This window comes from Neoarius graeffei, chromosome 7, assembly GCF_027579695.1.
Source record: "Neoarius graeffei isolate fNeoGra1 chromosome 7, fNeoGra1.pri, whole genome shotgun sequence".
Lineage (NCBI taxonomy): Eukaryota > Metazoa > Chordata > Actinopteri > Siluriformes > Ariidae > Neoarius > Neoarius graeffei.
In genome coordinates, this window is record NC_083575.1 from 48,730,301 (window position 1) to 48,992,005 (window position 261,705).

The following is a 261,705-nucleotide window of genomic DNA, read 5'->3' on the forward strand; positions in this document are numbered from 1 at the left end:
CAGAATTCAGGGCGGCACGGTGGTGTAGTGGTTAGCGCTGTCGCCTCACAGCAAGAAGGTCTGGGTTCGAGCCCCGTGGCCGGCGAGGGCCTTTCTGTGTGGAGTTTGCATGTTCTCCCCGTGTCCGCGTGGGTTTCCTCCGGGTGCTCCGGTTTCCCCCACAGTCCAAAGACATGCAGGTTAGGTTAACTGGTGACTTTAAATTGACCGTAGGTGTGAGTGTGAATGGTTGTCTGTGTCTATGTGTCAGCCCTGTGATGACCTGGCGACTTGTCCAGGGTGAACCCCGCCTTTCACCCTAGTCAGCTGGGATAGGCTCCAGCTTGCCTGCGACCCTGTAGAAGGATAAAGCGGCTAGAGATAATGAGATGAGAATTCAGAATTCATTGTTCCATTAATGATGGCAAACCGTCCTGGCCCAGATGCAGCAAAACAGGCCCAAACTATGATACTACCACCACCATGTTTCACAGATGGGATAAGGTTCTTATGTTGGAATGCAGTCATTTCCTTTCTCCAAACATAATGCTTCTCATTTAAACCAAACAGTTCCATTTTGGTCTCATCCGTCCACAAAACATTTTTCCAATAGCCTTCTGGCTTGTCCACATGATCTTTAGCAAACTGCAGACGAGCAGCAATGTTCTTTTTGGAGAGCAGTGACTTTCTCCTTGCAACCCTGCCATGCACACCAGTGTTGTTCAGTGTTCTCCTGATGGTGGACTCATGAACATCAACATTAGCCAATGTGAGAGAGGCCTTCAGTTGCTTAGAAGTTACCCTGGGTTCCTTTGTGACCTCGCTGACTATTACATGCCTTGCTCTTGGAGTGATCTTTGTTGGTTGACCACTCCTGGGGAGGGTAACAATGGTCTTGAATTTCCTCCATTTGTACACAATCTGTCTGACTGTGGATTGGTGGAGTCCAAACTCTTTAGAGATGGGTTTGTAACCTTTTCCAGCCTGATGAGCATCAACAGCACTTTTTCTGAGGTCCTCAGAAATCTCTTTTGTTCGTGCCATGATACACTTCCACAAACATGTGTTGTGAAGATCAGACTTTGATAGATCCCTGTTCTTTAAATAAAACAGGGTGCCCACTCACACCTGATTGTCATCCCATTGATTGAAAACACCTGACTCTAATTTCACCTTCAAATTAACTGCTAATCCTAGAGGTTCACATACTTTTGCCACTCACATATGTAATATTGATCATTTTTCTTCAATAAATAAATGACCAAGTATAATAATTTTTTATCTCATTTGTTTAATTGGGTTCTCTTTATCTACTTTTAGGACTTGCGGGAAACTCTGATGATGTTTTAGGTCATATTTATGCAGAAATATAGAAAATTCTAAAGGGTTCACAAACTTTCAAGCACCACTGTATATTATGTAACCAGTGTGTTGATAGATCCATTCTCTCTGAATAGACCATTGTTGTTGTTTTTTTCCACTGCCTGTTTTTTTTTTTGAATTACTGACAGACCCACTGTGCCTGCAACCCATTAAACTGGACCTGTGGTCCCTACTGTGGCATTGTAGACCACATACCTTGAAATTATGGGGTTGCCATCTGTAAGAGGGGTGTGCACATAGGATGAAAGGTCAAATTCTTTTGTAAGTGTTTGTGCAAGTTTTCATAGAGGTGTGTAACAACTCTATCCATGACAGTGGTATCCAGAGTTTGGTGCAAAGCAGTTTCAGCAATTTGCCATATGAGCCAACGGATGATGTAGACATAAACTAGCTTTCATTTAAGAGAGCTTTTTTGCTGGTCATCACTGCAGCCAGATGAATAGGCAAATTGTACATGTCTGCATTGAGGACTGGAATTATGTCCATCTGAGATGCATACTGTGGCAAAACCCAGCATTCCTGCCAAAAATATTGATGTTGCAATACACTACCGTTCAAAAGTTTGGGGTCACTTTGAAATTTCCTTATTTTTGAAAGAAAAGCACTGTTCTTTTCAATGAAAATCACTTTAAACTAATCAGAAATACACTCTATACATTGCTAATGTGGTAAATGACTATTCTAGCTAAATTCTACTAAATGTCTGGTTTTTGGTGCAATATCTCCATAGGTGTATAGAGGCCCATTTCCAGCAACTCTCACTCCAGTGTTCTAATGGTACAATGTGTTTGCTCATTGCCTCAGAAGGCTAATGGATGATTAGAAAACCCTTGTACAATCATGTTAGCACAGCTGAAAACAGTTGAGCTCTTTAGAGAAAACTGACCTTCCTTTGAGCAGATTGAGTTTCTGGAGCATCACATTTGTGGGGTCGATTAAATGCTCAAAATGGCCAGAAAAATGTCTTGACTATATTTTCTATTCATTTTACAATTTATGGTGGTAAATAAAAGTGTGACTTTTCATGGAAAACACAAAATTGTCTGGGTGACCCCAAACTTTTGAACAGTAGTGTATATTGTACATGAACATGAGTGTGAGTTCTCAAGTATTATGTGGAAGTGACTGCAAGTTGTTTGTCTTCTGTTTGAGTTTGCTGTCTGAGACAGATTATTCCATTAGGTTAAGCAGTGATTGTGCAAGCATACTCTAATACAGATCAAGAGAATAATGCAGTTAAAAAAAAAAGGAAAATGAGTCTTACAACACAAAATGATGCCTGAAATTTTGTGAAGCCCAAAGACTGTCATGTAACTAACAACAATGCAAATGACAACTCAACTTTTAAATTTTCATGTATGGTCAAATTAACTCAGGAAGTGCAGTGAAATGCTTGTGAGATACCAACATTTAAAGGAGATACGCAGAACCTTTATTTTTAAATACATTTCTGAGTGGATAGTATCTCCATCCTTGACTCTTGTATGCTGCATAAATGGGAATAAAAAAATATATTTTTGAGAGTTAAAATCGACCACAAAGTTGGCATTCGAGCTGCCCTGCTGAGCTAGCCAGCCCTGAGTGCGTGACGTCACAGCAGTAACTGGTTATAAGGCCAAGGTCTTTTACAGCTATAGACCAAAGCCAGACTCGGCAGGTGAGAGTGATTGCAATGGCCTCTTTGTTCGGATTTATTGGAGATTCTTTGGATTCCTCAGATAGTAATACATCTGACTGTGATAGTTCTGAAATTGGAGCGTGTGTACATGCTACTGCTAGACATGTAGAACTGTATCAGTTCAAACCATTGGAAAGTGAATCTGATAGTAATATATTGGCCATGGAGGACCCCACCTTATGAAATAAAGCCAGAGAACAAAGCCATCTAGAGAATTGGATGGAATTGAACTGACAGTCTCATGTGACTCTCATTAACACAGGACAGGCGTTATAACTTATGCAACATACTGTACATGCATGCATTTTCACTGATAAAACGTAAAAGGCTAATTAAATAATCAGATGAACTGAGACAATCACATTCTGAAGCAAATTAAATAATCTTATACCGGTAACTTAAATACACAATACAAGTTACATGTATTAATCTAAATGCAGGTAAATAATGAGTGTTGTTGTTGTTGTTTTTGTTATGTAACCAAATGAAAGTTGCATCTTACCTGTCTGTGTTCTCGCTTCTTGAAGGCTGATCTTGTGGCCGATTGTTTTGAAACAATCTGACTTTCAGTTCTTCGTTCAGTTCTTCATTCATTCACTTCTTCCACATAAGGGTGAGATATTGCTGCCAAGACAAGCATATCCAGGGGGAGAGGAGGACATATCCAGCGGAGAAATCTGACGACTGGTCCACTCATTCTCCATTTTCTCCATACTGAGTACTCCGCCATTACTGTTTGGTTCACACTCCTGGAGAACTGGTGCAACTGAACTTACTTTCCTTTTCTTGTAGTTTTTTTCCCTTTAATTGTTGATACTGCACCCTCTTTCAATACGGGCTTATAGCCAGTGCTCCTCAATAGATCAGAGGTTTCGTACAAGTCATCAATAAAATGTGCCCGTGAATTTCTCGCAAAACGCATCCAAATCTTTGCAGTTTGAACATTCTTGGGCCATGAATGCAACATAAATCTACCTTCTGTCATGTTGCTGCACCCACCAGCAACACAGCTACGTGGCATGGCGATAAATTAGCCCAAAATGGAGGCTCAAAGTTGCAGTTAGCTCTGTGTTTTAGTATAGCAAAAATGGCGATGAGACCGATAGCCTTCCTGCGGTGACGTCACAGATGTCAAGGTCATTCACTCAGACCGCTACCTGTATGAATCACTTTAATCGTAAAAATTACTATATTAGATTTATTGTTAATGCTTAAAACTATTCCTATGCCATTCTTGAGGTCTCAAGGCATTTATAAACAAAAAGTGAGGCCATGGTTCTGCATGTCTCCTTTAAGGATCGGAATGGATTGGATTGGATTGGATTGGATTGGATTGGATTGGGGCGGCATGGTGGTGTAGTGGTTAGCACTGTCGCCTCACAGCAAGAAAGTCCTGGGTTTGAGCCCAGCGGCCAGCAAGGGCCTCTCTGTGTGGAGTTTGCATGTTCTCCCCATGTCTGTGTGGGTTTCCTCTGGGTGCTCCGGTTTCCTCCACAGTCCAAAGACATGCAGGTTAGGTTAACTGGTGGCTCTAAATTGACCGTAGGTGTGAGTGTGAATGGTTGTTTGTCTCTATGTGTCAGCCCTGCGATGACCTGGCAACTTGTACAGGGTGTAGCCCGCCTCTTGCCCATAGTTGGCTGGGATAGGCTCCAGCTTGCCTGTGACCCTGTAGAACAGGATAAGCGGCTACAGATAATGGATGGATTGGATTGAAAAGTTAAGGCCTCTCCTTATCATTTCAATCCAATCCAATTCCATCTATTTCAATCCCTACCAGAATCAAATCATCAGACAGAAGAACATGAAGAAACTTGTCAGACTTGACCATGCAAATCCAGATGGCTGTTATAGGATCCAATGAGAAAGGAAGCAGGTACCGTAGTTCTGGACCTAAAATTAGGCTTAGTCATAGAGGAAGACTCTGAATACTGTTTAATAATTGAATGTCATACTACATCAAAGTGCACTGTATAGTGAAATCTGCAATACTCATTGTGTGGTAGAGTCTAGCGCAGAGGATGTCTGGCAATGACTTCCCCAGCCGTGCACTGTTCTTCTGGGGAGAATTTTTGGGGGTAAGTGTGCATCTTGCCTTAGAAAGGATCCAGGTGTCAGGAACTGGGGCACACACTCTTAGTCAGCAGTTACAGACTGAATTGTCTAAACACCTGGTTGAAGTAGTCTAAACAAAAAAAGCCTGCTGATGATTGCACTTGGTCCACAGGGATACCAGAGGCACCAGCAGCACCAAATTTTACTCACTGGATTTGACAGAGACCAGTATGTAGCTAGTCACCATGATATAATTTAATATTTCAGTTTCTTATGTGTTCTTCAGTACTTGAAACAGTAAGATAACAATAATCTAGTTTAAAAAAAACTGCTTTAGTTTGTTTTATATCTTAGGTGATCTTTTCAGACTATTTGACAAACAGTATACATTGGAAAATTAGTTTAATAAAGAAATACACAAATATGGAATAAAAATATTTCATAGCATTTACAGTATGCACAAACATTATCACATGATTATGGATCAGACTATTCAGATTCCAAAGTGTGCATACAGTGGTGCTTGAAAGTTTGTGAACCCTTTAGAATTGGGGGTCTAGCAGTGAAGCTGCAGAACCCCATTGTGTTTCTATGTATTCTTATTTATTGTTCAACTTTCTTCCATAATGGAAGTCTATGGCAACCTCTAGAACCGTATGATAAAAAGTTGTGAAATTTTGCACACACATTGGGGATGGCACCCTGGTTAATTTGACCAAGTTTCATGTATGCAAGTCAAGCGGTCTAGCGCCACCAATGGATCAAATTTGGAGTTGCGTCCATGAGTGTAACTTTTGAACCGTATCCCCGATTTTCAAAAATCAGGTACCATTGGAATCCTTGGGTCAAGCCGAGTTCAACGCACGCTATGACATCATTTTCCACCATATTGGATTTTCCGCCATTTTGGATTTTGTTGAAAGTGAAACAAAATTTTCAGCGGTCGCAAATTTAGCCCAATTGTCATGAAAATTGGAACACATGGTCTTCAGGCCATTCCCCACAAAACTTACTTATAGCCGTTTAGAAATTCCAAAGCGTTTGCCTGCCACAGCCAAATGAAAACGGCGGCGAAGCTGCCAAACAGGAAGTGAGGTCATATCTCAGGAACGGTTTGACATTCCAAGTTCAGACTTGGTACATAGACTCTTGACCCCATCCTGAGGGTACTCATTAAATATGGTGACCATTGACCTCTGGTTTTCTATATTTTTGCATAAATATGACCTAAAACATCATCAGATTTTCACACAAATCCTAAAAGTAGGGCGGCACGGTGGTGTAGTGGTTAGCGCTGTCGCCTCACAGCAAGAAGGTCCGGGTTTGAGCCCCGTGGCCGGCAAGGGCCTTTCTGTGCGGAGTTTGCATGTTCTCCCCGTGTCCGCGTGGGTTTCCTCCGGGTGCTCTGGTTTCCCCCACAGTCCAAAGACATGCAGGTTAGGTTAACTGGTGACTCTAAATTGACCGTAGGTGTGAATGTGAGTGTGAATGGTTGTCTGTGTCTATGTGTCAGCCCTGTGATGACCTGGCGACTTGTCCAGGGTGTACCCCGCCTTTCGCCCGTAGTCAGCTGGGATAGGCTCCAGCTTGCCTGCGACCCTGTAGAACAGGATAAAGCAGCTAGAGATAATGAGATGAGGTGAGATTCCTAAAAGTAGATAAAGAGAACCCAGTTAAACAAATGAGACAAAAACATTATACTTGGCCATTTATTTATTGAGGAAAATGATCCAGTATTACATATCTGTGAGTGGCAAAAGTATGTGAACCTTTGCTTTCAGTGTCTGGTGTGACCCCCTTGTGCAGCAATAACTGCAACTAAATGTTTCCAGTAACTGTTGATCAATCCTGCACACTGGCCTGGAGGAATTTTAGCCCATTCCTCCGTACAGAACAGCTTCAACTCTGGGATGTTGGTGGGTTTCTTCACATGAACTGCTCACTTCAGGTCCTTCCACAACATTTCGATTGGATTAAGGTCAGGACTTTGACTTGGTCATTCCAAAACATTAACTTTATTCTTCTTTAACCATTCTTTGGTAGAATGACTTGTGTGCTTAGGGTTGTTGTCTTGCTGCATGACCCACCTTCTCTTGAGATTCAGTTCATGGACAGATGTCCTGACATTTTACTTTCGAATTTGCTGGTATAATTCAGAATTCATTGTTCCATTAATGATGGCAAGCCGTCCTGGCCCAGATGCAGCAAAACAGGCCCAAACCATGATACTACTACCAGCATGTTTCACAGATGGGATAAGGTTCTTATGCTGGAATGCAGTGTTTCATTTCTCCAAACATAACGCTTCTCATTTAAACCAAAAAGTTATATTTTGGTCTCATCCATCCAAACATTTTTCCAATAACCTTCTGGCTTGTCCACGTGATCTTTAGCAAACTGCAGACGAGCAGCAGTGTTCTTTTTGGAGAGCAGTGGCTTTCTCCTTGCAACCCTGCCATGCACACCATTGTTGTTCAGTGTTCTCCTGATGGTGGACTCATGAACATCAACATTAGCCAATGTGAGAGAAGCCTTGAGTTGCTTAGAAGTTACCCTGGGTTCCTTTGTGACCTCACTGACTATTGCACGCCTCGCTCTTGGAGTGATCTTTGTTGGTCGACCACTCCTGGGGAGGGTAACAATGGTCTTGAATTCCCTCCATTTGTACACAATCTGTCTGACTGTGAATTGGTGGAGTCCAAACTCTTTAGAGATGGTTTTGTAACCTTTTTCAGTCTGATGAGCATCAACAGCGCTTTTTCTGAGGTCCTCAGGAATCTCTTTTGTTCGTACCATGATACACTTCCACAAACACGTGTTGTGAAGACCAGACTTTGATAGATCCCTGTTCTTTAAATAAAACAGGGTGCCCACTCACACCTGATTGTCATCCCATTGATTGAAAACACCTGACTCTAATTTCACCTTCAAATTAACTGCTAATCCTAGAGGTTTACATACTTTTGCCACTCACAGATATGTAATATTGGATCATTTTCCTCAATAAATAAATGACCAAGTATAATATTTTTCTCTCATTTGTTTAACTGGGTTCTCTTTATCTACTTTTAGGACTTGCATGAAAATCTGATGATGTTTTAGGTCATATTTATGCAGATATATAGAAAATACTAAAGGGTTTACAAACTTTCAAGCACCACTGTATATGTGATACAGGATATTTTGAAGGAGAATTATTCTCCTGTTCTATGGCTGGGATTTCCCTCCTTGTTAGAGTGAGTGAAAGGAAGCACTGTGTTTCCTCTGTGTATGTGCTTAGACACATCTATCAAACTTAACTGGGCACAGGGCCTGTTCACTCCCATACACCTTCTACTGCTTACTATGTCTGAAAAATGTTCAGTAAGAGAATGATACAGTATTTGGTGATCTTCCAGGATTGTAAAAAAAACAACAAAGACATGCAAGGCGCAGCCTGTATGTAACCTGCAGAAATAGAAGTATTATTTGTTAAATACACTCCAGTATCAACACATTTTGGTAATTAACAGTGCATCAATGTTATAAAATTAAGTAGTTTAAATTTAACCCAGTTAATCCAGTCAGTGTATTGCAGCATGTGTATCTGAATGGTTATACACTTACCGGCCACTTTATTAGGCACTCCTTGTTAGTACCAGGTTGGACCTTATTTTTGCCTTCAGAACTACCTTAATCCTTCATGGCATAGATTCAACAAGCTGCTGTAAACATTCCTCAGAGATTTTGGTCCATATTGACATAATAGCATCACGCATTTGCTGCAGATTTGTTGGCTGCACATCCATGATGCGAAGCTCCCATTCCACCACATGCCAAAGGTGCTCTATTGGATTGAGATCTGGTGACTGTGGAGGTCATTCGAGTACAGTGAACTCATTATCATGTTCAAGAAACCAGTTTGAGATTATTTGAGCTTTGTGACATGGCATGTTATCCTGCTGGAAGTAGCCATCAGAAGATGGGTACATTGCGGTCATAAAAGGATAAACATGATCAGCAACAATACTCAGGTAAGCTGTGGCATTTAAATGATGGTCACTTGGTACTAAGGGTTCCAAAGTGTGCCAAGAAAATATTCCCCACACCATTACACGACCACTACCAGTCTGAACCACTGATACAAGGCAGGATGGATCCAAGCTTTCATGTTGTTTATGCCAAATTCTGACCCTACCATCTGACTGTTGCAGCAGAAATCAAGACTCATCAGTCCAGGCAACGTTTTTCCAATCTTCTATTGTCTAATTTTGGTGAGCCTGTGCGAACTGTAGCCTCAGTTTCCTGTTCTTAGTTGACAGGAGTGGCACCCTGTGTGGTCTTCTGCTGCTGTAGCTCATCTGCTTCAAAGTTTGATGTGTTGTAAGTTCAGAGATGGTCTTCTGCATACCTTGGTTGTAACGAATGGTTATTTGAGTTACTGTTGCCTTTCTGTCATCTCAAACCAGTCTGGCCATTCTCCTCTGACCTCTGGCATCAATAAAGCATTTTCGCCCAGAGAACTGCCGCCCACTGGATATTTTCTCTTTTTCTGACAATTCTCTGTAAACCCCAGAGATGGCTGTGTGTGAAAAATCCCAGTAGATCAGCAGTTTCTGAAATACTCAGACCAGCCTGTCTGGCAACAACAACCATGCCACGTTCAAAGTCACTTAAATCACCTTTCTTCCCCATTCTGATGCTTGGTTTGAACTTCAGCAGGTCATCTTGACCATGTCTACATGCCTAAATGCATTGAGTTGCTGCTATGTGATCGATTAAATATTTGTGTTAACGAGCAGTTGAACATGTATACCTAATAAAGTGGCAGATGAGTGTAGAACTGTAATTAAGAATATCCCTTGTTATTTTCCATGAACCCATTTTACTTATTTATTTATTTATTTATTTTTATTTTTACCATTTTTCTTTTCCTATATGGTGGTTTACCCCTGCAGCCATGGAAGGGATTCAAGTTGTTTCCTAGAAGCACTTGAAAAAGCCCCAAAACCACAAATAGATAGCTTTGTGGAAAGTTTTGTAGCTTGCATAAGTGTATGTTTGCATTAGACCTCCATTATTGTCATTTGTCTGCCAGACAAAAAAAGCAAAAGACCACGCTCTTATTTGTTTGTAATATTCCTATTTATGCAAAAAGAGGTGCAGTAATATAAATACTCATGATAGGTGTATAAGTGATACGAGTGATATGATAACAGAGCTAACTGGTAGATTGAATTTCCATTTCTCCGTTCATTCATTTCTCATTCATCTTCAATAACTTCTTTATTCTGGTCAGGGTTGCACTGGATCCAGAACTTACCATGGGAACACTGGGCAGGAGGTGAGAATACACCCTGAATGGGACCATTGCAGGGCACCATGCACACACACATTTACACACTCATTCATCTCATCTCATTATCTCTAGCCGCTTTATCCTGTTCTACAGGGTCACAGGCAAGCTGAAGCCTATCCCAGCTGACTACGGGCGAAAGGCGGGGTACACCCTGGACAAGTCGCCAGGTCATCACAGGGCTGACACATAGACACAGACAACCATTCACACTCACATTCACACCTACGGTCAATTTAGAGTCACCAGTTAACCTAACCTGCATGTCTTTGGACTGTGGGGGAAACCGGAGCACCCGGAGGAAACCCACGCGGACACGGGGAGAACATGCAAACTCCGCACAGAAAGGCCCTCGCCGGCCACGGGGCTCGAACCCGGACCTTCTTGCTGTGAGGCGACAGCGCTAACCACTACACCACCGTGCCGCCCACACTCATTCATACTGAGGGTAATTTAGCATAGCTAATATACCAATTGGCATGTTTTTGTTAGGTGGTGGGGGGCAGGCAGAAAACCTCAAGGAAACCCATGCAGCCACAGGAAGAACATGCAAAACTCTAAGTTTTGCACTTATAAGTTGTACTTTTTATATACCATTCATCATACTGACAGAGATCTGTGCCCAAGCACTCATATGGAATTTCAAGATAAAGTTTTTTATTAAGGGCGGCACGGTGGTGTAGTGGTTAGCGCTGTCGCCTCACAGCAAGAAGGTCCTGGGTTCGAGCCCCGGGGCCGGCGAGGGCCTTTCTGTGTGGAGTTTGCATGTTCTCCCCGTGTCCGCGTGGGTTTCCTCCGGGTGCTCCGGTTTCCCCCACAGTCCAAAGACATGCAGGTTAGGTTAACTGGTGACTCTAAATTGACCGTAGGTGTGAATGTGAGTGTGAATGGTTGTCTGTGTCTATGTGTCAGCCCTGTGATGACTTGGCGACTTGTCCAGGGTGTACCCCGCCTTTCGCCCGTAGTCAGCTGGGATAGGCTCCAGCTTGCCTGCGACCCTGTAGAAGGATAAAGCGGCTAGAGATAATGAGATGAGATGAGTTTTTTATTAAAAATCAAACAAGACTAAAAGGTCTGAAAATTTTGAAATCTCAAATCATATCATAGACTAGGTATTCAAACTTTAATGACAATGTTCAGCATGGTTGCTCATTTGGTGGTCTTCTTTGACTATGTACTGTTCTAAGACCTGACGATAACTGACTTATAAAATCAGGCCTCATCATACAGTCTCATTATATTCATCTTGGCCAGGTATTTATAGGTTTCAGAAAGCAAATGGCTAAGCTGATGGATCTTTCACTCTCCAGGACTAAGCTCCAAGCAGACCATTCCAAGGACTATAGCTCACCACCTTTGTTCAAAATCTCTTCCATAAGTCCTGGTGGAGCACAAAGAAACTGAAGAGAGTTAAAGAGCAGGAGGGAATTATAGAGAAGTAGTGAGAGAGGCCGAGTGAGAGACAGGGTTAGGTTACAGTTAGACAAGACTGTCGTGTCAAAATAGGTCCTCAAAGTGGCGACAAGCCCCAGGCCAGCGACCTTGCCCCTTTTGCCAAGCCCTGAATTCCTGGTGGGTATTTTTAGAGATGGCATTTAAAGTTGGCAGTGCATCAACTTCTAGGCTTCTGCAGTATTTCCTGTTCCTGTTAAACATGGAGCTCTGGGACATAGACTTCCACAGAGACTGGGACAAAACCTGAACTCTAAAAATAAAGATTGTATGCAATATTCTCTTTCTAATTCGACACAAACTTTTCTCCCCCCAAAAGGGCAAATAATAATAATAATAATAATAATAATAATAATAATAATGGCTTCAATCTTTTCCTGACAATCACTTGCATCCAGAACATATGTAAAATCTCATAGAAAAGTAAATGCACAAATGCATTCACTTATATACATATGAACATTAATGCTGATTTTATTTCTAATTCTAAAAAAATAATTTGCTGTAAGATAAACTTTAAATAAGATCACTTTAACATTCACTCCAATTATGTAAAGTTTAAATAAGGTCTCTCAGCCATGCTGAATATAAGCAGGACAAATCAAATATGACAGGCACATTTCTTATGCAGTTCTACAGTGATTTCAGATGATGGCAGTCTAGCAGGGAGAAAACTGCTGCATGATCCATAAGCCAAAGAATGACTAATCCTCCTTGTCAGCATCCTTCAGTTCTGTCCAACTGGCAAAGTGGGTGGAGTTTTCAAGATAATATATAACCAGCTAACATGTGACATATTATCCATGTTGTTCAGATTTAATGTGAAACAAACAAACAAAACTAATGGACATAAGTTTATATGTACTACGTTGCTTGAAATTTGAAACCTCCTTATTATGCAGTACTATACGTGTAGCATACACTACTAGAGCTTTTACGGTCACCTCTGTGTGCTGTAGACGTGTATACTGCTCTGTGGTGGACTACAGTAACACCATATTCTCCACTGCAAGGCTGGAGCTGATCCATTTCCGTCCCTTATCTATCCCACAGTCAGGTATCATTCTCTTCGAATAGCTATACCCCTGTGTCATTATAATCTATCTATGTTATTGTGGAGTGTAATTTACTTGAAATGTGTCAAATGCATAATTTTTTTTTTGTCCAGTGTTTCGCTAGTGTTATTGAAACTATCTCTACTGTTACTGATGCTTGAAATTCAGAGGACGCATATAGTAACAGAAACGTTTCTAAAAGCAATAAAGGAAACTGATTTAACAATCTTGGGACAAAGTAATAGAACATTTCATCCCACTTCAAGAAAGACTTTACCACTTTATCATAAACACGACATTCATATTCACATTTGTTACAAAGTCTTTTCTATTACCTCATATCAGTTTAAATAATTTCATAATTAACATTAACTCCACCTTTTTATGCTTCATAAATCAGGGTGTCATGCCTGTTTTAAAAAAATCACTGATATTTAGCTTTGAATGTGCTATGAATCATATATAAGGGACTAGTTTATTTACTGAATATAAATAATAATAAAAAAAGCTTGTCTGTAATCAGCAATCACTAGTTTTACACCGAAGTGCTTGCAGGTCTACCACCGTTCATTTACTTCCACCTGTGTTTATGTTTGGAGATGCATATGCCACTGACATGACAATACACGCTAACACTCATAATCCATCTACACTCTTTATCACAGAGTTCTGCCAACTATATGTCAGTGCCCTTAATGGCAGGACATGAAAATGAGTCCTCCACATAGTTTTTGCTCCATGTCTGGAGAAGTGTGTGCCACTCGGCATGCATCAGAGTAGGACAGGGCCATGGAGTGGGTCAGCTTCCCGCAGCAGTGCCGCATACATCTGGAAAAGGAGTCAAGTCCATAAATCATAGGATAAGAAACAGGGGTCTATTGTAAAAAAAAAAAAGTTAGTAAGCGGTAAGATATAGAATACTCTCTACAAATGCAGATGTTTCTCAAAGTGAAGCTTCTTTTTCTTTTTCAGGGATGGGATCTGTTTTAATGCTTACATTTTCTATGTATGCAGCCTTATGATATTGAGTTTTACTACAATGAAACGCACACTGGATATGATTAATAAAAGAGTTTTATTCTATGCAGTTTTAAAGGCATTCTATCAAGTTTCCAAAAAGTCAGGAACCAGTGAGATGACCACAAAGTACCAAGAAGCACCATCTCTACCCTCTCATCTAATGTTAATTCCATTTTTCACCTGCAAGGAAAAGAAATATAGCTGTAAACTAATAAGTAAATAAATAATAAATACAAAATATATTTCATTATATACCTTGCATATATAATTTAACAACGAGGGCAGCACGCTGGTGTAGTGGTTAGCACGGTCGCCTCACAGCAAGAAGGTTCCGGGTTCGAACCCAGCGGCCGGCGAGGGACTTTTTGTGTGGAGTTTGCATTTTCTCCCCGTGTCTGCATGGGTTTCCTCCGGGTGCTCCGGTTTCTCCCACAATCCAAAGACATGCAGTTAGGTTGACATGGGGTGGCCTTGGGCTGAGGTGCCCTTGAGCAAGGTACCTGACCCCTGACTGCTCCCCGGGCACTCTAGTGTGGCTGTCCACTGCTCTGGGTGTGTGTGCGTGTGTTCACTGCTTCAGATGGGTTAAATGCAGAGGATGAATTTCATTGTGCTTGAAGTGTGCATGTGACAAATAAAGGTTTCTTCTTCTTAACTCCTATTACATCCTGACTGTTTGGACACCCTGTGATCTTTACTTTGGGGGGAAGAAAAGAAAAGAAAAATACAGCTGGCCTGTGACTGGAAAAGCTAGATTTAATTTACAACTGTCTGTGAGATGCAGTAATAACTGTTTACGTAACATGTAATGAGCGCATCTACGTTTGTCATCAGCTATTTCGTGTTGCGTATCTTTGTTAGACTGTGCAAGAGGGGGAAAAAAATGTCCTGTTTACTAAGCATCTCTGGATGAGCCTGTATGCCAGTATTTAGGCTTTTTGTTTATTGGCTGAAGACTTTGATAGGCATCACATAGCAGTGTTAGATTTCAAAGTCATGTGGTATACTAGCTTCACATGTGTGCATCCCTTTGAAGCTCATAGCTAGTATCTGATTCAGACAATACACGGTAAATACAGAGGCTTTGCCATCAGGTATTACACAGAGCCACAGAACAGTGTTTTTGTCTCTCCACATTAAAGACCGAAGACAGATGAATGGTCTCGCAGTCAAATACTATGATTACAACTGCGTCAAAAAATTCAAATCTTGTGTCATAGTTGTAAGTTATCTGTTGTGCCGAGACTGTGTATAGACTCTGCACTCTCTCCTTTGGATATATTTTCAGCCGATTATCACCATAAACATTGACATCATTGTTCCTGGCCCAATAAGGGACATTCTTATACAAGTCCATCAGCATCTCTGCCTGCTTACACATACAAAGAAGCGGACATAAGCTCCACTGACACTGACTGTTTCTATCCTCCATTTTTTTTTAAAGCCATAACCATCCCCATGCTGCTTTTAAATCAGTGCTGGAGCATGGGAGACACACCGAGAATAAAGGGCTGACATGCAGACTGTGTAATCTAAGAGAAGTCCTTGACCACAGGAGGAGAGTGTTTATATATGCACTGACCTGTGATCATGGAAGATGGTTGTACCAAAACCCACTGTGGCCATCAGGCATCATCGTAATTCCTTAAAAGGCTGTAATCAAGTGCAAAGCAGTCATGCAGTGACATTTTTATTCAGCCAGAAAAAAAAGCTGGTAATGATGCACCTGCCACTCAAACCCCAAAGGGTTTGTTACATAAAAAAATTCTCAAACGGAGACTGCAATATGTCCTCTGATTTGGCAATTTTGAAGATATTTATAGAAATTGATTAATTTACAAATTAATCTTACACTTTATTTCAGTTTCTTAATCTGTGACACAGTAATAATGTAGACAATCTGAGTTATTTCAATACTCGTTCTTTATTATAATATAAAGTAATAGTATACATTATATCATTGTCTTCTTTAAATACATGGTACTGTATTAAGTCATTATGCATTCACTTTGTGCTGCCATTTTCTATGGTACTAAGTTATGTCTCATACATAAGATAAAGTACTCTCTTGAAAAATTACCTGCTGTGATAATTTATGACACAGGAAGACAGAAAAAAAAAACACCCCAAGTTTGTTTTGCATATCACTGTATAAAACAAATCACATCAGATAATCCTTGTGACTGAACTTCCTGTGCATATGATGGCAAAGCTTCTGGGCACAGTAAAGCCTTGTAGGCATTGATTTATGAATACAGCTGTGGATTAGTGGCAGAGACACCTGTCCTGTCTTCAATCAGCAGTAATTCCCACACCGCAGCACCCCATGTTAACCTGGACAAGAATTTCACCCCACTGGCCTTGCTCAGGGCAAAAGGTGGTGCAAAATAATATGGTGCAGTAATGCAAAATTCAAACTCTGACGTCATAACCAGAGCAGCATTGACGAACGGAAACAGAAGCAAAAGATAAAACAAATCAAGGCCAGGGGAAAACAATGCAAAAACAGCAGCATTTATATCTTCATGAATAAGACTCAACAATGTATCTCATAGTGGGGCTTTCTTTACATTATCACTTTTGACCAGTGCAATGAACTCGACATCATGAAATACATTGGTTTTGAACTCAAAGCAGAAAGAAAATAAACATACATCTCAAAGAGAGCATATAAATAAGTGCTTATATTGGAAATTGATGCTTTGCAAAGTACTTGTAATGTTGCGAACCAAATCAACTTGCAGTCAAGATATAGTAACATTAACTAATCACAGTAACATTAACTGATATGCCCCAGGTTAGCTGTGTGGGAGTTATGTGGTATTTTAATGTATGTTTTGTCAGAAATCTCTGAGGAGATGTGTTACAGTCACAGTATCAACAGGGCTAAATATGTGTCTGTGGTACAAGTAAAAAGAGGGAGGATTCTGCTTTTATTCTGCACATACACACAAATGCTTTCTGTTTGAGAGATGACCTTGGCAACGGCACACAAATTCTCCAGCAAGGCAGATAGATAGGTATGGAAAGTGTGAGGTAACATAAAGATCTCATGTTTGCTACCCCCCATAAATAAATAAATATGATTGATTAAATGATGAATCAATGATTAAAAACAAACAAGCAAACAAACTAACAAATATCTCATCTCACAGCAGGTGCTTATAGTTATATTTAATAGTACAATAGTGAAATAGAGTCATAATTAGAATAGACCAACCTATGATACCTAAATTTGTCAAGAAAAGTAATCATTTAGGAGGAATTCACATCTTTTAAAACTTCACTTTTAACCCTGATAGAGAACCAAGAGATAAAAGAAGATAAGCACATCGACAGAGATCTTATTTCATAATTCAGTGAAATCTAACTGACATCAGAGCAGATTGTGGAAGAGTGGATGTATGGAAGAGATTAGAAATTAGCAATCGGCATAACACACATTCAGCATTTGTTATTATTGTAGTACAGTGTATGTTACTTAACAAATTGTCAGATAAAATAAGTGCAATGTAAAGGATTATTTAGTTTAATATGAAGTCTAGATATTTAAAGCTAGACAGACTTTCAGATTTTTCAAGTGTAGGTCATAAAAAGAATTTTCCCTGACACAGAATTATTTTTGTTTAGTGGACCAAAAGCTACTGAATTCAAATCACAGACTTCCAATTTTATTATTATTTTTAAAATAGAACAATCAATGAATTTAGGGCCACGTGGCCTGAAATTCTCTGCTATTTTTTCCTGCTTCACCATGATGCAATACAAGATACTACATCATGCATCACGTAATGGGCTTTCCCCGTTCATGCAAGGCATTGTGGGATACAATTTTGAAACAGGAGAGAATAACGGCGGATGTGAGTGTGTGAATGAAACTGGAAAGACCGACTACAGTAACGGAAAGCGAGAAGAAAAGACATTATGTTGCGAAGGAAAGGAAATGCAGGACCAAACTAATATCAGCGTCAGCGAGCACCTCGGTGTGATCAATTGTTCGTTTAGCGACAGAATGATGTAACTGTCAGTGCATGGTCAAAGGTAAACCTATAGATGGCAGTAATGCAACACTGGATGCCAGCTGCCATAAAACCCTAAAGATGAAGAAGAAGATGACGGCGACTAAGGTAAATCTGCTCATGCGCACACGGACTTCCTCTGTCTGCTTGACTGTGTGAAGCGGGCGATTTCATTCACATTATTTGCTAGGGAATCCCCTCAAATTAAATAACTTCTCAGCCACAGAATGGCCTGGGGTTTTTTTTGTTTGTTTTTTAGATATTACAAAAATAAAAATGTATCACAATGACCAAATTTCAGAGGGAACTAAATTTCACCGATTTTCTGAAATCAAAAGGCCGTCTACTTTTAATTGACACTCAAGTTCTACATTATGACTTGTGGATGTCCTGCAGAAGTGTTTAGACACCTATAGCTTTTTCACCCACTGAACTGATTCAACAACAATTTTAGTATTATAATTTCATGCCTCTATGACTTGATGAGTGACTTCTGTGGTCTGCAATTTATTAACCTGCCAAATATTCAATAAACTCATAGAACCTTCAGTACATAGTACATAGAACATCCAGTGAAGGAGTGTGAGCTCCAAACAGCCATCTCTACGCAGATAAAATTCTACAAATGCAGAAATCACGAGAGAAATTCTCTCTCGTGTTCAGCTCCTATTTCCATGCTTCTTGGTACCTACGCAGAAAAAGGTTATAAGAAACCTTGCATACACTTGCCAAAAATATAACAGTTATAGGAACACTATGTACAACCCATTTCTCACTTCAGCCACTAATATATGGTCTACCTCACAGACAAGGTAAAAATGTACTTCATCATCTTACAGCTTCTTACCAGGATAACTTACACTGGCTACCACTGTGACAGTCCAAATGTACATAGCTTATTCACTTCTGGTCTGGAAAAGATTATGAGCAATATTTCATATTCATTTCATATTTTACACCCTGGCTGCCAAATGTGGGCATGATAAGCCTGCATCCTTCTGCAGAGGCCTTAGCAAAGTTGTGCAAGCAGAATTAGCCTGCAAAGATGACCAGCACACATTATAACCATTTATTCAGCTCTCAGTTAGATTAGATAACCTGCTACAACCTCTGTCAAAAACCACTTCTGTGTTCTACCACCTGTCTCTGTCGCTCAGGAAGCTGCTACAGATATTGTTCAGGTAGGTTATGTGTTGAGCAAAACAAAAAGAGAAGAAAGGATTATGCCGATAGTACAGTCTAACTCGATACTGTATAGAGGAATAAACTGTCCCAAAAGCCCCGAACATCCAGTACCACAACAGAGCTGCCCTATCATTTTTAATCTACTAAAAAATATTATACTTACACTACCTCTCAGGATAGCTCGGTGGCCTTAGATTTGACACAATGGCCACAAGAAACGTCACTGATTTGGATCTAGCCAAACAAATAAAGAATCTCCCCAGCTACATCTTAATGTGTACTGGGCAGATTTTGGGCTCAAGCTATTACAAGGTTAACTACAAAAAAACAATGAAGTCATTAGTTTATTTGCTGACTCCAATTTCCAACCAAAGTAGTTCGCTCAGTAGTTAACTTTCCACCATCTCACCCGACTAGGTCAGTTATGAGAAAGTTAGCGAGAAGCGCACAAAATACTGAGTGGTTTGGAATGACTAAGAAAGACAGAGGTTTTTAAAGCATCCTATTCAATATGCTATTAGATTTCCTGAGCCCCAACCTGACCTGGGTCATTTTTCTTATATTCTAAAAAAAATTAATTAATTCTACACATAAAATTGAGGCAACAATTTATTGTTTGAGCTCAAAAGCATTACGAAGGCAAGAAATTGCACTAATTAACTTTTGACGAGGCACCTGTTAATTGAAAAGGTGACTACCTCATGAAGCTGGTTATAAGATAATGCCAATAGTGTGCAAAGCGTCATCAAGGTAAACGGCAGCTAGTTTGAGAAAATAGTTAAAATATAGAAAATCATATATATATATATATATATATATATATATATATATATATATATATATATATATATATATATCTCACACACACAGTTAGGTCCATAAATATTTGGACAGAGACAACATTTTTCTAATTTTGGTTCTGTACATTACCACAATGAATTTTGAACAAAACAATTCAGATGCAGTTGAAGTTCAGACTTTCAGCTTTAATTCAGTGGGTTGAACAAAATGATTGCATAAAAATGTGAGGAACTAAAGCATTTTTTAAACACAATCCCTTCATTTCAGGGGTTCAAAAGTAATTAGACAAATTAAATAATTGTAAATAAAATGTTCATTTCTAATACTTGGTTGAAAACCCTTTGTTGGCAATGACTGCCTGAAGTCTTGAACTCATGGACATCACCAGACGCTGTGTTTCCTCCTTTTTAATGCTCTGCCAGGCCTTTACTGCAGCGGTTTTCAGTTGCTGTCTGTTTGTGGGCCTTTCTGTCTGAAGTTTAGTCTTTAACAAGTGAAATGCATGCTCAATTGGGTTGAGATCAGGTGACTGACTTGGCCATTCAAGAATATTCCACTTCTTTGCTTTAATAAACTCCTGGGTTGCTTTGGCTTTATATTTTGGGTCATTGTCCATCTGTATTATGAAATGCCAACCAATCAGTTTGGCTGCATTTGAGCACACAGTATGTCTCTGAATACCTCAGAATTCATCCGGCTGCTTCTGTCCTGTGTCACATCATCAATAAACACTAGTGACCCAGTGCCACTGGCAGCCATGCATGCCCAAGCCATCACACTGCCTCTGCTGTGTTTTACAGATGATGTGGTATGTTTTGGATCATGAGCTGTACCACACCTTTACCATACTTTTTTCTTTCCATCATTCTGGTAGAGGTTGATCTTGGTTTCATCTGTCCAAAGAATGTTCTTCCAGAACTGTGCTGGCTTTTTTAGATGTTTTTTAGCAAAGTCCAATCTAGCCTTTTTATTATTGAGGCTTATGAGTGGCTTGCACCGTGCAGTGAACCCTCTGTATTTACTTTCATACAGTCTTCTCTTTATGGTAGATTTGGATATTGATAGGCCTACCTCCTGGAGAGTGTTGTTCACTTGGTTGGCTGTTGTGAAGGAATTTCTCTTCACCATGGAAATTATTCTGCGATCATCCACCACTGTTGTCTTCTGTGGGCGTCCAGGTCTTTTTGCATTGATGAGTTCACCAGTGCTTTCTTTCTTTCTCAGGATGTACCAAACTGTAGATTTTGCCACTCCTAATATTGTAGCAATTTCTCGGATGGGTTTTTTCTGTTTTTGCAGCTTAAGGATGGCTTGTTTCACCTACATGGAGAGCTCCTTTGACCGCATGTTTTCTTCACAGCAAAATCTTCCAAATGCAAGCACCACACCTCAAATCAACTCCAGGCCTTTTATCTGCTTAATTGAGAATGACATAACGAAGGAATTGCCCACACCTGCCCATGAAATAGCCTTTGAGTCAATTGTCCAATTACTTTTGGTCCCTTTAAAAACAGGGTGGCACATGTTAAGGAGCTGAAACTCCTAAACCCTTCATCCAATTTTAATGTGGATACCCACAAATGAAAGCTGAAATCTGGACTTTATGTCCATATCCATATGTTTCAGTAAACAGGTAAAAAACCAAAATTTGTGTCAGCGTCCAAATATATATGGACCTAACTGTATATATATACAGAGTGTTTCAAAAAATTTGATATTATTTGAGATGTAAATATCCCAGAAACTACATAGTCTATGCAGATGAAACTGAACAGGTTTAATGTTGAGCAATATAAGATTTATTATTCAAAATATGAATGAGAAATTCAAAGGTATGTGGATTCCATTAACGATTTCACAAATTTTCAGTATGTGTGCCGCCTGAGACACAGACACACACACAGACAGCCTTCCTCTTTGAACTTTTTGTGCCATGTGTAAATCTACATTGCAGTTGGTGCATTTTTACAGAATTCTTGTTTGACTGTGTTCGAGCGTACTCTAACACACAAAATGCCTTTTCTTTTCTAGTGAATAGCATTTCTGTACCTAAAAAGATAAAAACAAAATCAGTAAACTTATCATTTTGACCTGTTTCCACACATACTGTTAAAATTTGAGGTCAATTGCACGAGACCTGGCAAAGTTATAAGACTGTCAAATGATATAAAATTTTTTGAAACACGCTGTATATATATGTGTGTGTATGTACGTATATATATATATATATATATATATATATATATATATATATATATATATATATATATATATATAATATTACATGGTGACACCTTTCTGTTTTAGCCAGCATTAACTTTTTCAGCAGTCTGTGCTACAGTAGCTCTTCTGTGGGATTTCAGAAAACTTGTGCACCAAATTCGAGTGTTTTTTTTAAATTAAAGATGTACACTGTACATTCTGCCACAGAAAAAGAACAGTTCAAAGAAATTACTGAAAGCCCAAATATTGCCATGACATTCATATCCAAGATGGCATTCATGTCACTGTATGTAAACTTCTGACCACAACTGTACCTGTCTTCTTAGAAATAAAAGGGCCAAGGTTTTCACTTGGAATCCATATGTGCTCGAATTTAATTCACTATAGGCTCCAGCTTGCCTGCGACCCTGTAGAACAGGATAAAGCGGCTAGAGATAATGAGATGAGATGAGATAGTGGGGGGGGACAAAGTTAGAAATTATGAATAACTGTGTTATGTTTTGGTTACTTCCTCCTTAGTTTCCTTTAAGACATGCTAAATGACTCAGAGTTTATAAAATAACACATATTCTTTTTATGTGTACTTCTGGACAACAACCTGTAAGTCAAGCCAGGGAAGTGCACTGGGAAGGCATTCCTGAAGAATTAGAGGCATTGTTTTAATGGGCTACAATCTTTAGTTGACTTCCTGCCTGCCTTGCAGACTGGTATCCAAAAATGCCAAAGAAGATTCCAGCCTGGTGAAACTGGAAAATTATGGTAGAAACTCACAGAGTACAGGATTCAGAACTGGTGCCAATAGAGTATGCACTTTCACTAAGACCTACATATACCGTTTGGTTTGTAATCATCTTGTGCCTTTCGTGTCATATCCAAGCCATGTCCACAGTAGAGCATGTATATATTTAGCTCAGTGTACAGCAGAAGGCCATGCTTCCAATCCCACCATAATTTTAAAATGATTGTGAAGATATGTCAGAGTCTGACATTTTCCCCATCTGGTTTTGTTTGGGAATTTGAAATATAAAAGTTCCACTATGTCCAGTAATGGCCAATATCATTCAGAAAATGGAAATGAAGACAACACTAGGTTAATAGTTATAGGGCTAGGATGTGACCTACTCACCCTAACTCAGTCTGTCTCTCTGCTTTTCATCACATTTATTTGTTTCACTTTGTGTGTTCCTCATCTTCCAAAATGACTAAGGCAGACATGTGGAATCTGGAAGAGGTATATCCTCTGCAAAATAGTATAGTGGCCACACACAGATGTTAAAACAGTTTTAGGATGTTGTGCATCTCTACTTTAACCTGCTCCTGGATTGAAATTCTCAAAAAAAGAAACTTTAATCACACTGGAGAATATATAACAACAAATACAGGAGAGGTTTATAATTCTATTGTGTTACAAATATTACTAAATAGCAGTTGCTTATCATGGATTTTGGTGCTGTAGTTGGAGCGATATCAAGTACATTTTGAGTTCTGCTGAAATTTACAGTACATAGCCTTTACTTCAACCAGAAATTCTCTGTTTAGCACATGCTCTGTGTGCAGCATCAGAGTCATCTACAATCCTTATGTTCCACCCTGCTTTTCTACATATTTTCAGTCTTCTTCCCGAGAGCTCAATCCCCATGCTGCCAGCTACCACAGTCCTCTACAGCAAAACTCAAGGCCTCCCCACATCCCTGTGCTATAATTACAGTTTGGGTAACATTTCAATAGATGTGCTTACTTGAAAGATTTTCTGTTTCTTTTTGAAATGATACACTGCTTATCCTGTGCCCCTTAGAACTAAGAGGGAGATGAAAGGTCGGTGCCAAGAATGGCTCTCTGTCGGAGATGCACTCTGACCACAGACGACATTTAACATCACTAGAGATTCACCAACATGCAATGTTTTGAAACTATAGCTACATCCATGTGATAGTGTTGAGGACATACATGCAGATTGCCATTTGCTTATATGACACAACTCAAAGAACTATACAGGAGATGGAAACATTTACACAGTTGAAGTAAGCAAGATGGTGCTCAGTAAAATATGTCTTCAGTAATATGTAGCCAGAGTGTTCATTTCTGAGTTCAGTGATGTTTTTGGTCCTAAAGTCTTTAACAGGCTTACAGCTGTACTGATTGTACTGATCATTTGACCGATCCACAAGACAAGCCTATTTAGAAAATCTTTAACAGTATCAACAAACTCTAAACATAGACTCTCAGCCATGAGATTAATGTGTGCAGTGGAGGAAAAGCACAACGCAAACCATGTTATGAAATGTTCTTTCACAAGGAGCTGCAATAATATTTTGTTACCAGAGATGGTAACATATGGGCGGCATGGTGGTGTAGTGGTTAGCGCTGTCGCCTCACAGCAAGAAGGTCCGGGTTCGAGCCCTGTGGCCGGCGAGGGCCTTTCTGTGCGGAGTTTGCATGTTCTCCCCGTGTCCGCGTGGGTTTCCTCCGGGTGCTCCGGTTTCCTCCACAGTCCAAAGACATGCAGGTTAGGTTAACTGGTGACTCTAAATTGACCGTAGGTGTGAATGTGAGTGTGAATGGTTGTCTGTGTCTATGTGTCAGCCCTGTGATGACCTGGCGACTTGTCCAGGGTGTACCCCGCCTTTCGCCCGTAGTCAGCTGGGATAGGCTCCAGCTTGCCTGCGACCCTGTAGAACAGGATAAAGCGGCTAGAGATAATGAGATGAGATGGTAACATTCCAAATTTACATCAGCTTTAAGTAGAAGAAAGAAAACAAAACAGAGGATCTGTGCAGATATTGAACAATCATCTGACAGGAATTGTAATATGTTGACCAACTGCATGTCACAGTTATTTGTATGACCGATGACTTGATAGTAGACATGGACAGAACATCCATCCATCCGTTATCTGTAGCCGTTTATCCTGTGCAGGGTCGCAGGCAAGCTGGAGCCTATCCCAACTGACTATGGGTGAGAGGCGGGGTACACCCTGGACAAGTCAGCAGATCATCACAGGGCGAACACATAGAGACAAACAACCATTCATACTCACATTCACACCTATGACCACTTTAGAGACACCAATTAGCCTAACCTGCATGTCTTTGGACTGTGGGGGAAACCGGAGCACCTGGAGGAAACCCACACGGACATGGGGAGAACATGCAAACTCCACACAGAAAGGCCCCCGTCAGCCACTGGGCTCGAACCCGGACCTTCTTGCTGTGAGGCGACAGTGCTAACCACTCCACTGGATAGAATATGCTCTTGCCTTAAACTTAGAAAAGTCTTCATTTGTGGAAGGTGTGAAGAACGGCAGATGAAGAGATGGGAAATGCAACGCAGACTCAGCTTCAAAACCTCAAATGAACTTTGTCCTTGGTTTACAATTTCCTGTTCATGAAACCATTTTACAATCTTTATGCACAATACATTTGATATAGATCTAGGAGAGTTATTCAGATTGTTAAATATTATTTACTGAAGAAAACAGGTTTTATTTTGAAATTTACTGCAAATGTAAGTTATTAACTTCAGCCTGCATTTGGTTTTAGCAGCCTGCATGTTATATTTCCAAATAGTACACTTGCTTTTGTTATGGGAAAAAGTAAAGCTTATAATGTACATCTTAAATATTGTTTTGAATTTAGAAGGTACTGTTTGTAAGGTCATTTAATTGATTTCTATTTTATTACTAACACTTGGTTGATTAACTAATTATTTTTTACTTTTAAATAGTACCTCTTAACTGAAACCTGCCAAAAAGGCTAACTTGTCAGACATACTGTATATACATTATTCATGATCACCTTCTTAAAGCATATACACAGACCCATGGCCTCCCGTTTGTTTATAAATGCCTTGAGACCTCAAGAATGGCACAGGAATAGTTTTAAGCGTTAGCAATAAATCTAATATAGTAATTTTTACGATTAAAGTGATTTCTATAGGTAGCGGTCTGAGCGAATGTCCTTGACGTCCGTAACGTCACAGCAGGAAGTCTCTCGGTCTCATCGCCATTTCCGCTACACTAAAACACAGAGCTGACTGCAACTCTGATCCTCCATTTTGAGCTAATTTATCGCCATGCCACGTAGATGTGGTTTTGGCCGGTGCAGCAACATGACAGAAGGTGGATTTACGTTGCATTCATGGCCCAAGAATGTTCAAACTGCAAAGATTTGGACGTGTTTTGCGAGAAATACATGGGCACATTTTACTGATGACCCGTATGAAACCTCTGATCTATTGAGGAGCACTGGCTATAAGCCCGTATTGAAAGAGGGTACAATACCAACAATTAAAGAAAAAGAAAACAAGAAAAGGAAAGTATTTATTTATTTATTTATTTATTTATTATTTTTTTAAAGGAAAGTGAGTTCAGTTGCACCAGTTCTCCCGGAGTGAGCCGAGGGTTGTTGGTAAAACCCAGGACAGAATGGGACGGGACATATCGCTCAGGCAGTGACCTCCTCGCGGTTGTTGCTAAAACCGGTGACGTCCCGTTCCGGCCTGGGTTTTAGTAATTGTCTGAGCCGAGCAGTAATGGCGGAATACACAGTATGGAGAGAATGAATGGAGCAGCCATCTTATTTCTGCGCTGGATATTGCTGTCATCTCGCCCTTACGTGGAAGAAGCAAATGAACGGAGAACTGAACAAAGAACTGAAAGTCAGATTGTTTCAAAACAATCGGCTACATGATCAGCCTTCAAGAAGCGAGAACACAGACGGGTAAGCGCCTACTCTTATTTGGATACAAAACAACAAAAACGACACTCTTTGTTTACCTGCATTTAGATTAATACATGTAACTTGTATTGTGTGTTTAAGTTACCGGTATACGATTATTTAATTTGCTTCAGAATGTGATTGTCTCAGTTAATCAGATTATTAAATTTTCCTTTTATGTTTTATCAGTGAAAATGCATGCATGTACACGTATGTTGCATAAGTTATAAGACCTATCCTGTTTTAATGAGAGTCAACCCACAATCAATTAAGTCAAATCAGTCTTAGTTGAGCAAGTCGGTAACGGTATTTCTTACTTTCACCATAAATTTATATTTATATGACTTTGGTCTATAGCTGTAAAAGGCCTCAGCCTTAAAACCGGTTCCTGCTGTGATGTCACGCACTCAGGGCTGGCTGGCTCAGCGGGGCAGCTCGAATGCCAACTTTGCGGTCGATTTTAACTCTCAAAAAATATATATTTTTAATTCCCATTAATGCAGCATACAAGAGTCAAGGATGGAGATACTATCCACTCAGAAATGTATTTAAAAATAAAGGCTCTGCGTATCTGCTTTAAGGAAGAACTGAGAGAACATGAATGCTTCTACATCAGTGACAGCTGGTTGTAATGTTGAATGGGAGGCAAAACATTATTATCCATTACCATTACAGTTCTGCCTTATATCACAGGGTCTCATCATAAAGTTATTCCTCATGTAGGAACTCACCCATTCCTTTCTAAGACAGAGTAACAATAACATTCATGCTTCCTGTTTTTTCTTTAAGTCAAATTCAAGTATATAATCATGTTGTATCTCTTTCAAATAGCAAGCACAGTAAACAGCACTTGCTGTTAGCGCTTAAGTACAAACCAGTGAACCACTCACTCCTCTTTTATGTTATGATTTTATCAGGGACGGACTGGGACCAAAAAACGGCCCTGGACTTTCCCCCCAAATAGGCCCACTATACTATAGTATACTATACTATAGTGCTATAGTAAAGTGCTATAGTGGTATATTGTCTGTCATAACAAAACCCACACAAATATTGGGGCACTAATCCCTCATTCTGGCACTTTCCTGGACTCTCCCTGTCATCTTTTGAGCTGCCACTATCTTCAACCTGAATAAACAAACAATTGAAAAGATGAAGTTGGATGCTAATGCTATTGTTGATTATATCTAAACTATGCAATGGCATCTAGGAAAACCCTTCACACTGTGCACTGACATATGCTTGATTAACATTTGTTTAATAGTATTATTTGGAATGACAGCCTTTAAACCTGTACTTATACCTCAAAATTCTATTTTTAAAAACCAGCCAAAACTTTGGATAAACATAGCATTTGATACCTAGGCTACAGACAAGAAGAATAAAACAGATTTGGAGGTTTTTCCTAAATCCCAATTACATTTTTAGCCTTTTAGGTCTATTCTGTGTAAGAATTAGCCTGCTTGACATATTTTATAGTTTTAATATTATGCTGATTTTTTGGTAGGTAAGCCTGACAAACAGATCTAAAATTAGGCTATTAACAAATTGCACAATGCAATGCTGCTGTGATTAGTTATGATACCATTCAACCAATCATCCTTCAAACAACATTTGTAGCCATTCCACCACGCACCATGAAAGAGAAGACAAAGATAAATAGTGCCAAAATGTAAAACACTTCTCCCCCTCAAACTTTTGGTTAATGATAGGCTAGAGCTTTGGTTCTCTTGAACGTAAAGAGCCTAATCTGCATGAATTATGCAGAGGTGAACATATGAAATCGCGGCCATTTGTGCTTGCCTATCTATTTATAATTGGCTTGCTTGGTAGTTACGTGTTTGTTTTGGCAGCAATAAACCACATATTTCTCATCATCACACCGCAAATCCAGTCAATAGAAGATTGGCCTACTATGACAGGGGTCTATGAGTGGCCTTTACGTAACCTGTTTTATGCGATGGTTTTATGTCGTTGTCACTTACCGGTACCTCCTCCTCCGGTGAAATTCCCTCAGCTGCCTGCCCCTCATCATGACTATCATCATCAGCATGTGGTTGGTCAGGTTGGATGTCCACCTGGTTCTCAGTCTCGCTCGGTGATAACGTGACATGAACGTTACTGCTGCTGCTTGCAGTTGCACTGCTGCCAAAAAGCTCTGTGAGCTTTCTACATTTTGAAGCATCTTCTTCAAGTGACTTCACTTTCTTTTGTTTTAACTTTTCCCATCCACCTTTCTCCTTACGTTTTCTGCTTGCCATCTTTCTGTTGGGCGGCACGGTGGTGTAGTGGTTAGCGCTGTTGCCTCACAGCAAGAAGGTCCAGGTTTGAGCCCCGTGGCCGGCGAGGGCCTTTCTGTGCGGAGTTTGCATGTTCTCCCCATGTCCGCGTGGGTTTCCTCCGGGTGCTCCGGTTTCCCCCACAGTCCAAAGACATGCAGGTTAGGTTAACTGGTGACTCTAAATTGACCGTGAATGTGAGTGTGAATGGTTGTCTGTGTCTATGTGTCAGCCCTGTGATGACCTGGCGACTTGTCCAGGGTGTACCCCGCCTTTTGCCTGTAGTCAGCTGGGATAGGCTCCAGCTTGCCTGCGACCCTGTAGAAGGATAAAGCGGCTAGAGATAATGAGATGAATGAGATCTTTCTGTTGACAGACACTAACGTTACTCTTCTTTGTTGGCTTTTAGGCCTATGGAATAATGCTTGATGGATAAATTATCGTTTTAGCACCACCTGTTGTTAGTTGATAGACTGAAAATTTTGGTTATTGAACAGGGCCGACGGCCGTAGACCAGACAGCTGTTCTGGACTTTTCCAGAACGCACAGATTGCCAGTCCGCCCCTGGATTTTATATATGGTTACTCTATTTACCTATTGTTTTTCCTCTAGAGGCATTTTAAAAATGAATGATCATGAAAATAATTCATCTCATTCATGTGCAATCACTGCTGATAATGTATTTGAATGTAGCCATGGCCTAAAGTTTTGAGGAAGTCATGGCCTAATGGTTAGAGAAGCAGGTTTGGGACCAAAAGGTTGCCGGTCTGGCTCTCTGGACCAGCAAGAATGGCTGAAGTGCCCTTGAGCACGGCACCTAACCTCCAACTGCTCCCCGGGCTGCTCTAGGTGTGTTGTACGTTGCTCTGGATAAGAGCATCTGCTAAATGTCATTAATGTAATTAGTGTAATGTGTCAAAGAAGCCAGCTTAAATAAATAAGCACCAATTGGGATGATATAATGGTTAACTCTATACGTGTAATGAAGTTGATCTGCACTTCATTTGTGTTTCATTTCATAAAAAGATTAAAATATGTGAAAGAAATGACAAAACCAAATGACAAAACCAAAATGAATAATGACAGAAATCAGCTGGATAAGCATGTATTTGTCATTCAGTGATGAAGGTCTCCCTCTGGTAACCTAAATTAAATTTGATAATTCCATGCCAGTCTGCCTGTCGTCTGTATGTTGATGTAACCTGCATACATACTTTTAAAGTTTTGTTAATAGTTATCTATTGAGCTACAGTTGGTATGAATGACAGTTGAACAAGATGCATGATAGTGTAGTAAATGAGTTCTTGAATGTAAATCCAGTTATTGTAACCTTAGAGTAGCCAATGTCAGATAGGCCTAGCAAAAATAAGTATCAGGCCTTGAAATAGGCTGGCAAAGTTGAGGCAACTGTAAAGTATCCCAATATATAATTTGCATCAAATTAATTTGTACCATTTAATCGTGTAACTATGTTTTATTAGCAATCATCCAATGTGGCCCTCCGCTTACTTTGCCAGAGAATGTGGCCCTCAGACTAAAACTGTTGCCCACCCCTGCTATACAGTATTGTGTATAATATACAGTCTCAGCTAGAAAGAAATCAGCCCCAACCTCTATTTTATACCATTCTGTGTATTTTTACTTATGACCCTTGGTAATGCTGTTGTTCTTGGTTCTACAAAAGTAAAAATTATTCCATGCCAAGCCATTTTTATTAAACAGAAAACAAGATGTTTATCCTAACAATCAAGCCTTATTGTTATGTTCTACATTCATAGTGTCACAAGCTCACCTGACAATGGCACTCCACAACACCAGAAATCCCCATCAACACAATAATAGCCCCCTTCTGGTTCACACAGCTAGCCTGTGATCAGTCACTACCTAATTTATGAACACTATAAAGACTAAAGATTCTCATGTACACTTTACCAAGTCTTGCATACGTTCATGCACTGCATTTCTGAGCCAATTGTTTGTTTGTTTGAATTACATGGTATTTGGATTTGCTGACTGTTCTTGTTATTATTGTGATTTTTGCCTGCTACTTTGGACTTATCTGACAGACAGTTTTGGTCTCTGTGTTTGGACTTGGTCTGTGTTACCAACTACTAGTTCAAATATATACAGTAGATCAACAAGCTTGCATTGATTCGACAACCTCCACCACTGAACCAGCTTGCACTTAAAGATTATATTAAAACAGTTCAAGCTAGTCAACCTATTTGTGGTAGCTCAGTGGTTAAGGCTTTGAGTTATACAATAATAGTTCTTGTGTTCAAGTCCCAGCACCACCAAACTGCCATGGTTGGGTCCTTGAGCAAGACCTGTCACCTTTGGTTCATTTGTACCCTGCATCAATTAATTACATTAGAAGTTAATTTCATCAATCACAAAAAAAACAAAACAAACCCACTTTGAGCAAATGTATTGGATTATATGTTACTTTATACTATGTAAGATATTACAGCACTTCACTATAAATATGTTTTAAAGTTGTTCACTATAACTTTAACAATACTTTGCTGGCAAAATTTACAGCCATTTTTGACAGTGTATCCTGTTTAATTAAATAATAATAATAATAATGGCGGCACGGTGGTGTAGTGGTTAGCACTGTCACCTCACAACAAGAAGGTTCTGGGTTCGAGCCCAGTGGCCGACGGGGGCCTTTCTGTGTGGAGTTTGCATGTTCTCCTCGTGTCTGCATGGGTTTCCTCTGGGTGCTCTGGTTTCCTCCACAGTCCAAAGACATGCAGGTTAGGCTAATTGGTGGCTCTAAATTGACCGTAGGTGTGAATGTGAGTGTGAATGGTTGTTTGTCTCTATTACCCCTTTTCCACCAAATCAGTTCCAGGGCTGGTTCGGGGCCAGTGCTGGTGCTGGTTCACAACTTGTTCAACTTGTGAGCCAGCTGAGAACCAGTTTGCTTTTCCATAGCTCGGGATGCTAAGGGGAGCCACGTCATTATGTCACTGTATACGTCAGTTACGTCGCTGCGTTTGCATAAACCTTGGTGCGAACATCAAAGCAACAACAACACGGAGAAGAAGCAGCAGCAACAACAACAATAATGGATGACTTCGCATTTGTACAGCTGCTGGTTCTGGCTTTATGGTGCTTCATTGGGATCAGAAAATGGCAGATCCAATATGTTTGCGTTGATCAACAGGTTTTGAGTGGACAGCGATTACGTTCTAGGAGACAGGTAATAACCTAATAACGTTTTGACTCTTACTTACACTGAATATCTCGTCGCTTCAAAATGGTGACCTTTCGCGGTCTTGCTATTGTTGTTGGTCTTAACAACTCCGCCCCCCCGCTGACGTAAGCGGTTCTTTCCTCTGGCCCAGCAAAGAGCTGGTGCTAGCCTGGAACTGGTTTTTCTGGCCCCAGAGCCAGTTCTTTGTCAGTGGAAACAGAAAACCCAGTTCCAAACTAAGCACTGGCCCCGAACCAGCCCTGGAACTGATTTGGTGGAAAAGGGGCATATCTGTCAGCCCTGTGATGATCTGGTGACTTGTCCAGGGTGTATCCCACCTCTTGCCCATAGTCAGCTGGGATAGGCTCCAGCTTGCCTGCGACCCTGCACAGGATAAGTGGCTACAGATAATGGATGGATGGATGGATGGATGGATGGATAATAATAATAATAATAATAATAATAATAATAAAATATGTTAGGTACATGAGAGTTAGGAAGTGCCATAATAAACAAAAGGCATTAAGAAAGAGATTAGCAAGTTCATTCAGGGGTTTACCAATCCATGATGCTAATTATAAATCACAATAGAGCTATGCATGAAACATTCTGTAACTGTCGCAGTGAGTACTGAGTTCACCAGAAGGATTTTTCCCCCGACACTCTGAATGCATGTAAACGTAAATGATATTAAAAGTAGGCCCATCTTTAGGGCATGGTTCCTCAGTAGTCATAATACTCCCATATGCTTGGGAACTATCAATTACTTGGCTTTAGCTCTCTAAATGGCTAGTTGTTAACTCCCTTTGGAAAAGGATGTTTGTGTTATGTGTCCATTTTCTGGACAAGTGTTTCCTGATTTGTGCTAAGAAAGCTTTGTAAGCAAAATGGCTTTTATTCAATGTTGAATGAGTCATTGCACACATTAAGCTATATAAGCCCAGGAGGTTTCTAAACATTTCAGTATTGTAGGGAAAGCTTCTCAGTTTCACAAATGACCAAATGTTGAAAGAATCATTTAAGAACATGTAGTATGATGACAATTAATGAAGAGTGAAAGTTATTCCTGTGGACCACCTTTGCTCACAAGTCATAATGTCTTTCTTCACCAGTGAACTGGAGGAAATTAATTAGTTATGGTGAGGAAATTTTGCCCATGGCCACTTCTGTGCTGCCCTCAATCACATCCTGTGTCCCACCCAGTCTCCATCCCTGATCTGAACCCTTTTCATTTCTTCCCACAGTAGGCCACCTCACAGCTCAGGGTGGCTGTTAAAACCATCAGCATGTCCTGTTCATCGGAGAATAAATCATATTGTAATAACATATATCAGCAAGTCAGAGAGGGGTGGGTGGGTTTTAAACTACCTACCATAAATCACCTGATCGGCAAGTTTCTGTGTTGGTGTGGAAGGAAACGTGTAATCCATGCGGCCACAGGATCCGCCTGTGTGATTTACAGCTGTGAGAAATTTGAGGGCCTTTGTCTTCCTTGGCCTTCACTTTTAAACAAAGCTATTACTGAACTACATTGTCAAAGAACACAAGTGTTTAATTGCTGAGGACTGAAGCACAAAAACTCTGTTTTGTTTGACACAGTGACACAAAATCATCACTGTCATAACAGAGGAATAATAAGAAATCTGTCACAGAGGAAAAAGGAAAAGTTGTGCATATTTGGCCACTATATATCATATTCCTCTGATTTAGTGAACTAATTCACTCAACTCAATATATGTTAGGAATTCTACGTGACTATACATAATTATATATACAGGTAGTCGTCGACTTACGACCTATGCGACTTACGACCGATCGACTTTACGACCGTCTGGTTATGACTGACAAGTGTTTCCCAGCTGAGCTAGCTGAGCGTACGACACTTTCCGCCCCAGCTCCTGGCAGCGCCTCTCGCAGTGTTGCCAGATACTGCTGATGTTTTCCAGCCCAAAATATGTTCAAAACCCGCCAAAATGCACTTAAAACCTCCAATTGGGCGGGAAACTGCCCAATCTGGCAACACTGGCCTCTCGCCACATACGACAGTTTCCGCCCCAGCTCCAGGCACATGCGCAGTCTCTCTCGCACTCCCTCGCGCACTCCATCATACAGTTTCCGCCCCAGCTCCTGGTTTATGAAACGAGCAAATGCTCCCGCCAGCCCGAGCGCTGCAACAGCTGATGATAACGTAGACGACCCACAGCCAAGCACCAGTGATGCCAACGGTCACTACATTTTGTATTTTGCTATGTTTTACATTTGTATTTTGGTATGTTTCAAACTAAAATGTTTTCTATTTTTCACACCTGTATTTCGTATTTTTTGTTTTGCACATATTAAACAAATTGTACTGTACGCAGTGTAGTATGCAGTGTTTGACTTAAACCAAATAATGAGCCAAGGTAATGAAATAAGAAAATGTTGATAAAATAAGACTTTAAGATGATTACAATATCATTACACATCACAATATACTTACGTTCATTTAACATAGGCCGACTTACGACCAGATCGGTTTACGACCGGTCAGTCGTAACCAAACGCAGTCATAAGTCGACGACTACCTGTATCATATAGACACGAGTGTTTACTGGGAAATATACCACTCATATTTTCCATACGTGCTACATCTGGGACATGGAGATCCAAAACCGTAACATAAATGTCTCTGTGTTACTCGTGAGGAAATCGATGAATCGTTTTGATAAATTTGGCTTTTTGTTTGCGAATGTGTTTATATGATAAAAAGAACATCACATGTTGGCTTGAAGATATGAAGTTTATCTTCATGTGTTGAAAAACTTGCATTTTTATGCGAACTACATTGCGGATCTGAGTGACATATTTAAATAATATTGGCTGGCTTTGAGTGGTATATCAGATATAATCCTGAATGGAATATATCTGATATACCATGAAAAAAAGCCAGCCAACATTATTATTATTAGCCAATATTATTATTATTACACATACACATTCGATGGAACAATTATACTGTAGATTTTACAAAAAGTTAAAAACAGTGGGGTCTTACCAATATTGAATGCTGATTCTGATTGAATGTAATTCAATGTTCTGTCAATCCAATGTACATGTACAAAGTCAAAGTTCTAACAATAAAAATGATACAAGTCCAAAAAGCCTGAAAAACAGCCCAACTTATGTACAAGCTATATTCAGGTTGACAGTTCAAGTTCAGAGTTACTTTTGGTCGTAGTTAATTGTTACATTGCAGTTGTTCAAAACAAAAGGGCTTTGCTGAGTGACGTCCACGAGTGAAGTCCTCTTGTAAAAGTCTCCGTCACTTCTTTTCCTCACCTCCAAGTAGAACTTTGACAATATTTCCGCTATTGCTCGCTTTTCCAGTTTTTCGTTGTCTGTTGGTATGTTTTTCTCTTGTAAATAAGAATATCGGGCGGCACGGTGGTGTAGTGGTTAGCGCTGTCGCCTCACAGCAAGAAGGTCCTGGGTTCGAGCCCCGGGGCCGGCGAGGGCCTTTCTGTGTGGAGTTTGCATGTTCTCCCCGTGTCTGCGTGGGTTTCCTCCGGGTGCTCCGGTTTCCCCCACAGTCCAAAGACATGCAGGTTAGGTTAACTGGTGACTCTAAATTGACCGTAGGTGTGAGTGTGAATGGTTGTCTGTGTCTATGTGTCAGCCCTGTGATGACCTGGCGACTTGTCCAGGGTGTACCCCGCCTTTCGCCCATAGTCAGCTGGGATAGGCTCCAGCTTGCCTGCGACCCTGTAGAAGGATAAAGCGGCTAGAGATAATGAGATGAGATGAAATAAGAATATCCAGTGAAGTTTTGGTCGCCTTTCGGGTGTTCAGCGCTTCTTTCACTTTGAAAATTCTCTTTAAATTTTCCGCTTTTAATGAAGCAAACCTCATGGCCATGTTTGTGTACAAACTGTCAATCACTCGCAAGTGTGGAAGTTTTACATCTCTGACGTGTCTGTTTTCCAGTTTTTCGATGTCCATTGGTATGTGAAGAATATATAATGAAGTTTTGGTAGCCGTTCAGCGCGTCTTTAGTTTCAGTTTTCAGTTTATTTATTTAGTGCTTAAACCAAGCACTGAATTAACCCCATCTTCTCTCTTTCCCGGCCTACAAAGAAATGACTGTGCACATGTGCAGCAGAAAAGTCTTGTCATTGTCAAAAGTCAAAAGTCATTGGATCTTTGCATAAGCTCCAACGTGTGATGTTGTGTTGTCTTGACAATGTGCAATATTATAACAATATTGCATGCTCATTCTCCATTGGGGAGAGTGGTGTAATACATGGAGAATAAGCGATATGATAACAATATTGCATGCTATCAATAAACCCACTAGAAGGGAATAGAATACGTTTTTATTCCATGGAAGAAGTGGCTCATATGTATAATAATTCCCGATATTTCACTCCAATGATGTCACTCCCAGTGTTTTCTCGCTGATTGATGTGTGTTGTCAAAATAGTGAACCGGTTCAAAATTAAAATTATTTTGATTAACTTGTGTATTTTTTGTGGATGTGTCCATATAATATAAAGAATATTATATTCTTTATACATGCTTCACTTACTCTTGAATATATTCTTCACTCAAAGATAACCTTCATATCTTCACGCCACCATGTAATATCCTCTACATATACGTAACTCTTGATAAGTCTACATAACTATGTAACTATACTAAAATTTGGTTGAAATTTCTAAAATGTCACATGTGTGGGAATTTGTACCATTCAAAAGTTTGGACGCACCTATTCATTCATAGGTTTTTCTGTATTTTGACTATTTTCTACATTGTAAAACAATACTGCAGAGATCAAAACTATGAAATAACACATGGAACATAAGTTAATTTCTAATTTTGTCAAGAGTTAATTAGTGGAATTTCTTGCCTTCTTAATGCATTTGGGCTCAAACAGTAAATATTAAATAATAAAAATACAGTAAATAGCCCTATTCAAGAACTGTAGTAATCCATATTATGTCAAGAACTGCTCAACCAAGTAAAGAAACAAATGACATCCATCATTCCTTTAAGACACGAAGTGACTTTTAATTAAAAAAAAATAAAGAAAAAACATTGAATTAGAAGGTGTCCAAACTTTTGACTGATACTGTGTATAAGTAATTCAGAATTTACAAGCATAGTTGTACAAATAAAATGATATACAATAATATATAATAAATGTTACATATTATTACATCATTAAATTCTAATATATTAATGTACTATAATACAATGATTAGCCATCTTATAATAATCTATTTTTTTATCAGGTTATGCTGTACAATTTTTCATTTATAGATTAATTTTCATTTATGTTGATTGAACTGCCAAATATGAGAACAAGTGTTTTTTTTTTTTTTTCAAGGAACAAGTACATTAAGTTTCAAGTCCAGAGTCCAGTACCAAATAAAGACAAATCAGAAGTGAGGTCCCATGTCCTAAATCCTAAGTCAGAATGTGATTTCAAAACTTAACATTAAAATATATATAAAAATAATAGAATATTAGATGTACATAAATAAAAAATGCTTGCTTATTACTAGCCATCAAGAAATTCATAAAAACACAGATTGAAAACATTTCTATTGTGCATGTTAAGTAACAAACAAACAAACAACAACAGCAACAACAACGTACAGTTAAGAATGCTACGCCAACATTTTTTATCCAAAGAACTAATAATGGCTGTTGACTTTGCTGTGGAATATTTGCCCACCTCAAGAATTATCTGACTTTATTGTTTCAAATTCACATGTTTTAAACATTCACGAAGCTGGAACATGAACTCTCTGGAGTGCTGAAGTGACTACTGATCCCAGACTTTCAGGTTGCTTTGAACTCAGAGTCCTACTTGCACTTCTTCCTTTTACAGGTGCCCAGGAGAGCAGAGGACAGGTGGAAACATTGGAAGGGCTTAGTGACTCTGTGCTCTCGCTCATAAAACCGCAGCTTTAATACAAACACCTGATATCTGTGTAAAAGCAATAGTTTGCTCCCATCTGCTGTGCATGTGAGACAGACTGCTGAGTTCTGAGGAAGGCAGATGTGTTTGTGCATAAATGTTGTAACATTAGAGCTTAATGCAGGTGTTAGACTGGAGGTGTACTGGGTCATAGATGTCAAGTATTTTTCATAAGGTGCTTGACTTGTTACTGTGAATAACCCTGACAGCTGATTGCCATATGCAAATATTCAGCAAGTAGATGGGGTGTAGAATAAAAGATGAAGATGTGGACTAATATGTGATGCATATATGATTCAGGTGTTGAATCCATACCATAGGTTATTTGCCACTATTTCAGTATTTATTCTAAAATAAAGGCCACTTGTAACTGGACTGAAATAAAAAAATAAAAAATAAAAATCTGAAGTGGTTTTATGTTTAATAAAGGAAAAGAAAATCACTTATGTTTTTATATACAATTTCAACAGAATGGGAATTTTAGCCAAAATGTTATCATACATATTCATGGATGAAATTAAACTGATAATTGGAATGATGGATGTATATGCACATAGTTAATCCGCAAATAAATTAGTCTGTATTTCCTATTTTGCTAAATTTGGGAAGTCTTTCTTTTATGTAAAAGTGAAATTGCAAACTCTCCCAACTAAGAAGAAACTTTTAAACCCAGCTTAAAAGATAATGCCTCAAGCCGAGCTTTCATCAACAATACCAGCAATGTTAACGTCTATACTTGCCAGCTGTTTTCACTTTTTGCTTAAAGTTCCACTATTTAATGCTTTCGCATGCTTCTTTCAAGCTGTGATCTCTCAAATAAGTGATGGATCCCTTCCAGGTCCTCTTGAATCACAGCAGCATTTAGAAGCTTGGAGGAAGCTGGAGTCTTCCAGCTGAGACCAATCAGAGCAACACACTCATTCAGTATTTACTTCAGTGCATGAGTAAAGTGCTGCTTTGGCCTTTCCAGCCAAAAGCCAGTGCTTGACTTCAAGCTCTGGGCAAAGACATAATTATCCAATGATATTGCCCACATAAGGAATGTGTTTTAGACCAACTGGCTTTTAAAACAGGTGCATGATTTGAACTTTGAGTCTGGTTCTTTGTGTTCTTGTCTGTTAAAATTGTGTCTGTAAGCACCAGTGGTTCTGTTATGGTAAAGTGCCCATAGCACTAGAGTTTACTGGAACACATGGTGGGTTGTACAATAAATGTTCAAACTTTTCTGTTTATGCTTGTGCCATGCAGCTGTGTGTGACAGGAAAACGCCTAGGAGCAACAGCCTTGTGATTATTTCTGTATGGCATCTGAGTTGTGGGTTTTGATTATGGAGAGGATCATACTCGTAAAAGTAGTTAATTAAACTTTAGATATTGATTCTTTTTAATATAATTAAACTGTTTTCTGTCAATGCAGCAATAAAGAATCATCATTTTTATGGATAGTAATTAATTACACAAAATATATTATCTTAAATTAGAAAACATTAAACAGAATTTAACAATTAAATATAATTTTTAAACATGATTCTGATAATGTGTCTGGTTTTATAAACCTTTTTTATTACACTGTCTGCAGATCTACAGGCTGTCTCCAGATAACCATAACAAGTTATGAGTACTAATAAGAGCTTCTGTCATTCCATATATATATATATATATATATATATATATATATATATATATATATATATAGAGAGAGAGAGAGAGAGAGAGAGAGAGAGAGAGAGGACATTGCACAGTGGCGTGAAGGAGTTTGAAGTATGAAGTTTATCTTTGAGTGGTGAATGGATATATCACGAGTGAGCAAAACGTGCCATCGTGTAATGTTCTTTGTATATAGACACATCCACACAAAAAAAATGCAACTTAATCAAAATAATTTTAATTTTGAACCAGTTTGCAATGTTGACACCGTGTGTCAAGTTACTGGGAGTGACATCATTGGAGTGAAATACTGGGAAATACGTCACCCAGATCTGCAATGTATTTCGTATGAAAAATGTGAGTTTTTTTAACATGAGAAGATAAACTTCATATCTTCAAATCAGTGTGTGATTTTCTTTTTATTATATAGACACATTCACAAACAAAAAGTACCCAAATTTATCAAAACAATTCATCAATATCCTTACGAGTGACATATAGAGAAATATGTCATAGTTTTGGTTCTCCATGTCCCAGATGTAGTTTGTATGAAAAATACAAATGGCATATATCCCAGTAAAACACTCGTGTCCATATAATATAAGGGATGATGAGTGGCATGGAATAAAGTGTCATTTTATTATGCGTTATGCATGCAGACTTCATGGGAGACATTACCACTAATGTTACTTACTGTATTATCTACCTCACTTTATGCAGCTTCTTCAATTTCCACAATGTTATATTGTTATTAGTAATGCTTCATTTGTCTCATGTGGGAGAAACTGCTAAATTCTACATGCAATGTGGAATGATACAAGGTTTTTATTTTATTTTTTTATTTTATTTTAACTCAGTAATTTTTAAACATTAAAAAGTTTCTGAAGTACTCTACCTTTTACTGAATTGAAATAAAGAAAATAACTGAGCCTCTTACTGAAATGTCCAACAACAAGGCGATGCAGAGGCCTTTAGGCAGGTGCTCCAGGCCCAGTATTTTGAAACACCAGTATAGCGACCAATTTTACAACAGAACATAAAATTTATCACAATATGCTGTGTTTTATTGTTGTTCACATGCCAGTAGAACATGTGTACTATTAAATCTGTAAGTTATAATATGAACTGTAAAATATAAAACCCTAAGCAAAAATATAAGTTGCGAGAGCAAAGCTATTGAGCATATTTTATTGCTCAACTGCACTCTGATCCTGCTAGCCAACAAGCAACAGTAGGCTTTCTGGAGACTGAGAGCAATTTCTTTGGAACTGTTGATAATTTTTTACATTAAAAAAAAGTTGTTTATTGTTGTTGTTGTTGTTGTTGTTGTTGAAGGAACATTTTAATAGAAGTTCTAAAAGTACATATGTGAAAAGTTTTTCCTGTTAGATTAAAGGTAAGTAATTTCTTCAATTGTTTGAATGGAAAATTAATATAATTGAGTGCACTGGTTTTTTTTTTTATTTATTCATTTCTCATGAAGGGTACCAATCATTTTGGATTGTGCATTTGTTGATGGCTTCTAAAAACAACACTGGACTGACATTAATGCATACATTACTGTATACAGTATCTCTTATGGATATGTTGTTCAAAATTAAGATTAATCAAGATTTATTCATGCTTTCCTTGTGTTCTCTTACTGTTATTCACAACATGTGTTAATGGTTGTTAATTACACATCAGTGTTGCCTCTGTATTTTGGCAGTGACCCAGTGGAGAAGGGAAGGCTAAGAGGTGTCAGAGGGCTCTGACATCACTGGGTCATACCAAATTTTTACAATAGCTGCCTAGTTTAGACCCTGAGTGGCAGAACAACTGGAATGATTGATTTCTCCACTTAGCTGCTGGAGTAAAATACAGACTACACAGGTTTCCATCTGAGGCACAGATCTGTATCATCTGCATCATGTTCAACTGTAGTTCAAAGACAGAACCTATACAAGTTTTTTTTAAATAGGAATACAAAATGGTTTATTTATTGGTTATTAGGTTGACAAATAATTAAATAATTAGTTAAGGATGCAAATTGTGCTGTAAATTTGCAATTGACACATTACATAAATTTAATAATTAGTCATACTGTTCATTAATCCAGCCACTGGGGGTGCATAAGCGTACTCTTGGTGCTGGTCCCAAGCCCAGATAAATTGGAGAGGGTTGCGTCAGGAAGGGCATTCGGCGTAAAACTGTGCCAAATCTAACATGCGGAATGAAAAGAGAAATACCATACTGGATCAGTTGGGGCCCGGGTTAATAACGACCTAGCCTGGGCCCGCCCATCCTAAGCGTGACGCAACACGAGGGCCTGTTGCGAGCTTAGTCTGGCCAGGCAAGCTATCTACAGCTCTTCCAAGCTCCCGAAAAATCGGGAACCAATCAACTTTGAGCATCTCCAATGGCCCTGGGTAGAGGCGTGTTCAAGGCACTGACATAGTAGAACTGCGACCGGAAGCCATAGATTGTTTACAGAATCTATGCCGGAAGCGCTTCATTCATGCTTCCGCATCTATTACGCATAGATGCTGTATTGAAAGCATTCAACGGGAAGTTCTCATTGAAAACGGAGCAAAGAGCAGCCCTGGAGGTATTTATTGAAAGGAAGGACGTTTTCACCTTGCTCCCAACTGGCTTCGGTAAGAGTTTAATCTACTAGTTAGCCCTGTCGCGTCGCATATGTCAGAGGAAAGAGTGATGTGATTGGTTTAAGCTTCGTCACAGCCTTTTCTGGCTTCGACCAGTAGCAAACTGAGGCATTTCAGGGAGGCGGGTCAACCACGGGCTCTGGGAAACGGTTGGGCTTAATATCTTGGCCAGACCAATAGCTCGGAGAGCTTTGAAGTCGCGTTAGCCAGGCTAACAACGACCGCCTCCGGTACTGTTGGTCAACAGGGTGCTGGTGGAAAGTGTGCTACTCTTGCGCCAAAACGGAGAAGGAGAAAGAGAAGGGGGAGGCGTGTTAGGAGAGAGCGTGAAAGATGGAAGGGAAGGAGCTTAGAATTGAGGGTAGGAACACTGAATGTGGGAACATTGACTGGCAGAGCGAGAAAGTTAGCAGGTATGATGGAAAGAAGGAAGTTGGACATTGTGTGTGTGCAGGAGACGAGGTGGAAAGGAAGCAAGGCCAAGAACATTGGAGATGGATGCAAATTGTTTTATTATGGAGCCGATGGAAAGAGAAATGGTGTTGGTATTGTTTTGAGGGGAGAGTTGGTCAACAGTGTGATTGATGTGAAGAGGGTGTCAGATAGAGTGATAGGCATGAAGTTGGAGATTCAAGGAGTGGTAATCAATGTTGTGTGTGTGTGTGTATACGCCCCACAGGTTGGATGTGAGAATGAAGAGAAAGAGTCTTTTTGGGAAAAGATGAATGAAGTGGTAGAAAGTATACCGAGGGACGAGCGCGTGCTGATAGGAGCAGATTTCAATGGACATGTTGGCGAGGGAAACAGAGGAGATGAGGACATGATGGGCAGATATGGTGTAAGAGAGAGAAATGTGGAAGGGCAAATGGTGGTTGATTTTTCAAAGAGGATGAATTTGGCAATAGTCAATACATACTTTGAGAAGAAAGAGCAGCACAGGGTGATGTTTAAGAGTGGAGGAAGATCTACACAGGTGGACTACATACTCTGCAGAAGGGGTAACCTGAAGGAGATTGGAGACTGTAAAGTGATGGCAGGGGAGTGAAGCTAGACAACATCAAGTGGTCGTGTGCAGGATGAGCTTGAAAGTGAAAAAGAGGAAGCGTGAAATAGTGGAGCCGAAGATTAAGTGGTGGAAACTAAAAGAGGTTGAACATCAGAAGGAGTTTAGGGAAGAAATTAGACAAACACTGAGTGGTCATGGAAGTCTGCCAAAAGACTGGAATACTACTGCTGTACTAGTAAGAGAGGCAGCAAGGAAGGTGCTAGGGTGGTCATCAGGAAGGAGGAAGGAAGACAAGGAGACATGGTGGTGGAACAAAGAAGTGCAGAAAATTATAAAAGAGAAGAGGCTAGCAAAGAAGAATTGGGACGATCAGAGAGACAAAGAAAGCTGGCGGTTATACAGAGAGACGAGACAGAAGGCAAAAAGAGCGGTAGCGAAGGTGAAAGCAGTTGCATACCAGGAGTTGTATGAAAGACTGGAGACCAAAGAAGGAGAGAAAGACCTGTACAGACTAGCTAGGCAGAGAAACAGGGAAGCTAGGGATGTACAGCAGGTAAGAGTGATGAAAGATGGAAATGGAAATGTGCTGACAAACAAAGTGTATTAAGAAGGTGGAAAGAGTACTTTGAGGATTTATTAAATGAGGAGAATCCAAGAGAGAAAAGGTCAGATTCATTGGATACAGCAAATCAGGAAGCAGAGTTGGTTAGTAAGGATGAGGTGAGGGCAGCCATGAAAAGAATGAAGACTGGGAAAGCAGTCGGACCAGATGGTATCCCGATTGAGGCTTGGAGATGTTTGGGTGAGACGGCTGTGGAATTCCTAACGAGATTGTTTAATAAGATTCTAGAGAATGAGAAAATGCCAAATGAATGGAGAAAGAGTGTGCTAGTCCCAATATACAAGAATAAGGGAGATGTACAGAGCTGCAGTAATTACAGAGGAATAAAACTGATGAGCCACACCATGAAGCTATGGGAAAGGGTATTGGAGGTGAGATTGAGAAGACAGGTAGCAATCTGTGAACAGCAGTACGGGTTTATGCCAAGGAAGAGCACGTTGGATGCAATTTTTGCTTTAAGAATGTTAATGGAGAAGTACAGAGAAGGCCAGAGAAAGCTACATTGTGTGTTTGTAGACCTGGAGAAGGCATACGATAGAGTGCCGAGAGATGAGTTATGGTATTGTATGAGAAAGAGTGGAGTGAATGAGAAGTATATTAGAGTGGTGCAAGACATGTATGAGAACAGTGAAACAGCAGTGAGGTGTGCAGTTGGAGCAACTAAATGGTTCAAGGTGAAGGTGGGACTCCAACAAGGATCTACTTTGAGTCCTTTCTTGTTTGCCATCGTGATGGATAGCTTGACAGACAAAGTGAGGCAAGAGTCACCATGGAACATGATGTTTGCGGATGATATTGTGATATGTGGTGAAAGTAGAAAGGAGGTTGAGTTGGGTTTGGAGAGATGGAGGTATGCATTGGAATGAAGAGGAATGAAGGGGAGCAGTAGCAAAACAGAATACATGTGCATCAATGAGAATGGGGATGAGAGTGTAGTGAAGATGCAAGGAGTATACGTAAAGAAAGTTGGTGAATTCAAGTACCTGGGGTCAACTGTGCAGGAAAATGGGGGCTGCAATAGTGAGGTGAGAGAGAGAGTGCAGGCAGGGTGGAGCAGTTGAAGAAGGCTTTCGGGAGTCATTTGTGACAGAAAAGTCCCAGCAAAAGTGAAAGGTAAGATGTATAAGACAGTAGTGAGACCAGCTGTGATGTATGGATTGGAGACCGTACCCTTAACGAAGAGACAGGAGGCAAAGTTGGAGGTGGTGGAGTTGAGGATGTTAAGGTTTGTGATGGGAGTGACAAGGTTGGACAGGATAAGGAACGAGCACATCAGAGGGACAGCACATGTGGACAGCTTGGGAATTAAGCTAAGAGAGATGAGACTGAGATGGTATGGGCACATCCTGAGAACAGATGCAGGGCATGTTGGAAGGAGAATGTTGAGGATGGAGCTGCCAGGCAAACGAAAATGAGGAAGGCCAAAGAGGAGATACATGGATGTAGTGAGAGAGGACATGAAAGTGGCAGGTGTGGTAGAGAAGGATGCAGAAGACAGGGAGCAATGGAGACGAACGATCCACTGTGGCGACCCCTAATCGGGAGCGGTCAAAAGAAGAAGAAGAAGAAGAAGAAGAAGAAGAAGAAGTCATACTGTTCATTATCACTGACGATACAAATGCATCTTGTTCACATTGTCATTGTCATTGGCTTTCCTTCAATAGAGATGATGACTGCTTCATTAGGATGCACAGAAACACAGATGGGTCGCGAGGTCCACACCAGAGCGACAGAGTCATCTGCAGCGGTGGCATAAATGGCCTGGTTGAGCTGCTATGGAATGCCTGGCCTCATAAGCTCTCGTATACTATTCTCCTCTACTAATGAAGTGCCTTGCACAGTATGGTAAGACGTCGTGCCCCCATCGTGCTGTCTGTCTGGACTTCCAGACCTGAGGCCAAGTGGTGCACAAAAGTGCCACAGACCTGATGGGTATGGAAGTTGCCCCACAGTGACAACTGACTTGTTGAGTGATGCCATCCTTTGGCCATTTGAGTGGCTCTTCCGCATGCCATCTGGTGATGTGCCATTGACCCTGTCGGGTTCATCTGCCACACTGCACTAAAAAGTGCCATGCTGCAAGCACTTGATTGGTGATATACTATTTAACCCTTAGCTGAAACAAAGGCAGGTGCTACCATTCCAGGTTAGAATGGACCTGGGAGCAATGGTTATTAAGGGCTAACTCCACTTTCCCCAATACTCAAGTTCTCCTGGACCTGAGACTCACCACCAGCTGCAGTTTAAAGTCATACCCAAGACTAGTAGACAATAGACCCAGGACTATTTTTTCACAAAGCATTGAACTCAGGAGAAGGTTTTGGATCCACAGGCTTCATGAACAGCACCAATGCACAATCCATGCAGGTGAAAGCAGGCAGGGATTAAAAGATGATCAGGCATCGAATGACAGAGCCAAAGGTTAATCGAGTGAGAACTGAAATGAACAGGTAAAAGACGCATTCAAAATTAACTTATACAACTAGAGAATTGGCAAGACTTCGCAATGAGCTACAGTAGTACTGTAGAAAGATGCAAGGTTATATCTGTGAAGTTAGGAATTGAACAGGAAATTAGGGTCACAGGTCTCTTGAGTAACCTGTGGAAGGAAGAGTAACCTCCTGGCAGCTCCCAAAGCTGAACCATCTCTACAATGGGAGAGCTGGAAGCAGGATGAATTTGTCTGAGAATATGTAAAGGGCCAGTAAATCTGTGGCTTAACTTTCTTGACAGGAGTTTCATATGTAGGGACTTGGCTTGGGTGTAGCTGTGGGAGAAGGTGCCGTCTTTTTCCACCAGGATCTTCTGTTATTGTTTTTCATTGTAATTGGATAATGGTAGTTTCCTTTTTCCCTCCTCATCCATTTGTTAACCACAGGGACTTCTGACAGCTTTCCCAACCAGGGAGACAGTAGAAGTTGACAGCCCAGGACACATTGGAATGAGATAAGGAGGCCAGTGTAGGAACCCAAAATAGATAACTGGTTTAATCATGTTGGTTACTTCCACAGGGTGGCACAGTGGTGTAGTGGTTAGCACTGTTGCCTCACAGCAAGAACGTCCTGGGTTTGAGCCCAGTGACTGACGAGGGCCTTTCTGTGTGTAGTTTGCATGTTCTTCCCGTGTCTGCGTGGGTTTCCTCTGGGTGCTCCGGTTTCCCTCACAGTCCAAAGACATGCAGGTTAAGCTAATTGGTGGCTCTAAATTGACCGTAGGTGTGAATGTGAGTGTGAATGGTTGTTTGTCTCTATGCGTCGGCCCTGCGATGACCTGGCAACTTGTCCAGGGTGTACCCCGCCTCTCGCCCATAGTCAGCTGGGATAGGTTCACTTTACCCTCATCTCTATCCTGTCTCAACTGTAACTTACTTTGGACAAAAGTGTCAGTCAATTGAGGTAATGAGGTGATAAGGTAATGAACTAGTGAACAGTGCTGAGTTTTCCAAAAGCATTGTAGCACAAAGAGCATTGTTAAATAGTACAACCCCAATTCCAAAAAAGTTGGGACAAAGTACAAATTGTAAATAAAAACGGAATGCAATAATTTACAAATCTCAAAAACTGATGTTGTATTCACAATAGAACATAGACAACATATCAAATGTAGAAAGTGAGACATTTTGAAATTTCATGCCAAATATTGGCTCATTTGAAATTTCATGACAGCAACACATGTCAAAAAAGTTGGGACAGGGGCAATAAGAGGCTGGAAAAGTTAAAGGTACAAAAAAGGAAAAGCTGGAGGACCAAACTGCAACTCATTAGGTCAATTGGCAATAGGTCATTAACATGACTGGGTATAAAAAGAGCATCTTGGAGTGGCAGCGGCTCTCAGAAGTAAAGATGGGCAGAGGATCACCAATCCCCCTAATTCTGCGCTGACAAATAGTGGAGCAATATCAGAAAGGAGTTCAACAGTGTAAAATTGCAAAGAGTTTGAACATATCATCATCTACAGTGCATAATATCATCAAAAAATTCAGAGAATCTGGAAGAATCTCTGTGTGTAAGGGTCAAGGCCGGAAAACCATACTGGGTGCCAGTGATCTTCGGGCCCTTAGACGCCACTGCATCACATACAGGCATGCTTCTGTATTGGAAATCACAAAATGGGCTCAGGAATATTTCCAGAGAACATTATCTGTGAACACAATTCACCGTACCATCCGCCGTTGCCAGCTAAAACTCTATAGTTCAAAGAAGAAGCCGTATCTAAACATGATCCAGAAGCGCAGACGTTTTCTCTGGGCCAAGGCTCATTTAAAATGGACTGTGGCAAAGTGGAAAACTGTTCTGTGGTCAGACGAATCAAAATTTGAAGTTCTTTATGGAAATCAGGGACGCCGTGTCATTTGGACTAAAGAGGAGAAGGACGACCCAAGTTGTTATCAGCGCTCAGTTCAGAAGCCTGCATCTCTGATGGTATGGGGTTGCATTAGTGCGTGTCGCATGGGCAGCTTACACATCTGCAAAGACACCATCAATGCTGAAAGGTATATCCAGGTTCTAGAGCAACATATGCTCCCATCCAGACGACGTCTCTTTCAGGGAAGACCTTGCATTTTCCAACATGACAATGCCAAACCACATACTGCATCAATTACAGCATCATGGCTGCGTAGAAGAAGGGTCCGGGTACTGAACTGGCCAGTCTGCAGTCCAGATCTTTCACCCATAGAAAACATTTGGCGCATCATAAAACGGAAGATACGACAAAAAAGACCTAAGACAGTTGAGCAACTAGAATCCTACATTAGACAAGAATGGGTTAACATTCCTATCCCTAAACTTGAGCAGCTTGTCTCCTCAGTCCCCAGACGTTTACAGACTGTTGTAAAGAGAAAAGGGGATGTCTCACGGTGGTAAACATGGCCTTGTCCCAACTTTTTTGAGATGTGTTGTTGTCATGAAATTTAAAATCACCTAATTTTCCTCTTTAAATGATACATTTTCTCAGTTTAAACATTTGATATGTCATCTATGTTCTCTTCTGAATAAAATATGGAATTTTGAAACTTCCACATCATTGCATTCCGTTTTTATTTACAATTTGTACTTTGTCCCAACTTTTTTGGAATCGGGGTTGTACAACAAGCAGCACAATGAACACTCTCTCTCCTAGTTAAGATGTTCTTAGCATTAAGTGGCTTTTGGGAAACCCACCACAGAGGTCTTTTACATAGCTTTCCATTACTTGGGTCTCAGCTACCAATATACCCCTGTAAAAGGTCTATTACACAGTCCCAAGGTCAATGATAGGATAATGTAGAGCTTTACTGAACACCTCTGTGAGTTCAGCATAGGGAATAGGGATTTGCACTTCTTTATTTGTTTCTGGGCCCTCTATTTGTGCAGCATGACATGGAAGGAAATGGCTTGCATGGTGACATTGAGAGCTCTTTGTCATGAGTTCTGCAAATTTCAATACCAGGGAATGCCCAGAATAATGATGATATGAGGATACTTAATAATAGCAACAATGTCTTAGTAGAGAGTCATGGGATATAATGCTCATTATTGTGTTTGCTTTGCCCAAGGGTTAGCATCTTAAGCTGGTTATATGGACATCTTATTAGCAACAATGCAGATAACAACTTAATTACATTAGTTTTGCTTTGTTGGCTTCAGTGATTTCTGCTTTGCTAAAGAGCTAGTCAAACAGCACACAGAGCAGATGAGACTTGTCTGCAGAATTCACATGGTTTCCTTTAAGGTCAGTGTCTGAAAAAGGCATCAGCAGCAGGGCTTAAAGGCAGTATTGCATGAGAGGGCCATAACCCTCTTAGTATAGTGGACTTTATGCATGATGCCCATTCTCACATATCCCACTGTGAGACAGGCTAGCATTTTTGTGATGTTTTCACAACAAAGTGGAAAACCAGATCACTGGAGAGCTGCTGGGAAAATAGCACCTCGGCCTTTGACGGTGTTTATGTTGGGTTGCATCAGCAAGAGGCAAGTGAGGTTACAGGCTTAACTCTAACTGATGTGCTGGTATCTCAGTTTACTGAAACATATTTTTCATATAAAAGCTCAATGTGTGGTAGTTTGGCAAAAAAAAAAAATCACAATATACAGTCAACATACTACTGATAGAGATCGGAGAAATGCTGGTTGATGACTTTGAGTGAAGTACATGGCAGAGATAGACAGACAGACTGGCCTGGAGACTAGGAAAGTGATCAAAAAACAAAATTTGTGTTTTGTTAACTGTTTTATTACAGAAATTATACCACTCACTTTCTAATTAGCTGGCAGGTTTGGGGTCTCATACACAGGAAGAAAGTAGTTTACCAAGTACTTGTCAGTGGACCCTGGATTTTAGAAAAGGGACATTCTTATTACCAAACCATTTACTAATAAGAGGAAGGGAGTTTGGGACACTGAGTTAGGAATGTTCCCACTCCCCTTTCTGTGATGGGCTTTGCAGATTTAGGGATGAGTAAAGATAGATGTTGATGGGTGACACTGAGTGAAATTTAGGCCAGAGATTAAGTCTTGGGACTGGAAAAGCCATCAGGAAATTTGATAGGGCTTGTAATTAAAGTGTCTTCCTTTTGTAACCCATTGCCCTCTCTGTCTTTATCTCTCTTCTTGCCTAAGACAGTTAAATTTCTGGTATATGTTTTAGCACATATGCTTTGAATACAGCTTTCTTTCTCAATCCTCAGAAAGTGTCTTCCTCTATCAACCGATATCTATTCCCTATATCCTTCTGCTCTTCCTTTTTTCTGGTTCTGTGAAAGGTTTTGGTTTCACAGAGGATGTGGATGTGCGGTCATCAGTGAGTGGGTGTTATTGATAGACACTCCTGTTTACTACAGGAAGGGGATCACTATAGTTAATCCCAAAGCATGTAAAACTGTCACCCACTGGATAAATGTGATGAAGAGCCAATGTTAATGAGGGCATGATGACTGGAACTGAGACACTCTCTCCAATATGGACTGAGTGCATAGGCTATGCATTTAAGGTTATTATGCTTCTTTAAATGGCCATTTCTGTAAGTTGTATGCTTTCTTCCTGAATGTCTCAATGTGAATATATCATTAATGAGATACATTCTGTACATCTACTGCACATAAATATAACTCAAAACAAAAATTTGGCTCAAAAACTTGAAAACAAAATACTCAGAATCCTTTTGTTCACTGTTTAGCATCTCCGTTTTACAATTAAAAATGTTCATGAGTGTGAAATAGTTATACTAAGGGGTTAGGGTTGGTGATTGCAGTTGCAGATATATATACCAATAGTCTCAAATATGTAGAGCATTATTTCAAAGCACAATCAAAAATAAGAACAGGTCCAAACAGGGACCAGAAATTGGGGCTCTAGTCATTTTCCACCAACTTGAGAGATGACTGGAGTGGACTGAAGTAGTCATAGGAGTCAGACACACTCTTAGATGTGAATGAGTGTGTATGGACTGGCATCTTGTGTAGGGCATATTCCTGCTGTGCTCCCAATGTTCCTGAGATTGACCAGGATAAAGTAGTTACTGAAGAGGAATGAATAAATGAATAAATTTGAATGTTTGTTGTCATTAAGAAATAAAATACCACTATGTTTCTTTACAAGCATAACAGCCATAAATTATTTTTTTCCATTTTCCTCTGTTGTATTATTTACTATTTCTCAGAATATATGGTAACAATTTGTAAAATGATGTGTAACTAACTAGAATTGAACAATGTTTTTAACTTTACACCAAATTGGTTCCTTTTGGTACCAGTTTTGAGTTGGAACCAAAAATCATACATCTGGAACCTTTGGTCCTGGTCTACTGGCTAATAGACATTATTCCAGTTTTCTGGTGATTAGAGATCCTTTGTGCATTGGAATAAAGCTTTACCTATAGTGCTTTTTTTCAATGTATTTGTATAATTCTCTGAGCCCTTCTTTGCCACCAGTAGGGCCAAAGGAAACTCAGATGTCTGAGGCCAGACTCCTTTGTCCACCGGGGTAAAGCAGTGGGAAAATAGTGCCCCTGGAGGCCCAAGTCCCTTTAAGTACTGCGAGATCTTCCTGGCCTATGCTATTGTGAGAGCAGGATTTGTCCTTAGACCACAGTTGCTATGGACATGTGTTCTTCTAATTTGCTTGATAACTGCCAGATGATGAGAAGAAGGCCAAACAGCAAGTAGAGAGCCTCCTCACAGTTGTTAAAGGACAGGATAAGCTCAGTCTGGAGATTGTGACAGTGGGGAATCTAGAGATATGTTCCTGGGATTCAAGCCTGCTTCCACTTCCTGTATCATGGAAACTGTTCCACTCACCTGTCTCTCTGTGAACCTGCATCTGGTAGAAGACTGTATGCAGAAAACAAGGGAAAAAAGATGTTGTACGTCTAGTCAACACATGCTTGGCTCTGGTTTTTCATGTGATTTAAAAGCTTGCAATCATTAATGAACTGCATTTAAATGACTTATTTTTACAAGGAAGATGTAGGCTATAGTAAACATCTCTGTCTGTCTGTCTGTCTGTCTGTCTGTCTGTCTGTCTGTCTGTCTGTCAGTCAGAAAGGTTACTTTTATATCAGGTGCATTGGCTTGAGGATTTTGCTCACGGACCCAGCTGTAGTACAACAGGTTCACGCCTGTCAACATCTCTCAGTCTGGGTCAGGATTTTAATGACTGAGCTCCCACGGCATCTGTTCTATGTTGTATTTAGTCTTTTAGTCTGTTCCCAAATGATCATTCCTTCTTGATGGATTTGGATCTTCACTTCCTCACCAGACAGTTTTGGTTGAATGTGACATCATGTCAGACCCTTGTTCTCCAAACTTCCTCAGCACTGATCATTCCAAGAAAATGTTTTGCTGTACTGCACACAACCACATATTCTCCCTCTACTTGCCTCTATAATAATAACAACATGTCAGTCATGCATCTCTTGAAGTCCTGGTTTATAATGCAGGAGTCAGTTCTCATTAGTACCTGGAGTTGATTTCCATCTTTTAATCTAGCAGCATTCTAGAAGTGGCCTGTATCTCACCCTGTTCATCAGTGCTCTCTCTCACACAGATATATGTTTAATTAGACCCTCCAACTCCCACTAATGACACTGTTTAGCAATCAGCATGATGCTTGACACTATTACAGAATTATTATATTATAGGATATTATAGGATTATTACAGTCTATTTCAGTGATAAGTCCAGCAGTTAAAGGGCACCTGTATCATTTTGATTAGCGCTATTAAAGTTTAAAATCCAGAAAAAAATAATATTCTGTTACTATGACTCATAGTAATGTATTGTCCCATTTAGCTTTGATATTTGTTAAACTCTATATTTCTGACAAAGCTTGTTAAATGTGAATAAACATCAGTAGAAAAAATGCATTTTATTTCTAATTATATGCTAGAAAAGCTTTAGACACAGCTACCGGTATGTCTATTCCATAATAGACTTTCTTCTGAGTTTCCAGGGGAATGACCTTGCAGAGACATCTCCTGCACTTGTGATTATCTGAAAGCATGACCAGGAAGCAATTTGTTAAGGTTAGGAAGTCTGGACTTCAGGTCACCTCAGCAGATATTTCCATTTAAGTCTGTCTCATGGGTGTTGAGTGAGTAGTTTCCTCTGGGTGGGAGTGAAAAATAAAAGATATGCCATATTGTTATCTGCCTCTGTAGTGACAATAGTTTTTTATTCTGTTTATTATGTGGCTCTGTTGTTGCTCGAAAAAAAGAGATTGCCAGAATCAGACTCTCGGTTCACATAAAGATTTTTGATTTACAAGGCAGTTTTTCTGCAATTATTTGCATTTCCAGAGAGAGACATTATAGCAATTGTAATTACACAACAAAGTAAAGCCTTGATCATTTACAGGAGTGAACAGATTTGTCAACACAGTGATGAAAAAAATCTTTAATGTTTCCCTTCTGATCAGCCTTAAAGCCTGAGGCATTGTCTGAAACTGAGCAGACTTGGAGCACAGGAATACACAGACATGCCATTAAATGCATCATGAAAAATGCTTTACTACTCTTTTTAAGAAAACCATTTCAATGCTAATAAAAATATTAAATGGTGCAATTGCACCAAAAGGAGAAGATATTAAATGTTTCTGGCTCTATGAACATTATTTATCATCATTTCAAAGACTGACATGAGTTTTCTTTGTGAATGGCCTGTTATTTGTCAGGTGTAATCTCACAACCTAAATTCAGCACCTGTCTGCTTGTTGCATAGCACTTCCACTTTCATGTAAACAGGATTAGTTGACTTTTATGTATTTTGTTTGATTTTTGTAAAGGGGCGGCATGGTGGTGTAGTGGTCAGCACTGTCGCCTCACAGCAAGAAGGTTCTGGGTTTGAGTCCAGCGGCCAATGGGGGCTTTTCTGTGTGGAGTTTGCATGTTCTCCCCATGTCTGTGTGGGTTTCCTCCACAGTCCAAAGACATGCAGGTTAGGTTATTTGGTGGCTCTAAATTGACCGTACGTGTGAGTGTGAATGGTGGTTTGTCTCTATGTGTCAGTTCTACGATGACCCGGCAATTTGTCCAGGGTGTACCCTGCCTCCCACCCATAGTCAGCTGGGATAGGCTCCAGCTTGCCTGCAACCCTACACAGAATAAGCAGCTACAGATAATGGATGGATGGATTTTTGTAAAGCTGGTAAAGAGTCTACATTCACAATCTGCAACAGATTTAATTTCTATATTCTCATCAAACAAAAAGAATAAAACAAAAAATCAAGCAGTTTCATTAAAAGTAACAAAATTGTCTCAGAATATTTAATTTTTTAGTAAACCTTATGGATGTAGCACTACTGAAAAAAATCTCAAAACATGCTCAGTCTTCTTTATTTATAATCAGTAGAGGATTAATGTTGCATACTGCCAGGTTATGTCATAAATATGTGCTTGTTTGTTCTGTCCTCTAACTGTTAGCTATTTACCTTGATTACAGGTCATACCCACTTACCATCTGAAATTTGCTCATAAACACCTACAGTATGGATGTTTATAAACATGCTGTACTGAAACAGAAATGAGAAATGCTGTGAGGGTTATGGATTATTATATTGCCCAGAGCTGCCATGCCGTCTCTGTAGAAAATATCTGTACGTCCTTGCTTTGAAATCTCTCCCTACCACCTCAATACACTGATGATTTCACAGGAAGGCAGGAAAAGTTGGACTTACCATGCAGGAGAAGCACTAAAGCAAGAACACAGACATGGGCTGTCATTAAAGACTGCATTAAAGCTAATGTTTCTGCCATGTGCTCAGGGTTTTAACCACAGGATAAACGGAAAATAATTAAAACTCAGCCCATTTAGCCATATGAAAGGTATCTCTGCATTAAACATTTAATGACAGATTAAAGGTCAGTTTGGTCCAGTGACTCAGACAAGATGCTTCCCATTAGGGTCATGATTAACAACATACATGATTAACAACATACATAAGCTGCTGTTTGATACAACAAAGTCTGTGAGCACTCTTAGGAGAGATTTATCATTAGATGAATGGTTTCTGATTCTTTCTTGGCTGAATTACTATGTCTGAATTCACTCCGAGTGAAAGGACTGCTTAGATTACTCTAACGATTAACAACCGCCCTGATAATAGTCCAGGGTAGCAATAACATGGTTGCATCTTTTGTTGTGGTAATTTTGCACAACTGGTCCCAGAAAGGACGTAAAAAGTTCATTCAACTTTGAGTCAAAATACCAGTTGGGAAATAAAGAAGAAACATCAAAGGCGGTGATTAGTTAACATGCAGATTCTGAATGAAAGGAGACAGTAAACGTGACTGTGAAGAAATGTTTCAGCTCAAACACATGCGACACACACACAAAAAAACTGTTGCTGTATCATGTTTGATATATTTGTCCTTTGGATGGAACTGGAAATGATAATGACTAAAAGAGGACAATATAATATTTGGCTGATGTTATAGGGTCAAGTTAGACCATAAGTTTATTCTTTCCAAGCCACTTGTGGCCACTGGTATCTACAGGATATCCCTAATATTCAACACAAGTGCCATGGAAAAACTATTGTTTGTTTCTCTTATGCAAAAGTGAAGATTATATTGTTTTAACCTGCGTCATGTCCAGTGTTTCAGATGACTTATTAACCCTATGTCCTTCAGTACTGGCGCCCAGCACACTCACCCTCTGTGATCAATATCACGTTTGATTACGTTAGCTCTCTCTATCTGTAGTTCACCTAAAAGTCCATACTATTTTAAAAACAGTACTGATATTGCTTGTTTGAACAATTTATAAACATGATAGTATTACTTCCTTTCAATGGCTCTGTCTTCATATTATAATAGGTTGAATTAAGGATTATTCCATTGTTTTCCATTATATTTGTCTCCTCTGTTAGCACAGGCTCACTCTCTATAATGCACAGATTCTGAAATGCATTTAATGTAAAAAACTAACTAAACATAACTAACTAGCTAACGTTTTGAAAAAATAAAGTCTGAGGATTTTGGGTACTGACGTTAAGAGTTGCTATATAATATTCTTTAGGTGTGTGTGTGTGTGTGTGTGTGTGTGTGTGAGAGAGAGAGAGAGAGAGAGAGAGAGAGATGCTAAAAATAACCATGACCTTCCCCTTACAATACAACCACTTTGTTTCACCCAGGCCTTAGTTCTTTAAAGGGAACAAAAAAAGTACTTTGAACTTCACCCAATGTACTTGATAGCTGCTCATTAGATGTTTCCTTTTATCTTCATATTGAAAGCATGCTATTGAGCGAGATATTTTAAAATGGCCGGTAATTAGACATCACATCACTATCTTTTTTTTTTTTTTAAATACTGTGAGCATTTATCTTCTATGTCAATACTTTTCTGATCACATTGTTAATTGTTCTTGTTATTTATTAGTGTGCTTGCAAAAGCACACTATTGTTCTTCTTAAGTTTTATTTTTATTATTATTCTGTTTCACCCATTTTTTTGATCCACTACTGCTCCTAGGGCTTTTGAGATAGAGACACTGTTCCAACGCTGAAATGTAGGGCCCGATCTGGAATGGCGTGCTTGTTAAAATGGTTGCACTACCCCTTGTCGTTCGCTCGGTATTCCCGTTTTTCGGCAAAATTCCGTGCCATTGAAATGAATTGGTAGAATTTTGGAGTGATGTCATAAGGAGCTCCTCCACTCTAGACGTTAGAGTGAGAGCAGCAGAAAAAAAATTAAAACTGCGATTTTACAGCCAAAATCCATGTTTTAAACCCTGTAAAACCTCTGAATTAAATTGAAAAACATATAAAAGGGTGGAGAGGAGATTTCACTGCAAAATGATGTGAAAGAGACTTTGAGCCAGAGAAGGAGTGAGAGCTGTTGACCAAAGCCCATGACACTGTGTGACAATGTGTATTAGTGGGGATAGTGATTGGGTGAGAGAGAGATGTAGAGAAAGAGAGAGAGACAGAGAGAGAGAGAGAGAGAGAAGCAGAGAATGTGGCTTCATTTGAGCAAGCACACTCCAGCAGTTTCTGCAGAGGAAATGCAATCTAGTTCATAATTCATCTTCATTAACTACCCTGGTCCCAGGAACACTGGGCATGAGGTGAGAATGCACACGGAATGGGCTGCTAGTCCTTCACAGGGTTCCATGTGTACACACATTCACATTTAAGGGATATTTTGACTTGCCAGTGCACCTAATGGTGCATTTTTTGGAAGATGGGAGGAAACTAGAGAACCTAGAGGAACAGAACTCTGAACATCTGAAACTCTGTACAGACACTAACTTGAGCTCAGGATGAGAACAGAGACCCTGGAGGTGTGAGGCAGCAACGTTACCCACTCAGCATTCTTCTTCTTCTATTGTATTTTACAGATGGGCATGTCAGTCCCTCTGGGGTGTCTGGAGTATCTTGATAACATTATGTCCTATGCTCAAGGCTAAAGTGGCAGTCGCAAGATTTTATCAGCTGCAATCAGGTCCATGCTCCCTTGGGTCATATCCAAGTTCTCTGACTTCTCTAAGTAATTCCACATGCTTTCTTCCTGATACTGAAAGAAGAAAGACAGGCCCAACATAAAGAGCCCAAATTAGCTGCATAATGGTTTAATCATAATCATACTAATTCAATATAGATTTCAGTTAATTCTAAAAATGTCAGAAGACCAGAGTACTCTTTACAGTACTTTTTAGTTAGATGTGGCAGCCTGTGGCAGCCTGGTTATATCATTTACTGGGTCATCAGAGGGGCCACAGTTTAGTGTCTCAGTGATCATAATGTGTTAACAATAAAATAAAACATACTGTAGGTGATGTGCCTGAGGCAAGTGTGTGAAAGGAATGGTTTGCTTCACAACCATGCCAATCCACCTCCTACACAATGTATTTAGAGCTCACATGCATCACTTTAGTAGAGACATGTCCAGTCTGTAGGGTGTAACAAAGATTAACAAGAAAAGCATGGCTTTGAACGCAATTACCCCCTACAATATGGTGCATTAGACCTTGATGATAAGTTTAGCACCTGTGTCAACAGCGTCTGTCCCTGCACCTAATGAATATAATAAGCAGTTCAGTCTGTCAATTCAAGTGTAGCATGACTGCAATTATCACTCCTCTCTGAGTGTTTGTGAAAACATTTGCCTTAAGTCCACACAAAATCATGTTGACTATTTTTTGCCCAGTTTTTTTTTAGTGTTTCTTAAAAGATGTCCTTAAATGTGTTCAGTGTTCTTAAATGTCTCAGAGGAGAAGGAAAAATGAAACGGCATAATCCCGAACATATTTTCTTTGAATGGGGATCTAATTAAGACAATGTCTTAACATAACATCATAGGACACCACTTTACTTCCCCAAAGATCTTCCCTTGAGATGCAACAAAAATCATTTATTTCATAAACCCTGTTCACAAGTTATGTACTTATCCTAAGTGGCTTTCCTTATAAATCCTTAACATTATTTCAGCACCTTAATGCATTAGTGAAAGGTCTGTTATTCTTGGACCATCTTTCGAGCTCGAACAGGCTGCTTATCATATTATTCTTATCCTATGATTTTGGGACATGCTATCTAATATTCCTGTGAGGTTGCAAAGCTGTTTTTGAAACTGATTCCATCTTTTTTTTTAAAACCACCAGACCACCATCCTCTTCTCAGTATTATTTTCTTTTATATTTCGCATTATTTTTGTCTGGCTTCATTCCTGTGGGCCTGTACAAATTGTAGAAATGGTAAAATCCATGATGATGATGATAGATGGCAGAGTGATAGATTAGAATAGGGGTGGCACGGTGGTGTAGTGGTTAGCACTGTTGCCTCACAGCAAGAAGGTTCTGGGTTTGAGCCCAGCAGCTGACAGGGGCCTTTCTGTGTGGAGTTTGCATGTTCTCCCCCTGTCTGCATGGGTTTCCTCCGGGTGCTTCGGTTTCCCTCACAGTCCAAAGACATGCAGGTAAGGCTAATTGGTGTCTCTAAATTGACTGTAGGTGTGAGTGTGAATGGTTGTTTGTCTCTGTATGTCAGCCCTGTGATGATCTGGCGACTTGTCCAGGATGTACCCTGCCTCTTGCCCATAGTCAGCTGGGATAGGCTCCAGCTTGCCCGTGACCCTGCACAGGATAAGCAGTTATGAATAATGGATGGATAGATTAGAATGATACCCCACTAAAACTGTTCACAACCAGTAATTGCTTATGTTGGACAGATCACATTTTTACTGAACAAAACATATTCATCCACTGGTGAAGTTGTTACAGTTGGCAGATATTATGTTACCTGGTTATGAAATATCTGAATCTTGGAAGCGACAGAATAATATGCCTCTGTATAGTGTTTTTGTATATCTTCATTTATATGTGACAGCAAGTTTCTTATGTGTCTCTTCAAGATTGAAAAGTAAACAGCAAACCAAGGTGTTTCAGCACACTAAGAGATTTTTAGTTGATTAAACTTAGAAATGAAAGTTCACCTGCTGCCTTAAAAATGTTGGAACCTTGAAGATAACCTTTGCTTCAACCCACAAGTAGTCAAGACAATGGACTACTTTAAGTTTAATTTTTGAAAACTTATTAAGTTGAGTTTAATGTCCAAAACTTTTCATGACAATTGGAGTTAAAGAGAAGAAATAAGTTTACATAACTTAATCGGGCTATTATTATTTACAGTGCAGTCATATTGGTTCCAGTGTTTGATTTGGGGGATATAGCAAGGAGGGTATATACATAGAGTGGCCTGGTAATGATATCCCTTCATGATTACACATCTGAACCATTAAGGAAATGTTAGCTCAGTGGTTAGGGTTCTGTACTTCTGATCAGAAAGTTGTGTGTTTGACTCCAGTTTTTGCTAAACTGCCAGTGTTGTGCTTTTAACTTTCATCTGTGATCACTTGTTACAAGGCAAATCATAGTTCACACTGATAAACTGTAGAGAAAATCAGTGGGTAAGTTAGTGCACCTTGTGAGCAGTATAAAATATCCAACTTGTGTCCAATTCACAGCTTTCTTTGTTCCTTTGCTTTTAAAATGTATCTGTATGGGATTCCGGCATTCACAAAATAATCCAAAAACAACAAACTGTAAGATACATGTTGGTCATAATTTTAGATGATGATTGTAGCAGTTCTTATGAAGGGGTGGAGCACAGAGGACGGCAGGACAGAGATCAGGTTCAACAAATAGCTTTATTGCTACACTTTTCAGTGGAACATACACACACAGCCAGACACACGCGCACACACATCAGGTGTCTGGTTTGGGAGAGCTCCTCTGCTCTCCCTCCCTAAATAGGGCGCAGTCACTGGGAAGACACACACAAACAGGTTAATTGCAGTCAGGTGTAGTGATTCTGCCACTTACCTTCCCTGACTCCGCCCTCCTGTCACAGACCGGCGCTTGACCACACCCCCGCTGCCACATACCCCCACCGCCCGACTCAGGCCGGGCGGCCGTCCGGCCTGCAGCTGACTCCCCCCCCCTTGATGGGAGAGGAAGTCCGCCACAGCCATCTGCGCCCCCAGCCTGTGGACCACCTTAAAATTGAAGGGTTGGAGTGCCAGATACCAACGGGTGATCCACGCGTTGGCATCTTTCATGCGGTGGAGCCACTGGAAGGGCGCGTGGTCTGAACAGAGGGTGAAAGGGCGCCCCAGCAGGTAGTAACGGAGGGCGAGGACCGCCCACTTGATCGCCAGACACTCCTTCTCTATCGTGCTGTAGCGCCCCTCACGCACTGACAGCTTCCTGCTGATGTACAGGACGGGGCGGTCCTCCCCCTCCACCTCCTGGGACAAAACCGCCCCCAGCCCTCTGTCCGACACATCGGTCTGCAACACAAAGGGGAGAGAAAAGTCAGGGGAGTGTAAAAGTGGCCCCCCACACAGTGCAGCCTTTACCTCCGAAAAAGCCCGCTGGCATTGCTCCATCCACTGGACCGGATCTGGTGCCCCCTTTTTAGTGAGATCAGTCAGCGGGCTGGTGACATCCGAATAATTAGGTATAAACCTACGGTAATAGTCAGCCAGCCCCAGGAACTGTCTAACCCCCTTTTTGGTCTTGGGCCTCGGGCAGGCCGCAATCGCTGCCGTCTTATTAATTTGGGGATGCACCTGCCCATTGCCCAAGTGGAAGCCCAGATACCATACTTCCACCCACCCAATCGCACACTTCTTTGGGTTGGCTGTGAGCCCCGCTCGCCTCAGCGACCTAAGGATGGCCCTCAGATTTTCAAGGTGCTGCTGCCAGTCATTACTATAGATGATGATATCATCTAGATAAGCGGCTGCATAGGTGGCATGAGGGCGGAGGACTCTGTCCATCAGCTGCTGAAACGTAGCGGGCGCCCCAAACAGCCCAAAGGGAAGGGTGACGAATTGGTGTAAACCAAATGGTGTGGAAAAGGTCGTTTTTTCTCGGGATAGTGGAGTCAAGGGGATCTGCCAATATCCCTTCGTCAAATCCAGTGTCGAATAAAAGCGAGCAGTGCCGAGTCGATCGAGCAACTCATCAATACGAGGCATTGGGTACGCGTCGAATTTAGACACCGCGTTGACTTTTCTGTAGTCCACACAGAACCGGACCGACCCGTCGGCCTTGGGTACCAAGACCACCGGGCTGCTCCAGTCACTGTGGGACTCCTCAACGATGCCCATTTCGAGCATGGTCTCAAGTTCTTCCCGAACCACCTTTTTTTTGTGTTCGGGTAGTCTGTAAGGGCGGCTACGCACTACCACCCCCGGGGCCGTCTCTATGTGGTGCTCTATGAGGTTAGTGCGACCGGGCAGGGGCGAGAACACATCCAAAAACTCGGTCTGCAACTGGGCGACCTCCGTGAGCTGGGTCGGGGAGAGGTGGTCTCCACAGGGGACCGGAGGGGTACGTGATGTCAATGCCCTTTTTTGAACCTCCGGCCCCAGCTCCGCCTTCTCTGGAACCACCGACACCAATGCCACGGGGACCTCCTCTTTACAGAGTTTAAGGAGATTGAGGTGGTAAATTTGTAGCGCCCCACCCCTGTCCGTTCGCCTCACCTTGTAGTCGACGTCCCCGACTCGCCGTGTGACCTCAGAGGGACCTTGCCACTTGGCGATCAATTTGGAGCTCAAAGTGGGCAACAGTACGAGTACTTTATCTCCCTGGGTGAACTCCCTAAGGCGCATACCCTTGTTGTACAGGCGGGCTTGCCGTTCCTGGGCCTGCTGCAAATTCTTCTGGGTTAGTTGGGTGAGCGTGTGGAGTTTTGCGCGCAGGTCCATAACGTACTGAATTTCGTTCTTGCTTTGTGAAGGTCCCTCCTCCCAATTTTCCTGCAGCACGTCTAGGATGCCACGCGGCTTACGCCCATATAATAGTTCGAATGGGGAGAACCCCGTGGAGGCCTGGGGAACCTCTCGCACTGAGAACAACAAGGGCTCGAGCCACTTATCCCAATTACGTGCGTCCTCACTTATGAATTTTTTAATGATATTTTTGAGGGTGCGATTGAACCGTTCCACTAAACCGTCCGTTTGTGGGTGATACACACTGGTGCGGATCGGCTTAATCCCCAATAACCCATACAGTTCGCGCAGTGTCCGTGACATAAATGTAGTGCCTTGATCAGTCAGAATCTCTTTCGGGATTCCGACTCGGGAGATGACGCGGAAGAGTGCCTCCACAATACTGCATGCTGAGATATTGCGCAGAGGCACTGCTTCCGGGTATCGCGTTGCATAGTCCACCAGAACTAATATAAAGCGGTACCCTCGTGCTGACCGATCTAATGGCCCGACGAGATCCATCCCAATTCTCTCAAACTGGGTCTCGATCAATAGAAGAGGGCGCAAAGGCACTTTTGGAATGGCCGCTGGATTTACTAACTGTCATTCGCGGCATGCCATACATCACCTACGAACATCGCCGCGAATCCCCGGCCAATAGAATCGGGCCATTATTCGGGCTAGTTTCTTGTCCTGCCCTAGGTGTCCAGCCATGGGATTAAAGTGAGCCGCCTGGAATACCAATTCCCGGCGGCTCTTTGGAATTAAAAGCTGCGTGATTTGCTCTTTCGTCTGAGTGTCCTGCGTCACTCGGTATAATCTATCCTTCATAATAGAGAAATAGGGGAAGGATGGGGTGGCGTTCGGCGGGAGCATTTGACCATCGATTACTCTCAAACACATGCCGCAGAGTCTCGTCTCACAATTGTTCTAACAGGAAATCGGCGAGGAATTCCCCGAGAGAGAGAGGAGGAGCCTGGGGCTCCTCACTCTGACGCGGAGATGACATAGCCGGCTCTGTGACAGCTGCTCCCGCCAAAGCGACACCGGGACCTCCCCCTGCTAAATGGCAGGACCCACTCTCTACTAAGCGCGTCATCAAACCCCGAAATCCCGGCCAATCAGTCCCCAAAATCAAAGAGTGGGTAAGGCGAGGATTAACCGCCGCCTTCACTATAAATTTTTCCCCTCGGAAAAAAATGTGGACTGACACCAAAGGGTAGCTGTGAACATCCCTGTGCACACACAACACCTTCACCCCCTGTGCTCCCCCCAATGCCTCGTTTTGCACCAGGCTTTGGTGAATTGAGGTCTGATTACAGCCTGAATCCACCAACGCCTGATATGTATCCCCTTGGATACTCACCGGTATGCGATACGCTCCGGCCCGATCAAGGGCGGCCTCTGGCGCGTCGGGGATCCGAACCACCGCGCCCACCTCCATCGCCGTGCACTGCTGTTGAAAGTGGCCCGGCTCCCCGCAGCGCCAGCAAACCGGCCCGGGCTTTCCCTCTGCACCGGTGATCCGGGGCTCACTCACCTGAGGTGGGGGAGAGACAGACACAGAAGGGAGAAACGGGAGAGCACTGTGGGTGCAGCGGGCCGGCTGGGGTGGTGCCAGCCCCCGCCTCCGCGGTGGGGGAATGGGGTGAGGACGGGACACAGGAGGAGGGGGAAAGAGAGAGAGAGAAGAGGAGAGAAGAGAAGATGCCATCTGCTGTCCTGCCACCGGGACAGCCGCCAAATGGTCCTCCGCCAGCTCGACTGCCCGATCCAGCGATGCCGGGCGGTGGCACTGGACCCACTCCGCAGTTCCTGCTGGCAAGCGAGCGATGAACTGTTCCAGCACCACCTGGTCGATGACTTCCTTGGCGTCACGGTTGTCGGCCCTCAGCCACCGCCAGCAGGTGTCCCAGAGTTGCTGGCCAAATGCGAACGGCCGGCCGACTTCCTCCGCGCAACGCGCGGAAGCGCTGGCGCTGCTGTTCTGGGGTGCGCCCCATGCACTGGAGGACGGCCCGGCGGAGGTCCGCATAGGCCAGCCGGCGGTCAGCGGGGAGCTGTAGCGCGGCCAGCTATGCCTCTCCCGATAGGAGGGGGAGGAGGCGCGCCACGCGCTGTTCCATCGGCCACCCCAAGGCTTCGGCAACTTGCTCGAAGAGCGTGATGAATGCCTCGGGGTCGTCCTGCAGGCCCATCTTGGTGACGGTGAGGGGAGACGGGCCCGCAGTAGGAGTGCTGGTGGACCCCGCCGACGTGAGGAGGTGCCGGAACGCCTCTTGATCTTCTTGTTGGGCCAACACCAGGGCCTCGAACCGCTCTTCTTGCTCCTTTCGGAGGGTGAGTAGCGCCTGGTGCTGGCTTTGCTGGGCCGTGGTGAGGGCGTGGACCAGTTCAGCGAACAGGGAGGACTCCATGGGGCTGTTGGGCTGCTGTGCTCCAGGTCCTGGGTTTCGGCACCACTGTAGCAGTTCTTATGAAGGGGTGGAGCACAGAGGATGGCAGGACAGAGATCAGGTTCAACAAATAGCTTTATTGCTACACTTTTCAGTGGAACATACACACACAGCCAGACACACGTGCACACACATCAGGTATCTGGTTCGGGAGAGCTCCTCTGCTCTCTACTCTCCCTCCCTAAATAGGGCGCGGTCACTGGGAAGACACACACAAACAGGTTAATTGCAGTCAGGTGTAGTGATTCTGCCACTTACCTTCCCTGACTCCGCCCCCCTGTCACAGACCGGCCCTTGACCATGCCCCCACTGCCACAATGATATATCATTTATTGTTAGCGTGTAAGCCCTGCGATGACCTGGCAACTTGTCCAGGGTGTACCCCGCCTTTCGCCCGTAGTCAGCTGGGATAGGCTCCAGCTTGCCTGCGACCCTGTAGAACAGGATAAAGCGGCTAGAGATAATGAGATGAGATGACGTTAGCGTGTAGATTTTATCATGTCATGTGTTATTGAAGGTTTTTACACTGTAAAACTCATGTCTGATCTGCAGTAGTCAATCACCTTTTCATAAGTGTCGAACCTGTCCAAACTACAAACATGGACACTATGGACTACATTTCCCACAACTCACAGTGCTCTCTGTCTCCTGACTATTGAGATCAGCTGTCTCTCATTATTCCAATTAGTCCCCCTGCTTATATAAACCTCTCACTCACTCCACTTCAATGCGAAGTATCATTCTGCCTTCTACAGTTCATGCCAAGCCTTGTTATTTTCTGACTGACTCTCATTCTTTTCACTCTTGCTTCCCTGTTTTCCATTTACACTCTTTGTCTATTCCCTTTAATGCTGTTTGCTGATTGCCCGAGCCTTGCTAGTTCTACGACTCTTATTCTTGTCTCATGTTTTGGCTCTGACACTGTCTACACCTCGTCGCTCTTCTGCGATTACATCCATAAGTACCTGCACCATGACAGGAAATAATAAGGCTTGGTATGAACTGTAGAAGGCAGAACGATACTTCACATTGAAGTGGCATGAACGAGAGGCTTATATAGGTAGAGGGACTAATTGAAATAATGAGAGACAGCTGATCTCAGTAGTCAGGAGACAGAGGGCGCTGTGAGTTGTGAGAAGTGTAGTCCATGGTGTCCATGTTTGTAGTTTGGACAGGTTCAGCAGGTTTACTGACAGAGCCTCACAGACCATATGACTGCGCTATTGACCTCCTGTCAGGCATGTCGCCACCTCAGGGACGTATATACCCTCTGTCTCAGAAAGAACAAGCAGCTATGGAGGAGTACATTCAGGAGGCTCTCAAGCAGGGCTACATCTGCCCTTCTAGGTCTCCAGCCTCAGCAGGCTTCTTTTTTGTGGAAAAACGAGGTGGGGGTCTTTGCCCATGTATTGACTACAGGGGATTGAACCAGGTATTAGTGAAATACCCTTATCCACTTCCTCTGGTTCCTGCAGCCCTGGATCAGCAAGGATCTTCTCAAAACTAGATCTACGCAGCGCATACAATCTTATCAGGATCAAGAAGGGAGATGAATGGAAAACTACATTCAGCACCACTGCTGGCCACTTCAAGTACCGGGTAATGGCATATGGCCTTTCTTCGACGCCCAGCGTGTTCCAGTGCTTCATCAACGACGTGCTATGGGACATGCTGGGTCGGTATGCTATTGCATATATTGACGACATCCTAATATATTCCCCAGATGAGGAGAGCCATCAAGTGCATGTGAGAACCATTCTACAATGCTTGCTCCAGAATCATCTCTATGAGAAAGCAGAAAAATGCGAGTTCCATCAAACACGTATTTCCTTCCTTGGATATGTCATCAGTGCCAAAGGGGTTTGTATGGACTCGTCAAAGGTCTCTGCAGTTACGTCTTGGCCCATTCCCACGTCTGTCAAAGAACTTCAACACTTTCTAGGTTTTGCAAACTTCTATCGCCGGTTTATCAGAGGGTTCAGTTCTATCACCACCCCCTTAATGGCACTCCTCAAGAAGGGACCCAAGCACCTTCACTGGAGCCCCACAGCTGAGGAGGCTTTCTGTCGTCTCAAGAAAGCATTCACCTCAGCCCCCATCCTACACCATCCTGACCCTTCCAAGCCATTCACACTGGAAGTTGATGCCTCTGACATGGGGGTGGGGGCGGTTCTCTCCCAATGCTTTGGGGAGAAACAGAAACTTCATCCAGTGGCCTTCTTTTTGAGGAAACTCTCACCAGCAGAAAGAAATTATGATGTAGGAAATCGGGAGCTACTTGCAATTAAGCTGGCCCTTGAAGAGTGGCACCACTGGTTGGAAGGTGCCAGTTACCTGTTCATAATCCTAACAGACCATAAGAACTTAGAATATCTCTGGAAGGCTAAGTGGTTAAACCCCCATCAAGCCAGTTGGGCCCTCTTCTTCACTAGATTCCATTTCACCATCTCTTTCCTCCCTGGCTCCAAGAATACTAAGGCTGATGCTCTCTCTTGAATCTTTGCTCCCCCTCATCAGGACTCCACTGCCCATCCTATTCTCCCTCCTCAATGCTTCCTCCAGTCCATCACTTGGGACTTAGACAGAGAAATTAGAGACTCTCAACCTCAACTCCCCAATAATCTTCCACCTGGTCTACTATATGTACCCAAGCCACTCAGAAGCAGACTCCTCACGTGGGCACATGCATCACCCACCACGGGACACCCGGGCAGCCATCGCACCCATCAGATGCTACGAAACAAATATTGGTGGGAAAACATGCTCACTGAGATCAACCAGTTCATTGCATCATGTTCGAGCTGTGCACAAGCCAAAGTACCCAGAACTCCACCCACTGGTAAGCTCTGTCCCCTCCTGGTGCCTCAAAGACCATGGTCCCACATAGCCATAGACTTCATCATGGGCCTTCCTCCCTCACAAAATCACACAACAATTATGGTAACCATTGATCGCTTCTCCAAAGCTCTCAAGCTGATACCCTTACCTGGCATTCCCACCACAGCCCAAACAGCAGAACTATTATTTCAACACATCTTTCGATACTATGATCTCCCTGAAGACATTGTAAGTGACAGAGGCTCTCAGTTCATCTCACGCTTCTGGAGGGCCTTCATGGAAAAACTAGGGGTATATATCAGCCTCACTTCCAGTTACCACCCTCTGTCTAACGGACAAGTCGAGAGAGCCAACCAAGAAATTGGCTGATTCTTGAGAATCTTTTGCATGCATAACCAGGGGGATTGGGCACGCTTTCTACCATGGGCTGAGTATGCACAAAACTCCCTCAAGCATTCTGCAACCCAACTAACACCGTTCCAGTGCATACTTGGCTACCAGCCGCCTTTATTCCCCTGGGATGACACACCCATCCAGGTTCCAGCCATTGAAGAGTGGTTCACTCACAGCCAGGCTGTATGGGAGGAGGTCTACCAATGGATTGAGACTATCAATGCCAAGTACAAGAAGTATGCAGATATGCATTGTGCAGAAACCCCAACATACAACCCAGGTGACAGAGTGTGGATAGCAACCAGAAATCTCAGGGAACCCAACTCTTGCAGAAAGCTACAGCCACGCTATATTGGGCATTTTAAGGTACTGGACCACATCAACAAAGTCTTGTACAGGCTAGAACTTCCTCCTCACAGTAGACTGTCACCAACATTTCATGTGTTATACCTCAAACCCACCATCCCGGGGCCCCTCTCCGAGAACTCACCTAACCAAGAACACCCAGCTCTCGTCATGGAAGGTGACCCCATCTACCAGGTAAACAAGATCCTGAACTCTAGATATACTGTAGAAGAGGACAGATTGAATACCTGGTAGACTGGGAGGGTTATGGGCCTGAAGAACAGAGCTGAGTTCCAGCCAAAGACATCCTAGATCCACTCCTCAAGCAAGAATTCCATACACTACACCCAGACAAACCTGCACCCAGAGGTAGGAGGTATCCTAGAAAGACTATAGCTCCCAGTGGGAGCTCCTCGGGGAGGCCTCTGTCAGTAAATCCGCCGAACCTGTCCAAACTACAAACATGGACACCATGGACTACACTTCTCACAGCACCCTCTGTCTCCCGACTATTGAGATCAGCTGTCTCTCATTATTCCAATTAGTCCCCCTGCCTATATAAACCTCTCACTCACTCCACTTCAATGCGAAGTATTGTTCTGCCTTCTACAGTTCATACCAAGCCTTGTTATTTTCTGACTGACTCTCATTCTTCTGACTCTTGCTTCCCTGTTTCCCATTTATGCTCTTTGTCTATTCCCTTTAATGCTGTTTGCTGATCACCTGACCCTAGCTAGTTCTACAACTCTGATTCTTGTCTCATGTTTTGGCTCTGACACTGTCTACACCTCGTCACTCTTCTGCGATTACATCTGTAAGTGCCTGCACTGTGACAATAAGCACATGTGCATACAGGAAGTTTCCTGTTTATAGTGCAGTCATGCTATATTTTTTTCAGTGTTATATTTGAATGCTTTTCAATGTGAAAATTCATATCATGCACATAAGATAAAAATAAAAAGACAAATATAAATGAACTGTACAAATAAAAAAAAGCACATCCTTGGCCTTGAATAATACAATGGACAAACGTAAATGGTTATCCAAAGGGAAATGAAGGAAGGGAGGTCTTACACAAGACTTTGATTAGATATTCACCAAAAACATCTGAAGAAGTTTGATTCATTGAAACCTGCAGTTAGGATGTACTGTTAACATGGTGATTGGTTAACAAGAAGGTATAATAAGTGATTAGAGTACTAGGCTAAACAAAATGTTTCAAATAGGACCCTAATTCTGAGAGGAACGGAGCTTCTCAAAAAGTACCTGGGCCACATGGATTTTTAAAAACAATGCAATATGACAAAGACAGCAGGCTGAGTTTCTCAGGCTATAAAATTTATAGCATTGTTCAATTTCCCCCTTAACACTAAATATAAATATAGACAGCTGAGATGGGACCAAATCTGCTTCAGAGAATTTGTGTGACAAAAAAAAAAAGATTTATACGAGCAGAAAACTTGCAAAGGGTTTAATTGAGCTTGCTGGCGACAAGCAAAACTTATAAAGCAGCTGCTTTTTATACATTAATCTGACAGTTTATTTTTTTAGCGCAGTGAAGAGGTCAGAAAGGCAAACAGTTTAGTCTATAGTTTTGAACTTCTCCATGCACCCCCACATCCATTTGTGCTGATTTTATCCACTATTCTAAAGTCACTTCCCCTCAGACATGTAATGGCAGTGCTTCACAACTAAAACCTTTTCTCAGCAAGCAAAGGTACTGTGCTGCACATTGCCATGTTAATTGTGAGGAGCTCTCTCGGTATTGGTAGCATAAATGTGTTCAGAGTGAGTTGCTTTAGAAAGGCATTTCTGTGATCCCTGCTATTCTATTTTGTTTCTTGGGGCATTTGATTATCCCTTCAAGTGCTGCGATTGCAAGACAAGCACTCATGTTTTCTCAGCTGACATTCAGTGGAATCTAGCTGCAGGCCAGCAATTAACCATCCTCTCTCCTCTAATAGGAAAAACATGGTCCAGCATCCATAAACTGCCCTGTATGCAAAATGTTTTGCAGCAAAAATGCATGTTCTCTTTCCAGTTTGAGACGGTAAGTGTAGTTATAGCTATGTGTCTATCCTTCTCATTTTTCATATTTTTTAGTGAAAGGAAAATTGAATTTTTCTGTTCCCCTGTGTATGGAATAACAAAATAATTAAAATTTGAAATTGGAAAAAGTGTGCGTGTGTGTGTTTGTAATTGCTACATTCTGAGGACCGGAATACGTCTTTTCACCAACATAGTTAGGACATTTTGGGGGAAGTGAGGAAATTGTACTTAGTCCTCACTTCTTCAAAGGGCTGTTTGAGGGATAAGACTTAATTTTAGGGTTCAGGTTGGGGTAGGCATTTAGTTGTGACGGTCAGGGTAAGCCGCTAGGGACCCCCTTAACACACACACACACACACACACACACACACACACACACACACACAAGCCAGTACTGAGGTGAAGACAGGCAGGAAACTCTGTGTGTGTGTGTGTGTTAAGGGGGTCCCATCCCCCCTTAAGAACAAAAGCTTAGAATTATCCATGGTTTCAAAGCCAGTCAGGATCCAGGAACAAATGTCTCTTTGGTCTCTACTGCTACAAAAGAGAGGTGAAAGTGGCCATGACAGTTGTTTATTTTCAAAGCACTAAAAAAATCCTCCTTTTTCCTCAAACACAAGCAAAGCTGCTCTCTACTTATTTAAGAAACAGACAGTTAAGGATTTTTTTCTTTGAGCACATATTGCTTTAAATAGTTCCTGAAGAATGGAATTCACAAATATATAAAGTCTCTCTTTTATGGAAACATTCATTGGTTGACATATCTTTTGATGCTCTCAGACACATCATCAGTCATGTTTCTGGGATCAAGGTGTTTCGGGTCTTTCACCATCAGACATCCTCACCTAGGTAACTCAACTGAGGTTGATCAGACCCCAGCTTGTGTCTCAGGCCCTGACCACACGGCAATGGATTCAGGTGACTCCGATACAATTGCTTATCGTTTAGGCCTGGCGTCCACACAGCACCAGCGTTTTGGGTGCCCAAAACGCAATCTTTTTGAGAACGGGTTCCAGAGTGGAAAGATCTGGCAACGTTGCCGTTGCGAAGTCGTCTGGATGAGTAGAACGGATTTGTTTACGATGACGTCACAACCACATGACTGTCAGTGCTTCACGCCGGGTAGAAGTGTAATGAACTCGATGCGAGTTGTCAACAAATCCTATAACTTGGTTCATGAAACGCGCTTACAAAATATTTTCACTGTGAATATTTATTGTGTAATGGTGCAAAGTGAGAGAGAGAGAGAGAGAGAGAGAGAGAGAGAGAGAAAATAGCCCTTAGGGCAGAGTCAATCCCGCCAGCAAAAATAGGGAAAAAAGGAGCGATCTCACCTCTTCAGATGTTGGTTTAAGTCCTACAATACATTCCTCAAAAAGGGCGTAGAACAACAAATTAATCCATCAACATGTAGCATTCAATTTATTCCGGACCATTAAAGACGCCGCCTTCCGCGTAGAATCATACGTCATCCTCGCCGCCATATTGGATAGGTCAAAGCGGAGAATAAAGATGCCTCATTCATGTGCTGCGTTTAACTGTACCAACAGGTTTACCATCCAAATGAGATCACATGGGATTACCTTTCACAGGTGAGACTGGAAAAATACTTTTCATTGTATTTGGTCATTATAACGTAATTTTACGAACAGATTTTCCTGACTTTGTGGCTAATATGAAGTCTCGCGCATAATAGTTTATGCGCATGCGTCCTTACTTCTTCTATTGTTCTGGTGTCTCCGAAGAGACCATCTTACAGCGCCCCTAGAGGTGTGGCATGTGTATTGCATCGTTTTCAGCAAGCGTTGCGTTGCCATATGGACCTGATATTTTACTGATCGTTGCCCATTTGGACGCGATATTTTTTTAAATAACATCTCGTTGCCGTTGTCGTGTGGATGTAGCCTCAGTAACATGCCACAGGTCATTCCTCTTTATCCAGAGCCATTGTGAGGCCCATTCAGCAGCATCTTGATGGCTCTTCAATGCTGCCGTGCAAAGGCAAACTGCAGTATCTGCATATTGTGTCAGTGGCAAAAGATGGTCCAGTAGCAAATAGGTGACGCTATTGGACTGTCTTTTGCCACCAACACAATATGCAGATACTGCAGTTTGCCTTTGTATGGCAGAATGTTGGACTCCTGTGATACCCAAGGCCCAGCAGAGAGATTGGCCAGCCAATCCCCTGCTGCCTCCCTCGATAGGCAAACAGTTTGCTTTCCATTCTGCTCTGTTGCAATTTTTGACAAGGGCCTACTATGTGGCCCTCTCCCTTTCATGCACCTCCTCAAGCCTATCTTTCCAGGGGATGGTTTGTTCCTGTCTTGCTGACTCAGACAACAGTACTATGTGTGGCCTCATGGAGGTCATGACTATGTGATCCCTAAGTCAACATTCAACTGCCATGTGGTAGCCATGATGAGGAGGTGTGTTGGAACTTGACTTATGGTCTGAGGCCTGTCCCCTGCCTTGACAAAAGTTACAGCTCTTGTCACCTGGTAGTTCTTACACAGAGATATAGCTGTGCAAATGGTCTCAGCCACTGCCTTCAACACCTGGTCATAGTGCCAGCAAAAAAAGTCTTTCTCCTTGGGTTTTCAGGCAGCAGCTAAGAATGTGCTCTAGGGTCCCCTTTGCTTTGCACAGGCTGTACAAAGGTGTCTCTGCCTTCCTCTAGAAGTGTAGGTTTGCTGGACTAGGTAAAATATCATAGACATCAAATGAAGAAAGTATTGCACTGAGGTTCTGCACACCATAGGTCCCCTGTGTGATGTTGCACTTGGATGTCTGGCCCCACATTGTCCACACTCCCTGCTGTCGAATTCCGGCTGACTTGTTGGCACAGACTTCCTCTACTGCCACTGTCACCTCCTGTTAAACCATCTGAAAGTGATACTTTCAGACGGGCGACACGGTGGTGTAGTGGTTAGCACGGTCGCCTCACAGCAAGAAGGTTCTGGGTTTGAGCCCAGTGGCTGATGGGGGCCTTTCTGTGTGGAATTTGCATGTTCTCCCCATGTCTGTGTGGGTTTCCTCCGGGTGCTCTGGTTTCCCCCACAGTCTAAAGACATGCAGTTAGGTTAATATGGGACGGCCTTGGGCTGAGGTGCCCTTGAGTGAGGCACTTAACTCCCAACCGCTCCCCAAGTGCTGTTAGCATGGCTGCCCACTGCTCTGGGTATGTGTGTGTGCATGTGTGTGTTCACTGCTTCAGATGGGTTAAATGCAGAGAGGAAATTTCACAAGTGTGTGATGAATAAAGTTGTGCTTTCTTCCTTTCTTTCTTTTTGACTCTTTCCTCTGAACTTCATCATCGCGGGGCATGGGGACAACCCCAGTCCCACTTTTCCGGTGGTCACTGAGCCTACCAGTACACTGTGGCACAGTCTTGTTTCTGCCTGTTCCACAGCATCTGTAGCCTTCAGTTTCCTGCCTGTCTTCAGCTCAGTACTGGCTTGAGAGGCCTTGTGGTCACTGGACTCTGTGTTGCAGCACTTATCTTGGACAGGTGACCTCCGTGATGGAACTAAGAGGAAATTTCAGCCTGTTCTTCTTCCTGTACAAGGCTATTTTGTACAAGGCTATTTTGAGGAGATAATTAAAAAAATATCTTTGACAGCTGTTCACTTAATTCAAATTAAACACAGAGAAGTGAAAGGCTGACTGAAACATTCACAGTGAATTAACTGCACAATTTTCACAAGCATTTTTGCAGCCTTCACCAAGAACAATATCAGCTTCACATAGTGAGAAAAAAATTATCATAAAAATGTTCATCAGTAGGGCGGCACGGTGGTGTAGTGGTTAGCGCTGTCGCCTCACAGCAAGAAGGTCCTGGGTTCGAGCCCCAGGGCTGGCGAGGGCCTTTCTGTGTGGAGTTTGCATGTTCTCCCCGTGTCCGCGTGGGTTTCCTCCGGGTGCTCCGGTTTCCCCCACAGTCCAAAGACATGCAGGTTAGGTTAACTGGTGACTCTAAATTGACCGTAGGTGTGAATGTGAGTGTGAATGGTTGTCTGTGTCTATGTGTCAGCCCTGTGATGACCTGGCGACTTGTCCAGGGTGTACCCTGCCTTTCGCCCGTAGTCAGCTGGGATAGGCTCCTGTGACCCTGTAGAAGGATAAAGCAGCTAGAGATGATGAGATGTTCATCAGTCAGGATTCTTATAGGAAAATATAGGGGAATGCAAGTACAAGGCAATCTTTTCTATATTTTCTGTGTTTAATACTTTTAGTCTTGATTCAGGAAGGGTTACTCTTCTTCTGCAATTCTTATTCCCTTGCACAGGTACAGCACCCTCCACAATTATTGGCACCCCTCATTAAGATATATTATTAGGCTTCTAATAAATTATTTTTTAAAAAATAATATAGGACAACAATGCAAAAAAAGAGAAAAATCCAACCTGTAATTCAAGTGCATTTATTCAGTGGGGGAAAAAATCCCACATTAAGAACTAATTCTTTTACATGAAATTATTAATGTAATTATTGGCACCCCTGATGTTAATACTTTGTACAACCCCCTTTTGCCAACAAGACAGCACTTAATTTTCTCTAACATTTCACAAGATGGGAGAATACAGAGAGAGGGATCTTCGACCATTCCTCTTTGCACAATCTCTCTAAATCATCCAGAGTCCTGGGTCCTCTCCTATGCACTCTCCTCTTCAGCTCACCCCACAGGTTTTCAGTTGGGTTGAGGTCTGGGGACTGAGATGACCATGGGAGGAGCTTAATTTTGTGTCTGGTGAACCATTTTTGTGTAGATTTGGCCACACGTTTAAGGTCATTATCTTGCTGAAAGACCCAGTGACAACTCATCTTCTGCTTTCGGGCAAAGGCCACCAGATTTTGATTTAAAATGTCCTGGTATTTCAAAGAGTTCATGATGCCATGCACCCTAACAAGGTTCCCGGGGCCTTTGGAAGAGAAACAGGCCCACAGCATCACCAATCCTCCCCCATACTTCACAGTGGGCATGAGGTGCTTTTCCGCATACTCATCTTTTGTATTATGCCAGACCCACTTATAGTGTTTGTTGCCAAAAAGCTCTATCTTGGTCTCATCTGACCAAAGCACACGGTCCCAGTTGAAGTCCCAGTACCGCTTAGCGAACTCCAGACATTTACGTTTATGCTTGTAAGTGAGAAAAGGCTTTTTCCATGCATGCCTCCCAAACAGCTTGTTGACATGTAGATAGCGCCTGATGGTTATTATGGAGACTTTGTGACCCCAAGATGCTACTCTTTGATGCAATTCTCTAACAGTGAGCTTTGGAGAACTTTTTACTTCTCTTACCATCTTCCTCACTGTGCATGGTGGCAAGATAAACTTGCGTCCTCATCCAGGCTTGTTTGCCACTGTTCCAGTTGTTTTAAACTTCTTGATGATTCCTCTGACTGTAGATATGGGCAGGTGTAGGCAAGTGGCTATTTTCTTGTAGCCATTGCCTGACTTATGAAGGTCGACACACATCTGCCTTACTTGAATTGTGTGTTCTCTTGTCTTTCCCATGTTGAAGAGTGGATAAGAGAAATAGACCTCTGTGTCACATCATATTTATACCCCAGGGAAAAAGGATGTGATGAATTACTAATTAAAGGTTCCTAGATACTCTGATCAACTTTATAAACTACAGTAGAAATGACAAATGCTTCAATTGCATTTATTTTCTAGGAATTGTTATGGGTGCCAATAATTGTGGAACAGGTGATTTTATGAAAAATAATTATTTCTTAGTCAGGGATTTTTTTTTAATTCACTTGATTTAAGGGTTACATTTTTCTACAATTTTCAGTGTGAGATTATGCTTCTGCAATAAAAATTGAATTTATTTTAAGACTTTTAACACATCTTAACGAGGGGTGCCAATAATTGTGGAGGGTGCTGTAACAGTCGTGATGGAACTAAGAGAGAGTTTCAGCCTGTTCTTCATCCTGTACAAGGTTATGCTGCTTAGTGATCTTGGGAGTACCAACCACCTCCAAAAGGTACTGGCTGATGTTATTTTCCAGTCCTTCCACAGCCAAAACTGAGAACTCACTGACAAGCAATGACCAGATGATGCATGGGAGGATCCTGCGCTGATAAATCCAAGCCTTAAACTTGCCTGGCAGCCCTGACTGTGGTCAACCATCACTGGAGTTCCTCCATGGAGGTTTTGATTGACTCTGTATCCTTTAGTGAGCTATTAAACACTTTGCCAAGACTCGTCACTGGCTTCTCCATCAGGCTTGGTATGGAGGTTCCTCCCACTATGAACCAGCACCAATCCACCACCTTACCACCTCTGAGCACAAGAGATCTAGATTTCTTGGTGTTGAAGTTCATTCTTGCCCATGCAATGAACTGCTCCAGTCCCCACAGACTCTATCTACATCCTGGAGACAACTTGGCTGTGACTGTCATGTCATCCATGAATGCTTTGATGGGTGGTTGTTGGATCCCAGATTTGGTCATAGGTCCCCTGCACTCTACCTCAGCTGGCATCTCTAATAGTAACTTTATTCACAATGCATTTTTAAAAGAGAAAATCTTAATGATGACTTAATTGAGGAGATAATAAAAAAAGTTTTTAACATAATTCCAGTTAAACACAAAGAAGTGAAAGGCTGACCGAAATATCCACAGTGAATTACCTGCACAATTTTCGCAAGTACTTTAGCAGCCTTCACCAAGAACAAAATCAACTTCCCAAAGTGAGGAAAAAGATGAAAATTTATCATCATTCAGAATTCTTACAGGAAAATCTTGAATGCAGGCACAAGACAATAGTTTCTATATTTTCTGAGTTTAATACTTTGAGTCTTGTCTCAGGAAGGTTTACTTTCCTTCTGCTGTCTTATTCCTACCAGCTGGGAACTATCCAGTTCACAAAATATAATTTACACTTAAAGGTAGACTGCCTTTCAGATTTTTCAAGTGTAGGTCATAAAATTAATTTTCCCTGACACTCAATTATTTTTGTTTAGTGGACCGAAAGCTACTGAATTCGAATCACAGACTTCCAAGTTTTCCTGCCCAATTCAAGATGCTACATCATGCATGATATGGTGGGCTTTCCCCATTCGCACAAGGCATTGTGGGATACAAATTTGAAACAGGAGAGAAAAATGGAGGACATGAGTGTGTGAATGGTGGCACGGTGGTGTAGTGGTTAGCGCTGTCGCCTCACAGCAAGAAGGTTCGGGTTTGAGCCCCGGGGCCGGCGAGGGCCTTTCTGTGCGGAGTTTGCATGTTCTCCCCGTGTCCGTGTGGGTTTCCTCCGGGTGCTCCGGTTTCCCCCACAGTCCAAAGACATGCAGGTTAGGTTAACTGGTGACTCTAAATTGACCGTAGGTGTGAATGTGAGTGTGAATGGTTGTCTGTGTCTATGTGTCAGCCCTGTGATGACCTGGAGACTTGTCCAGGGTGTACCCCGCCTTTTGCCCGTAGTCAGCTGGGATAGGCTCCAGCTTGCCTGCGACCCTGTAGAACAGGATGAAGCGGCTAGAGATAATGAGATGAGATGAGTGTGTGAATGAAACGTGAAAGACCGACTACAGTAACGGAAAGCAAGAAGAAAAGACATTATGTGGCAAAGGAAAGGAAATGCAGGACCAAACTAATAAATATCGGTGGTCAGCAAGCACCTCGGTGTGATCAGCTGTTCGTTAAGTGACAGAATGATGTAACTGTCAGTGCACAGTCAAAGGTAAACCTGCACATGTGCACACAGACTACATCTGTCTGCTTGACTGCGTGAAGTGAATGATTTCATGCACATAATTTGTTAGGGAATCCTCTCAAATTAAACAACTTCCCAGCCACAGAATGGCCTGATATTTTATGTGATATTACAGATATAAACATATATCACTATGACCAAATTTCAGAGAGAACTAAATTTCACTGGTTTTATGAAATCAAAAGGCCGTCTAGCTTTAAGGTCAAGGTTAATTTAAATCAGATTAGCTAAAAATGTGGATGTCTAATATATCAGGCCAGTGTGAAATTGTGCTGGCCTACTGGCAGAAAGAGAAGGTCCCTTAAATAGGGTACAGAAGTAGTGCAGAAATGAGGAATGACAGAGTGAAAACAGGGTCCCTCAGTGTCATGGATGATGGACTTTAATGTCTGAGGTTCCGGAAACATCCTATTCTCTATCCTCCCCCTCTCCACACCTGTTCAGTCTGCCTCTTCTCCACCTCAAAATGTGATTTTAGCAGCAGCAGCAGCAGTTTGATGAAAAGCAGAGAGAGAGAGAGAGAGAGAGAGAGAGAGAGAGAGAGAGAGAGACTATTTTCCACATTAGCCATACTGGGTGCTAGGTGGAAGCCAAATAGCACAGTACATAATGACTGGACAGGAAAGTGGATATGTCGCCCAGTATACTTTTCTCTTACAGTTTTCATTCTCATGATACATTTTATATGTGGTATTTAACAAACAAAAAATGGTCAGGAGTTTGCCATGTTTTTTTTTTTAATTATGGAAGAGAAAAGAATACATTTCTACATAAAATATATAATGACATAGAAAATATCCTTAAAATGAAAAAAATTTAAAGCTGATGTTTAAATTTTATGGGACAAATTTATAGTTACAAACTTTTTTTTTTTTTGCCATAATATTCTGCAATCAGTCTGTTGCATGCAAAGAGTTAAACTTATGTAACACACATGCAAGTTAAAAGGGAAGCAAAGCCAAAGCTCCAGCAGAGTACATGCATGTACTGCTTAAAAGCATGACCAAACAGCAAGCAGTTTAAACAGGGCCAGGACGAGGCCCAAATCTGATGCTGAGGCAGCTTAATTCACTCAGCCAGGCCACTCAAAACAAACCTCGCCCAGTGACCTCACCCACCATCAGCCCAGTGTAATTAAACTCTGTGGTGCGGTAATGCAGAAGCCCAACTTTTAATTTTGAAGGTCCAGAAATATCACCAAAGTTCCTATTAATGACATACGGTAATGATATATGATAAGTAAGTGGTTATGTTTTCACCTCATCTATGATGTCTGATTACCAGTGCTGATTAGTACAGATGGTGGATTAGAAAATGGCCAGCCAGCAGAGTAGGTTAATTTAGATTAAAAAAAAAAAGGTTTAAATGAAGCACAGCATAAAGTGAAGCCTCTGTATTTGCTCTCATTTAAAACTAATGCAGCGTCTCTATTTACTTCAAACTTTATACAGCAAAATTCCACAGCTTTGGTGTTTTTAGAAACCTGGATGGGCACAAATATGATTTCTTTAGGTGGTAAGTCAACATTTTGCTCACTTCATGTTATCTTTTCTTTTATTCCATACCTAAAATAAAATTAAAATATACTTAAAATTATGAACTGGGTACGTTGACACAAATTAGCCAGTGGCGGAGGATAAGAGCTTTAGCTTCAACTATTGGGTGAGACACTATAGAGAAGAACACAGTTGAAAAAAACTAAACAAACAGCTAATACTGTATATCAAATGTTACTAGACAAATAAACCCAGTTATAATGAACACAGTTTGACACAGAAGATTCATACGGTGTATTATTCAAACAGCTTTAACCTAATGCAATGATCAAGTCCAAATGCTTTTCACGATGCTGAGTGGTTGTTTTTCTGCATTGCAGGCCTTCCATCTGTTCCCCACAGGATACCTGTTTCCAATTTGTCCTCCCTAATGTTTTATTAAAGACAGCAAGACCTCAAACAGACTGAGCCACAGAGTAATGAGTATTTTTTTTTTAAACTTGTTGCTTTGTGGAGCGTCACACAATAAAAACAGTTATGAGAAGAAAAATCCAGATGTTTACCAACTGAATGAATTACAATCCATGATCAAATTGGTCTGTTGAAAGCTGTGGTGAAAGATGTATTCAACTCCTTTACTTAAGTAAAAGTAGCAATACAATACTGAAAATACCCACTACAAATAAAAGACCTTCATTCCAAACCTTACTTAAATAAAACAATGTAAGTATTATCAGCAAAATTTACTTAAAATATCAAAAGTAAAAAGTACTCACTCTGCAGAAAAACAGTCCCTGTCAGTGTTTTACTATTATATATAGTTTAATATTACTGTTGCATTGTGTTGCATCTCATCTCATTATCTCTAGCCGCTTTATCCTGTTCTACAGGGTCGCAGGCAAGCTAGAGCCTATCCCAGCTGACTACGGGCGAAAGGCGGGGTACACCCTGGACAAGTCGCCAGGTCACCACAGGGCTGACACATAGACACAGACAACCATTCACACTCACATTCACACCTACGGTCAATTTAGAGTCACCAGTTAACCTAACCTGCATGTCTTTGGACTGTGGGGGAAACCGGAGCACCCGGAGGAAACCCACGCGGACACGGGGAGAACATGCAAACTCCACACAGAAAGGCCCTCGCCGGCCACGGGGCTCGAACCCGGACCTTCTTGCTGTGAGGCGACAGCGCTAACCACTACACCACCGTGCCGCCCTGTGTTGCATTTTACTACTTTTATATATTGTTACTTTTATATATTGTTGAGTTGATTCCAGAGGTATCGCTGCTAAAAGAGAAAGTACAGATTCAACTTCTTTACTCAAGTAAAAGTACAAAACTACAGGCTTGGAAATGTACTCAAAGTATAAAAGTAAAAAGTAGTCCTTTGAAGGACATTTCTACTGGTTGTTTTTGTGCAAAGATAACTGAACTTCACATAATATTAATATAGTCTTATACATATGGTACAGGACACTTTTTCCATGGAGTAAAAACATGTATTCTATTCATTTCTGGCAGGTTTCATTCATTTGGTTTGATAGCATGCTATATTGTTAGCATATCGCTTATCCTACGTATATTACATCACTCTACCCAGTGGAGAATGAGCATTGAATAGGGTTTACAATATTGCATGGCTGTCAAGACAACATGACGTCACAGGTTGGAGCTGATGCGAATTTTCAATGAGAAAGTTTTCTGCTGCACATGCACAAAAGCATTTCTTTGTTCACCAGGAAAGAGAAAGACGCGTTGAACACCCGAAAGGTGACCAAAACTTCATTAGATATTCTTCACTTATATTTACAAGAGAAAAACATACCAACAGACATAAAAAAACCTGGAAAAGAGACATGTCAGAGATGTAAAACTTCCATGCTAGCGAGTGACTGTGACAATTTGTAAACAAACCTGGCCGTATACGGAAATACGGAAGATTTTGAGAGAATTTTGAAAGAGAAAGACGCGTTGAACATCCAAAAGGAATGGTAATAATAATATTGGCTGGCTTTTTTTTGTGGTATATCAGATATATTCCATTCAGCTAGCATGATATTGAACTCGTCTTCAACTCATTTTCTACTCGTTCAATATCATGCTAGCTGAATGGAATATATCTGATATATCACAACAACAACAAAAAAAGCCAGCCAATATTATTTAAATATAATATAGTTGCGTGGTCATTGTATGAGTGCATAAGGATGCAAACTCATGCTTTCTTAAAGTATTTAATAAATAATACTGTGTATAAGCTGCTCCACTGCAACCATTTTAATTGCCAAGTAACCCATTTGCATATGCTACTGACTAGCAGCTAGCTTATAGCTATGCTGACCTTACTATGCTCATTACATGCTTCCTAATAACGTATTAGAAGAATTTGAAGAGTATAATTCACATACATCTAAAGCATTATGTTTTTGAATATAACAGTTTAGTATGTTTCTGCAAAAACGTTTAAAAGTTCAAAGAAAACCTGTTCACAGTCAAGGTTGCCAGATTGAGATGGTTTAATCAGTGGCATCTTTTCTATTGTTATTGTCCCATCCATTTAGGTTGAAATCATTTGAGAAGGTGCACAATGATGCAAAATAAAAATAATTAATAATTCCCCTCAAAACTAAACATTAAGCGTTAAAACTAAAGTAATGAGCCTGATTTGCAAATGTAGGGAGTAAAAGTAACAGGTTGTCAGAAATTATTCAAGTAAAGTACAGATACCTGAAAACTCTACTGGGGTACAGGAATGCTACTTCTCACCTCTGGTAGTTTAATCTACAGTACAGTAATGCATCATATTCTATCAGATCATATTGTAGCGTCGCTGTCCTGGGACCACCATGTATCAGTCAACTTTTCATGAGCACAGAAAAACATCCCTGTTTTCAGTTTTGTGACAATGCAATTTCCAGATGGTCCAAGAGGGTTTTTAAATAGTGTATTTAGCTTAAGAAGTAGGACAATGTTCTCAAACCATAAAGGATCACTTAACAGGTCAAGGTCAAGGCTTTTTTTTATTGTCATTTCAACCATATACAGTTGGTACAATACACAGTTAAAATGAAACGCTTCTCCAGGACCATGGTACTACATTAAATATCACAGGACTACAAATCTACATATAACAACATAAAATGTATGAATGCAGTGAGTGCAAACATTGCAGATGATAAACTACACAAACACCATAAAGTGCAAACAACAAGGACAGTGCAAAAAAGATAACTAGCACAAACAGACTTCAGTTTATCACAAACATTCAAATTCAAAATCACCTAATTAGGAGATAGGGTGAATTGTCATAATGTGGGACACTGGGTGAATTAGCCTAAAATCTATATTACATTACAGGCATTTAGCAGACACTCTTATCCAGAGCGACATACAGCATACTCAGAGCAGCCTGGGGAGCAGTTGGGGGTTAGGTGCCTTGCTCAACGGCAGTTCAGCCATTCCTGCTGGTCCAGGGAATCAAACTGGTGACCTTTTGGTCCCAAAGCTGCTTCTCAAACCATTAGGCCATGGCTTCCCCCTATTTATTTACCCCAGTGGTTATTTATTTAACCTAAAATATCCCACATTAGGCTAATTCACCCTACATTGTTTTCACTGGACAGGAAGGGTATGAAAAATTGTAATCTTAAAAGCAAATACTACAGCTATCAGACAAATGTAGTATAATAAAAAATTACAATATTTGCTTATGAGATATACTGTAATGGAAGTATGATGTTGTGTTAAATGGAAATACTCAAGTAAAGTACAAGTACCTTGAATTTGAATACTCAGCTACATTCCACCACTTGGTGACCTGTAATGTAACAAGTGAGCTTGGTATCAATATATTAATGTCAATTAGTCAGTAAATGTTAACATATTTGAGTATCTAATTATCTAAACTACAAAGAATGCACTATATACAAATGATGTGAATGTGAGTGTGTATCCTGTGGTATACTAAGCTCCAGATTCACCACAGTAATGACCAAGAAAAAGTGGTTAAGGAAGATAAATGAATGTTTATGTAGCTTGCACCTGTGAGACCAGCGAGTAAGTGTTTAATATATTGTGAATTCTAATTGAAATGAATGTAAATATGGTGTTAGACTAACAACTGTGTTAATTAAATATTATTCCTAAGATAAAGTTGCTGTGTAATGAATTGAAATACATGTGTTTTGCCCATTTTTCAGTCATATGAGAGTTTTTGCTAATTTTTCAACCTCCCATTCTCTTCAATGTAACTTGCTTGTCTTAAAATGTTGAGTAAAACTCAACTAGTAAGTTAAAACCCATAATATTGAGTGTGATATAAAACTTGGAGGGTGAAGCGCTGGATAAATTATTGAAAGGTGAGAGAACTACATAGGGGTCTGACACTGGAGCATAAACAACAGAAACCTGGGAGCAGGGCACTTGCTGTCATTTAAAAGAGGGCAGATGTGCGTTTTGGCCACTTATTAATAACAGAAGGAGGGGAATAAAACAAAGGTTGACTAGGGATGTTTTTGAGTCGCAAAACTGTTCATGAATTGGGATGGCGTTAGAATATATTTGATCCACAACAGTTCCAATTTGGGGGTGGCATGGTGGTGTAGTGGTTAACACTGTTACCTCACAGCAAGAAGGTCCTAGGTTCGAGCCCAGTGGCTGACAAGGGTCTTTCTGTGTGGAGTTTGCATGTTCTCCCCGTGTCCGCGTGGGTTTCCTCCAGGTGCTCTGGTTTCCCCCACAGTCCAAAGACATGCAGGTTAGGCTAATTGGTGGCTCTAAATTGACTGTAGGTGTGAATATTGGCCCTTTTCCACTACCCTTTTTCAGCTCACTTCAGCTCGCTTCAGCTCACTTCAGCCCGACACGGCTCGCGTTTCGACTACCAAAAACCAGCACGACTCAGCTCGCTTCAGCCCTGCTTAGCCCCTAAAACTCGCACCGTTTTGGAGTGGGGCTGAAGCGAGCCAAAGCGAGCCGAGTGAGGTTGGGGGCGTGAGCAGACACTCCCCTGTGCACTGATTGGTGAGGAGGAGTGTCCTCACATGCCCACACACGCCCCGCGAGCACGCTGGGATCTGTAAACACCGCAAACCCGGAAGAAGAAGAATTACGAATTACGAGAATTTCTGAAGCCTTATCCGCCTCGCCTCATCTATACGCTCTTGCCAGTATCTGTCCGCGTTGTCGGTGACAACAAGCCACAGCACCAAGACCAGCAACACTAACGACTCCATGTCCTCCATGTTTATTGTTTACTATTCGGGTCGTGAGACTACCGCTTAAAAGGTCACTGATGTCACTGTTTGCGCTGCTTAACGACATCACCTGACGTCCACCCACTTTCGCTAACTCCACCCAATGTGTCCACCCACTTCCAGCCAGCATGGTTCAGCGCGGTTGTAGTCGAAATGCAACTCCAACAGCCCCGCTCAGCCCGACTCAGCACGGCACGGCTCAGCCCGACTCAGCCGCGTTTGTAGTGGAAAAGCGGCATTAGAGTGTGAATGGTTGTGTGTGTCAGCCCTATGATGACCTGGTGACTTGTCCAGGTTGTACCTCGTCTTTCGCCCGCAGTCAGCTGGGATACACTGCAAAAAATTAAAAACTGAATTTGAGGAGAAAATTACTTAATACTAGTGAAATTATCTTGCAGCATGGACAGATATTTTTACTTGATAAGACACCTTAGAATAAGTTGGTTGCAATCTAGAACTAGGTTTAATAATCTCATAACTGGTGTCTTGTATTCTTCTAATAGGAAATGCTAGATTATTTCAACTATTTTCAAGATATTTTCACGTGCTAAGATATCATTTTTTGCAGTGTAGGCTCCAGCTTGCCTGCGACCCTGTACAGGATAAGCAGTTACAGATAATGGATGGATGAATGGATAGTTCCAATTTGTGGTGCTGAGGCCAGAGGTAGCCATTTTGATGTTTGGAAAATACACAGATTTTGGGGCCTTTGTAAACTCAGAGAATCTGTATGAGATGTTGTTTATTCAGAATAAGATAAATCTTTAAAAACTTTAGTGTGAAGACATTTAATATCAATCTAGTTCTTTACATTTACTTTAATTTATGGGTGTAATTTTGATTCACAATCAGTGAATCAGTGCTGATTTCATCCTCAAATGATGTGAAGAATTTAGCCTGTGCAACTGTGCAACTCTGAGATTATGAACAATCTGCTACTTAAACCATTTGTGAGACACAGAGAGAGAGAGAGAGAGAGAGAGAGAGAGTACCTGATGATATAGGACTGATTGTCTTATTTATGCAATAGCTTCTTTATTTATACTGATAACAAGAAATACATTGAAATCAATGTTTCCAACTTATCTTTATTATATATCTATATTGCTGGCTCACTGTTATTATCTGTTATTGAAAAGGTTCATGTATTATAGATTTATATTATCTATCATGAACCCACAGTCACAGTGGACAGGTAGAATCACAGCAAATGCAAAATGATGAGCCCCCTTATTTGGAGAAAGGCAGCATGTTTCAAATAAAAGCCACTGATTTTCTTATAGTTAATCACATAACCACACTATTTTCCACCATTTTCAATTTCTTTTTTACATTCATGTTGGGTCTATCCAAATGCACTGTCTCTGCTCAATTTTTATTTGTGTATTCAGTTGAATCACTTTTGTTAGTCCCCTTATTATGGGGTATTACTCCATGTATACAACTCATTCTTCATACCACGGTGAATTTCTCCTAAATTGTTAAATTGCGTAGTACATAGGAAAAGCTGCCTGAATTCCCAAAATCGTTCTTCATAACAAAGAAGGAAAATGAAGAATGATTTTTTTTTAAACATGGGTGAGGTTCTGATAAAATGAGAATGAAACCTTCTAAAGCAAATTGTTAGTCAAAGAACTGTGACACTGGCTCACATATGAATTAAACATCAGTTCCCATATTATTTATCATTAAGCACTTTATTGAGGGTCTTTACTGGGCAGTGAGGCCTGACTTAAGGAGTTTAAAAGATGGAAAACGACCACAGGAAGCTGTCATATTCCTGATTTCGCAGTAACTGGGAGACACATTGAGTCTTCTTGGCAGACAGGAATTGGTTTAGCAGACAATCTGTGTATAGAGACCTGAATAAGCCTTCAAACACCAAGCATCATGGACCAGTTCGGAGAATGAAAGAGGTAAAAATGAAGAAATATTTCTCTGCTTCTCTGTATGCTCTGGAAATGTTATGTAGTAACAAATAACTGAAAACAGACAAATGATATCTGGGGAATATCTGGGAAATACATGCTTCACTTCCATTTCCAGTCGTCCAGTAGTATGTGAGTCCTACTGCCCCTACAGGACCATGCAATCTTACAGAAATGACAGAGATACATGTTTATTTTATGTTTAAATAAAAGTATTCGCTCCTTCATTTCCAGTGCTAATTCAGTCTCTTAGAAAGAAATGGTTAAACCTTGTAATTTTGGGCTGTAATTTTGTGAAGGCTAGCCACAGATTATTCACGATTAATGGTCCTGAAAAGCTGTTGAGTTTATTACATGATTACTAAGTAGCTGCCCAGAAAATTGTTATGTTCAGATCATGTCCAGATGTCTTAAAGTTATAATTCTGTTTATGTCTAGGTAAACATGGCATTACTGTATGTTGCATTTATTCATTTGGTCTACACTTTTATCCAAAAACAAGTGAAAGGGAGAGAGAGAGGCTTTTAAACACAACTAATACAGTACTAATGCTACACTAATCACATAGCAGTGATATTGATAATTAACAGAAGACAATAATTGTAATAGTATTATATTAGCAACAATAATAGAGTGAAAAACTGTAAATAACAGAGACCTTACCCTAAAAACTAACTGCATAGAAAAAAAGCTACACGCATATTTCAATAGAAATACACTGCTAGTGTCTGCATCAATGTACGTGCTTTTGCTGAGTCCTCAATCACTGAAGGCTCTAAGAGAATCTACAGACAGTCCATCAATGAAAATAATGTTGTTCTGGACTTAGTACAGCAAGATGAAGATATTAACAGGCACCTTTTCTTTGCAGACTGTAATGACCAGAATGGGACTTGGCCTTGATGTGACTCTAGCTTAAGTTCTGTTAGATCACCTGTGTTTGATACAAACAGCTCCAGGGAGCTCTAATAAATACACTCACTGGTCACTTTATTAGGAACACCCATACACCTGCTGTTTTATCCATCCATCCATTATCCATAACCGCTTATCCTGTGCAGGGTTGCAGGCAAGCTGGAGCCTATCCCAGCTGACTATGGGCGAGAGGTGGAGTACACCCTGGACAAGTCAGCAGGTCATCTCAGGGCTGACACATAGGCTACGTTTACATTAGACCGTATCGGTCTCGTTTTCTTCGCGGATGCACTGTCCGTTTACATTAAACCGCCTGGAAACGCTGGGAAACGGGAATCCGCCAGCGTCCACGTATTCAATCCAGATCGTGTCAGCTCCGGTGCTGTGTAAACATTCAGAATATGCGGATACGCTGTGCTGAGCTCTAGCTGGCGTCTCATTGGACAACGTCACTGTGACATCCACCTTCCTGATTCGCTGGCATTGGTCATGTGATGCGACTGCTGAAAAACGGCGCGGACTTCCGCCTTGTATCACCTTTCATTAAAGAGTATAAAAGTATGAAAATACTGCAAATACTGATGCAAATACTGCCCATTGTGTAGTTATGATTGTCTTTAGGCTTGCCATCCTTCCACTTGCAAGTGGTAAGTGATATGCGCTGGGACCACACACACAGTGTCTCAGTCCCGAATCATGGCTTGTGCACTTCACTCGCGCACTGTGTGAGCTGCGCAGGGCCGGAGTGCGCACCCTCCAGAGGGCACTCGCTGTTCAGGGCGGAGTGATTTGAAGCGCAGGATGCCTGCGGAGCCGAGCGTATCCGTGTATTGGCGTTGCTATGTGCACGCAAATCGTGTATTGGTGTTGCTGTGTGCACACTAATCGTTTTAAAAACGTTAATCTGATGATCCGCTGATACGGTCTAATGTAAACATGGGCATAAAGACACAACCATTCACACTCACATTCACACCTACGGTCAATTTAGAGCCACCAATTAACCTAACCTGCATGTCTTTGGACTGTGGGGGAAACCGGAGCACCCGGAGGAAACCCACGCAGACATGGGGAGAACATGCAAACTCCACACAGAAAGGCCCCCATCGGCCATTGGGCTCGAACTCAGAACCTTCTTGCTGTGAGGCGACAGTGCTAACCACTACACCACCTTGCTGCCCCCCTGCTGTTTTATGCAGTTCTCTAATCAGCCAATCCCTTGACAGCAGCACAATGCATAAAATCATGCTGATACAAATCAAGAGCTTCAGTTAATGTTCACTTGAAACATCAGAATGGGAAAATTGTGATCTCTGCGACTTTCGCTGTGGCATGGGTGTTGGTGCCAGATAGACTGGCAGTTTCAGAAAGTATTTCAGAAACTACTGATCTTCTGGGGTTTTCACACACAACACTCTCTAGAGTTTACACAGAATGGTACGAAAAGCAAAAAACACTGAGTGAGCGACAGTTCTGTGGGTGGAAACAAACGTCTTGTTGATAAGAGAGGTCAGTGGAAAATGGCCAGATTGGTTTGAGCTGCCAGGAAGGATATAGCAACACATTGCAACCCTTTACAACCATGGTGAGCAGAAAAGCATCTCAGCATACAACAGCAGAAGACCACATTGGGTCTCCTGCCAGCCAAGAACTGGAATCTTAGAATGAAGAACAAGTTCCTATTAAAGAGGCCGGTGAGTGTATTTTAAATGGTTATGCATAATGACATTTACTGAAAAGTGGCATGACTGACTGCGTTATATGGAATTTATTCTGTTAAAAGACATTTTGCATCATTTCAGGTTTGACAAAACACATTGTGGCACTTGTGAAAAGCCCATTACCCCCCACTTCTGTAAATTGTATGAAATATGTGTAAGCTCTCATCTGTACCTTAATAACGTGCTCAGATATACTTCTTACCTCCTGGTATTTCTGATAAAATTGTACATGTTCTTAAATATATACAAAACTCTTCTTTTTTCTTTTCTCTATTTATTAATTTTTTTAGCGTTATAGCAACTTCTAAAAAAAAACTTGCACAAAAATACCTTATCATTTAAAATATCTTTTCATTTGCATACACAGTTTTGCAGTTTGCTTTTATGACATAAAGCCCTGCCTGTTCGAATGTGGTTCTATTTAACTGAGTTGCTATAACGCTAAAAAAATTAATAAATAGAGAAAAGAAAAAAGAAGAGTTTTGTATATATTTAAGAACATGTACAATTTTATCAGAAATACCAGGAGGTAAGAAGTATATCTGAGCACGTTATTAAGGTACAGATGCTCCCCTGCTTCCCCTGTCTGTAAAGTCAGACGGGTCTCAGGTGGTGGTAGCTAATGTCATGTTCCCTAAACATTGTACTTCTCTAACTCAGTCTGTTCAAGTCTGATTTTCAATCTTTCGCTTTTATATCTTGAACACTATTCTTTTCTCTTTACTTTCATTCTCCTACTTGTTCCTGTTGATTATATTTTGAATTATATTTTAATTTTGTTAAATGCATTTTTTTGTCTTCCACAGTTACTATTGTTGTTGTAGCCTGCTTCATGCAATCAGTAATTATGTTACAACTGGAACACTATTTACATTACATTATATACACTATGTCAAACCATTAATCTATGCTTCAATTTGTTATACTAGAAAGCAGCTTTTCACTCTACCATTTCATCTTAAAAAGTCATCTAGAGTCATGGCATATTCATCATCAGCTTAATTTGCTTTACTCCTGAGACAGTTGTTTATGTTATAATTACAGAGGTTGTCAACACTTGTTTCATTAAATGCATTAGAGAGTACCTAACCTCTGGAAAACAGCATGAAAAAAAAAGACTATCAGATGTTTTAGATGTGGCCGAAAGTGGAGGGAACATCTCTTGGTTTGAATAAATCACAGCTGGAGACCCAAGTAAGGAAATTCACTATTAACTTTTTAAAGCTTTTCTGGGACTTATGGTCCAATCTGCATGTGTGGTTTTGTAAATGCAGTTTGAGCAGCCACTCCTTAAGACCCATCTTGGTTCTGGTGAGTCAGTGCTCATCTGCTCTCTTACTGCAGCCTTAGTTGCTACAGAAACAGTAACCATGTTATTTTTATTACTACTGACATGACCTTTAATCAAAGGATTAATGGAAATTGGGCAAAACAGGGACTAAATGAGTAGGGCATGTGTAATTGTGTGTCTTCACAGGCCAGACAAACTGTTGACAGGAAGGTATTGGTTATTACTGCATCTGCTAGAAGACTTTGAAATTCTCTTTGTCCATGGGAAATATCATAATTAGATTGCAATAATACCTCAGTGATCACCAGGAAATGGTTTGGATGACCAATAATGGGTAGTTGGTCAAACTTTGTCCCTTAAAAAGACATTATTGTTGGTTCAAATTAGGTCAGTGCTAGTCTGCCTTCATTTATTCACTAAACAAACATTAAATTTTGGTCCATATTAAGTTTGACATATTGTATATGACCATAAGAGTCATTTTTCTGTCTTTGAAAAGTGTTGAAAACATTCAGTTTCACCAGAATTCCATCCATTATCTGTAGCTGCTTATCCTGTACAGGGTCGCAGGCAAGCTGGAGCCTATCCCAGCTGACTATGGGCGAGAGGTGGAGTACACCCTGGACAAGTCGCCAGGTCATCGCAGGGCTGACACATAGAGACACAACCATTCACACTCACATTCACACCTACAGTCAATTTAGAGCCACCAATTAGCCTAACCTGCATGTCATGGGACTGTGGGGGAAACCAGAGCACCCGGAGGGAACCCACACAGATATGGGGAGAGCATGCAAACTCCACACAGAAAGGCCCTCGTCGGCCACTGGGCTTGAACCCAGAACCTTCTTGCTGTGAGGCAACAGCGCTAACCACTACACCACCGTGCCACTTTCACCAGAATTGTATTTTATATTGTACATTCCAGTGTGCTACAGTCTGCTACAGGACACATTTTATAAAATCCCTGGAGTTGTTGCTCATATACTAATGGAATGAAAGACTCTGAGCACTGTCAGCTGTTGATTTGGCACATGGTACACACATATGTTCACATGCATCTTATTTTGGGCGCCAGAATTAAGATGCCATTTGGCCTGCTCAGACTGCCCTTTTCAACTTATTAGCTGCCAAATATTTTAGCATATGCCATTTCACATGGACTGTACAGGAGTCAGCTATTATTTTGTCTTCCAACATGGAGTACTCTTCCTGAACTCTTGGTTTAGATAATACTAATATCTATTCCAAATATAAGTATGGACAGCTTTCATTTTTGTCAGAAGTGCAATTTTATTGAACAAGTAAGTACACTGAATTGATTTAACATGACTAGAATTGGCAAAAATGTGTTAATAAAATAAGCATTCTTATACACACTATGAGAGTGAAAAAAGGTCCACTTTTTAGGCTGAAAAAGTTAAAAAGTATTTGGTAATCTACATCCAAATAATTGCATAGCAATTATTTATTGGTGTACAGTATCTGCTTTCTGTGACAATTGGATTCTTTTAGAGAAAGGTAGACCTTGAACATGCTACCTTTTGTCCGCATAGGTGAATCCAGACAGTAACACGACTGACAAAAAGGGCATTCACTTTAAAATTAGACTGGGTTTATAATTTGGATAATGCAATAACTGTGTGATGACGTCTACTTCTACTACTACTACTAATTAGTGTGATTGTGAAGCAAATACATTATTGTTATCTGTCAGACCTTTTTTTTGCTGCACTTCTTCTCCTGCAGTTTTCAAGATATTCACCCCAAACCAACTTCAGTTCATCCATCCTGTGTGCGAATATGGTGCTGGCATTTTGGCCCAGACTGACCCACCATCAGATACCTCCCATTTTTGCACTCTTTTAAAATATGTGTACCTTCTGTACTATTCCTCTGAATCACTGCAGAGCTGTGGCGTAAATAGACAATACAAGTGTAGGATTATAGAATTAAAATGTAATTGTAACAAAAGTGAAAATTTCAATAACAGGCTCATTCATTCTTGATGCACTCAAAAATTAATTTAGCCTGTAGAGAGAGGGAAAAGAGGAAAAAATCCACAATAAATACATGAATAGGATTATCAGCATCTTCTAGACAAAAAAGAATTACAAAGATTGTATACTACCTAAGAGTCTACTTTACAAATGAATACCTTCTGCACTGGGTTTTGTATCTTATGGAGGGTGTTGATCTATAAAGAGTTTTAGCAAAGCAGGCTCAAGAACAGGCAAAGTAATCTACGTCCTTATTCTCCCTGACACTTCCTGACACTTCCTGACACTTCCCTGACACTTCCCTGACACTCTTCCTCAACCTGGATTGACAAGACATAAGAATAAAAATAACTTGGTGAGGTATTGACATACATTCTGATCCAGAATTATTGGCTTTACAGCCAAAGATGCATTATTTAAAATAGTACTGATATTAGGAAAATAGCTGTTTGTTTGATTAATGGATAATGGACAGAAGCATCAATTATATTTCTAAATATTATTAGCCACATAATGGCTTCATTCTTCATTTGCATTGTCACTTTTCATGAACAGTTAGATTTTAGAATGAGGTGGGACTTGGACAACATTATTTGGAGTGTACTAAGCCTCATTCTTCAGGTTAAATAATAGTAATAATAATAATAATAATAATAATAATAATAATAATAATAGTGTGACAAGATTTTCCAAAAAGAGGACACCTTTTGCAGAGGGAAAGAGATTAAGATTTTAGGATGGAGAAAGAACATTGGCCATCTGATAAGAATAATAAATTTATAAAACAACATCAACTGCTAGCTAACTGTAAATTATGACTTAATCATGCTTAGCAAAATAATGTGGGCTAACAATGTTCCTCCTCTATAAGACTTCTACAAGATATTTTTAGTACAGCAGGCAAAACATGAAGAGCTAGCTAACTAACTAGTCATTAGTCAGGTTACCAGTGTACACAAATCACTACTATAACCTAGAATTAACATTAACCTGCCATGCCTGTGTTCATGAAGTAAGCAAGCTAGCTAAGCTAGCCAGGCACCTAGCTAGCTAAACTGAGGTAGAGCAAGGTGTGCCGTTTGTTTTGTTATAATGTTGTCAATCTATTTTTGCAAATGCTAGCTAGCAAGCATACTCCGCTAGCATGTTTTTTGCTCAACTTTATCAAGGGAGGCTTCATGGGATTCTGGACTTGACAGCACCCTAATTTAAATGCACAATGGTTCTATGATTCAGTTAAAGTCACTATTATTACCATCTTAATCATCATGACACTCTCCCTGTTGAGCCAAATTAACTTGTGCTGATCCTTCAACTTCTAGTTTCCCCTTTTCACTTTGGCTTATCTATATTTGACACAGTGTTAACTGCGGATCTTAACACAGAGCGCCAAAGGGGAGGTGCCTTGTAAGATGGGAATAGACCACTGGGCCAGTCAATAGGCTAACCAATGGAAATTAACCAATGGCCCACTCTATCTGCTCTATGGGCCAAACAACAAACAAGCAAGCAAGCAAGCAAGCAAACAAACACATCCATCTTCCCAAAGACATTGGGGAAGCCATGGCCAAAAGGTTGCCGTTTCGATTCCCTGGACCAGCAGGAATGGCTGAAGTGCCCTTGATCAAGGCACCTAATCCCCAACTGCTCCGCGAGCTGCCCACTGCTGTGGGTATGTCAGGGTCTTCTGTATGTCACTCTGGATAAGAGTGTCTGCTAAATGCCTGTAATGTAACATAATGTAATGTAAAGATGCAATAGCCTAGTGGAAAAGTGCCCAGTAGGCCTATACCAGATGGCCAATCTAGCCCTGCCTCAAGACAGTACACCCAACACATGCATGAAATCAGCTATGACCCACACTCATCTTTTCATTCATCCCTTTTTCTCTCTTTAGCAGCAATGCATTTTTTGGCCACATAGAAGCACACTGGCAATAAGAAGCCAAGCTATCATGACTCATCCAACAGTCATCAAACTCAGACCAACTCATCCAACACATACATCCATCTATCATGTGCAGCACTCATCTTTTTTTTTTGCACTGAGCAATCACACTCGCATTTTCTTCAGGAAATGCATTTGTGTAGTTATTATTATTATTATTATTATTATTAGGCGGCACGGTGGTGTAGTGGTTAGCGCTGTCGCCTCACAGCAAGAAGGTCCTGGGTTCGAGCCCCGGGGCCGGCGAGGGCCTTTCTGTGTGGAGTTTGCATGTTCTCCCCGTGCCCGCGTGGGTTTCCTCCGGGTGCTCCGGTTTCCCCCACAGTCCAAAGACATGCAGGTTAGGTTAACTGGTGACTCTAAATTGACCGTAGGTGTGAGTGTGAATGGTTGTCTGTGTCTATGTGTCAGCCCTGTGATGACCTGGCGACTTGTCCAGGGTGTACCCCGCCTTTCGCCCGTAGTCAGCTGGGATAGGCTCCAGCTTGCCTGCGACCCTGTAGAACAGGATAAAGCGGCTAGAGATGATGAGATGAGAAGCACACTGGCAATAAGAAGCCAAGCTATCATGACTCATCCAACAGTCATCAAACTCAGACCAACTCATCCAACACATACATCCATCTATCATGTGCAGCACTCATCTTTTTTTTTTGCACTGAGCAATCACACTCGGATTTTCTTCAGGAAATGCATTTGTGTAGTTATTATTATTATTATTATTAGGCGGCACGGTGGTGTAGTGGTTAGCGCTGTCGCCTCACAGCAAGAAGGTCCTGGGTTCGAGCCCCGTGGCCGGCGAGGGCCTTTCTGTGCGGAGTTTGCATGTTCTCCCCGTGTCCGCGTGGGTTTACTCCTGGTGCTCCGGTTTCCCCCACAGTCCAAAGACATGCAGGTTAGGTTAACTGGTGACTCTAAATTGACTGTAGGTGTGAATGTGAGTGTGAATGGTTGTCTGGGTCTATGTGTCAGCCCTGTGATGACCTGGCGACTTGTCCAGGGTGTACCCCGCCTTTCGCCCGTAGTCAGCTGGGATAGGCTCCAGCTTGCCTGCGACCCTGTAGAAGGATAAAGCGGCTAGAGATAATGAGATGAGATGAGATATTTATGAAAATAAACCAGTGGCGGCTGGCCCATAGGGGGCGCTCGGGCGCCGCCCTCCCAGATGTGGAGGGGGAAAAAAAATATAAAATATATCGATATATATTTTTACAAATTTTATTATCAATGTCAGTTTTACTTAATAGTGTGTGCCTACATGCGATCTGAATTATTTAAACAACATTTCCACCAACTAACTCTCATTCAACGGTGAATTTCCACCGACAGACTCGTATCATTTCTCTTCTTGGGCGCTCGGCAAAGCGCCCCAGCAGTGCAGCGGAATAGCCAATCGTGTATGGTTGCTCGGGAAAAATCATAAATATTTGGCCAATCAGCATCGCCGAATTTAATGGTTTTGGGGCGCTGGAAATTTCGCCCCTGCTACAGAAAATGCATCTCTCTCTCTCTCTCTCTCTCTCTCTCTCTCTCTCTCTCTCTCTTTGTCTTTGATGTTCAAAACTAGACTTTTGGTTCATATTGGACAATAATCACATCTTTCTTGTCATAGTTTGTATTCACAACAAGAGTGTCAACACTGTGTTTCACTCCCCCTCTCTCTCTCGTTTCACAGAAATACACCGAGCTCAGAACACACACACACACACACACACACACACCTCATTTCATAGTTACTCTCTCACACAGAAATCTTACACTCGCCTTAGAATCACACACACACACGCGCGCACACACACACACACACACCACCTCTCTCTCTCTCTCTCTCTCTCTCTCTCTCTCACTCAGTCCCACACTCACCTTAGAAACCTTCCTCCCTCTCTCTCACTCACTCATTCTCTCTCTCACACTCTCTCTCTCTCTCTCTCTCTCTCTCTCACACACACACACACACACACACACACACACTGTTCACACTTGATATATAGATTCAGCTGAAATCATACCCTTGCTGTAAACTTCTCTCAAGAACTTGTATTGTATTTGATACCGTTCCTTTCCAAAGCATAAATGGAGCCTAATATAGCTGTAAATTGTTAATTTACTTTATCTGTGAAACTGCTGATTTTGAGAATGAAATTAAATTATTGTGGAATTGTTGTCATTTTCTGACTGTTCATTTGAATGCTTATACTGGACTAGGCAGGGAACTCTACTGGCACACACCAGCCCCACCAAGAATTTTTTTCACCAGCCGCCACTGAAATAAATGTATTTGCAAAAATCCACACGTTTATTTAGAATATTTGCGCCGCACAGATCAAAGGGTTATTTTATCCACGTGGGCTCTTGGCACCTAAATATATCGTGTCGGTGAAGTTCCGGAGAAGCGCGCGGCTCCACTGAAGCTTCAGTTCCACCCAGAGCTGATGAGCAACGATCTCTCTCTCTCTCTCTCTCACACACACACACACACACACACACAGGGAGGGGCTTAGGGTCCCGGAGAGGCGCATGCAGGGCGCGTGAGAGCGCAGCGCAGTTGGAGGAGAGCGCAGTGAGGAGACGCAGTGAAGTTCTGTGCGGAGCGAATAGACTGCAGCAAAAGTGGAGTGCAGGGAAGAGGTTCGAGTTTCACATCACAGATCACTGAGACACTGGAGCTCAGAAGGACACACTCAGATGGCACGGCTCATTCCCACGGCACATTGCTAGAGCCTTCTGATCCACCTGTAGCTACACCTCATCAGGGAAGATGCGTTGAACTCGTTTATAGCCCCTTTTTCTCCGTTTAGCGCGACGCTGAATAACCTGCTCTCTGAGAAAGTCTTGAACTAAAGTTGTGCTTGGTGTTTATTCCAAACCTCGTGCTGTTTGCCGGTTCATGTGCCCTCTGATGAGTAGATTATAAGCTTGGTGAAGAAAGCCAGCCAGGTTAGACGCCTCTGACTACAATGGAACAAGACACCAAAGTTTCTCGCGATGCTCCTGGAGGAAGGACTTGCGCCGAGCATCCGTGTGAGAGCAGCGCGTGGCCCAGGCGGGCGGAGGTGTGTGTCGCGCTTGCGGTGTGTATTGCGCTCTGCCTCTTCTCTCTCGGAGTGTGTGTGCTGGTGTATCTGCGCACCTCGGAGCTACAGGACAGGGTCAACAGCTTGGAGAAGCACAGAGCGCCTCCTCAGCACTCAGCCTGGATGTTTCTCGAGCAGGTGGAACCAGTCCTCCTGAACCGCCTGGATCAGATGCTGGAAGAGGTGAGGCATTACTGAGGCTGCTCAGATCAGGATATGGGGAATGCTGTTTAACTTTTGATGCATGTGAATGCTATGTCTTCACTGTATTCAGGACACATTCTTGGTCTGGTGGTAATCTTTTAATCTGATCATTTAGATCAAGTTGACTTGACTGAAAATCATACATCACATTATTAGGCTTGACTGAAATGTCAGTGAGATCTTCACCCAGGGGTGCAGATCCGATATCACGATTGGGGGGGACACAAAAGTGATTTTTTGCCCGTATGCAACTCATACCATGCAACCATAAATCACAACTTCGTAGAGGCTCGCCACATCATTCAAAAAGTACTGCACAGGGCATCATTTGTCTGAAAATAAATTTGTTTGTACAATTTTTAATAATTTAGGGTTTTTTATTGGGGGGTCCAGTTCATGTTTTTCAGAAATGGGGGGGGGTCATGTCCCCCCCGGGATCTGCACCCATGTCTTCACCAGTTACTTCTCTTGACTAAATGCATTTAAACACACACACACACACACACACACACACACACACACACACACACACACACATAGAAGTATGTTGTTTGTGTCTGGTAATATCATTCACCCAAGGAAAAACCCTTGAAACAGACTTCTAAGACACATGAGTCTCCAGAGCTCCACTAGTCAGCTCTTCTCCCTGTCCACATGTCCTTTCTCTTTGTTATCTGACTCCTGTTTATGCACCTTTCACTTTCACTGAGCACCTGGTCTACACTATTTACTACTCAATCTCACAGCATTGGCCATTGCAAAGCTGATATTGCTGGATACAGGAGGCATAATAAATGAACATTCTAAGTAGGAACATTCTTAGATTTTCTTTAGACGTCTTGAAATCCACAGAATGCAAAATTAAGTCAGAATAATGCTGTGTAATGTGACGTTTCACATCACCGGTGTGTTTTTGCAAAGTATTTTTGCACTTGCAAATGTACTTAATGCATATTTAGACATGAAATTATGTTGAACCATGTTTAGCCTAGTTTGTACAATAATACTTTTTGTAATGCGCTACCCTACACAATTTTCCATTTCATAATGTACAAGTTTTCTTTTTGGAAGCTTCCCTTTTTAATTTCTCCTGCAATTACAGATCATGTGAGCTACCCACCTACCTTATTTGTATTTTACTACATGGCATTCAATGCAATCTTAATTATTTTACAGTTTACATGTGTCTTCAGATGTTTTACATCACAAAATTCAGTTACCCTTCATTCCTTCTATACAATTTTTTTTTAACAAATCTTAAATTCAGACTAGAAATTATTGATGTCAAGAAAAGTGTCAGTTAAAAATGCCTTAATTCTTGTCTCACAGGCCACCGGTTAACCTTTAAGCATGCCATTTCACATTTTTTATGAACCTCTAAGTGCTTTCAGCACTACCCTCACACACAAAACTTTGTGCACTTTTGAGTCAGAAACAGTGAGGTGTAGAAAAGTGAGATATATTGCCTCTCACAGCTATGCTTTCCTCACACAGGCCTCTAATGGTCACTCACCCAGCAGTGTGTAAATTATGTGCTGTGCTGTTGTGTTTTGTGAAGACAGAACCCTGCTTTAAGAATCTCAGTCCTTAGTTAGTAAAGCTGTCAGGACTGCAGAGGACAGTCAAGGCCTTAATGAAGCAAAGCAGACTGCAAGAGAAACAGCCGGAATGTTTCAGTCCTAAAGGAAAGTGAGGTGGGACTCATTCCAGGTCTGGGTTAGTGCTGAAAAACATGTCATAGTCATTTACAGTGGCTTGCAGGTGTCTAATGATTTGGCTCTATGTTTGAACTTATGGTGTTTATCTGGTGTAGTCAGGTTAATGTCATCATGAACTAACCCTATTTTTGCCACTTATATTTAATAACTGTATTTCAGTTTTCATTACTCAAATGTTAACTTCAGAAACTTAAATCATCTCCAGACTCCAAAATAATAAAATCAATAGACTGAATTAAGTACTGAAACATAACAGGGAGAGATATATTTCTTGGCTGCAAAGTCTACGGGTCATTGTGGTAATTACATGTTGGAATAAAAAAAAAAGTAATTTTATTGATGACTTTAGCGAAAGTACTCTGACAGCAGCTGCCTCATTACTACGATTACCATAATGCCACTATTCATACCACAACACACACCAGGTATCATGAGGGCACTGAATCCTAAAATAAACTGGTTATGAGAAAGGTGCAATAATAATAATAATAATAATAACTTGTCCTTTATCTGTTCAAACTGAAAAGCTTCTTAAATTACCGTGGGTGTTCGACGTTTTGCCCTGTAAAAGCAAATGGTCTTAGCAAAGACTGTGAAACTGGAAAATATGTGAATTGGTTCCATATTTATAAATGACAAAAGCTTTTAGAAAAACCAGTGCACAATACTACATTGGAAAAACAATTTGAGAAAACTATAGATATTTTCCAAGCCTCATTGTACTTCCTCAAGAACAGACTCTTGCTTAACCTAGCGATTACAGTTTACTGTCATGACATTATTTCTCATTTTGGTCATCTCTTATTAATCTTCATTAGCTCTGTTTTTGTTTTACAAGACACTCAACCGTCCTCCAGTCAGTGTTGTGGAAAAAAGGCTTGCTTGTAGTGACTGAGCCTGGTCTGTGTAAAGACTTTCGCAGCTGGGAAGAGAGTGTGCCAGTATCAACCAAATAAACCCCTGGAATGAATTGTGGTTTGCATAAATTTGGGCCAGACTAATATGTTGGACATAACTCTAAGAATAATTGAACATAAGTATTTTAATTTTACTTTATTGGGCATGATATATTATACCCTGATCATAGTCATAGAAACTGAATTTATTTACAAGATTTGCAAAAAGGTCACCTGTAGGCAGGTGTTAAATTGCCACATCTCCCTTATCTGTCAAACATAAATAATAATACAGCAGTGACTTATAAATTCTGATCCTGAGCTTAGTAAAATTAGTAGTAACCTAAGTTTTAAGAGATTAACCTTTACGTATTTCACCATTTCTCACATCAGTGGTAATGAATGCATATTAGCTAAAGTATGCATGTAGTCTGTTTCACTGTTGTAAATGTAAAATTGGTCTTTGAAACATATATATCAAAGTAATGTTGCAGCCTTATACTGACCAGGCATGACATTATAACCACTGACATGTGAAGTGAATAAGGGTGGGATATACTGCAGCAAGAGAACAGTCAGTTCTTGAAGTTGATGTGTTGGAAGCAGGAAAAATGGGCAAGCGTGAGAATGTGAGCGACTTTGACAAGGGCCAAATTGTGATGGCTAGGTGACTGGGTCTGAGCATCTCCAAAATGGCACATCTCATGGGGTGTTCCCGGTATGCGGTGGTTAGTAACTACCAAAAGTGGTCCAAGGAAGGACAATCGGTGAACAGGTGAGAGGGTCCCACAGAAGAGCTACTGTAGCACAAACTGCTGAAAAAGTTAATGCTGACACCTTTCTGCTTTAAACTTTTTCAGCAGTTTGTGCTGCAGTAGCTCTTCTGTGGGATTGGACGATATAGGCTAGCCTTCGTGCCCCATGCGAATCAGTGAGCCTTCGACATCCATGACCCTGTCGCCGGTTCACCAGATGTCCTTCCTTGGACCACTTTTGGTCAGTACTAACCACTGCATACCAGGAACACTCCACAAGATGTGCCGTTTTGGAGATGCTCAGACCCAGTCATCTAGCCATCACAGCTTGGCCCTTGTCAAAGTTGCTCAGATCCTTATGCTTGCTCATTTTTCCTGCTTCCAACACATCAACTTCAAGAACCGACTGTTCTCTTGCTGCTTAATATATCCCACCCATTTACAGGTGTCACTGTCATGAGCTATTCAATGTTATTCACTTCACATGTCAGTGGTCATAATGTTATGGCTGATTGGTGTGTATTAGAAATGTGCTGTAATGGGCATGAAAGTTGTGTTAATAATAATAATAATAATAATAATAATGGCGGGCGGCACGGTGGTGTAGTGGTTAGCGCTGTCGCCTCACAGCAAGAAGGTCCTGGGTTCAAGCCCCATGGCCGGCGAGGGCCTTTCTGTGTGGAGTTTGCATGTTCTCCCCGTGTCTGCGTGGGTTTCCTCCGGGTGCTCCGGTTTCCCCCACAGTCCAAAGACATGCAGGTTAGGTTAACTGGTGACTCTAAATTAACCGTAGGTGTGAATGTGAGTGTGAATGGTTGTCTGTGTCTATGTGTCAGCCCTGTGATGACCTGGCGACTTGTCCAGGGTGTACCCCGCCTTTCGCCCGTAGTCAGCTGGGATAGGCTCCAGCTTGCCTGCGACCCTGTAGAAGGATAAAGCGGCTAGAGATAATGAGATGAGATGAGAATAATGATGGCATAAAGTATTACAGCAATAGAACTACTATCTGTGCTTATTAATGGCCTCAGAGAACCCAGATAGAGAATGACTCCTGCTACTGTATCTGCTTTGCAAATGGGATACATGGAGTATCCCTGTTTAAGGTATATTTTTATCTATTCAGATTGATTGTTAAATTCTATTCACACCAAGCACAGTGATATTATTTTATAATTCTCCTATAAATGTGTGTCTGGTGATCCTGATTAGTAGTATGTATGGTTATTCCTGGTAGAACTGAAGTCTTGTTTGTTCTTTTGCAGAAGTTAGCGTCTCGTCTGCCGAAGACCAGAGAGACTCGGGATGTTTCCCACGCCTGTCTGTGTCCACCAGGTAGGTCTAACCATTTGCTTCTGAACCTAACCATAACACACCTGGCTTTTGAAGAAAGCAGTGGTTACCACAATTTAGATGTGCTTTGTGGTTAAGTCTTTCATAGAAGCTTTTTGAGACTTCCATTCACAAATCCCACTCCTATTCTAGTCCTGTAGGTATATTTGAAGATAGCTATTTTTAGGCATGGCTGTGGGATGAAAACATATCTGGTGTCAATTAGATTCCATGTCTGTCTGTAATGTGAAAGCTGTGAAAAGTGTGTATCGAAAAAGTCCTTTTTGGCTTATCCAAACTAAACAGAGTGCACTTGTGCCTCTGAGCTGGCATCTCTATAGTGACAGGTGCAGTCATATTTTGGGCTCTGTTGGCAGTCATTGACTTTCACTTGTGTCATGCTGGGTTATGATACAAAACAGAGTGACAAGATGGCATCATCTCGGAATTCCAGTGCAGAGCAAACCGTCAAAGTCCAGAGATGATGGGTAATAAGTCACACTGGCTCACTGGGGTCATGTCTCCTAGGATATAACCCTAGTAATACAATCATGGGAACACAATGTGGTCTAGTATTATAACAGTGACCACAATTTTAAGGGAGGAATGTGGGCAAAAAGGTAAGATGTTTTTGGCTATTGTTTTGGTTACTGATGCTTTATTTTTGGATCTGTATTTTCTTAACTTTCTTTGGAAAACGGGACACTCAGTAAATTTCGAGAGTGTCAGTCATATAGCTATTTGTTTCCTTTCCCCAGAATCCAGGTGTAAGCTATTAACTTGTGTGTGTGAGAAAGAAAAAGAGAAAGAGGTGAGACAGCACACACATCTGAGTGTTAATTTGCCCATCAGCAGTAGCCATCAGTATGTTAACTGTGTGGATGGCCCAGATGGTGTCTGTGTTTGAACACGTTAGTACTTTATGACTTTGTTGTGAGAAACTTCCTGTCTCACGATGTCATTTCTGATTCTGAGTTAGTCAATGCTTTAATATAAGTGACATGTTTATGCGTAAATAATTAGTGTCAATTTATTGCAGAGATAGTTCTGTTAGATAGGAGTCCAGGTGTAGCCTATGTTACGGTACATGCATGCTTCCTCGTCAGTGTTTACTGTATGTGTGTGAATACAATATGAATATGTATGTATATGTAGTGCTGTTCTTACTCCAGCTGCTGTCTGTCAATCATTCCCTCAGGCCATGCTCAGATTGCTTCCATTCCTTTGTTTATTTTCAGTGCCAAGGGACACGCAGTAGTGTCCCCCATCCACAGCCCTCAGACCCCTCTCCTGAAATGTGCATATGCTTACATACAAAAAACACAGTCTTCTGCTTGGTAGACAACTAAACATCCCCAAGGGTATCTTCTATCATCACACAACCCCAAAGCATATTAAAAAAGTTCATTTATTTCCGTAAAATGCATTTCTCATGACATATTTTACAGGCCACGAGTGCACATTACCTACAGTACAAGAAACATATTTAAGCACATTTAAATATGCTTTCATTCATATTAACTGTGCATCCAACATGCTTTTGTAATCAAACTGAAATCTGAGTTTATTCAGAAAAGACCCCCTCTTGGCTTTAACACGCGTGTCTAGATACCAGCTTTTTATTTCATGTTTCCTTGAGGAAACTCACATGAATTTGTCAACTCTGTGGTCCACAAGATCAGTTGGTAAAGTTATATTGCTGTACGTCTCCAGTGTTGAGTGCCGTTGACATCCACTTACAGTGGGTTAATATGGAAAAGATTCAGTTTTACTGTAATGTTAACTGTCCTTTGTTAACAGCTCAATGCCTTGCATAAATAAGAGCTTAAAGCAAGATTTAGCCTGGTTTACAATAGTGAAACATTATTACATACTCCATCAATAACCTTATTTTCTCTAACACAAATTCAGAATTGCATCGGACTACAGTTTTCTAAATGCCACTTAAAAATCTGTGATCATAAGAATGTGATCTAATGTCATCCACTTGACATTAATCAAGCACTGTGCATCAGTTGTCACTAAGGCCTGTGCCCCGATAGGTTGAGCCAGGATTGTGTACATTTATGACAAACTTTAAAAGCCCTGATAAACTTGATTAATTATGGCTTGCAGTGAAAAAGAACAGTGTGTCATTATTCAGTATTTGAACAAAAAAGTCTTCATGTGTTCATTCATGTAAATATTTATCCTTTTACAAATATTACTGACATAGTAACTTTCAAATAGCAACTTGCTGAAAGTCAGTGCTCAAGATTATAATCTTCTGTATCCTTTGTCTTTATTTTTAAGCCAAAGAAACACCATGAGATACTATATTATGGCTTAGATGTACACATTATAGGCTACTGTAATTTTCTAGCCAACTGAAAAAAACCCATACAAATCCACCATCTACAAAATGGTCGTGGTTCCCCACCTTTAGCTTTCACACTCGGAAGAGCAGATTAAGCACCATTTATGAAAAGGGGCTCACGAAAGCTTGCCTAAGATTGAGCATTTAATATTGCAAGTAAAGGCTGATTATGACAATGTGGTATTTAGAAGTGTGGGGACAACAGTCACTTTCTTCTTCTCCTTTTTCTGAAGCAATATCCAAGAAAATACCACTCAGACCCTGATTTTTCCTGGGATCTATTCCAGTAAGAGGACTTACTTTATTTCAGAGAGTTTTTAACCCTTTAAAGGGATAAACAGTTACCTACAGTTGATCTTCTGTATAAGATGTTCAATTAAATTGCAGGATATTTTTGGCACGTATTAAAGATATACTGATTCTCAACTTAAATACTACAGACAAGGTTAGCTTAACTCTGCTAAACTTGCCATTTTCCAGGTTAGTTTCAGAGCATAATTTTCCCATGTAACTTATTTGATTCTATGTAATCACTTCAATGGAAAAATCCAAAATTTCATGAATGTTGACTTATGCTATTTGTCAAATCCTGCTTTCTGGAACACACTCCTGTTCCACAACTGTACTGTGACCTCAGCCAAGCAGATGAGCATGTGTAAACATTATTATCCAACAATTGTCATCAGTTTGATTGTGACTTAGATAGTGTTGCTAAGTGTGTCATAATGACAAGGTTTGTAATTGAATCACTATTGTATGAGCAATGTGTTCTGTACAACCCCAGTTCCATAAAAGTTGGGACACTGTGTAAAATGTAAATAAAAACAGAATGCAATTATTTGTAAATCTCATAAACCCATATTTTTTTTCACAGTAGAACACAGACAACATATCAAATGTTTAAACTGAGACATTTTACTATTTCATGAAAAATATTAGCTCATTTTAAATTTGATGGCAGCAACACATCTCAAAAAAGTTGGGACAGGGGAAACAAAAGTCTGGATAGTAAGTGGTACTAAAAAGAAACAGCTGGAGTAACATTTTGCAACTAATTAGGTTAATTGGCAACAGGTCAGTAACATGATTGGACATAAAAAGAGCATCTTAGAGAGGCAGAGTCCCTCAGAAATAAGAATGGACAGAGGTTCACCAATCTGCAAAAAACTGTGTCTACAAATTGTGGAACAATTTCAGAATAATGTTCCTTAATGTCAAATTGCAAAGACTTTGAATATCTTATCATCTACAGTACATAATATAATCAAAAGATTCAGAGAATCTGGAGAAATCTCTGTGCACAAGGAACAAGGCAGAAAATCAATATTGGATGCTTGTGATCTTCGGGCCCTCAGGCGGCACTGCATTAAAAGCAGGCATGATTCTGTAATGGAAATCACTGCATGGGCTCAGGAACACTTCCAGAAATCATTGTCTGTGAACACAATTCACCATGCCATTCACAAATGCAGGTTCAAGCCCTATCATGCAAAGAAGAAGCCATATGTGAACATAATCCAGAAATGCCACCATCTTCTCTGGGCCAAAGTTCATTTAAAATGGACTGAGGCAAAGTGGAAAACTGTTCTGTGGTCAGACAAATTAAAATTTGAAATTCTTTTTGGAAACCATGGATGTCACGTCCACCGGACTAAAGAGGAGAGGGACCATTCAGCTTGTTATTAGCGCTCAGTTCAAAAGCCTGCATCTCTGATGGTATGGGGTGCATTAGTGCACATGGCATGAGCAGCTTGCACATATGGAAAGGCACCGTCAATGCTGAAAGGTATATACAGGTTTTAGAGCAACATGCTCCCATCCAGACGACATCTTTTCCCGGGAAGGCCTTGCATATTTCAGCAAGACGATGCTACTGGTTTAGCATCATCTTGCTGAAATATGCAAGGCCTTCCTGGGAAAAGATGTCGTCTGGATGGGAGCATATGTTGCTCTAAAACCATCTTCTCTGGTTATACTGCATCTATTACAACAGCATGGCTTCGTAGTAGAAGAGTATGGGTGCTGAACGGGCCTGCCTGCAGTCCAGACCTTTCACCAATTGAAAACATTTGGTGCATCATGAAACGAAAAATATGGCAAAGAAGACCCAGGACTGTTGGGCAACTAGAATCCTATATCAGGCAAGAATGGGACAACATTCCTCTCCCAAAACTCCAGCAACTGGTCTCCTCAGATCCCAGATGTTTATGGACTGTTGTTAAAAGAAGACAGAATGCTACACAGTGGTAAACATGGCCTTGTCCCAACTTTTTTGAGATGTGTTGCTGCCATCAAAATTATTCAAAATTACCTTTTTTTTTCTTAAAATAGGATATTTTCTCAGTTTAAACATTTGATATGTTGTCTATGTTCTATTATGAAAAATATATGGGTTTATGACATTTGCAAATTGTTGCATTCTGTTTTTATTTTATTTACATTTTATACAGCATCCCAACTATTTTGGAATTGAGGTTATACATAATGACAATGATGTATTGATGTGGAAAGATTGATGTGTGGCAAGGTGTGTTTGTTGACCATAATTGAGTATTGGCTAGTGTTAGCAATGTGCTTAAATCACTATATGGATCAAAGCAAGGATCAATAACTAAGATGAGAACAAATATCATAAATGATAACACAGTACCAGATATTCTATGGTTAGTAAGAGATTTCCACATGGGACATAAGCCAACGGCCTTGTCAAAGAACAGGAAAACTTTCATGACTGTTAGACTGAGTCTAGGTCTCAGCCCCAGGAGTTCTCTTGAATCCACATATTGTTTGCTGAAGAGCTGAGTGGTGTTTTCTTAGACATTCAGGAAAAGGAGAGGAAAGAGGCCGTAATCCCGTCACCTTCATACACCACACACCCCATAACTCTCATTTCCGCCTCATCAAAGAACTTCCCAAAGTACTTCTTTGTGACTTAAATTGGACTACAAGCAGGCATTGGTTTAAAGAGTCTATCTTTAAATGTGCATGTCACACTCACTAATTTAACTCTTCTGGAGATCCAGTGGATTGTGTTTGCTGTTTGGCTCATGGAAAGAATAGGGCAGAGTCTCATGTCTGTAGAGGTCATCTGCAGTGGATTAGCCATGAGGAGAAAAGTGAGCAAGCATGGCAGGAAAGACCAGTGGATAAAGGCTTCTAAAGCTACACCCCTCCACCTGCCGGAAGTGAGCTTTGACAGTTTATGTGGCCAGGGTCCGAGGGAAGGCCATGTCTAGTGTGTGTGTGAAACCAGAGCTGGACTGTAGGGTATCTAAGCATGACATATTTGTCATAGCAGCTTCTACTCACCAGCAATAGCAACAGCAAAGCACACAACACAACACTTTATTAGCACAAAATGGGCAAGCAAGAGGAGAATTTTATCAAGAAAATTTCATTAATTAATCAGCATTTTATTCTAAACAATTACTTATTTTAATAATTAAGTCTATCCAGAGAAAACTCCTGAAGATTTGTTATTGATATTTAATAGTGATTCTCACTTGTGTTTTATTTAGGTATCCACTTTGTCACACATATTTCTTGTAATATATAGATTTAGGCACTGCCTAAAAGCGGAGCTCCCATCTGTTTCTGGGTTGTAGAATTTTCTTATATCATAGCCAGTCTCTTTTGTTTTATTTCTTTACTGGCTAGCACTGGCCACTAGGCTGTGTGTATGACTGGTAATTACTAACACTGGCTACTAGGCGGTGTGTATGACTGGTAATTACTAACACTGGCCACAAGGCGGTATGTCTCATCTCATCTCATTATCTCTAGCCGCTTTATCCTTCTACAGGGTTGCAGGCAAGCTGGAGCCCATCCCAGCTGACTATGGGCGAAAGGCGGGGTACACCCTGGACAAGTCGCCAGGTTATCACAGGGCTGACACATAGACACAGACAACCATTCACATTCACACCTACGGTCAATTTAGAGTCACCAGTTAACCTAACCTGCATGTCTTTGGACTGTGGGGGAAACCGGAGCACCTGGAGGAAACCCACGCGGACACGGGGAGAACATGCAAACTCCGCACAGAAAGGCCCTCGCCGGCCATGGGGCTCGAACCCGGACCTTCTTGCTGTGAGGTGACAGCGCTAACCACTACACCACCGTGCCGCCTTGGGTGGTGTGTATGACTGGTAATTACTAACACTGGCTACTAGGCGGTGTGTATGACTGGTGGTACACATACACAGACAAACCACAAAAAATCGACTCGATGGGTTTACCAGTTTTTCTTAGGTATGGTGCTCCGCTGGGAGCTCCGCTAAAATGCCTTAAAGGTCCCATGGCATCGTTTTTTCATTAATTGTGCGGTGGTCTCTAGTATGAATGAATGCCCTGTGAGCCGGTTTTGGTGAAAAAAATGCTGTGGTTCTCCTGTTTCAGGCTGTTCTAGTTTGGTGGAGGAGCGGGTGGTGGGAGAGCGACAGGATTTCAGCTCTTATCATTAATATTCATGACATGTAAACGTGTTACCTCTGATTGGCTAACAGCACTGTGACGCTACCTCCAGTGGGTCAGAACAAACGGATGTGGGTGTCTTACTATGGCGAGAGAGAAGGAACAAACCGTGAAGGGAAAAATACCGCGCGCTGACATCATTAAGGTGCGACGCGAGGAAATAAAATAAATTCAACAAATGTTTGGGTTTTTACTGAACAAACAAACAAATAAAATGAACGAGTGACTTAAAAAAAAGAATGTGGGTGTCTTTGTAAAAACTGTTTTGATTGGCTATTATAACAGAGCATGCTGCATGCTTTTTTGTTTTGTAGCACAGAGTACCTGGCTAACTGCAGGAAGCGGTTAGCTGCACAGCTAATGTAGCCATTGCAAGGCTAACGCACCGATTTTAAAACACGGCAAAACGACTTAACAGTTATTCACTTACTTGTTCGCTGTTTGTGGCTGATGCGGCAGAGATGCTTGGTACGGACCCAGGCTTCAGTGACAGTTGATGTGCAAAACCTGCCCTGTACTGTCCCAAGTTGTGGAAACATTCCTTAGGAAAATGCTTCCGACAAATATACACCGTCTTAGGTAGACTCGACAGCGTATTATTGGAGTAAATAAAATTAAGCCACTGCGTCTTCAGGGGCTCTCCCGTCAGCAGTAAAAACAGACTCCTTTCTGTGTTGTCACATCCATGTACAGCGCAACTTCCATGTTTGGTGGCAACTTTTGAGCTGGGCGGGCAATCCATACAGTGGGTGGGAATCCAGAGGGGGGGGCGTGGGGATCATCTCCCTTGCTGACATAGTAAAGGGAAGAGCCTATCAACGCGCTATTTTGACGCGCCATTCTCAAATGTTGACAAAGGGTGGGCATAGTTTGGTTTACACATTATGAAATTTCTAGCCACTGGGGTGACTTAAGAATGTCAGAGGAACTCATTTTAATGTTAAAAAACCTCAGAAAGTGAAAATTTCATGCCATGGGACCTTTAAGGGACAAAGAGACCTTGTATTACAGTAAAGGAGTCCAAATGTGTACATCAGCAGGATTCAAACTGTGATCTTCTGTCACAGAGCAAATATTTTACCATTGCACCACTTAAAAAAAAAGAGAACATTTTCCTTCTATTATACACTGGTAGTTTATTGATTTATTTTTCAGGTGTTGGCTGAAGAACCACACAGTAGTATCTAATTCTTTTGCAAATGAATGTAAGTCTTTTGCTCACAGAAAACCTAATAATTTAATGTGCACAATAAATAAATAGGCATGAGTATTTAGTATACTCGAATACCTTTCTCTAACATCTATATTACTGTGTCAGCAACTAAAACAATAGTTCACTTGACAGCTAATGTATTTTCAATTATACTTACAAATGCTAGCAGATCAAAAATACACAAGTGTAGGTTTCTTCAGATATAATTAGACATGATAGTATATCAAAATTAAAACTGTACTGTACGTGTCTCCACTTATACTTTACTATGCTTGCAAGTAAACTTTCTAGTACATTTCAGTGAAATTAAAATATAAGTAAATTATCGGATCTGAACACAATACAGTGGGGAAAAAAAGTATTTAGTCAGCCACCAATTGTGAAAGTTCTCCCACTTAAAAAGATGAGAGAGGCCTGGAATTTTCATCATAGGCACACTTCAACTATGAGAGACAGAATGGGGGGAAAGAATCCAGGAAATCACATTGTAGGATTTTTAATGAATTAATTGGTAAATTCCTCGGTAAAATAAGTATTTGGTCACCCACAAACAAGCAAGATTTCTGGCTCTCACAGACCTGTAACTTCTTCTTTAAGAGGCTCCTCTGTCCTCCACTCGTTACCTGTATTAATGGCACCTGTTTGAACTTGTTATCAGTATAAAAGACACCTGTCCACAACCTCAAACAGTCACACTCCAAACTCCACTATGGCCAAGACCAAAGAGCTGTTAAAGGACACCAGAAACAAAATTGTAGACCTCCACCAGACTGGGAAGACTGAACCTGCAATAGGTAAGCAGCTTGGTGTGAAGAAATCAACTATGGGAGCAATTATTAGAAAATGGAAGACATACAAGACCACTGATAATCTTTCTCGATCTGGGGCTCCATGCAAGATCTCACCCCGTGGGGTCAAAATGATCACAAGAACGGTGAGCAAAAATCCCAGAACCCCACGGGGGGACCTAGTGAATGACCTGCAGAGAGCTGGGACCAAAGTAACAAAGGCTACCATCAGTAACACACTACGCCGCCAGGGACTCAAATCCTGCAGTGCCAGACGTGTCCCCCTGCTTAAGCCAGTACATGTCCAGGCCCATCTGAAGTTTGCTAGAGAGCATTTGGATGATCCAGAAGAGGACTGGGAGAATGTCATATGGTCAGATGAAACCAAAATAGAACTTTTTGGTAAAAACTCAACTTGTCGTGTTTGGAGGAGAAAGAATGCTGAGTTGCATCCAAAGAACACCATACCTACTGTGAAGCATGGGGGTGGAAACATCATGCTTTGGGGCTGTTTTTCTGCAAAGGGACCAGGACGACTGATCCGTGTAAAGGAAAGAATGAATGGGGCCATGTATCGTGAGATTTTGAGTGAAAACCTCCTTCCATCAGCAAGGGCATTGAAGATGAAACGTGGCTGGGTCTTTCAGCATGACAATGATCCCAAACACACCGCCCGGGCAACGAAGGAGTGGCTTCGTAAGAAGCATTTCAAGGTCCTGGAGTGGCCTAGCCAGTCTCCAGATCTCAACCCCATAGAAAATCTTTGGAGGGAGTTGAAAGTCCATGTTGCCCAGCGACAGCCCCAAAACATCACTGCTCTAGAGGAGATCTGCATGGAGGAATGGGCCAAAATACCAGCAACAGTGTGTGAAAACCTTGTGAAGACTTACAGAAAATGTTTGACCGCTGTCATTGCCAACAAAGGGTATATAACAAAGTATTGAGATGAACTTTTGTTATTGACCAAATACTTATTTTCCACCATAATTTGCAAATAAATTCTTTAAAAATCAGACAATGTGATTTTCTGGATTTTTTTTCTCATTTTGTCTCTTATAGTTGAGGTATACCTATGATGAAAATTACAGGCCTCTCTCATCTTTTTAAGTGGGAGAGCTTGCACAATTGGTGACTGACTAAATACTTTTTTGCCCCACTGTATGTGATTGTGGAAATCTTTACTGAAACTCAAGAGGAGACATGCGAGAAAGTATTGAGATCATAAGAACATATCTTTTTGGATACACTCAGCTTGTTTAACTAAGATTATTTGGTTCAGTCTGAGTTTAATTGCTTTACATTTGTAGCAGAGTGCAAATTATACAGTAACACTTGTGTGGTAGGTGGCTGGGAGGGGTTAGCATGCACACTAGCTAGCATACACTTAGCTAGGTTCTAGCTCGCTAGCTTTTGAATTGCTAATGGCAGTAAGAGATGTGGAAGAATCTGGGACAAAAGGGGCTACAAATGATAACCTATATTTGACAACTTATTGGATAACCGGTAGCAATACAGCTAGCATTATATATTCAAGCAACACAAAACAAGCTACCAAAATGAGATGCCTGGTGTGGAAAATGCTTTCTTAGGACAACTTACACAGTCCAATTTACATTACATGACTATTCTGGCTAACTGCTTCAAAGAAATATATATATATATATATATATATATATATATATATATATATATATATATATATATATATATATATATATAAATATATATATAAAACTACATTTCCTCTTTACAGTAAATGTATATCTAGTCAGGGATATAGTGAGGAAATATTTAATAGTTAGTATAAACATGCAAATGATTATAGAAAATTGCGTGCGCTGATTGGTCAAGAAATTCGGACTAGTTCTCAATAATCACCTCGAGCAACTCAGCAAAATGGTGGCCAATCGCTTTGTCACCATAAATGAGGGAGAATTACAAATTCTGAAAGAAAATGCTGTTCCTAAAAGCACTAAATATGCTATGAAGTTTGGTCTAAAACTATTCAAGGGTAAGGTGGAATTGTGATTTATTTTATCCATTTCAAAACAATGTATTTTATGTGAGTCGGCATAGATAAGTGACACATGTCTGCATGTGTCTTTATTACATTTGCATGCCACTTTTGAAGTTTGAAATAAATTAATTTTTTACAACGATTTTTTAAAATTTTTGAAATAATCACCTGTGGCGGCATGGTGGTGTAGTGGTTAGCACTGTCGCCTCACAGCAAGAAGGTTCTGGGTTCAAGCCCAGTGGCCGACGGGGGCCTTTCTGTGTGGAGTTTGCATGTTCTCCCCGTGTCTGCGTGGGTTTCCTCTGGGTGCAAAGACATGCAGGTTAGGCTAATTGGTGGCTCTAAATTGACCGTGAGTGTGAATAGTTGTCTGTCTATGTGTCAGCCCTGTGATGACCTGGCGACTTGTCCAGGGTGTACCCCGCCTTTCGCCCGTAGTCAGCTGGGATAGGCTCCAGCTTGCCTGCGACCCTGTAGAACAGGATAAAGCGGCTAGAGATAATGAGATGAGATGAAATTGACCACAGGTGTGAATGTAAGTGTGAGTGGTTGTTTGTCTCTGTGTATCAGCCCTGTGATGACTTGGTGACTTGTCCAGGGTGTACTCCATCTCTTGCCCATAGTCAGCTGGGATAGGCTCCAGCTTGCCTGCAACCCTGTACAGGATAAGCGGCTACAGATAATGGATGGATGGATGGATAATCACCTATGTATTTACATTAAAACAGTTATCCGCCTCAGGCTCAGTGAATATTGATGAATAATAACCTCAACTTCATCTCAGCTGTTATTCACTGATCAGTGTTGTAGTCGAGTCACTAAACCCCGAGTCCAGTCTCAAGTCCTCAGTATTCAAGTCCAAGTCATTAAAGAAAATTTCAAGTCGAGTCTGAGAACAAGACTCCCACCGCACCATTTGATGGTGGCTGCTGCTGCCTTTATGTGAAACCATCTCTGCTACTGTGTTGGACTCACATTACTGCTTGACTGCCCCATTTTAGTTAATAGGCTACAGAGCGAGCTTGTTCATCGCTCAGCAAGCCCCGCTATCAACAGGGCAAATAACATGAGAGAGAGTTAACACTAGCTAGTTCATCAGTCAGCAAGCAAGCCCCACTATCAACAGAGCAACGAACATAGCATGTCACTCACTTCTCTGGGTGGAGTCTTGCCAAATGACCATTGAAGTTCGAGGTTGTCCCCATCGTCTCCTTGATAGTTCTTGTACATATGGAACACACAGCATTTTTTCCCACTGCACAAGAAGTCTGTATAACAAAGCAGACAATCCTAGGGGCTTGTCTCCAGGCATTTTAGCACCATTAACATTAGTTTGTTCCTGAACGTATGAACAGGTGAATGTACATTCTTTTGCACGAAATTAGTATAAAAATTAATGTAGATATAAATATAAATATCTTATGCCAAATTATTATGACATATTACAAAATATAAAGAAAAAATCCAACTCCTCGTCTCCAATTTATGAGTCTGGATGCAGTTAATGCACGAGTCTGAGTCCAAGTCTGAGTCATCGGTGCTCAAGTCCAAGTCAAGTCACGAGTCCTTAAAATTAGGGCACAAGTTGGACTCAAGTTGGAGTCCTGGACTTGAGTACTACAAGCCTGTCAGTCAGTGCATTTACATACACAGAGAAAATCAAATTTCTGCTGTAGCTCGACTGAAATTGAAGTTCTAAATGCCATGGAAACACCTTAGCTCGGCTGAAATCGAACCAAACTGGATTTCTTGTAATCGAGCTACGCGACCTAGATTATGCGATTGTAGCCGAGCTACTTAGTGCATGTAAACCCTATCGAGCTACGTAGTCGAGCTACTTACTTCAGCACTGCCCCTTCCGGAAGTGACGAGTGACGAGACCACAAGCGGGAAACACAACAGCCTCGGTCGGCATGACAACAGTAGTAGTAGCAAGCAGCAGAAGAGGTCAGGAGGAACAACATCTCTCGATGTTGCTGTCCTCGTCGTCGTTCTTCTTGTGAACACGGAACTGATAACTTTGTTTATACTCTTGAATAGCTCTTCTTCATGACGACAACCGAAAGTGTACCAACACGATGGGGCGTGTAGCGCTACCTGTGGCTCGGGTGCACAATGTACCTCACACAATAGCTCGATTTCCTTGTGTGCATGTAGGATTGGATTTCTCTGGCACCCCTGCTGGGACCCTTAGCTCGATTACTGACAGTAGCTCGATTTGGATGTGCATGTAAACGCACTGACTGATATTCACTTCACCTTTGGCGAATAATTGTGAATTAATATTAACCATACCAGAAAATGGTATGGCCCTTTGTCTTGTTGTTTAAAAGTCTTTGTCACAGCAGGAGAAACATATTTTAGTGTTTCCTGTTAAAATTATTGAGCAATTATTATTTTAAGAACCATAAGAAGTCTAAATTACAGGTGGTCAGACCTGCCAAACCATCCTATACCCTGAGTAATGGTATTAGCAGTGAGGACAAGTCAATCATGAATAGTGAGCAGTGTTGTGTGAAGACATTTGGACTGGTTGCAGAGGTTTCATACTCTCTGATTAGAGTGCCCTCTTGTGAGTGCCCTCTTTCACAGGTCAGTGTTGGACGTCAAGCACTTGGCATGAGGGGCACTCAGAGAACGCTCAGTGCTCTGGTTGATGACAGACCAATGTAGACTGTACTGGATCAAAGAATGACTGTGTACATGAGCAAGTTGGAGAGATAGAGATTCAGAAAAGAGAAAGAGAGGGTGGGAAAGAATGAGAGAGCACCTGCGAGAGCACATGGGACACATATCCAAATTAAGCCAGTCCAGTAAAGCCATTTAATCCAAATTTAAAAATACCCCTCAGATACCCTGAAGAGGCAAGGCCGCTTCACCCTTGTAAATGAGAGGCAGCTTTAAACTCCATGCTGAGGTCAGGCATAGAGGTCAGTGGTTCTGGCCATTTAAGCGCCCCCAAGTTCAACATGTCATGTCTGCTGACAGGAAGAGGCAGTGGCAGATCTCCTTTCCTGGTGTGTGATTAGCTTACAGCTCAGCTGCCAGAGAACGCTTTTACTGGGAGGAGAGGTGTTGTCTGCTAACTGTGCCCAGCAGACACGCAGTCTCACGAGAGGGCCAAAGAATCTATGAGGAAAGAATGTAGTCACAGGAAAGTCTGTAGTAGACAAAAAAATGGGTGGCTAGAGAGCACTGACAATCTGAGAGGAAGAGAAAGACAGACAGCAAAAGAGCGCGTGAGTTGGAAATGAAGGAGAACACTATGTGGTTAGCCATCTGCTTTTCACATTGAATCTCATATTGACCATGGATCTGCTTCTGAAATCCCCCTTTTTTGCCCATGCTCCGAAAAACAATGGCGTATTAAACTTATTATTTTATTGAGAGGAATTTGACAGCCAACTCTTTATGCTCATTTCAGGAACAAACAGTCTGCCAGGATTTGGCATGCACTTATATACATAATGTATTCCATATGAGACTGAGGAGGACAGGGATTGAACATAGAACGATGTTTATTTGAACAAATGCATTTCATTTTGTGTATTTTAAAAGTGGTTACACAGCATATCAGCACTCTACATGAATGTGGTGCTTGGGTACAGGGTATAGGATGGCCTTCTAAACTGTTCATTCTGACCAGAATCTAAATCATGTCATCCCATGCATCAGGTCTTGAATATCTGGATCTGGTTTCATCTCATTTCATTCCAGGCATGTTTCTTGAATAATAATGAGAGGAAATGCATGAACGGTCCTCTATGTGTGGCCAAATGTGTGACTAGTTATACTTTTACAAATAAATGCATAGTGAATGTATAGACATCAGGTGGGGTCATTAGCTGAGCGCCACTGAGCCTGCTATGAAAATTACTCTTGGAAGCTTTTAGCAGAAGAAACTTGCAAACAAGAGTGTCTGGAACAGTGTGGTTTAATTTGTGGATAAACAAACGCAATGGCGTGCTAAATGCTAGAAAATTATTTCCGTGATTTTGCTTGATGGATTGGGAGGATAATTCATGGCAATGTACACATTGTTTTGGAAGAACATGCCATGGTTGGATGATAAATTAGTGTGCAAATCCTTCTGAGTTATTGTAAACCTTAAATTTTTGCTGCCACAAGCAGATACATTCTCAATGGCAAAAGTATGAAATGTGTTTTATTATTTTAGATATTGTTCCTTCTTTGGTGGGGTTTGTGTCATTTTTGATGGTGTGCAATGTGGTAATAACAAAGCAAGATATAGGGAATAAATGCCAAGTCGTCAGTGGCTGTCCATCGCTAGTGATGATTACTGCTTCATTAGGATGTGCAGAAACAGAGATGGGCCACGAGGCCCACACCAGAGCTCCTCTCCTAATGAAGTGCCTTGCACAGTAAGGTAAGACAAATTATGTCATGCCCCCGTTGTGTTGTCTCTCTGGACCTCCGGACCTGATGCCAAGTGGTGCACAAAAGTGCCACAGACCTGACAGGTATGGAATTTGCCCTGTAGTGATAACTGACTTGCTGGGTAATGCCATCCGTTGGCCATTTGAGCGGCTGTTCCGCATGCCATATGGTGGTGCATCATTAACCCTGTTGGGTTCATCTGCCACATTACACCAAAAAGTGCCCTGCTGCCAGTGCCTTATTGGTGATGTACTATTTAACCCATAGCTGGAACCCAGGCAGGTGCTACCACTCTGGGTCAGAGTGGACCTGGGAGCAATGGTGATTAAGGGGTAACTCCACTTTCCCCAATACTCAAGTCCTCCCGGACCTGAGACTCACCACCAGTTGCAGTTTAAAGTCATACCCAGGACTAATAAATGGTAAGATACACTACATGGCTATACTAAAACTTGACATCTAACCAGCACACCCATGTGGGGACATTCCCCATCCTGTTTCCACAAAGCTGGAAGTACAGAATTATATAGTATCCCTTCCCTAAGGGTCCCAAACATGTTCCAGTATGACAGTGCACCTGTACACAAAGCAAGTTCCATGAAGACATGGTTTGATGAGGTTGGTGTGGAAGAGTTCGGGTGGCCTGCACACAGTCCACACCTCAACCCCACTGAACAGCTTTGGGATGAACTGGAACACAAATTGTGCTCCAGCCTTCCTTAGCTAATATCAGTGCCTGACCTCACTAATACCTTTGTGTCCAAAAGGGCAAATCCCCACAGCGATGCTCCAAAATCTAATAAAAAGCCTTCCCAAAGGAGTAGAGGTTATTATAACAGCAAATGGGGGACTAGATCTATGATGGAATGTTCAGAAAGTACATATGGGTGTGATGGTGAGGTGTCCACAAGCTTTTGGCAATATGGTGTTGTAGCAAGGTGCAGCTAAGTATGATACGAAGTTTAATTCCAGCTGGACCAAAATCTATCCATGCATTATTGCTGATTCAGCGAGCAAGCACCATTTCCGATGCACTGTTTGCAACAGGAGTATCAGTTGTAAACACCAAGGCCTTTGAGATGTTGAACTTCACATGCAAAGAAAGTCTCACAAAGATCTTGAAAAAGCAAGATCGTCATCAGGATCACTCTTGACCGCATTTGCAGCACAGACTTCTGTCAGTGAGAAGGTATATTTTTATATTTTATCGTGTTTGAAAATAAAAGTTAAACATGCCTTGTTTCAGTTAATCTAAGCTCAACTAGATCTATTTGCAAAGTTGCTAAGTTAAAGTAAAATAATAGCTTATTTTGAACTGTCCCACAGATATGTGATCATAAATTTATAGCCAAAGATTTTTTTCAACAGGAACTTTGCATGCTGTATTTGGTATGTTTATTATTGTTACAGTAGTAGCCTAGTTAGTCTGTGTTGGTGACGGGAAATAAAAAAAATAAGCACATAAATGTATAAATCTATAACTATATAATTGGAAGTTGTTAATATATCATTGTCATAATGGTTTTGGGATTTTTGGTGATGATATTACTTTGAGTAATTCACTAACTTTATATTCCTTTAATATTATCTTTCTAATAATTTATTTAACATTATAAACTCTAATGAATAAATATCTTATAAATTATATTTTATACATAGGACAGAATATTAAATTTACTCAGTTTGTAGTGTTATATTCAGATAATTTTTTTGTAATGATATAATTATTTAAGGGCGGCACGGTGGTGTAGTGGTTAGCGCTGTCGCCTCACAGCAAGAAGGTCCTGGGTTCGAGCCCCGGGGCCGGCGAGGGCCTTTCTGTGCGGAGTTTGCATGTTCTCCCCGTGTCCGCGTGGGTTTCCTCCGGGTGCTCCGGTTTCCCCCACAGTCCAAAGACATGCAGGTTAGGTTAACTGGTGACTCTAAATTGACCGTAGGTGTGAATGTGAGTGTGAATGGTTGTCTGTGTCTATGTGTCAGCCCTGTGATGACCTGGCGACTTGTCCAGGGTGTACCCCGCCTTTCGCCCATAGTCAGCTGGGATAGGCTCCAGCTTGCCTGCGACCCAGAAGGATAAAGCGGCTAGAGATAATGAGATGAGATGAGATATAATTATTTATTTACACTTTCATTTAATAAAGGGCAAAATAAACTCCAAACTATGCTACAATAAACTGCAAACACATGCACTTTTACTGAGTTAAAACCTTGATTTAAAAATGACTTGGTGGCAACACAAGCTGTTTCCTGTTTTCCTATGAAGTGACATGCATATGTAGTTTTGTGGTGAAAGCTTACTGAAATGTGATCATTGCACATCTTTCATTTCATGATCATGTTGAAATGTGTTATTGTTTACCTAATAAATGTGTTATTGTTTTGTTAATACACGTAGTGTCCTCATAAAGCCATTTTTTCTCATTAACAGTAATAAGGAGGTGAAAACTAAATATTCATCCTAAGGCCACCAATTCCGTCTTAAACTTGGCAAAATTGTTTTCGGGGGGCTTTGCCCCCCTGACCGGGGCCTACAGCCCCTGGACCCCGGCTTTCTCACTTCTTTTTTCATTTTGGGGTTGACAGCTATGTTCAATCATGTTAACAATAAAAAAGTGACAGTGTCAGTACCACCATAAAATGCTCCTAAACGTCACCAGATGGGCTCCGTTTTTTCAAAATTTTCAAATGTTAGGGCTTTGTTTTGATCCTGGGGAGAACACTGTGTGTGTTTGTGTGCATGTGTGTGCGCGCAGTGGTGCTTGAAAGTTTGTGAACCTTTTAGAATTTTCTAGATTTCTGCATAAATATGACCTAAAACATCATCAGATTTTCACAAGTCCTAAAAGTAGATAAAGAGAACCCAGTTAAACAAATGAGACAAAAATATTATACTTGGTCATTTATTTATTGAGGAAAATGATCCAATATTACATATCTGTGAGTGGCAAAAGTATGTGAACCTTTGCTTTCAGTATCTGGTGTGACCCCCTTGTGCAGCAATAACTGCAACTAAATGTTTCCGGTAACTGTTGATCAGTCCTGCACACCGGCTTGGAGGAATTTTAGCCCATTCCTCCATACAGAACAGCTTCAACTCTGGGATGTTGGTGGGTTTCCTCACATGAACTGCTCGCTTCAGGTCCTTCCACAACATTTCGATTGGATTAAGGTCAGGACTTTGACTTGGCCATTCCAAAACATTAACTTTATTCTTCTTTAACCATCCTTTGGTAGAACGACTTGTGTGCTTAGGGTTGTTGTCTCACTGCATGACCCACCTTCTCTTGAGAGTCAGTTCATGGACAGATGTCCTGACATTTTCTTTTAGAATTCGCTGGTATAATTCAGAATTCATTGTTCCATCAATGATGGCAAGCCGTTCTGGCCCAGATGCAGCAAAACAGGCTCAAACCATGTTATTACCACCACCATGTTTCACAAATGGGATAAGGTTGTTATGCTGGAATGCAGTGTTTTCCTTTCTCCAAACATAATGCTTCTCTTTTAAACCAAAAAGTTCTATTTTGGTCTCATCCGTCCACAAAACATTTTTTCAATAGCCTTCTGGCTTGTCCACGTGATCTTTAGCAAACTGCAGACAAGCAGCAATGTTCTTTTTGGAGAGCAGTGGCTTTCTCCTTGCAACACTGCCATGCACACCATTATTATTCAGTGTTCTCCTGATGGTGGACTCATGAACATTGGCATTAGCCAATGTGAGAGAGGCCTTCAGTTGCTTAGAAGTTACCCTGGGGTCCTTTGTGACCTCGCCGACTATTACACGCCTTGCTCTTGGAGTGATCTTTGTTGGTCGACCACTCCTGGGGAGGGTAACAATGGTCTTGAATTTCCTCCATTTGTACACAATCTGTCTGACTGTGGATTGGTGGAGTCCAAACTCTTTAGAGATGGTTTTGTAACCTTTTCCAGCCTGATGAGCATCAACAACGCTTTTTCCGTGGTCCTCAGAAATCTCCTTTGTTCGTGCCATGATACACTTCCACAAACATGTGTTGTGAAGATCAGACTTTGATAGATCCCTGTTCTTTAAATGAAACAGGGTGCCCACTCACACCTGATTGCCATCCCATTGATTGAAAACACCTAACTCTAATTTCACCTTCAAATTAACTGCTAATCCTAGAGATTCACATACTTTTGCCACTCACAGATATGTAATATTGGATCATTTTCCTCAATAAATAAATGACCAAGTATAATATTTTTGTCTCATTTATTTAACTGTGTTTTCTTTATCTACTTTTATGACTTGTGTGAAAATTTGATGATGTTTTAGGTCATATTTATGCAGAAATCTAGAAAATTCTAAAGGGTTCACAAACTTTCAATTACCACTGTACGTTCCAACATAACTGAACTGCATGCTTCTGAAATAAAGTTGAAATTGAAAGATGTAACACAATTGACCACCAGAGCACACTCTCCCACAAAGCAGTGCGAAATAGTCTGGCGAGGTTATAAGCCTTTATCCATAATTACATCTTTAAAGTAGGCCCCTCTTACTGATATTATGTTTTCAGCGTCCTGCGAAGCGGTGTGTGTTTGCACGGTCTGAACAGGCCCCTTGCTTGCAGCAGACTTCCTGTGGGCATCAGAGCACATGCTGCTGTCCGCTGCTCTGAGGGAGCCCGTTCTTATGTTCACAGCTCTGGGCTGACTGCCAAAAGCAACACTTTATATTGAATCTGAAAGTAGGAAAAAAATCTCCCTTTGGAGTATTTTTGTCACTAAGCACAGCAGCCTCAGTAGTTGGAGTTGTAGTAGCTCATTTCAGAAGGTCATGCATCACCTTTTGGAGTCCAAGTCTAATTATGGGCTCAAAAGTTCTGGTGGTAAAGGATGTTGCCGGTCCCTCAAAAAGGAACAGGTCTCCCTCCATAGGTGAACCACAACCTTTAAAGCATTGCAAAATTGCCCTGACATTTCCAGGGGCTCTTTATGCAGTGTAAAATAGGTCTGTTAAAGTCTGTATGTTATTAAGCACCATTAGAGGCATGAATTTGTATGTCTGTCTGTGAAACTCTACTGGAACAGAAGCCCATCTGCTTTGCATCAGCCACTAATTTCTGGTAAACGAACAGCCTCAGATGAAATTTTATATTGGAAGGAAGTGATAGAATCTTTCCAACCGTACAGTCATTCCAAAAAAACCATGAATTTCACCACCATGACCATCATTATGGCCACTTTGTAAACTGCCATTTTCGGATGAAGTGACTGTTGTGAGCCTAGACAGAGTTTCTCCATAATTGTGAAGCATCAGTGATAAATGCTGTTAAATTTTAAGATAATTATTCTTCAGGGTCTTGATTTTGTTAGTAGTTCACAAGTGATTCTGGACCTTGCAACCTACATGGACAGTGTAAGAATAAATGGTAGACGTCATCAAATAAAAGGAGAACCTTTCTGCTTGAAATAGAAAGTTTTGAAGGTAAGGGCAAAGTAATGAAGGAATCGGATTCCTGGTTAAAACCTTGCCATCAGTGTTATCCTTATGAGAATAAAGACTAAACCAGATGTCTGTGCATGAGAATGCCTTACCTAGATGACTTACCTTCATCTTTTATGTCCACATCAGGCTTTGATTTTGTGAATTGGCTTTTGCCATTTCCTCTTTGGTTTAATTTCCTTTTCGTAGGAAACATAAATGCTCAGGTGGAACATTGTGCTCATGCTATCAATGACCCATGAGTGTGTCACCTGAGGATAATGTTTAAAACTTATTAGTTTAATCACAATTTGATTATTTTCAACAATATTTGCATCTTTTACACTTTTTAGTTCAAATTAAGACACTATAATGATGCACGTTAATGCCCTGCTGCTACTGAAGAGCTGTAATTTCCCAGCCTATGTCAAATAAGGTGGTCTCAGTGGAGGTCAGGGACTTCTGCATGACTTACAGCACTGTGTAAAAGTCTTAGACACCCTAATTTCTTTCATTTATTTGATAATTATTTTTAACATCACAAGATTATAAAAATGCTATTTCTGTACACATTGTCAAGTCCTTTTAGAGATAAAGAGGTAACAAATGTGTTACCAGTTCTCAAATGCCAAAGTCTATCGCTGCTGAGGTCATTGCATTAGTGGTGATGGTGGGGTGTTATATTACAGGCTAAAGAAGATCCTCAGGGTGTACTCTGACTTTTAACCCCTCACTCCTCATCTCTAGAATTAGCTACAATCAGTTACAGAGGATGAAATAGGCTTCTGTCAGAAGACTCTACATCTAAAAGAAAGGTTTACAGGTTCTATAAATGTTGGGTCATTTTTATCCCCTACTGGCCGAAAGGCCCGAAGGGGGATTATGTTGTGGCAATGTCCGTCCGTCCTAGGAAGGGTACTAACCTTCTGAAATCAACTCCTCTCACAATTTTTGGAGGAATTTCACGAAACTTGACAGAATTCTTTGTTATATGTTGCTAATACGCATATTGCAATTTTGTTCAATTCAGTCACATTTTACCAGAGTTATGGCCCTTGATTACCAAACTTGTACTGTGATAATTTCATGAGGGTGTGTTTGTCTTCTGAAATGAACTCCTCTCACAGTTCTCATCTCATCTCATCTCATTATCTCTAGCTGCTTTATCCTGTTCTACAGGGTCGCAGGCAAGCTGGAGCCTATCCCAGCTGACTACGGGCGAAAGGCGGGGTACACCATGGACAAGTCGCCAGGTCATCACAGGGCTGACACATAGACACAGACAACCATTCACGCTCACATTCACACCTACGGTCAATTTAGAGTCACCAGTTAACCTAACCTGCATGTCTTTGGACTGTGGGGGAAACCGGAGCACCCGGAGGAAACCCACGCGGACACAGGGAGAACATGCAAATTCCACACAGAAAGGCCCTCGCCGGCCACGGGGCTCGAACCCAGACCTTCTTGCTGTGAGGCGACAGCGCTAACCACTACACCACCGTGCCACCCCCCTCTCATGGTTCTTGGAGGAATTTCACGAAACTTTGCAAAAGGTTTTGCTATATGTTGATAATGCACATATTACAATTTCATTCAATTCAGTCACATTTCACCAGAGTTATGGCCCCTGATTACCAAACTTGTACTTCAACAATTTCATGACGGTGTATTAAGCACTTACAGTGGTGCTTGAAAGTTTGTGAACCCTTTAGAATTTTCTATATTTCTGCATAAATATGACCTAAAACATCATCAGATTTTTACACAAGTCCTAAAAGTAGATAAAGAGAACCCAGTTAAACAAATGAGACAAAAATATTATACTTGGTCATTTATTTATTGAGGAAAATGATCCAATATTACATATCTGTGAGTGGCAAAAGTATGTGAACCTCTAGGTTTAGCAGTTAATTTGAAGGTGAAATTAGAGTCAGGTGTTTTCAATCAATGGGATGACAATCAGGTGTGAGTGGGCACCCTGTTTTATTGAAAGAACAGGGATCTATCAAAGTCTGATCTTCACAACACGTTTGTGGAAGTGTATCATGGCACGAACAAAAGAGATTTCTGAGAACCTCAGAAAAAGCGTTGTTGATGCTCATCAGGCTGGAAAAGGTTACAAAACCATCTCTAAAGAGTTTGGACTCCACCAATCCACAGTCAGACAGATTGTGTACAAATGGAGGAAATTCAAGACCATTGTTACCCTCCCCAGGATTGGTCGACCAACAAAGATCACTCCAAGAGCAAGGCGTGTAATAGTCAGCGAAGTCACAAAGGACCCCAGGGTAACTTCTAAGCAACTGAAGGCCTCTCTCACATTGGCTAATGTTAATGTTCATGAGTCCACCATCAGGAGAACACTGAACAACAATGGTGTGCATGGCAGGGTTGCAAGGAGAAAGCCACTGCTCTCCAAAAAGAGCATTGCTGCTCATCTGCAGTTTGCTAAAGATCACGTGGATAAGCCAGAAGGCTATTGGAAAAATGTTTTGTGGACGGATGAGACCAAAATAGAACTTTTTGGTTTAAATGAGAAGCGTTATGTTTGGAGAAAGGAAAGCACTGCATTCCAGCATAAGAACCTTATCCCATCTGTGAAACATGGTGGTGGTAGTATCATGGTTTGGGCCTGTTTTGCTGCATCTGGGCCAGGACGGCTTGCCATCATTGATGGAACAATGAATTCTGAATTATACCAGCAAATTCTAAAGGAAAATGTCAGGACATCTGTCTATGAACTGAATCTCAAGAGAAGGTGGGTCATGCAGCAAGACGACGACCCTAAGCACACAAGTCGTTCTACCAAAGAATGGTTAAAGAAGAATAAAGTTAATGTTTTGGAATGGCCAAGTCAAAGTCCTGACCTTAATCCAATTGAAATGTTGTGGAAGGACCTGAAGCGAGCAGTTCATGTGAGGAAACCCACCAGCATCCCAGAGTTGAAGCTGTTCTGTATGGAGGAATGGGCTAAAAGTCCTCCAAGCCGGTGTGCAGGACTGATCAACAGTTACCGGAAACGTTTAGTTGCAGTTGTTGCTGCACAAGGGGGTCACACCAGATACTGAAAGCAAAGGTTCACATACTTTTGCCACTCACAGATATGTAATATTGGATCATTTTCCTCAATAAATTAATGACCAAGTATAATATTTTTGTCTCATTTGTTTAACTGGGTTCTCTTTATCTACGTTTAGGACTTGTGTGAAAATCTGATGATGTTTTAGGCCATATTTATGCAGAAATATAGAAAATTCCAAAGGGTTCACAAACTTTCAAGCACCACTGTATAGTATAGATATGGTTGCTAGCAGGGGATATTGTGCTCTCAGAGCACTTGTGTTTTTCTTAACTTACCTGAATCTGTCCTGTGATGCTTTGCTGGTTAGTCAACACAATAGTGTTCCCATCATCTTCCTCCTACATACCCCCTCCCTCAATATGAACTGCTAAGGAAGAACTGAGATGCAAAGCCTTTCCACTCTTCTGCCTTGTTGTGTCTCAGGCTTGTCGCCTTTTACTCTTACTCTTTCTCGCATTACCTTAAGAGACCCTTGCATGCCTCCAGATACTTATCTCTTTATTGTTGCTGTTTTAATGGTTTCCATCATCATCCACCTCTTTCTCTACTTTCTCTCTTGTGTTTCTACTCCAAAGTCTGTTTTATTTGAAGCAACATGCCTTTCCTTCAGCTATAATAAGGGGATATGGATAAATAAAGGTCAACAGGACTTCTGTTTGTGATACAAAGCAAGTGTTTTATTAGAGGGCTTTCATGTTTTTATCAGCGTACCTTAGGGGCATAACAGATTTATAGGTAGCAGTATGCAATAAAATTGACCTGATTTATATTTTGGGGGTCTGTAACCTGACCAATTTGTGATGGCATACGAGATTTTTTCTCAGTACATTCAAGGAATTTTACAGACTGTTATAAACTTATTTTAAAATAGGCTTAAACCCTTCAGTCGTAGGGAACAGAGATCAAATATAGAAAGTTCTTTGGTTTGTGCCTCTGGGGGAATCCTTAAAGGTTCTATGTTTCCCTGTTAGAGAGGGTTCCAACTAGAGCCCTTATAAATTTATACATAACTATCCAAAGAACCTTAAAAGAAAGATTCTTTTAAGAATATATGCAGGACATGATATATGAAAACCTCATTTTGATTAAATGTACAGTGGATTTAAAAAGTGTACACACCCCGTTAAAACGATAGGTTTTTCTGATGTAAAAATATGAGACCACGATAAATAATTTCAAAACTTTTCCCAACTTTAATGTGACCTGTACAATTCAATTGAAAAACAAACAAATCTGTTAGGGGGGAAACATAAAAAATAAAAAACGTACAATAAGATGGTTGCATAAGTGTGCACACCCTTAAACTAACACTTTGTTGAAGCACCTTTTGATTTAATTACAGCATTCAGTCTTTTTGGGTAGGAGTCTATCAGCCTGCCACATCTAGACTTGGCAATATTTGGCCACTCTTCCTTGCAAAAGTGCTCCAAATCTGTCAGATTGCATCTCTTGTGCACAGCCCTCTTCAGGTCACCCCACAGATTTTCAATTGGATTTAGGTCTGGGCTCTGGCTGGGCCATTCCAAAACTCTAATTTTCTTCTGGTGAAGCCATTTTTTTTTTGTTGATTTTGATATATGCTTGGGGTCATTGTTGTGCTGAAAGATGAAATTCCTCTTCATCTTCAGCTTTCTAGCAGACACCGGAAGGTTTTGGTCCAAAATTGACTGGTGTTTAGAGCTGTTCATAATTCCCTCCACCTTGACTAAAGCCCCTGTTCCAGCTGAAGAAAAACAAACCCAAAACATGATGCTGCCACTACCATGCTTCACCGTGGGTATGGTGTTCTTTTGGTGATGTGCAGTGTTGTTTTTGCGCCAAGCATACCTTTTGGAATTGTGGCCAAAAAGTTCAACCTTGGTTTCATCAGACCATAACACAGTTTCCCACATACTTTTGGAAGAGTTGATGTATTTTTCTGCAAAATGTAGCCGGGCCTGGATGTTTTTCTTTGTAAGAAAAGGCTTCTGTCTTGTGACCCTACCCCATAGTCCAGACATATGGAGAATACAGGAGATTGTTGTCACATGTAGTACACAACCAGTACTTACCAGAAATTCCTGCAGCTCCTTCAGTGTTGCTGTAGGCCTCTTGGCAGCCTCCCTGACCAGGTTTTGTCTTGTCTTTTCATCAATTTTGGAGGGACGTCCAGTTCTAGGTAATGTTACTGGTGTCCCATATTTTCTCCACTTCTTGATGACTGTCTTCACTGTGCTCTATGGTTTATCTAATGCCGTAGAAATGTTTTGTACCCTTCTCCTGACTGATACCTTTCAACAGTGAGATCCCTCTGATGCTTTGTAAGCTCTCTGTGAACCCTGGCTTTTGCTGGAGGATGCAACTGAGTAAATGTCTGAACTTTATTTGGGGTTAATCAAAGTCATTTTAATTGATGGCAGGTGTGAACCCAAAAAGACCGAATGCTGTAATTAAATCAAAAGGTGCTTCAGCTAAGTATTAGTTTAAGGGTGTGCACACTTATGCAACCAGCTTATTGTACATTTTTTTATTTTTTATATTTTCCCCCTAACAGATTTGTTTGTTTTTCAATTGAATTGTAGAGGTTATAGGTCACATTAAAGGTGGGAAAAGTTTTGAAATTATTTATCGTGGTCTCTTTTTTTTTACATCAGAAAAACCTATCATTTTAACAGGGTGTGTACACCCTTTATATCCACTGTATAGTTTAAATATTGCATTTATAGTTTTTTTTTTTAATAAGCACCGATGCCGATGACAGATATTGTAAAATGTGACAACATGCAAATATTGTTTTGTGTTAATATTCTGTTGAGGCTACATACATTTTGATTCAGTTGAATTTGTGAACTGGTTCAACAAATACATTCAAAGAATCCGTTCAGATGAATGATTTGTTCATAAGTCAGATTACCACTAGCCAGACAGCTTTTGTTCTTCAATATTTCCAATACAAGAGTCTGAGTGCTGCATCTCCGTGCCTTCAGAATTTTCAGTAAATCAAATGGTTGTAATTCTAGGCCTTGATTAATGCAGTCACTGAGTTTATATTCAGTTAAACAACAAGCTAGTGTTGAGAGCCTGAGACAGTAAATCACTGATTATGTCAAAGAATTTATTCACAGTAGCATGTGTCTTTTGAAATCTGTCACGTGAAGTACTGCACTGGCAGAGAACAGGCGGCGTTTGTTGCACATTTGCTGTCAGTGCCATTTTCTGAAGAGGTTAATTGCTTAGAAATTGCTGATGACCAAACCAATAACATTTGCTCAACAAGTTAAAGGTTCTGCTTACTGATTTTCGATTACCAACTGAGCAGTAACACTCATGGCTGCTGTTCTCTTTCTTAATCGAAAAACCTGTGCTCCTCTTTTATTTTTTGTGCTTTTTATGTGGTTCCACGTTTCTCATCTTTTAAAGGAACAGTTGAATCACTTATTATCACGCCAAGCATTTCTGTCATTTTTTACTTTTGTGTTCTAAAGTACTTTAAATTCTTTATTCATCAGAGAATGCAAAAACTCCCACATTGAGTCTTGCTTTTCTACCTTTGTCTTGCAAAGCTTTTAACAAGGGAAGTCTCAGAGGCAAGTAGTTCTATGCATTTAACAGAGACCCTGGAGCCAGACCTAGCTTCCATTCCTACTGACGCCAAGAAACTGGCTACCTCAGGTTGACTTCCTGATGAAAGAGAAGAGAGAGCGTGGAAGAAAACACCAGGAAGATAAACGATTAGGGACAGAAAAAGAGTCACGTTTAACTTAGTAGGATTTCTTTTTATACTCAGAACCAATTCCACTGTTTGGTTCAGTTGACATGAGAAGGAATCTGATAATGAACACATCAGAACTCAGTTACCTCTAAGTCCTGTTACATCATCAGCGACACAATATGTCAGAGACACAAGATGGCATTACTCAAGACAAGCCGATCATTTTCACAGAGGTCTATCAAAAAAAAGGGGGGAGGGTGTTTGTCTATAATCTGTTTCTATTTTTTTATTTACTTTTAATTTTATTATATTTGCTTCCTTTTGTGCAGTTATTTATTAGTTGTTCTGGGTAGAAATGTTTCATCATTTAAATAACTCCGTGTAATATAACATGTTCAATAGCAGAGAGCTTTGATAGCCAGTTATCAAATCACAAATACCAGAATGCAGACAGACATGAGGCCCACAGGCTAGTATTGCAAACAGGTCTCGCCTGCTGTCAGCACAGTATCCTGTCTACTAAACTCACCTCCAAAGCACCAAATAATCCTGTTTTGGCAGCTAAGCACAATAGAGTCTTTACACCAAATACACAACAAGTGCAGAAACCAAACCTTTCCTGGTGATATAAAATAATGACTTTCTATTTGTCAAATGTGATTCTATTTAATATCACTCTATATTTAATATCAATCACAGGATTTATTTAATATGTAAAAGCCTGCAAATGCTACAAAATTGTGCAGAGCTATGGTTGTGTCTTTTTTTTTTGTTTATTTATTTATTTATTTTTACACAGGAATTTAACAGGGGCGGCACGGTGGTGTAGTGGTTAGCACTGTCGCCTCACAGTAAGAAGGTCCGGGTTCAAGCCCCGTGGCCGGCGAGGGCCTTTCTGTGTGGAGTTTGCATGTTCTCCCCGTGTCCGCATGGGTTTCCTCCGGGTGCTCCGGTTTCCCCCACAGTCCAAAGACATGCAGGTTAGGTTAACTGGTGACTCTAAATTGACCGTAGGTGTGAATGTGAGTGTGAATGGTTGTCTGTGTCTCTGTGTCAGCCCTGTGATGACCTGGCGACTTGTCCAGGGTGTACGCCGCCTTTCGCCCGTAGTCAGCTGGGGTAGGCTCCAGCTTGCCTGCGACCCTATAGAACAGGATAAAGCAGCTAGAGATGATGAGATGAGATGAGGAATTTAACAGCAGTTATTCAAGAAGAGGCTGAATGCAAGTAATAGTTAAAACCCTAGGTTGCAGCACTCTACGATACTTAGACCATTGTCAGAAAGTGTTCGGAGTGCTCACACCCTATTTGAAATATTAACACAGTGAAGCAGCAACAGGAGAAACAACCAAAACTCAAGGCAATATAATAACAGAAGAAATGTTTGGAATATGGAGCATTTCAGCAAAGATGGAGTTGTCAGTTATTTGTACTAAGAACAGAATTTTTCATGATTGTACAGCTGAGGATGTGTCATTTATGAGCAAATAATCAGTGAAAGTAGAGAAAAGATCCATCCATTCATCCATTATCCGTAACCGCTTATCTTGTACAGGGTCGTGGGCAAGCTGGAGCCTATCCCAGCTGACAGTGGTGTTGTGGTTAGCACTGTTGCCTCACAGCAAGATGGTTCTGGGTTCAAGCCCAGTGGCCAACGGGGGCCTTTCTGTGTGGAGTTTGCATGTTCTCCCCGTGTCTGTGTGGGTTTCCTCCGGGTGCTCCGGTTTCCCCCACAGTCCAAAGACATGCAGTTAGGTTAACATGGGGCGGCCTTGGGCTGAAGTGCCCTTGAGCAAGGCACCTAACTCCCAACTGCTCCATGGGCACTGTAGCATAGCTGCCCACTGCTCTGGGTATGTGTGTGTGCTTATTGCTCACTTGTGTGAGTGCATGTGTGTGTTCACTACTTCAGATGGGTTACATGCAGAGGATGAATTTCACTGTGCTTGAGTATGCATATGACAAATAAAGGCTTCTTCTTCTTACTATGGGCGAGAGGCGGGATACACCCTGGACAAGTCGCCAAATCATCACAGGGCTGATGCACAGAGACAAACAACAATTCACACTCATAGTCAGTATAGAGCCACCAATTAGCCTAACCTGCATGTCTTTGGACTGTGGGAGGAAACCCATGCAGACACAGGGAGAACATGCAAACTCCACACAGAAAGGCCCCTGTCGGCCACTGGGCTCGAACCCAGAACCTTCTTGCTGTGAGGCGACAGCGCTAACCACTACACCACCGTGCTGCCAGTAGAGAAAAAGATGCTGATGAGAAACAAACCCATGTGTTTGAAATGTAGCTTCCAGCACATGCACTGATTTGTTATGTCACGTCTTGTGCAACAGGATATGCATGATAAATGTGAATGAAAAATACTGTTTGAAGGCTGTAAGTTTCATTTGACACAAAACCCTAACATTACTAGTAAAGATTAGCTTATTATGTATGTAATTTGAGTGAAAAGTGGGAAGACAGTGTTAGTGAACATGGCATAGAACACAATGGGGGCAATTAAATTGAATGCAGTGGTAAGTACTTGCCAATTTCTGTAAATCCGCTGTGTGACACTGTCCATTGTTAAAAGTGCTATGTAAATACAATATAATTGAATTAATCTGTATATGCATATCATCTAAATGAAGTCAGAGGCCAACTAAAGTTCTGTGTCACCTTGTGAGACTTTTTCGTGATGCAAGCTCTGGGAAATTATTTCTGCATCTGTGTATAGCGTGTGATTATTTGTATTTGTGAACATTGCTGGAGAAGGAGGTGACAGGAATTACCAAACAGAGAAAAGCAATTGGGTTTGGAGATGTAAACATGTCTTGCTTCCCCTCTCTCCTCATCATTAACCCAGCCCCAGTTGGTTTGCTCATCTCACCACAAAGCATTCGTTTGATGTCCTCTAGATAAACAAGGTTATTTACAGTGCTGAGGGGATACTTTGCCCCTCACTGAGAGGCCCTTCTCTAGGAGAACAGGATGAGGTATGTTCACAGTGTGTGTCAACAAGTATATATACAAGCATGGGATAGCGTCAGAGCCTTGTTCTCGAACACAGAGCAAAACTTTGATTGGACAAGTCAAATACACACCGTCTACCGTGGTGATAGGGATGATTTAATTCGGACCTTATGTCTCCAAGACACATACTTTAACATGTGTTCTTCTCTGATCTAGTGAGGTGGATTAAAAACAACAACAACAACCAATGAATGGAAAATGCTCCTTTCAGTATAGTTTAGAGGACATCAGAGCACACCTCAGACTCTGGCTTTCTTTTCCATTAATTGACTGCCCAAATCTGTGCATGCTTGCTTCTTTCTGATCTGTGTTTGAAATTGCTAATGGATGCAGTTCTATGCTTATTCTGTCCCTGCCCTTTTGTCAGACACACGGGGCCTCTCATTTTAACTTTCAGATAAAGCCAAACTGGAGGGCAACCTCCAAAATTGACATCATATTTTATTGTAGCTTCAGAGAAGCATTTGGGCTTCATCATTAATCAGGTAGGGCGGCACAGTGGTGTAGTGGTTAGCACTGTCGCCTCACAGCAAGAAGGTCCTGGGTTTGAGCCAGTGGCGGCTGGTAGTCTTTCAAACAGGGGAGGCTGGTCGGTTACGATATTTCCAGATTTTAAAAGAAAAAACACATCAATTTTGCCCATACTCTTGCCTCTGATCTGGCTGATTGTTGGCAGGGTCACAAACTGTGAAATAACAGGTTCTTTTGGCCCATTAGCCTACTGTCCAATATACATGATGGTGGTGTTGGGGGGGGTATATTTTAACATTTTATATTTTAAAATTGTGGCATGTGGCATGTTGTTTAAAAATTTATCATTATTGAAAGCAGCTCTTTGTCAGGAACCTCAGCAGTAACAGCAGAGTGTTCTGGAATAGGCACAAGCACTGACCTTGGGGAGCCAAACATAGAGCTGGGTACCACACATTTCATTCAATGACACTTTCCCTATATTTTACTTATTTTCACTGAGAAATGTTTTATTGACAATTTTGATAACCCTTCACTTTTAATCCAGGTCTGTAGTGTGAAATGTTCTCGGCTGTGTTTTTGTTTAAAAATGTTTTCCAAATTGTAGCTGTGTTTAATTCATATCCAGAAAAATATATATTCCAATATAATATACTCAGCATAAACATTTTAAATAGATTCTATATTTTTGGTCCATCCATGACATATTACTAAAGTAGCCTATTTACTGTTGTTGATGTGGGTCACTTGCTGTTAGCCAATTCACTTTCTCGTACCAGGAGAGCTGAAAGGAACGAGTATTATTCCCTACCTTTTTCACCAAGTCAATTTGAGGCGTTGGTCTACCCTGCTCTTTAATTTTAATTTTTTCCTCGAAAGGAAGACTGGCAAATGGCTTCGCCAAAATTAAATCAGCAATGCTTGGCATCTGTGCGCAGCTTTCTTGCTAGCTGACTAGCCCCCTCAAGTTCAAGTTCAGTCACTCAAATAAACGAAATTTCTGGAACTAAGATAGCAAACTGGACAACACTATATTTACACTTTATTTACAGTGAAAATATATACAAACTAAAAAAGCTGGTAGAAACCGTATGTAATGAATGAAATCAAAATGTAAGCTGATCTCTTACAATACACCACACCACTTGCGAATCCGCATGGGACTGAACTGAAATTCACCGCTGCCTGTCTATATTTGAAACGAGCTGTCAATCAAAGAAAATATCCGGCTGCTTTCACCAATCACCAGTCTCCTCACGGAAACTGCCATGTCCCTCCCATGTGAGGCTCGGAGTCCGGTGGGCGGGCGTTTTCGCAGTATTTGTCCAATAACCGTCTTGCATTTTGATATTGAAAAGCGCATAGCTCCCAAATGCCATTGAAGTCCACTGAGGCTGGGAGTCCGTGGGACTCCGTGGGCGGGCGTTTTCGCAGTATTTGTCCAATAATCGTCTTGCATTTTGAGATTGAAAAGCACATAGCTCCCAAATGCCATTGAAGTCAACTGAGGCTGGGCTGCATCGCGCCGTCACGAGGGGGAAAAACTCACGCACACATTAGGCGAACTGGGGAAAGTTATAACGGAATGATTTCGCACTGTAGTTGGGTTGAGCACATATATTTCTATGATTCTGGATCTGAAATAGCAATGTTATAAGGTCGGCTATAACATAAGCCTAGCGCAATTCATCCTACACGATGTTCGTCATTTTTAGAGGAGGCTGAGCCTCCCTTGTTGTCTTAGAGCAATCGCCCGTGGTTTGAGCCCATCGGCTGACGAGGGCCTTTCTTTGTGGAGTTTGCATGTTCTCCCCGTGTCTGTGTGGGTTTCCTCCAGGTGCTCCAGTTTCCCCCACAGTCCAAAGGCATGCAGGTTAGGCTAATTGGTGGCGCTAAACTGACCATAGGTGTGAATGTGAGTGTGAATGGTTGTTTGTCTCTGTTTGTGATGACCTGGCGACTTGTCCAGGGTGTACCCTGCCTTTCGCCCATAGTCAGCTGGAATAGGATCCAGCTTGACTGCGACCCTGCACAGGATAAGCGGCTACAGATAATGGATGAATGGATGGCATTAATCAGGTAAGACTTGTTTGGGGAACTAGCTTATCAAAGGGCTCCATGATAACACACAACAGAGAGAGAGAGAGAGATAGAGTTTGATTTCTGTATTTGCCATCTATCAGCTCACTATGAATAAAGAACCTGATTTTAATGATCTTATCTTAATCCTAAGATTTAGAAATATGCAGCAATATCATCTAGTCCTCTACTCCATGCTAATAGATATAGATAGATGGATTCTTTGACTGGGATATTTTTAAGCTGGGATGCTTTGAAGAGTGAGCATTACAACCATATCATAAAAGAGTGAAATTCCAAAATATTAACTTTAACCACCATAATATTTTATAGACTTCTCTTTTTAGTTTTTTTAATTCAATTTTTATTATTCATTGAAGTTCAAGCATCCTTGGTAATATGTGGACTGTTGAAATATTTTCCTACTTCCCAACTAAAAAACCTGCAGAAATGTGTCATACAAACTCACTCATGTCCTACAAACTCACACAGACAGAAACATGTTTATTCACACAGTGAGGTCAACAATAGCTGTCTGATTTGGTGCTCACTGAATACATCACCTTATATTGTCATACCCATTCAGACTGAATTTTGGGATTAAAGGATGAGATCACCTCAGGGCAAGCCACATTTATGACCTGCATGTCTGGTAGCCTAAACATTGCTCTCTTTGTATGACTCGGGCTATTTGTCTTCACGGTTGACGCCTAAGCTTCAGCCTCGGTTTTTTTTTTGTGACTAGTGACGTGTGTTAAGAGGGATTTCCTGATGCATGAGGCCTCGAGGATGGATTGAGAAGGATACCACAGAGTGACGCTGGAGGGCTGTATGCATGGTCAGATCAGGATGGTGTCTTACATCACAAATGTATTGTGTGTGTGTGTGTGTGTGTGTGTGTGTGTGTGTGTGTGTGTGTGTGTTAGACACTGCAGGAGTGCTGGTATTTGGCTCGAAATTCTGCTTGGCTGATCAGAGGGTCAGAGCTGTAGAACAGGATGAGTTGTGCAGGAGCTCACATTGTTGTGAGCACAAGAGCATAGTAGCAGATGGTTGCTGAACCAAAATGGTTTGGGACGGACACACACACAATTTTGTTTTATTATTTGGATGAAAGAAGCTGTGGTAAAGCCAAATATTATGAAACCACATTCTTCCATTAGAAATCTTGAGTCTGGAATACCATCCAATTAGACATCACGTTTCTGTTGCTGTAACAGACATTTGCATTTAGTAGAGGTAATTGGGGTTGTGATTGTGGAGGCTTGATGTATGCTACTCATGCTTGGAGAGGCTCAAGGACACAGACTTTTGGATGAGTGACAAAGCAGGTCATTTGTTTTCCACAAAGAGCTTGCTCACTTCCTCCGATGTTGAAATGCCTTGGGGGCAAACATTTAATTCTTATGCACAACATTCCAGGATTCTGCTGCTGAATGGGAGAATTGCTCTGGACCATATGCTCTGGTCAAAACCATGCAAGCTAAACAAGAGGCCTGCTCCATGTTTGTTTTTACTTATTCATGCAATTATCTAATCAGCCAATTATGCGGCAACAGTGCAGTGCATAAACTCATGCAGAAACAGGCCAGCAGCTTCAGGTGATGTTCACATCAACCATCAGACTGGGGAAAAATATGATGTCAGTGATTTTGACCGTGGCATGATTGTTGGTGCCAGATGGGCTGGTTTGAGTATTTATGTAACTGCTGATCTCCTGAGATTTTTATGCACAACAGTCTCTAGAATTTACTCAGAATGGAAGGAAAAAATATCCAGTGAGTAGCAGTTCTGTGGACAGTAATGCCTTGTTGATGAGAGGTGTCAATGGAGAATGGCTAGACTGATTTAAGCTGACAGAAAGGCTATAGTAACTCAGATAATTTAATTTTTAATTTTATATTTTATTTCTTATTAGCTTTTGCCATTGTGTGTGTGTGTGTGTGTGTGTGTGTGTGTGTGTGTGTGTGTGTGTGTGTGTGTGTGTGAACACAGTATGGGAAATAAGGAATTTTAAGCAGACTGTCACAGGACAGACAAGTCTGAAATGTTGTCTGTCCGTCCAAATTTCAGCCTGTCCGAATGACAGGCCAAATGCCCAGAACAATGCGGCCGGGGGTCTGGGGCCCGCCTTAGAGCCCCGGAAGCAGAAGGGCTTTAGATGCCTGGAGATTACTTCCCAGCTATTTCCAGGCAGATTTTTGTGATCTTCAAAGACCAAATTACACTAGACATTAGTTGCTAATTACACTACAAATTGAATATAATTTACAAGAAAATGTCAGAATATTCAAGAAAAACATGCTTAAAGTTATACCCAAGAAAACAGTATCATACACACAGGTCAGTTCCATGTCTAGAAAAAAGTACGGGGTGCAAGGAAGTTCCAGCTGGTTACAACTTACTGGTACTCGTATATAGGTACTATAATAACACTCATGAAACAGTATGTCAACAATGACTTTTTTATGCTATGTTTATAATAAGTCTATAAGAAATTTTGTCATTAACAATACAACTCTTCTTACATAATAGAGTTAAAATTTTGAGTACGAAATTCCAAGTAACTTTGTAACAAAATTACTTTTAAAATGACTCAAAACTAGACATGGTAATATCATTTGGCATTCAGACTAAAATCTGCTGGACTAGAACTTAGAAAATAGAAGAAAATAAAAACTCTATTAAAATATAAATCTACATCCTCCAAAGCATATGACTATGACTGTCATTCTTATTATTAATTTAAAAAAATGTACATAATAACAACATAGCCACTGATTGGCAGTTTGGCACTTAACATATTACTGTACTGCAAAGTTTCATGTAAACTGAACTCTTACTCAACTGACTGGATCAATCAGATACTGTCAAACCTAAAACACTAGTTCAACTGCATTGTGCAATAAAAACAACAGTGAGTGTATTATTATTGTCTCATTTAGTGAGTGTAACTGAGTGTATTATTATTGTCTTATTTAGTGTGCCACTCGGGGAGAGAGAGGTGCCTGTAAATTTTGGCAGGGCTAGGACCTTCGGTGGCTGAGTTATGAATTTTTAAAGGCTGGCTCGAGCCAGGGTTCATATTAAAGATTTCGGGGTTTTCGGGGGTGAATGACGGGCTGAGGCAGGGTCGTTGCGGGCCGTGCCTGTGCTGGTTTGAAAGGTCTCAGGGAGAGGGATGTGTCTGTAAATTTTGGTGGGGCTAGGAGCTGAGTTTTGAATTTTTAAAGTCGCGCCCACGGAGGCTCCCGTTTCACAGGCCGTGTTACGACATAACGTATTTGCCCAGGGTAACAGTTGGAAGAAAATTAGAAGTAGATTAGACCTGTATCTTTACAATTTTTCATGGGCCAGCCGGTCCAATGCTTTTGAAATACAGACGGACAAATACAAAAATTACCGGTAAATGTCTGCCCTTATTTCCCACACTGTGTACATACGTTATGGCTGGGAAATCACAACAGCTTGCGCCAATTACAGTGGCCCCCATTGTATCTAATCTGCATGTCTTTTTGAACTGTGGGGGAAACCAGAGCACCTGGAGGAAATCCACACAGACACGGGGAAAACATGCAAACTCCACACAGAAAGGACCCTGTCAGCTGTGAACCCAGAACATTCTTGCTGTGAGGCAACAGTGTTAACCACTGCATCACCGTGACACTCTGCTGTACAATTGTGATGAGCAGAAAAGCATCTCAGAAAACTCAACATGTCAAAATTTGAGGCAGATGGGCTACAATAGCAGAAGACCACGTTGGGTTCCACTTCTTTTGGCCAGGAACAAAAAGCTGAGACTGAAGTGGGCACAAGCTCACCAAAACTGGACAGCTAAAGACTGTAAACATGTAGCCTGGTCTTATGAATCTCAATTTCTGCTGAGGCACATGGATGGAAGGGTTAGAATCTGGCAAAAAAGCATGAATCCATAGACTCAACCTGCTTTGTGTCAACAGTCCAGGCTGGTGGTGGTGGTGTAATGGTGTGGGGAGTATTTTCATGACACACTTTGGGCCTGTTAATACTAATCATCGCTTGAATGCCACAGCCTAATTGAGTATTGTTACTGACCATCAGCATCCCTTCATGGCCATAATTTAACCATCTTCTAATGGCTAGGTCCTGGATGATAATGCACCATATCACACAGGAAAAGTCATCTCAAACTAGTTTAATGAACATGAGAATGAGTTCAGTGTTCTTCTGTGGTCTTCCCAGTCACCGGATCTGAATCCAATAGAGCACCTTTGGGATCTGGTAGAACGGGAGATTCACATCATGATATTTCTGGACTGTGGATATATACGAAGGGTGTTTATATGGTCCATCCATCCATTATCTGTAGCCGCTTATCCTGTACAGGGTCACAGTCAAGCTGGAGTCTATCCCAGCTGACTATGGGCGAGAGGTGGGGTACACCCTGGACAAGTTGCCAGGTCATCGCAGGGCTGACACATAGAAACAAACAACCATTCATACTCACATTCACACCTACGGTCAATTTAGAGCCACGAGTTAGCCTAACCTGCATGTCTTTGGACTGTGGGGGAAACCGGAGCACCCAGAGGAAACCCACGTAGACATGGGGAGAACATGCAAACTCCACACAGAAAGGCCCTCATCGGCCGCTGGGCTCAAACCCAGGACCTTCTTGCTGTGAGGTGACAGTGCTAACCACTACACCACCGTGCCGCCTGTTTATATGGTCTCATCTCATCTCATCTCATTATCTCTAGCCGCTTTATCCTTCTACAGGGTCGCAGGCAAGCTGGATCCTATCCCAGCTGACTACGGGCGAAAGGCGGGGTACACCCTGGACAAGTCGCCAGGTCATCACAGGGCTGACACATAGACACAGACAACCATTCACACTCACATTCACACCTACGGTCAATTTAGAGTCGCCAGTTAACCTAACCTGCATGTCTTTGGACTGTGGGGGAAACCGGAGCACCCGGAGGAAACCCACGCGGACACGGGGAGAACATGCAAACTCCGCACAGAAAGGCCCTTGCCGGCCATGGGGCTCAAACCCAGGACCTTCTTGCTGTGAGGCGACAGCGCTAACCACTACACCACCGTGCCGTTTATATGGTCTGTTTATCTTATTTACATTTTAATAGTACAGATGTAATCCTGCTCATATAGGAAAGCTATGAATTTGGTTGATTCCCATGTACCATTTTTTTTGTTTGTTTATTGCACATACAAGAACAAAATTAGCTAAACAAAATATAACAAATACAAGACATGCAGGGGAGGCCTGAAACCTGATGGTTTTTCAAGGGTCTCCCCTTGTTAAAATAAAAATGACAATATTAGGGTCAACTTATATAAAGCATAAAGTTAAAAAAAAACTTAATAATTAAAGTAATTAATCAACTAGATAGCCAGGAAAAACAAACATACAATTTGCTACAAGCAAATATATGAATACATGGTAATATAACAATAATGACATCGATTTGCTGAATAAAATAATAGGGCTAAGCTAAAGATCAACTTACTGAACAAATCTAATATTAAACATGAAAACATCATCAATTATGAACAATTAATTGATAACAAGGATTTGGAAAGATAGATCAGTGTAGTTTTGTAGTTGGATTATTCAAGAGTTCCTTTATCAGTTGCTTCAGAGACGTACTGTTTTGTAATTGTTTTTTTAGACTATTCCATACAAAGGGTCCTCTATACATTAAAGTAAACTGTTGCTGATTAGATTTGATTAGAATCTGTCTTGAGTTATTGTACTATCTTGTGTTGTGTTTGTGGATATCTGAGTTAAATGTGATGCTATCTCTGAAATGTGCTGGTAAACATGAACTTCCATAGATGATTTTGTGAACAAAAAGACTAATCTGTAATTTGTTAATGTCGTATATTATTAATACTTTTAAATCATGAAAAAATTTGCTGAAGGGAACGTATACACTCTAAAAAAATAAAGGTGCTTCAGTGGTTCTTCAAATCTCTGGATGGTTCCATGGAGAGTCAAAACTCTGTGATGAACCATTACATTATGCGAAAGGTTCTTCACACTGGAAATGGTTCTTCAGAGCCTGGCATTCTCTTACCATTTGCTGGTCAATGCACATAGGCTATTTTTACACAAATCTGTCTTCACTGCTCAAACAAATGGTTTAAATGGTTCTTTAAAGAACCGTTGCATGAACGGTTCTTTGAAGCCCTGAAAAAGGTTCTTCTATGGCATCACCCTGAAGAACCGGTACTGGCCCCATTATTTTTTAGAGTGCATGACACATTTGAAGCAATCCTAATAAAGCGTTTCTGTAGTAAGAGCAATGGCTTTAGCGTTGTTGGATAAGTGCTTGCCCATATAATATTACGGTATGTTAGGTATGGGTAAATCAAGGTGTAGTATAGAATCATGAGGTTTTTTTTGTGATAGTAAATATTTAACCTTTCATATTATTCCTATATTCTTGTATATCTTTTTGCTAATGAACTCAACATGATTTTTCATGTAAGCTTTTCATCTATTAAAACACCTAAGAAGTGTGTATATGTAACTTGATTGATTGGTATGTTGTCACTATATATTTTGCCGTTTTTCTTACAGTGTTTTTTACTTTTTCCCGCAAAGATGATAATTTTATTTTTATTTTTTAATTTAAGGACAGTTTGTTTGCTTGAAACTAAGCATGCACCGATACCGATACTGGCATCGGCATTGGCCCCGATACTCCACTAATATACTCATACTCGTACTTGTCAAACAGTTGCCGATACCATGAACCGATACCAGTGCCGATCCCATGCGCCAATACCAATGTTCCCCGCAGCGCTTTTTGTTCCATTCGAGAGAGAAAAAAAAACTGAAGCATTGTTGAGCTCAGGCTTGAGCATAATATGATAGGCTATACCATGCGCCGATAGTGTTCCGTGAAGCGCCTTTTGCCAGCGTCCGTTCGAGGAAAAAAAGCTTCTCCCAGGAAAAAAATTGTAAATCTCAAGCATTGAGCGTAGGCTAATTTCGTCAGAAGACAAAAAAAATTGTTCGACAACAACCCATTTTTCCATGACGAAGATGTGTTTGCATAGTCATGAAACAGTGCCGTCACAACATCTTTCCCCAACACTGTCATTTTAAACATCTCTCCACACTCCACTCCCTTTCACTGCCATACGCAGATAGGCCTACGCTAAGATCCCCAACGTTGTCCTTTTTTAATGTTGGCTATTCGCCTAGGTAAGGGTTTTGTAGGACAGGCTACTCACTAACAAACAAATGAAAATCGGATTTTTGTATAGGTGAATCCAACCGGCAGAGTTTTTAAGTACGAGTCCAACCGGGAGAGTTTAAGAGTGAAGAGTGAGAGAGAGAGCTTTAAGAAATGGCTGATTGAGTTTTCCAGCTTGTTTCAGTTGAGGGCAACGCTAAGACCAAGGAAATTGACGTCCCATCTACAGGTATGGAGCTGCACGAGCACGGGACGCGATGTTGCGAATGGACAGCAACAGCGTCTGCCTAACAAGTTCTGCGACTGAACAAGAGCGTGCTCGAGGCATTCAACTCTCCTGCAGCACACAGCAGGATGTGTGCACATGCACATGAGAGGAGGGGGGGGCATATTTTAGTCTGCATTACTGGCGATGGAAATTAAATAATACATCGTCGCCGGCCGCCACTGTTATCTTGTGCGCTCTCTGTGATGTTGCGATGGTCACTGCTCCTCCCTTTCACGCCCTTGTCTTGTTGCTAAATGTAATTGGAGTAGTTTAAGCGCACCACCAGAACAACCCTTAAGTCAACCAAGACCGCAATGTTGCGGAAGGCCGATGATAGAGGGGGTAAGTGACCAGCGGAGTGAAATGATCACGCTGCATGTGGTAACTCACTGCTCTCTCCTCCCTTCATCAACAATCGGTCTTACATGTTGCAAGAGTGCAAGTCTTTCTTGACTTCGAAAGTTGGACATTGTAATCTAATCCAAATAAATAGCAGCCTTTTTCAGAAATTGCAGCAGCTAAATATTTAATTCTTTGTGTAGGCTATTTGCAATGAGTGTAGTTTTCTGGGAGTGAATGTTGCGCGACAATCGAGAGAGGTTGCACACGGAAGCGCAGATAGCCTTGTAGTCCACGTTACACTGCCAGCAGACAGCGCCTCTTCATTTCACGGTAGCGCTTCTTTTGCAACATTGTTATGTATAGATATGTAGGTAGCCTATATTTTAATAACATCAACAGTATCGGTATCGGTAGTACTCGGTATCGGCAAGTACTGAAATGATAGTACTCATACTCGTATCGGTTTTCACAAATGTGGTATCGGTGCATCTCTACTTGAAACCACTTATTTACCCCACACATTTCATAATTCATGGAGCTAACTACAGGGCTCGAAATTCGCGGTGGTCCGGTCGCCCAAGGCAACTTAATTTGTCATTTGGTGGGTAATTCCTGCCACTAGCCAGCCCGGCTGGTTAGTTGAAAATAAAAAATATATATGAAGCGAAGATTCAGACACACCGTCAACTAAAGCCGCCACATATTAAGCGTGTGCCGTGTCTGTGTTAATCGATGTGTTTATCGGCAGGACGGAAACTACCGAAGAATTCCGAATCATATTATGTACGAGTCAGGCTGTCGGTTTTTTCACTACTGCGCATGCATACAGTATAACGCATCTCGTTGAATATCGCGGTAATCACGTGTAGTATTGGACCAGGCGGGTGGAGCACAGAAACACGGCAGGCCAGAACTGAGTTCTCAATGAACTATTTATTGCTAGCTTTTCAGCCTTTTATCACTTCACAGCCGTGCACACACACACACACACACACACGTGTTCTGGTTGGGGAGAGACAGCTCCCTTTCTCTGCTCTCCTCTCCTTTTAAAGGGCCTGGTCACTGGTGAAGACACACAAACACAGGTTAATCCCCATCAGGTGCAATGATTCCACCACTTACCTTCCCTGACTCCGCCCTCCATTCACAGACCGACACTTGGCCACACCCCCGCTGCCACATCACGTTATCAAATTCAGTAGATGTGGCCACATTATTGCCCATTTAAACACGTGTGTTTTTGTTGTTGTTTACATCTACAGTACATCTGCCAAAGCTATGTTGCGATGTGGAATTTTCTGAAAGGTGTACAGAAACCGCCAGAGATGGGGACAAAGCGACCTCGGTCGGAAGAGGAGAAAAAGACCGCCGATAAAGCGTACGAGAAGGAGAAATGACAAAGGACTTATAAGCAAATGTGGGAGCAGGGTAGGCCTTGGCTGCAATGTGATTTTTATGGAATAATTAATTTTTTTAAGTTGATTCCTAGTCAATATGAAGCTCCTAATGCTTTCACTCTCATAAATGGTTAAATACAGAAAGCATGTTGGACATATTTTGGGTGCTATAGTCATGATAGTAGTCAAGTCAAGTCAAGTCAAAGTTTATTTATAAAGCACTTTAAAAAACAACAACAGGGCAGTTGACCAAAGTGCTGACAAAAGGCCCTAAACACGCAAGACTTGAAAGACACACAGGACTTGAGAACAACCATAGAACACATAGGAGAACAATAATAAAATACCAGCACAAGAGGGGGGCAATTTACAGTAGATGGAATATAAATATATTAAAAGAATAAAACAAAATGACAATTTTGCCAATAAAAGATGGGTTAAAAGCGGGATTTCAGACATAGATAGATAAAATAAAACCTCAAAAGCCCTAGGTATATTAAAACAGACGAGACTAAGGTCTTATAGAGTTAAAAGCCTGTGCATAGAAATGTGTTTTAAGGTAGGTTTTAAAATCAGACAAGGAGGGGGCCAGGCGGATGTGAAGAGGGAGCTCATTCCAGAGTTTAGGGCCAATGACAGCAAAGGCCCTGTCCCCTCTACTCTTTAGTCTGGAGGGGGGCACATCTAGTAGTAGTTGGTCAGCTGACCTCAGTGCTCTGGCGGGAGTGTGAATTTTTAAAAGATCAGCTAGGTAGGATGGTGCCAACCCGTGTAAAGATTTAAAAACAAATAAAAGAATCTTAAAATGTATTCTATACTGTATAGGGAGCCAGTGGAGGGCAGCCAGCACCGGTGTAATATGCTCACGCCTTCTTGTTTTGGTAAGAAGGCGGGCTGCAGCATTTTGAACTAGTTGTAGGCGTGAGAGGGCAGTAGCGCTTATGCCAGCATACAAAGCATTACCATATAGTAAGTATATTAAGTATATAGTAAGTATATTAAGTATATTATAGTAAGTATATTTGTTTTCAATACTCATACACCAAGTTGCCAAGTTTTCCAATATATTATTATTTGTTGATATTACAGTGGGGCAAAAAAGTATTTAGTCAGTCACCAATTGTGCAAGTTCTCCCACTTAAAAAGATGAGAGAGGCCTGTAATTTTCATCATAGGTATACCTCAACTATGAGAGACAAAATGAGAAAAAAAAATCCAGAAAATCACATTGTCTGATTTTTAAAGAATTTATTTGCAAATTATGGTGGAAAATAAATATTTGGTCAATAACAAAAGTTCATCTCAATACTTTGTTATATACCCTTTGTTGGCAATGACAGAGGTCAAACGTTTTCTGTAAGTCTTCACAAGGTTTTCACACACTGTTGCTGGTATTTTGGCCCATTCCTCCATGCAGATCTCCTCTAGAGCAGTGATGTTTTGGGGCTGTCACTGGGCAACACGGACTTTCAACTCCCTTCAAAGATTTTCTATGGGGTTGAGATCTGGAGACTGGCTAGGCCACTCCAGGACCTTGAAATGCTTCTTACGAAGCCACTCCTTCATTGCCCAGGTGGTGTGTTTGGGATCATTGTCATGCTGAAAGACCCAGCCACGTTTCATCTTCAATGCCCTTGCTGATGGAAGGAGGTTTTCACTCAAAATCTCACGATACATGGCCCCATTCATTCTTTCCTTTACACGGATCAGTCGTCCTGGTCCCTTTGCAGAAAAACAGCCCCAAAGCATGATGTTTCCACCCCCATGCTTCACAGTAGGTATGGTGTTCTTTGGATGCAACTCAGCATTCTTTCTCCTCCAAACACGACAAGTTGAGTTTTTACCGAAAAGTTCTATTTTGGTTTCATCTGACCATATGACATTCTCCCAATCCTCTTCTGGATCATCCAAATGCTCTCTAGCAAACTTCAGATGGGCCTGGACATGTACTGGCTTAAAGGGATAGTTCGGGATTTTTGACATGAATCTGTATGGCATCCCCATCAATAGTGTTGTGCAAACACACTGACTTACCCCTGACAGCATCCTGTGAGTCCAGTTCTTGTCCAGTTTTGGTCCAGACGAAAGTAGTCCGGCAAGTTTGTTGGGGTCACGAAAGTAAAACGTTTTTCGTCTCAAAACAGTATGTGTTCAAAAGAGTGATATATTTGCATCACAAAACTGTTGCCAAATAAAAAGTCAGACCTCGAAATCGCTTGGCACTATTTTCTCTCCCTTCTTATCACTGCACGCTGCCGGCTTCATCCAGCTGCGGCTCCAGCTTCAAGGATAAGCTGGAGCCGCATAAGTAGGAGTCCCGGCGGGTGGTTTGTATTCGATTCGTTTATATCCCGACCTTGTCAGCTGTCAGATTTATGTTCATGGACCCGGTAAGCTGGTAAATAATATATATATTTTTTTTCTTTACCAAATTCTAACAGAAAACGAGCGCGCCTGAAAGGGAAAACCGAGCCGAGCCGCCTCACGGCTGTAATGCAAATTGCTTTCCTCCTCAGTATACAAGTGCGCTTCCATGGCAGGGAAAAAGAAACTACCACTGCTGCCTATGTAGTGCCCTATTTATACAAATAGGAGTCATTCAGGATTCAGCCATGTTTTTGTTCCGTGTCATGGCTGAATCCTGAATGACTCCTATTTGTATAAATAGGGCACTACATAGGCAGCAGTGGTAGTTTCTTTTTCCCTGCCATGGAAGCGCACTTGTATACTGAGGAGGAAAGCAATTTGCATTACAGCCGTGAGGCGGCTCGGCTCGGTTTTCCCTTTCAGGCGCTCTTGTTTTCTGTTAGAATTTGGTAAAGAAAAAAAAAAATATTATTTACCAGCTTACCGGGTCCATGAACATAAATCTGACAGCTGACAAGGTCGGGATATAAACGAATCGAATACAAACCACCCGCCGGGACTCCTACTTATGCGGCTCCAGCTTATCCTTGAACCTGGAGCCGCAGCTGGATGAAGCCGGCAGCGCGCAGTGATAAGAAGGGAGAGAAAATAGTGCCAAGCGATTTCGAGGTCTGACTTTTTATTTGGCAACGGTTTTGTGATGCAAATATATCACTCTTTTGAACACATACTGTTTTGAGACGAAAAACGTTTTACTTTCGTGACCCCAACAAACTTGCCGGACTACTTTCGTCTGGACCAAAACTGGACAAGAACTGGACTCACAGGATGCTGTCAGGGGTAAGTCAGTGTGTTTGCACGACACTATTGATGGGGATGTCATACAGATTCATGTCAAAAATCCCGAACTATCCCTTTAAGCAGGGGGACACGTCTGGCACTGCAGGATTTGAGTTCCTGGCAGCGTAGTGTGTTACTGATGGTAGCCTTTGTTACTTTGGTCCCAGCTCTCTGCAGGTCATTCACTAGGTCCCCCCGTTGCTCACCGTTCTTGTGATCATTTTGACCCCACGGGGTGAGATCTTGCGTGGAGCCCCAGATTGAGGGAGATTATCAGTGGTCTTGTATGTCTTCCATTTTCTAATAATTGCTCCCACAGTTGATTTCTTCACACCAAGCTGCTTACCTATTGCAGATTCAGTCTTCCCAGCCTGGTGCAGGTTTAGAATTTCGTTTCTGGTGTCCTTTGACAGCTCTTTGGTCTTGGCCATAGTGAGGTTTGGAGTGTGACTGTTTGAGGTTGTGGACAGGTGTCTTTTATACTGATAACGAGTTCAAACAGGTGCCATTAATACAGGTAATGAGTGGAGGACAGAGGAACCTCTTAAAGAAGTTGTTACAGGTCTGTGAGAGCCAGAAATCTTGCTTGTTTGTAGGTGACCAAATACTTATTTTATCGAAGAATTTACCAATTAATTCATTAAAAATCCTACAATGTGATTTCCTGGATTCTTTTCCCCCATTCTGTCTCTCATAGTTGAAGTGTACCTATGATGAAAATTACAGGCCTCTCTCATCTTTTTAAGTGGGAGAACTTGCACAATTGGTGGCTGACTAAATACTTTTTTGCCCCACTGTATATTATGGTGCTCTGTGTTGTTCTCATTTATGTATTTAACAACTATCAAAATACTCAGGTCTTGAAATAAATGCACATTAGTCATGAACAATGGTAACTACTCTCTTTTGCGTTATTTTTGACAGAAGTAAAATTCATACATGAACAAATTTTGGCTAGTTGATTTTCTGTTTAGCTAGTTACTTTGGAAGGTAACTAGTCCGGCTGGCTGGTGAAAAAATATATGAATTTCTAGGCCTGTAACTAGGACAGTGCACTAAAGACATTTGTGCATGTCTTTAGTGCACTGACTAAGATTTGAGTCCATGGGCTTACTGGAGTAACGAGTGTCTCTCTACAGACCAGTGTGGTTTATGCTTCGGGGAGACAGAGTGTTTGGATTCCAGGGCCTAGGCTGGCATGCAATGGTGTAGGGTGATGAAGAGAAGTTGGACTCTCATTAAAGAACACAGGCGCACTTCTCATCCTACTTCACTGAGAGTAATAACGCATAAGTGAAAAGACAGAGAGAACGTTTGGGATTGGGAGGATTCCTGGTTTGTGTACGTTCTGGGATTTTGAAAATTGTTGTGATCAGTATTGAAGCTTCCTGAATGTGGGAAATGAACAGAGCTTATCAGTTTCCTTCCAAAACACATTTCTCAAAAGCTTCGTCTTTATGACATCCACCCAGTAATGTGAATCAGACACAGCATACAGACATAAACACATTCATGTAAAGCAGTTTCCTTTTATTTTACCTTCAGACAAGATCTGGCTCTATCAAATTCCTGAGTCATTGACTTTAGGCTGTCTTGTATTTTAAGCATGGAATTTGTTATGGAATGATGCTGATATTCCAGTCGTTAATATGAGCTGCCTGTCAGATTGTTTACTGTACTGAAAATGGCTGATTATTATTCTACCTGTGTAACATAACCACAGTGTGACACTCCAGGTTTAGGACACTAGCATTTGTGTCACTAGGGATTATTTTGAGCTGTAATTGAGAAGCGTGTTGAAAACGTTCTGTATACCACAGCAACAGTCTCAGACTAAGCTCTACAGGGTCAGTGGGCATAGCAGCAACAATTTACAAGCAGATTGTGCTTGGTTTGAGTTTGATTATTTTTGTTGTAGCTTGAGTTTTCTCAGACAGATTATACAGCAGAGGCTGTGGAAGAACACTCGATGGCTTTGTGTTTGAGAAATGAAAGAATGTGCATGTGTCCTTCATACCTAAACGTTTCTGGATGGAACTCAGTGTTTGAGGTCAAGTCTGTTTCTCTCATCTTAAGGAAACCTGATACTTTCATGTGATTTTCTCTTTTTAGTCCTGTTTGCCTTTTGTGTAGCTGTATCATCCTTCAACAAGTCTGGGTTTATTTTGCTACTCTGTTAGAGAGGCTTGAAGTGCGTGATTGAGAGCAGACCCCCTTTTTTGTAAGGAGTGACTAAGCAATGGCCTGTGGCCTCGAACAGAAGATTTAAATTCATTATTAACTGTTTCAAATTGCTTAAAGATTAAAATATGTATGCCAGTATATTGGAAGCAAAAGGATTTAATCAGTAAAAATACAACTGGAACTCTTAATGTTTTAATCTCATCTCATCTCATTATCTCTAGCCGCTTTATCCTTCTACAGGGTCGCAGGCAAGCTGGAGCCTATCCCAGCTGACTACGGGCGAAAGGCGGGGTACACCCTGGACAAGTCACCAGGTCATCACAGAGCTGACACATAGACACAGACAACATTCACACTCACATTCACACCTACGGTCAATTTAGAGTCACCAGTTAACCTAACCTGCATGTCTTTGGACTGTGGGGGAAACCGGAGCACCCGGAGGAAACCCACGCGGACACGGGGAGAACATGCAAACTTCGCACAGAAAGGCCCTCGCCGGCCACGGGGCTCGAACCCAGGACCTTCTTGCTGTGAGGCGACAGCGCTAACCACTACACCACCGTGCCGCCCTCTTAATGTTTTAATGTTAGATTAAAAGAAAACACTTTTGATTCTGTAGTCAGATATTTACGACAGTTCTCACCACAAAAAAAAAAAAAAGATTTGCTTTACTTCCATTAAGCAACAGTCAACTGTGTTATCAGATAATTAGCACCGGCCTGCTTCATTGATGCTGATACTGCACTGCAAAAAATTGAAAACTGAATTTGAGGAGAAAATGACTTAATACCAGTGAAATTATCTTGCTGCGTGGACAGATATTTTTACTTGATAAGACATCTTAGAATAAGTTGGTTGCAATCTAGAACTAAGTTTAATAATCTCAGAATTGGTGTCTTGTATTCTTCTAATAGGAAATGCTAGGTCATTTAAACTATTTTCAAAATATTTTCACTTGCTAAGATATCATTTTTTGCAGTGTGAATGTTGCTTAATCTTAAACAATCATGAAAGAAAAGAAAAGCAGTGTAATATAGACAAGAGTGTAGAAAAGAGAAAAGAAAGTGGCTTAATAGAGAGAGAAGACTGGTGGAGTGACTTGCATTATTTTAACACCCTTCTGACACCTGAATGTCACTACATTTCAACTGTCAAAAGAAGCACCATCTGAGATTCATGTCGACGCAGGCTCAGCTTTCTCGTCTCAGAGCTGAAGGAACACCTTGCCTCAGACTCTGATCCAAGTGTCACATCACATGACATGACAAGGAGTTTGCCCTCCCTTACAGGAAAGGATAGATTGTGAAACACCATTGCAAGAAATTGCAAGCCAAACTCACTGTATGTTTATTTACTGCACTATTGTTGTGTTCCCTGGCTGAGTTATCTTGTTATAGAGATACTTGCAATCATAAATACAGTACATGGGTCATTCTGCCCAGCAACTCTCCATTTCACTGCCCTTCTGATTCCCAGCAAGACTGAGACTGTGCAGCTCTTTTAACGCTTTAGTGCCTGTGTAATGTTTATTCCAACAGCTCTGGTTTTACAATCAGCCAGCAGGCAGCACTCTTTCGATAGGCACTTTTAACACCAGCAATGATGTGTAGAGTGCTCTTGGCCATATGCCCACTCTGGAACACGAATGGTAAAAGCATCAAGGTGCTCAGCGTTTATTTCAGCAATGCCACTGTTTTAATTGCTCATCAAGCTTCTGTTTTAATAACTCTTGTCATAGCAATGTGCCGCCCTTTTCTCTCAGCAACCTAGTAGGAGTAGAGATGTGCTCCCTAAGCACCATATCACCTTTTTATGCTCTGAGCCACAGTATTTGAATACAAATTGTAGGTGGTTAATCCCTCAGTATGGTGGTCCTCTGAGCTGTCCTTACATCTGTAGTGTTTCATTTAACTGATCGGACAAAACTCAGTAACAGATTTGTCTAGCTTGATCCTGTTTTTTTTTTTTTTTGGGGGGGGGACACTTGATACCTACCCACACATATGAATTTTGTCATGAGCACATTTAGGCTATTATAAGGAAGACTAATTGGTGTTCCGGGGACATATTTTGCTTGTAAATTACAACTTATGTCAGCAGGCTCTCATAATATGAGCAATTTTTTTTTCTTTTGCTGATGGACTGTATTGTGTGTTTTCTTCACTTTTAAGAGGAGATTCCCCCCGGAGTATAAAGAGAATCTGTTTCAAAACAAGGGCACTAATCTTGTCCGTTATCACCCTCCTAACATGAATAAAGCTTCTCAAGAGTTAAAGACGGCCTTACAAATATGGACATGGCTGTAGCGGTTCAGTATTGGTGGGTGGAGCACAGAGCACGGCAGGACAGAGATTAGGTTCAAAATAGCGTTTAGTGCTAGACTTTTCAGTTTAACAATACGTCACTCAACCAGACACACGCACAACTGGCGTCTTGTTCAGGGATGAGCTCCTCTGCTCTCTGCTCTCCCTGCCTAAATAGGGCGCGGTCACTGGGAAGACACACACAAACACAGGTTAATTGGAATCAGGTGTAGTGATTCTGCCACTTACCTTCCCTGACTCCGCCCTCCTGTCACAGACCGGCGCTTGACCACGCCCCCACTGCCACATACCCCCACCACCCGACTCAGGCCGGGCGGCCGTCCGGCCTGCAGCCGACTCCCCCCCCCCCCCCCCCCCCTTGACGGGAGAGGAAGTCCGCCACGACCATCTGCGCCCTCGGCCTGTGGACCACCTTGAAATTAAAGGGTTGGAGTGCCAGATACCAACGGGTGATCCGCGCGTTGACATCCTTCATGCGGTAGAGCCACTGGAGGGGCGCGTGGTCCGAACAGAGGGTGAAAGGGCGCCCCAGCAGGTAGTATCGGAGGGCGAGGACCGCCCACTTGATGGCCAGACACTCTTTCTCTATGGTGCTGTAGCGCCCCTCACGCACCGACAGCTTCCTGCTGATGTACAGGACAGGGCGGTCCTCCCCCTCCACCTCCTGGGACAAAACCGCCCCCAGCCCTCTGTCCGACGCATCGGTCTGCAACGTAAAGGGGAGAGAAAAGTCAGGGGAGTATAAAAGTGGCCCCCCACACAGTGCAGCCTTTACCTCAGAAAAAGCCCGCTGGCACTGCTCCGTCCACTGGACCGGGTCTGGTGCCCCCTTTTTAGTGAGATCAGTCAGTGGGCTGGTGACATCCGAATAATTAGGTATAAACCTACAATAATAGCCAGCCAGCCCCAGGAACTGTCTCACCCCCTTTTTGGTCTTGGGCCTTGGGCAGGCCACAATTGCTATGGTCTTGTTAATTTGGGGACGCACCTGCCCGTTGCCCAAGTGGAAACCCAGATACCGTACTTCCACCCGCCCAATCGCACACTTCTTCAGGTTGGCTGTGAGACCCGCTCGCCTCAGCGACCTAAGGACGGCCCTTAGATGTTCAAGGTGCCTCGGCCAGTCATTACTATAGACGATGATGTCGTCGAGATAGGCGGCCGCATAGGTGGCGTGGGGGCGGAGGACCCTGTCCATCAGTCGCTGAAACGTAGCGGGCGCCCCAAACAGCCCAAACGGAAGTGTGACGAATTGGTGTAAACCAAATGGTGTGGAAAAGGCCGTTTTTTTCTCGGGATAATGGAGTCAAGGGGATCTGCCAATATCCCTTCGTCAAATCCAGTGTCGAATAAAAGCGAGCAGTGCCGAGTCGATCGAGCAACTCATCAATACGAGGCATTCGGTACGCGTCGAATTTAGACACCGCATTGACTTTTCTATAGTCCACACGGAACCGGACTGACCCGTCGGCCTTGGGTACCAAGACCACCGGGCTGCTCCAGTCACTGTGGGACTCCTCGACGATGCCCATTTCGAACATGGTCTCAAGTTCTTCCCGAACCACCTTTTTTTTGCGTTCGGGTAGCCTGTAAGGGCGGCTGCGCACTACCACCCCCAGGGGCGTCTCTATGTGGTGCTCTATGAGGTTAGTGCGACTGGGCAGGGGTGAGAACACATCCGAAAACTCGGTCTGCAACTGGGCGACCTCCGTGAGTTGGGTCAGGGAGAGGTGGTCTCTACAGGGGACCGGAGAGGTACGTGATGTCCATGCCCCTTTTTGAACCTCTGGCCCCAGCTCTGCCTTCTCCGGAACCACCGACACCAACGCCACGGGGACCTCCTCATTCCAGAGTTTAAGCAGATTGAGGTGGTAAATCTGTAGTGCCCCACCCCTGTCTGTTTGCCTCACCTCGTAGTCAACGTCCCCGACTCGCCGTGTGACCTCAAAGGGTCCTTGCCACTTGGCGATCAATTTGGAGCTCGATGTGGGCAACAGTATGAGTACTTTCTCTCCCGGTGTGAACTCCCTAAGGCGCGTACCCTTGTTGTACAGGCGGGCTTGCCATTCTTGGGCCTGCCGCAAATTCTCCCGGGTTAGGTGGGTGAGCGTGTGGAGTTTTGCGCGCAGGTCCATAACGTATTGAATTTCGTTCTTACTTTGTGAAGGTCCCTCCTCCCAATTTTCCCGCAGCACGTCTAGAATGCCGTGTGGCTTACGCCCATATAATAATTCGAACGGGGAGAACCCCGTGGAGGCTTGGGGGACCTCTCGCACTGAAAACAACAAGGGCTCGAGCCACTTATCCCAATTACGTGCATCCTCACTTACGAATTTTTTAATGATGTTCTTGAGGGTGCGATTGAATCATTCCACTAAACCATCCATTTGTGGGTGATACATGCTGGTGCGGATCGGCTTAATCCCCAATAACCCATACAGTTCGCGCAGTGTCCGTGACATAAATGTGGTGCCTTGATCAGTCAGAATCTCTTTCGGGATTCCAACTTGGGAGATAACGCGGAAGAGCGCCTCCGCAATACTGCGTGCTGAGATATTGCGCAGAGGCACTGCTTCCGGGTATCGTGTTGCATAGTCCACCAGAACTAATGTAAAGCGGTACCCTCGTGCTGACCGATCTAATGGCCCAACGAGATCCATCCCAATCCTTTCGAACGGGGTCTCGATTAATGGTAGAGGGCGCAAAGGCGCTTTTGGAATGGCCACTGGATTTACTAACTGGCATTCGCGGCACGCCGTACACCACCTACGAACATCGCCGCGAATCCCCGGCCAATAGAATCGGGCCATTATTCGGGTTAGTGTCTTATCCTGCCCTAAGTGTCCAGCCATGGGATTAAAGTGAGCCGCCTGGAATACCAATTCCCGGCGGCTCTTTGGAATTAAAAGCTGCGTGACTCACTCTTTAGTTTGAGTGTCCTGCGTCACTCGGTATAACCTATCCTTCATAATCGCGAAGTAGGGGAAGGACGGGGTGGCGTTCGGCTGGAGCGTTTGACCATCGATTACTCTCACTTGGTCAAACACATGTCGCAGAGTCTCGTCTCGCGACTGCTCTAATGGGAAATCTGCGAGGGATTCCCCAATAGAGAGAGGAGGGGCTGGCGGCTCCTCACTCTGACGCGGAGATGACGTAGACGGCTCTGTGACAGCTGCTCCCGCCAAAGCGACACCGGGACCTCCCCCTGTTAAATGGCAGGACCCACTCTCTACTAAGCGTGTCATTAAACCCCGAAATCCTGGCCAATCAGTCCCCAAAATTAAAGAGTGGGTAAGGCGAGGATTAACCGCCGCCTTCACTATAAATTTTTCCCCTCGGAAAAAAATGTGGACTGACACCAAAGGGTAGCTGTGAATGTCCCCGTGCACACACAACACCTTCACCCCCTGTGCTCCCCCCGATGCCTCGTGTTGCACCAGGCTTTGGTGAATTGAGGTCTGATTACAACCAGAATCCACCAATGCCTGATATGTATCCCCTTGGATACTCACCGGTATGCGATACGCTCCGGCCCAATCGAGGGCGGCTTCTGGCGCGTCGGGGATCCGAACCACCGTGCCCACCTCCATTGCTGTGCACTGCCGTTGGAGGTGGCCCGGTTCCCCGCAGCGCCAGCAAACCGGCCCGGGCTTCCTCTCTGCACCGGTGTTCTGGGGCTCACTCACCTGAGGGGGGGGGAGAGACAGACACAGAAGGGAGAAACGGGAGGGCACCGCGGGTGCGGCGGGCCGGCTGGGGTGGTGCCGGCCCCTGCCTCCGCGGTGGGGGAATGGGGCGAGGACGGGACACAGGAGGGGGGAGAGAGAGAGAAGAAGAGAGAAGAGAAGAGGTGGTCTCCTGTCCTGCCGCCGGAACAGCCGCCAAATAGTCCTCCGCCAGCTCGATGGCCTGATCCAGCGACGCCGGGCAGTGGCACTGGACCCACTCCGCGGTTCCTGCTAGCAAGCGCGTGACGAACTGCTCCAGCACTGCCTGATCGACGATCTCCTCGGCGTCGCGGTTGTTGGCCCTCAGCCACCGCCAGCAGGCGTCCCGGAGTTGCTGGCCAAACGCGAACGGCCGGCCGACTTCCTGCAAGCGCAAGGCGCGGAAGCACTGGCGCTGCTGTTCCGGGGTGCGCCCCACATGCTGGAGGACGGCCCGGCGGAGGTCCGCGTAGGCCAGCCGGCGGTCGGCGGGGAGCTGTAGCGCGGCCAGCTGCGCCTCTCCCGTTAGCAGGGGGAGGAGGCGCGCCGCACGCTGCTCCATCGGCCACCCCAAGGCCTCTGCGACTTTCTCAAAGAGCGTGATAAAAGCCTCGGTGTCGTCCTGCGGACCCATCTTGGTTACGGTGAGGGGGGACGGGCCCGCGGTGGGAGCGCTGGTGGACCCCGCCGATGCAAGGAGGTGCCGGAATGCCTCCCGATCTTCTTGCTGGGCCAGCACCAGGGCCTCAAAGCGGCGTTCTTGTTCCTTTCGGAGGGTGACTAGTGCCTGGTGCTGGCTTTGCTGGGCCGTGGCAAGGGCGTGGACCAGGTCGGTGAATGGGGAGGACTCCATGGGGCTGATCGGCTGCTGTGCTCCACAAATTCTCCTGGGTTTCGGCACCACTGTAGCAGTTCAGTATTGGTGGGTGGAGCACAGAGGATGGCAGGACAGAGATCAGGTTCAAAATAGCGTTTATTGCTAGACTTTTCAGTTTAACAATACGTCACTCAACCAGACACACACACACAACTGGCGTCTTGTTCAGGGATGAGGTCCTCTGCTCTCTGCTCTCCCTGCCTAAATAGGGCACGGTCACTGGGAAGACACACACAAACACAGGTTAATTGGAGTCAGGTGTAGTGATTCTGCCACTTACCTTCCCTGACTCCGCCCTCATGTCACAGACCGGCACTTGACCACGCCCCTGCTGCCACAACGGCAATTAGGATTTCTGGAGCAGAACCATAAACCACCACAGATCTCATTTGTAAGTGTAAAACCTTTCTATCCTGTGGTAGTTTAGATGTTGTTTCAACCTTATCTCGGAAGCCATTTGTCTTCCATAAGCAATGTTTTGTTATTCAAGAAATGATTGTGTGTGTGTTGGGGGGGGGGGTTGAAAAGCATGGTAACCTCATGTCCTTCACATTAAAAAGCTTAGAGGCACCTTATTTAAATTAATCAGTTAATCACTGGGATTATTAGTTGTGTTAAAGAAGTGCGGCAAATTCTTTGTCAGATTTCGTTCCTGTTTCATCCTTTAGTCGATTCCAGCAGTCGATCTGTCCAGTCACGAAAATTCTTGTGAACAACCTTTCAGTTTCCATCGCTTTTCTGGCGCACTTTCTAGCTGATTCGCTTTCATATTTTTCTTTTCTTTTCCACTGGCTTTTAGCTGAAGGGAGAGCGGAGTCCATCATGTTTGCCGATGCTGACTTGTTTTGGTTGAAAGTAGGTCAAACATGCCCTACGGTGGTCATGTGATATTGTTGCTTGCTTGCTTCGGCAATCTCTGGAATCGTAAAATGCAGGATGCTTTTTATCTCGGCAAAACATTGACACATAGGATACACGGTGTGTGCAGTGGCAGCGCAACTCCTCAATTTCAACTCAAATCAACTTCATATCAGTGTGAAATATCTTGAAACTCCAACAGCAGTAGAAATAGAACATTTTTGCCCAGAATTCAACTTTGCAATCAGAATCTTTAAGCAGTGAGGGAGCATCAAATAAGACCTAGCATCATATTGCATCCTAAATTATACTGTCTGTACCCTCTCAATCTACTGTTTCTTTTTCTTTCTGACACCTTTCAGTCATCCAGGTTCTCAGGCTGAGATCCAAGTTAACGCTGGATAGTTTTACACCATATAGGTTGCTTGAAGCAATCTCAGTTACAGCAGGTATTTGAAGCTATGCAAACACCACTGTGAGACCACATAAAGGTCTTTTGGTTAGGTTGTTGGAGAAGGTTTTGACTTTCATTGTGCTGCATTCTATATACATCAACGATGTATATGTTTCTTATATTCTATACCTGCAGCCTTTTCTCTTCAAGCCCCTGGCAGAGTCACAGCAAAAGTATAATGTCTTACACATGTGTAGGATCTGGTAGGTGTTAATGCAACCCTGCTCTTTGAAATCTACATTTTATTTGTGATAGATAAGCTGAGCTTAGGGACTGTAACCAAGACTTTTCCTGTTGTGTGTGGATAAAAAGTGGGATGGTATTTCTCCCTGTGGCCCTGTTGATATTCCTATCATTTCAAAATACTCTGCATTTTTGATAATGAAGTCAGATTTTCTGCTCACTTCCTGACTATTTCTTTTGTGTTGTTGATTCATTAAGCAGGACCCAATTAAAGTGGAGAGCAAGTAAGAGCTCACCATGTCAACCAGACTGAACTGTTGCATTTCAGTTCAGTCACAGCATCGAATGAAGTGACATCAGAACAAGCCCTTATTAGACCCTGTGCACCATTGCGAAGTCTACCCACATTTTTATAGTACATCATAACTCAGTGAAAGGCAGCCTGGTGTTTGAAGCAGCATCATTCCCTTGTTTCTATGAATCTCTGGAACATCCATTCACTGGGCATGTGGACTGCGTGATGTGGTGTTAGCATGTGCAGTCGTGAAAATTGGATTAGAGACTAAAGATAGGTGTTCCTGTGCAGGCTCCATTGCTGGATCCTGGACACATCATAGACCTGCAATTATGGATAAATTTCTTTGGGGCTGCAATTTAATTTTCGAAGAGAAAAAATGATTTATGTGTTGTTCCAGCTCACAAATCATCTTGATGGAATGGAGGAGGAAGCTTTTCTTCTACCCAGACTGAAAAAGGTGGTCAGAATTTTAATGTACACTTTTTCCTCCTGAGAGCAATTTGGGAGAATGATGGTAAAGTCAGGTTAATAGTGGCTTTTCTGGCATCACCACAATAGGGTCTTTGTGGTGATCTGTAAGAGGCTTGCTGTAATTATTTAATCTCAGGCTTAGTGGCTCAGTACTTCATCTCTAAGGACTGTTTGGGAAAATATTTCAGCTTCTATCTTGCCTCAAATGAGCCTGAAAGATTGCAATACGTGCATGTAACTTCAACCTTCTGGCCTTTTGAGAAAAACTACAATTGACACAAGGTAAAGAAAAAAAATCCAGAGAAATATAGTGCTACCAATAACTCTCAGAAACAAATGGAATTATCATTGGAACTGCATAACCAAGTGGAAGCATTTTTTTTTTGGATTACAGAAGTTGTTTTATAGCATCGCTGGCTTATGTAGTTCCCTATTTGCACATTTTAATTTTATGATGCAAGCACAGAGGAGACATAAGAGTAAGTGAAAATGACTTTTCTGTGGTCATTCACCTGACTCGACCTGCTTATGGGAGGAGTGTGGATGATGGACTATTAGCATCTCTCTCTACTTGAGGGATTTTTTTTTTTTGTGAAACTATCTAAACCTGATATGGCTTTTGTTTACAGTTTATTGACTCTATAAGGATATAAGAGGTACAAGGAGAATGGTACCCCCTTTTTCCAAAAAAGTAATTGTATCTCCTCACCTTTCTAGAAGGGTCATATAAAAGTATTTTTATTTGGAGAGTTATATTTAACAAAGGCCGTATAAAAGATGTGAGACTCCATGAAACTTAAATTTTTAACATGTTCAGTAGACCCTCACACAGGGTTTATACTTATTTGGCTAAAAGAAGGCTCATTTTATAAATAAACTAAAACTCAACCCAAAAAGTTACACCAAATTAATGAGCTCGACAGTAAAAGAGGTAATGTTTAAAAAAAGGTAACATAAGGTTAGACTGACCATTCTGTAGCCATTCTCATTGAGTTATGATGTACTTCCACTCTTCTAGTGGAAGGCTTTCCACTAGATCTTGGAGTGTGGTGGTGGGGATTTGTGCTCATTCAGCCATAAGAGTTTTAGTGAGGTCAGGTAGTGATGTCAAGTGAGGAGGTCTGGTGAGAAGTCAGCATTCCAATTCTTCCAAAATATGTTCAGTGGGGTTGAGGTCAAGGTTCAGGTTCTACTACATCAACCTTGGCAAACCATGTCATCATGGACTTCGCATTGTGCACAGGGGTATTGTCATGATAAAACATATTTGGGCCTATCAGTTCCAGTGAAGGGAAATCTTAACGCGATAGCATATAAAGACATTCTAGACAACTGTGTCAGTTGTGTGCTTACATTTTTGTGGCAACAATTTTGGGAAGGCTCACATATTGATGTGATGATAGACATATATATATATATATATATATATATATATATATATATATATATATATATATATATATATATATATATATAAAATTGTATATTATATATAAAATATACAATACTTATAATATGCAATACCCCACTCCATAATGTGGAACACAACACTGTACATAGCACCCTTTTTTTCTTTCTTTTTTATGCATATTTTATATTTTATGCTGTTTGCACTGTGATTGGTGTTGCTTTTAATCTCATTGTACGTGTGTATAGTGACAATAAAGGCATTCTATTCTATATCAGTCCATATTTTATTCCAGGATTAAAACTGGCTTGTTCTTAAGGGCAGATAATTTTGCTTACTTCTGAAGATTATTTCAAGCTGAAAATTAGAAAATTAGTATCCAGAAACAGGCAGAATCTTCTTATGTTTTTTTTTTTATCACAATCTCATAATGAGAAATGTTAAATAAATTCCAGACATTTTAACTTGCCCAGATATCATTTTTTGTTCTTTAATGTTCTGGGTAAGTCAATGTTTTGCAAAACCTGAAATTAGAGAAACATCACAGCGCTTTCTCCATGCCAACAGAACCAGGCCAAGTGTTTTATTAAGGTTCCTATCTTCAGCACTGCTGTGACATTCCTGTACTGTGCTTACAATGCAGAAGGCGGAAAGATGACACATGTGTTCTTGGCTGGTGCGGTGTCTTTACAGGGGCTTTCAGAGGAGAGGGGAATCTGAGAGACTGGCCCAGGATAAGAGGAGTAGTGGTAGGAAGCAGGGCTTGGGTATTTTGGGGTATAGAATTCCAGGATCTCTGGAGTGGGAATTAGACACTCTCAAGATGGTGTCCCATTTGGATTGGGTCGCCTGGTGTGTTATACAATAATGATGGTAAAAGACCTGCTCACGTTGTATCACCTACAAAAAATGGATGTATTCCTCATATTATACAGAAATTTGTTTTAATCCATATTTAATGTTTTCTTTAAATTCTGCAAATTGTGAAAGCACACGTGTAAAAGAAATATGGCTTACATAAGGCATCAAATGGCTTTGGATTTTTTGTTTGTTTGTTTATCAAGGCAGATTCAAGACAGAAAATTCTTGTATTTGTGTGTAACAATTTCACATGGTCTCTACATGACTTTGCATAAGGAGAAAATTAGGTAACGGGCTGTTGCAAAAGGGAGGCATGGTGGTGTAGTGGTTAGCACTGTCACCTCACAGCAAGAAGGTCCTGGGTTCAAGCCCGGTGGCCGACGGGGGCCTTTCTGTGTAGAGTTTGCATGTTCTCCCCATGTCTGTGTGGGTTTCCTCCAGGTGCTCTGGTTTCCCGCACAGTCCAAAGACATGCAGGTTAGGTTAATTGGTGGCTCTAAATTGACCGTGAGTGTGAATGGTTGTTTGTTTCTATGTATCAGCCCTGTGATGACCTGGCAACTTGTCCAGGGTGTACCCCGCCTCTCACCCATAGTCAGCTGGAATAGGCTCCAGCTTGCCCGTGACCCTGCACAGGATAAGCAGTTATGGATAATGGATGGATGGACAGTTGCAAATGACTCATTACTGAAGAGAGGAGAACTTCTAAATTGTTCTGTACTCTGATTAATATTTCACGTGTAACATATGTTTACAGAAACATATGCAGTAGCCTGAATGTTAAGTAATTCACAGAAACACTTTTGAACAGGATTCCTGAAGAAACTTTCATACACAGTATATTTAAAGCCAGTGCTTGATGTGCCTTTTGACGAAGGTTGTCTATAGATGTCCCAGAGCAACCGAGCAGAACAGGAAGTGGTAACAAGCCCAGAATGTGTCGGGAATCTGAGTATACACTTCCACATGCTTGTATATAGGGTTTCACCTTTCACGGCCACCACTCCTCTGACCTCAGTGGCCTGACTCTACACCAAAATGGCTACTCATGCCAGCACTTTTTGGATACCACTGCCAATCATTCTTTGAGAGTTCTCTGCGTTTTTGCTTCCTGTTTATCATGTGTTTGTAGTGATTTTTGTTTTTAGCTTGTTTTTTTTTTTGTCCAATAGTATAAAAGTGTTTTCCGCTGACAGATTGACAAACATTTTTATTGCTGATTCCACATTGTTCTGTGGCTCTCGATGGGTGTGAAGATATGGCTTCAGTCAGCGAGGAAATAATTTTCATGCTTGGTCTGATTAAATACATTCCCAGTCTGGTTTAAGGAATACAAAAATGCCTTCTGAGTATTTTAGTAAGCTCACGTAGGCCTATGGTCTGTGCCAGAACATTTATAATCTGTAAATTACATTGCACAAATTAAACTGTCCATGTTTATTTTAAAAAGGCAGTCGTAAGCCATAATGGCCAAAATTAGAAGGCCCTAATTTAATATTATCCCAAATAAAGAATGATAATTTGCATGTGAAACAGTATTGGAATGAAGTTTTAGCATGTACTAGTACTAGAACTCAGAACTTCACCTGCATTTCAAAGAGATCACCAAAAGAATAAAAATAAAACTTGCCACATTGTCTGTAATTATGCATGTAAAACAGTATTAAAGGCAGTGAGAGGTGTTTGTGTTCATAACCTATAATTATGAATAAAAATCTTTTCACATACTCTCTTTGAATCCACTGCCACTGGAGGTGCAATCATGTGGAATATATAAAACATGAAAACATTTTACCGTATAAATGTTAAGTCATAATTTTGAAAAACTTTCTTATTATTTTGAGACACTGAGACATAATTTTGGCGACGTCATGATGGAAACAGACTTGTGCAAATTTAATACCTGTCCTTCAGTCATATTTCCCCATGCGATCTTATTAGGATGTTACTTTACTTTCTTTTGTGGGTTTTGATAAGATTGCACATTTTTACACATGCAAAGCTTTAAAAATCAGGTTCTAAATCTTTTTAGTTAATAAGCTACTCTTTGTAAAGTGTCAGGTTTTATGGACGCTTTGACAATATTGTCCTTTCATGATGTCTCTATATTTTATTGCTTTGGAGTGACTTGGGGTCAGTGTGACAACATGGGACTGGACCTTATCATTTCTAATGACTTACTTCTAATTGGCCTCAATACACTGAAGCCTATTCTCAGTTGAGCATGGATTTCTTGTGCACTCCATTCTGCCATTTTCTACAGAAATTCCACTTGCCACTTCGGCAGCACTTTTGATAAATTTCTCCTATAATTACTAGAAAAACACAGGGCTCTAAAAACAGGAAAGGAAAGAATAATTCATAGACCCATAGGAAAGGTTTGTCACTGTTGTGACCATGCTATTACTTTTGCCTGCCTTTGTTATTGCACGTCTAAATTACGGGAAGGACTGGTCCGAATTTTTCTTCTTTTTCACTGGGGTACATTATACTTTGCCTGAGATGTTTCTCTTCTTAGACCTAGCAGACATATATCTTTGTCTCTGAGGTCAGCTGACTTTAAGCTACAGATAATTTCTTTGCATTGCTCATTCCATTTATCTCCATTATGGATCACCATGGCTGCGGTTCATGTCCATGTCTGTGTCCTTTTTCTTCCTTAGGTCATTTAAAATCAAAGCTGTCATACGCCAACTTCCATTTTCACGGTATTTTAAATGTAAGCAGCCTGGAAAGCAATCTATTATTCTGTCCTTATGCATTCTGCCTAAAGGAAAACAGCTTGATGTAATCATTTACTTTCAGAAAAAAATAGCTCCCTGTCACAAACTGTTTGATGGATTAGTTTGTGCTTGTTCAGATTTCCAGACTGATGGCTGAATGAGTTCTTGAAGAGATGATCTGTCTAATTGTATCTGACAGGAGTTATTTATTTGTCATAAGTGATTTTCACTTTTGTCTAAAACAAGATTGGGAATATACCAGTGCTTTGTGTGACTGCAAACTTTATTTTCATGAGAGAACATTTTATTAAGATGCTTCCAGAGCAGTGACTTAACTCTGCCTTGATGCAAACTAATATAAACGGCATTTAAAAGAAAGGACATTTCATCAGCCCATGATGCAACACATACAATATGTTAATCACTTGAAATGAGATTAAACTGGGGTTAGTAACATTGTTTTATGCAGTATTCAGAAAATTACCATTGTCTACTATGTACTGATTTTTTTTTTTTTTGCAACAAGACACACTGAGTGTTTTAAAGAATAAAACAGCAGTGTAGTGATTGTAGAAATAAATATGATAAACCAAACAGCTGCAAAAGTACTACTTTGGTGATAAATTAGTTAGGGTTTTCACTTTAAGTGCAGTGTGTGATGAGTATATCCCAGTAGTGTACTATGGTACATGAGCCTCCGCCTTCTCCTCTGCTGTCACCAGTGTTTAAGACTTGCTAACACACTGCCAGAAAAGCCAGCTGGATCTCTTGACGGGCACTGACATCAGGTCTGTGATCTACTACTTTATAAACACAGCTCTGAAATTAAACTACTTTATTTATGTGCACAGCCGACAGTGTGACTCAGTACAGAAGATGTTTACCTTCCCTGCAGCTTTCCTCTGAGTGTCTTAGACTGAGAGGGATAAAAAGAGTCATCAGGGATGCACTGATTGCACCTGTACTGGCAGAGAGCACAGCCAAGGCATGCTGTCTCGCTATTCAGAGTCATCACATATTGGTTTATACAGGTCAAATATTTGTAGACGCTTTTATCCAAAACAACATAAAATCAAGGTGAGCAGATGAAGGTTAAGGGCCTTGCTCAAGCACCCAACAGTGTTAGTATCCAAAAAAACTAACCACTGAACCACCACTAAGCTGGGGTGGGTTTCGCCAAAGCATCATAGCACAAAGATCATTGTTAAATGGTAGAGCAAGCATCACAATGAACACTCTCTCTCCTCGTTAAGATGCTGTTAGTATTAAGAGGCTTTTGGGAAACCCACCCCAGATCTGCTGTACCTTTTTAATGTCCAAATTCATTTGTTACTGCATGTGACTAACACCAATCTCTCTTTTTCTCTGTTGCAGGACCTCCTGTAAGTACAATAGACCTGTTGTGTTTATTGCCTGGATTGCGGTAAAGTAACCCAAACTTTGTGTATTGTCTGTTTGTGTGTGCTGTGCTGTGCCTAAGCTCTGTGTGTGTGTGTGTGTGTGTGTGTGTGTGTGTGTGTGTGTGTGTGTGTGTGTGTGTGTGTGTGTGTGTGTCACAAGTCACGTTGTCACCTTTACATACATTTAGATATAAAATGCAAAGTACATCTTATAGATTGTTTCGACACTGTTAGAAGGGTTCCTTTGTATAATTTTCAAAAAATGTTTGGAAGACTTATACCCCATTCACATGCACACTGAAAACCGTTCATTTACTGGTACTATGCTTTAATGGTGTCGTGTTGGGATGGGAACAAAACATTAAAGTCAAAACAATAATTTATCCCCTGGTGACCGAGTAACGTTAATGATAATCTTTAGCCATGGCTCCAATGGGAATTGGAACCATTGGATTAATGTGTTGTGAGCGGTCGTGATGTTGCTGGTGGTGACATAAATGATGATGTGACAGAACTGCTGACACCTACATAAGCCGAATACTCAAACTGCCTCACTGTAAAAGTTGCTAAGGCCACACCAATTTAATTAGTTGGTTCTCTGATTTTTTCAGGAAAAATATGAAGCGAGCGGGCGAAATAAAAATAAAATTAAAAAAATGCTCTGATGGTAAAATTAGCGATGGGAATAGACCAAACAATACAGGCAAACCATTAAACAGAATTTCAACACACCTGTCAAAGATTTTACGCTTCTGTTCGCTGAATATCCTAACAATCACAAACACAGGCTTTGCAGGAGTCCCCTCCACAGGCATGTTTCTTCCACAAGTCTTTATCGAAAGTAAAAGGGGCGATTTGATTGGTTTTCAACGTCACGTGACCTTTTCTGTTGGCGGGAGTTTGATTTCGATTTTTTTTTTCATTTTGCATTTTCTTCAAGCGATGATTCCGAGAACCAACTAATTGAATTGGTGTGGCCTAACTGGCTAATATCTCAGCTTGGACTTTTCACAACAATATGGACTTGAAGGCTCATGAATTATACATCATATCCGGTCTTGCATATTGTACACGTCTTGTAGATGTTTGCATTCTGTAGCATCCAGGTGGGAATACATGGCATCCGTTAATTTACCAATATGGCAGACTGAGTGGGAATGAAAATTCGTCATCTATCCCATGTTGTTTTCACCTGATACATTAATGGATTTCGTATGTGAAAGGGGTTTTACTGATCAGGACCTTGTAAGGGTTCCCACAAAGGGACAATTGTAGAAACCTTAATGTTTTTTTTTCCCCCCTAAAAGTGTAGGTCTTCCTGCTGCATAATAAAGCTCAAAAATATGAGGCAGTAAATGGCTAAGCAGATGAAAGGAGAGAAAACGTGAGGACTTCATATGTGTGATAAAACAGCAGGACACATTTAGACCTTTTAACCACCATTACAATACCACAGTTCTCTTCTACTTCTTTGACTCAGGCCAGAGATGAATCATGCATTGACAATGAAGCTGTATATTACAACCCCGGTTCCAAAAAAGTTGGGACAAAGTACAAATTGTAAATAAAAACGGAATGTAATAATTTACAAATCTCAAAAACTGATATTGTATTCACAATAGAAAGACAACATATCAAATGTCGAAAGTGAGACATTTTGAAATTTCATGCCAAATATTGGCTCATTTGAAATTTCATGACAGCAACACATCTCAAAAAAGTTGGGACAGGGGCAATAAGAGGCTGGAAAAGTTAAAGGTACAAAAAAGGAACAGCTGGAGGACCAAATTGCAACTCATTAGGTCAATTGGCAATAGGTCATTAACATGACTGAGTATAAAAAGAGCATCTTGGAGTGGCAGCGGCTCTCAGAAGTAAAGATGGGAAGAGGATCACCAATCCCCCTAATTCTGCGCAGACAAATAGTGGAGCAATATCAGAAAGGAGTTCGACAGTGTAAAATTGCAAAGAGTTTGAACATATCATCATCTACAGTGCATAATATCATCAAAAGATTCAGAGAATCTGGAAGAATCTCTGTGCGTAAGGGTCAAGGCCGGAAAACCATACTGGGTGCCCGTGATCTTCGGGCCCTTAGACGGCACTGCATCACATACAGGCATGCTTCTGTATTGGAAATCACAAAATGGGCTCAGGAATATTTCCAGAGAACATTATCTGTGAACACAATTCACCGTGCCATCCGCCGTTGCCAGCTAAAACTCTATAGTTCAAAGAAGAAGCCGTATCTAAACACGATCCAGGAGCGCAGATGTCTTCTCTGAGCCAAGGCTCATTTAAAATGGACTGTGGCAAAGTGGAAAACTGTTCTGTGGTCAGACGAATCAAAATTTGAAGTTCTTTATGGAAATCAGGGACACCGTGTCATTCGTACTAAAGAGGAGAAGGACGACCCAAGTTGTTATCAGCGCTCAGTTCAGAAGCCTGCATCTCTGATGGTATGGGGTTGCATTAGTGCGTGTGGCATGGGCAGCTTACACATCTGGAAAGACACCATCAATGCTGAAAGGTATATCCAGGTTCTAGAGCAACATATGCTCCCATCCAGACGACGTCTCTTTCAGGGAAGACCTTGCATTTTCCAACATGACAATGCCAAACCACATACTGCATCAATTACAGCATCATGGCTGCGTAGAAGAAGGGTCCGGGTACTGAACTGGCCAGCCTGCAGTCCAGATCTTTCACCCATAGAAAACATTTGGCGCATCATAAAACGGAAGATACGACAAAAAAGACCTAAGACAGTTGAGCAACTAGAATCCTCCATTAGACAAGAATGGGTTAACATTCCTATCCCTAAACTTGAGCAACTTGTCTCCTCAGTCCCCAGACGTTTACAGACTGTTGTAAAGAGAAAAGGGGATGTCTCACAGTGGTAAACATGGCCTTGTCCCAACTTTTTTGAGACGTGTTGTTGTCATGAAATTTAAAATCACCTAATTTTTCTCTTTAAATGATACATTTTCTCAGTGTAAACATCTGATATGTCATCTATGTTCTATTCTGAATAAAATATGGAATTTTGAAACTTCCACATCATTGCATTCCGTTTTTATTTACAATTTGTACTTTGTCCCAACTTTTTTGGAATCGGGGTTGTATTTTCCAGTGTTTAAGCATCACCTGTAGCCCTTTTTACACAGATATTCCATAATATTGGCGTAAAGAAGACACCAGTATTTCCACTTTAGTGATTTACACTGAACTAATAAAGCCGACATGAAGCCGCGCCAGTGGGTGTTTTTACATTGCGAGCCAGTGTGACATGTCACAATGGAGCATTGACATCTAGAGTGGTGTATCTACAGTTGTGGTCAGAAGTTTACATACAATGACAATAATGTCATCTTGGATATGAATGCCATGGCAATATTGGGGTTTCAGTAGTTTCTTTGAACTGTTCTTTTTCTGTGGCAGAATGTACAGTGTACATCTTTAATTAAAAAACCACTAGAATTTGGTGCACAAATTTTTATTTTCTCTGGGTTTTCTGAAATCAACACGGGTCAAAATTATACATATAGGGTCACAAAAAATATCTTGCCAAGGCCGAGGTCTCTTAACTTCCTGTTAGTGATCATGATTGACTACAGCTGGTAGCTTCTCTGTGCCTTCACAAAAGGGTTTGTTTACAGCACTCATTGGATTGACCAATACACAGTATAATGGGAAAGTCCAAGGAGCTTAGTGCAGATCTGAGAAAGAGGATCGCAGATATACACAACTCAGGAATGTCTCTTGGAGCCATTTCTAAACAACTGCAAATTCCAAGATCAATTCAAACAATTGTATCCAAGTTATTGTGAGGTGTAGACACTTTGCCAAGCCACTTTGCTTCAAGAAAACCCAAACTGTCACCCTCAGCTGAAAAGAAATTGGTTCAGATGATCAGGAACAACCTGGGAACCACCATGGCACAGCCCTGCCATGAACTGGAAACTGATGGATCACTGTTTACAATTCAGTGAGTTTTATATCACCGTGGACTAATGCCGCTTTTCCACTACAAACGCGGCTGAGTCGGGCTGAGCGGGGCTGTTGGAGTTGCATTTCGACTACAACCGCGCTGAACCGTGCTGGCTGGAAGTGGGTGGACACATTGGCTGGAGTTAGCGAAAGTGGGTGGACGTCACGTGATGTCGTTAAGCGGCGCAAACAGTGACATCAGTGATCTTTTAAGCGGTAGTCTCACAACCCGAATAGTAAACAATAAACATGGAGGACATGGAGTCGTTAGTGTTGCTGGTCTTGGTGCTGTGGCTTGTTGTCACCGACAACGCAGACAGACACTGGCAAGAGCGTATAGATGAGGCGAGGCGCATAAGGCTTCAGAAATTCTCGTAATTCGTAATTATTCTTCTTCCGGGTTTGCGGTGTTTACAGATCCCAGCGCGCTCGCGGGGTGTGTGTGGGCATGTGAGGACACTCCTCCTCACCAATCAGTGCACAGGGGAGTGTCTGCTCACGCCCCCAGCCTCACTCGGCTCGCTTTGGCTCGCTTCAGCCCCACTCCAAAACGGTGCGAGTTTTAGGGGCTAAGCAGGGCTGAAGCGAGCTGAGTCGTGCTGGTTTTTGGTAGTCGAAACGCGAGCCGTGTCGGGCTGAAGTGAGCTGAAGCGAGCTGAAGTGAGCTGAAAAAGGGTAGTGGAAAAGGGCCATAAGAGGCTGCTATCCAAGAAATAACCCCCTGCTTCAAAATTGACACCTTCAAGCTTACGTAAAGTTTGCAACTGACCACACGGACAAAGAAAAAGCCTTCTGGAGGATAGCTATATGGTCAGATGAGACAAAGATTGAGTTGTTTGTCCACAATGACCACCAGGTACAGAGGGACACTGTACCAGCTGATGGTGGTGGTAGGATCATCATGCTCTGGGGCTGTTTTGCTGCCAGTGGAACTGGTTCATTGCACAAAGTGGATGTAATAATGAAGAAGGAGGACTACCTCAGAATTCTTCAGCATAAACCATCAGAAACTTGAACACAACTTGGGACTTGGGAGTCACAACAGGACAGTGAACCCAAACACGCATCAGAGCTGGTTGTGGAGGATAAAGCAGGCTAACATTAAGCTTAAAACAAGCCCTGACTTCAACCCTATTGAAAATATATGGACCGTGCTTATAAGTCAAGTCCATGCCAAGAAAAACAACAACAACAACAACAACAAAAAATAATAAAAATTGAACTCTACCAATTCTATCATGAAGAGTTGTGAAATATCCAACCAGAATTCTGCCAGAAGCTTGTTCATGGTAAACAAAAAAATGCTAGGTCAAGGTGAATCTAGCGAAGAGACATTTTACCCAAATATTAGGTGTACTGTGTGTAAATTTTTTCAGAAATTTTTCAGATTTCAGAAAACTCAAAGAAACTTGTGCAGCGAATTCTAGCTTTTTTAAAAGATGTATGCTGCACATTCTGCCACAGAAAAAGAACAGTTCAGAGAAATTACTGAAAGCCCAAATATTGCCATGACATTCATATCCAAGATGACATTCATGTCACTGTATGTAAACTTCTGACCACAACTGTATGCCTTGAATATATGAATACTCCGAGCATACTGGCGTTACTTTAAAAACAATGGCCGGTGAACCGAGTATTTAGGTGCTTTTGTTAGCCGTGCACATTTATACACTTATACCACTCTTCAATCACAAGCAAAGTTGCTGAGCATCATATGCAACATGTAATCACTTCCATTAAATAATTCATGTTTAAGGAAAGTAGCAGCCTCAATAACACATTTGTGTCCTTTAGCTCAGCCAGCTTTTTTGGGGGAAAAAGTGTCACAGAAAACTGTGCAAATAAATGGGGAGAGAGAGAGAGAGACAGAGAGAGACTCACAGTGGAGGTAACGAAGAAGAGAGAAGTGGAGAGACTCATGCAAGCAATTTGTTTGTGGATCAGAAATATGTTGAGGAGAAAGTGATGAGAAGTACAAAAGCCATTTGAGGTAGAAAGGTATGCGGACCTTAGATGCCATGGATGGAGATGTTTGAATCCACGCTGGTCTTTGAAAGAAGAATGTCAATGTCAAAAATGTCACACCCTATTTCGCTGTTCTGGCTGTTCCTGAGACACAGAAGTTCACCTTGAACAGGCTGTGTGAAAGGGGCTTGTGTGTCACACTGTGTGAGCACAGTACTTGGGCCCTGTTTAATTTTCACTTTTATGTTTATATTTCATCTGGAATGTCTGGGACATTCAGGAAGCATGACTAAGAATGAAATATGCATGACTAAGAATGAAATATCTATCTATCTATCTATCTATCTATCTATCTATCTATCGATCGATCGATCGATCGATCGACACATCACACCTTGTTATTTTGACTCTGGTGAGCAGTGGTGTGAGAGAATGGGATACCTTGATGAGGAGAGGAGAGGAAAGGACTACTGAGAGGACTAAAATTAGTTGTGGTTAAGGACAGCTGCATCCATGCTTTTAGAGATTGAAGGTCGAGCTCCTCCTCTAAGCCCTGGCAGTGATTAATGATATAACAACAGCCAGAGACATAATAAAAGGGCAGCCTTAAGGCACTGGAAGAGCTCAAACACGCATGCAGAAATTTAAACTTTATACTTTATACTTTATAGGTTTTAAGTAAAACAACTCAAAAGTAACGACTCAACACATCATAAATACATCGGCATTTAAAACAAGATAATGTTTGAACTGTCACTTGTGCAAATGATAATGTTTATATCTTTCCATGGAGTAACAAAAATTATTCAGGTCTTTTAAAGATTGTCAGAATTCACTGAATCAACAGTCAAGGCTTTAGCTTGATTTAGGAAAGTGTGCAGTTTATGTTAAGTCAGTGATTCACCACCACCAACAGCAACAACAACAATAAACCATGCACATATTATTAAAAGCACAAGCAGGCAAGATCACATTCTGCATAATAATTAAACTACAGTTACTATGCTGAAAATAAGGAATAAAACACTTCATAATGTAATGTTATGTGAGAATAATCAACATCAGGATGGCGATACTACCGTGAAGGGAATTATTATTGAAATTTAACCTCTGCATTTAACCCATCTGAAGCAGTGAACACACACAACTCAGCAACGAGCACACACACATACCAAGAGCAGTGGGTAGCTATTGTACAGTGCCTGGGGAACAGTTGGGGGTTAGGTGCCTTGCTCAAGGGCACTTCAGCCCAACCTCAGGCCAAGGCTGCCCCATGTTAACCTAACCGCATGTCTTTGGACTGTGGGGGAAACCGGAGCACCCAAAGGAAACCCACGCAGACACTGGGAGAACATGCAAACTCCACACAGAAAGGCCCCTGTCGGCCACTGGGCTCGAACCCAGAACCATCTTACTGTGAGGTGACAGTGCTAACCACAACACCACCATGCCACCCTGAAAAATTATTAGTTTATAAATTATTATTTATTTTATTATATATTATTATTTTATTTTCATGTAACAGCACATCCTGAAGTGTTTTATTCCTCTTCTTCCACGGTAATTTGCAGACAATTGCAATTTTTAATTCATTAACGAAGCACATCATACTTTTTAACAATTAAGTTACATTTAGCCATGAAGTAATCATTAAGTTACATGGGGGAAGCCATGGCCTAATGGTTAGCGAAGCAGCTTTGGGATCAAAAGGTCACTGGTTTGATTCCCTGGACCAGCAGGAATGGCTGAAGTGCCCTTGAGTAAGGCACCAAACCCCAACTGCTCCCCAGGCTGCTCTGGGTATGTTGTATGTCGCTCTGGATAAGAGTGTCTGCTAAATGCCAATAATGTAATGTAATTTAATGTTATGGAGCATATGTGAGACATGGTAGTTCCTGTTATCACTTTAACAGCTGTAAACAGTCGCTCCCTCCCCAGGCTCTCTTGTCATGTTACTGAGAAACCGAGAAGTCCTTTTTCCTCAAGACTCTCTCGTGTGGTGGAAAATGTACTGCCCCTCAAGACTCCTAACATAAATGTTTAATAAATGCCTCCTTACAGAAAACTTCACCATGATTATACATCAAAGATTAATTTGTTAAATATTAGGACATTTCCTTAATCTATTTATTATTAGTCTTATTATTAACTTATTACTATTAGATTATTACTATTACAGATATTACAGAGATTTCTATGTTATAATAGAAAATGAATCAAGATTCAGGAATTATATATATAAAAAACACAAAAGAAGTAAGGAAGCAGACTTGTTACTGGATATGCATATGGCTAATTTTGTAACAAGTCATATGCTCAAAATCACAAGCAGTCGTGAGGTCTTTCAGTGTCAGGAGTGATTAACTGGCAATCAGTGGCAATGTAACAAGTGCAGTGTTTGTTTTTAGACGTGGTTGGAAACAATCAATCACTTCTCTTGAGTAGTGGATGGTTTCAGCTCTTAGCTTGTCAGCTTCATGCTGATCTACTGCTATGGCACATGAGTGATAATACTGAGCAGGGAGGTGAGGTCCTGCACCAACATTTACACAAGTAAGTTAGCATAACATACTTACAGTTGTGATTCCAAATCTACAACTTCAAGAAATTGGCCATTTCCTGCTGAAAGCGAGCGCTTTGATGAGTTTAAATATATAATTGTCTCATTCTTTACAGGTCAGCTAACATGGGTATGGCCTTTAGCTGTGTGTGAGGCAGGACTAGTTCAGCTTAGCTTTTAAAGGAGAACTGAAGGCAAATTTTTTTATCATCAAAATTCTATTTATCTCATTTTATTAAATATAGGAATGCATTTTTGATAGCTATTTTGTCACTGCTAGAGCAAGTTATGAGTGTGCTATGCTATGCAATATATCAGTCCATATGTCAAAGCAATGGCCGTAAACGACATTCGTTGAGACCTGTGCGAGACATCGTAGGATGGAAGTAAAACGTACAGCGGAAATCAAAGTGGCCAGCATCTGCCAACGTTGTCAAAAGACACGCGTGCCCTTTTTCGAATGCTGATGTAATCAAGCTGGAAGTTTTGTTTGTTTTGATAGCAATCAGGAAAGTTCGAAAAAGTAGGCAGTACTCGTCATTTAAACTCGTTTTTGTGCAATATTTCGTTTGGAAAACAGTTTTCAAAATGGCGACACTGACACCTGGCTGATACTTCACATTTTGAAGTCTCGCACAAGTATCGTGAAGATCGCGTGGATAAGCGACGCCTGCCCTGGACCAAACGAGCTACATTCAACATGGCTAAAAACCGAATAGGCCGATACGTATAATATTTAATTGCAATTAGTTGCCAATACGAGTCACGATATAAGGTCACTAAAACCGAAAACGTAATTGAATAACATGTTAATTAAGAAATAAAGCAAGTTTAAAAATGACTTCAGTTCTCCTTTAAGCGTCACCGCTCACAACCATTAAAGTCTGCACATATCCAAAGAAAATGGTATCCTGTTCAAAGCAGACGTGAGCCTACATTCATGTACATCATTACGAAACCTTTCTTAATTTAAATAACACATTTCAAGGACGCCCTTTGGGTGTTGTATTTACTTAGACCCCAAAATGCCCCAAAATTTGTTCAAAAGCAATTTTTAAAACGTGTTGTCAAGTATCCAAGGGTTTTGTCAGTAAGTGGTTTAATACAAAGATGAGTGTGCAAGAAAAGTGACACAAATGCTAAATACTAAATTGTGGATTCTGATCATCTAAAATCCCGTACCATGGTGCATTTAGAGAGAGCTTATCCAAGCCTTTTTCCTCATTAAAGGATCGACCAAGGAAATCTTATCATTACACATCACATCATATTCCAGCAGCTGCAGTAAAGGCTTGTGTGGTTTAGATTTCTTGAAGAAAAATTGATCCCACCATTCTGTGCTTTAAAAAACAGGTAGATTTATTTCAATCTGATGTATTTCACTGGAAGCGAATGTCTGGATGTTTAAGGTCTGACTATTACCACTGAGCATGGTGGTACTGTAACCCCTCAGCCCCTGTGGGGAACCTAATCATTCCCCCAGAAGCACTGTAGCTGTAATGAGAGCCACATGTGCACTGCTACCGTGTAGCAAAAATGAGGGGCTCTTTTCCGGTAGCTGACCTTTGACCTTGCCAGAAACATCTCTTGGCCAGTCTGAGACGTGCCCAGAAGCCATCGGTGGCCTTTTTCCATTCAGCATCTGGTTTTAAGCCTCAAAGCAGACTATATACACTCCTGCACACTTACACAAATGCTTCACCCTTACCACACACACACACACACACACACACTGTTCCCAAATGATCTCATCTCCCTCTCGCACTGTTTCAGTCGTGTTTGTACACAGAGCTATTTGTACACCATGGTGCCGAGAATAGTTCTGACCTCTTTTAAGCATTTTGTTACACACACACTTTCCTCTTACATCACTGTTCTTTCTCAAACTCTTTTTTCAGAGCTTGTGTACACTCATCATGATCTGTCATGATACCTATGACAGACCTAAAACTTTATAATATCAGAACATATTTCGTAGCCTGTAGGCTGAATAGAAATATGTTTTACTAGATTTATATAAGGCCTCCTATTTTCATGATCATGTTGCAAATTCAAAAAATAAGAGGCATAAGAAATTTGCATAATATGTTCTTCATATTATCATGACCACTGGTACAGGTGGTAATTTGGCAAAGATCAGTGCAACTGTGAAAAAATAGGGTCTATTATGTTAATTATTTCATGTTTTAGGCATAATCATGTCAATCAATTAACATTCCTGAACTGATTTTTTTTTATTTTAATTATTTTTTACAGAAACAATAAGCCAGTTTTGAATCTGTATTTAATTAAAAGTTAATTGTACCTAAGTAGACTCTTTCAGAAGTAGAAATTTTAGAAGTGAGAGAAATACAGAACTAGAAATTAGAGAAATGTAGTAAAAAAGGTTCTTCAAGGGTTCTTCTGATAGTTAAGGGTTCTTAGCTTCCTAAAAGATCCTACTTTTATGTTTCCTTTCTCATAGGGAAATGTTGTAGACTGTAGAACCTGTAAGAGAATGTAAAATATCCTTTTAAGGATACCTCCAAAGGGATAACCAAAGTACCTTGAGGGGCTTCTAAATTTAAACCGAATCTACAGCCATTTTAAATTAAAGTGAGGTGGTTGAGCAGTTGTTTTAAGCCCAAATCAAAACTGTTCTGGAATTTTGTTTGTACGAAGAGTAATTTTAGACCAGAGTCAGTTTAAACCTGCTTCTGCTTCTGGGGATTTTGAATGTCAAAGCCTGTATCAGAGAGTTCCAATCTCCATACTGTGCATGTAAACAACAACTGAGTGCAAACAAGAAAAAAAAAATTTGCTTATTAACCAAATTAGCAATATGCTTTCTTAGGGAAGCATCAACATGATAAAACTTCTCTGCAGTTTATAAATACTCTTTAAATGACTTATAGCCTCTTCAAGATATAAAAGGCATGTTTAATGTGAATTACTGAGTCAATTCTACAGTTTATGCCTAAATTCAACCTGTTCTTTCTGAATGGATTATGGGCAGATCAAAGAGCCGATCCAAAAGACGGTAGAAAGGATGTTTTTGTCTCCCTAACAGTTTCCTCTCTGGCTGAGTCTTGATAAATGACTTCCCTTTCTCAATAGCAGGCCAAGAATAAAACACAAACATACTCTCAGGGTTGAATGATCTATGACCACCACTTCCCATGACGGCTTTCGATCATGAAAAGAATATTTCCATTTGAGTGATATAACAGCTATCAGGTTTTGGCTGTAATGAGGTATAATCTCTTAAACCCACATTTTAGAAGAGAAATAAACATGGTAATCTGGATATTTTTCTTTTATCTTTCTTTTGTTCCAATGAAATAACTTTGGGTAATTGGCTTTCTGGTAGGACAGGAATTAATATAAAATTCAGGGTAATTTAAAAAATAAAAAACCTCAGCCTGCATGACCACACAATCTGTGATTTTTTTTAATTTTTTATTTTTGCATGTGTGTATCTGAAATCTATTTAGACTTGTATACTTTCATATTGATATAAAAACCCATAGTAAAACCACAGTGTTTTGTCTCTGATTTGGTTTCCAGTTTTACTGTTAGGAGTAGAAATGGTGCATGTCGACTTAAAGTACTGTGTTATGTAAAAAGATTTCAGATGCCAATTTTACAGCTTTGGAGTGTTTGCATGTTTTCACTGTTTGTGGAGTGCTCTTGCATTGCATTAGCTTACTTGGGCCTTGCTACGATTAAATCAGAATATAATTTTAAGTCTCTTTCTAATTTCAAATCTCCTGTAATATGAAACTGACTGATAAACTTTTATTTAATTATGGTTTGGGTGGGTGTTGGGATGTTTGATTGATGACAGGTTCTTTCTTTATTTTTGTACCCATCTCTCTCACCCTTTTTCAGGGTCCTCCTGGACGAGCTGGCTTTCCGGTAATTGTCTCAGAACTGTCCTGTTTTCTGTCTGTCTTTGTCCTTGTCTAGGGCTTTTCCAGTCTCTAGCATATTTTATTGAAAAGCTGTTCAATATAGGATAAATTATGAGTTTTAGATTCTAAATTACAAATATACAGTACATCAAAGTTCAGCTTTTCCAATAAGATATGCAATGAGACTGTTTTCAACAGCAAGGTTAAATTTAGTGAAAATACACTTGCTGTCTTTGGGATGAGTTCTTTTAAAGTATTTAATTTCAGGTAGTTGATGTATTTAACATATGTAAAGTCGGTAAATCCAGGCAGTCCAGCATTAACATTGGTGAAGTCTGCTTTGCACGTTTGTTCGCATCTTCACAGCCCCTCTGCGCTCAGCCTTAACGTCCACTTTAGAGTTTCTGTTGAAATACTAGTATTACTAACAAAGACCTAAAACACACCTGGTCTTCATTAAAGCATGTTTTAGGGAGGCTACCTAAAGCTCTGAGCTGTCAATTATAACGACAGAAAACCACTCTTACTCAAGACACCTCAGCTTGTGAAACCCAATCATAAAGATCTCCCAAAAAGTGGGTGAAATGGAAGAAACAGCACATTCATTCAGACATTTGACAAGTTTGGACAAAGTTGGATAGGACTCCTGCAGATATTTTAGATGGATTGCACTGTCTGGAAATTTGTTTTCTATAGTATATATGGGTAGAGGTATGAATAAATATCTTTCCATTAATTCACTAAAGTGTGCATTTGCTCAGAGTGATGGCTTTGTCGTGATTACTTGATTTAACCTTGGATCATGCCGAGTTGTTTGGATTGAAATTGCTGGACCTGTTTCGAAGTAAATATAAATAAAGATTGCTCTTTTATTTACTATATAATCCATCCTACTGAATATGATAAGGATGACTGAATACGTAGATAGTGAGATAAGCTTGTCAGTTTAAAGAACCATTTTATTCTTTATCAGCTATTTAATAAATTCTGTCATTTGCAAGGTTCTGTTAAGTCCATTATAAGTTGTAGTAATGAAGCAATCCACTTTGGTGTTTATTGCCTTAATTAAGAACAGTATTAGAGTAGAATAGTATAATCATTGTTTAACAGTGTATCTAATTATTTAAATATAAATTCTCACATCGATGAGTTTGATTTATACTTCCTATTAAATACTCTATATTATATCGCATGTTATTTATCAACATTGCTACAGCTTTGGATAGTTCAAGAACTCAGGCTACAAAAAATCTTTAGAGATTGATTCTCAGATCTTTTCTTGTAATAGTCAGAATGCTGATTCAGTTGCTGCAGTTATATGACACAGATTTAGCTTGAATAGACTGGGATATGGAGCAGCACAATGAAAATCAAATAGTGTTTCTTGGAATCAGCACCTTGGACAGATCCATCTGAACTCTGTAAACATTCCTTCAAGGACTTTTACTAATTTTCTCAAGATAAAAACAGGAGATCAAATTAGATAGGTGAATAAATTGCACTATTTATGAGTAGCTGTTTTGTGGAACTGTAAATAACTAGCAACTGATATGAAAGCATTATATCAGATACCAACAGACTGAACAGAAGCCCACTGGGCATAATACCCAGGCTTGTAACAAAACCTACACTTTTGATCAACATAATTTGATCAGATAGGGCTAGATTCCCCCATCCTCCACCCTGCCTGGGCTCTTGACAGCTTCCCCAGTTCCCCCATCTGTGATGACTGATTGTAGGCTTGAAAAGTGGAACACTAGGCAGAGTAGATTCAGTGTTTTAACCAAAACATTGATAGCATTGCTGATCTGTGGTTTTAGAGCCTCTTGGCCTGCACCCTTTTATCATCACTCATTAAAATAAGATACCAGAAGGATAGCACACTGGGTGAAAAGCTGGAGTCCTTGTGATCTCTCTGTCCAAATTAGCAGCAGACATCGACAGCTTTAGATAAACTTTATTGAGGGAATTTAGCAAAGGTATTGGTTATGTTGAAGTTCTGTATTAGTTGTAGTGTTTTTGTAGCCATTAGATCTCTATAATATATACCTTGTCAGCCACTTGAGGGAATATTCTTAATGTATTGCATTTGCATACATATAGATAGGTAAGGGCAGCATGGTGGTGTAGTGGTTAGCACTGTCGCCTCAAAGCAAGAAGGTCCTGGATTCGAGTCCAGTGGCCGACGGGGGCCTTTCTGTGTGGAATTTGCATGTTCTCCCAGTGTCTGTGTGGGTTTCCTCCAGGTGCTCCGGTTTCCCCCACAGTCCAAAGACATGCAGGTTAGGCTAATTGGTGACTCTAAATTGACCGTAGGTGTGAATGTGAGTGGTTGTTTGTCTTGATGTGTCAGCCCTGCGATGACCTGGCGACTTGTCCAGGGTGTACCCTGCCTCTCACCCATAGCTCCAGCTTGCCTGCGACCCTGCACAGGATAAGCGGCTACAGATAATGGATGGATGGATGGATGGATGGATGGATGGATGGATGGATGGATGGATGGGTAAACAGAACATACTTTATATCTATTTTCCACATAATATTCAAAATACAGGCTTAGGAAAAAAGTCCATATTGCTTCTAATAGATACTCCAAGCATCAAACAGTCATGCATTGCTCTCACCATCTTCTAAGCAACTTCAATTCTATATAGCTGCAATATGGTCTATTAGCAATTGTAATGTCACTGAATTAAATGCAATGAGAGGGTCCAAACTGTATTAACCTCATTGTGCTTCTGTTCGGATTTAAATAATCACTGATGAAATTTGTTTTCTGATCAACTTTCTGTGTCTGCACTTAATCTGGCCTTGCATCGTTGGTCATTGGCCCTTATGGATCAGATCATCTGTGGCATGTCTGCATCAACAACATTCAACCAACAACTAAGCTAATGCTTGAGAGTACAGAGCACTGCACTGATGTAATATTGACCAGCTTTACTAGACAATTTTCACTTATTAAAATGTAGTAGTAAATAATACATCAAGTGTATGTTACTAAATGAGCCTTTTTGGAAAAAAAAAATCTTCAAAGCCTATAAATGGGATATGTTTGTAAAGTGATGCTATTGCGAGTAACAGTAGTTTTACCGAATTCTATCCGAGTTACTGTTTCTTACTTTACTCTTGACTTTGCATTGATCATTAGGGAGACAAAGGATCAATGGGCATTCCTGGACGAATGGTGAGTGATTTAAAAATGTGCATTAAGCCCAGCTAGTTAGTTTGTACAAGTAGGCTATGGCCTTTTCCATAATTAATTACCAATGCTCAGTGGCATACTAGTAGAAAACTATAAAGTGAACATATTTATGTCATGTATTTACCTTTTTGTGTGAACCTTAGGCACTATGTGACATATTTGATTCTTATTATGATATAAAAATCTATATATAACCAATATAATCTTCATTCTTAATTTGTTAAACCGTTACGATATATGCACTTCTTTGTGTAAATTAGCTTAAAACACAAAGATCTGTGTAATCTCTGGTAAAGAACTTGTCCTTTTCAGTAATGATCAGGAAATATGTCTCTGTGTGTTGATAAATGGCCCACATTTCCTTTCATATGATTCATAGACATTGAAAAGGATCCAAAAGGAGGATTTTGTTTTATTAATGAATCAGAAGAATAGCTTGTGATGTGTGTGTCTTCTTAAGGTGTCAAAGCAGTATTCATCCTCAAGGGACAGGAAGGTTAGGAAGGATTATACATAATTTCCTTCCTCATTTAATAAGATTTATGCGTTATGAATTCATACATATTTCCATCCCAAGGGAGCATATTATATGTAAAAGAAATCATGACCTGCTCTAAAGACCTGATGCGCCATAAATACTAATATTTAAACAATCAAAACCCACTGTATAACCTAGTCTCTGTTCATATGAACTTGATAGTAAATAGTTCACATTTGTATGAACATGTAAGGTATAATTACTGCTTTATTTGAATAATAAAGCTACAGTGGTGACCCCCAGACAGACTGATTTATAATGGACCCATTGTGTTCCTTTTATATATATATATATATATATATATATATATATATAAAATTCTCTTTAATAGCAGGTTTTTGGCAGAACTGAACTAAGCACCTTATATTTTACTGAAGTATTATGCTGTTAAGCTACTATGTTGTCCTGCAGATTTTCAGAGGAAATGTATTTTTAATGCTTATGTGCTTATCCAGCAGAACTCTTCCAAATACTGTCTGTGTCAAAAGTTAGTGGCCCCCATCTACTTTTCATGACAATTCATTACATAGCCCAGCACTATGTACAGCAACACTCTTCTCCAATGCTTTCATGCCCCCATGGCCTCAACCACATTAAATATTCCCATCCCAGTATCCTTTCTCCCTGACCCCAAGTTCTCCCATTTCCCCAACCTTCCAGTGCCCCCACACAGGCTGCTGCATGTCTGTGTCCTCTCCATGCCTCTCTAACCCTGGTTCCTCTCTCTGTCTCTCTCCTTTACACTGTGCATGTGACTGTGTCTGCTGTGACTGACCAGGGCTTAAAGGGAAACACAGGGGAAAAGGTAAGTGCAGGACGGCAGCCCGCCTGTGCAAATTCTCTCACTGTGGGTGGTTTGGGGGCTTGGTCCAAAGTACAGTGTGTGCAGGCATCATGATTTATATCAGGGAGACTTTGGGCTCTATCTTGAATAGGCCTGAGGGGGGGCTTCATTTCTGAAGAGATTTCCCACAACGATTGGATTACCTGCATTTATTCACTCTGAAACAGCTCTCCAAAACTTGAAGTTTCAGACATCCAAGACTCCTTCTTGTAAATAGTCTAATGTTTGGAATGGAAGAGGTTTAGCAAGACTAACTATTCAAGATTTCATAATCCCAGTTGGTAAAATAGATTTTTGCATTTGGTATATTTCAATATTTTATATTAAATTAATTTTTGCCAATATATACTGTATTATTTCTGGGAATGCAGAGTGAATTTCTAAAGACTGTTTTTTTAGCCCTAGTGATTTGATTTTACAGCAGCTTCTACTGTAGTGTTAGATGTGTGTATATATAATATGTACCTGTAGCTAAACCAGTCCTTTGTGTCAGTACAGACAGTGTTATGGGTTCTCATTCTCCTGGAATGATATGTCATGTCTGGATAAAAAAAAGTCACCGAGAAGCAGTGTACAATCTGCTTTATACATGCAGTTTTCTACAATTCAGTCTTCAGTGGAACCCAGAATGGTTCACATTTTTCTTCAATCCCAGTTCCCAACACCCTTCAAACAATTTATCAAGAACACCGAATTCCTGGTACAGGTGTATTGGGAGCTGGAAGAGGGCAGAAATGTGGGCTTTCTCAGGGCTCTTAGGTTGGGAAACAATCCAGGATCTATCACTCCACCAAAGCATGATTAAACTAGCTGGTTTCTGGAATTATGGAGAGAAGTAAACCACAAAGTCAGAAAGTGGAGTTGTTTAAAATGTGTGGGTTTGGATGCTTCCAACAGAACTACTTTCAAAGCTATTTTTGCAATTTCCTTGGGTTTCTCTGTACCAGCTTTTTCAGAAGTTTAGGTAATTTTTACAAGTATGGTTAAGCCATGACTTCATGCTGAAAAAAGTCTTGATTAAGCAGTAGGTCCTGGCTGATGTATAAATCTTAATTGCATATCTAAACAGCTTAAGATGTACACACTGTGTGGATATATATATATATATGGGCCTTAAATTCTCAACATCTATCCTTTTTCTGTGGTAATATATATATATATATATATATATATAAAGTTTAGGGAAGCATTCAAAGAGAAAAGCAGGAAAAGCAATAATAATTGCTTGACTCTTTCAAGAATCTCAGTCAGTACATTTCATTTTTCTTCGAAGCGCTTTCTTGAAGGAATTAAACTCTTGTAAGTCCATTTTGTTCATTACTGCTGTTGATCTGAAAACTGCAGAATAATTTATTTGCCAGTTTTATGGATAGATTTCACTCCTGTTTTGACTGATTATGTATGTACTTAGAACTGAGTTATTTAGCCATTCCCAGATACTAACAATTTTTCACGCTCTTCCGTTGTCCTGCTGGACAGAACTCTGTAAAAGTCTCTTGGAGCACAACCTCACCAAAAAAAGCTTTGGAGTCTTTTTCTTTTACTCTGGCCTGAATTGGCCACTGTCAGACCTCATCAGTTTCCCTCTATAGTAGCCAGCAAGGCCTTCAAATGCACAAAACCCAAGCTTGAAAGTAAATAGGCCCCCTGGATAAAACAGGAATTTAGTCAGAAGCATTAAAATTACCTGTAATTGGACAGATGACTGGGTCATCAAAGGTGTCTCCCTGATAAGGTTTCGTTGGAGAAAGTTAATTAGGGAAAGTGCTAGAAACATGATAACATTCTTGTCTGACCACAAGGTTTTGTGGGATTGTGCTGGGAAGCTGGGTACACCATTAAGAACTGGCTGACACTGTGCAAATTACCTTAGTTGTGCCAGAGAACCAGTCCACAGGGCCCCGCTCTGTTTACTCTGCGTTGCACTCTGACTTTCCCAGCTATCAACACTGAAAGTATGTTTTAGACCAAAAATCATGCAAGCCACACAGACACATGCATGTTTCCTCAGCAAGTCTGTTCAGACTGGCATCTTAAGACTGTACAGGCAGTGGAAAGGAATTTTTGCTAGATGTCAAAGAGTTTTAGAGCTATTTCTGGTATACTACATTTGGCATTTTAAGCAGAATGTAGATTAGACACAGCACCATTCTCATTCTCTCTTCTGTTACTTCTTCTGATCATCTCTATCTTTCTGTCTGTTCTTAGGGAGCTCCAGGGGAGCCAGGTCTATCTATCATTGGCCCACGAGGACCTCCTGTAAGTGTCATCACTGGCACCAATAAAAATTCACATTTTCAGTTAGTCTCTGAGTCTGCCAGGAGAGGAAGGACTAAGTTTGTTTAAAGCATTAAAACACAGTTAAAGCATGTTATTGCTATTTTGGACAATCATTTAAATTGTTCACAAATTTACAATGCCCCACGAGTTGGTTCAGCATGGATAAATGAAAGCTTCTGTGACTTACTTGATTATGTCAAGTATTATATGGCAGTATTATGTGAAGGAATCTGCAAGTTTCTCACTCAAAGTTCCTCATAATGCTCATTTCACTTCTGCGGTGTAGCTCCACTAATGGAGATGAATTCAACAGAATCCCCATAGTAGATTGTATGGAAATACTTAAGCTTCATTTAAACACTGAAAGGCTTTGAGTTCCGTATAATGATGGTCATTTGGAACCCCATCTTCATTAGGGAGAGGAACAAAAACATCTTAATTTACAAGATAATGATCCAGACACTAGACCCCTAGATTGCCTGCTATTGTACTGTGTCTATAAATGAGTAGTTGGGGCTCCAGATGAAATGGGGCTTGTCCCAAACTCTGCACCCGCACCCTATCTTCTGTCCACATTCCAAGCAGAAGACAAAAGGGTAATGTTTCCCCCTCAGAAGTGCAATTTCCTTTCTGATTATCCTGTGAAACGCTCTGGCCATTCTTCGTCCTGCGGTTTTCCAATCCATCCCCCAGCACTCCTGGTTGACAGACCTGAGATACCTTATGGCAGGGCTAGTAGGCTGCTTAGGCAGGACCAAACATCTGGTTTTGAGCTTGCTGATTGCATGCCTTTCTATACCCATGTCCTTGCACTAGTTATAAGGCACTAGTAGGAGACAGCAGGCTGTGAGAGACAGGGTCATGGCAAAGAGAAATGTCAGAGCAGGACTGCCATAGGAGGGAACGTCTCCCAGCAGGTGAGCAGAGAGCGTGGGCTTTGTGCTGAGTAGGTCACAGGGGTTGATTTGAGAGCGAGAGAGAGGTGTGGAGAGGCCAACGGAAATGATAAATCAGCCAAGTGGACTTAACTGAGTGCACTGCTACAATGCCTTTCTCACACATAAACGAAGAGATTAGAGAAGAGACTGAGAACTCATCGGGGTCCATATGGACAAGGTATTATATTGTCCTTATGCTTTATAGTAATATTGGCCTTTTTTTGTTTTACTAGTATGTAATGGTGTTTTTCACAATAATATTACAACAGAAATGCCAGATTATACAGTATATAGTGCAGTAGGTATAGAAAAGCACGTGGTCCCAGACCCTGTGTAATAATTTTTTTGAACTCCCAGACTATTATTCCCACTTCTTCCGACTGTAGAGTTGGTTACTGCTGGGAGAGACCCATCTATGTTCCCAGTAACTACCTGGAAGCCAGACGTATAATCTCTTTCATTACTTGCCTTCACCTCTTCCTTGTAATTTATTTTTTAGTGTTCTTTCACTGCCTATTACCTCTTTTTTTTTCTGAGGATATTTAATGACTTCTTCCTGTCTTAAGGCCACGAAAAGATTTTTTCCAGCAAAGCAACCTTGGTATTGTGTCCAGGGGAATGTAGCACTAATGATAATTGACATGTACTTATTCAATTTGGTGATTCCATGTTGAGTTTCACTTATTGGATTTGTGTCTTGTTTTGTTTGCGCTAGTGCAGGATTTCACATCATACTCTTGTTTGTGACTAAGCATATTGTTTCCACATCCCACACAAAGGACTTTTGATAAGGAATAGGGAGGTCTTTTTTTTTAACTTTGACCTTGTCTACAGAGTTCACATCACTTATTATTATTATTCTGTGTGTGTGTGTGTGTGTGTGTGTGTGTGTGTGTGTGTGTGTGTGTCCCCCTCAGTAGATGAATTTGTGTTTTTCTCTGTGCTTTTGCTTGTTTGTATTGTGGGAATGATGTACACATGTAATAATTTAGCTGTTGCTTTACTCTTTGTGTCTCCATTTAGGGTCAGCCAGGCACTAGAGGATTTCCTGGCTTTCCGGTATGTCACTATGATCTTAACAGTAATGACCAAAATTGTGTAGATAATATCTTCAGAAGTAAAATAAAAAAATAAGCATCTGTACTTTTCACTCCGTAAAAATTTTAGTCAGTGTTCAGTTAATGTGCTGCCAGGAAGTGTGATATTAAGTGCACTCCTGTCCAATGACAATAGATGACTTGCAACTACATGATCAAAATGTGCTACGCCATGAGCGTCCGCCATGATGGTGGATATACAAAGTAGAGCCCTGCACTCCCACGGGAGTCCCACGGGAGTCCCGCGGGACCCGACGCAAAGCAGTGCGGCGTGGGACAAATTTTGAAAGCTCATTGCGGGCGCGGGCGGGAAGGGGAGTGCACACTGTGGGCGGGAGAGGTGATAAGCTGCAGTCCCACTAACTAAAAACGTGTTTAAAATAAAATTTATAAATTATTAATTTATGTCTATCATATCTAATTTGTGCTGGATATTTTATTTGGCATTAATAAAAACATTTTAAGATGCCTAAATTTGCGGATGTGGTCTAATCTCGCGTACGTTTCCGATTCCTTTCCGCTCTTCCGTGTTTGAGATCTCTGATCATGGCAGAAGAGCAGAGCTCCTCTAGTGAAGCTCACAGTGCTTCAGAAGTAAGTGCTGCTTTAAAAAGAGGTGCATTTACCATTAAAAAGTCAAGAGTCCTGAAATCAGACATTTGGAAGTCGTTCTCACTTGTGTACGACGCAGAGGGAAATCAGCTGCCCTTTGCTTGTTGTGATAAGTGTTGTGAGCTGTAGATATTTATGCTCAAATCCACTCAAAGTAGGGGGCGGGGCACCATCATGCTGTGTCTTTAAATTATATTAATTTCTTATAGGCCTACTTGTATTTCCTAGAATGTAAATGTGAGGAGTAACATATAAGCTATGTGCAATGTACAATATTCTTAATATCCACTGTAGATTTTGGTAGGTGTGTTGGGTATCTCTGTAAAGCCTCAGCTGCGCATGCCGCCTGGCAACGCGCACCCTCGCTACGTGCGCTAGGTGAAGGATCGGTCAGTGGAGAGCTCAGCTAAGCTCAGCATGTTTAATTCCCCAAGCCAATGACAAGAACTTTCGTGAGAAATAACGCGAACGTCTGCATCATGTGGGATTTGCGGGCGGGAGCGGGACAAAATATGGCAGGCGCGGGCGGGAGCGGGACTGAAAATCATAATTCTTTGCGGGAGCGGGCGGGAGCGGGATTGCACAATGCGGGAGCGGGCGGGAGCGGGACTGAAAATTCTGTCCCGCGCAGACCTCTAATACAAAGCAACTCGGATGGCAGTCGCTGAAAGCATGTCTGTAAACAATGCTGAATTTTCTCAGTATTACCATGATTTGAATGGTCGAGCGAAGATTTGATACAAAGAGAAGATAGATATGTGTGGGTTTTGACCCATATTATTTAAAAAAGTCAGACTTTTCTGAGGCTAAGACGCTTCTAGTGACCATCGAGTACCCAGATCAATTTGGAAATCTTAAATTTATGGAAGTTTCAAAATAAGATTACTTTGTTTCAGTCAAAATTAGCTGACCTGTTATTAATTTCTCAGCTTCATCCATGGTGTCTTGGATGTCTTGGAACTCTATGGGCGAGCTACCACATGTAGCGTCCACAAATTCAGCTGTCACCCTCCTCCTTTGAGCTCTTTGGTGTCGTTTGGCTGCCGAAGAATCAAGTCTGACCTGGGACGAAACATAGCCCATTTTCCAGTCTGGATTGTTTCTATCGTATAATTTTGCTGGCGCTCCTAGAACCGAAATGGTAATAAATGTGTTAAAATTATAACAACGACCAAGTGAACCACGACAAGAGAACGCTCATTTTATAGCAAAATTCTAGCAATGTGAAATAAAATTCTTCCATTATATTATTGAGAAAGTTTTTGAATCTCACCTGAGATAAAATGATTACTATAAACACGAGCTGTTTTGGTTTTAGTCTCTGTTAGATCAGCCCTGCCAATGTTGTTCAGCCGTGCTCGTCTCCTCTCCATACTAAGCCTCAGAGTTTCCTCGCCCTCTTTCCGAATCACGGCTGGAATTCTAAAAAATCAGAACATGCCACAGTCACAAGTACTGTTGTGACCACAACCATATCCAGCACAAAGATATGGCATAGCTAAAAGAACAGTTAAAGCAGTGGAGAAACATAGAGAGTTGCGCACGCGTGACTATGTTTTGTATGGAATGTCATTTGCAGCCACATTTGTATATCCACCAACATGACCAACATCTGGATTTCTATTTTGCTTTGACGTCATTTGCAAGTCAAGGATAGTTGGTGGTGTGTTAGTATTCATGTGTGTTTCACATTAAGAAATCTCTTAACAGGCATTAGTAAAATATATAGGAACACCCATATATAGTATTATCTTGTATTATTATGTAATATTGTCTTATCTTATTTGTTTATTTGTGAATGGCTGTTTTATTTTCTTGCTTGCTTTATTTTATGATTTTATGGTCTGGTGATCTACCTTGTTTTGCAGTATCAGCTGTTAGCATTAGCTATCAGATAATTTTGCTCATAGATAATAATTTTTTTTAATAATATTGGCACATATTTAGCTCATTTTCATGATTTATTATTAGAACTAAGCAAAAGTATCAGCCAACTGAATAAAAAAGTTTAAAGATTGAAATGAATAAAGATGACTAGAAATAGGTTTAATAATGTTACATTTGGTTTACTGCAATTTTATAATAGGAAATACTAGATCAATTTGACAATAATTAAGATATTTTCAAATGCTCGGATATACGTTTTGTAGTGTGACTCGGTTAATGTTACTGTAAATAAATCACTACAGGTTATTAAGTTTGAGTTCAACTCAAACAATGACATGAAATACAACCAGAAAGGCAAAAGTCATTTGTAAAGAAATAACAAAATAATATTTTTATTCTATCTACTGTGGTCCTTTATACTAAATTACCAAGACCTAAAAAGTCCTTTCAGGTGTTTATTACCATGTATACAGTAAGTTGTGATCTGCTGGACACACACTGGGTCCCCGTGAATACAGTAGCTTCACTGTTCTTCCAGTGTGTTCTTCCAGTATGCGTTTTTTATATTTGATTTGTGCCTTTGGCCTGACCTTTTGAGGAAATACCATTTTTTCCTTATAAATATGATCATATCAGAATAGTAGTCTAGACAGTCATGTATGCCTTGCTCCCTCCCAACCTTCTCATTAAATTCTCTCCTTTTTCTTTTCTTTTTTAGGGTCCCATTGGCTTGGATGGCAAGCCTGTGAGTCTTTTTACAAAATATGATTCATTGATGCATTTAAAGGTGCCATATGTAAGAATTGACCATCAGAAAGCTGGATTTCCACCATATCATAAAAATCAAGGAAATGTACAGTCCCTCCTCCCCCTGCCCCTCAAGCACATCACCACTCTCTTAGAATTATCACTCACAAAAGATAAAGCTATTTTTTTTTAGTTGATCCACTACTGGGTTCATGCAGTCTAACTTTACAGTCATTGGTTATTTAAATAAATAAATAAGTGCGGCACGGAGACGCAGTGGTTAGCGCTGTTGCCTCACAGCAAGGTCTGGGTTCGAGCCATGTGGCCGGCGAGGGCCTCTCTGTGTGGAGTTTGCATGTTCTCCCCGTGTCCGCGTGGGTTTCCTCCGGGTGCTCCGGTTTCCCCCACAGTCCAAAGACATGCAGGTTAGGTTAACTGGTGACTAAATTGACCGTAGGTGTGAATGTGAGTGTGAATGGTTGTCTGTGTCTATGTGTCAGCCCTGTGATGACCTGGTGACTTGTCCAGGGTGTACCCTGCCTTTCGCCCGTAGTCAGCTGGGATAGGCTCCAGCTTGCCTGCGACCCTGTAGAACAGGATAAAGCGGCTACAGATAATGAGATGAGATGAGATAAATAAATAAGCCAACTACTAACTAACAGAAGGGCAAGCATACTCAAAATTTGCCTAAACTCCTGAAACACTCCTATCTTATAAACTTCACATGTGGTGTCAGCCAATAGTTTACATTATAGCTTGCTTAGCTTAGTTTTTAGCAAGACCATGGTAGCAAGAAAACAGCCACAGCAACTTGTGTATCAGTAGTGCAGGACCTGTTATGGCCCATGACATGGCAGGTATGTTTATTATTATTATTATTATTATTATTATTAATGGAATTGACCAAACCCACTTCCTATGACTCAATAAAATAATCACAAAGCTGAATGTTTTTGCAAGTTTTGTATTATGTTTGATTTAATAATTGGACCAAAAAGAAGAGTGTCACCTTACCTTTGTGAATATTAGTGAGCTCTCATATTTTGCTGGCATGTGAATTAGCAAATCTTACACTGTATACAGATAATTTCATCCAATGCCATTTCGTCCAATAGTTAAAACATTTCGTCCAAAGCCTTTTTCATACGCACTATCAATTATTTTATATTTCAAGTATTTGTTTGTTCAAAAAAAGGAGGAATTCTCAGCGGAATTTGACTGAAGCAAAGCACATTTTTGTAGTGTGTAGTTTAACCACCCGCCACTTGCCAAACACAAGTTGTGGAATCTAATAGTGAGTAAAGATTGCCCCTAACTCACCTTTCTCAGCAAGTGTGTTCAAAACAATGGGTTCCTACATAGTATTCATGTAAAATCCAAGAACTATTCGACAAAAACTCCTTCCTCGCGCATGTTGGGGGCCGTCATTGCAAAATGAAAACGAAACTGGAAATGATAGGAATCAGTGAGTGTCAGCTTTGGGTGTGTTCAGCTGGGACCGCTTTTGGGGGGAGATCGTTTTTATTAGACCAAATAACATAGAAAGTCTAAACTCACACTTGCCAGATATCCTTTTTTGGGGCCCCAACTATTATGCGAGTGTCAGTCCTGTGCGCTTTAGTGTGCGCACCTGAAGGACTCTTGGGTGTGCGAGCAGACTCTCACATGTGCCCTGTTAAAAATGTTATGCTTTGTTTATTTCCATTTATTACGGGGAGATGCAGTCATAAACCTGCTTAATGCATTCCCTTAAATGAATTATGATTTGTTTACAGTGGTGCTTGAAAGTTTGTGAACCCCTTAGAATTTTCTATATTTCTGCATAAATATGATCTTAAACATCATCAGATTTTCACACAAGTCCTAAAAGTAGATAAAGAGAACCTAGTTAAACAAATGAGACAAAAATATTATACTTGGTCATTTATTTATTGAGGAAAATGATCCAATATTACATATCTGTAAGTGGCAAAAGTATGTGAACCTTTGCTTTCAGTATCTGGTGTGACCCCCTTGTGCAGCAGTAACTGCAACTAAACGTTTCCGGTAACTGTTGATCAGTCCTGCACACCGGCTTTGAGGAATTTTAGCCCATTCCTCCATACAGAACAGCTTCAACTCTGGGATGTTGGTGGGTTTCCTCATATGAACTGCTTGCTTCAGGTCCTTCCACAACATTTCGATTGGATTAAGGTCCATTCCAAAACATTAACTTTATTCTTCTTTAACCATCCTTTGGTAGAATGACTTGTGTGTTTAGAGTCGTTGTCTTGCTGCATGACCCACCTTCTCTTGAGATTCAGTTCATGGACAGATGTCCTGACATTTTCCTTTAGAATTCGCTGGTATAATTCAGAATTCATTGTTCCATTAATGATGGCAAGCCGTCCTGGCCCAGATGCAGCAAAACAGGCCCAAACCATGATACTACCACCACCATGTTTCACAGATGGGATAAGGTTGTTATGCTGGAATGTAGTGTTTTCCTTTCTCCAAACATAACGCTTCTCATTTAAACCAAAAAGTTCTATTTTGGTCTCATCTGTACACAGAACATTTTTCCAATAGTCTTCTGGTTTGTCTACGTGATCTTTAGCAGACTGCAGATGAGCACGAATGTTCTTTTTGGAGAGCAGTGGCTTTCTCCTTGCAACCTTGCCATGCACACCATTGTTGTTCAGTGTTTTCCTGATGGTGGACTCATGAACATTAACATTAGCCAATGTGAGAGAGGCCTTCAGTTGCTTAGAAGATACCCTGGGGTCCTTTGTGACCTCTCTGACTATTACACACCTTGCTCTTGGAGTGATCTTTGTTGGTCGACCACTCCTGGGGAGGGTAACAATGGTCTTGAATTTCCTCCATTTGTACACAATCTGTCTGACTGTGGATTGGTGGAGTCCAAACTCTTTAGAGATGGTTATGTAACCTTTTCCAGCCTGATGAGCATCAGCAATGCTTTTTCTGAGGTCCTCAGAAATCTCCTTTGTTTGTGCCATGATACACTTCCACAAACATGTTGTGAAGATCAGACTTTGATAGATCCCTGTTCTTTAAATAAAACAGGGTGCCCACTCACACCTGATTGTCTTCCCATTGATTGAAAACACCTGACTCTAATTTCACCTTCAAATTAACTGCTAATCCTAGAGGTTCACATACGTTTGCCACTCACAAATATGTAATATTGGATCATTTTCCTCAGTAAATAAATGACCAAGTATAATATTGTATCATTTGTTTAACTGAGTTCTCTTTATCTACTTTTAGGACTTGTGTGAAAATTTGATGATGTTTTAGGTCATATTTATGCAGAAATCTAGAAAATTCTAAAGGGTTCACAAACTTTCAAGCACCACTGTATATCTCGACCTTGTCGCACATATTGTCACCACATATAAAATAATTGATAGTGCGTATGAAAAAGGCTTTGATAGTGTGTATGAAAAAGGCTTTGGACGAAATGTCTCAACTATTGGATGATGTGGCATTGGACGAAATGGTCATCGGACGAAATGTCCTGATCCCTTACACCCAGCTACTGCAAAACTGTTCATGAGCTTCTAGGGATTTGTGATTTTAAAATCATGCAAAGTGTATGCACTCAGTCCAAATGTGAAATAGATTACAATGTCTGGGTATGTGAGTGCAGGTAGTGCATCTGGGTCTGTAATTCAGTCTTTGGCTGTTGTTTATCATGTTTAGTTTGTCGAAATACAATTCCTTGGCAATTCAATTTCCCCCAATAGGGTTTCCTTTCCTTCTCTTTTCCCTTCTCCAAAAATGCAACATATCCAACACAAAATGGTGACTGCAGCTCCATGTTTCAGTGCCTGGATTCCAATTGTTTCTGCAAATTGCTGCAGTCCATTTGCTCTCTTTTCTTTAGCTTTTGGCAATCTGTAAAAAGATAGCTCCAATTTCTTGTTGAATCTATTTGTACAGTCAATCGCACAATAGCTCTTTCCCATTTTAGATGTGGTTTTTATTATATAATTTCATGGCATTTGAGCTGAATGCTAATGTTACCACTCAGGGAGTGTAAACATGGTGATTTCCGTCTATGGTGACATCATGTGCATACCCTCTACTATATACACCCTTGGGGGAGCCAGACTACTTCTCCTCTCAATTTGGACTGAGGGCAGACTGGATGCTACAGTGACTCACTATCGCCTCTTTAAATGAAAAGTAGTATTATAAGACGGATGGCCCGTTTTGTCTCAGGGCTAGCTGGTCAGCATGCTAACTTTAGTAGATATCGCTGCAACACAATACATAGATGTTTTTGATATAACATCAAAACTGTAATTTCTTCACATTCTGTTGATAATTTTAGTTATTTTAAAAAATGTTTTAAACTAAAATTCTTACAAATTCTTACATATAGCACTTTTAAGGGTTAAGAACCTGAAATGTTTTCTTCAAATTATTTCAAGCTAAATGATAATGCTAGTTACAATCATGTCTAAGTTAATTGTGCATACAATAATTCTGGCAGGTTTTTTTTAAATAAATTAGCTATCATTGGCTATGACATAAAAAAAATAACTGACTGTCTGCAAATGAGAAAATAACACAAAAAAATTAATTTCTGTGGCAAATGATTTTTTTTTTCTCTCACAGGGTCACAATGGTCAAAAAGGGGACATGGTACGTATCCTGGTACTCCAGCTTCTCGTGCTCATAAAGCCATGTACTATGAACTCTAGTCATGAAATTGTGCATGTCTAACCCACTAAGAAGCTCACTTTAAATCGCACAGAAAAGCAGTTATCATAAAGAGATATCCAGAGTCCATAAAATTCTGCCATTTTTTCTGAAGGCAGCTTGTAACACTAATATTTATTTAGCTTGTTGAGTCTGACCACATGATGCCTCTAGGATAGAAGGGTCGCACTCAGGTTCTGGAGGGCTGGAGCACTACAGAGATTACTGTTCTCCCTCTTCTGGCACACCAAATTCATCTCATGAAGGCCTTGGTAATTAGCTGAAGATCTGAATCAGTTGTGTTAAATGAGGCAGAATGGTAAACTCTGCAATGGACTTTCAGGACTGCAGTGTAACACCCCTGGACTAAGAAAACAGTTTAGTTTGATTTATTGGCCGTGTAACTTGATAGATTCAGATGCAGTTCTTTCTGACAAAAGGAAACATTACCCATTGGTAAGTGAACTATATCCACTGCAGTCTAGTTAATTTCAAGTGAATTTATTGGTGACACACACACATTCTTTTGAAGAGTATTCAGAAAAAGGAAGCCATGAACTACTGTAAAAGTGGGGCATTCCTACAAGGTTTCATGAATAAAAGTTAGTCTCTTTGCATCATGGTGACACCTTTATGGGGTCAGCTTCCTTGCTGAATGGCCCCCACTGGGCTTGTGACCAAAGCACAATGACTCTCTTTAAAAAAACACACAACCTTCTGAGGCTACAAATCCACCTTCATCTGGGATTTAGATTCTCTCTCCTTTTTATTGATAAGTTCCCTCTCAGTTTCAACATTCAGCTGATTTCGTTGTTTTTTTCAGGGTGCACTAAAAAAGCAGATGCACCAATGTTTTGAACGTCATAGCACTTTGGAAGCTTGAAGCTATTCCAGTCTTTGGATCTCAACGTGTGTTTTAGATTTTCAGCTGCCGCATTCAAGGCCCTTTTTGCTACAGCCACTTGATATATATTTGTTTTATTTATGTGGAGATTTGTCTTATTTGAGGCCTTTGGCAGCAGTGATTGGTGCTCCTTCATGAGGAGTTTGCACCAACTCTCTTTGGCTCCGGGGTGCTTGCGGCCCACAGAAGCTCGCTCCCACCAGCCAAAACAAATTACATGGCTGTCCACTCCAGACCTGGACTAGTTCATCAAATAACTGAGGCTGAATAGCTGAAAAATTGACTCATGTTTTCACTATAAGCCCATTTCCTTTGCTTTTCCCTTTTTGACAAAATGAGGAAATTATTTAAAAGGTGCTGAGGTTATTCATATGAAACACATTTGGAATGCTATGAGAATGAATAATATATTAATTTATATTGGCAAGAACATTGTGTTTATCAAATGTGTATTTTTGCACTGAATGTATGTGATGTATTCATGTATGACAGGGGATTATTGAAAATTTCTTGACACACACACACACACACACACACACATATATATATATATTTACCATAATTAATTAATGTATTAATGTTACCAGGGCCCTCCTGGTCCCAAAGGACTTCGTGTAAGTATTTTATAAACTAGTTTATACTATTATACAATTGTACTCTATACTAGTTTATGATAAATGTACTTCTTGAATATTTTGTAGAGTTCATTCCCAATCTCATAATTACATATATTTTTATTAGGGTGAACCAGGTCCAAAAGGGGAAAAGGTACAAATCAAGTTTTGATTTCATACTTAACTACCGACTTTATACATTTTTTTAGTTTCTTACAGGTCCTGTTTATGTGTGTTTTTCAGGGAGTGTGTGGTGATTATACACATCGGGTGAGTGAAAGCTTTTCTTGTAACAATTTCTTTATACTGTGCTGTGCAATATTATCAAAGAATACTTTGAACCTTTAAGAATCCACAAGCATTTTGTATGTTATTTTGCTTTGCTTCAGTAATTTGTCTCTTTTTTTAACCCCAAAGAAGGTATAAAAAGGAGTAATTACCTGTCTGCAAAATCAAATCAAAGAGAGCAACGATTGATAAATTGGTATAATTCACGATGGATAGCATGTGGGGCTGGAGACCCTCAGTGCTTTCTCTGGGGTACTAGCGGTCCACTGAAAACAAAGCAATTATACAAGCGGCTTACAGGAAAAAAAAATCTGATAAGACTTTCTGATAATAAGTGCCAAGAAAAAGACTTTGTATTTGTGTTCTGAGATTAACCAGCTTACAAGTTGTTCAGTCATTTCCTCGATAATTGTTGTGAAATCCAAGCAGCTTATTATAGAAATAAGATGAGGTTTGGCATTATGTTATAGAATTAAACCTAGGATCAACTCTGTTGAATTTAGCATGAGAGATTGAAATAAAATAAAATAAAAAATCAGAGTACGTGTAACATTTTTGTACCAAATGGTTGCAAAGTGAATTGAATACCAGTTAAAAATATTAAGATTCTGTGTTCAAGAAATAAAACTGTAGGGAACAGTGAAATGGATTTGGTCAGGCAGGTCACAGAGACAGCAGATTGTCTAAGGCTCTTGTTAAGTGCCCTAAAAACAAGCCTCTAGGTGGGAGGTCTGTGCAAGTGAGTGGTTACAGTTATGTTGAAGGGACCCAAGAGGTCATTAGCTTCAAGACAGGAAGGGCTACTTCATGAAACAGAGATGGGAATCACTGAGTGCTTGTGTGTCTGTGTTTTGGTATGTGCATTCATATGCGCATATGGTTGTGTGTATGTGTATGTTTATGTCTGCGTGTGTGGTGGGCCACTTTAAGCAGGGACTTCAGGTGAAAACTCTGGCAGCATTACGCTCCAGTCAGGCTCTGGTGTTAAAGGTTTGTGGGGTTCTCCCTCATCCCTGGAAGTGTGTGTGTGTGTTTCAGCCATGCTGCAAAGAGAGACCAGATAAAGTTTGTCCTCTGACTGAGCCCGGGGGAGAGACACAAGAGCCTGGCACCAAATTAAATGCAATAATAGATCATTGACTTTCATCCACAGTGTTTGCTTTTACCTTCTTTTTTTGTGTATTTATTACTATTTGACTTGTCGTTAAATGCATTTTTTTTATCTTAAATTGTAATTATTCAACCATTGGTACGGTATATGAAAGGCAAAAAAGCATTGCAAAACAAATCAAGTTTCAATCAGCTTCAGTGATTCAAATACCAGCTTATTATCTAATTAATGGGTAAGTTACGAAAGTCTGTACCTATCAACAGGTCTTTGGAATTTGATTGGTTTAAGTAGACTGCTATAGATTAGTGGGAAATTGATTAGTGTCTTTTCAGTCTGTACTTCATAATGCTGGTGATCTCAACAGAAACGGCGTATTGTCCACCCGTGTGCTGGAGGACAGGCCACAGTAAGTCTGTTGCTAAACTCTCTTTGTGGCAGACTGAAGTCTACACAGCACTGATGCAGGACACAGGAACCAAATCACAGTGGAGTGAGATACCTAAATCCATTTAAAATGAAATATGTCCTTATCAACACTATTCAATGATCTGCCCTTTGGGCTTGGATGCGGCATATGATTTGGCATATGATCTCCTGTTTAAAATATTGATCTCACCACTGTAACTCAGACTGCTGAGTCCTGTTTGTCAGTTCTCATGCCTTTTTTTCACTCTTTCTCTCCTTTCCACCTTGATCTCTTTCTTTTATCTCTCCCTGCCTTGCTGTTTCCCTGTTATTTACTTTTTTGCATTTATTTCTCTGTTTCTTTTCCTTTTCCCCGCTGCATCTCGTTGACACCGTTTCCTTCCTTTGGCCTGCTGGTCAACTTGTTGCCCTCGTGACTTTTTGCACTGCGGCCCACCTGTGCTTTGTGACCTGAGCAGATGTTGCCCATCGCCGTGCGCAACATACCCTCAATAAGCCCTCTAATTCTAAAGCGCCTCAAGGTACATCTCTCTCTGCCACCCTTCTTACCCCCTGCCAAGGATGCCAGCCGCCGTCGACCAACTGTTAGCCAAACCCATCCCCAGTCCTATTTGTAACCCTCCATGGCAGGCACCACTGTGTTTGCTAGCCTTCACTTTAAGTGCTGGAAACGTGAGAACAGCAATGGAACTTTACTGAGCTTTTCCAACTGCAGTCAAATAAATCTGATTTATCTGAGATTTTACAACGGTTTTTCAGCTTGACATTTGTAGTCACAATTTAGCATTTATGGGCATACTTAAATACTGACACACCATTTCTCAATGCCATGGGTGTTTACATTTGAATGTTCAGCCCAGTGCCAAAGCAAGCTTTCCAAGAAATGACAAATTCTCTATCCTCACTCAGATATCTCCATGGTAATTTTAGACAAGGAAATGGGTAATTATTAGGACATTGACAGGAAGTTATCTTGGAAAACTCAACAGTGAAAGAGGTTTTTCCTGTGCTTTCATTGATGAAAAGTTTAAAACCACAATGGTCAAGAGGGTTTAAAGCTACTGATTGAGACAAACTATGTTATCTCAAGATTCACTTCCATCACATTCTCTAAAGATCGTAAGATTGTAACTGATTGACATTTATATAAACCCATAAAGTACAGAAAATGCAGTTCTAGACCAGATATCCCATTCTGCAGTTTTCATAATGTCAGGCTAAAAGTAACAAAAGAATGGGAAAGAGAGCTTATTTGCCAGGAAAGTGTGCACTGTCCAAAAGAGCATGCCAGCCCTGCTTCTTGCTCGCAAAGCCTGTCTGTGCATTCAAATGGTAATGGCCTACTTGTGCACATAACCCTGGCACAGACCGACCTCGGCTGGCATCCATCCTCTATATTGTTCTTAAAGGTATATGTGTGAGTGGGCACCATGTTTAGAGACAACAATCCCCACTGTTGAGGGCCACTGACTAAGGGAATTTCCGGCTGATAAATTTGGAAGACTTTCTGTGCTGATTCTTGCCTGCTCTGGATAGGGATAGTGGAATTAATTGTTTTAGTGAACCTGCTTCTGGAATAATAAATAGAGGCTATTATATGGTTGTGTGAAGATATGAATTTTACCTTCGAATGGTGAACATATTCACAAGTCAGCGAAAAAAATGAGTGAAAATATTTTCAACACGAGAAGATAAACTTTATATCTTTGCACCACCATGCAATATTCTTTAGATTATATGGACACATCCACAAAAAAATACGCAAGTTAATCAAAATAATTTTAATTTTGAACCAGTTCACCATTTTGACAAAGCGCATCAAGCCAGCAGGAAAACACTGGGAGTGACGTCATCGGAGTGAAATATCGGAAATATGTCACTCAGATCCACAATTTATTTCATATGAAAAATGCAAGTTTTTCAATGCAAGAAAATAAGCTTCACATCTTCAAGCCAACGTGTGATTTTCTTTTTATTATATAGACACATTCACAGACAAAAACTACCCAAATTTATCAAAACAATTCATTGATATCCTCATGAGTAACACAGAGAGATTTATGTCACGGTTTTGGTTCTCCATGTCCTGGATGTAGCTCATATGAAAAATACGAGTAGTGTATTTCCCAGTAAACACTCATGTCCATATGATATGTCTATCCAAGTCCTATCAAAGAATTCATGAAGAAAAAATGGCTTCGAAATGTTATCCAGAGTTACCCGGATTCTGCAACTGCACAGAGGAAATTTAAAAGATATTTTAAAAAGGGAGAATATTTAAAGAGAACATTTGTGTCTTTAATTTCTAATTAAGGTGGCCAGATAATCTGAGACTTTAAAGCTTATGTACACAACAGAGCTAGAGAAAGCATTCTTACTCATTACATTTTTCTTTGCCTGGTGCGAGAATCTTTTTCCATATCCACCCCTGATTCTCTGATGAGTTTCTTTGCTCTGAATGAGATGAGTAAAAACATCACAAGAATTTCTAGCAGAACATGTCTTAGATCCAGGTTCTCACTGTTGATAGGATCCTGAGAAAGCAGTCTGCATGAGAGGTTTCCTGGTCAGTGGTCAGGACGGTGAAGCTTGTTAGGTAAACCTAAGCCACACTGGCATGGTTCTGATACATGTACAGTCCAAACTCAATGGCTGCGATTGTTTTCCAAACATGGTTCTCTCTCAGTGAAGTTTAATATCCACCAGGAGAATAACCATTCAAATTACCCCCCAATTCCATTTGTTGAAAGCCATAACATACTTTAATTTTATTTTCAACTCAGCCATAAGGGTTTGCCTCCTTTCCATTTCAGTCTCTGTAATTCATCAGGTAAACTCAGTTTCCAGTTTAAATCTTTATTCTGTAGACTGGAATTGAAACGGAAGGGATCCTAATGCTGATGTTGAATGTGTTGTGTGTAAGAATATATATTGGCTTCTCTGTCTGAGACTGTAATGTGTTGTCTCTCAGCAGGGTGAGCCTGGAGCACAGGGACCACCGGGCCTTCCTGGCCCTCCAGGGCCTCCTGGTAGCCCAGGATTGACTGGTGCTAATGGGCCACCGGTAAGTGTCACTAATGTTATACCTAGTGTTAGGTCTTACCTTGTAGGTTTTCACTGTAGGTCATCTCTGGCTCTATGGTAATACATGTAGCCTTTTTAATCGTCATTTCTTGTCTTACTAATATATGGGAATATGTTTTATGATAAAGGGAAAACCTGGAGAACCTGGAAAACCTGGAAAAGACCTAAGGGTAGGTAAAAGCATCAGTAACACTCTCTCTTACAGACAGCACATTTTATAAATATTTTTAAACTTTTTTTTTTGCATTTTATTTAGTAAATAGTAATGCTTTTGCTGTTTTTTATTTGCAGATGTTGACAGGAATGAAGGTAAGCTTATGTAAGATCTAGAGGAAATATTGTATTAGGTAAGCCTGAAACATTATTGTGGTGGGACGAAACACTGTGGTGAACTCCTGAAGTGCCTATTGATACACGTGTAATGGCTTCTTGCCTTTGGTAAATGTCAATATTTTGATTTGTCAGACCTCACACAGTACACTGCTAAGGAATGTTTCTTGTTCAGGTTGATTAATAATCACTTTACAAACCTAGCAATTAATTACATATAGCAACTTGGGCAGTATTACTGGTGCAGAGTCCTAGCTTTAACCTTTTTTTGAGTTTTAATCCAGCTGTGTCAACAGCTTTTTTCTAGGTGTTATAAACAGGGCTAAGGTTCAGGCAAGGCTTGAACAGGAGAGTGCAGGCTTGTGCTACCAGTACAGCAGGGATATGCTGCATTTCACCGGTCTGTGTTGCTCTTGGATAATTCTCCGTTTCCCCTGATGCATTAATTGCCATGGATTGTTTAGATTGGACAGTTTGAACTGTTGTAAGTTGAAACATGCAGGGCCCATAAAGTAGCACACCCAGGCTCTATATAAAAGCAATACACTAGTGTATGTTAGCAGAAGCCAGACACATCTTTTGTGGATATCTAAGCCACTATAAAGGAAAAAACTCCCAGCAAATTGGCCGAATCATACCTGATATGACATATCATTTGAAAATCAACCAATACTCTTAAAATCAAGCAAAATAACTTCTCAGTAAGAGCATTTATTATGCAATCTAATGCTAGTTTGTATTCAGGCAGCTAAAGAAATGAATGGCAGTGGATTGTAATGATTTCTAGTATTACCTTGACCAAATATTGCATTCTCTCAATTTTGTTTTTCATTATAGGGAGAACCTGGTGTACCAGGACAAAAGGTAGGTTTCTCAATTCAAAGGCATGGATTAATTTATGATCTGATATAATAAATAAACTTTTTTTTGTCATGAATATAGAATCCAATTTTATGAAAACTGTATGACAAGTTTTTAAATTGAAGACACTTTATGAGGATGAAGAGACATATTTTGAATCTTGAATGCAATGCAACAGAACATAGTAATGAATGTGCAAATCATCTGCTGTCTATTTCATCTGAGGAGTTCCACACTCGAGATGAACTTGCAGCATCACAGCCATTTAAACGTATTGAAGTAATAGTCGAGTATAAGTCAGTATGTTCTACCACTAAGACTACTCTGTCTTCTCCATCCAGGGTGATCGTGGTGAGATAGGATTAATGGGACCTGAAGGCCCCAAGGTAAGCTTCATTCATCTTCGATCATCATAATTATTTAACAGAACAGCTCATTCCACCCATATACAGTATTAATATTTTTGTGCCAGCTTCTGTAGGTCACAAATAGTAATGAAGTCTTTCTAAGGGGGCTTTCATGTGTGCAGTGTTTACTCCATATAAACGGAGCCCTGGTGCGTTTTGCTTCTGTGCGGTTTGTTTGAGTAGGTGAGAACATAGCAACCACACTTCAGGATGAGCCAAAACAACCGGTCTGAACCTCGGAGTAAAGTCGTCTCAGTCTGGTTCCAAGTGAACTCACAATTTGATTGCAGTGAGAAAGTAATTTGACTTTGAAGAGACCCAGTCACAGGAAGTGAATGAAACATGAACATATTTTATGGGTTATGGGGAGAATTATTTTGTAGGTGTGAACTGCTGAGCCGTGAGGCGCAAACTGAGCCAAAGGAGAGCTGAAGTGCTACAGAAATGCCAAGTGCTGTGGATAGCTAGAATCCTGAAATAAAAAGCAAATGAAATAAAAGGAAATAAAAATTGGATAAAATAGACAAAACATTTAAAGCTAGTTACTTATATAATTATTACATCATTTATATAGTGCCGGCTCTGTGTTCTCCATGGTCAGTTGATTTTTCTGATTTGTACACACACTTTGTTTACCTTGTTCCATCGCCATATTTCTGGTGATTGAAAGCATGTGATGAGTATGTTTTCAGCCCTACATACCCCTCAGACAGTGTTTCTTTGCCTTTTCGGTTTGTTTTCAATTATGTGCAATGTGAAACCAAACCAGATATTTTAAAAAGCTGAAAGTGTTGATTTGACTCTGATTGGGTCTCTGTCAATGGACTAACGTGTGAAAGTACCCAAAGAAAACACATATACACAAATATACACAGAGAAGAAGAGAGAAATATTCACAGTGAGACAGCCTCTATCTTCCGACTTCATTGTATTGATTTCACTCTATTTTCAAAGCCGAAAGGACTTTCCCACACTCCAGTATGCCTAGTCCCTTTCTCTTGAATTTACCCACAATTTTATGTGACTTATCCATAACAACCCTATTCGCATTTCCTTTCGACCTCATATGTTTTTTGTACCTCATTCTCTTTTCTTGTATGCATGCACTGCACTTCTCTGAGCCAGATCTGACCAGTGTGTGATTTAAACTTTTGTGAGAACTCTTCACCGTGGCTCAAACTGCCAATGATTTTATTATTTGAATATAAATGAACTTGACCATGGAATAGCCCGTATGCTTTCTACTGTGCAACCTCTGTTTTGAACTCTGAAACAACCTGCTACTCCATTCCCTCAATATCAGGCCTTGTAAACTTTAGATTTCTTTCACAGACATGGATCTTTTCCCATGCACCCATCCAAATAAGATCTTGAGCCAGATTGTGAGTAATCATCTCATATGGGGCACAGCAGATTTCGGGAAAAACACATTGTTAAGAAATGTTTTTCAACCCAAGCTGAATGTAACCACTCAGTGCATTTTCAGTGAGTTTGAACATAGACCATGCCCCCAGGTAGCTAATGTAAGACCTTAGCTGTTAGCACGGTTTGGTCTTTGTCTCAGCTGACGTGCACCTCTAGAGAAGCATCATTATGAAGGTAGACTAAATGCAGCATCTCCTTCCCAACACAAAATGCCTCAGACAAGATAAGTCTTGACAAGCGAGTACCTCAGGTCAAGTCAGTTGCTTTTTTAAGGGAAAAAAAATTATGACATGATGCATGGCTAATGTATTTCTGCTGTTTCTCCTTCATTACAGGGATCCAAAGGGGATCAAGGACAAAAGGTAAGACAACTGTGTGTTTCTGTATTTGGCAAATTTTCAAATACTGAACATTGTCAGGATCATTGCACTGAGTTTTAGTGGTGTAATGCAATACAACCATCTGCATTTGTATCTGTTTAGTGCTCCAAATATCCATATCTGCATCTACACTATATCTCTATGGGATAAAACTGTAAGTGAGTGTGGCCTTAACCAGAAGGGTTCTCCCCTTATTAAATATGTGAATTCTGGTTCTGACAGTTACTCAATCTCAGCCTTATCACTTGAGTTCTTTTTTTTTTAAATCCCATTATATTTTTAATGAATTTAGGCTATGGTCACACTACAGCTCACAATGCTTAGTGATGGGTTATAGATGAAAATGAGGTGTTTGGCGGCAATGCTCCCCCAAGCTTCGGGAAGTATTCCTAAACCCATCTGTGAGTATTCACCACCAAATGTCAATGCATGGATTTAAATTTTCTGCAATGTTTTTAGCCACTCACAAGGTGGAGACACACCAAAGAACAACTCGCGAAGCTTGGAGAATATTCACCGTGCATTACATGATTGGTGGTTGATGCTACCAATTTTTCATTGCCAAGTATTCACAAACCCATCGTGAGCAGTTGTATGACCAGGGCCTTAGTTGGTTCTTTTTCCCAAAACATAAACAAATCAATAGCCTAATTTAGGCTATAGTGGTGGCCCTCACCAGGCAGTTACAAAGGATGCTGAAATGCATTATTTCACACCACATGTGTGATTTATTTATTTATTTATTTATTTATTTCATTCTGTGGGATCCCAGTCCTGATACACACATTTAGTCTTAACCAGATGTGCTGTGAAATTTTCTGGCACACTTTCTAAAAAACTAATAGTGTGCCTCCTATTGGTATTGGTATTCGTATCCATTTGGAAAGCATTACCTGTTCATTCTGAATAATGTATTTGTATTCAGTTACATCCCTACTGACTGTAGCTTGAGAAAAATCTGTTTGTTCTTCATTGCATATAAAAACAGTATACAGTGAAGATGAGTAAACACAAGCAGTGCATCATGTATGAACTACTGTATTAGTCAGCTTACTTTAACAGTGACATAGTCGGTAGGTTAATACGTTTGCAGTTGTGATTACACCATGTCATTTGGCTCTTTCGCAAAGGAAGTATTTTCAGTCTATTTACACCTGCTGGTGCACAAATAGCCAGTAGAGGCCAGAGAATATCCTGTCTGTCTAACTAGCTGTGCTGAGTATTGTCTTCTGGAGCCAACAGTGCTACAGGACCTTCAATAGAATGTGTCAGTGCGGGCTGCCAGCAGCAGAGTTAGAGACAGGGTGTGATCTCTTAAATAAATTCTGAGCTCTTATCAGGATGGAGGGGGACAGTCTGAGACCAAATGCCAAATATCAGTGCCACATTTCAGTGAAGTAGATGGAGCGTCTACCTAGTTCATGGGGTTTAATGGAATTTTCATTTCCCTTCAGGTTCTTTCTCTTTATACACACACACACACACACACACACACACACACACACACACACACACACACACACACACACACACACACAAAGAACCAATGTTTTCTGTTCTGTCTCAGGCTTCCAGGACCACCCATTGGGGTTATGATGGTTAGATTAAACACTGGACTCTTCTGAGATTATTTTTTTCTGATTTATAGCACATGACTTCTTCTGCAGTATATGCCATGAGACATTAGGACGATAAGATCAAAAATCTTTATTTGTCCTACTCTACTTTTCTGCATGTGTGTGTGTGTGTGTGTGTGTGTGTGTGTGTGTGTGTGTCCATATGTGTGTGTGTGTGTCCATATGTGTGTCCATTATTCTGCTAAAGATGTTTCCATCTGCATAATGTGTAGGGAGAGGAGGGGAAGATGGGTCTTGCAGGAGAGAAAGGAGAGAAGGTATACTGTACTTTCTGAGTGAATTCACCTTTGTATGGATCTTAGTATTGCATGGTTTGAACCGTGATTCTAAAAGCATGAATGTCTATAATGTGGAGATAAGTCTTAGCTTCCTTATTATTACAAATCTAAATTTAAACCATAATTGATGGTCTTAAATTGATTTATGAGGCATGTTGCAAAATAGAGTTCAAATGGCACATGCTACAGTGATGATCTTGACCCACTGCATCTATAAATGATCAACTTTGCATGTTGCTTGATCGAGGCCACCACATTTGCTCTGTCATGTCACAGAGAAGCTTTGCCAAAAGGAACAGAACAAAAGCCTTTTCAGAGAAGTGGAGCTCCTGAAGACATATTTGATCCCCAGTGGTCTGATGTTTAGGCCATGGAGTCCCTTCTGTTTTCACTCATATTCTCACCACAAAAATACACTGTTCCACTTTAGCTTGCTAGACATGTTGCCACGACTGTAACCTGCACTGGTTACTGTCATGTGTCAGACTCTTGTGAAGGAAATGTAATCCAGTTACTACATCATAAATTACATAGTGTCACCGCTCCAGTTGTTCTGCAGGCTAGACTATGTGCAGGAGATAGTGAGGTGATGACCACAACTTCTAAATAACAGTCATCCACCTCAACAGCTGAGAGCAGGACAGTCTGAATCCTTTTGATCTCTATTTAATGAGATGAAAGAGAGCAGATGCACTTCACCATACACTTCCCCACACATACGGTACAGGAAAACTGTTTAAGGGTTTCTGCCAGCAGGTGGCCTTGAGGAAGGAAAGTTTGAGACTTCAGTGATATCATGCAGTGATATCACTCAAAAATGGAAAGGATTATGAGATGACGATGAATTGCCATGAGTAGCAACTGAGAGAGAAAATGAGTATCCTTCCACTCATTGTTCCTTTCCTGAGTTCTACAAGAAACTATATACCAGTTAGAAACCTAGTTGTTTCCATTAGATACTTCGATTTCTGTTAAAGAATAAGAATTGATATTGGATAGTCATATTTCCCTATTTTTTATCACCTCTCATGGTATATTTGTCTACGGCTGTCTGAAAAATGAGGAACCAATGAGAGTAAAACTACATGTACTGTACTTAATTTTGTATTTATTACAACCCCGATTCCAAAAAAGTTGGAACAAAGTACAAATTGTAAATAAAAACGGAATGCAATGATGTGGAAGTTTCAAAATTCCATATTTTATTCAGAATAGAACATAGATGACATATCAAATGTTTAAACTGAGAAAATGTATCATTTAAAGAGAAAAATTAGGTGATTTTAAATTTCATGACAACACCACATCTCAAAAAAGTTGGGACAAGGCCATGTTTACCACTGTGAGACATCCCCTTTTCTCTTTACAACAGTCTGTAAACGTCTGGGGACTGAGGAGACAAGTTGCTCAAGTTTAGGGATAGGAATGTTAACCCATTCTTGTCTAATGTAGGATTCTAGTTGCTCAACTCTCTTAGGTCTTTTTTGTCGTATCTTCCGTTTTATGATGCGCCAAATGTTTTCTATGGGTGAAAGATCTGGACTGCAGGCTGGCCAGTTCAGTACCCGGACCCTTCTTTAACGCAGCCATGATGCTGTAATTGTTGCAGTATGTGGTTTGGCATTGTCATGTTGGAAAATGCAAGGTCTTCCCTGAAAGAGACGTCATCTGGATGGGAGCATATGTTGCTCTAGAACCTGGATATACCTTTCAGCATTGATGGTGTCCTTCCAGATGTATAAGCTGCCCATGCCACACGCACTAATGCAACCCCATACCATCAGAGATGCAGGCTTCTGAACTGAGCACCGATAACAATTTGGGTCGTCCTTCTCCTCTTTAGTCCGAATGACATGGCATCCCTGATTTCCATAAAGAACTTCAAATTTTGATTCGTTTGACCACAGAACAGTTTTCCACTTTGCCACAATCCATTTTAAATGAGCCTTGGCCCAGAGAAGACGTCTGCGCTTCTGGATCATGTTTAGATACGGCTTCTTCTTTGAACTATAGAATTTTAGCTGGCAATGGCGGATGGCACGGTGAATTGTGTTCACAGATAATGTTCTGGCGGCACGGTGGTGTAGTGGTTAGCGCTGTCGCCTCACAGCAAGAAGGTCCTGGGTTCGAGCCCCGGGGCCGGCGAGGGCCTTTCTGTGCGGAGTTTGCATGTTCTCCCCGTGTCCGCGTGGGTTTCCTCCGGGTGCTCCGGTTTCCCCCACAGTCCAAAGACATGCAGGTTAGGTTAACTGGTGACTCTAAATTGACCGTAGGTGTGAATGTGAGTGTGAATGGTTGTCTGTGTCTATGTGTCAGCCCTGTGATGACCTGGCGACTTGTCCAGGGTGTACCCCGCCTTTCGCCCGTAGTCAGCTGGGATAGGCTCCAGCTTGCTTGCGACCCTGTAGAAGGATAAAGCGGTTAGAGATAATGAGATGAGATGAGATGAGATAATGTTCTCTGGAATTATTCCTGAGTCCATTTTGTGATTTCCAATACAGACGCATGCATGTATGTAATGCAGTGCCGTCTAAGGGCCCGAAGATCATGGGCACCCAGTATGGTTTTCCGGCCTTGACCCTTACGCACAGAGATTCTTCCAGATTCTCTGAATCTTTTGATGATATTTTGCACTGTAGATGATGATATGTTCAAACTCTTTGCAATTTTACACTGTTGAACTCCTTTCTGATATTGCTCCACTATTTGTCGGCGCAGAATTAGGAGGATTGGTGATCCTCTTCCCGTCTTTACTTCTGAGAGCCGTTGCCACTCCAAGATGCTCTTTTTATACCCAGTCATGTTAATGACCTATTGCCAGTTGACCTAATGAGTTGCAATTTGGTCCTCCAGCTGTTCCTTTTTTGTACCTTTAACTTTTCCAGCCTCTTATTGCCCCTGTCCCAACTTTTTTGAGATGTGTTGCTGTCATGAAATTTCAAATGAGCCAATATTTGGCATGAAATTTCAAAATGTCTCACTTTCGACATTTGATATGTTGTCTATGTTCTATTGTGAATACAATATCAGTTTTTGAGATTTGTAACTTATTGCATTCCGTTTTTATTTACAATTTGTACTTTGTCCCAACTTTTTTGGAATCGGGGTTGTATTTACAACATATGCTCTACATGTTTACCTTTATGCTCCATGCATTTTCTCAGCCACTGTATTGTGTTTTTATGGACTTTACTCAACGTATTTGGATCAAAATCTTTGCTCAACATATTCCCAGTAGTTCCTCAGATACCCTGTAGAATTATGAATCAAAATCCTTCTCTAAGTACACTAATAGAAAAAAAGAGGGTTATTTGGAGCATTAATGGTTCGATATTTCTTAAGTGGCTCAACTTGAAATATTTTCTAAAAAGGAAAGGAACGCGGCCTTTCTTTTCCAATGGTTAGTTCTGTCACCTCACAGCAAGAAGGTTCTGGGTTCAAGCCCAGCGGCTGACGAGGGCCTTTCTGTGTGGAGTTTGCATGTTCTCCCTGTGTCTGCATGGGTTTCCTCCAGGTGCTCCGTTTTCCCCTACAGTCCAAAGACATGCAGGTTAGGCTAATTGGTGGCTCTAAATTGATTGTAGGTGTGAATGTGAGTGTGAATGATTGTTTGTCTCTATGTGTCAGCCCTGTGATGACCTGGTGACTTGTCCAGGGTGTACCCCACCTTTTGCCCATAGTCAGCTGGTATAGGCTCCAGCTTGCCTGCGATCCTACACAGGATAAGTGGTTACAGATAATGGATGGATGGAAAGTCTCTGTTATATCCCCTTTGGACATAATGTGTACAATTGTACACATGAAGTTCCATAACATTTTTCCATGTGTCTGAAGGGGATATTGTTCTATACCGGAACCTAGTGGGTTTCTCCAGAGACAAACCTAAGAAGCACTTAAGGTGCTGTACATATAGCAATCAATTTTGGCATTTAGTCTGTGTATGGAAATGTGGAAAGTGAGTTTCTTCTGTTAGGGTAGATTGGTGATGCATTCATACTTCCACAGTTCCACTATATTCCAAAGACCTCACCCACATCATCTCACTGCAGAGAATGACAGCATGATAAATCATCTGTGGACTGCTTCTGTCCATACAGTGCATACTGATCTGATCTACCATCCAAAATAGCACATAGGGAATGGAGAAATAATGATGATGAGGGATGGAGAAGATGTCAAGAATGGTGTGAGTTGAGCATAAAAGGAAAAGATCAAAGAGACTGGTGATGCTGAGACAGCCTCCCTCACTGGAAATATGGAAGGCTGCAGGCATTACAGCATCTTTCTTTTTCCCCGCCTCACAGAGCCACGGTCTTTCACCTTACTAGAACTTATATATATATATATATATATATATATATATATATATATATATATATATATATATAAACCTTAATTGCTACCACACACTGTCTGTAAAGCCTATGTTCTTTTCCACTTCACTCATTCTGTACCCACCAGATTACTCTGGCTGGGTTAGGACTGGTCGGTAGTTATGACAGGCAGCTGAGCATGCTGCACTCATGTCTCCAGTCCAAAGCCCCTCTTGAGTTCCTGGGATAATTAGCGCACTCTCATACCACATATCGCTTGACAATGCATGACCCTTCCAAGATTCTGACCACTGCACCTGTTAGGGTCTCATATAATCCAAGAGAGCAGCGTGTGTGTGGTCAAAGAGGAGATGATTTTACCATCCACTCAGACCTACTGTCCTTTTAACTCTGCACATGGTGCCTGGTGTCTGCCTTTCTGTAGTTGACACATATGCTTTCTGTGGAAGCTTTTGAATTCCTAGAACATTTTACTGGAAATGCACAACCCAATAGCAAAACTGCCATTTAGGTTGCACGTCTATATTATGCCTAGCATACCATCTAAAGATCTGTTTTAGTTACATCGTATTTTACATGTTTTATGAGCCACTGAAAAGATGGAAAACCCATGCCACTTTTTCAGGGTGAGAGAGGGATGCCTGGATTGCCTGGAAAACAAGGAGTGAAGGTAGTATGCATTGAATGTGCCATTAGTCATCCAGTATATTAGTTAACTTTGCTTTATGGTTACTACTACTCTTCACTTGCCATGAGTATTCAAACACATTTCCACGTTAAAGCTGGAAATGTTGTTCAAGAGCCAAACTGTAAAGCTGTCTTAGTACTCACCCAGCATGTTGTCTGAGGAGGATTTCCAGAGTGGAAATGTTCAACAGGATCTGAGTGATTGCACACACACCAGTAGTCTAACTGCAACATAAATACAGTATACTACAATAACTAAAGATTGGAGACTGTATGTACTCATGAATGTGTTGTATGTACAGTCCCCTCAGAAAGTATTGGAAGGGCAAGCCCAATTCTTTTCTTTTGTCAAGCCATTTTGAAGAAAAGAGGGAAAATCAATCAGAACCATTGCATAAGCATTGGGCATAGCTAATACAACAATTAGGAATGTTAAAAAGAGAGAGAGAGAGAGAGAAAGAAAGAAAGAAAGAAAGAAAGAAAGAAAGAAAGAAAGAAAGAAAGAAAGAAAGCACTGGTGGACTAACAACCAAACATGGAACAGTTTGGCTAAAGAAAACAACAGCAGTTGACAAACTTTGTAAGAGCTGTGAGGAAAAACCCAAAAACAGCAGTCAGTGACATCACAACCTCCATAGGGCAGGGGTGAAGGTATCACAATCTTGAAGTGTTCGAAGAAATATAGAGCAGAAATATAGAGACCATATCACAAGTATGTAAACCACTCATCAGCAGTAAGAATCAGAAGACCAGATTGGATTTTGAAAATAAATACTGTGATAAGCCACGGAAGTTCTGGAACAAAGATTAACCTCAACCAAAGTGATGGAAAAGCCAAAGTGTGGAGAAATAAGATCATGATCCAAAACATACCATCAGTCAAGCACGGTGGAGGTGGTGTCATGGCTTGGGCTTGCATGGCTGCTTCTGGAATGGCCTCACTAATCTTTATTGATGATGTAACTCGTGATGGTAGCGACAGGATGAATTTGGACTGCTACAGAAACATTCTGTCTGCCAATTTACGGAGAAATGCATCCAATCTAATTGGGAGAAACTTCATCATGTATCAAGACAATGATCCAAAACACACTGCCAACACAGCAAAGGGCTTTATCAGGGGAAAAAAATTGCAAGGTTTGCATTTCACCTTCTGAAGAGGAGACTGAAGGGAGAAAACAAGTAACAACTAAAAGAAGCTGTGGTACAACCCTGGAAAAGCATCACAAAAGAAAATGCTACAGTTTGGTGATGTCAGTGAATCGCCAGCTTGCAGTTATTGCAAGCAAGGGATATGCAACCAAATATCAAGTGCTATTTACTTTAATTTACCTTAAGACTATGTTCCAGTATTTTGCTCACTTAAAATTTGGGTGGTCTGACACTAAAGGTGCTATGTTCTAAGGTGTTACTCATATCTAAAGATGTTAATCAGAAAATGAAAGCTGATATTCTGATCTATCATCTAGTATTCATTTTTTGATTTCAAACCCAAACGTCTTCAGTGTATGGTATTGCCGTTCCAATATTTTTGGTATATTAACTGCATATTAAATCCATTTTCTTTATGGCTGGTTGGTCTTGAGGAATGAGAGGGCTTGTGCAAGAATGGCAGTGACTAACTGCAAGTCTCTGTGTACAGACTCAGCTGTGTCTGTATATCACTCACTTGTTTTTTTACTCATTAGTTTGAGTGAGATGTGAAATATCATGTGTTCTTTACTAGGAATAACAATAGCAATGTAGGGCAGCTCATTGTGGCTTTGCCAGTGATCAACTTTGGATGCCTGGAACGTACAAAGCTTGACCAGATGTTCTAAATATTGACATCAGAGCATGTTGTCAAGTAATTGTGATAGGACTAATGGCGTCTAAGGGACACCAAGAGTTTACAGTTAATATCTGTGATGTTTGAATTAGTTTATGCTAATTTCTGTTGACACTGTGTAAGAAAGGTTACTATAATACTTTTAATAACAACCAAACATTTTAATAATGTTTATGAAATATGGCATGCTGTGTGCTCTGGTATGAGTTTGTTGAGCTTTAGATGTTAGGATCTTTTTCTCTTTCCTTACTATTACTGTCTCCTTTTTTCTGTCTTTGACTGTGCTGCTCATTCGCTTTAGGGAGCACTTGGTTTTCCAGGGGCTCCTGGACTAAAGGTAAAGGTCTGAGAAATATAGACAGTGACAATAAAACATTAATCTTAATTTCTTAGTGATATTCAAGACAAATGGTGTGTTTTCTATCACTGTATAAAGGGTCAGACAGGTACTCCCGGTATTCCTGGGAAGCGAGGCTATAAGGTAAGCCTATAATGGGCATGAAAAGAGCATGAGGTTCATTCACAATTATTGTCATGTGGTGTGCACCCCATGCTACTCTGGGTGTTTCATTGTTTGGAAATTGAGAATATAGTGTCACGTACTCAGAGAAACTGTTCCATATGGTGTTCATTACTGTAATGAATTTGTGTCATTCTGATATGTCTGGGCATGAGAACACACTGTGTGTGAAACACTGACCTACGTTTGCACTGTGAATTCTTTACAGTTTTAATGTCTAATTCTGTAATTTAATCTGTGAGTTCCTTTTGAAGGTTATTATTTTTAAATTATTTAACAGTGTTTAAAGATGTTTAGTGCAATAAACTGGCATCCCATCAAGAGTTGCTTCCAGGGTTTCTGGGATAGGTGCGGGATCCAATGTGACCTTCATAAAGCTTACTGAAAATGAATTAATGAACAAAGTAATGAAAGTGTTTAACACTACACATGCTTGGTCATTATGTTTTATTACTATTTATGCACTGGCCTGATAGTAAAGCCTGAAAAGTTTGCTGTGTGTTTGCAAATTAGTGAGTGCAATACACTAAGAACCCGTTCTCAAAAAGATTGTGTTTTGGGCACCCAAAACGCCGGTGCCGTGTGGACGCCAGGCCTAAACGATAAGCAATTGTATCGGAGTCACCTGAATCCGTTGCCGTGTGGACAGGGCCTAATACTCATACATTTGGTGTCAGTGACTACATCATGGGGCGGCACGGTGGTGTAGTGGTTAGCGCTGTCGCCTCACAGCAAGAAGGTCCTGGGTTCGAGCCCCGGGGCTGGCGAGGGCCTTTCTGTGTGGAGTTTGCATGTTCTCCCCGTGTCCGCGTGGGTTTCCTCCGGGTGCTCCGGTTTCCCCCACAGTCCAAAGACATGCAGGTTAGGTTAACTGGTGACTCTAAATTGACCGTAGGTGTGAGTGTGAATGGTTGTCTGTGTCTATGTGTCAGCCCTGTGATGACCTGGCGACTTGTCCAGGGTGTACCCCGCCTTTCGCCCGTAGTCAGCTGGGATAGGCTCCAGCTTGCCTGCGACCCTGTAGAACAGGATAAAGCGGCTTGAGATAATGAGATGAGATGAGACTACATCATGCTTGAAGTAATATTGATAATTGGTATGACTGTAACTGAAACTAGGATCATCAGCTCTTGTGTTTTTATCTCTTGGCAGGGTGAAAAAGGAGAACTGAGGTCTTCAGGAGTTGGCATTAAAGGAGAACCAGGAGTGCCAGGACTGCCTGGATCCAAGGTACTGCGTTTCAATCATGGCTATTCAACTTGTCAGTGACTAATTACCATTATCAAATGTTAACTGTCTGATGTATTATATTACAGGGTCAAAAAGGTGATCAAGGCATAAAGGTGAGTAATGTCTCCACTACTAATAAAAACTACTACAGTGTTCCACTGATATTTTATAGTAACAGTTTTGTCTGTCTGTAGGGTGAAAGAGGATCCCAGGGCCAACCTGGACCAAGAGTAAGTTAAAACTCAAACCATTTATAAATTCAAATTAATTTAATTTATTATGTACATTTTTTGCTGTATACTTGTTCTTTTTTGCATATCAGGGCCCTCCAGGTGCAACAGGAGAACCAGGAAAAATGTTAATCAACAACAATGAGAATGTATGTTATCTGTCTAATTGTATCTCTGAAAATTATTCATCTGTTAAAGAGCAATTTTAGACATACAGTATGTTTAAATAATCTGTTTTTCAGGATATTCGTAATGTGCATCTAATGGTGAGTGTTCACTCGGTAAAAGAGGATGCCAGTGCATTTATTAAATTGTGTATGAGTTAGTCAAACTAAATAATTAATGTGTATGCAAATAATTATTCATGTGTTACTACAGGGCCCACCTGGTCTACCAGGGCCTCCTGGGTTACCTGGTGCCAAGGTAGTGGATCTTTCAATTTTCACATTTTAATCATTTTCACTGATCCTGTTTCACTGTCATGCATTTTATGGAGGATTCTAGTGAGGATTCTGAGGATTGTAATGTGTTTATTAACATTCTACATGTGATTACGTTTGTGTTCAGGGTGAAGTTGGACTCCCTGGGCCTCCTGGTCTTGATGGGGAAAAGGTAAAACAGTATTCCACCCCTTTTCCAATTAAAATTTAGAAATTAGCATCAATTGTTGGCTTGCTGGCCAAAGTAATTCATCAAAGCAGATTACTGATATTGAACAATCACATGTCTCAGGGTCCTCGGGGAAAAGCAGGAGAGCCTGGACCCATTGGCCCACCTGGACCTGAAGGGCCACGAGGAGAAGGAGGAGTTATGGGCTTCCCTGGACCTAAAGGGGATAAAGGAGACATGGGTCCATCTGGATCACCTGTGAGTGTTTAATGAACCTGGCGTACCAAGTTCAAACTTTTAAACTATCACTATCAGAAAGTACATTTTCATCTAATCTGTGAGGTTGATCTTAGCTCTGTAACCTCTGCAAGGCCATTGTGGCAGTTAAACTATGCTTAAGAAGTAAGTTGAATAGTTGGACCCCTATGTGCCATTATAGTAATAGATGTTTAATTGTGTGGGCAGCATTGTGTCCATCATTAATCACTCAAAGACTCAAGGTCAAGTTGTGTTTGATATGAGGTGCCATGAACTTGAATGTTCATATTTCAAATTTGCATCCAGAAGATAATTGAACAATGTTAATTGATTCCACCAAAATTTTCCATCCAGGCAGTACTTTACCTTCATTTCCTCATTCCTTCCCACTCTGTAGGGTTTAGATGGCCCTACTGGTGAAAAAGGGTCTCCAGGGTCTCCTGGCCCCATTGGATTACTAGGCTCAATGGTACGCAATGGTGCCCCCATTGGATTGATGTTTTTGTTGCATAGGCATCAGATGACATCAGAGTGCAATGTTTCGGATGTTCATCCATTATGTAATGAAGATATGAATAATGTAGTTGAAAAATGTTTACCCTATTGTACAGGGTCAGAAAGGTGAAGCTGGAGAGAAGGGGGAAAATGGAGACCAGGTAAATGTTCCTGTTTGTTTTGAGGAATCATGAAAAAATTTAGAGCTCAAGAGTGTCACAAACAGACGGGACAATTTGGCAACAACATTGACGTTTGAACAGCAACACACATACAAAATAATTAACCCCGCCGACAGTAGTCGGAGGGGTTATTATTTTCACCTGCGTCAGTCTGTGTGTGTGTGTGTCTGTCTGTCTGTCTGTCTGTCTGTGTGTCTGCAAGATATCTCAAGAACCAATGGATCGATTTGGACCAAATTTTGTACATGTGTTGCCAATCACCCAGGAAGGAAACCATTAAATTTTGGAGGTCAAAGGTCAAGGTCATGGCAGAACTTCGAAATTTTCGCCCAATGTATTTTAATAGGGAAAAGGCGGGGTTTGCACTCGTTAGAGTGTCCCTGTCTAGTTGTGTTTTCCATTCACTTCCTATTAGATCTCTGTTTTGGTAGTTCTTAACTGAAACAAATAGGGCAATATTACTATTTGTTCTCTATTTTTCTTAGGTGTATGGCCCACCAGGACCTCCAGGACCTGCAGGACCAGTGGGGCCAATGGTGAGGATGATATATCCTTCTTACGATGACTTTGCATGATAATTTTTGATTAAGAATTGCATTTTTGCATTGCCATGTTAAGTTACACATTGCCTTACTGACCGCAAGTCAGTCAGTGTAGAATCATTTCACACACATCCAAAAACAGTTGAACAGTTTAAGCTAAGTGCAAAGAAAACGAGTGACAGATACAGACATATGACACAAAAATTTAAGTTATTGTTAAAATCTATTAGCCTCTTTATCTCCTTTATGCAACCTATAAAATCTCATACCTTAAACAATGGAGTCTGCATTTACATTTTAACATTTATTATCATGTGCTGTAGATAATTATGTAAATAATCAGTTGTAATTAAATATGCAATGGGCGGCACGGTGGTGTAGTGGTTAGCACTGTCGCCTCACAGCAAGAAGGTTCTGGGTTCAAGCCCAGTGGCCGACGAGGGCCTTTCTGTGTGGAGTTTGCATGTTCTCCCCGTGTCTGCGTGGGTTTCCTCCGGGTGCTCCGGTTTTCCCCACAGTCCAAAGACATGCAGGTTAGGTTAATTGGTGGCTCTAAATTGACCGTAGGTGTGAGTGTGAATGGTTGTTTGTGTCTATGTGTCAGCCCTGCGATGACCTGGCGACTTGTCCAGGGTGTACCCCGCCTCTTGCCCACAGTCAGCTGGGATAGGCTCCAGCTTACCCACGACCATGCACAGGATAAGTGGTTATAGATAATGGATGGATGGATAAATATACAATTCAAACATACATTTTTTTTCAGGGATCTCCAGGATTGTCAGGGCCAAAGGTGAGGATGATGCTTTACTGTAGTGTCTACCAGTCTCACATTTTAGCATTTTATACAATTTTTTATAATAAACCTCATAAGTCAAAGTATGTCAATTTATTCTGTGCTGTTCTCTGTCAGGGGGAACCAGGTCTGGGCATAAGAGGAGAGAAAGGATCACCTGGACAGAAAGGAGATAAAGGAGATAGGGGTCATCTTGGACTACCGGTAAGTACACGTCTGTACTATTTTTGGATCTCAAGTGTTTATTTAGCACTCAGGCTAAATGTCTTGAAAAGCTAGTAATTTATATGCAAGTATCAAAATAATGATAACGTTTTCTTTCAGTTCATGCTTTTAGGAACAAAGCACATCCTGTGTGTTAGGATTGTGTTTATGTGATATGACTAATGTGCTGCTGTTTTCTGTGGCGTTAAGACTGGGCTTCACTGGCTGATGGCTTATTGAGTGCAATGGTGTCAAGTTGCATGAAGCAGTGAATGTCCTTGTGTGCAGAAAGAGTGCATGGAACAGATAGATAGTAGCAGACAGACCAGACTGTCAGATATAATTATCCTCAAATATAGATATAAAATTTGACAGACCAAATTTAATACACTGTCACTGGTAGTATTATCTTTTGCTTGATGTTGTATATATTTTCTGACTGTGGAGTAAACTAAATACATTTATTAACTTCTAATTAATACAGCTAGACAATGTATTTTGAGTATGTGTTGTGCGTTAAGATAATATATATATATATATATATATATATATATATATATATATATATATATATATATATAAACCTTGCTAAATAACAAAAAAAAAACCACGTAATTTTATTTATAGATTTTTCTAATAGTATTCTTATCAAGAAAATTGACGACAGAGAAATTGGGAAAAGTACCCAATATTTAATTGTATTCACTAGTATGATGGAGAGCAAGAACCCTCCACAATACTTTATAATGTAATAATGACTTTTTTTTATTCTTACATAATTTCTGATGTTCTTTGATGCGTTAAAAGGCATGCAATCAGTGTTGTCCACTCTGAACTTCAGGGGAACTTTTCCTAACTTTTGGTGTCTCTTTATGGTGTTAGTCATTTAGAAACTTGTTCTAGTAATCCAATCAGTAGCACAATAACTCCTTTTGCATTTCTCCAAATTTTGATGGCAGGAAGCTGCTGAGAAAAGGAAACATTTTGAAAAGAAAACAGTTCATATCGATGCAAACTATATTTTGGGTATTGTTGCTGTCATAAGAAAACCTTTAAGGGCCATTTTAATAATTATTTCAAAGGTAGACTGACTTTCAGATTTTTCAAGTGTAGGTCATAAAAAGAATTTTCCCTGACACCCAATTATTTTTGTTTAGTGGACCGAAAGCTACTGAATTCGGATCACAGACTTCCAAGTTTATTAGTTTTTTTTGTTTTGTTTTAATAGAACAATTAATGAATTTAGGGCCATGTGGCTGTCAATTCTCTGCTATTTTTTCCTGCTTCACCATGATGCAATACAAGATACTACATAATGCATCACATGGTGGGCTTTCCCCGTTCATGCAAGGCATTGTGGGATACAAATTTGAAACAGGAAAGGAAAATGGAGGACATGAGTGTGCGAATGAAACGTGAAAGACCGACTACAGTAACGGAAAATGAAAAGAAAAGATGTTATGTTGTGAAGGAAAGGAAACACAGAACCATACTAATAAATATCGGCGGTCAGCGAGCACCTCGGTGTTATCAGCTGTTTGCTTTAGTGACAGAATGATGCAACGATCAGCACGCGGTCAAAGGTAAACCTGCGCATGTACACACGGACTTCCTCTGTCTGCTTAACTGCGTGAAGCGAGTGATTTCATGCACATTATTTGCTAAGGAATCCCTTCAAATTAAATAGCTTCCCAGCCACAGAATGCCCCCCCCCTTTATTTAGATATTACAGAAATAAACATATATCACAATGACCAAATTTCAGAGGGAACTAAATTTCACTGATTTTATGAAATTGAAAGGCCGTCTACTTTTAATCATAATTTTAGCTTCCCATTACAGTGTATGAATATTTATTCCCTAAAATTATTTGGAAAAAACATCCCTTAGTGATGAAATCTGTTCTACACATTTTCACTTATTTCATATGCAAGAGAAAGAGAAAAAAAGAAAAATAAATACTTTAAGAGCTTTTAATGTATGACACATTGCTTTATTTGTTACCAGATGTTATTGGTGGTTTTATTTTGCTAGCATTATTTTACATTTTTCAAACAGTATTTAACTGATTTAGGTAATATAGATATATTTTGGGGTGTTGAGCATGTTGGATTTTTTTAGGTGTTATGCCAGACCTATATATAAGCAATACTTTCACTGTACACAATTTACAGACGGATTTTCTTCTCTTATAAAGTGAGGGTTTTCTTATGCCAGGGACAGCGCATAGGTCAGTATATTCCTGAACTTCAACTACTTATACCACCAGTCTCAGTAATGAAATAAATTATATACCCAACTCTTGTTGTAATCATTTAAAAATGTTCTCAGATAATGCATCAAAGCACTTGATCAGGGTACAACTACCCAGAGAATGTGACTTACACTGATGTGGAAAGTTAAAAGGAGTTACTGTCTACTTCTCACGTCATCAGCCACACTGTCATTCCTCCATCAAAGCTATTTTTATGCCACACGAATCACTGCTTCACTCACCCCACACTCCCCCACCTCACCCCCCACCATCTCTATCTCTCCCCTCCACTCTGTAACTCTTTACACACTGTCCAGGGGGCTCATGGTTTAGACGGCAAGCCTGGTCCAGTGGTGAGTGGCACAAGACCCGTTCCCCTCACCCCGTCTCCTCTCATCTCCCTTCTTCTCTTTCTATCTTTCTGTTTCTACAGCCTGCCTGCAAGTGGTTATGTGTCTGAATACATACAGTATGTGTCTGTCTGCTTGCCTCTCTTTCTCTGCTTATTTTCCATATCGCCCGTTGGTTAAGGTCTTTGTAGAGACACATGGTGAGGCTGGATTGGCACAGGGATGGCGTTTGAAATTACATTGTCCATAAACCTGTTTGCCTGTAACCTCTTGCTTCTTCAAGAGCACAAAACAAGCCACACCATTTCTTACTCGTCAGCATTGAGATGAGTGATTGGGTGCATGAGTAGAACATGGGCAGCTCCATACAAAGATAAATCATCTCTTGCCCTTCCAGACTGCCCTTCCAGACTGCCATATTTGGTATTTCAAGATGACTGTCCTCTGATAATCACATTTCAAAAACTTTATTCTTTAAAACAAAAGTAATGTTGACCTTCAGATATACCAGGAGAGCATGCTTGGATGCGGTTGCATGTTGTATGATCACAGTATGGCATATCCTATATATGGCTGCACATGGATACTGCAGGAAGGCAAAAAGTCTAACTTCCATTCTGTTAAATTCTGTCCAAGTCAAGAGATCAGAGTTGAAGATGGATTTATCATTATTTTCCAGATCAATAATCTTTAGAATCTTGAGTGTTATAGCACTCCAATGGGCAGTGCAGTATGGCTTGGCTCGGCTCAGCAAATTACCCATACGGTAATCCTACTATAAGCAACATATAGCGGTGTCATGCAGAGCCGCACTGTTCACTGGAGAAGTACTATCAGAAATCAAATTATAGTGCCCTCATATCATGTTGGAGTTACGGTAATTATGAAAGGATGGCTTCCAGATTCTGTTCTGAGCTGTTTATTGCGTTGGACTTGGAATTTAGTGGTTTTGATGGAAACACATAAAGCTTATTAAACATTTCTCACAGAAAGATTTTATTTATTATGTGGTCAATAACAGAAAATGTCCAAGTGTTTTCCCATCTGGTAGTTATAAGTTCAACGATGACGTGAACTCTTTTAAAGTGAAAATTCACCGTAATTCCATCACTTTATGAAAGCACTATTAATAAATCTCCTTTACTTAGAACATAGATATAGTCAGCACTGAGAAGATTAAGAAAAAAATGGAAGTGACGAAAAGCTCATTGTCAACTCTGAAATGCTTGTTGATCTACTGGTACTTTCTTTTCCTTCATGACTTCATGACTCCGAGCCCTGCCTTCTTTTAAAGGCTGAATCATATAAATGTTTGTCCTTTCCTTAAAAGGGTCTTATAGGACCGCCTGGTATACCTGGACCAGCAGGACCAAAAGGAGAGAGGGTGAGATACATTTTCAACTTTGATGATGCATAGTTGATAAAGTTGTTAGTAAGCCGTTTCTGCATCTGTATTACATATAGTACAAAACATAGACTTAATATTATTTTTTTAGAAGAAGAAAAAGAAGAAACCTTTATTTGTCACATGCACACTTCAAGCACAGTGAAATTCACCCTCTGCATTTAACCCATCTGAAGCAGTGAACACACGCACACACACCCAGAGCAGTGGGCAGCCACACTCAGCACCCGGGGAGCAGTTGGGGGTTAGGTACCTTGCTCAAGGGCACTTCAGCCCAAGGCCATGACATGTTTGATTTACAATCAAATGCAATCAAATCTCATTTAAATGTAATTTATTTATTTGTATTTATCTCATATTACTTGTGTAGGGTGAGAAAGGAGAAATGGGAGTAGCAGGACCAACAGGGCCTCAAGGCATCCCTGTAAGTACAGTGAATCCTCCAACCCATCAAGATCAACTGCAGTTAGATATTTTAAATTATACAGAAAATAGTCCGCACATTTCCTATAGTGATATACAGTACTGTGCAAAAGTCTTAGGCACTGTATTTTTTTTCATACAAACTTTGTTATCGATTTCTGTTTTATGACTTCTACATTGGGCGGGACGGTGGTGTAGTGGTTAGCGCTGTCGCCTCACAGCAAGAAGGTCCTGGGTTCGAGCCCCGGGGCCGGCGAGGGCCTTTCTGTGTGGAGTTTGCATGTTCTCCCCGTGTCCGCGTGGGTTTCCTCCGGGTGCTCCGGTTTCCCCCACAGTCCAAAGACATGCAGGTTAGGTTAACTGGTGACTCTAAATTGACCGTAGGTGTGAATGAGAGTGTGAATGGTTGTCTGTGTCTATGTGTCAGCCCTGTGATGACCTGGCGACTTGTCCAGGGTGTACCCCGCCTTTCGCCCGTAGTCAGCTGGGATAGGCTCCAGCTTGCCTGCGACCCTGTAGAAGGATAAAGCGGCTAGAGATAATGAGATAAGATGAGACTTCTACATTATCGAGTCAGTACAAAAACATTTTAGAGTTCCAAACGTTTGTTTTCCAGCACAAAATTAAATGCTACATAAAAAACTCTTTGTATCTGAGCAGCATATTACATAAAAGCCCACTTTTCAGATTAAAAAAGAAAACATAATGAAGACTCCTAGGTTTTGCTGCAAAATGAAGAAGCAAGTGTGACAGTCAAAGTGTCCAGAAAAACTGTGGCTGGTTCTGCAAGATGATCAGTAAAACCTACAGCTCATTTCCTTATAAAACTGCACTCATTGTAAATGAGACTACTATTTTTTATTTATTTTTTTAAGCAAAGGGTTATCTCACACCAAATATTGACTTTGTTTCATTTATCATGGCTTACTGCTGTTTATTGTATTTTTTTTTATGTTGAAAAATGAATTTCATTAATTTTAAACCATTTTTGGTCTACAACATTTCTTTACATGTGTTTAAGACTTTTGCACACTACTGTAGATTGTAGACATAAATAAATATGTGCACTATATTTTCCAGTCATTCATATCTTTTCCCTCATTTTATTAGGGCTTAGTAGGACCACCAGGATTAAAAGGAAACCGGGTAAGTTTTGATGCTGTTGCATCTGAATTAGACATTGAGGTTTTCATAAAAACACAGCAGTGGGTTTCCCAAAAGCCTCTTAATGCTAAGAGCGTCTTAACAGGGAGAGAAAGTGTTCATTGTACTGCTCGCTCTCCCATTTAACAATGATCTTTGTGCTGCAATGCTTTTGGCAAACTCAGGCCAGTTTGTTAATAGGAAGATTTGTGTGAAGCCTAAAACCCAGTCTGCTCCAGTCAAAGCTGTTAAATCTAGTGTAGAATGTACGGCAAGCACAGTTTGTAGAGATACTGGGATTAATAGTTGCATGTACACATATTTTTATTCTTTTTTTGTACTACAGCTGCTGTTAAAATGAGCAGAATAATGCTGGTTTCAAAAACATCTGATATCTGTGATAGTAATGTTTATAAATCAAGTTATGTATTTTCTACTACTACAAACATATATGAATATTGTGTTATTGAAATGAATTTTTGCTAGCTGTGTGAATTTATTTTGCAGGTTCTTTTTACATGTACAGTACGGAAAAAACATTGATTCTGTAAATATATAAATTCAAAAAAGTAGATTATAAAAGTAAACAATGGAAAAGGCAAAACAAAAACATGAAATTGCCTTCAAGAGGAAACATCAGTGTCAACCCACATTGCATTGTGGGATTGATTTTAGTTGTAAACAGATGTCTTTGTGAATAGTGAACACATCACCAGCCAGTGACATCAACGGTTAGTGGCCTTGAGTGTGCAGAGCTCTCCCTCTCTCGCAAAAGAGACCCGATATGTTTGTCCTTAATTTCTCAATATTGTAACTATGACCATCTGTGCAGATGATAACCAATGCAGAACAGCACAGTTATTAAAGGGGGGGGCTGGATTGAAATAAATACATTGCTAATGTCAGATCAAACACAATCAAATCAGCTCCTTATTTCCTTTATTGAGTCTTCTGTGCCTATTTATTGGATAAAGTTGTATTTAGTTAGTAGTTGGGTGAAGTAGCCTATTTTGGTTGGAGTGAAATGATTTAAATAATGTATGCCCACAAAATCATGATCTACAACTGAAGCAACTTTTTGGCCTTGTGTCGGAGCTAAGGTTGGATCTTTTTAGATGGTAAAATTAACACATTTTTAAACCGAAGTAGTTTCCAAATACCAGGATAAACAGATTTTGAAAGTCATCTTCCCTGCTGCATCGCTTTACACGTATTCATACAGATGCTTTCATTTCTGTTCATGGAATGATGCTGGGTACATCGAAGAACAAGAGTCATCAGGAGATGACATATGCCCCCCAGCCCCCACATGAAACCCCACTCCAAATTTTCCTAAGTTGAATTGGTTGCCATGGAAATACAGAAAGAATAAAAATCACAGAAATCCCCAAATCTCAAAAGGCACAACTCCTCTCATCACTTAACATAACTGTCAGGTTTTGTGAAAAAATTCCTAATAGTTTTTGAGTTATGCTTCAGAAACTAAAATGTTTACAGACAGACAGACAGAGCGATAGCTACATTCCCCCGTATTATACAACCCCGATTCCAAAAAAGTTGGGACAAAGTACAAATTGTAAATAAAAACGGAATGCAATAATTTACAAATCTCAAAAACTGATATTGTATTCACAATAGAACATAGACAACATATCAAATGTCAAAAGTGAGACATTTTGAAATTTCATGCCAAATATTGGCTCATTTGAAATTTCATGACAGCAACACATCTCAAAAAAGTTGGGACGGGGCAATAAGAGGCTGGAAAAGTTAAAGGTACAAAAAAGGAACAGCTGGAGGACCAAATTGCAACTCATTAGGTCAATTGGCAATAGGTCATTAACATGACTGGGTATAAAAAGAGCATCTTGGAGTGGCAGCGGCTCTCAGAAGTAAAGATGGGAAGAGGATCACCAATCCCCCTAATTCTGCGCTGACAAATAGTGGAGCAATATCAGAAAGGAGTTCGACAGTGTAAAATTGCAAAGAGTTTGAACATATCATCATCTACAGTGCATAATATCATCAAAAGATTCAGAGAATCTGGAAGAATCTCTGTGCGTAAGGGTCAAGGCCGGAAAACCATACTGGGTGCCCGTGATCTTTGGACCCTTAGATGGCACTGCATCACATACAGGCATGCTTCTGTATTGGAAATCACAAAATGGACTCAGGAATATTTCCAGTGACCATTATCTGTGAACACAATTCACCGTGCCATCCGCCATTGCCAGCTAAAACTCTATAGTTCAAAGAAGAAGCCGTATCTAAACATGATCCAGAAACGCAGACGTCTTCTCTGGGCCAAGGCTCATTTAAAATGGACTGTGGCAAAGTGGAAAACTGTTCTGTGGTCAGACGAATCAAAATTTGAAGTTCTTTATGGAAATCAGGGACGCCGTGTTATTCGGACTAAAGAGGAGAAGGACAACCCAAGTTGTTATCAGCGCTCAGTTCAGAAGCCTGCATCTCTGATGGTATGGGGTTGCATTAGTGCGTGTCGCATGGGCAGCTTACACATCTTCAAAGACGCCATCAATGCTGAAAGATATATCCAGGTTCTAGAGCAACATATGCTCCCATCCAGACGACGTCTCTTTCAGGGAAGACCTTGCATTTTCCAACATGACAATGCCAAACCACATACTGCAACAATTACAGCATCATGGCTGCGTAGAAGAAGGGTCCAGGTACTGAACTGGCCAGCCTGCAGTCCAGATCTTTCACCCATAGAAAACATTTGGCGCATCATAAAACGGAAGATACGACAAAAAAGACCTAAGACAGCTGAGCAACTAGAATCCTACATTAGACAAGAATGGGTTAACATTCCTATCCCTAAACTTGAGCAAGTCCCCAGTCCTCAGACGTTTACAGACTGTTGTAAAGAGAAAAGGGGATGTCTCACAGTGGTAAACATGGCCTTGTCCCAACTTTTTTGAGATGTGTTGTTGTCATGAAATTTAAAATTGCCTAATTTTTCTCTTTAAATTTTACATTTTCTCAGTTTAAACATTTGATATGTCATCTATGTTCTATTCTGAATCTCATCTCATTATCTCTAGCCGCTTTATCCTTCTACAGGGTCACAGGCAAGCTGGAGCCTATCCCAGCTGACTACAGGCGAAAGGCGGGGTACACCCTGGACAAGTCACCAGGTCATCACAGGGCTGACACATAGACACAGACAACCATTCACACTCTCATTCACACCTACGGTCAATTTAGAGTCACCAGTTAACCTAACCTGCATGTCTTTGGACTGTGGGGGAAACCGGAGCACCCGGAGGAAACCCACGCGGACACGGGGAGAACATGCAAACTCCACACAGAAAAGCCCTCGCCGGCCCCGGGGCTCGAACCCAGGACCTTCTTGCTGTGAGGCGACAGCGCTAACCACTACACCACCGTGCCGCCCTCTATTCTGAATAAAATATGAAATTTTGAAACTTCCACATCATTGCATTCCGTTTTTATTTACAATTTGTACTTTGTCCCAACTTTTTTGGAATTGGGGTTGTATGCCGGGAGGATAAAAATTAGCTCACAGGTAAATAAATTAATAACACCACAAAGCTAATCTTGTGTCAGCACCAAAATAATGTCTATTATTTATTAGATCAGTTAACAGAAAAAAATTAAGCTCTCAGTACATAATCAGAAGATATAATTTTAATCATAGACCTATAAATAATACCAAAATAGTAATCGCATACAGGACTGTGCAAAAGCCAAAGCAAAAATAATGAAAGGAAACATTTATGCACATACAAATGAAGAGTTGATAAAGAGCAGTTAACTAGACTAAACCATACCAAATCAGTAATTGCCATGACCACCATTTACTTTTAAAACTGCATCTGTTTACTGTTGTGCAGTTTCATAAGAACACTGAATGGTAATTTTTTTTCAAGCATCTAGAAGAACCTGGTACAGTTCTTCTGCAGACTTTGCTTGTGTCACTTGCTTCTGTTTATGTATGTGATAACAGACAGCCTCAAAGATGATTAGTTAGTGTTACTTTCTTTAATTACCTACATGTTTCTCAATGACATTTGATTTTAGGGGGGAAAAATTATGCCTATGACTTTTGTACAGTACCGAATCATCATCATTTAGACATAAATATTCTCACCTTGTGTTAGGAGTGCAGCCCCTTAAGCATGACGTAATAGCTTACTTGTAAAAAGGTCCTGCAAAATGAATCATTTTTCCTGTGGTTAGAAAACTGTCTGTGTTTAGCTCATGCACATTTCCATCCCTCATTCTTGACACAATATATGTGCATCTCCTTCCTATTAACACTAATTTGTCACTGCCTGAAAACCTCCCACTTTGAAAGAATGTCAGTGTTCCTCCCAGCATTTCCTCGCAAAATATTCAGAAATAGATATCGGTCGATTTTAGATAAATTCAATGATGCACAATTTTTATTACTTCCAAAAGATTGCTTGTTCTTTAAGAGTTTTATTAACGGTAAGCGGTGGGTTTCCCAAAAGCCTCTTAACACTAAGAGCATCTTAACTAGGAGAGAGAGTGTTCATTGTGCTGCTCGCGCTACCATTTAACGATGATCTTTGTGCTGCGATGCTTTTGGGAAACCCACCCAAGTTCAGTTGAAGATGCTGAGGAGGACCTACAGGACTCCGTACTATTTTACTGTTTTCCTCCTTTGTCTTCCTCTCTTTTTCTGCAGGTCTTCCTCTCCCCTTTTCCTCCCCTGCACCTTGGTCTGTGATCCATGGCTGTTTTTGCCGTCCTCTCTGTCCCTCTGTCCCTCCCTGGCCTCCTCCTGCTCCTCTAATGTTCTAGTCTGGGTCACTACTCCTCCTTACTCCTCCTGCCTTCCTCCACTTTCCTCCCTGCCAGCTAGCCTTTAATGTCGTCTGCCTCAAATAGTGTGCACAGTTCTCAAAAATCTCATTCTTTATCTCTTCAAGGCTAACAGCTCAGGATGGGTAATTATTTGTGAGGAATCACAAGGCCTTTAAGCTAAAAATAGAGTGTTCTAAAATACTGAAAGACCATGCTTTAAATGGAAAACAAACAAACAGGAAACTACACTAAAATCTGTTAACTAAAGTTAACTAAAAGACTACGCAATGCTTTTATAAATGGAGTATTTTGGCCATAATAAAATACTAGGTGTATTTGAAAAATGAGATAATTGCACCTTTGAATATAATCATCTCATCTAATTCTCATTATCTGTAGCCGCTTTATCCTGTTCTACAGGGTCGCAGGCGAGCTGGAGCCTATCCCAGCTGACTACGGGCGAAAGGCGGGGTACACCCTGGACAAGTCGCCAGGTCATCACAGGGCTGACACATAGACACAGACAACCATTCACACTCACATTCACACCTGCGGTCAATTTAGAGTCACCAGTTAACCTAACCTGCATGTCTTTGGACTGTGGGGGAAACCAGAGCACCCGGAGGAAACCCACGCGGACACGGGGAGAACATGCAAACTCCACACAGAAAGGCCCTCATCGGCCACGGGGCTCGAACCCGGACCTTCTTGCTGTGAGGCGACAGCGCTAACCACTACACCACCGTGCCGCCCCTGAATATAATCAGTGAAAATTAAAAAGAATTTCAAGAATCAGAAACTGTTTTTTTAATAACTCATGACACCTTGCTAGAGTGTTCAGGCTAATATACGGGGCGTCCAAAATGTCATGAACCAATGGCAATATGTTGAGTAAATATATTGCTCTGAGTCTGTTGAGCAAAATCTGCAAATGCATATAGCAGCTGAGAAAAAGCTTTGAGCATATGCTGTAAATAATGCATACAAAATTAATGTAGTTTTACTCTCACAGGTTCCTGACTTATCAGACACCGTGTAGATATATCATTATGAGAAATGAAAAGAGCGTACTAGAAATTAACATCCTCTGTTTTGAATGTCGCCTGCTATCTTTCCATGTAACAGTATAGCTGTCTTCAGCCTGAGATCTGTGCACTCTGTCAGATGCAGTTCCTCAGCTACGAAATCCCAAATTCACAGAAACTCTGAAAAGCCTTAGACTTTGGTGTGCAGACCCTTTATTCAGTGGACCCTGTTTTCAGTGTTTGTTTTCCAGGAGATAACTGAATTGAAGCTCAAATTTTCCTTGAGTTATTTATTTGTTTAAATTGCAACGATCATGTTAAGGTGACAAATTAAAGGGAAAAAAACACCCCAAAAACGGTGGTTCTGTTATGCTGTGAGGACATGCTGCTGTCATGGTTCAGGACCCCATGTCCTCTTAGAAAGTAATATCACTGCAAGTCAATACAACGTGATTCTGACTGATTACTTTAATCCAATAATGAAACATTTCTATCCTGATGCAAGTGCCCTCTTCCTGGATGGCAATGCCTCCATCCACAGGGCATGAAGATTCACTGAATGGTCTGATGAGTATGAAAGCAATACTTGTATAAATCATATGCTATGGTCTTCACAGTCACCAGATCTCAATCCAGTTGAATATACAGTATATGAGTGATTTGTTAGACAGTGCTGTCCATCACCGCCTTCAGCACAGCAGTTGAGGAAATAAGTTTTGCAATAATGGTGTTCATCCTTCCAGTACAGTTCTAGAGACTTGTAGAATCTATGCTTAGGTGCAGTGAAGCTGTTCCTGATGGCTCATGTGGCGCAACACTTTACTAAGCTGGTCTGTTTTTTCTTTAATTTTTATTTAAGAATATACGTAGGCGAAATTTGGTCTAGATGTATTTCCATATGTCTGGAAATGGCCTCCAGTACAAACGAGGAAGACATTTTTGTAACCTTCAGATTGTGTGGAACCTTCACATCTCATCACTGTGTAACACACTGTAACTACTAAGGTTATGCACTCACATCTGAAAATTATGGAAATGTCAGATCATACAAATTACATACAGTAATATCAACAGTTGAGCATTGGGTTCAGTAACGTAACAACTTGTTCAGATTATGAACCCAGTAATATGTGCTTAGAAATATGATTTGTTTAGTAGTGCTGCTCTCCATCTAGTGGACAAAATTGTTCAGTGTATATTAAATGACAATAAACTATGAGTTGATGGGCTTTAGTAGTCAACATTTTGGCTATGAGACTAATTTAAATTACTCATTCATTACTTGGTAGTTTATTTATGCAAAAGTCAGTCACAAGGGTCAAAGGGTCACAAGGTCATGTGGTCAATTTCTCAGTCCAGAATTTGAAGCCAATTTACTTTAGGTCATAAAACATCCTGATTAGTCCAGTTACAGTCTATAGGAGAAAGAAACCTCCAGTTTCAGTGCTTCAGTTGGAATTGAGAATTTTCTTGATACTGAAACTTAATAGTACTGCAGTCCTTATACCGGATACAAATCAATTCTGTACTCAGTAGTGATTAAGTGTATTAGTAGGCGACTAAATGAAGGTTTTGCACACCAATAGCTTTGGCTGACATCCCTTGCCCTTAACTCCTCCCCTCACACCTAAATCCCTTTCTTATCATGCTTTATCTAAATTCAGTACAATAAAATATGTTCTTAAAACATCTAAACGCTTGAAATTATTCATAGTGATGGTGATATATATAAAATATAACAATTACTGCTTCAGTTCAAAGGGAGGACTAAAAGCTGTCTTTTTAAATGCACTGTTGTTTGCAGGGGGAGAGGGGCAAGAGAGGCAACAGGGGGGCCAAAGGGGATAAGGGAGACCAAGGAGCCCCAGGATTAGATGCCCCTTGTCCTTTGGTATGTCCTTCGTTCAATGTGCCACATCAAGACTAAAGGTGTCAATGGCTGTTGGGCTTAACAGAGTCCCAGGAGCCATAGACATTACCTTATGTCTTGATCTGATATTAATTTATTAACAAATACCCAAAGTGGTTCTGGTCCAAATCATGGACTTCAATATTGGCAAAATCACATTTTATTTTAGGAAGGCATGTGAACAGCTTTGTATGCTTCAATGCCATGCACCTAAATGGAATCTAGGATCAGTGAAATGAAGTCCTTGAGCAGGAACCAGAACTTTCTCTGGGACTTTTCCATTTTCAGGATTGTCAGGAAGGGGAGGTGCTGCTGAATTCACTGAGTGGAAATCATTAGCTCACGCTCAGAATTCTTGAGGGCTTTTTCCTGAGAGAATCAGGATGAATGTGCATGCTTCAGACTGGCCTGACCTAGAGGCTAATCAGTGGCCTGTATGGCTACAGTGGTATACCAGGATGTTGATGTGATTAATTTCATGAACAGGGTTTCCGAGGCTTTAAAGGGGAGAAAGGTGAACCAGGCTTGCCAGGCCTGGATGGGTTGGATGCCCCGTGCCCCGTGGTATGGTGCTCTCTCTCTCTCTCTCTCTCTCTCTCTCTCCAGTATCAGTCAAAAGTTTGGACACACCTTCTAATTCAATGTTTTTTCTTTATTTTTGTTAATTAAAGGACTTAAAATAATGGACTATCATTTCTCTTTACTTAGTTGAGCGGTTCTTGACATAATGTGGATTACTACAGTTGTGAAATACACTGTAAAAAAAAAAGTTATGCCAACTTAAAAATTCAAGGCAACTTACTACACAGGATTTTTGAGTTTATGTGACAACTAAAATTTTTAAGTTTTGAATAAAGTTGTGCCAACTTATACTTTTGGTCTCAGATAACTTAGCCTTCATATTCACACAAACTTAATTTTTTCAGTTTTACATGATAAGAATTCAACTTTAAGGCCACTAATCTTTCATCCAAGTACACCATTGTACACTGCAAAAACTGTTGCCTAGATCTAACTCAATAAAAATAAGGCAACATTTTCCAACCACTTTTTGTAAGTTTAGTCAACTAATGGTATTTTTGAGTAAGGAGAACTTAATAATATGCATTTCGATGTATGCAAAAAGATTAAGTTGTGTTTACAGAAAAAGCCAAGAAATTGAGTAAAATCAATGTAAAAAACAGCATATTAAACACACAAGACTTAATTAAAATAAGTAACATTTAAATGAAAAAATAATTTTTGTACTCTATTTTATTATTTTTGACCAATTCACCCTTTCTTTGTTTTATTATTATTCATCACATGCACACTTCAAGCACAGTGAAATTCATCCTCTGCATTTAACCCATCTGAAGCAGTGAACACACACACAGCAGTGGGCAGCCCAGAGCGCCCGGGGATCACTACCTTGCTCAAGGGCACCTCAGCCCACGGCCGCCCCACGTCAACCTAACTGCATGTCTTTGGACTGTGGGGGGAAACCGAAGCACCCGGAAGAAACCCACGCAGACAACATGCAAACTCCACACAGAAAGGCCCTCGCCGGCCGCTGGGTTTGAACCCGGAACCTTCTTGCTGTGAGGCAACCGTCCTAACCACTACACCACTGTGCCACCCATGAAAATGGAAACTGCTTAAAATAATTAGTTAGCATAATAATAAAAAAATCAAGACATATCAAATTCCAACCTTTATTAAATCATTACCATATCAAAACAGTGGCAGTGAGCTGGACAGTATGAACAGTCAACATCCATATTTAGTGCATAGAATGCATGACCTCAACTTTTTAAAGTGCTGCGAACACCTTCACAGTACAGTTTTCTTTCTTTAACTGTATACATATTATTAAAACATTTTCACAAGCCATATCCAAACCGTGTCAATAAGCTGGACAGTATTAACAGTCAAGAATGTCAGTATTTAGTGCATACAAGAATGCATGACCTCAGATTATTATGTGCTGCTTAGTAGAACATTCAGAGTACAGTTTTTTTTACTGTGTACATCATATTAAAGCATCTTAACTTAAACAACTCACAGATCCACATTCAGGAACATTCGACAGTGAAGCCTGCCTACCTGGGCTTGTTCTTCCGTTGCTGCAGGTGGGCGGGTCGTGACATTTTACGTCTGATATAAACGTTTAAACTGAGTTTTGTTAAATCAATTTATGTTGAAGTCCAATAAAATTAATTTTATCACATAAAAAAGTAAGTTACAAAAATATTCACACTTTTTACTTATAGATAACTCAAAAAACTAAAAAAGAAAAATAAATTGATTTATTGGAATAAATATACTTTTAAAAATAAAGTAAAATGGACAATACCACTGAAAGACTTCTTACAGTGTATGCCATTTGTAGCATTTTAATTGGCTGGTGCTGAATTATTTGCACATTTCGTTTGTCAAATTAGCTTCAGGCTTAAAATAAGTGAATGTGTGACTTAACAAAAAAGCACTGCCACTACAGTTTTATAGCAGTTTTGCTACCATCATGTTAAAATAAACATGCTATTTGAACTGGATTGTTATTTTATTGTGGGATAAAAAGAAAATTGAACTCAAATTTTGAAGTTTTTACTTGGAAGAAAGATTAGTGGCCTTAAAGTTGAATTCTTATCATGTAAAACTGAAAAAATTAAGTTTGTGTGAATATGAAGGCTAATCTGAGACCAAAAGTATAAGTTGGCACAACTTTCTTCAAAACTTAAAAATCTTAGTTGTCACATAAACTCAAAAATCCTGTGCAGTAAGTTGCCTTGAATTTTTAAGTTGGTGTAACCTTTTTTTTTTTACAGTGTAGGGCTATTTATTCATCCATCCATCCATTATCTGTAACTACTTATCCTGTGCAGGGTTGCAGGCAAGCTGGAGCCTATCCCAGCTGACTATGGGTGAGAAGCGGGGTTCACCCTGGACAAGTCGCCAGGTCATCACAGGGCTGGCACATAGAGACACACAACCATTCACACTCTCATTCACACCTACAGTCAATTTTAAAGCCACCAATTAGCCTAACCTGCATGTCTTTGGACTGTGGACGAAACCAGAGCACCCAGAGGAAACCCACGCAGACACGGGGAGAACATGCAAGCTCCACACAGAAAGGCCCTTGTGGGCCACTGGGCTCGAACCCAGAATCCCTCATTGTTGCTGTGAGGCAACAATGATAACCACCATGCCACCTAGGGCTATTTACTGTTTGATCTCAAGCACATTAAGAAGTCAAGAAATTGCACTAATTAACTTTTGATGGGGCACCTGTTAATTGAAAAACATTCCAGGTGACTACCTCATGAAGCTGGTTAAGATAATGCCAATAGTGTGCAAAGCGTCATCAAGGTTAACAGTGACTACTTTGAAGAATCAAAAATATGAAACACTTTTTTTATTTACCACATACTTCCATATATGTCCCACATGTTATTTCACAGTTTTGATGTCTTCAGTATTGTTCTACAATGTAGAAAATAGTCCAAATACAGAAAAACATCTAAATGAGTAGGTGTGTCCAAACCTTTGACTGATACTGTATATCTGTCCTTCTTTGCTCTTGCATGCTTACTTGTTTGCCAGATCCCTTAGTAGCTTCCTTGTATGCTTCACCTGATACTCAACATTAAGAACATCTATTTCACACACACTAACAGAGTGAAAGTGAAGGAATCTTCAGTTCCACTCCTGGGGACTCACTATCTTGCACAGTACACAGCATATACCTGATACAGTCTGTCAGGAGCATTATAATTAGTTGATCAACTGGACTGAAAGTGTCAGCAATTGGTAATGTTTCAAATGATGAAGGGCAGCGGGTCCCCTGGTCTGGAATCAAGAACCTTTGTTCTAATGGAGTCCGCTGGTAGGAAATCAGTTAACTACATCTTGCATGTCTAAATCCTAAGGACATTTTATTACATAATATAAAAAGCTAGCAAACACTGGTTTATAAATCCTTCATTTCACCTAATATTTAATACGTTCTAATAAATTCTAAATGTAGTGAATAAATACATAATAAAGAACAATCCCATGACTTAGATATTTTTTAAATTCACATATGACTGCATGGATGATGTATTTTGAACTACTATAAAGTGAGTTCTGTTATCCCTTTGTGTAACAATTCTTCCCACACTAACATCTACATGGGCCATCAAAAAAGCTGTTTAGCCTGGCACCCCTTCCTCAAAAATATACGACAAGGAAATGGGTTTAACCAAAGCATGTATTGTTGGAAATATGAAACCTTAATTTTATAACTATGAAAGTATCACTTTAAGTAAGGACTAAAACATGACAAGGCATGTTGTGAAAGGAAAATAATCAACAGCACTATGGGGTGATTATTTTCCAATAACAGCCTATCCCAAAGTGTTTTATTCCTCTTATACCACATCAGTTTGCAAAGATTACAGTCTGTAATTTTAATGGACAGAGAATGATCATGATACAAGTTATCACTTATAAATAGTCATACCCTCACAAGTCTCTCCAATATTCTCTCTAAGTTAATAAGAAAAGAAATTTGCAGCTTGTTGTGTTACAGAGAAATTACACAGCACAAAGTCCTCTGTCCTGAAGACAGTGTCTCTAAATAACTGTCTCTTCAAAAGCTTCAACATATTTAACAGTTGTTCCACGAAATCGAATCTTACATGAGCTGATAGCCAATGAGGCACATAGCGCCGAGTAGGCTATAAGCCATGTATGATGAGATTGAGTGGAATAACTGTTTTATTCTATCCACATTGACTGGATTTTGAGAAACAGAGCATTTTTATTTTTTGCAAAGTCAACAAATAACTTTATACCAAACGTCCAACAAAATTATTTGCGCTTAGAATGTAAACAAACCGGTGAAATGACAGTAGCAATTTGTGAAAAATGCTACAATAATAATTCTTGAAAAATAAAAAAAAAGATATGTTCTGACCATCAAATTCTTTTATTCCATATTTTGTTGCTTTTTTATGTTTTGGGGTTTTCTTCTTCTTCTTCTTTAGGGTTTTTTTGGTGGTTGGCAAACCAATTTAAAGGTGCATTACTCCCTCCGACTGGGCTGGAGTGCGGAACAGGAGATATTGGGGGGAGGGATCCCTATATTCTTTTATCTGTTTCTATTTCTTTTAAATACTTGATAATTTTTTGAGTTTTGTTTTCAAGTACAGTTTTTATTTCGTCCTCAATTGGTTCAGCAATACGCGCCGCCATTTTGTTTTTTCTATATTCACGGTATATGATCTGTATCCTAGTCGTAAAAGAGCCGATCAGAGTGCGCAATTGCTCATATCCAGTGCCTGTGGATAGAATAACAGTGATTATACACTCACCAAACACTATGTAAGGGTTAGTTAGGCCTCGCTTTACTTTCAAAACAGCCTCAATTCTTTATGGTATGGATTCCAAAAGATTTTGGAAACATTGCTTTGAGATTCCTGTTAATGTTGACATGATTGCATCACGCAATTGCTACAGATTTTTCTGGTGCACTTTAATCCTGCGAATTTCCCGTTGTACAACATCCCAAAATTGTTCTATTGGATTCTGATGACTGGGAAGGCCACTGAAGAACATTGAACTCATTGTTATGTTCATGAAAACAGTTTGCGATGATTTTGTGACATGGTGCATTATCATGCTGGAAGTAGCCATGAGAAGATGGTAGATTGTAGCCATGAAGGGATGCACATGGTCAGCAACAATCATCAAATAGGCTATGGCATTCAAGCAATGATTGATTGGTATTCATGTGCCCAAAGTGTGCCAAGAAAACATTCCCCATGCCATTACACCACCTTCACCAGCCTGGACTGTTGACACAAGGCAGGCTGTGTCCATGGATTCATGCTGTTGGTGCCAATTTCTGATCCTACCATCTGTGCGCCTCAGTAGAAATCGAGATTTATCAGACCAGGCTAGGTTTTCCCAGTCTTCAGCTGTCCAGTTTTGGTGAGCCTGTGCTCGCTGCGGCCTCAGTTTTCTGTTCTTGGCTGACAGAAGTGGAACTCCAATCGTCTGGCACCAACAATTATGCCACAATCAAAATCACTGAGATCACATTTTTTCCCCATTCTGATAGTTGATGTGAAAATTACCCAGAGCTGCTGGTCCGTATCTTCATAATTTCATGCATTACACTGCAGGCACACAATTGGCTTATTAGATACAGGAATTGCATGAATGAGTAGGTGTACAGGAGTGCTTAATAAAGTGTTCAGTGAGTGTATGTTTTTCTTTGTTAAGTAACAACAGATTTTGTGAAATCTGTTTATTTCCTTTATATTGTAGTGACGTGTCTGCATTACATTTTTGTAAATGAGTTACTATATAAACTAATGTAGTAGAATGGGGACATTAATATAAGCCTGTAATCTGAATTACAGCTGGCACTACTGTCCATGTGGTGCAGTTATGGAAAATCAATCAACACCTTCTGACCAATCAGAGTTGAGAATTCAACAGTGCTGCGATATAAACATCTATAAATGAGAAGATTGTTGTCATAGTTTACATAAAATATCCTGCAAATGGCAGTGCACTGGCAAATTGATTTTACTGTTTGCTTGTGCACTCAGTGGGTACAACTACCTGGAGGAGGTACAGTGGCTACAGTTAATAATCGTAGTGACTTGGCTGCTGAGCAGTACAATCAAAAATCGTTCGCACTATCATGGGAGATCATGAGTTTGAATCACGATGATACTACAGCCGTCCGTGGGTGAAAGTCAAGAAAACAAATTTGGCCATGCTCTCTGGGTGGGAGAGATGGCATATTTTCTCTCTCTTCTGTCAGTCAGTGCGACACTAGTCAATCCCTGGCGTCTGTGAGCTCATGTTTGTAGAATAATGCACATTCCTTTGAGTTTGTTATTTGGAGAGCACTGTGATGCTGCATGAGCGTGAAGGTTGACTTTACGTGTCTTGGAGAATGCATGTGCTTGCTACAACCTCTCTGTTTGGTAGTTGTCATGTGATGGGAAGAGATAGCTAGTGGGTGGGAATTGGCAAGACCAAATGTGGGAGAAAATTAGGAATTTTTTTTTTAAAGATCACCTCCATCAATAGACTGTGTATCCTGTATGGAAAGTGAAGCTGATAAAATGACCAAAGGATGTAGCTGTACCTAATAAACTGGCAAATGCTTATTCACATTTTATGCCCCTAGATTTTGAATGTGTTTTTTGTTTTTTGCCTCTGTGTTTTCTCAGGGTGATGATGGTCTACCAGTACCAGGATGTTGGAATAAAGTAAGTAGTTTGAGATCTAATCTTTTGTTTTGCAGTTGGTTTGTCGTGATGAAGGACTTTTTACTTCCCTACTAATACCTAATACACCCAGTGCTGTAATGCAGTGGTTCTCAAAGTGGGGTCCTGAAACACCCCAGGGGAGGGGGTGGGGGAGTGAGGCGTAGCTATGGGGTATGTGATTTGTTCATTTAGTTACATAGGTAGAAATCACAATGCATCTATACCTATTTATTATTGAGTACTTATAGGAGTCTTTTTGACTGGTTACTAGAATTGAATGGATTTAAAGTCAAACAAAACCCAAAAATAAATGTCGTTTGTCGATCATGGCAAGTGCCCTGATGTGCCCTCTCCTCACGTTTCCGCTCGTGACATAACCGACACACTAGTATCCTGTTTACCTTCGTTACACAAAGCCATCAAATAAAGCCTTCTAATTCTAAAAAAAATAAAAAATCCCTGGACGCCACTGCTCTCTCTCTCTCTCTCTCTCTCGCTCTGTGTGTGTGTGTGTGTGTGTGTGTGTGTGTGTGTGTGTGTGTGTGTGTGTGTGTGTGTGTGTGTGTGTGTTTTCACTGCTTCAGCTGGGTTGAATGCAGAGAAAGAAGTTCACTGTGCTGTAATGTATATATGACAAATGAAAGCTTCCAATTCTAAAAATCTAATCAGAAATTTTTTGTAACCATGTGATTTTTACTGAGGACAAAATACGCAAATCAATACACTTCACTTTTATGAAATGTAAATCTCACTCGGCCAGATAATGCATACACAGTATTGATACAGATATAAGTAAACAATCCTGTCGTCATAGCAATGCGATTATTGCCATCTAAAAAGATCCCTTTTCTCAGTGAATAAAAACAAACCAAAGCATATCACATAAAAATACAAGGAAAAATATAATTTAAAAAAAAGCAAACACTTTGTAGCTGGCAATGGAGAGTTTATAGACAGCAATAAGCTCAATGATCGGGCTTACTTTTACACCCAAACGCTTGACACTTGGGCATCTTCGGTTGTTTACAACAATTTAGAAGCGATGTATCTACTAGATCTCAGCCTAAGTAAATCAAGTGGCGTGTAAGTGACGTCACAATCTCGGATTCTCTCACGTAATTTGTACTCAGAGTGTGATATTTGGACCTCAGAGAGAGTGAGATGGCAGCACCCAGGGACATTGTTTTTCTTTTAAAATAAAATCTGGACACAGTATACAGGTACAAATATGAACAAGTGAACACTCATATAAAAACATGTTTTATATGGATATTATCTGTCAGTCTAAAAGAGTTTATTTTGGGGTTTTGTTTATCTTTAATTCAAAGTCAATAATAATTTTAAAAAAGGACTCTAAATAGCATCAAGTTGGACCTAAAATAGTTTGTTTGGCTCCACTTAAACAATCTTCGATTCCAAAATATTACTTGAATATTATTTTACACATTCTAAATACTGAATATTTTGGAGTTGAATATTTGAATAGTGTTCAGAAAATAATTCTGTGCTGAATAAGTCTGTGGTATTTATTTCACAGTTAAAGGGGTCCCTGGCTGTGAAAGTTTGAGAACCTGTCCTAGAATAAACTAAAACATTTAAAATGGAGGCATACTATTCAGATTGGGATGTTTTGATAACTTGATTATTGAAATTTGATTGATAATCCATACATATAATCCATTTATATTTATGTGTTTGTAGAGTGTTTAATTTTACTTATTTCAGACATTTAATGTAAAATTATGCAACACTAATGATATATTATTGAACTAAGTACCTCTGTTTGCTCCATGCATGAAATAACAAGTGCTTTTTGTGCTTCTTGTTTTGCAGTGACATTAATTCCGGATTGTTGTGTTTGATTGTACATAGAATATTTATTTTTGTACTGTTTGCTTTGTTATATGTTGGGAAAAATATAGAACATCCTAAAATTACTGGCAGGACTTTTGTACAGATTTATTTTTATTACTGTTTATTTTTTATTACTGGCAATATTTTTTATGTAATGGATTTTATACTGTGCCTATGCATTATGCAAAATGTTTTGATTAAGGAGAAAATATACTGAGGCAGCATATGCATGATATTTGTGCATTATGTTAACTGATATGTGCCTATTAACTTATTGTATAATGGTGTTTTGATGAGCTGTAACAGACCATGCTGCACTAATCAGTGGAGCTGGATTTTTGAAACGGCCTTTCCTCATTTCTCAGATTAAAGTAGACACCAAAAGTTGTATAGCACTGACCACCACTGTAATCTGTAAGGTTTACTAAAAGGGATCGTTTAAAACAGTGTGCTGAGGATATACAACCAAACTTTAATGTGGCACTGAGATTTTTAAACAAGTCACTTAGTATCTCTCAATGCATAACTTATTAGCATATATGGTCAGTAAATGTTTTAATCTTTTAAATAGGGCTTTCTGAAAATAGTTTTCTATTCAGTCCAAAATCAACAAATTAACAGAGCAATTCTTTGGCAGCTTTAAGAGATTATCTCTCTCTATGCAGGATGCCTTATAATAATAATTATATATATATATATATATATATATATATATATATATATATATATATATATATATATATATATATATATAATTTTTTTTTTTGCCTTGTCAGGCTATACATTACAATTATGGTTCAGATCTTATTTTAAGCAACTACTATTTCTTTTTTATAAGCCCTTGCCATGTGTTAGAGTAGTGCCAAAGCCATTTTATTCACCTCACTAATACCTATGATGACTTTTTATAATTTTATACCATATGTATATTGCTGCTCATTGACAAGCAAGCTGCTGCATTTGCTATTGTGCTTCTCGGCTTTACTGAACCTCACCTGACAAGCTGAAATCAGGACGAAGGCAAAGCCAAGATAATATACAACCTTTACACTTTAAACACCATCCAGTCATATGAGGAGAGACCCAAGCTAATGTTTGTTGTTCATCTGTTTTGTTTTGTTGTCATGTGTGTACTGAAGGAGTGATTCATTTGATTATTGTGATCAATTGCTGCTGCTGCTTACCACGAAAGGCATGTTTTTGAGATTAACTAAAGCTTTAATAACAATCAGCTTCAGTAAAGCAGTCATCAGGCTGTAATACCTCAGATTGTGCTGTCATGCTCCTAGCCATAGGAGTAAGAGACGTAATGTCAGAAAAGCTCTCAAGATGAACATCAAATTTAAATAAATCATAGTTAAACCCTTATCACTTTAAGTCAGTCTTATTTGCTAAAAACAAAAGTCTTGCTCAGAGTTATTGAATACATTTTTATTGTCTTGCTTTAACTAAATGTGCATATTGATTTGACCAGCATGTACAAGAATGGTGTCTTGTGTCCTTTAACTTCTTGTGATTGTGTTGTTCTAACTTGTACCCAATGAAAGAAAAGTGTGATTACATCCTTTTAAGCCTGGTGTACTTAGACAATATCTGCAAATACATCAGTCAGTAGGGTGGCACGGTGGTGTATTGGTTAGTGCTGTCGCCTCACAGCAAGAAGGTCCAGGTTCGAGCCCTGTGGCCGGCGAGGGCCTTTCTGTGTGGAGTTTGCATGTTGTCCACGTGGGTTTCCTCCAGTTTCCCCCAAAGACATGCAGGTTAGGTTAACTAGTGACTCTAAATTGACCGTAGGTGTGAATGGTTGTCTGTGTCTATGTGTCAGCCCTGTGATGACCTGGCAACTTGTCCAGGGTGTACCCTGCCTTTTGCCCGTAGTCAGCTGGGATAGGCTCCAGCTTGCCTGCGACCCTGTAGGACAGGATAAAGGGGCTAGAGATGATGAGATGAGATGAGACATCAATCAGCCATAACATTAAAACCACTGACAGGTGAAGTGAATAATATTGATTATCTCATTACAGTGGAACCTGTCAAGCAGTGGGATATATTAGGCAGAAGGAGAACAGTTAGTTATTGAAGTTGATGTGTTGGAAGCGGGAAAAATGGGCAAATGTAAGTAGCTGAGTGACTTTGATAAGGGCCAAATTGTGTTGGCTAGATGACTGGGTCTGAGCATCTCCAAAATGGGGCATCTTGTGGGGTGTTCCCGGTATGCAGTGGTTAGTACCTACCAAAAGTGGTCCAAGGAAGGACAGCTGGTGAACTGGTGACAGGGTCGTGTGTGTCGAAGGCTCATTGATTCACATGGAACACGAAGGCTAGCCCATATGGTCCAATCTCACAGAAGAGCTACTGTAGCACAAACTGCTGAAAAGGTTAATTCTGGCTAAAACAGAAAGGTGCCAGTGTTAATTTTTTCAGTAGTTTCTGATACAGTAGCTCTTCTCTGGGACTGGATCATATGGGCTAGCCTTCATACCCTGTGCGAATCAGTGAGCCTTCGACACACATGACCCTGTCGCCAGTTCACCGGTTGTCCTTCCTTGGACCACTTTTGGTAGGTACTAACTACTGCATACTGGTAACACCCCACAAGATGTGCCATTTTGGAGATGCTCAGACCCAGTCATCTAACCATCACAATTTGGCCCTTGTCAAAGTCACTTGGATCTTTGCACTTGCCCATTTTTTCCTGCTTGCAACACATCAACTTCAAGAACTGACTGTTCTCTTGCTGCCTAATAGATCCCACCTCTTGACAGGTTCCACTGTAACAACATAATCAATGTAAATCACTTTACTCATCAGTGTTTTTCATTTTATGGCTGATCGGTGTATCTGGAACATCAGCACTGTCTTTGACTTGTCTTTGTTTTATTGAAAGGGTCAGAATCCTTTCCAGCTGGCTAAGAAGTAACATCAAATTGAGACCCACCTCTTCATGGTGAGGTTTAACTAACTATACAAAGAAACTTGAAGAGGAGATCTTTGAGTTCAGACCTGCCGTGGCTGTTTCATGGATGTTCATGAGAGTTAAAGCACACGTAGCGTTCCTGGGAGGCTCCACAAGGTGTCATAAGTGAACACCCTTCTCTTTGATAGGACTGCGTGAGCAAGTTTCATATTGACGTTATTCTGCTGAGGGCTTCACCAGAGAAACTGCCATAACAAAAACAGTGTATCATTGCTCCATATTTTATACACATTTCTTTCTTTCTTTTTATCATGTTCACTATGTGAAAAAATGAGTATTTTTATTTTATGATTGTTTCTTTTTTTTCCTTTTTTATTATTTGACACCAGTAACTGTGATTTGAGAATTCAGCGCAGCTCACTGAACATGTCATCTTGGTGGTCATGTGTTTCCAGACTAACAATCAAAAAAAAACCTTTAATGATTCCTGATTTTCTTCTTTCACTGCCTTTTGTCAGCCTGCGAGTGACAGGAAGTGTACAGAACCATACTATATGTGCCTTCACTCACAGAGAGACAGCTCAATTCATATCACGTTTAAAATTTTATTTATATTTACAAACTGCTTCATAGTAAAGCAGATAGATATCCAGATATTACAACATGACAAGAAAGACTTGCAGCTGTTTAAGATATGTTTATCATTTGTTATGCACATTTATAGAAGATGTATTCTTGTAATTGTAATTTTCCTGCCATTAGAAAGGTTTGGAGATTGGTATTCTTTCAGTGAAGATGATAGATCAAATTTGTATTAAAGCAGCCACAGTTGCATGAGAAAAAGCTTTTCTATATACACAGTATGTTCGGCAGCTAAATGTTATTAACTGCCTTTTGAATGATATCTGACCTGTCCATGAAACACCTTTATTTTTTAATTCAAGAAACAGCTCTTTCAGCAAAATGGTCACATAAAGTTTCTTATTAAGCGCTCCATCATAGGTGTTTTATCATTTTAAAAAATAGGTTTTATATAGGCTAAAGTCCCAGTTCGAGACTCCTGTATGAATGTTATTAAACCAAAAGGCACATGTAAGCCATACACGTAGTATCGTTCAATACATGATATCACACAAACCTTACCAAAATGCTTTATTTTTTCACCAACAATGTGGCCTGGTTTCATGTGTAGAAGCTTACAGCTGATGAGGTGTTTTATAAACACTCCTGTTTATGTGGATAGCCTAATGCACAGAAGCATTCCTGATGTCATACTGTATTGACCGCTGTTGTCAGCTTTCATCCACATTTCGTGCCTGTTATCAACTATATTTACTTGCATCTTCGAATTTTTCATTTGCTAATTGTTCTGTTACCATCAGTATATTCTGTTTGCACCACAAAAACAAAATAATCCCAAATTACCAACGTTATAACAACATTTATTTATTTTTCTTTGAATTAAATTTGTGACCTGTTATTTCAGGATAAGGGAATTTAAAATTAATTTTAAGATAAATTATAGTGATTTCAATCATCATTAAGAATTTTAGGGCTGAATGAGTTGTAAATATCCAAAAGCTGTGGCTCATGAAGCGGAATGAATATCTTTGCCAAATTAAGCATGTAAATAGAACTATAGCTTAATAATGCTATAAAATACTCAGACAGTATTAGTTTTATTAGTCAAATACCTACTTGTGACCTAACATGCTTCAGATATATTCCTACCAAAAGTGAACAAATTCATTTTTCATCAGCATTTACAGCTAGTTCATGTCTTTGGTTTAAACATTTTATGCAACAAATAAAATCATCAACTGCTTTACATTTATTATTTAACAAACTTATAGTTAAAACCATCCGACTCCACTGACGCGTATGTTACATGTATGAAGTGTTTTGTTTTATGCCCATATTACACTAAGGTGTTTTTGACTGTTGATTTTGCACATTGAAAGCAGTGTGTTATAATTTACTCTGTCTCAGATGGCATTTGCAATGTTTGTACTGTATCATTTTATTTTTAACAGAACATTTCCCTAATGACATGACCTATACTATATGTCTCGATGATATCCTGTTCTTTGTACAGTGTACTCTTATTATAATGTGTACAATAGATTATTAATTCGTATAGTTCTAATCTAAACATATTCAAAACTGGTCGTGTCATGTCAATTATGTTTTCTTGTTTTTTGATTTTTTTTTAAATAAGTACACTACGTGGGTTAAAAAAAAAGAGTCATTGCCATGTTGAACTTAAAATACAGTAAAATCTAATTTGGTTCATGTCTGTATTAGTTTTAGCTTTATTGCAAACATTTAATCTATATTTATGAATTCACCCAAGCTAGAAAGAACAGTTTAAAATTCTTCAGGTAAATTCTTCATTTATTCAGCAACAACATTTACAAAATAAATGTTTTTAAAAAGTGCCAGTGATATTCGTTATAAAATAAGATGTCTGATTTTATGTACAAGAGTGTGCAAGGTCACACAGTGTTTCGAGTGGCTGTTTCATCCTGTGTTTTTCTCTATTTGTATATAGTATGGCTTTTGTATGAGAAAAAAAAGTGTCTGATTTCCTCTCTGATCTCAGCCTGCATGGCTGTCACTGTACAAGGAGTACAGTATACTCTTTAAAGAGTTTTCTGTTGCAACAGCTCTCAAGCTACAGACTTGAATGCCAGTTTATGCTCGGTTCATTCTGATTTCTGATCTATAGATCTCACCTTTAGCTTTGCCGTGTTAGTACAACAGACTTCTGTGACTGGTTGTGTTCTGTAGTCAGTTTATGACACTACAGATTCATTCATCTGATTGGTTTTATAGAATGCATGCAGCATGCACACCAGGATGTAGTTTACTGAAATTCTTTCTTTTCTTGGTTAGCATAGTTGAAATATTTTTTTTTAAATGGATACAAGGGCATTTCTACATAGTAATGCATTTTAAGGTTACACAATAACAAGAACATTCACTTGCATGTTTAATATTGTTTTTATGCATTACATTGTATTCATCTACAATCTCAGTAGTCTAGCAAATATACAGCAATCTTTTTGCTTTCTGGTTTCTTTTTCCTTATTTTTCTTGAAGCAACTGAGATGTAATGATTTGTTACTGTTATTACAACAGATCCATTGTATGCCATTTTTAACACCTAAGACATAAATATTTATTTTTATCATTTTTTTAACAAGTAGTTAACCTGTTTTTCAGAGCAATCATTTACCTTCTGCAGCACAATAATGACAATCAATAAAAGTTTGAGAAAAAAATGTGCCTGATGTTGACTATTACCCTGCTATTCTCTAACCAAATGTAGCATCGTTTTCAGCTTTAATCAGGTCTAAATTGTTGTTTACCCCTAGTTAGGGGTAATCTCTTTGGATCAGTTTATAAACTATTGTATGAAGATTTCCATTGTCTGGATCATTAGCATTTTGCAGCTATTGCTTGCAAAGGTTGCAGTTCTTTTCAGTCATTGTTATGCCTGCACTGAGGTGACTGTGGTTGTCAGAAGAAGCAGACACTTCATTAAAGGTAGACTGCCTTGCAAATTTTTCAAGTGTAGGTCATAAAAAGAATTTTCACTGACACCCAATTATTTTTGTTTAGTGGACCGAAAGCTACTGAATTCGAATCACAGACTTCCAATTTTATTATTATTATTATTATTATTATTATTATTATTATTTTAATAGAACAATGAATGAATTTAGGGCCACATGGCCCTAAATTCTCTGCTACTTTTTCTTGTTTCACCATGACCCAATTCAAGATACTACATCATGCATCACATGGTGGGCTCTCCCCATTCGTGCAAGGCATTGTGGGATACAAATTTTAAACAGGAGAGGAAAATGGAGGATGCGAATGAAACATGAAAGACCAACTACAGTAATGGAAAGTGAGAAGAAAAGATTTTATGTTGTGAAGGAAAGGAAACGCAGGACCGAACTAATAAATATTGGCGGTCAGCAAGCACCTTGGTGTGATCAGCTGTTCATTTAGCAACAGAATGATGTAACTGTCAGTGCACGGTCAAAGGTAAACCTGTAAATGGTAGTAATGCAACACTGGATGCCAGCTGCCATAAAACCCAAAAGAAGGAGAAAAAGAAGAAGCAGATGATGGTAAACCTGCACACACGGACTTTCTCTGTCTGCTTGACTGCACAAAGCGAGCGATTTCATGCACGTTATTTGCTAGGGAATCCCTTCAAATTAAATAACTTCCCAGCCACAGAACGGCCTGGGGTTTTCTTTTTTGTTTGTTTGTTTGTTTTAGATACTGCAGAAATAAACATATATCACAATGACCAAATTTCAAAGGGAACTAAATTTCTAAATTTAAAAACTATTATTTCTGTCATTCTCACTGGAAATAATACTTAGAGAAGCCTCTACTCCAGTTACAGAAAAACAGGTAGAGATTACAAACTGTGTTTTGGTCCACTGCACTCTATTCCAATTCGAATAATACACATGTTGGTAGTTGGATTGGCTACTCTAAATTGCTCCGAGTTGAGGATATGAGTGTGAGTCGGCATGGTGCACTACAATGGACTGGTGTCCCATTCAAGGTGCATTCCTGTATCATGACTAGTGTTCCCAGGATAGACTTCAGAACCACAGTGACCATGACCAGGATAAAGCAGTTAATCAACATGAATAGGTAAATAAAAGTCTTTTATCTACAACCCCAAATCAGAAAACATTGAGATGTAAAAAGTATATTGAAATTGAAATTAAAACTGGAAACAATGATTTGTAAATAATCTTTTAGGTTTCAGGTGTTATTTTGTCCCATTCTTCCTGCAAACAGGTCTTAAGGTGTACAACAATTTGGAGTTGTTGTCATTTTTCATTTCAAAACTCACCACATGTTCTCTATTGGGGACAGTGGGGACGGACACGCTCTTCTTCCACAGCCATGTTTTTACAATGTGTGCAAGATGTGCTTTTGGTTTGTCTTGTTGAAATACCCCTGGAAAATATGTCATCTTAAATGCTCCAAAAGTTTCTCCAAAATCTCAATGTACTTTTCTGCATTAATTTTGCTATCACAGAAGTGTAAGTTACCTTTGCCAAGGGCATTGACACAACCCCATACTATGACAGACTTTGGCTTTAATACTTGTTGCTGGTAACAGTCTGGATGGGTCTTTTTCATCTTTGGTCCGGAGCACACAGCATCCATTTCTTCCAAAAAAGACCTGGAATACTGAATCATCCGACCACAGTACATGTTTCCAATGTGTGATGGTCCATCCCAGACGCCTCTGAGCCCGAGAACTGTGTCGATGGCGCTTCTGGACACAGTTAACATAAGGCTTCCTTTGTGCAAAATAAAGTTTGAACTTTGGCATTTGCAAACTTGTGGCATTTGTGAATGCACCTCTGTACTGTAGTGCTTGACAAAGGTTTGCCAAAATAATCCCGAGCCCATATGGTTATATCAGTTATAGATAAATGACAGTTCTTGATGCCGTCTGAGGGATCAGAGATCACGGGTGTTCAGCTTAGGCTTGTGCCCTTGCCCTTTATGCACCGAAATCCCTCAGATTATTTGAATCATTTCACAATATTATGCATTGTAGAAGAAGAAATATCCAAATCTCTTCATATCTTTCTTTGAAGAACATTGTTTTTAAACATTGCAATAGTTTACTCATGCATTTGTTGACAAACTGGAGATGCTTGGCACATCTTTGCTCCTCAAAGACTAGGAACAAAAAACTACCTAATCACACGCTTCACACAACTATGGTTACAGCTGTAGAGGAAAGGCTGCTTGAGCAGAACTCTTCATCATCAACAAAACCATAACCAATCTGGATCACCCAGCAGGTTTAGCGGCCCTTGTGAAGTGAGTATATGGCTTGCAGTTGCAGAGTGGAGTCCACTTCTAGGAGGGATGCATTTCAGGGCTCTTGTTGCTTCACCATGTTAATTGTAATGCAATGTGCGCAGTTACTACCCAAATTTTTTTTAAAAGTAGTATTCAAATATCTGACTTTTAAAGTTTGAGGAATACAGCATAAATATTACAATACATTGACATGGCACAGTATAATCAATCTCAATTTGGGGATCCCTATTGGTCCTCATTTTTCTTATTCACAGCTGTTATGATGCAGACACAGACAATATGTACCATTTCTGGGGTCCACACAGTTGATGGTAATAACAGGGAACACCCCAACCAATGCTTGTATGAAAAAATTAGGCCATTTCCAACTATCATAAACATACAGAAACAAGCTTGAAATGTTGCAGTTTAAGATTTCGAGATCCGAGATTAGAGACCCCAGAGCTGAACCCTAAAAGCACCCTTTAAAAAGACTCTAAATTATCTGCTTCTATGATTCACTAAGCTTGTAACCAGCACTAGATGGCTGTCCACATATAAAGTAATTTGATTATCGCCCAACACTTTGTAGCTGACAGTTGTTCACTAATGGACATTCCATACGCTGGTTGCCTCGATATCCCTCTTATAAATTTATTTATTTATAACAGAGTGTTGGCATCATCTGTCACTCAACAGTATCCTTTGCGCCTATTGGTAGTTGCCTCAGTCACATCGCCTCGTAGTTGAGATTATTTTAACTTGGTACCTGGCCACTTTGCGTCACCAATATACGGTAAAGACCAATCAGCCATTCAAGTCAAGCCAAATATCTAGGACTGTAAACTGCAAGTTCAAGTAATAGACTATTAGGGGCCATAATGAGAGTATGATTTAGAGAAGCATCTCCATATTTTCAGAGATACAAAACAGAAAGAGTGCCTGAAAAAAAGATACAGGCTCAAAAAGATATTATAACAAGGGGAGGAAAAGAGACAGCTGGATAATCAGAGAGGACAGATATGAGAAATTTTCACATTCACCTCCAGGGAAATTACAGCTCTTCTTCGGGGTAGAGAGAACAGTACAGCCACAAAATATACACTCACCAGCCACTTTATTCAGAACACCATACACCTGTTGTTTTATGCAGTTCTCTAAACAGCCAATCCCTTTACAGCAGCAAATGTATAAAAACATCCATCCACTTATCCTGTTCTACAGGGTTGCAGGCAAGCTGGAGCCTATCCCAGCTGACTATGGGCAAGAGGCAGGGTACACCCTGGACAAGTCACCAGATTATCACAGGGCTGACACAGAGACAAACAACCATTCACACTCACGGTCAATTTAGAGCCACCAATTAACCTAACCTGCATGTCTTTGGACTGTGAGGGAAACCGGAGCACCCGGAGGAAACCCACGCAGATACAAGGAGAACATGCAAACTCCGCACAGAAAGGCCCTCACCGGCTGCTGGGCTCGAACCCAGGACCTTCTTGCCGTGAGGCGACAGTGCTAACCACTATACCACCATGCCACCCTTGCATAAAATCATAAAGATACAAATCAAGAGCTTCAGTTAATGTTCAATCTTCAGAATGGGAAAAATTGTGATCTCTGTGACTTTTGCTATGGCATGGGTGTTGATGCCAGATGGACTGGTTTGAGTATTTCAGAAACTGCTGATCTCCTGGGGTTTTCACACACAACACACTCTAGAGTTTACACAGAACGGTGCAAAAAAAAAAAAACACTGAGTGAGTGACAGTTGTGTGGGTGGAAACACCTTGTTGATAAGAGGGGTCAGAGGAAGATGGCCAGATTGGTTCAAGCTGGGCGACACAGTGGTGTAGTGGTTAGCACTGTCGCCTCACAGCAAGAAGGTCCTGGGTTCGAGTCCAGTGGCTATTGGGGGCCTTTCTGTGTGGAGTTTGTGTGTTCTCCCCATGTCTGTGTGGGTTTCCTCTGTGTGCTCTGGTTTCCCCCACAGTCTAAAGACATGCAGGTTAGACTAATTGGTGGCTCTAAATTGAGGTGTGAATGTGAGTGTGAATGGTTGTTTGTCTCTATGTGTCAGCCCTGCAATGACCTGGCGACTTGTCCAGGGTGTATCCCACCTCTCATCCGTAGTCAGCTGGGACATTCAGCTTGCCTGCGACCCTGTACAGGATAAGTGGCTACAGATAATGGATGGATGGATGGTTCAAGCTGCCAGGAAGGACATAGTAAGTCATATAATCACTCTTTACAACCATGGTGATCAGAAAAGCATCTCAGCATGCAACAGCAGAAGACCACATTGGGTTCCACTCCTGCCAGCCAAGAACAGGGATCTTAGAATCAAGAACAAGTTCCTATTAGATTAGATTAGATTAGATTAGATTAGATTAGATTAGATTAGATTAGATTAGATTAGATTAGATTAGATTAGATTAGATTAGATTAGATTAGATTAGATTAGATAAAACTTTATTGATCCCTTTGGGTGGGTTCCCTCAGGGAAATTAAGATTCCAGCAGCATAAAACAGATAAACAGATAAACAGAGAAAATAAATAGATAAAACTTCTAGATAAAATAAATTATTTACATATACAAATATAAAAAGAATAAGATATGGGGAAGGGGGGAAGGAGGGGAAAAAAGGGGGGGGGCGGTGGCAGGAGAGATATTGCACATTATATTGCACATTGTCCGGTATTGCTTATTGTTAGGCTAGGCTACTGCCCCTTCCCATCCTCTGTCCTCCTGTTACCCCTCCCCCCCCAGAGAGGAGCTGTATAGTCTGATGGCATGAGGGACAAAGGAGTTTTTAAGTCTGTTCGTCCTGCACTTGGGAAGGAGCATTCTGTCACTGAACAGGCTCCTCTGGTTGCTGATGACAGTGTGCAGAGGGTGACTGGCATTGTCCATGATGTTCAATAGTTTGTCCATAGATATCTTCTCTGCCACCGTTACCAGAGAGTCCAGCTTCATGCCGACCACAGAGCCGGCCAGCCTGATCAGTTTGTCCAGCCTGGATGTGTCCTTCTTGGATGTGCTGCCCCCCCCACCATACCACGATGTAAAACAGGACACTGGCAACCACAGACTGATAGAACATCCACAGGAGTTTCCTGCAGATGTTAAAGGACTGCAGCCTCCTAATGAAGTATAGCCTGCTTTGTCCCTTCCTGTATAAGTGTTTGGTGTTGCAAATCCAGTCCAGCTTGCTGTCCAGCCACAGCCCGAGGTACTTGTAGGAATCCACAGCCTCCACCTCGACTCCCTCGATCAGAACTGGTCGTGACCTTGGTCTGGACCTCCCAAAGTCAATGACCAGCTCCTTGGTCTTTGAGGTGTTGAGCTGCAGATGGTTCCTGTTGCACCACACAGCAAAGTCCCTCACCAGGCTCCTATACTCCTCCTCTCTGTCATCACTGATACACCCAACGATGGCTGTGTCATTGGCAAACTTCTGGATGTGACACAGTTCCGAATTGTAGCAGAAGTCCGTGGTGTACAGGGTGAAGACAAGAGGGGCCAGCACCATGCCCTGGGGTGCTCCGGTGCTGCTAATCGCAATGTCAGACGTGATGTCCTTCAGCCTGACGTACTGTGGCCTGTCATTGAGGTAGCTGGAGATCCAGGTGACCAGGCAGGGGTCCACTCGCATCCTGTTCAGTTTGTCCTGAAGCAATAGGGGCTGGAATGGTGTTGAAGGCACTCGAGAAGTCCAAGAAGAGGGTCCTCACTGTGCTATTTCTCTTATCCAGATGCGAGTGGGCTTGGTGTAGCAGGTAGAGGATGGTGTCTTCCACACCGACACCTGCCCGGTACGCAAACTGCAGACAGTCCTGGGCATGTTGTACCTGGGGTCTGAGGAGGCTGAGGAAGAGCCGCTCCAACGTCTTCATCAGATGTGAAGTGAGTGCCACCGGTTGGAAGTTGTTCAGCTCGCTGGGCCAATTCTTTTTGGGAACTGGAACGATACATGATGTCTTCCAGAGGGTTGGCACTCTCCCCAGCTGCAGGCTGAGGTTGAAGATGCGTTGGAGTGGTTCACCCAGTTCAGCAGCACAGGTTTTCAGTAGTCGGGGACACACCTTGTCCGGGCCTGCTGCTTTCCTGGGGTGAAGCTTCCTCAGTTGACCTCTGACCTGGTCTGAAGTAATGCATGGAGGAGTCTGTGTTGAGGTGGGGGAGGAGGGGGAGGAGGGGGCTGCTGTGATGACTGGGGGGAGGTGTGTTGAGGGAAGAAGGAGAGATGGCTGCCGAGAGGGTGGGGGGGGACGTGGGCTGGTTGAACCGATTGAAAAAGTCATTCAACTCATTCGCCCTCTCCACTGTCCCCTCAATGACTCTGGTCTTTGTATTGTGGCCTGTGATGGTTTTCACACCTTCCCAGACCTCCCTCATGCTGTTCTCCTTCAGCTTCTGCTCCATCTTTCTCCTGTAGCTGTCCTTAGCTTCCCTCACACAGCGTTTTACCTCCTGCTGTGCTGCTTTCATTGCCTCCCTATCCCTGCTCCTAAAGGTGGCCTTCTTCCTGTTGAGGACAGCTTTGACTTCTTGTGTTACCCATGGCTTGTTATTAGGGTAACACTGTACAGTCTTAGGTGGGGTTTACATTAGACCATATCAGCGGATCATCAGATTAACGTTTTTAAAACGATTAGTGTGCACACAGCAACGCCAATACACGATTCGCATGCACACAGCAACGCCAATACACGGATACGCTCGGCTCCGCAGGCATCCTGCGCTCCAAATCACTCCGCCCTGAACAGCGAGTGCCCTCTGGAGGGTGCGCACTCTGGCCCTGCGCAGCTCACAGAGCGCGCGAGTGAAGTGCATGAGCAGTGGTTTGGGACTGAGCCGCTGTGTGTGTGATCTCAGTGCATGTCGGGCATGCGCGTCACTTACCACTTGCAAGTGGAAGGATGGCAAGCCTAAAGACAATCATAACTACACAATGGGCAGTATTTGCATCAGTATTTGCAGTATTTTCATACTTTTATACTCTTTAATGAAAGGTGATACAAGGCGGAAGTCCGCGCCGTTTTTCAGCAGTCGCGTCACATGACCAACGCCAGCGAATCAGGAAGGTGGATGTCACAGTGACGTTGTCCAATGACGACGCCAGCTAGAGCTCAGCACAGCGTATCCACGTATCCGCGTATTCTCAATGTTTACACAGCACCGGACCAGACACGATCTGGATTGAATACGTGGACCCTGGCGGATTCCCATTTCCCGGCGTTTCCAGGCGTTTTAATGTAAACGGACAGTGCATCCGCGAAGAAAACAAGACAGATATGGTCTAATGTAAACTTGGCCTTAGCGGGGGAGACCACGTCTGCACCAGGGCTTTACATTAGCACCCGCCCACCCGCCAAATGCGGGTAAAATTCAGCTTTGGCGGGTAATAACTTTAGTCTCACTAGCCACTTTGGCGGGTGGTTTATTCTGTGGTATGACAATATATTTTAATTGTAGTTTTCTCTGAAGGCATCTGATATAATAAACGCATTGCAATGTAATATTACGCGCCTACAACTCCCATGAGCACCTGCATAAACATTCTGACAACATGTTAGAATTGTTTAGAACATCTCAGATAAAATCAATGATACGGTAACCTGTGGTTAATGAACGAAGCAACAAAGTTGCTGACGACTGACAAGTGCACTATGTGGCGGCATATAGCTGGAGTTTCAAACCCTGCCACTCAAGAAAAAAGGGGCAGAGATGAGCAGGGCCAGAGCAGCATTTTAAAATCACCGAGGTCCGTGATGCACAAAGCGCGTGCCAAAAATTTTTACATATTTAAATGAGAGGGGTGAATTACACGCCACACAAGAGATCTATTCCTGAAATTACTTTTAATGGTGTTTGAACTGAATATCATCAGTTTTGAAAAAAAAAATCATGTATGTGGCAAGAGTAAGAATAATTTAAGCTTGTTTAATGGTTTGATCTGGCCCAAGCAATGAGGACAAAAGATCCCCTAACCATGTAGCCTGTGGAACTAAGATACATTAACAATCTGGCATCCGTTACACCTACACACAAAAATTCTGGGAAAAAAATCAGTATACACCACTATGTTTTAGGCAAAGTTATCCAAGGCAAACATAAGTTGAAACTTTTCACTCTATTGCTTTGGTTTATCGAATGATTTATTTTTAAAATCATAAATAAGGCAGGCTACAACTGTGCTGCTTAGAAAATGTCAATTTAACAGCTTCATGAAAGTGTGCTGATGGTTACCATGAAAAAAACGTGTCTACTGCACTGTGTTCCTCCCCCGAGTCGCGCGCTCATTCGCTTTTGTGTTCTTGGTCTCAGAGCCACGTGCACGAAACAGACACAGAAGACAGAATCAACATTTAACATAATTAACAATGCACTTTTTATGGAGACTTTTTAATGTTATTCTTTATTTTTTTTATCCAGTTGAATATTTAGCGTACAAATGTATTTTCAGCTCTTAAAAATGACCGAGGTCTGGACCTCGGTGGCCTCATAGCTGGCTATGGCCATGGAGATGAACAAGACACTAATAGGAAGATAAGACAGTTCAATGACAAATGGAAGTTAGGGCGAGATTGGCTAGTTCATAGCAAAACCGAAAATACCATGTACTGCAAAGACTGTAGAAAGTATGGCAAAGACAGGCACCAGTAATTTTAAACTCGAAACTATAGAGGACCACAAAAAGTCAAATGCACACATCGGTACTATAACATCAAAACCAGTGAAGACGGCTGGTTCACTACAGGACAGCATTGCTTTCAAGTCCCTGGCTGTCATGAAGTCGGCTGAGCTGGAGAGGATGGAGCTGCTGTTTAGAAACATTCACGCAATTGCAAAGAAGTTGATCCCGCCCCAGCTATCAACTTACGGCATGCTGGAAGCCTCAGGTCACGAAAACCATTTTTCATTGACCATTCAGACTCATTTGATGATGAATGTAATGAGGACATTTAGTGTCTCTCTCTACACATGTTCACACACACGCACTATTAATAGATAATACATACATAATAATACCTGATAATACACATAATATTTGCATATCAAAACATCAAATGTTTTTCGATGATAAATGTTTTGAATTGGACTTTTACTATTAGAATCAGTTCAGTTGTACTGAATGTTATTTTTCATATTATATGATATTTCATATTGTAAGGGGCTTGAATTTGAGTTCAATAAACAGAATACTCTGTTTATATTTTTGTCTGAATTGGTTGCATGTTTTCATATAGGGAGCTACCTTAACAGCACTGAATACTTGAGTGCTACTGTAGAGATACATTATACGCTGCCATTCATAATTAAATCTAGATCTTCCAAACTTTAACGTATCATGGTGAAGAAAAAACTGCGATTTCCTGGCAACAAAATTGTGGCTAGTGAAAAGGCTGAATGGCTAGTGACTCGGGAAAACCACTAGCCACAGTGGCCGGTGGGCAAAAAAGTTAATGTAAAGCCCTGGTCTGCACAGAAGTTAAGGTAATCCATCAGACAGTGTGTCAGCCCCTCTATAGGCCTCTGCATGCTCTTGCGACAAGGCTTTCGCAGATAGCTTTTCGCAGACAGTTCTAATTTATCGTTGAGCGGGGAGTAATAGGCGTGCGCGATGTTATTCACCGGCACAAAGCAAGGGGGCGCGAAGTCACTAGGAGTAGTTGGTGGATGTAGTTAGTGGAGTGTTTATCCTCCGGTTACTGATAATGACTAGAACTTTGTTTTTTTTATAATGACTAGAACTGGAGTCGTATAGATGTACGTACTTCCTCAATCAACTGCTCTTCGTGCTGCTCTATCTTCGCTCGTGTTTTTAAAAATGCCGGTCGTGAAAACAAAACAAACTGGGAAAGTAGGGAAGCGGAAGTGCGTGTACAGTGGATGTAGAGTGGACCAATCAGAGCCCTCTTGTCTGTGGCGCTGTCTGCGAGGCTTCTGCGGTGGTCACAATTTTTGGGAGGTGCGCGCAGAGCGTCTGCGAAGGTGGGGGAGCTACGCAGACACTGTCTGCAACGCTATCTGCGAGGACTGGGTTGTCAGCATAAATTGGCCTTGAGTCCTCACAGTGTGGGCTAAGCAGCACATCCCAGTCCATGATGTCATAACAGTCCCTGAGGGCATCTTCCATTTCAGGGGACCATCTCCTGATGGAGCTACAGTAGTTGTTGCAGGCTGCCTTTGAACCAGGGGGTGTACTTTGGCTGTAGAAGAACCAGGTTGTGGTCAGACTTCCCTAGTGGGGGGAGGGGTGTGACTCTGTATGCATCCCTCACATTAGCATACAGCAACTCAATTGTCCTGTTGTTCCTTGTTGGACAATCCACAGCCTGGAAAAAGCAGCCAAAGTAGAGTCCAAAGTAGCATGATTAAAGTCCTCAGAAATGATGATAAATGCCTCAGGGTGCTGTGTCTGCAGCCTTGCTGTGACAGAGTGAATCCTCTCACATGCAGCGGCTGCGGCTACCCTCGGAGGGATGTAAACACAGATGGTGATCACGTGACTGAACTCCCTTGGCAGATAATATGGCCGCAGGCTAACAGCTAGCAGCTCCAAGTCCGGGCAATATAAAACTGTCTTTACGAAGATATGTCCGGGGTTACACCAGCGGTTGTTCACATAAATGATTAGTCCCCCAGCTTTGCTTTTCCCGCATGTATTAGCATCTCTGTCGGCTCTCACAGCAGTGAATCCCCACAGGTCCATGTTAGCATCCGGTACAAGGTGTGTTAGCCATGTCTCCGTAAAGATAAATAAGCTGCTCTCCCGGTAAATCCGCTGGTTGTTCAGAGCGGAAAGCTCGTCGACTTTATTCGACAGAGAGTTCACATTCCCCATGATAACGGAGGGAATGGATGGTTTGTAGCGCCGCCGGTTGTCCGCTAGCCTCGCCTTTAGCTTAGCTCCAGCCTTGCAGCCCCTGGGTTTCCTCCTCAGCTCGGCCGGGATGGGGTGTCATATCCCGGCTCATCCCATTGTTTTCAGGGCCAGCAGCTCCTCTCTCGAATAAGTGAGAAAACTGGCTCCTGGTTGCGTGTTAAAGTTAAATATATCCATGTTATATAGTTAAACACACTATGTCTTCGTAAGAAGAGCAGAAAAGTAAAAAAAGGTGGAAAAAAGAGGTTTAATGAGCTAAAACTACAGAGCTACTGGAGAGGCAGCCATCTCCCACAGCGGCCATACATATGGGCGCCGCCAGGGGGGGAAAGGTTAGAACAATTCTAGGGGCCCAGCACTGCCATGGGGCCCTTTAAGGGGCTGATAATATGCTTTTAATGATTTTAATAAGACTTTTGAAATAACAACAATGCAATATTCCATCTGGTAAAATGAGCTAATTGAACAAGGTTGTCTATTTCTTGAGTTCTTCAACATATTGTCATTTAACCCTCCCCCTTTTACGAAATGGTACGGTCCAGTTCTGGTAGAAGCACGATGCGTTAAATCTGTGTGCTGATCAGTGCAACGCTACTTGCTGCTGTGTCGCGGTGCAGCAGCCAGCCAGCCAGCAGTGGAGTGCGTACAGTCTATGATCGCTAAATATGAAGCGTGGCTGTCAAAAACGTAAAGAAAGGCAGCTGAAAGCTGAGAGGGACCGGAGAGGCAGGCAACTGGTCACTCAGTTTTTCCCAAAGAAAGGTAGCTATCGCTCACATGTGTGTTCAAAATATTAGCGAATGGTAAATGAACAGTATGAATGTGGTTGGATTAGCCTATCAAGAGAACACTTTTACAGTTTGTACAGTGACATTTTTTCCATTTTAATAACTGAACTGGCTTGTGTGATAAACAAGATGAAATATTACGTTATGCTGGTGCTAATAACTAGTGCTAATGACCAGTTTCATAACTAATGGGGTGCCCTAAATATGCACAGATTCAGCCTCCGGGGGACCTCCGCCCTACCAAACCACTGAACGCCCCTTTGGAGAAGGAGGTAAGCAGCAATACAACCCATAAATGCTTTACGATTGAAGTTTTTAATGAGCGAGCGCCATATACAGTTTGCTAGATTAAAGTGTTGCTAATAACGGACACCAGTCAAGTGTTTGACATGGTTACGTGTGTGGAATGTTCACATGTTCTAAACCATTGGTTTCAAATTGAGGAGCTGGAGAAAGCGCAGCACACATAAAAGAGGGATAGAGGTTACAACATATGAAGAAATACGTACGTAATTGATCAAACTGAAATGTCACTCCGTGTCACTTTGAAATAAATTTATAATAAGATGTTTCCTGTCTTTTATGGGTAACATTTGTAAGGCTACTAAGGATGGAGTTCATTTAAATGCATCAAACTTGAATGCATCAAACTTTTTCATGCATTAACTAACTTGCATGCATTGCTGATAACAGAGCCAGGCCCCTCATCAGGCCATGATGCAGCAGCCAGGGAGGACACCAGAAGTGTTGAAGTACAGGAAGAGAACAGGGGGAGTACCAGCAGCACAGGTGGTGAGGAAGAAGCAGCAGAGAGTAAGGAAGAGCAGGAAGAAACTGAGAAGGCATGTGGCAAAATCTTGAATTTTCATTTGTGATTGTAAATGCACCAGAATTAGTCACTGACCAGTTTTCATCTACAACCCTGATTCCAAAAAAGTTGGGACAAAGTACAAATTGTAAATAAAAACAGAATGCAATAATTTACAAATCTCAAAAACTGATATTGTATTCACAATAGAACATAGACAACATATCAAATGTCGAAAGTGAGACATTTTGAAATTTCATGCCAAATATTGTCTAATTTGAAATTTCATAACAGCAACACATCTCAAAAAAGTTGGGACAGGGGCAATAAGCGGCTGGAAAAGTTAAAGGTACAAAAAAGGAACAGCTGGAGGACCAAATTGCAACTCATTAGGTCAATTGGCAATAGGTCATTAACATGACTGGGTATAAAAAGAGCATCTTGGAGTGGCAGCGGCTCTCAGAAGTAAAGATGGGAAGAGGATCACCAATCCCCCTAATTCTGCACCGACAAATAGTGGAGCAATATCAGAAAGGAGTTCGACAGTGTAAAA

The 261,705-nt window shown here is 40.8% G+C and overlaps 1 protein-coding gene across 1 annotated transcript; it reads left to right on the forward strand.

The window, feature by feature from the left end:
- The first annotated feature begins 97,880 nt into the window (after nucleotides 1-97,880).
- col13a1 (collagen, type XIII, alpha 1) lies at nucleotides 97,881-242,481 on the forward strand. The gene is made up of 40 exons (XM_060924958.1): nucleotides 97,881-98,582; nucleotides 103,235-103,304; nucleotides 166,500-166,507; nucleotides 178,914-178,940; nucleotides 182,088-182,123; nucleotides 183,458-183,484; nucleotides 185,732-185,782; nucleotides 187,765-187,800; nucleotides 191,056-191,082; nucleotides 195,711-195,737; nucleotides 197,286-197,312; nucleotides 197,440-197,466; nucleotides 197,556-197,582; nucleotides 199,076-199,117; nucleotides 202,109-202,201; nucleotides 202,350-202,391; nucleotides 202,513-202,530; nucleotides 203,389-203,415; nucleotides 203,754-203,798; nucleotides 205,580-205,606; nucleotides 216,061-216,138; nucleotides 216,225-216,251; nucleotides 216,333-216,368; nucleotides 216,461-216,517; nucleotides 216,611-216,634; nucleotides 216,747-216,791; nucleotides 216,936-216,980; nucleotides 217,101-217,235; nucleotides 217,633-217,704; nucleotides 217,847-217,891; nucleotides 218,398-218,448; nucleotides 219,218-219,244; nucleotides 219,365-219,451; nucleotides 222,023-222,058; nucleotides 223,386-223,439; nucleotides 223,831-223,884; nucleotides 224,994-225,029; nucleotides 232,671-232,757; nucleotides 239,993-240,031; nucleotides 241,865-242,481. Exons 1-40 carry the CDS (start codon nucleotides 98,283-98,285, stop codon nucleotides 241,865-241,867), a joined length of 2,022 nt encoding a protein of 673 aa, XP_060780941.1. The 5' UTR covers nucleotides 97,881-98,282; the 3' UTR covers nucleotides 241,868-242,481.
- Nucleotides 242,482-261,705: the final 19,224 nt, after the last annotated feature.

Coding starts and splice junctions, on each gene's coding strand:
- col13a1 (XM_060924958.1), top strand. CDS start 98,283: ATGGAACAAGACACCAAAGTTTCTCGCGATGCTCCTGGAGGAAGGACT. Junction 182,124..183,457: donor TGGGCATTCCTGGACGAATG/GTGAGTGATTTA, acceptor GTGACTGACCAG/GGCTTAAAGGGAAACACAGG. Junction 197,583..199,075: donor GTGGTGATTATACACATCGG/GTGAGTGAAAGC, acceptor TGATCTCAACAG/AAACGGCGTATTGTCCACCC.